General features: G+C 34.8%; 14 protein-coding genes and 2 long non-coding RNA genes across 23 annotated transcripts; 10 read left to right on the top strand and 6 right to left on the bottom strand.

Annotated features, from left to right (window-relative positions):
- The first annotated feature begins 2,165 nt into the window (after positions 1-2,165).
- LOC124453195 (cilia- and flagella-associated protein 61-like) lies at positions 2,166-34,821 on the top strand. The gene is made up of 35 exons (XM_047003950.1): positions 2,166-2,368; positions 2,483-2,630; positions 3,956-4,032; positions 4,103-4,173; positions 6,599-6,728; positions 7,567-7,634; positions 8,228-8,292; positions 8,931-9,042; positions 9,117-9,174; positions 11,041-11,080; positions 15,066-15,134; positions 15,202-15,272; positions 16,138-16,227; positions 16,366-16,402; positions 16,668-16,745; positions 18,087-18,224; positions 18,293-18,367; positions 18,435-18,487; positions 19,389-19,464; positions 19,549-19,599; positions 19,671-19,747; positions 20,855-20,947; positions 22,787-23,136; positions 23,669-23,845; positions 26,128-26,243; positions 26,916-26,964; positions 27,951-28,080; positions 28,167-28,206; positions 28,932-29,052; positions 30,073-30,149; positions 31,123-31,230; positions 32,136-32,239; positions 33,401-33,491; positions 34,226-34,285; positions 34,355-34,821. Exons 1-35 carry the CDS (start codon positions 2,241-2,243, stop codon positions 34,493-34,495), a joined length of 3,369 nt encoding a protein of 1,122 aa, XP_046859906.1. The 5' UTR covers positions 2,166-2,240; the 3' UTR covers positions 34,496-34,821.
- A 14,547-nt stretch (positions 34,822-49,368) lies between these two features.
- On the top strand, positions 49,369-56,258 carry LOC124453316 (kelch domain-containing protein 3-like). Of its 2 annotated transcripts, none has more exons than XM_047004109.1 (12): positions 49,369-49,606; positions 49,700-49,867; positions 51,119-51,234; positions 51,311-51,382; positions 51,618-51,693; positions 52,220-52,288; positions 52,371-52,439; positions 52,938-53,024; positions 54,678-54,786; positions 54,944-55,017; positions 55,227-55,305; positions 55,966-56,258. In XM_047004109.1, exons 1-12 carry the CDS (start codon positions 49,453-49,455, stop codon positions 56,030-56,032), a joined length of 1,140 nt encoding a protein of 379 aa, XP_046860065.1. In that variant the 5' UTR covers positions 49,369-49,452; the 3' UTR covers positions 56,033-56,258. The 2 variants fall into 2 exon arrangements, with proteins under 2 accessions (XP_046860065.1, XP_046860066.1); XM_047004110.1 differs by having other exon boundaries at positions 49,375-49,606; positions 51,311-51,376.
- Positions 56,259-67,555: 11,297 nt separating this feature from the next.
- On the top strand, positions 67,556-85,585 carry LOC124452673. The gene is given in 11 exon segments (XM_047003260.1): positions 67,556-67,759; positions 70,230-71,210; positions 71,768-71,887; positions 72,737-72,922; positions 73,021-73,350; positions 80,223-80,232; positions 80,234-81,035; positions 81,323-81,784; positions 81,846-82,275; positions 82,778-82,963; positions 84,578-85,585. Coding segments are annotated over 11 exon segments (4,152 nt in total). The 5' UTR covers positions 67,556-67,698; the 3' UTR covers positions 85,162-85,585.
- Positions 85,570-87,565, bottom strand: LOC124452674 (ubiquitin carboxyl-terminal hydrolase 10-like). Its single transcript, XM_047003261.1, has one exon. The coding sequence runs from the start codon at positions 87,444-87,446 to the stop codon at positions 85,671-85,673; it is 1,776 nt and encodes a 591-aa protein (XP_046859217.1). The 5' UTR covers positions 87,447-87,565; the 3' UTR covers positions 85,570-85,670.
- Positions 87,566-88,607: 1,042 nt separating this feature from the next.
- Positions 88,608-94,584, bottom strand: LOC124453404 (m-AAA protease-interacting protein 1, mitochondrial-like). Of its 2 annotated transcripts, none has more exons than XM_047004227.1 (5): positions 94,197-94,584; positions 93,118-93,189; positions 92,412-92,532; positions 92,174-92,349; positions 88,608-88,770 (listed from the first exon to the last, which is right to left on the bottom strand). In XM_047004227.1, the coding sequence occupies exons 1-4, from the start codon at positions 94,551-94,553 to the stop codon at positions 92,174-92,176; spliced, it is 726 nt and encodes a 241-aa protein (XP_046860183.1). In that variant the 5' UTR covers positions 94,554-94,584; the 3' UTR covers positions 88,608-88,770. The 2 variants fall into 2 exon arrangements, with proteins under 2 accessions (XP_046860183.1, XP_046860182.1); XM_047004226.1 differs by having other exon boundaries at positions 92,235-92,349.
- A 135-nt stretch (positions 94,585-94,719) lies between these two features.
- Positions 94,720-100,171, bottom strand: LOC124453553. Its single transcript, XR_006951134.1, has 6 exons — positions 98,958-100,171; positions 96,817-98,815; positions 96,645-96,745; positions 96,194-96,500; positions 95,424-95,527; positions 94,720-95,321 (listed from the first exon to the last, which is right to left on the bottom strand). It is a non-coding gene; the product is annotated as an uncharacterized LOC124453553 (long non-coding RNA).
- A 60-nt stretch (positions 100,172-100,231) lies between these two features.
- Positions 100,232-105,132, top strand: LOC124452909 (armadillo repeat-containing protein 8-like). Its single transcript, XM_047003545.1, is given in 21 exon segments — positions 100,232-100,356; positions 100,442-100,515; positions 100,583-100,654; positions 100,724-100,806; positions 100,876-100,935; positions 101,006-101,103; positions 101,617-101,709; positions 102,188-102,344; positions 102,427-102,517; positions 102,602-102,738; positions 102,806-102,933; positions 102,999-103,055; positions 103,125-103,376; positions 103,460-103,552; positions 103,626-103,699; positions 103,788-103,863; positions 103,931-104,032; positions 104,739-104,805; positions 104,808-104,939; positions 104,942-104,999; positions 105,075-105,132. Coding segments are annotated over 21 exon segments (1,968 nt in total). The 5' UTR covers positions 100,232-100,323; the 3' UTR covers positions 105,106-105,132.
- LOC124452910 (dnaJ homolog subfamily B member 11-like) lies at positions 105,025-113,385 on the bottom strand. Its single transcript, XM_047003546.1, is given in 9 exon segments — positions 105,025-105,424; positions 105,553-105,710; positions 111,105-111,274; positions 111,727-111,955; positions 112,030-112,156; positions 112,840-112,923; positions 112,925-112,944; positions 113,068-113,220; positions 113,290-113,385. Coding segments are annotated over 8 exon segments (909 nt in total). The 5' UTR covers positions 113,341-113,385; the 3' UTR covers positions 105,025-105,424; positions 105,553-105,635.
- Positions 113,386-126,868: 13,483 nt separating this feature from the next.
- On the bottom strand, positions 126,869-145,920 carry LOC124452647. 3 transcript variants are annotated; one of them, XR_006950828.1, is made up of 3 exons: positions 145,910-145,920; positions 128,345-128,347; positions 126,869-127,042 (listed from the first exon to the last, which is right to left on the bottom strand). It is a non-coding gene; the product is annotated as an uncharacterized LOC124452647 (long non-coding RNA). The 3 variants fall into 3 exon arrangements; XR_006950830.1 differs by having other exon boundaries at positions 126,869-127,022; XR_006950829.1 differs by having other exon boundaries at positions 126,869-126,979.
- LOC124452646 (prolyl hydroxylase EGLN3-like) lies at positions 128,374-130,702 on the top strand. 2 transcript variants are annotated; one of them, XM_047003228.1, is made up of 5 exons: positions 128,374-129,035; positions 129,240-129,422; positions 129,923-130,059; positions 130,126-130,207; positions 130,290-130,702. In XM_047003228.1, the coding sequence occupies exons 1-5, from the start codon at positions 128,598-128,600 to the stop codon at positions 130,302-130,304; spliced, it is 855 nt and encodes a 284-aa protein (XP_046859184.1). In that variant the 5' UTR covers positions 128,374-128,597; the 3' UTR covers positions 130,305-130,702. The 2 variants fall into 2 exon arrangements, with proteins under 2 accessions (XP_046859184.1, XP_046859185.1); XM_047003229.1 differs by having other exon boundaries at positions 128,375-129,035; positions 129,240-129,359.
- On the top strand, positions 130,741-170,927 carry LOC124452645 (rab3 GTPase-activating protein catalytic subunit-like). 2 transcript variants are annotated; one of them, XM_047003225.1, is made up of 20 exons: positions 130,741-130,813; positions 130,889-130,941; positions 131,086-131,161; positions 133,238-133,309; positions 134,878-134,992; positions 135,331-135,418; positions 136,426-136,545; positions 136,607-136,772; positions 137,498-137,679; positions 140,184-140,252; positions 140,315-140,388; positions 141,564-141,656; positions 142,756-142,913; positions 143,553-143,648; positions 161,711-161,801; positions 161,879-161,960; positions 162,028-162,082; positions 165,559-165,857; positions 166,593-166,730; positions 170,815-170,927. In XM_047003225.1, the coding sequence occupies exons 1-18, from the start codon at positions 130,778-130,780 to the stop codon at positions 165,793-165,795; spliced, it is 1,863 nt and encodes a 620-aa protein (XP_046859181.1). In that variant the 5' UTR covers positions 130,741-130,777; the 3' UTR covers positions 165,796-165,857; positions 166,593-166,730; positions 170,815-170,927. The 2 variants fall into 2 exon arrangements, with proteins under 2 accessions (XP_046859181.1, XP_046859182.1); XM_047003226.1 differs by lacking the exon at positions 133,238-133,309.
- Positions 166,587-174,003, top strand: LOC124453396 (rab3 GTPase-activating protein catalytic subunit-like). Its single transcript, XM_047004214.1, has 9 exons — positions 166,587-166,730; positions 170,815-170,938; positions 171,001-171,077; positions 171,154-171,291; positions 171,386-171,482; positions 171,898-171,989; positions 173,081-173,284; positions 173,692-173,739; positions 173,821-174,003. The coding sequence occupies exons 1-9, from the start codon at positions 166,587-166,589 to the stop codon at positions 174,001-174,003; spliced, it is 1,107 nt and encodes a 368-aa protein (XP_046860170.1).
- Positions 174,004-199,140: 25,137 nt separating this feature from the next.
- On the bottom strand, positions 199,141-216,295 carry LOC124453395 (cytochrome P450 1A1-like). The gene is given in 3 exon segments (XM_047004213.1): positions 199,141-199,848; positions 199,851-200,721; positions 216,032-216,295. Coding segments are annotated over 2 exon segments (1,566 nt in total). The 5' UTR covers positions 200,709-200,721; positions 216,032-216,295.
- On the top strand, positions 212,070-214,792 carry LOC124452792. The gene is made up of 3 exons (XM_047003407.1): positions 212,070-212,853; positions 213,181-213,332; positions 213,736-214,792. The coding sequence occupies exons 1-3, from the start codon at positions 212,732-212,734 to the stop codon at positions 214,167-214,169; spliced, it is 708 nt and encodes a 235-aa protein (XP_046859363.1). The 5' UTR covers positions 212,070-212,731; the 3' UTR covers positions 214,170-214,792.
- LOC124452791 lies at positions 215,208-226,960 on the top strand. 2 transcript variants are annotated; one of them, XM_047003406.1, is made up of 5 exons: positions 215,208-215,499; positions 216,535-216,607; positions 216,708-216,879; positions 225,877-226,051; positions 226,291-226,960. In XM_047003406.1, exons 3-5 carry the CDS (start codon positions 216,736-216,738, stop codon positions 226,488-226,490), a joined length of 519 nt encoding a protein of 172 aa, XP_046859362.1. In that variant the 5' UTR covers positions 215,208-215,499; positions 216,535-216,607; positions 216,708-216,735; the 3' UTR covers positions 226,491-226,960. The 2 variants fall into 2 exon arrangements, with proteins under 2 accessions (XP_046859362.1, XP_046859361.1); XM_047003405.1 differs by lacking the exons at positions 225,877-226,051; positions 226,291-226,960 and adding an exon at positions 219,702-220,519 and having other exon boundaries at positions 215,222-215,499.
- A 7,396-nt stretch (positions 226,961-234,356) lies between these two features.
- LOC124453393 lies at positions 234,357-243,966 on the top strand. Its single transcript, XM_047004212.1, has 4 exons — positions 234,357-235,203; positions 235,333-235,419; positions 235,595-236,340; positions 243,790-243,966. The coding sequence occupies exons 1-4, from the start codon at positions 234,357-234,359 to the stop codon at positions 243,964-243,966; spliced, it is 1,857 nt and encodes a 618-aa protein (XP_046860168.1).
- Positions 243,967-244,255: the final 289 nt, after the last annotated feature.

Raw genomic sequence — 244,255 nt, 5'->3', positions numbered from 1 at the left:
GCATCTCTTTGAATTACAGCCTGTTGTTTGCGAGGCAAAACCAGTATTGAATAAAATGGTGTGTATGAAATAGCCGTCGCTGGTATGGAGTGTTTGGCATGTCAAACAGGAGCTATGAAATTCAACGATGCTGTCAGCGGCGGGGATGGGGAATGGCTATGTAAGCATGTCGAGTCGCCCGGGCACCGAGAAAAGCTAGTTGAGGAGCTGATGAGATGTAGGGGGTGGCCTCACCGCTTCCTCCAGGCTGCTCCCGAGGAACTGCAACGGCAAGTTGAGCTTGCTAGGGAGCGAGTAGATGCCCACCTCCGCGTGTTGGACTGGGTCCTCGAGGGGAACCCGCTCGACGAGTACTAACTAATAGACCCCCGACGGCCGGCCGCGCGAGCGCTGGGGGTGGGCCGCCCGTCTTTTTGGCTCCTGCCTTTGCCCTGGGTTTGGCCTTTGCTCTATCTTTTGCGATTTTTTGTCCCGGACTTATGTATGCGGGCTACTTTCCGGGAGGTGCGCCAGAACTGGGGGTGGGTCGCCCGGATTTATGTACGCAGCCTCCCAGTCCAGGGGTGCGCCAGAATTTGGGCATTGCTACCCGGACGTATGTACGCAAAGACCCCTGGGGCGCCCGGATTTATGAACGCGGCCTCCCAAACCGGGGGTGCGCCAGAACTGGTAGTCTCTATACTACTTGGTGTCACAAATCTTTGAGATAAGGAAGAAATCTATCGGAAGGGGAAAGTTGTGGGAGAGCATTGCCAGAAAGTTGGAACTTCATGACCATCTATGCTTTCGAGTAAATCAGCGATCAGTTAGAGATCCCATGCGGAAATTGATAGCCATGTACCGTAAAAAGGAGAGAGAAGAAAGAACTGCAAGTGGAATTTCTCCAGAACATGATGAGCTGGATGACTTGCTAGAGGAAATTAATGCTAGAGAGGAGGCAAATGATGTTGTGGCTGCTGAAGCCTGTGCTGCTGAAAGGAAGAAAACTGATGCTGAGAAACTAGCTGCAGAAGAAATGTGAAAAAGAGCCATGGAGCATCTAGTAGAAACCAAGCAGAGAAAAGAAAATGACGAGGGTCTGGTTAAGAAAAAAGTAAAAAGAGGGGGGGATTCAACCTTAGTTTTTCTAAAGGAGAAGGCTGAGAAAGAGAGAAAAGTAAAAGAAGAAAGTTTGCTTTTGGAAAGAGAAGGATTGGAATTGCGAAGGCAACAAATAGCAGCAGAAAAAGAAAGCAGGGAGCAACTGATGGAAAAGCAAAACAAGCAATTTGAGAGTTTTATGGAATTGCAAAGACAGCAGAACCAACAAATGCAACAAAATCAATTGCTTTTGGTACAACAACAACAACAACAAGGGCAAGCTTTGATTTCCCTTTTGGCTAAATTGGTTGAGAAATGAGATAACAATGTCTCTAACTTGTACACAATATGTTTTCTTTAAATAGTTATTTATTTATTGTTGATAGGCTTTATAATCACATGATGAAGCTTTTGAAAATTTTTTTAAATAACAGCTTTTAAAAATTTAGTAAAAGTACATTTGAAGTAAAGGTGGTTCATGTTGAAAAAATTTACTGATTGTATTTGAGTGCAAGCAGGTCAAAGCATTTCTAAGCAATGAAGCCACTATATACATTTTTCCAACACAACTAAGGCTGATTTTTAGATCTTTTTAAAATCAAGAAACTTAAAATAGTTCATTATGTCTCCAAAAATCCACTCAACTGATATCTTTACAGCACTCAATGATTTGTTAAATTCTTGCATGTGGACTGCAAGTTGCCTGTTTGTTTATGGTGCTTGTAGGTGCATACGTAATGGGTAGGCTGGATCACCATACAAGCACATGGGTTTATCATTTTAAAAGGCATATAATTGTAGATCCTGCAGTAGCCCTGATGAGGCTAACATAGCAGAATCATGCCTTTTTCCTTCTATAAAACAAAAAAATTAAATGAAACTCAAAGTAAACATAAGGATATTAGTCAATGATGTGTTCACCAACTGGTCCAAACAAATGAGCTAATGGAAACCAAAAACGAGAAGTTTTTCGATGTTCCCACTCCAATTAAACTGAAAAATATGAAAGGTCAGAAAAAAGCATTAGTTGCCTAGCAACCAAAATTGTGACAAAGATTTTTTTATATTTTGTACTTATCGCAATGGAAGTGCGTTTTGAAATTATATTTTCGTGAAATTTTGTGTACGACTGTATATCAAACTATAGCATTCTATAAATCATGGCGAGCAGTCAGGAGGTTATTCTAAGTGGCCGCCGCACGGAATCTATTGATGCCCCAGCCATTGAGAAGTTGATAAATAAAGAAACGATAGAGTTGTTTGGACGGGTCGACATTGTCCGTGTAATGTAAGTTTGTTCTTCTTTCAATAAATGACTACATTCATTTTATTGTATTGTAGTTTTTATTCGTGCATGCTTCATCGAACTCTATAAAAGTGGCATTATTTTTTAATTTCATAGCGAGAAAGCCAATCTGGCAGTGACTTTAGTTAGCCAAGAAGATGAAGTTTTTGCAAATGCAGCATTCTTTGACTATCCCAATTTTAATGTTGACGAAGCTAACTGGGAAGATTTACTTCAGAAGACTGTTGATAAACTTTACCCAACTGTAAGTTTTCCCAGCTAATTGTATTATGTTCTTGGGTATCTCAACAGCTTTTATCTTCTACTTAGTTTCAGCAAACTTTTTTCCAAGAAGGCTGGGCATCCTTTCTCTTCCATTTTATCGGGATGGATAAATCATGGTTATTTTAGGGGAAAGGTGCTCTAGTTTGGATTAAATTTTGGTGCTACCTGTTGCCTCAGCATGTCAAATCTTTTTTGTTAAATTCCGTTAAAATCTTTTTATAAAGATTGTGAGATTTCAAAAGTGTGCTCTGTCAAGCATGAAGGACAATTTCCTGTGTTTGATGGTTTGTGATGTCAGTTAATTTGTAGGAAATTGGTGACACTTCTGTACCCGCTTCATCCTAGGCTAGAAGCACCTCTCCACATCCCTCCTCTCGAAACTCATTCCTGCATTTGACAGTGATGTTTGATTATTAAATACTGTAATATTTGCTTTCTCTACCAAGGAGACCTTTGGAAGAACTCAAGAGCAGATCAGTGCAAAACCCAATATCAGTGCAATGCTGAGACCTGAAGGTCAAGGTTTGCACCTGCTCGCTCGAGAGTTCTCACAAGCATCTTTGAGGTTTGCATAAACTAGTGGAATCACGAAAAAGGTCTTAGTGACATTTATAAAATCACAATGATGTGAAACAAACAAATTTGAAAAAATCATTTCAATTTTTCTTCTATAATAAATTCATGATTCATTTGCAAATTCTCTTGATTTAATTAATTGAGCTCAGATCAGTTTGCACAGGCTAATGCATGCATACACAGCTATAGACTCACACATTTTATTGTTTTATTATGTAATTATCTTTTCCATTCTCAAACATTCATGGCATTCTCTGCCAATGACAGGATGGCACTCATTAAGAATACTGTGAGTTCTTCACTGTCATACCATATCTGATTGTATATTGTCTGAAATGAAAACAGAAATTAAATTCAAACACACATATATAAAGCAATAAATCTGTTTGTCTTGGGCAATATATTTATAGGCATATGAAGTTGGAAGCAACGTCAATTAAAAGCATGTATTCCCATAGGCTGCCCAGAATTCTGTTTTAGACTTTTTATGCAATCGATTTAAATAGCAAATATATTCTTTCATTCATATGCAATGTTTGTCACGCGCTCTATCTCGCGTGAGTCCCACGTTTGTATGGTCTTACCATTAGCCTGACAAACACGAAGAACATCTGTAATTTCTTAAATTATTTACAACTCCATAGAAACACGAAAAATGTTTTCTATTTCTTAAATATTAAACATTACACTATATGTAACCCCAATTCCTTGCTGTTTTTTATGTTCCAGGCTCTTAACACCTTGTTTTTGAACTTTTTTGCATCCAAAGCTGACTATGTTTCTGGATGTGCATCGGAAATTCTCAGGTTGGGTAGCATAAATGTAATGAGAAATATGATAAACCTTGTAGTTGTGTACTAAATGTTTAATTTATAGAACCGTGTTCAATACAGCACCTTACATTGAATATATCTTCCTAGTTATTCCACCAGCTGACAAAAACAAAGGTATGGAAGCATTTTCATGATTAAAAATTTTGTGTCTTCCGTCTTCGTCGTTAAACTAAAATACATGGAACGCTACCTGTAACACAGAATAGATATCTTAACACATGGAACGCTACCTGTAACACAGAATAGATATCTTAACACATGGAACGCTACCTGTAACACAGAATAGATATCTTAACACATGGAACGCTACCTGTAACACAGAATAGATATCTTAACACATGGAACGCTACCTGTAACACAGAATAGATATCTTAACACATGGAATGCTACCTGTAACACAGAATAGATATCTTAATACATGGAACGCTACCTGTAACACAGAATAGATATCTTAACACATGGAACGCTACCTGTAACACAGAATAGATATATTAACACATGGAACGCTACCTGTAACACAGAATAGATATCTTAACACATGGAACGCTACCTGTAACACAGAATAGATATCTTAATACATGGAACGCTACCTGTAACACAGAATAGATATCTTAACACATGGAACGCTACCTGTAACACAGAATAGATATCTTAACACATGGAACGCTACCTGTAACACAGAATAGATATCTTAACACATGGAACCCTACCTGTAACACAGACTAGATATATTAACACATGGAACGCTACCTGTAACACAGAATAGAGATCTTAACAGAAGACCCACTCGTATCGGAACCTTTGATGTTCGGGTCCTCCTCTTTTCTGAAGCAAATTCTAACAAAGACACGCCTTCCAGCAAAATACTTCCGCTAGATCGAAATAGAAAATATAGTTTTTTTTACAAATATATCGTTTTGCAATACAAAAGCTTGGAACCTTATCGTCTTCCCAAGATAATAATTCTTTGTAAAAATTTCGGCAAAGTTTTGCTAATTATTAGTAAAATAACATTCTCGTGTAGTACTATTCCATATTGATTTTGTGAAAGTCTTTTGCTGGGAAGTCACGCATGCGTAGTGAAAAAATACGCCACGATTTTAATCAAGTGGGCCTTCTGTCAGATGTCTATTCTGTGCCTGTAATAGAAAAGTCTAGTAAATTTTTAAAGCCAAATTTTACACCCAGACACCCGAGATTACACCCAGACACGCGTGTGTAGTCAATCATATTTCACTCCGCGAGAGAGAATCTCGAAACACTACACGCACGCGTGTCTGGGTGTAAGATTTAGCTTCCTTTATTTGCTTCAGTTAGCGTTCCATGTATTTTAGTTCAATGGTCTTCGTTAACTCATATCATTTTAACTCACTGAACTGATTATAGCATTATAACTGGATGACTACTGCCCGCCAAAGTTTGAAGCCAGCAATTCATTTAGTCCCAGTCTTTCCACGCCCGGCCCAATAAAGTTCATTTACAACGATAAGCTAGAATGCGAGATATGATCCCCAACACGCGTGTCTGGGGTAGAATTCGGCCTCATACTAGTACAGGCATGTTTATATTAAGGTAGCCTTCCAGTTATATATTTAGTTTAATGTCTTAAGTAGCGTAGGCAGCCTATTTTTTATTTCTGGTATGTAAAATTTTCTTTGTTCACTCACTAACAATAAAAGATTTCTAAAGAAATAAATAATGAGAATTGAATGGAGCAAAATGTTTCTTATAACCTGACAAAAAATTAAACGATGGCTACGCCATGGGCTTACTGTCCTCTATAACCAAACTTTATATAGTTATTGAAAAGAAGTCTTTAAGTTCGTAGTACATTATGTCTTGCATGTTTCAGGAAAGTAAAGGGATGTGGAGACAACGACTCCTTGGTTCTTGATTTTTTTAAATTTGTATGTATATAGACAAAAATAAAATTAAGTAAATGGTTTGAACCCGGGAGTATCGTTACATGTTTGTAAATGTATATCGTCCAGGTTGGTATAGTCCTGAGTAGGACTGTTTTTGTTGCTGTTAACTGACATTTAGACAACCTTAGCGGTAGTCATCTTCAGATCATTTAACAGAAGAGTTTCTTCCCTCAAACATCTCATTTTCTGCTCACTCAGATAAAGTGGCAGGTTGTCTTCAGTTTTTCTTCTTACTCTTTTTGATGTAATATCTGCTGCAATTTTCGAAAGATCCGTGCAATTTCACTACAGGAAAAAGTTGGAATAAACTAAAATTTCGGCATCGATTTTTGCAATCCTTCTTGTATGAATTATATTTAGACAAATATTCCAGTGAAAGACTTTTCAGGTAGAAAAACCATTGTATTTAATTTTGTATGAGAATTTACATCTTTTCCAAATTAAATGCAGAAAGTACTTGATGCTTAGTTTTGAACTGTATATATCAACTTGAAACGTACTGTCTTCTGTTTCTTTTTTCTCAGATGGAAGTACTGTCTTCTGTTTCTTTTTTCTGCTACTTCATTCGTTGAAGTGTTGTACACTCATATATTATAGTGTAATTTGTTTTATAGAACGAGTATTGCTGAGTCTGTTTCATGAAGTTCATTTTAACGATGATGTGAAGAAAGGGCGACCTATTGGCGAATTTCATGTTGCGAAACGTTTTGAACACGCTCCAAAATTACACATGAGACCAGCTAGGTAATACAACTAAATCAGGGGCTGATTTTTTGTTGTGTAAATTTCTGGTTACGAACCCTGAGTGCGAACCCCCACCCCATAAAAAATTCTTTGATGGTATTACGCTCTGTAGACGAATAATATAACAATATTATAGGCTAGGAAAATGTATAGTAAGACTATGTAAAAGTAGACTTCCTTGTTTCAAAGGTAATTACATATTTTATGCTACCATCATTTGCAATTGAGCATTACCATGTGCGTTTTCATTGAAACATTACAATCAAAATAAATTAGTTAACGGCATTCATTAACAAAAAAACCCAATTTTTTCATAAAGCTCATAACACTTTCATTACGGTTCACTCATGTGTAAGCTTGAAATCTACAGTGGCCCCGGGCTCTTGCAAATTTGCGGCCTTGATAACTATACACCCCCCTTTGAAACTCTGCACCCTTCCTGTCAAATGAGTATTGACCCTGAACTGAATACGAAAAAATTCATTTGTTGATAAAGGGACTGATCGATTTATTGAGTATGAAATATTTATTAAGGGGAAGGTGCGTTTTTGTTTCATTGTGACGTCAAGGGAGCCATGCTTGTAGATTACTTCTAATGTCTGATTATGAACAGATGATGAAAGTAATATTAACTAATTCTTTTTACTCTACGGATTTTTTAAGAAAATGATGGACAGTGTAAATACTCCATTGATCGATATACCTATTTTTTGTCTAGGGAGCTTACTCATGTATAATATCGATTGTTTATCAATGAAATTGAATCGTGTCAGTCGTGTGTAGAGTTGTAGATTATATACGTGAACAAAACTTACTTAGCTAATATACTTTACATTAGTGTCGAAGATCACGATGATTTGATGCCAATATTCGATGAACAAAGTGAAACTTTAATAAATTCTTACGGTAAGTAAACACGTGCTTACATCTTTTCTTACTTGTTACGTCATCAGAGCAAAACGTCTAGGTCTTATATTTCTTTTTGCTCCAGTTTTTTAGCGATAAACTAGCTATTTAAAGCCGATATTGGAGACAACAGGAGATATAACTTTCAACACGAATGTCTTGATAGATATATTATATAGTTTATTTCGCTTTATGTTGTCTCATTTCTGAAATCTCGTTTTTCTTTTTCATAAATCTTTCTCTGTATTTTCCACGCGTTTTTTTTTCTATTTTTAATAAGATATCTTGACGACAACTTCAGTAATGGTTATTGTTTTTGAAATAAGGTTTTAGCGCATTATCCGCTCTCTGAAAGCTTGCTCTTACACACTGACTGAATGCAACAAAGAAGTTGCTGCATTCCCACTAGTTATTGGCAATCTCATTTGTCCATCAACGAGGGAGAACTTTCTCGTTTCATGACCTGTTTTTCAATACTTTGTCTTTTTTGTTTTCTTTTTTTTCTTCTTTTTCTTTTTCTTCTTCTTCTTCTTCTGCCTTTATAAAAACCACTTGCCGAAACTGCATTTCACTCTTAATTTCTTAATTTTCAGGTGATTTTTTTCTGAATGATCTCATTGAAGCTGAAGATGAAGATAATAAATGTCTTGTCGCTGACGTAAGAATAATGACATTTTATATTTCTTAGCATGGCATCGGTTATTTATTTTTGAATGGCATACGACTCGAAAATTGTGCTATTTATATTATATTTTCATTTAACATAACTTTGGAGATGACATTGTATCCTCTAAACAGTTTCTTTATATCACTTTTCATGTAATGTGATGTAAACGCCACAATGCATGATGAGAATTTGAAATAGCAGGTACATTTGTTTACATGTTACTTCAACCCAGCAGAGTTCCCTTCATTGTGAAAAGTTAATGTATAAACAATTGCCTGATCATTTAAAACAATAGTTGCTTTGAAACTAAAGGGTCTCGAAATTTTGCAGCAACTCATTATGCAAAATGACATCAAAAGTTGTGTGAATCAGACATTAAAAAAACTTCAATATCTTGAGAATGAAAAGAGATATGAATAAACTGTTTTAGAAAATGTACTGCCATTTTAAATAGTAAAACTTTTGAATCAAATAAACTTTTATTGTACGAAATATTTTTATCAAACTTAACTATTTAAGTGTAAAGTGGGGCATTCATGGGCCATCTTCGGGATTGGGAAGCAGATGGCTGCCTAGTCGGTCGTGTTTTCGTGTTGGGCTCATTAAGTCTCATCCTTAAATATTTATAGGTAAATAATGTCGCTGTTGGCTTCATGAGCATAAGTACCAACGTGAATGTACAGTTTTTAACGGAATATTTTCATCTTGCACCGTTCAATGATCTCAAAGCAGTTGACTTAGGTGATGTCTACTATATGGCTTCTATAACAGTTTTCTTTGTAAAGATACAAGTATCTCTTTTTTTCAATCAATAGATTGGCCAAGTGTGTTTTGTATTGAGCTGTTTTGTATTGATGAGAAGTACGAGGCAAGGTTTGAAAAATTCATACTTGATTTTAGTCTGTAATCACCACTAAATTGTATGCGTGTGAACATAAATATGTGAAAGACCACTGCAGTGTAACCAGTCTTTATGAAAGGAAATTACTAGGCCAAGCTCGAAAAATTACCAAAATCAACTAAAAATTACCAAATGATAGACATAAGGCACGGGAAGTAACCTTCCATCGGAGTGGGCCGTTTTAAAGTCGTTCCCAGCCTTTTGACACTGACTGTGAATATAAGACAATAGGGGGTAAAAAAGTTATTAATTTTTGAAAAATACGTATATAATGAACGCTCCATTTAAACTTGAGAGCAAGAATTCCAATGACATCACTATCTGCTATAAACCAAAAATGGTCTGTGTCTAGAAGACGCCCCCTCCTCCAACCCACCTACTATAATATTGTCATTATTATAGTGGGTTTTCCATATTGCTCAAAACGAAACTCATATTAGTTTTGTTTTAATTTGCTCATTATAAAGTAATAGAGATGACATAAACCGTAAATGCCTCTCTAATACACACCTCGTGTTTATGAACGCCTTCCCTAAAACTGCTAAACTTTTATAAACGTCCTGTCAGTGATCCAGTCCAACCCAATATTGAGATAATCTTTGCTATCTTTGATTGTGCTTACACAACTTTAAAATGGCCCTTCTGCGCTTTCATACTAAAACATTTTGTGACTATTATTTATACAAGGCAAGACTGCTAAAGCTTGCCACTTTTACCCATTAAAACCTTAACACTAAAACTTCAAAGTCGTCAACGTTAAAAATTTACGAAAGCTTAAAAGTAAATCTCATTCTCAAAAGTCAAAAATTACTGAAATATTAAAACTTCTAAAATTACTAAATTAATTACTAAAATTTTAAATTACCAAAACATACCAAAAAATAGCCAAAAATAACTGAAAGTAATTTAAATTACCAAGTCTCGTCACACGAACTTGCCACGTCGAACTAACCATAACTGGAAGGCTACTTTCCGCCAAAATTTAAAGCCAGCAATTAAACTAGTCCCAATATTTCCATGCAAGGCTTCCAGTTACATATTCAGCTCATTGTCTTGCTATCATTATGGAATGACAAAATTGCTGTTTGTATACTCTAATGCTAGTTGTATACACCATTTTGAAGCAGGTTATTATATATTTATAAGTGAGTTTTTAGGTTATTACCAAATCCTATGTTGTAAAACTCTTCATGGCAATTTTGGCTACTGAATGTTATGTACATTGTGGTTCATTTTCTGAAACAATATCATGTAACTTCTAAAAACTAGGAAAAACCAAGGTTTATTTTTGGCATCAAAGATGGGCGGCCCCGTTGTTAGCGTTCCAGTTAATATTACATTTCAATGAATCTCATCATTTTTTCTTTCTCTTGCTGATCAAGCAAACTATTTTCGCATAACTTCCATGATGCCAAGGGGGGTGCCAGTTTCCCGTCGAAATACTACTTTACCTAATAATTAAGCATAAGCCATTGTCATTAGTGTTTTATGAAGCATTATGTCATGCTACGGCAATAAGTATTTATGAAAGTCTTATTCCATCTCCTCCACAACACTATCTTGGATCTGTCCGTAGATAGAGATGGTTAGCTTCTGTACAACCGCTGCGTCTGATTGATTGCCAAGTTAGAGACTCTACTTACCGTGCTAACTTTGATTGAAATTGGTGACAGTTGTTTACTGGAATACCCGCTGACTCTAAGTGACTGCAGTGATTAAGATTGTTTGCTCATATAGCCTGTAAATTTCGCTGATTGCAGTGATTGAGATTTTTCACTTAAAAATAGATTGAGACTTTTCACTTTCATATAGAGATTTACTTAAATTCTGTTTACCAGGTCCATGGATTTTCTTCCTGCCGCATTCAAGCTCTTTCCTGTAAGTATGTATTTTTTATTGTATTTTCTTCATGGAAAAATTTTTGTCATGATACATCCAAAAAAAAAACCCACGTAATATGAGGAAAGTCCAGTGAACTCTAATACAACTGGAAGGCTGACTCTGTATGCAAACATGCCTTGACTTGCCTGAAGCCAATTTGAAGCTGATTTGTCGCTTCGCGTGTATCTCGCCTGGACTGTTTTATTTCCTGAAGGAATGGCTTGCAATAACCGCTTGCTTGCAAGTGGAAAGCAATTCTAAAATTTTTTTTTCAATGCCTTGGGTAAAATTGGGTTATCAATGCGTTAAGATACATTTTTAACGTACCAAGACATGTTTTTTATATGTATTGCTATGTTACATAAAATATAAAGTGATCATTTGCTTTGAAATATGAATTTGTCATTTAAAGTGAAAACCAATCACATTGTCGAATATCACTTACTGACAAAACACAACTTTTACTAGAACTCGGCAAAATGCATTACTTACAGCATTAACTATAGACAACGGCTTACGTTAGTCTTACGTTAGTCTTACGTTTGTCTTACGTTAGTCTTACGTTAGTCTTACGTTAGTCTTACGTTAGTCTTACGTTAGTCTTACGTTTGTCTTACGTTAGTCTTACGTTAGTCTTACGTTAGTCTTACGTTAGTCTTACGTTAGTCTTACGTTTGTCTTACGTTAGTCTTACGTTAGTCTTACGTTAGTCTTACGTTAGTCTTACGTTAGTCTTACGTTTGTCTTACGTTAGTCTTACGTTAGTCTTACGTTTGTCTTACGTTAGTCTTACGTTAGTCTTACGTTAGTCTTATGTTAGTCTTACGTTAGTCTTACGTTTGTCTTACGTTAGTCTTACGTTAGTCTTACGTTAGTCTTACGTTAGTCTTACGTTAGTCTTACGTTAGTTTTACGTTAGTCTTGTTCCGGATTCAAAACTTTATGCGTCCGCACGTATGCGAATTTGATGCGTTTTTGTGCGTCCACACGTAGCTATGAAAACAATACAAGTACCCAATTATAGCTTACAGAGCATGCGCTTTTACGAATAATGAACAGGTAATTTTTTTGACTAGTTGCCCTAAGAAGGAATAAAACACATGTGATTGTTTATATTTGTCGATAAAACGTCAATATGTGCGACAATTACTACTGCTTCGGCGTCATCAAAGAAAAAAAAAGTAGGAATGAAGCTTTAGTGTGGACAGATGATGAAATGACAAAGAGACTCGATTCATTCGAAAACTTTCCCTCCACTCTTCTGGAACAACTGTTTGACTTAAAAAATCTATCCCAACAAACGCTTGTGCGTCGAAGTCTAACACAAAATCTTCAAGGTTGTGCTTGGAGTATTTTAGTTCGTCGTATCAAGGACACATTTCTGACAATTGGCATTGAAAGTATCCATATCAAAAGTGCTCGCTCTCTTTCCTTAATCTCCTGACGCCACAATGCTTGAAAATAGCGCAGTTAAAATCGACAGAATCACTTGCTTTTGAGGTTAAGAATAGTGATGCTTGTGTAGATATTATATTTGATCGATTTACGTCAGCGTTCTTAAATCATTCCGATTACAGTTCGTCCACACACGTCTGGATTCGATGCGTTTTCAAAAGTTTGCGGCTACTTATGCGTTTTTGCTTGACATGTGTGGACGATAAGCTTAACCGCAACAAAATGTTTGCGAATACAATCGAATCAGGACACGTATGGACGGGGCCCTTAGAACAAAACCAACTGAACAGACCATAACAATTACCAGCACCTTACAAATTACTTATTCATAATACAAACAAATGAACAACTAAAACACATTACTTTAGAATAATTCACGATGACAATACACAATTGACACTCACACATTTCCTGTACATACAATACGATGAGGTAAGAACCAGATAACGAATACGGCTAACCTGACGTTTACTCCTCATTTGACTCTGAAGATGACTACCGCTAAGGATGTCGAAACGTCAGTCAACATTAACATCAACATTCCTTCTCAGGTACTAACCTGGACGATCTACATCCACAAACAATTTGTCATTTATCGTCGAAAACCCGAAATTTTAAGATAAAACTGATAGCAGGTAGTTTGTATCTTTAAATGCTGTGCAAAATACACACGATCCACTGAATATAACATATTTCATAACAATTTAATTGCTTTTAAAGTTAAAATTGCGTTTTAAGAATTTTGCATGTTCGTTTTGTAATGTATGAATGTGTTGATCTGAGATTTGAATTCAATTGTTGAACAAATGTTGGTTTCTGTCATGACTTCTTTCACTTCTGAAAAACTGGTGGACTATTCAAATGCATCTAAATTTATGTTGCATTTTATCAACAAGTTCATGCTTATAAATAAATAGCTACCTGGAGTACCGCATGACAAATAATGCTATAATGACCGATCGTGACTAAGACACCACACGAGTACATACGAGTATATACGAGTACATACGAGTGACATACGAGTACATACAAGCACATACGACTGACATGCGAGTACATACGACTGACATAAGAATACATACGAGTGACATACGACTATATACTGGTCACAAATGAGAAGTGGCACAATTTCTTCAATAATTCATTGATATTTACATTCACTTTTGCTTGTATTTGTCTGGACTCTGGGGCGACTATTTGATGGATTTAAATGCTGAAAAGGTATTTTATTTGCATACTACATTCATTTGAATGTTTCAGTTGAATTTAGTGTCTGTTGTGCACAATGTCTTAGTCTTTTAAACGGTTTAAATGTATCAACAACGGTAGTATTGCGCTTGGGAAAGCCAATTTTGCTTGTGAAACAGAAAATTTACCGAAAAAGTGCGTTTTTGCCATGGCAGCTTCTTTTTTAAGGATTCAAATCATCTTATCTGGGTAGACCAATGTACTCTACATTCTTGAAAAAAAAAAACAACGAGGGGTGTATGTTTTGTATTCAAGTTATGGGGAATATTTTAACGTGTCAAAGCAAAGTTCGCTTTTGCTCCTTCTAAAAAGCTGCCTTACCATGTACAGATGTCTTTAAAACTTGTTTTATAAAGCCCAAACACTGTTTAAGATTTCTAGCCATTAATATTGCTCAAAGAGAACTGTTTTGTACAAAAATTCCGGCAATTTCAAAGGGATGCATTTTACCTCCCTACCTTCAATGGCGGCGATCATTTTGGGTTCATAGATTGCGGCGAAGCAAACGTTTCAGTTATAATAGAGTTCACTGGATACGTCCCAGATCAAATACTAAGGTGAATGGTCAAATACTGACGTAATAGTTCTTAAAAGAACTGCTTAAGCCAGAACACTAGACTAGCAATTCTAAAAGAACTGTTTTTAAAGATAAAAGACATTATGCATTTCAGCAGACTACTCCTCAGGTGTCAAAGTCTGCTAAGACTTATGCGATATTTATAATATTACCAAAAGTCAACGTCATCTCTACTTTGAGAGATGACGCTTAAAACAGAGATAAATGAAACACGTAATCTTTTTGACTTATGATAGTATTATAAATATCACATGAATCTGAAGCTCTCATTTAGCAGACTTTGACACCTGAGGAGTAGTCAGCCGAAATGCATAATGTCTTTTAGTTTTAAAAAAAATTCTTTTAGAATTGCTAGTTTAGTGTTCTGGCTTAAACAGTTCTTTTAAGAACTATTACGTTAATACTTGACCATTCACCATGGTATTTACTTTTTTAAAGACAATTTTAAACATATTGTGTCATCTATTTTCAATCAACACAATTTTGCACTGTATATTTGATACAAAAAAAATTCCTCCTCCCCACATTTTTATTGTCCTTTCGATGCCCTGAAATTCCCTAATTTGGCTTATGTTTGCTTTAAAGTACGTAATAACGTAATATGGCGTCTATGTCGCCAGACACATCGCTGTGCATGTGTACACGTACCTTTATTTGGTTGACTGTTGCCTTAATTTTCTAAACATTCAAATTTTTTTTTAGGACAAAGATTACTGCGTGATCACGATGCCTCATATTGTAAATGAATTTCCACTGATTCAGGAATTTACGGTAATGTAAATGATTTCGTAATTATCCTGCGTACTTTTGTAACTTATTGAATAAATTTTTTTTCTAGCGAATTTCTCCCAAAGTTCGTGCAACAATATCACAAGAGCTCTATGTCTTCCATCGCTGGGGATTAAATCGGTATTTACAATTGGAGTTATTTAAGGTGGTAAAATAGAGACTTTGTCGTGCCGGTTGACAAATCTAAAAATTGTTTTGAAAATAAAAATGACCAAAATTACCTTTTAGTTCTAAAATCAACTGTTTTACAACTAAAATACGAGATAAAGTTAGAAAAGTTATTGGTTAACTTTTGCCAGCAGAGAACGGTGTTAGTTAAATTTTCTTGGCAGAACGGGGTTAGTTGGGGTCTTGGGAACAGGTGTGTTGAGTTCACTGGAAAGATGTCATTCCAGGTGTCTCAATTTCCCTGGAAGATGTCATTCCAGGTGTCTCAATTTCCCTGGAAGATGTCATTCCAGGTGTCTCGAGTTCACTGGGAAGATGTCATTCCAGGTGTCTCGAGCTCACTGGGAAGATGTCATTCCAGGTGTCTCGAGCTCACTGGGAAGATGTCATTCCAGGTGTCTTAAGTTCACTGGGAGGATGTCATTCCAGGTGTCTCGAGTTCACTGAGAAGATGTCATTCCAGATGTCTCAAATTCACTCGGAGGATGTCATTCCAGGTGTCTTGAGTTCACTGAGAAGATGTCATTCCAGGTGTCTCAAATTCACTCGGAGGATGTCATTCCAGGTGTCTTGAGTTCACTGAGAAGATGTCATTCCAGATGTCTCAAATTCACTCGGAGGATGTCATTCCAGGTGTCTTGAGTTCACTGGGGAAGATATCATTTCAGACGTCTGAGTTCATTGGGAAGGATATCATTCTAGATGTTTTGAGTTCTCTTGGGAAGATGTCTTTCCAGATGTCTTCGTTTTAATTTTAATGCTGAGAGACCGAGTTTTGTTGTTTGTTTCTTTAATAGCTACTACCCTTTTTTTTTAGATCAATCAAAGTGAGACCAGCTGTGACAAATGATGTCATGGCAATTGAGAATCTAGTAGATGAACTGTCTGGCTCCTCCCTTCTTATGAGGTTACACCATTGAAATTTGATTTGAGAAGAATCTTGAAATTGAGTATTTTCGATCTTTTTTTATCGAATGTAGTATACCTTCAAACTTCATGTTTTTAAGATGCTGACCACTTTCAATATACTTTTTAATTGTTTTAGAGACGTGAAGCAGTACAATATATCTCACAGAGATGAGGTAGTAATTTTTTTTTCCTATAATGTTTGCACAACAAAAAGAAGAACAGTAAACTTTCAATAGAAGATTTGCAATCTATTTAACTTGCGGAAATCGAAATCTCTGGATAAAATTTTTCGTATTATTAAATTTTTAGTTTGTTTTTTTAACGTCTTTTCGTGGCACGCATTCTTCACTGGGCAGTAATATTCTTTCTAAGATTAGCTATAAAAGCTGTATGCAGTCTAATCCGACATCATTGTGTAAACGATCTCATTCTTCATAGGATGGGCAAGAACTTCAAGTTTTTGTAGCTGAATGCCTTGGGCTATTGATTGGAGTCACCGTAATTCGTCAAGAAGAGGTAAATATTGGAAGTCGCTTTGAGTTTGCAGTTGCTGTTATACGCACATTTGTTTCCAGGCAGAAAATAATTGAAATTTTAGTCGACTTTTACACACAGCTTAACGTCACTTTATTTCTCGTTAGAATTCTGACACGTGTTCTTGCCTAACGAGCTTAAAAAGCCCTTATTAACCAAGCTCGAGGTCTTTAAGGAAAAATATCGGACCGAATTTTTTTTGTTCAGACTGAGCCCGTAGGATGAGCTTTATACAAAACGACAGAAGTCCGATTATTTTGCAGTAAAGACCATAAAGGCGAGGTTAATGAAATGTTTATTATATGAAGCTTTCTTTCTTTTGTCGTGCTTGTTCTTTTGTGCAGGTTGGCTTTCACTTCTCTAGTTTTCGTCAATTAAAAATAAATTTTTTAAAATTGTTTCTTCTGCATAATTAAACCGTTTTCCGAGTAGCTATTTTTCCTTCGACTTGCATTCGTATATGGTTACTGTTTTTTTTTCGTTTTTCTGATTGCTTTACGAAGTTTGTTTACATTTAATTGCATAGTTACGCGTATTGGACCGTGCCAGAGGAAAATATAGGAGCTGTACAAATAATTATAAAATAAACACAATGAAACGCGTGCGCCGATTGGTCTAGAGCTGAGTTTGCATTTGCTAGTGCAAAGCACATCTGAGCTCAACCAATCAAATCAATCAAAACAATCAATCAGTGAAAGAGAGTTTGCAAATCGATCATGAATACATTTTAGAGGAAAAATTAAAATGTTTGTCTTTTTTGCATTATTGTTATTTGATAAATGAAATAAAAGATGTTTTTCGTGTTTGAACTGGCTTATGCAAACCTCGGAGACGTTTGTGACAACTCTCGAGCCCTTGCAAGCCTCGATCTTTGGTCTCGGGCTTGCACTGATCTGCTCTCGAGTTCTCCCAAAAGTCTCCTTGGTTTGCATAAGCATGTGCATACACAGTGAACATCTTATATTTCTTAAATAATAACTTCCGAAAAAATTAGTTCATGGCGTTGTTAATTTGTTTATTATGACATTGATTATAAGGTAATTAAAACTTTCATCAGAGCTCAATATAACATTCCTTTTTTTTCTTTTTCATCTTTTAATTTCCCTTGAGGAACTTGAGCTAAAAGTCATTCAAAAAACAAATTGATTATTCCGAGTCAAATTATGGACTCTGCTGCTCCACGCGCGTCTTATTTGTGAGAACTTTTTCCAAAAGGATACTTTTTTTATACCTCGTAGAAACTATTAGCTTTTTCCAAGTTGTGATTTAGCTATTCTGCAAAACCCTTGATATATCTTCAACAATTAAATCTTGTGAATTTAGAAGATTGAGTTCATACGAGCGCATTTCGCTATTGAAGATTTCATTTACTATAACTACCATCAACGCGAAGAACATGGTCGTCTTTTTCATTTTAAAATCAATCCTGTGTTTCAACATTACACTCGGCATTTCCTAAAGGTACCTCGCGTTTATTATTAAATTAAGTTTGTATTTGGTTGCTTTAAAAGGTAATGCTTCTCTTTCAGGAGACCCTGCGTCTTTCACGCAAGTCCTGTTTGTATTATTGTCTTTATCCTGAGAGCATAGGACCGGAAAGAACGGTAAGAAAGGTATTTTTCAAGTGATAAGTGAAGATCAAGTTAAATGTAGCTATTTGGATATATTCAGGGTACCAAGGAATACACCATGATTTCATGTCTCAGTCATCTTGTTCCTGTAAGGTAAGTGGTGTAGCTATGCTGGTTTCTATGTGTTATTAAAGTGTTAATGAATAGTCTAACGAAGGTTTGAACCCAGCAGGAATGAATCCTAACGTGAATACATGTAAGTAAAGTAGACAACATGCAGAATAGATTCCATTTGGAAAGGATGTTAGTGAAGATAGATGTTTGTTGGAGAGGACGTTAGTGGGGTTACATCTCAGTGGGGAAGGATGTTAGTGGGGGAGAGATCCCATTGGGAAAGGATGTTAGTGGGGATAGATCCCAATGCAAAAGATGTTAGTGGGGATAGATGTTAGTGGGGATAGATGTTAGTGGGAAAGGAAGCCGGTGGCGATGAATTCCAAGGAAAAGAATGTTTTTGTATTAGATGTATAAATAAAAAAGGGATTGAATTCCATTGGGAATAATCATGGAGGAGCATCAATCGTTGAGTGAGATAAGTCCCAATGCAGGTAGATCTCCATTTTATTTCTCATAATTTATATAGTTAGGATTTCGCTGGTTTGAGTCGAAAACTTCTGCCTGTATTCTCAAAGCATTATCACACTCAGTGGGTGGGTTTTCAAATTCAACTCATAACTATTCCAATGCAGCATTTCTATTTCCCTGATTGATTTATTTGAAGTATTTTACTTTTCTCTTTCATCGATGAAGAAATAAATTTACCATTCATGAAAAAATAAGTTTGCCACTGATGAAGAAATTAGTTTATCATAGATTGGTGGGAAAAGCGTCTGTGAGTTATTTTTTAGATTATTGGCGTCATTCTCGTTGTATACCAACAAAGCAGGAGTGGTTAACTTTTCCCTTAAATAGTATCCTCTGATCTTCTTGGAAAAGTTGATGAAGGTGCAAAAGCCTCCAACTCCAGTTTTGAAGTTGATTATAATCTTTTCAGAGGTCGGCGTCAAATCATCTATGATGAAGAAGTTCTTGGAAAGAATGCACCGTTTAAGAATGTTCTCATGAAACAGGTGCGATTAAAATATTTGATGTTTCTTATTTTCAACGTCGGTTCTCGAGATTTTTTTTCTTTTACGCAATTATTCACCTATTAGGAACCTTTTGCGATATACCATTTGAACAGAAAGTTAACTTTAGAGCCGAAGGTATATTCATTGAAACACAATTGTTTAGTTGTGATATCGAAGTAGTACGTTTGTAGTTTTTGTCTTTCTAGGTTATAATCAATGCGAGGATTGTTGTCGTTGGTGCATCGGATGTTGGACTTTCATTTCTGGAAAAATTTTGCTTCTGGTTTGTATCTTGGTGGAAATGTGTTGATTGTTGAAGGGCAATTCTCCGTCACGTGTGTGACATGTGCATTGCATGTAATTCTGAGGGCGGTAGCACGAAGGTCGAATAGCGCTATCCACTGGATAACAATTTTTTCATACGTTTAAAAACTTCATGAAAGGGAAAAATATATGATTTAAACTGAGCAATCACTGGAATGCAATATGGCTTCTAAGATATAAGTCTTTACAATTTTGAAATTTTTTCTATCCAATGGACATCGCCATCCAGGCAGGCTTCTTGCAACCGGCCCCTGAATGTCTGCAGCAGCGGGCAGCCTTTTACGATATCTTCCCTGCGGTCCAAAACTGATATTTTTTGCAATGTGTTTGTGTACAAAGTGAAATGCAAATTATCAAATGTGATTTGAATTTTAGAAAGCGATTCAAATTTTCATAGAGAAAGCAAAGTGTATTCAAAGGATAGTGAATTTTACCATTCAGACGAAGTGCAGTTTGTTGAAAACAATCCAATTTCAGTACGAACGAGCGGCACATCGGCCCTTTTAAAGCGCAAATTTTTTCATTATAAAAATATTGAAAAAAAACTTTATTTACCGTTTATGTCGATCCGTACTTTAATAATATGTTCACTCAGCCTCAAAAGCGTCCTTTGGCCTTGGACTACTTTCGAAACCTTTCGAAAAATTCTTTTCTGCACTAAAGTACGAGGTCTTATATTTTTTTCCCTCGCTTTTTTTTACGGGTTTGCTTTCACTTCTTTTAGCTTTCGTCAGTGAAAGCAAATCGTTTGAACTTGTGTCGTCAGGATGATTAAGCTCAGTTTCCGAGAATTTTTCGTTCGAGTCACAGTCCCATATGGTTTTTTGTTTCGTTTTTTTTATGTTTTGCTTTTTGCTTTAGAAAATTTGGTTACGTTTTGTCAATATTTTTTGTCAAGAAATACGCGTATTTATAGGACTGTAGTCCAACACGGAAAAATAATGGACCGGAAAAATGTTTCTGCACCAATCAAAGCCCACCATTTACAGGAAGTGACGCTAGCCATACAATAAAATCACATAAATAGTCTTAGCTAGCAAATAATATGTCATATTTTATATTTTAGTCCACATCTTCATTTCAAGAACATTTCGCTTATATCACCGGAAGGATTGCCAAGCGATATCGACAAATGCTCAGATGACATGCGTCCATCCAGGTTTGTATAATAAATCAGTGAGACATAGTGAAGCACAAAATCATGAATAATAATAAACTCCATTACCGTCCTTACACACTTTCAGGTGTCTCTACCCTATAAAAATCCATTACCGTCCTTACACACTTTCAGGGGCCTCTACCCTATAAAAATCCATTACCGTCCTTACACACTTTCAGGTGTCTCTACCCTATAAAAATCCATTACCGTCCTTACACGCTTTCAGGTGTCTCTACCCTATAAAATCCATTACCGTCCTTACACACTTTCAGGTGTCTCTACCCTATAAAATCCATTACCGTCCTTACACACTTTCAGGTGTCTCTACCCTACTAGAATCCATTACCCTCCTTACGCACTTTCAGGTGTCTTTACCCTAAAAAAATCCATTACCGTCCTTACACAATTTCAGGTGTCTCTACCCTACAAAAATCCATTATCGTCCTTTCACACTTTCAGGTTTCTTTACCCTATTAGAATCCATTACTGTTCTTACACATTTTCAGGTGTCTCTACCCTACTAGAATCCATTGCCGTCTTTTCACACTTTCAGGTGTCTCTACCCTACTAGAATCCATTACCGTCCTTACACACTTTCAGGTGTCTCTACCCTACAAAAATCCATTACTGTTCTTACACACTTTTAGGTGTCTCTACCCTACTAGAATCCATTACTGTCACACTTTCAGGTGTCTCTACCCTACAAAATCCATTACCGTCCCCACACTTTCAGGTGTCTCTACCCTACTAGAATCCATTGCCGTCCTTTCACACTTTCAGGTTTCTCTACCCTATTAGAATCCATTACCGTCCTTACACACTTTCAGGTGTCTCTACCCTACTAGAATCCATTACCCTCCTTACACACTTTCAGGTGTCTCTACCCTATTAGAATCCATTACTGTTCTTACACACTTTCAGGTGTCTCTACCCTACTAGAATCCATTGCCGTCCTTACACACTTTCAGGTGTCTCTACCCTATTAGAATCCATTACTGTTCTTACACACTTTCAGGTTTCTTTACCCTATTAGAATCCATTACTGTTCTTACACATTTTCAGGTGTCTCTACCCTACTAGAATCCATTGCCGTCCTTTCACACTTTCAGGTGTCTCTACCCTACTAGAATCCATTACCGTCCTTACACACTTTCAGGTGTCTCTACCCTACAAAATCCATTACCGTCCTTACACACTTTCAGGTGTCTCTACCCTACTAGAATCCATTATCGTCCTTTCACACTTTCAGGTTTCTCTACCCTATTAGAATCCATTACTGTTCTTACACACTTTCAGGTGTGTCTACCCTACTAGAATCCATTACCCTCCTTACACACTTTCAGGTGTCTCTACCCTAAAAAAGTCCATTACCGTCCTTACATACTTTTAGGTGTCTCTACCCCAAAAAAGTCCATTACCGTCCTCGCACACTTTTAGGTGTCTCTATTCTATTAGAATCCACTACCGTCGTTACACACTTTCAGGTGTCTCTTCTCTACTAAAATCTAAAATTGGTTACTGGCAAGCCGACAATTTCATGAAAAGTAATAAGCAACATACTCCGAATAAAAGGTGCATGTTTAAATCAATATTTGTGAAATAAACAAGACAATTTTCATTTTTACAGTTATATTTCGAATTTTTTACAAATTCATCATTAGACTATATTTAAGACTTTACTGTCGCTCTACTTTCATATGCGTTATTACATCGTTTCAACACAGTAATATGTCGACTTTATCATTACTACTCCAAAAGAATTGCTCTCTATCAAATGCTCACTTATCACCACCCCAGTTAGTAAATAAACTCAGTGATATTATTATGCTTGGGGTGTAGCTGTTGTTATGCAAGAGACAGTTACAGTAAGATGTCCCTAAAAACATGGGTGAACATCATTGAAGACCGTTTGGTCGCAATCGATCGAAAACAGAAGGTGATCAAGACATGTCGAGGACATGAAGTACCATATGACTACCTCGTGTTGTGTTGCGGTGAACAGTTTCAAAATGCTGTTCCAACAGACGCCGACGTCGACACGTTGGTCACTACAGCTGAGATTCCAATAAAATCAACTCGACATTTAACCAGGGCTAACGATATACCTTGCAATGTTTATACGATCAATTCACAGCGCGATGTTCTTAGTACAATACACTGGATCGAGACATCTTTTATCCCAGCACAAGGTACGCAAAAAATATAGCGTTCATACCATTCAACTGCCCAACTCCAGCTCATTGTGTAATTTCTTCATTTTGATAATACTGAGATTCCCCAACTAATATATATGATTTGCGATTGATTGAACATTCACAGCTAGTGCGGTATGAAAGTTTCAATAGAACATTCAAAAGAATACAAGACGTTTCCTATTAAAATTTGCTCATTTTTTTTCAAAAAAGAATTCTAAAGCAATCAGGCACTCTTCAACAAACGTAGTTCAACAAAATTTAAAGGTAAAAAAGCCTTGCAGCGCAAAATGCGCAGGGAAAAAATTGCTGAGGATGAAATCACCTATATTTTTTCCTGCCGTCTTGCGTGGAGCGAAATTGACGTCTTTGCGTTCTTTCATTGGCTGTCAGCGGTCAGCCATTGCGAAACGATTTTTCACACGGCCAAAACTATTTGAAAGTATCAGTATCTATATCATAATACAAGCCATTTCTTGTCTAAAACATGTCTAACCGTGGTAGCTTCATACATTTCTTTATTCCATAGGTAAAGCAGTCATTTATGGCGCTCCTTTAGCAGCTTATACATTTATGGAAAGCTTGTTGACACGTGGTGTTCCTGGTTCTAGAATAGTTATGGTAAAACCTCCACAAAACAACTCCCCTTCATGTTTCAACAATCCGGAAATAGATCACTTCATGAAGAAGTGCCTTGCAAATGAAGGTATTTTATGTACATCAATCTTTTTGTGGTCCTCTTTTCAAGGATCGAACTCTTTTTACGATCCCTTTCGGGTATGGATTTAGAAAGGTGTTTGAAGGGGGTGCACATTCATTCTAGCCCTGGCTGGAGGGGTTGCCGAAGAGTTGCCAATTTTCTCAGAGAACATTAATAAGGCATTATTATCCGAGCTCGAGGTCTTTAAGGAGAAATATCAGGCAGAACTTTTTGATACAGACCGACCAAGTGAAGTTAATGAAAGGTTTCTTATAGTGCATTATTTGACCTGAAACGAAGCTTGCTTTTTTTTTCGTTCTTGCTATTTTGTACGGGTTGGCTTTCACTTTTCTAGATAGTTAATCACTATTGTAATGGATAGTTAAACTGTTTTTCGAGTGTTTTTCGTTCGACTCGCATTCGTTTTTTGTTTCATTTTTTGTGGCGTTTTGCTGTTTGCTTTACGAAGTTTTTTTACATTTGACTGTAAAATTAGTCGTTTTGGATCGTGTTCAATTGCATAAAATAATGTACCGTCAAAATGATTCTGAGCCAATGCGTGTGTTGAAGTAAACATCTCAAAATCTCTCAATCGTAATAAAAAGGTAATGCGACAAAAAGTCTTGCATGCTATGGCAGCATATAGCCACCTAAATCTTATCAAAACTAGAGCACTCCTCCAACAAAACCATCATAAATACGTTTGGCGAATTTCGGCCGAAATACATCGTTTCGTGTAGTTTATTTTTATTTTGCTTTTCAACAGTTATTTTTCGAACTACTATGGTTCTAGTAGTCATTTTCCTTTGCAAATACGTTTTCAAAGTACTATTTAAGTTTCTTAAAACAACTAATTCTTAACATGAGATCTGACAATAATCCATCGCGAACATTAACGTAGCTAAACTGTTACGTTTTGCACAGTATATCAGTATATTCAACCATTCACGAGGATATTGTGTTTGTGTTGCTTTTTTATGGCTTTCAGAGATGCAACTTGCCTGTAACTCTTTTATGTGTAAGGGTACACTAATCGCAAGAAGCGATTTCAAAAGTAGATTACATTTAACCGTTTTCTGTGATAAGTCATTTGTGATAAGTCATTTGTGATAAGTCATTTGTGATAACGTCATTTGTGATAACGTCATTTGTGATAAGTCATTTGTGATAACGTCATTTGTGATAACGTCATTTGTGATAACGTCATTTGTGATAAAAACTTAAAGAGTGGCCACGAGCGGCCGAAACGAATGATCACTTTTTGTTCTTTCCACAAGTGATATTTTTATGTAATAAAACCGGGAAAATTCCCATTTTTAACTGGAAAATAAGTTTTTGTTTCCCCAACATTTTGAATATTAAAAAAGTCGAGATTTTGCAAATAACACGCGTACATGATGTAAAGGATAAAAGAAATGCTTAATGCAGTCAAACGTTCACTGATATGAAATTTTATTAAACAAAGTTTTTCGGCAGTCTGTGTACAAACCCGCCTTCGACGGGTTATAAAAGAAATGAATGGGATGTAATACTATATAACTACATAAATAAAAAATGTCGAAATAAATTATTATGATATATTGTTCTATGTGATAGGTATAGTTACTGTTTTTTAAAAGAATTTTATAATGTGCTGGAAGTGGTTTTAAGTTGTTATCTGCTGCTCTGGTTAGTCCAGTCTGCCATAATTATAAAGTTTTGCTATGCAGTTCTTCCTTACATAAAAGACTGACTGAAACACTAACACGTCACTTGCAAAAATATGATATAAGAGTCACTAACAAACCACTTAAGACATTACAACAAGAATTCCCATCACCCAAACACCCATCACGCATTTTTTTAAAAGAAGTGCTATTGGCTAGCTTAGATTACATCACGTGCTATATAATGATTTGCTAATAGACTAGCAATGGCTTATCGATTTTGTTGAAATTGTCTTATCGAAGACAAAGTACAAAGTTTTTAGCTGAAATACGTCTACTCCTCCAACTAGGTATTCTCAATGTCTGCATTTGCCCATTCAGGGATAAATACTAGTAGATATTCCAATAGTTTCGCCGTTCGTTTGTAATTCAAGGACGAGAAATTTCTGTGACATCGTCAATTCCTTGTTTATGTCCTCTTATAGATCAAAGCTCTTGACCCATAAAATTGTTCAAATTCTTATGGCTATTAAATAATCACTTATATTCACTATATTCAAACATTTATGCATACAATATTTGCAAGAGCATCAGGTCAATTTACAGTAAAAATTTTTGCGATCAGAGTCATCTCTTTCACAGGTGTTGAATTTCATGATGATTACACTCTTGCAAGATGGAATCATGGAGAGGAATCAAATCTGTTGAAGAATGCAACGTTTACATCCGCTAACAAACCTTTAATACTAGATTGTCAGGTACTATACCACTTAAATTCGTAGTTATTGCTGTCTGTCCTTGTGCCTAGTTTTCATTTACCCGATTATAAGCAATTCTTGGTCTGGCTTTTATGGGAAACATAAAATGTGAATTCAGTGTACATTGTTGTCCATAACTGCCATATAAAGCTAAGCACTAACTATTAAGACTTAAAGGAAGGACAATACAAATAGCGGGAGAGGATCCTATGAATTATGAGTTTGAATTTAGAAATAGCATGTTTTCTGTATGTTGTATGATATTAGATACATTCGAAAATTCAAAGTGCGAACATCATAAAACATCGTTCTTGACGATTCTCAAATGTTGCCGAAGTGTTTGCTGATTCAAACGACATTCTACGTTAACCGCATTTGTTGTTAATTTTACCTGCTGAGACATTAAACTATTCTAAAAACGCCCCAATTTTATTTTTGTACATGCCTTCCGCCTCCTCCCCCCCCCCCTTATGAATAAAGTGGCATGTGGGCGCTTTAGAGTAGAAACTCGATCGTTAGCTTGAATCGATGAATGTTTTTTTTATCAAAACAGAATAAATGTTGCTTTCATTTGGTGCACTTACATATGTCATAGCGGTGGATTTCATTCATTTTGGTAGAGCTATAACTGTATGACATCCGAACTGTTTGTTTTTCTTCATTAACATCTAGGCGTTTTTCTGTTTTCAAGACAAGAATGTTGACTATCAAGCCTTTAAAGGTGAGGAAATCCTTACAAACGTTTCGGTGCGTGAATTATATGAACTTCAACTTTAAAAGTGGAATGTTGCTTTAGCAAGACTAAATAAAGTCATAGTGATTGTTTCGTAAATTGTTTTAGTCTTCAAAAATAAAGCACCAGATTCTATAAAATAACCCAAATAAAACTGCCAGTGATATAAATGATACAAATTGTGACAGTATGTTTTGCAGCAAGAACAATTGCGTATGATGCATTAAATGCTTAGATATCTTTGCAGCCTGTGAAAAGTTTAGTGTTCTAGAGTTTACTGGTATTAGCCATGCTAGGCAGTAACTTACTGTTATTACACTATAGTTAACTGGTATTATACAATAGTTAACTGGTATTATACAATAGTTTACTGGTATTATACAATAGTTTACTAGATAGAATTACAAGTACTTAATAGTATCACAAGACAATAGTCAGAAATTTAAAGTTTTAACAGTGCCCATGTCATATGCTATTCTGTTAATGGAAAACTTTAGACTAGAAATGACTTTCTTCAGGGTTTGAAACACACATTTTATTAACATAATTGAAAATTGTGCAAAATTCATTGATAAATAAAATTCTTCCAATATTGCATTTTCCATACAGTTTCTAAAGTCAAAAGCAAGCAATTGTTTCCACTCTGCTGTATTGAAAAAAAATTAGAAAAGTGTTCCATTTGACACTCTCGGTTCACTGTTCAATGTCATATTCAACAAAATATTTCAAAATAAAAGCACCGAAGAACAAATTTTTTGAAGAAGTTTTTTCTGCCGTTTCAAGTGTTCTTTCCATTTCCTTTTTAAAATTTCAACAGAAACCTATAAATTTAACCTACAAGTTAAATAATTCCAGCATAAACCATTCATATCTCAGCCTGACCTGATGCCCATTCGCAGACCATATACAAAAGTTATTCCCTATTGATTAGCCAACTTGTTGCATGTGCTCATTGAGTGAATTTCATTTTTAAGCCATTAACGACAGTTGTTTGGTGTATGATGGTAAACTTGTTGTTGACGGAGATTTTTACACAAATGATCCGGCGATTCGTGCTGCAGGCTCGTTGACAAAATTTTCGCGGCGATATTATGTTGATTCATGGTAAGATCTACTTATTTTTCATTCGTTCTTTTTTTAATTAAATTCCACGTTCCAAATGATGACGTCATTTCTTTTTCCCTTACTAGGAGTCATGCGAATTTTAATTCGAATGAAGTTGGTAGATTGGTAAGCTCTCTCGAATATTTATGTGGGTTTAGTGTTAATCAGAGACTTTTGATGCATTTTAAAAATTTTCATCTTCCACGCGTGCTTAGTATATCATCATGAGCAACGGTCATACTAGTCATGAAACTATTTTATTCACACTTGCATATGAAGACTACGTTTTTGTCAGCATATAGGTAGCTATAATTTTTTCCCAATGTGAAATTAAGTTTAAACAAAACTCAAAGAGGACCTGATGTAGACCTTACATCTTTTATTTGGTTTTAATTTACTTTAAAAATTAATTTTGATCATTTGCTTGTAAGTTTCAATGAGGTAATTTGAAAGTTTTGTTTCATCTCGAGAATCGCCGACTTAATTAATAAAGTTTAATGGTAGATATTGAACTATTTGTCGAAAGTATTTAATGATTATTTATGAATGCTGTTTTAAATGTTCAAACATCAAATCATTACTTCAGGAGGCCTATAAAGGCGCGTTAAAAGTTATTAGAATGATTCAATGCCTTTTTCCCTTTATCTGTATTAAATACATAGCAAAATCGTCCAGGTTAGTGCAGCATTGAGAAGGACTGTTGGTGCTCGTGTGGCCTACCACTAAGATTATCCAAACGTCAGTCATTAACAACACTAACACTCCATCTCAGGACTTCATCAACCCGGACGATCTACTTCTATAAACATTTAACGAGACTTATGTATAAAAACCCCGTATGTTGTTTCCAGCTTGCAGAGTGCTTACTTTATCTATTTGATCCAACGTTACAAGCTTCCAAAACCTCCCGTGAAAGTTCAACTCTCATTCCCGTTTTTAAAGAACCAAAGATTCAATACGCAATACTACCCGGTAACTATCACCTTAAACAAAACTCTTATTTGGGGTAGTTTGATTGGTTATTTCTCATCACGTGGTGTTCAATCATATTCCCGCGGTATAGCGAAATGTTCTTCGTAGTTATGGTCCAACGTGGTGGGGCTTAAAATCAAAAATTCTAGGGGCGGGTTTCCCCTTATCTATCAGGGTTGAAAATTTTCTCAGGGTGCCGTTGTGTGTTAGCAGACCCGTCAAACGGAGATTATCTGTAACTAGCACTCTCACCAAATTTCACCTTGCATTTTTCTAGCTTTTAATAATAATAGTAATAATGGCATACAGAACGCTTTCCATTTTCTAAGTTTATCAAATCAGAAAAAATGGGGTTGGCACTCCCCTGTACTCCACACCCCAGAAGAGCTCACACGCTAATTCCATTTCATGATTTTATATTCTCGATGTGCAAAACAGTCATGCAGATCCATTTTTGCGTATGAGAAAAAATTCAGGACTTTTATGTATTCAAAGAAAAGCAAGGTTTTTATGTGTTTCATACTTGTCATAAACAAAGTTTTTGTTTCTCAATATTCATCTGTTTAAGCACGGTACCATTTTACTAATATTTAACAACTATTTACGTTTATGGTGTTCCAATTGGTCGTATATTGTTGTATGCATAAATGTAACGGCAATAGCTACCTATAATCGTTACACATTCCTAATGATAACACATTTCACATTCAACCTTAAAAAAAATTGCCCAAAGTAAATAATTGCCTTGGAAGAGCAAAGTTATTTTAAGCATTCCTTAATCTGGTGCTAAATTGCTCTTAATTTTTAAAATAGAGGTCCACAGTTATCTGGTCGCCTTGATTTGCAAAACGATGTAGGCCCTCTAGAAGATGACTTTTAACTATTTAAAACCAATTAGAACATTTTAATCAACCATCGTTTCCTTTGAGCATCAACGACAGAGTTTTCTTTATTCAACTATGACTTTATTGTCAATTTTTTAGAAAAATTAATCACGTGTATATCACGTGTCTTATCTAGGTCCGTTTCATTACCTTCATATTGGTAAACCTTCACTGTCCATAGCATTGGATTCCTTGATGGCTCAACACGATTACGTTAGTAAACTGTTTACTTCTTTTCAACTCATTTTTATAGGTGTCTTTACCATACTTAACTCAGTGCATGGTCATGGAGCATTTATAATGAGAAATGCTGGTTTGCATTTCCTTAGAACTCATATGCACGTCTTGTCAAAAGTGTTTTTGACACGAAATTTGGTCGCCAATTTTTCTTTATTTTATTGCAAAAAAAAAAGTATAAAAGGACAGTATAACTTCTTCAGTAGATTTGATTTATTTACTGAAATATTTATTGAAGAATATGTTCGGCCATTTTATTTCGTCTTTACATTGCAATCAGAAAATTCTATTTTAAAATTTCGTGTCATAAACTTTTTACATTTCCCTTGTCTTTATCGCATCCAACAATAGTGAACTTAACAAAAAAGTACTAGTACAACTATTCGCGAGAAGTTTGACCGTGTAAGGGAATGGCCCGAGGAAGTTTGTACTCGTATTGCTTTGTATAAATTTTGCTTTAAAAAACTGCGGACGTATATTGGTAAATATGCTTTATAAATCATAAACACCGATCTGTAAATGATACAAGACTCTCTACAAAAGAAAATTCTGATCTTTTCACATTTTATAAGTGTAAAGAAGTGTGCACAGTTGTTTACATTTTGTTGACACGTCGTTTAGTCTCGAAGATACTGAAACTTTTCACTGCATGGTCATATTTTCTTTTTAAATCTTCGCCTATGTGCTGAAAAAATTTATTGGGCAAAATTATTGATAAAAAGCTTTTCCTCCAACTGTTTTGTGCATAATCATTTCGCATACTTAATAATCTTTGCTGGCTCCGTTTTTTTTTGGGACACCCTGTATGATACATTCATACATCTTTAACGCAAACAACAATAAAAAATTTGGTTCGATATACTTCGATTAAGGGGAAGCTCCAGGAAATTTTGTTTGAGCGCGTGAGCATTAGATGACATGACGTCATCAAATCTTCTTTCTTTCACAGGGTTTTGTCTTGACTACGGGTGCGGCGGGTGACGAAGATAGAGGATATTTTCGCCTACATATCAATCAATATGACAGTATCGAGACAATCACGTGCTTTTCAAAACAGGTTTGTCGACTTAAGAGGGTCAAAGCAAGCCTCACACTGAAGGTCGAGGGTTGCACATGCTCGAGAGCTCTAACAAACGTCTCCAAGGTTTGCATTAGCCAGTGCAAATACGAAAAACATTACTTAATTCTTTTAGAAAATACCAGAAAAGTGCAAAACAAACAAATTTCACGTTTTAATTTTTTGTCCAATGTGTATACATGATTGATTAGCAAATTCTCTTTGGTTGATTCAATTAGTTGGACTCATCGGTTTGCACTGGCTACTGATAGGCTACTGATGACTGGCTACTGGTGGGTTTGCACTGGCTAATGCATACACAGCTGTAGACCAATCATCACATGCGTTTCGTGTTTTTTTTATAATTTATGATTAAAACGAGAGTGGATGATTATAACTAGATTTTAGTTTTGTTTCATCCCAACATCCTTTTCCTTGTCTATCAAAGTGTACTTATTGAAGATTTAAAGAATTTGTAGGAAAGCGTATTCTCAAGGAGCAGGAGTTGCTCGTAAAGACGAGGGGAACCCTAAAATATCTTACTCTTCTAAACCCTTTTGTATAACTATATAATTTTATTTTTATTGCTTCAATTCCTGAAATAAAAACTCTGAGTAGATCAATTGACGAAGTATTAACATTTTTTACAGGATTTTGTAATTGTAACTAATATGGTATTAAAATTTAGAAAACATAGAAATGCTAAGAAGGTGAAAGGTGGAAAATCTTCCTAGAAAATTTCTATCTTATAAATTCGTTTTCTAATTCCTCGCCACTCTTAGACAATGTTTAATTGCTCACTAGGTCTATTTAGATGTTCTGCTGTTCTTTCTAAAACAATTTAGAACAACGTTTATTGTAAGACGCGAAAATATCCTCTTTACATTTATCTGTTTACACTTTAGAAAATCGATGTCGAAAACCTTATCTGTCTTTATGGCGTCCATGCAAGATTTTTAAATAATTTAAAGCAACGCTATAGAGAAGGGTTGATAACGGATTTTTACAGGTATAGATCCAGCAGAAATTCTTAGCGCGAAAATTAAGTCTTGCTATTCAAATTTGACACCACTACCATCATTCATTTCTATGAAAATCTATCGCTTTTGCTGTAAGAGAACAAAGAGAACAAAGTTCAGACCTGCCAAGTGTCACGATTCAATTGTGAGTCTCGCGGTCTTTCAAACACACTATAGGGAATATACAGTTGATCCACTTCGCTGTGCAACCGGCTGTTGTATATTTAATGAGATTGCTGGCTGCGGCTAGCTGTTTCAACATTCCTATTGGTCAAAAAAAGCAATTGACTGGTTGCCACTATGATAATTACACGCGTTATTAGTTATGCGCTAAGCATTCCTTAATCTACTCCTCTGTTGAAAACACAATTTCCAAACTGTCTTGTAAAAAGAAAATTATGCTATATTGTGCTGCTCATAGTGCAGCGTTTCTATACAGATTCTTCCATTGATCGATTTAGGGGAAGAATGCGGTAGTTGGGACCCATTGAACCACCATTTCTCGCATTTCGTAAGAATCATATAGCCAACATCAACAAACGAGTCATCGAAATCAAATCCAAAGTAGACTGACTGAACGACATTTTACAAAAACTAGAGCACCTCTCCCCCCTTCTTAAAATTATCCTGGATGTCATTTTCTTCTTACATACAAAGCTGAATGCTAAATATCGCGGAAACTTGCGCCTGAATGCAAGAATTAGAAGAAAGGCACATTTCATGCTTATTAAAAATTAGAAGAAGTGTTTAATATTCAATACATTAAAGTTGCTGTTTCACCAGCGCAAACTTTATTTGCTGGGCTAGACCAGTAGGAGACCTTCAGCAGGCAAGCTACAAACTTCAATTAGATTTTTATACGTCTTCCTAATTTTAGTGTTTCATCACGGCAATATGTGCAAAGATACTTAATAAATACTCTCTTAAGATGGAACATCTACAGTTTATTTTATCACATTAAAGTAAACCTTTATGTTTTTTTACAAGCAAATCTCAAAGTCTCGCGGCTTTTTAGATAACAACTCATTATTTGTCTCACCAAACATTGGTGGGTCTTAAATTTTCATAGCGAGCGTGATTCATAAAGCAACCGCTGATATAGTCATCATTCATGATCATCGTCACTGATTTTCATCTATCTTCTGTTGCAGTTTCTTCCGGGAAAGCTGGTGCGTGGCCTTGTTTCACGATCGCTTTAAAGATCTAAAGAATGAAATACGTGAAATACTTTCCAACGCAAAGGTGAAAAGCGCTAAATTTAATGGTGTTGTATGGCACTGGTCTGATATTTCTCACATTCAGCATTGTTTTCAATATTGTTTTTCAGTTAGAATGTCAAAACCACATGTCAATACTTAGAATTGTAAAACACATGTAGTTTTACACCCGTTAAAAATATTCCATCAATGTAAAGTGTAGAGCACCTTTGGGAATGATGATTTGACTTTTAACATAGGGAAATAATTTTGCCTGTGACTCTGGATAACGCGACTTCTTTGTCACACTGAATGAGTGTGAGTGTTAGTGGGATTTTAGAATACGGTCGTCAGACTTTTTGATCGTATTCCATTTCTTTCTGCATTTGATTATGCTCATATGGCTTCTGACACCTGCAAATGCAACTAAAGTACAACATATAGCAAGACAAATCTATGTAAGCAGCATTTATCGATTAGATGGATTAGAAGGGACATCTAGATTGATAGAAATTAGTGGTAAAACTTGGTTTTGGCATGAGTAATGTTCATGCAATTGCACAGTTTCAAATAACGTAGAGTTTACCAGAATACGTTGTTTTGCTCTAAAAGTACATAAGAAATAAAAGTATCTGATTTTCATGAAGTTAACATTTCCTTCAGTTGTTTTTGCTTTTGGGTAGGGAATATAGGGAATATATGGGAGGGGGGGGTATAGCACATGTCTATGTATTTGAACACAGTCTTTCCACTCTTTGATTTTGATGTATTTATATGTAGGGTGAAGATTGTGAGAGTATGAAAGAAATGGTAAAGAGAATGATTGATGAAGATTTGGAGGTTAGTCTGTGTTTTTATGTTGCTTAGAAACAGAAATGTGTTGTCTTATTCTCTATATTTTTTTCTCAGCTATCTCCAGTCGATCGCGATGATTTGAGCAGCACCTACATGAGCTCTTCTGCAAGAATTGAAGTCGAGAAAACATTGTTGAACTTTCTTAATTATAATTCTGCTAATCTGCCGATGTACGCACGACCTGGTATGGTCTGATATTTTTAAATTCTCGTATTTTTTTCTTTTCTATTTAATTTAAGCAAAACTTTACATTTTGTAAATATCTCACATTGCATTTGATAATGATGGTAAACCAGAGGTTAAAATTGGGATTTTCCTGTATTATCGCGAGATTACGTATAAATCACGCGAGACTAACACAAAGCCCTTAAACAAAGCATAGTCGTCTTTCTTGGATCGTATGATGAAGAACGATTTTCTTTCATAATATAATTGCCATATGTGAGATTGTATTATCGTGAATTTCTTTGTGCTATTTTCTGCAGATATTACAATGCGGAATTATAATTCTATTACCTTGTCGTGCTGCGTCACAAGTAAATCACATGAGATTGCGCGACAAGTACCCAGCACTCATTGCGCGTTATATCCAGCTTTTGGATAGTCACGAATTTTTATGCTAGCATATTATTTGCTGCACTATTAAATATTCGACAAAACATACAGTTGAAAGTGTTCACGAACACAAGAACATCGCTATGAACCAATCAGGAAATAAGAATACATTACAAACTAGCATAGAAGATCACTATGAAGCTTTGTCGGACAACATTAAGGATGGGTTCCACATCGCTCAGAGGGCTGTTATCTGACCTAATGCGAGAGCGACGAAAAACGTTCCGGCCAAGCGACTGTTTCTTCATGCAGCGCGTCTGCGGATGAAGAACCTGAAAACACTAAAAATAAACGAACACAGTCCGACGACGACGAACAAAGTGACATGGTGTTATTGCTTGGGAATTCAGAGCACAAAATCAAAAAATTTGATAACGACAAAGAAATTGGCTACATTTCGAGGTAAATGAAGAGCAAGTCGGGCCCGAGGTGGAAGATCAGATTGCCAAAGTCAATAATAAAACACTCTTGAAAAGGACTGTTTTTGTTGTTGTTGACTGACATTTCTCACGACCTTAGCGGTAGTCATCTTCAGAGTCAAAAAAGAACAACTGAAGATGACTACCGCTAAGGTTGTCGAAACGTCAGTCAACAACAACAAAAACAGTCCTTCTCAGGACTATACCAACCTGGACGATCTACATTTACAAACATGTAATCATAGCAAAACTATCGTCAAATTTAATTGTCCGCATTTACTCAAAATACATTTAAAACATCCTTATAGCAAAGGCGAAACAAAAGTGACAGCATGCACCATTCATTTGATTATAAGAAAATTTCTCATAGGCTGGTATTTGAGAAAAACTGTCAAGTTGAGGAACACCACCATCACCCCATATTTACTGTAAATGATGAAAAAGTCTACGTCCTACAACTTAACAATTTACTTTACTTGGGAAAATTACGGGGTCTATCAAAAACAATTTAAAAGTCACTTGAAAACAATAATTTCATCAAAACTTTCCAAAAGTTTGTCAACACTTATGTGTTTCTGCATCCTCTAGTTTGTCTAAAAGTAATAGCAATCCTTCTTGTAGATACATTAGTTTTTAGGTAAAAAAAAAAGTCCTCTCAAAATGAGTGCAACAATTTTGGCAATCTCAATGTTTGAGCCTCGTTCAAAAGCAAGACAGTAGCTATATGCTATAACTATCTTCAAGTAATTATTTGATATTGCCTTTTGCAAAAAGGCTGTGAAAATAGAAGCATTGCAAAGGAAGTCCTTCGTTGATTTCATGAACAAAAAATAGTGTTTAGAAGAATAAAGAAGGACACTAAAGCTTCGGTCACACTGTTCGACGATAACGATAAACGATAACGATAAACTATAAGGAAATTCAATGGTCACATACTAACGATAAATCGTTATCGTTATCGCTGCAATGTGACCGCACACAAGAGTTTGAATAACGAGCGATTTTTCTTTGCATCGTTATCGGGTCGTTACCGGGTGCAGTGTGACCGAGGCTTAAAAGAACCAAATTGTTTAAAAACAAAAGAGCGGGGGGATTTCTATTAAAGGACAAAAAATTAAAGTAGCTAATGTATATTTATAGCAAAATATGACATATGTTTCTGAGGCTAAAGTTAAACCGGAAGCCAGTGCTCCTCTTTCCAATTTTATTTTTTATGTTTCCGTTGTTTCTATTGTTTTGAAAGCCGTAATCATTTATGTGTTAATGCATCTGCAAGAACTTGTGCATTTTCAAATTTTCCTCGAGCAAATACATCATGTTAATCTTAACGAACTCTAAAATACTTTTATATATTTAAAACTTGTCAAATAAGCAAAGAGCAGACTTGGTTTTCTACCGTAATTCATCGTAAATGATAAAATTTACAAAAAAAAATGAAAAGTGAAACTAATAGATAAATATATGAAGCCAATTAAAATCCACTTTCTAATAAAAATCCAAACAAAAGTTAACTTAAGACGCTCATGATGACTATAAGCAAATTAATAATAAATCGAAACATTGCATAATTCAAACCAATAAATATGCACGAAATCAGTTATAAATATGTTTGAAAAAAGTTACAGCGCAATAATTACCAAAATCCCTTAAAATATTTATGATAAAAAGAATAAAAACAGGAGCTAAATAAACAAAAGCTGATCTACAGATATAATATTTCAATCATAAAATACGGGTGAAAAATTTTAGGATAAAACGTTGTCTTTCTACAAAATTGACTTCGGTGAGGTTGGTAGAAATTATCTGTTACAAAATAATTCATAATAATTTTAAAAGATTAAATAAACATGTCAACTCGACGATCAAAAAGGTTTAAAACAGATACGGTAAAATAACTTGAAACATGAATTCTTTACAATAAAACCAAAATTATGAATAAATATATATCAAACATATATAAAGCAAAAGAAAATTGAAATTACTAAGGGAACAAAGAATATCATCAGTACAGAAAAAATCCACTTTGGAAAGCATAGGCTATTTTATTTAGCTACTAAAGAACATGAATAACAATATATAGAGAACATTAACAAAATTAAAGAACATGAAGAATCATTAATATCTAAAAAAAAACATGCAATAAACACATTTTAAAGATAATGGGAACTGACTCAACATATTAAATAGCATATACATGCAGAACACAAATACACGGAAAAAATACAGAAAAACAAAATCGAGGATATTTTTACATTAAAATGATCATAAAGCGAAGAAAAAGTTCTTTGGGTTACAAAAAGTACAGAAGTGCCCTTAAGCATTTCCTACATTTGCATTTAAATTTTTTTTAATCCTGCTATAAAGAAAAAGAGTCTTTGTAACTTATAATTAAAATTAGAGCGACAGGCAGACAATTTAAAATGCAGTGTCTCACAAGAAATTTGTGGGCAATAAGATATGAACAAGAGGGATTTAATTTATTAGAAAACCTAATTTAAGAACTTCATGTTTTCAAAGTTTTTCAAACATCCTTACTTTAGTTATCTGACAAGGAATGTACAATTCTGTTTAAAACGCGCGACAGTTATAAACTTATAATGCCTGTTTTCGTCTATTATGAACACGTGATTACTATGCCTATGCTATTCTTCACAGGCAAATTTTACTTTTAACAGTATTAGTTATATGTTCATATCATTAATGTCATTCTTTACCGACATATATTTCAGGATATATGTATCGTATATCATAAATATTTAATCTTCATGGCGCAAAATACCCTGGATACGCCTCTGATCTTTCGTATATAAAACAATGAATTTGTTTAAAAGAGCTATTAAAGTATATTTCGCCGATTAAGTCGTGTGACGTTCGGGTTTCGTTTAAAAGAAAGAAAATGTTCGAATTGTCTTTATAATAAAGAAGAGAACCGAAGTTGGCATCTTTCAAACAACTTGGTGAATGCAGCGATGCAAAAATTTTTAGGTATTCTAGTTCAACTTATGTATAACCTATATGCTCAACAGGTAAGAATGTGTGGCAAAGCCTTCAACAATCTGGGTTTAACTTTTAACGAGGAAGTAGAGAATTAAGTATTTTTGGACAGAAAAAGAATGGCGATTGTGTAGTAATAGGTGGATTGGAAGTAAACGTCAAAAAATAAAAATGTGTTGTTGCATACTTGAACGAGGAATAAAGGAATCAACCACTTATTATCATATAGGTACTGTATGTAATTATCCAAATAGTCATTTTTTGGATGAAGATATTTAGTATACATATACATGTTGCTGTAAAGCGTAAATGTCGACGACGATAACTCTGACGACGATAACTCTCACAAATTTTCGAAAAGAAAAATAGCCGATTTTATGATTTTGAGTAAGAAGAATTGGAAAGACTGCGGCAGTGAATTAAAAAAGCAAATAGTGCTCAGATGTATGTTGGCAGAAAGAAACGTGATTAATGGAACTAAACTTCAAAAGATTAAAACGTTACCGAACGATTGTGTAGCTATAAATAAATGTGTAAAAATATTTAAAAAAAAGTTCTTCAAACAACCATCGTAATTAATAGCTATTTATTATATGGTAAGCGTTACGTCCGGCTAATTGGCGCGCTTTTATGGGCTCAAAAACATTTTTGCCGTTCCATTATTTTCCCGTATCGACCACGGTCAAAACGCGTAATTTTAAAATCAAATGTAAACAAACTTCGTAAAGCAAATAGTATAACGCGAAATAAACGAAACAAAAAACCATTTACGAATGTAATTCAAAGGAAAGACACTTGGAAAACAGTTTAACTATCCAGACGATATAATTTGAAACGATTTATTTTTTAAAGTAAATGGTTTGAACCCGGGAGTATCGCGACATGTTTGTAAATGTAGATCGTCCAGGTTGGTATAGTCCTGAGAAGGACTGTTTTTGTTGTTGTTAACTGACGTTTCGACAACCTTAGCGGTAGTCATCTTTAGAGTCAAATGAGGAGTAAACGTCAGGTTAGCAGTATTTTGAGTCCGGCAGGACTTAGAAATAAGTCCCTGTTGAACACACAAGAGGCTATTCAGATCGTCAAAATACGGCTAACCTGACGTTTACTCCTCATTTGACTCTGAAGGTGACTACCGCTAAGGTAGTCGAAACGTCATTCAACAACAACAAAAACAGTCCTTCTCAGGACTATACCAACCTGGACGATCTACATTTACAAACATAGAATTTATTTTTATGGACGAAAACTAGAAAAGGGAAAGCCAACTGGTAAAAAACAGCAAGGACGAGGAAGAAAGCAAGCTTCGTTTAATGTCATATAATAAACCTTTTAATAACCTCGCTTTCTCGGTCTTTACTGAGATATATCGGACCTCTGTCTTTTTGTACAAACCTCGCCCTACGGGCTCAGTCTGTACAAAAAGACCTCGGTCCGTTATTTCTGCGTAAAGACCTCGAACTCGGTTATCAAGGGCTTAGTATATAGCAGAATTGTAGTCGTTTAAATAAATTAATGTCACAGCTGGTCTTATTTTGATAAATATATCCCATGAATGAAGTTTTGATCAATTCAAAGCTAGTATATGATGCTTAAATGTTATAGACTTGAAATTTCCAGATTATTCTTGAAGTTTTTCAAGTAAGCCATTATCATATTATGAGAAATACAAATATCAAGTACTGTTTGGCAAATATTTAGGAGCATAAAAGTTACGGCTCCTCCCAAAAGAATGTTTTTATATGCTTACAATAATTTAATCTTGAAAAAAGTGTTTCTATCTTTTTGAGTTCGACTATTCGTGCAATATACTATCAAACATGTTCAGCGTCTGGTTATTGTTTCGCATCTGGACGTAACCCGAACTTGTGGGCATTTTATTTCAATGAATTTCCCTAAAAATGCAACTTTGTTTACATTTTACATTTACAGCAAAAATCCTGATGCGTGTTTGTGATGATGTTTTTCCATGTTCAGAGCTTTGCAACTTTGCATGTGATCAATATTTCATACCATGTTTGTTGCCAAGCTGAATACAATATTGCAGCGCCAACGTTTCAGAATTATAGAGCCCAAAAATATCAAGAAGAAAGTGTTTGACATTTATGCTTTACTTTGCAATCCACATTACTTTGATTATTGATCAGCGTAATCATTACAACGTTGATGAACTATGTAAAAGAATCATATTTTGAGAGCAAATAATTAAATGAACATAAGAAAGGTTGGCACAGTGGGCACGCACACCAGCTTTCAAATTTAAAAATAGTGCCCTTTTTTACAATAAAAATATCCTTTTTAAATGGAAAATTTTCCATAATATATTGAGCTAGCTGCCCAAACTAAGCATGGGTCTCCAATCTAATCATTCGACATTTGAACAACAAATATACAGATTAATAATGGATAACGTTATACTCGAGCGTTGTTAAAACTTTAATATTAAACGTTGCCTGAATGTTTATTGACGACATTTCTAAGATGTTAAGTTGAATGTTAAAACAACGACTATTATAACGTGAGTATTTCCGTCAATGAACAACGTTAATTCAACGTTATGATGTGACAATAATATAAAGCCCGGTCAAACGAGCGCAAAATTTTAATCCAACATAACGCAACCCATAAAAAGTAAATGGTTTGAACCCGGGAGTATCGTTACATGTTTGTAAATGTAGATCGTCCAGGTTGGTATAGTCCTGAGAAGGATTGTTTTTGTTGTTGTTGACTGACGTTTCGACAACCTTAGCGGTAGTCATTTTCAGAGTCAAAATGACTCTGAAATCAAAATGACTCTTCTGTTCTACTTTGAGCTACAGAAGTAGAGTACATTTGTACAATTCATTGCCAAAAATGTACTCAGCTGTTTCAGTGAAAATCCTGATTATAATTACTTCATTTTTAAATGATGAACTAAAAATAAAAAAATACCAAAAATACATTGTTTTAGTGTGGAAGTGGCTGAGAATTGAGCTGTCAAACCAGAAGCGAACATGGATAAGATTTTGGCAATATTTTTGTCATATTCTACCTTTGAAGTTGGCTTCAGTGGAAAGTGGTGTGGACAACACAAAAGTACAGTATGGTGACAAACAGTAGTCCAACTCTACAGAATTTTATGTGTAGCACATATCTTATTACGCATGTGATTATCATAGTGGCAGCCAGTAAATTGCATTTTCTGACCAATCGGAGCGCTTGCGCTTCAGTTGCTAGCCGCAGACAGTAATCTATTTAAATCAATGATTTAAATATACAGCACCAAGTTTCACAGCGAAATGGGACTACTTGTTGTATATAGCATTCTTTTGGGCATTGTAATAAATTGTCGTAGGTAAGTTAGTTTCCCTTTAACATTTTTTTGTTTTAAGTACGTTTTGTAAGTTCCTTTGTTTGTTTAGATAGTTCTTCCTTTTTGTTGCAACGCGTGAGAACTTGAAATGCAATAAAATAGTGAGTACTGCTAATGACGTAAAAGGAAAGCTCGACTTATGTTTTGTTGTAATTACCTTTAACATAAATATATGTAAATAATTAACTATAACAGATAGCGTAAAAATACTCCAGTGATGTATTGTACTTGTAGATTCCTCGATACACGCTCCTTCGATCCGGATCTTTTTGAATTGATTGGATTGAAGAAAAAAGAGTATTGTGTAATGGAAAATTTGAGAAAAAAGAAGTGCACACGAAACGGTCATCGCGGGTTTGTAAAACAGATCCTCGCTGAAGTTGGAGAAATGATAGACAATGCCCTAGAAGATAAACAGCTATTACAGAACCGTAAAACCACGTTAGAAGATCAGCTGCAGGGTATCCAGTCGCTTCATAGTGAGATATTGCTTCTTTTAGAAGACGTTATAGACATGGAAGTAGACGTTCTTTTGAATGAAATTGATGAAGCAGGAATGTTGAGGACTGAAATAAAGGAATCGATACGAAGGTAAGAAAAAGCGTTGAAACCCGTCTTAGAATTTGTCCACTACGATCGAGTGGGGACGAACAAGCACTGTGTCGTCGAAATTTTCGAGTGAAGCTACCAAAATTGGAGTAGCAGAAATTTGACTGAGAGATTGAGCATTGGCAAGAGTTTCGAGACTCTTCTTGTAGCTCAGTCGACCAAAATGCTGAATTGTCAGACGTCGACAAGTTCTCCTATCTTCGCGGTTTATTGAAAAATAAAACGAAAGACTCAATTTCTGGGGCGCAAAAGAACAGTTAAAGCTACGGTATGGTCGTACTCATGTCATGAAAAGGACTCATATCAAAGAACTAATGAATCTGCCGGCCGTTCACAGCGTACGTGATCCAGCCAAACTACGAGCTCTCGACGACAAGATAGAAACTCATCATCGGCGCTTGCCAGCACTGTGCAAACATTGAGAAATCTTCTTGGTGGGTAAGACTTTTGAACCAATGGTAGGGACAGTAAAGCGAGCGTCGAGGAAAGTTTTAGAACAAGCAAAATTGACTTACGACGAACTTCTCACAAATTTGATTGAAATTAAGGGAATGGTTAACTCATGACCGTTGACTTATGACTACGACGAGACCGACGGAGAAGTGTTGACACCCTCACACTTGGTATTTGGGTATAGGTTGGATTCCTTATCTGACGATGTAATATGGACAATGGACAAAGATATAGATGAGGCTAAGAGCCTTCGTAAACGTTATAGATTTATGATTGATTAGAGAAATCATTTTTGGAATCGATGGAGAAGAGAATATTTAACAGATTTAAGAGAGTTTCAGAAAGGAAAGGGTAAGGTGAAAGGTTCAAGTGCAAAGGTTGGAGACGTTGTGTTAATTTATGATAAGGGATTAAAGCGTGTGTTTTGGAAGTTCGCTGTTATTGAAAGGTTGGTTAAGGGTAAGAATGGGGTTGTTCGGGATGCAACAGTTAGAATGGTTGAGAAGGGATGATCAAGGGTTTCAAACAGCCCACTGCAAAGGCTGTACCTTTGGAAATAAGTGATGATTTCCATTGGAAATAATTGAAGATGTAAACTATCTTCATTTATTGTAATGAGCTTGAGACACATAATGATAAGACTTGTAAAATCACTCTAATCAGGTTATTGAAGAGGCAAGGTCACAAGGATCTCGTCAAGCCGCAGCGTTGGACTCTAAGTGGAAAAGCGCAGCAACGCTTGAACCATAAGTGTTCAAGGAGGGGGTTGTGTGGGATATTACATTCTTTTGAGCATAGCAATAAAATTGTAGTAGCTAAGTTAGTTTAATATTTCTTTGTTTTAAGTACGTTTTGTAAGTTCTTTGTTTGTTTCGTTAGTTCTTCCCTATTTGGGTATCGCAGCGCACTATTCTTAACAGTCAATTCACACGTCCCAGTCCTTTTACGCGACCTATATATTGGTGAAATCTCGATTTGGCGTGTGTCTGTCAAAATTTTTCCCAAGCAGACGTCACAATTTAGAAGATCTTTTTATAGTGGGGAGTGGATGATAAAAATGTTAAGTTGCGAACGCATGTTTTTTCTGTGAGAAACATTGTAACGATAAACGAACAAAAAGAAAATTTGCGAAGAATACCTATATCTTGCAGTAATATATTTTTTAACGGCTGCTGATTTGCGTCAAGGTGATGCACTCGGTTTGGAAAGCAATTTGCTTTTATGTTATTATCGGCTGTTTTAATGGCACGAATAGTTCATTGACTGCATCACACATGGTGGACAAAAGTACAATTTATAATAATAGCAAAAATGTGGCTTTATCAACGGTTGCTGATTTGCATCAAGGCGATTCACTCGGTTAGAAAAGCAATGTGTTTTAATGTTATCATCGGAAATTTTAAAGGCACAAATATACAAGACAAGAGTACATTAAATGTGTTATTACGAGTAGACAATAAATAAGTAAAAGCTCTCAATAGTGACTTTACAGTCCCAGAGCCAATAAATGCTTCATGTAGTATAACTGTTCGAGTATCTCAAATGATTTTCTATTTAAAATATGTGCGTATGTGTAATGTGATGGCCAAGAAAAGTACCAAAGTGAGAGTGTTGTAGAGCCTATTATGGAAGAGTATATATCAATTTGATAACCACAAAATGACCTTGGAATAGACCGACACACACATATCATAATTATACAACTATAAACATTTCGGCTTCATAGCTACTGGACCACAACGTCCACAAGAGTTTTAGACGAATTATAAATTTTACCAGGACAACTCAACTAATGAACTAACAGGAAAATTTTGCTTTGACATGTTAAACTCATTTCATCATCACTCTGTTTATTTGCAGAAGAAAATTTTGTTCGATTTATCCATGAACGACGACTTCACTCTTCACAAAGCGTTTGGACGACAAATATAAGGATAGAGTATTTATCTAATAAAAACGGTTTTCATTCAAAGTAGCAATGAATTTAATGATAAATTTGCGAGGACGTATATACTTATACTCGCTCGAGGTTGCTGTCGGCTTTCCGAGCGCGTGACACTTAATATATTGCAGTGCATTTTAATATTTTTAGGAACAAACATTACAGTTTGCGAAAGACATGGACTCCAATAGGTCCCATTATCCTTTATCTAATGTAATGTGTAATCAGTCCTATACAACTACTCAATTCCATGCCCATAAACACTGTATGTATAATGATGTAAATAGAATGCTAATGCCATGAATAGTGACCGCAACATGGATTGTACAATTCAAGTTTGTAAGTGTATAAAAGTTATTCCTTGCTGGAAACAACTGAGTAACATGAATCCAGACGAAATCAAATAATATACTCACACACAAACACTGGGAGACTGTCAGCTACATATATGACAGAATATACTTGTTGGTGTTAATGGATGTGTTGATTATTTGTTGGTTGGCAACAAATTGAGCAAAATACAGAAAACATCCTTAAGCTCCAGTTAACATGATTTAATTGGTTATTGCCTGAGTTCTAACTTTCATATCAACTGCAACATATACATGTAAAGATCAATAATTTAAATGAGCAATTGCTTTGCTACCACTTGCCTTAAGCATGAAAATTTTTGTAAAACGAACTTTGGAAAACTGCTCGTCCAATTGTTCCCAGTTTGACATTAGCATATTAACATACATACAGTGTTACTTCTTGCATGTTCTTCTGTAAATTGACTTAGTTATACGATCATTTTCTTGGTGTAAAGTTATAACATTGATAATAGACTACCTGCAAGATCATGAACAAATGCATCTTGATACGGATGAAACATTTAAATCGCAAATTGAATTTTATTTGTCATTTTTTGTCGCAATGATACAGAATTGTAAAGTTTGAATTTTGAAAATTACAAGAACATTGCAAATCGTATCATTAATTTTTATTACTTAAACGATCAAAGGGTCCCTAGAATGTATTAGCTACAAATTAAAACCGGATGTTCTTGATAATATGTGAAAATGTAATTTTTTTACTTCATCCAATAAAACACCAGAAAGCACTCAGTGCATATTTAGTAGTTGAACGAGTATATAGTTAAAGGTCTTTTTCGAATATGCTGATTACTTTGACTGTTGCTGTTGTTTTTTTTGCTTATTGATTGGATATTGAAAATAAAAAATGAATATGGCACACCTGTTTGATCAAATGCATGCAGACACCTTAAAAGTAGAAAATATTGATCACAGTGATCTTATTTGTGGTGGAATTTCTCAGTAAAAACATTCAAGAGTTACGAAGATCTAAAAACGATAGAATTCAACATGAACCTTGGGCAGATTATGAAAACTGTTTAGAAATATTGACTGAGGAAGAACGATGGTTCCTTTTTGCTGATCGTGCACTGAATGTTAACAATCGAGAACATATGTGGCATGGTATATCTAAAGCCTATAAATTTCTAAAGTAGCTTGGACCTTTTCAATCCCAGAAGAAGTACTTTGAAAATATGTTAAATGCAACTTGGGAACAGCTGATGTTAATTTATACAGAGACGAAAAGATCTCTTTTTTTCAGCATCTATTTGATTTTGTTGACAGTAGCTGTAAACTAAAGTATAAATCAACTGTGTAATTGCTTTGTAAAATATAAAATTTTCTTGCTATTTTACTTTGCTTTCAGTTGCATGTGTACTGTTGCATGCTCATGTCACATGACTAACACAAACACGTTTATTTAAATAAAGATATACATAATGGCAATAGCATCAGTTAAGACTTCACTTTCATTGATTTTGCGAGCAGATGAGCTCTGGCTCAAAACCACTTATAACTGCACATAAACACATGCTCAAATACTCATATAAAATAACTCACACGAACGCGTTCATTTACAAACAGATATACATAATGGCAATAGCATCAATTGAGACTGCACCTTCATTGGTCTTATGAGCATATGAGCACTTGCTTAAATGAACATAAATGCTTATTAATACCTGAAAACATCACATTTTTAAAAAGTTATTCCTGAAGGAATAAGCTACAAATATTACATGTACATGTTCAAGTTTGATTCAACACATGGTAGATTCAAGGGAACAGTTGAAGCAAAAGATGGTAAACTTGTGGTTAATGGTAATCCAATTGCTGTGTAGATTTTATAAAAATATTTAATGGAAGGTCTAATTTACGCCGTCACGAGAAAGAGTGCTGTATACACTGGGATCAGGGAAAAAGGTCTCAATCAGACGCAAAGAGTCAGGAGATACACACTGAAGACATTGCTTCGACAAGTTCCACTGATGAATCTGATAGTTTGATGTAAACAAAAAGAGATGTTAAGGCTGAAGAGAAAACTGATCCATGGATACCAGTGATAGAAGAGGCAAGAGAAAGACGTAATGTAGATTTTGATAAAATGATAGAAAGCCTTTTCAACAGGTTTCTAGATGAGCATGGAGCGATGAAGCATATTCTAACATTCTTCCAAATTATAGAAAGAACTGGAAAGCATTTCTAAGCAACGTGTTATGTGGATAAATCAGTTGAAAAAAGATCCCATTCACAAGAAAATAATGCATACAAAGTAAGGGTTTATAGGAAGCGATGACTTCGATACACAGGAAGCTATGAAAGCAGAAGTTGACAAGAGAAAGCTCCTTTTTAACTGACTTTTAAAAGAATGCAGCTTTACTGACACTGTCAACAATGAAGATTATTAAATGTGACAATGAATTTTTGTTATAAGAACCTTTGGATTATGTTAATATTTCAATGCTGAATAAATTAAAATGAACTGTTCTTTATAGTGTAAGCCTTTATGTGCAACAAAATACTTTATCATGGTTTCTGTTTCTGTTTTTCATTTTGAAATTCATACCGATTAGCAAAGTATACTGCGCGTGCGCAAAATTTGAAGTTGGGCATTCGAAATCATGCTTAAAAATGAAATTAATTGATTGTATTTTCACAAAAAGCATTCAAGTATTCCAAGATTAAACAGTTCAAACTTCAAACTCCCGTGAACGATATATTCATAAGACGCAATTTGCAATATCACGTGGAAAATAGATTAACGAAAGTTTCAAATGTTTTTGTGACGCTGAAAGATTTTAACAGCATTTCACGAAGCATCACTATTAAATTTTTAAAACAAGTTACATGCATATAGCGCTGACGTTTTTTGTTTTCATTAACCGCCTTTAACTCTGCGGCAAAATGCCATTAGATACGAATTTCCAAAGAACAAATTTTATTCTATGTGCTGTCGTAATTTTTTTAAGTATAGCTGAATGCACACTCGCAAGTCACAGCCACAAATTTGTGATTTTTGATTAACTTGCAGCAGACTCATTCTTTTTTGAAAATCAAAAGTTTGTAGAACATATATTTTACATGGCTTACCCTCCCCCTTTCACTTATTCGGAAATTTGTAATGCTTAGCCTCTAACCTCCTCATATACACTCCTCCAGAAATGGATTTCCTCCGAACGAATTATAAATGAGTAGCGATACTACCAAACAACGTATCGTGTGTAAAACCTTAATGAAAATGAATTCGTGTGATAAAAATTAATGCCCAACATAAAGTTCTGATTAGAGCCATAGAAATAGACCAAAAAAAGACAAATTGTAAAATTAAATTTATTGTAACGTTTCGTCTTTACTCAAGACATCTTCAGACAAATACTAAATAGGATGTTAAGACAAGATATTATATTTACAAAAAGGTGTTAAATTACTACTAAAGGAAGCGGTGTCGAATGGATATATGATTAGGAAGTTAGTAAGTAAAATAAAGAGAAATTAAAAGAGGTTAAGTGGAATGGAGTTTCCTTGCACATTAAGTGAAGGTTTGTATTTATTGATTAGAAGGCTTTCATGAATGGAGAGTTCATATGTATCGTTGGAAGAGGAGATTATTTTAAAGTCGTCTAAGTTGGGGGTGTGTCCAGTTGCGTTAATGTGAGCAAGAATGCTTGATGATGCAGGGTGGGAAACTTGGTTGCCTGTAAGGGGGGATATTCCCAAGTGCTCCGAAAATCTGGTGTGTAGATGACGTGTGGTTTGACCCACATTAACTCACATTCTTGCTCACATTAACGCAACTGGACACACCCCCAACTTAGACGACTTTAAAATAATCTCCTCTTCCAACGATACATATGAACTCTCCATTCATGAAAGCCTTCTAACTTCCTAATCATATATCCATTCGACACCGCTTCTTTTAGTAGTAATTTAACACCTTTTTGTAAATATAATATCTTGTCTTAACATCCTATTTAGTATTTGTCTGAAGATGTCTTGAGTAAAGACGAAACGTTACAATAAATTTAATTTTACAATTTGTCTTTTTTTGGTCTATTTCTATGGCTCTAATCAGAACTTTATGTTGGGCATTAATTTTTATCACACGAATTCGATTTCCGCTCGGCAAGTCTCTCGCTACTATCTTAATGAAAATGAAAATGTTTAGGTTTATTGACCTTACTTTAGCCACAGAACTACATTAAACTGACCCATTTAATTTAATACAGTCCATCGTGACTCCAGAAAATCTTTAATTTAGTAAATTTACATGAATTGCGACATTGGTGCTAATTAGCATACAAATCTTCGCTACCAGTGTCCCTCTCCATGTTTATGGTTTCGAAATGAACGATGATGCAGCTTTCATTCCTTCAAACACACGAATGCAATGAATACTCATACATTATAACGATATGAGGTGGACGGTTGTTTGTAGAGATGGTCCACGTCGTGTCAACCATGCTGCAGTAGCCGTAAATGATCGGTATGTCTTCACTTTCGGAGGCTTTTGCTCTGGCGAAGACTACACAAGGATCTTAAAAATGGATGTTCACATGTTCGATTTGCGTATGTCTTTTCGTTCCTTTATGTAATGTTGCTATTCACCACGTGTGGATGGTCTTAAAAATTTTTTATCTTTCTACTTTACATTACATCCAGATAAGCTAAAATGGATGAAGGTGTCGAATGTAGAAAGCGACGATTATGATTCTACGCCGTTCATGAGATACGGTCACACAGCTTCAATTGTTGGTCGTAAAATATATATCTTTGGTGGACGAAACGAAGTGTACGGGGCATGTAATCGAGTGTTTACATTTGGCATAAGTAAGTGTTTCAAATAATCTGTGTTCACTCATTAGCCTATTTAGTTTTGAGAAAAAGACAATGCTTATACCAAAACTCATCTTGTACATTAGAATTGTCATTGACATTTCTATTGTGTGTTCCAAAATGTACCTTTGAATCATGCTTTTGTATTTTCATAGTAACTGTTGTATTATACTATTTCATCTAATTTTAAATATTATATTGTAATTATGTCAATACAATATGAGACCTTCATTTGTTGTTGGTTCTTAATTTCTTCCAAACACAGATGTAATTTGACATTGGCATGCCATGTTTTTAATGTTTGAACAAATAGTTAAAATGCAGCACTTTTAACTGTTGTATTTACAAAATCCTGCTATCACAACAGTTAAATTGGCTTTTCATACAGATTTAATATGTGATTTATAGCGTTCAACATAAAGCATAAAATGACATATAACCTTTTTGCACCATGTCACCAATTATTATGGAGTTTGATGCTGAGTTTGAAAATTGAGGAGATGGTATAGCTATACGTAATTGTGAAGAAACTTTTTAATGCACATACTCAAGAATTATACGATGCTAAAAATTGACTACATGTCACCAGGAGAAACTATGTTAGTTAAATCAAACCATCCCAAGTTTGACAAATATGCTTACTGTTATGACAGAGCGGTTATATTGTAGAAACATATTCTTGTTGCCGCTCAAAGCTTGATTGAATTAATCATTAATTTCATTCACATTTCATTGGATATTATCAAGCAAATTGTTATCATTTCTTCAAAATCCTATGTGCAAAAATAATGCAAACTTGCTTTAGGAGTTTTCCTAGCAATTTTATATTTTGCGACTCGATCATGATATATTTGCACTATTTAGTACTCCTGGAGGTAATTGTAGGCCACAGTTAAAATATTAGATAACATACGCACATACATACTGAAATATTTTATTTCAAACAAGTCAAATTCACACTTGTGGCTTAAAGAGAACTATACGCATGGTTTCTTTTATATATTTGTTAGTCAAACTGCATGAAACTATTAAACATCATTATTGAACAATGGAAAATAATACATTAGAAACTTGTACTGCAAAATATTTTAGTGTCCTTCTCACCAAACAACCCAATCTTTTCTTAAAAAATGGTAGCAGGGTAAAGTGCTTGAAAATATCCCAGCTCTAATGTTTCTTGCATGCTATACCAATTGAACATCAATGTTGATGTATAATGAACATTTATTTGCTTGTATGTTTTAGATACATTCAAATGGTCCATACCAAATGTCTATGGTACCATTCCACCTCCTCATGATGGCCATTCAGCTTGTGTCATTGCTTGCAACATTTATATATTTGGTGGTTACACTGATTGGGTGAGTATTAATGGAGATAAGATTGTTTCAACTGAAATATTGTATGCAAACGTTGATGTTGTTTTTTCAATTATAGTTGCAACGCTATTCAAAAGATATTTACATTTTCAACACAGAAAAACTGACCTGGACACATCCGCAAGTATATGTATGCGTGTAGCATGCCAACTTTTATAACGTGGGTGGGGGCAATTGAAGCTTTATAAATTGGGGGGGCATATTCTTAATTTCATACTTTATATTTCGTTATTATTGATTTCAATAGAAAAAAATGAAGTAGATTGTGCATTTATGAATATTAGCCTCAACCCACCCACCCCCGCCCCTCAAAAATTATCAATCTTCCACCCATTGAATGTAATAGAGTGTCATTGTTTACTAAGGGTGAAGCACCGAGCTGGCGAGACTTTCACACAGCAACAGCTATGGGAAAATATATGTACATATTTGGTGGAAGAGGTAATGTTGCTTTGTGAAATATTATGACAATTGACCAGTTCATTGAATGCATGGTTTTCCCCCATCCATATTTTTATCCAGGTTTATCCCCAAAATAAGACTGACCATAGCAAGTTTGCTCATCTTCAACCCTAACTTTAGTTTCCTGAAACGAGCGATTCTAAGGCTTTATAGCCTTTCCATGTGTAGAGAACAATTGTGGAATACTAGCTTAACAAGAGGGGACTAAATTAAAAACAGATTGGACCCTTACTTTACAAACTGTCATGGCATCTCTAGGAATTCAGGTTGGCTTTAGTAATGGAGTCATTTGCTTTAGTGTATGCATATCTTATCCAAGGGTGCAATCTTGAGTGCGTGGGTTGGCTTATCCCCTCCTTTCACAAAATCAATGATTTCACTGTGGACAACATCAAGAAAACTACCACTGTATCATGAGATAACCCCCATTCCACTTTTCAAAGCATATTTACGCTCTTGATCTTAATAATTTATTTCGAATATTTGTTGTCTATTACTAATTTAGGTGACATGATGGGTGAAATACATTCCAATCAAGACGTTTATGATAATAAAATAGTAGCTTTTGACACAGGTTTAAACATTGATTATTTTTCACGAATGTTCATGACTCACAAAAGTCCTTCGCGAATGAAATACTTTTTTTTCAACGTCAGACAAATACACTTGGCAACACATCAAAACAAGCGGAAGCATCCCTTTGGGTCGACGCAGTCATTCAGCAGGTTATTTTCGCAATGCTGTTTTACGCATAGAGATTATAAATAAAACAAATATGGATGACAAATGTATGCTTTTTGAAGTATGTTGGCAGTTGAATTAAAGACGAAAAAGGTCTTTTTATCAAGCAAGGATTCACTGAAGGAGTATAAAAGCAGCACAAACAAGTTTTGCAAAATACGAGAGGCTTAAACCATCTAAAATTACGATAAAAAGACAAGTATTGTCCAGCAATTAGATTGTGACAGTATTCACTATAGTATTTACTCATAATATGTACAAAAAAGTCAAAAAATCGTAGTCTTCCACTGTAACTTAATATCCGGGAATCGATTTTACCCCCCCCCCCAAAAAAAAAACTTCGTACCATATTTTGAACTATAGATTATATTACGATGCCACCTCTAGTCTTATTTATAATCTCTATGGCGTTACGTATCACCTTCACTAAAAGGCGTTTTATTTTATATTTGTTTTGTGCATTTCTTTTTGTATATCTTTAGTTGCACGTGGAAATTGTATTTATATGTTTGGTGGCTATAATGGATCTTTAAGGAAGCATTTTAATGATATAATAAAATTTAATACAGGTAATTAAGCTTTCAAACTTTCGTGTTTTAAAGTTTCATAATGCATCAATTCAGTAGCGTAGCCAGGATTTTTTTCAAGCAGGGCCAGTCAAAAAGAAAAGGGGCTATGACTGTCATGTAGACTACGGTCACACAATATCGGCACTAAACTTAACCGGTATACCATAGGCGACCCAGAAATCTGTTTAGGTTTTTTATGCAGTCGATTTATATAAATATATTCCTTGATTTATATGCAATGTTTGTCACGTGCGCTATCTCGCGCGAGTTACACGTTTGTATGGTCTTAAAGGTCTTATATTTTGACAAGGTAGGAAACTCTCAACACTAAATGAACAACCGTTAGCACAAACACCTCATATAACCGGGAATATCTTATAAGTAAATGGAAAAACGCCGTTTTTTTAACATAAAAATGTATTTCTAGACATAGAAAAAACGCGAATGTTTTTAGGGTTTGTGACAAATATTTTTCAAAACCTATGCTCAAACGCAATGCAAATTGGCTGAATTTTTTATGAAAACGATAAAAAAAAATTGGAGCCAATCTGAATGTATGAGAAAACAATTTTAGCCAATCTGTATTGCGTTTGAGCATAGGTTTTAAAAATATTTGCCACAAGCCCTAAAAACATTCACATCTTACATACGCCTAGAAATACATTTTATTGTTGAAAAACTGCAAAAATACAGTAATATTATTCGTGATTAATGAGACGTATTTGTTTTTTTTTGTGTTTTTCCATTTATGAGATATTCACGGTTATGTGAGGTGTTAGTGCTAACGGTTGTTAATCAACATTGACAAACATTGCATATTAATTAAGGAATATATTTACTACATAAATCGATTGCATAAACAACCTAAACAGATTACTGGGTTGCCTATGGGTAGACACACGTAACCGAAACATTATATTTTTACTGTTTTCAAACTGTCACGGATAGTCATACCGTTTTCAAACTATTACGGTTGGTGTTACGTTTTAATACTTTTTCATACCGGCGTCGTGTAAACATTACCCCAAACTGTAAGAGTTTTGCATCGTTTTCAAACTCCACGGGTATTGTGTGAACGGGGTGTTAAACATGCATTATAACACAGTCAAACCAGTTTTGAGCGAGCTTCCTCGGAGGAACGGGCTAGTGTTGGCGTAATAGGGGTTTCATACTTAATTGTAAAACATAGCATTGGGGGGAGGGGCAAAAATTTACCCAGGGTTAGGAAAGCCACCCGTGCTCCCTTTTGACTACGTCACTGTGGCGTAAATCTCCATGCGGCGGATTATTTGAAATTATAGGAAATGGGAAAACAACTGTATTGAAATTTTAAAGAATAACGCTGAAGCGTGAACAATTTCACATAAACCTAAAGCCATATTTTTAAAATTTGCAATATATGCAAGCCTAGTCGATCCCAATTTTCATTTTATAGATCTTTGAAAGAGATAAATGAAACAGCTCCTAGAATTTTTTTGAAAATTGAACGAATTTCGAGGTTTGCCAGAGACTTTTCAAACGTAGCATGCATGCAAAAAAAGTTTTGGCTTTATCAAAAAAATGTCGGAAATTTACGATGCAGCTTTGCCCACGTCGTCTAGAACAGAATTTGCGCCATAGCATTGGTTAGACTGATTTCCTAATGATTGCTAGATACAAAAGAATGGAATTCCTTCGTCGTTTCCGGTGAACATCCGTGTCCACGACGTCGACATACTTGTTGTATCTTACAGGATAAGGTTATTATATATGGTGGATCAAGGTATACATTAGGGGTAATATGTGTAATAGAAGCAAAACTCGCTAGTTTGTAATACAATTTGTCATTAGGATTAGTTATGAGTATTACTGAAAAAAACGGATACCTATTGCATTGTACCAAAGGAGATTAGAAGAAATGCCTTGATATCTTTTTACAGCCCTGTGCATTTTGATGAATATGAAGGAGAACGGCATTTGCAAGACCATAACGATTTGTTTGTTCTTGATTTCAGTAAGTGCATAATATGGGGGGATTTGGGGGAGAGGTGAAAGTGTGTTATGTCAAAATTTTGTCTTTCTTTTATGGACTTTTCTATGGGGACAATCTGTCATGAGGGTTGAATCAGCTCCAATTGCCGTTACCCATTTCAATGATTTTTTTAAAAATATTTGGAGTTAACGGTATTTAATATATTTGTTTTCACTATAAAATTGATGTAGATCCTTCTCTGAAAACACTGTGCCAGCTCGCGTTATTAAAGAATCGTCTAGACTACAATCTTCTTCCGCCGTTACTGCGGTATGTTGAAAATGTAGCGTTCGCTTTCAAAAATTAGCAGTTTTCATCATGAAGGCTGAGTTGTCAATGATCATCGGCCATTTAACATTTATGTCGTATTTTCGTCATCCCCTGTGATTTTTCTTGATATCTTTCAACTGGAATAACATTAGAAAGAAGGGGGGGGGCGAGGCTGCGAAGAAATACGGTTAGCAAAAAAACTGTTCCACAGAGGAACAAGCTTTGTTTTGAAGCTCCCTTCGTCTAATTGGCTATCAATTGCCTAATTTCTGGAACGACGTAAACGGGAAGGCGGTGGGGTTAAACGCTTCACAAACTTACATCACAGTGGTCAAAGCATGGTTTTTGCCACCACAAATTATCCCTAATCACTTTCTTATATTAGGGTATTTTGGAATTTATGTTTTTTATATTTATTATAGTAAAATGTGACTGTTTTAAATTAAGGTTTTATGCAGACCGTTCGCAGTCTAATATTCTAAGAAATGCGCGATTAGAAAGGGGGGATTGGCGCCTGGCTGCTTTAAGTCTGTTTTCTCCCGTCATTAAAAAATATGTTCCGCCGTCCCTGCCTGATTTTACAAAAGTCATTAACTATTTCCCTGCTATTTTTGAACTGTTATCACGATTGAATTAGTTGATCAATTTTTGTCTTTTTAGTAAAGAGTTAGCTCTCATGTCCACGAAGACATCACAGCAAGAACATCATACACTTGCACAGGGTTAATCTGGCCAACACCTTTTCGCGCTTTTTGTTCACTAGAAGGCGCTGAAAGCACTTATTGTTTTCTAGGTCTGGATAGCTTTCCCGATGATTTTTAAACGAAATTAAGAATATTTTATTTTAAGTCTGAAAACTTTTTCGAACTCTGGCCAAGTGATCTAGTAATATTTTTAACTGTCAGCATGTAGAGAAGATTCTTACAATCCAAATATATAATTTGTATGGTTTATTCGTTTTTTAATGGCTACACAATACGTAAAAACACAAATTTCTCGATAGATTCAATCGAGATAATTCACTAGAAAAGCATTCCTCAAATTTCTAGTATGGCTTTATTTTTATAAATATTAAAACTATTAATATTATATATATAACGTAATGTGGTTTTATATAATGCAATATGAAATTTAACAATGGGAACTCTGTTTTACGTCATTCTACGTTTAATTTCGATCTATTTACAAGAATTCTTCGATTGCCTGCATTGCGTCTTCTTGTTTTTGTATGTTTCGGGGCAGTTTTTGGTAATCAAGGTTGTTAGTTTAGCCTTTTTCGAAGCCAAATAACTCAATTTTTGGCCATTACTTTCTTTCCATTTGGCTACTTTTTGGCCTCTTTACCTCAAAAGAATTTTGATCTTTCATTGTAAAAATCTCTTATAAAATGTAACTATGGTAAAATCTATTTGGGTAGTGACCACGCGTGTCTATTGTTATATCGTACTTATTGCTCATTTATAATAAATCTTTATGATAAATCAATAGACAACAATAAGGAATGGATAGGTTGTTTGACTGCTCAAAGTAACCAGTGGAAGTTACAATCCTACGGTAACCATAACAACGTCCTAAATCACCGCATGTCATAGGGAATACAGGCTCCAAAAACAGCATTTGGTGATTTGGATCATTTGGCCTTTTCGAGTGAAAATATGAAATATACAATAGAAAGCCACTATAGCCACCATAGTGGCTTCCAGTTTATTGCTTTTTTTTCCAGCAATAGGAAGGACGAGATGGCTAAAGGAAGCCAGTAACCTAATTAAATAGTCAGTCCCGAAGTGAGTAGACCTGATGTATATTCCCTATACTGTGTTTCAAACCATATTTTCAAGAGCCTTACTATCTTGTGTGTATTATCGTAAATGCTTGTTTCAACGCCGCGGTGTCTGTACAATTTTGTCGATCCTTAGGACAGCGCTTATAAATTTTTTTCAACCATAAAATTCAAAACAAATATTTTAATTACACAAAAACCAAACGAAACATTTTACATGAAATCGCATCAACCAATACAAATATACAATGGCAGTGGTCTAAAGTGTGTTAAGTTAACGTACTAGCCCAATGTGATAGGTATTAATACGGTGATAAAACGAGTGATTTACGGCAATCTCGAAAGCCCAGAAGTACAAAAGGCAAAATGTGCATTGACCAATCGACACAAATTTTCACAAAAACTTCAGCGTTAAATACAGCGCAATTGCTGCAATGTGGAGGTCTTTATTCCCAAGAACAAATAGAAAGACTTCACATTACGGTTTGGCATGCGTCAATGTATGTAATGTTTGTAAATGTAGATCGTCCAGGTTGGTATAGTCCTGAGAAGAACTGTTTTTGTTGTTGTTGACTGACGTTTCGACAACCTTAGCGGTAGTACTCTTCAGAGTCAAATGAGGAGTAAACATCAGGTTAGCCGTATTTGTTATCTGGTTCTTACGTCATTGTATTGTGTGTACAGGAAATGTGTATTGTTATTGTGAATTAGTGTGAAGTGAAATATTTTATTTTTAGTTGTGATGTGTGATTTAGATGTGATGTTTTTAAATGTAATGTGTGGGTGTCAATTGTGTATTGTCATTGTGAATTAGTGTGAAGTGTTATGTTTTTAGTTGATCGTTTGTTTGTATTGTGAATAAGTCGTTTGTAAGGTGCCGGTAATTGCTGTGATCTGTTCAGGGGGGCTTGTTCCAAGTTGGTATACCAACTTTCTAATGTAAGCCGTTGTCTATAGTCAGTACTGTAAGTAATGAATTTTGCCGAGTCCCAGTCAATGCTGTGCTTTGTAATTTCGGTGATGTTCGGCAATGTGATTAGTTTTGTCTTGTTTCTTTGTAGCTCGTTTGTGTTCAGTAAGTCTTATGTTTAAGTTCCTGCCAGTTTCCCCAATGTAGGAGGCGAGGCAGTCGGAGCAGTTTATTTTGTAAACTGCACCTTGTCGTTCGTTGGGTTGTTCTTTGTCCTTTATGTTCGTTAGTACTTGTCGTAACGTTGTGATTGCTTTATGTTCGACACGTATGTTGTATGGTCGTAAGATACGCGATATAGTCTCAGACGTACCTTTGATGTAAGGTATCGTTGCTGTTGTCACTGAGTTGTTCGTTTCGTTGGGCTCGTTGGGTTTGTAAGTGTTGCGTTTGATAAAGTCAGAGTTATAGTTGTTTTTATCAAAAACACGTTTGAGATATTTATTTTCGTTGGGTAGAGCGTCCGGTGAATCACATATGATTTCTGCACGTCTTGTTAATGTTCTGATTGTGGTGGCTTTGTGTGATGTGGGGTTGTAAGATGATTGGTCGAGTAGTCGGTCAGTATGTGTTGGCTTGCGATAAACTGTTGTTCGTAGTTTTTGATTGTCATGTTTTACCAAACAGTCGAGAAAAGGAAGAGTTCCGTTTTCTTCGACATCTTTGGTAAATTATATATTGATTTGAGTGTGAAAGTCATCTATCTCGTCTGCATGTAGTGCTGTGATTGTGTCATCTACGCTGCGGAACCAAAAAAGGTAGTGCATGTTTGTAAGTCGTGAGCACCCTTTCCTCTATAGATTGCATTACAATTTCAGCAACTACAACAGAAACGGGTGAGCCCATTGCTGTTCCATGTAATTGTTAGTTGTGTGTACTTTTCTACTGGAAGTAAGTCGAGGTGCGGTAGAGCTCCAGTAGCTCCATAATGTTTTCTGTCGGTAATGGCAGTACGTCCGTGGTGTTTGTGATGAGGGTTTTTGTACAAGTAAGTTCCAGATTAAGTGGAATACTGGTGAACAGTGATTTCACATCAAAAGACACTAGTATATAGTTGTCCGGTGTTTGTATAGTGCTCAGTTTTTCAATGAAAGTTTCAGTGGATTGTTGTTTGTGTTTTGATTTGTTTGTAAGTGGTTGCAGTATGTCAGTCAAGTACTTTGAGAGTTCGTAAGTAGGCGAACCACAGAATGATACAATTGGTCGCATGGGTATTTGTGGTTTGTGAAGTTTTGGTAGTCCGTATAGTCTGGGTGGTCGTTGTACTGAACATCTAAGTCGATAGTAAATACATTCAGATATAATGTATACAGATATACAGATATACAGAGCGAACAACTTGCTAACGACTGCATACAAATCAAACAACAACAAAAACTTGAACGTTTGAAACAAACTAAAACACATACAAGACATAAACATTACGATAACTGGGTGAGGAATATTTTTTCCCGCTCATTAGACGAAACTGAAACGCGACTACTATCTTACGGACTAAAATATTCCATAACACCTAGACGAATCCCTACTGAGACGATAGTATCAAGTGTCGAGGCTGTCCTAGCGTATCAAAGAGACTTGTCAGAGACAACCAAAGACGATATCAGAAGCATGATAGCCTCCACTTTACAATCGTCCTCTATACGAGAGAACAACTTGACAAAAGACGAGCAACAAGCACCCAAACGACTAAAACACGATAACAACATCGTCATTTTACCAGCAGACAAAGGACGCGTGACTGTAGTCATGGACAGGAATGATTACTTTAACAAAATGAACATCCTTGTTAACGACAGACAAACGTACGAACAACTCAAACGAGACCCAACACCATCACTAGTACGCAAACTTAACAGCAAGATCTTCTCTATGAGAAAATGTTACATTATATCTGAACGTATTTACTATCGACTTAGATGTTCAGTACCAAGACCACCCAGACTATACAGACTACCAAAATTTCACAAACCGCAAATACCTATGCGACCAATTGTATCATTCTGTGGTTCGCCTACTTACGAACTCTAAAAGTACTTGACTGACATACTGCAACCACTTACAAACAAATCAAAACACAAGCTACAATCCACTGAAATTTCATTAAAAAACTGAGCACTATACAAATACCGGACAACTATATACTAGTGTCTTTTGATGTGAAATCACTGTTCACCAGTATTCCACTTAATCTGGAACTTACTTGTACAAAAACCCTCATCACAAACACCACAGACGTACTGCCATTACCGACAGAAAACATTATGGAGCTACTGGAGCTCTGCCTCATCTCGACTTACTTCCAGTACAAAGGTACACACTACAAACAATTAAATGGAACAGCAATGGGCTCCCACGTTTCTGTTGTAGTTGCTGAAATTGTAATGCAATCTATAGAGGAACGGGCGCTCACGACTTACTAACATGCACTACATTTTTGGTTTCGCTACGTAGATGACACAATCACAGCACTACATGCAGACGAGATTGATGACTTTCACACTCACATCAACAAACAGAACAGCCATATAAAATTTGCTAAAGATGTCGAAGAAAACGGAACTCTTCCTTTTCTCGATTGTTTGGTAAAACATGACAATCAAAAACTACGAACAACAGTTTATCGCAAGCAACACATACTGACCGACTACTAGACCAATCATCTTACAACCCTACATCACAAAAAGCCATCACAATCAGAACATTAACAAGACGTGCAGAAATCATATGTCATTCACCGGACGCTCTACACAACGAAAACAACTATCTCAAACGTGTTTTTGACAAAAAGAACTATAACTCTGACTTTATCAAACGCAACACTTACAAACCCAACGAGCCCAACGAAACGAACAACTCAGTGACAACAGCAACGAAACCCTACATCAAAGGTACGTCTGAGACTATCTCGCGTATCTTACGACCATACAACATGCGTGTCGCACATAACCCAATCACAACGTTACGACAAGTACTAACGAACATAAAGGACAAAGAACAACCCAACGAACGACAAGGTGCAGTTTACAAAATAAACTGCTCCGACTGCCTCGCCTCCTACATTGGGGAAACTGGCAGGAACTTAAACATAAGACTTACTGAACACAAACGAGCTACAAAGAAACAAGACAAAACTAATCACATTGCCGAACATCACCGAAATTACAAAGCACAGCATTGACTGGGACTCGGCAAAATTCATTACTTACAGTACTGACTATAGACAACGGCTTACATTAGAAAGTTGGTATACCAACTTGGAACAAGCCCCCCTGAACAGATCACAGCAATTACCGGTACCTTACAAACGACTTATTCACAATACAAACAAACGATCAACTAAAAACATAACACTTCACACTAATTCACAATGACAATACACAATTGACACCCACACATTACATTTAAAAACATCACACCTAAATCACACAACACAACTAAAAATAAAAATATTTTAATTCACACTAATTCACAATAACAATACACATTTCCTGTACACACAATACAATGACGTAAGAACCAGATAACAAATACGGCTAACCTGACGTTTACTCCTCATTTGACTCTAAAGATGACTGCCGCTAAGGTTGTCTAAACGTCAGTCAACAACAACAAAAACAGTCCTTCTCAGGACTATACCAACCTGGACGATCTACATTTACAAAACAGTTCAGCTGTGAATGTGATGTTAGGGTGTTGTCGGTTCAGATAGTCAAGAAAGAGAGATACGTGATCGGGGGAATGAAAATTAAGAAACAGTCGTCAACGTAGCGTCAGTAAAGTAGTGGTTTGAATGAAGAAGGACATAGATTCTGCCAGGATTGTTCGTAAAAGGACATAAATATATCAGCAAATAGAGGTCCCATTGGTCTGCCCATGTCCACATTATCAGTTTGCTGGTACATCTACCCGTTAAAAATAAAGTGACAATTCTTAATAGCTAGAGGGAGTAGTTTTCAAGTTCTGTTGGATTGAGTCCGTACTTGTGGTTGTTAAAAATGCTATTAGATATTATCCTGGTGGTTTTGTGAACAGGTATGCTAGTAAATAGGGATACGACAACATTAAAGGAGTTGATATCGCAGTTTACGATTTCTTCAACAAAGGAGAAAGAGTCTTTGATAATGAGGTTGCTTATAGTGAAGGGTTTTAGGAGTGGGATGAAGAACTTGGCTAGTTTATACGAATAGTGATTAATGGAGGAATGAATTGGTCTGAAAGGGATGTTACATTTATGTAATTTAGGAAGACCATACAATATACCTATTCGTGAACCTGTAGGGTAAAGTTCTTTGTAAGTTTCTTGGCTGATAGATTTAGCATCTTTCAACTTTTTTAATAAAGACTTCGCTTGATTTTCTCGTTGTAAAGTGATTTTTACTGGATCTCCATCACGAGGTTGAAACTTTGTAGTGTCAGATAAGAGTGTGTCCATTTATTTTTGTAGTCGTCATTATTAAGTATTACGATGCCATTTCCTTTGTCAGGTTTAATGATGAGGTAAAATGTTCAAGTCTTCTTGTGAGTATAGGAAAGGTGGTGGGCTGTAACTTCGGAAACCCGAGTGGGCAATGTCTTTCAATATGCATTTGATCGAGTCTGGAAAAAATCCGGATGGTTCATGAACAGGTTCTTGTTTAAGTCAGTTGTAAAATTTTTTCAAAGGGGGTTAAGAAGGTGCAAATGTTAAACTTTTTCGGTGGGATGGAAAAGTTTAAGCCTTTTGAAAGAATTTCTTTCTCTCTGTCAGTAATGAGGCGGTTTGAAAAGTTAAACACCACTTTATCAGGGTCGATTGGGATGTTGTTGTCATGTTTGGATGTGAGACGGAAAAGTTTGCGATCTTGGATATGTTGATGTTGCGTTAGTTTTCATGAATTTTCACGATCGGACACACACTTAAGGTGTATAAAGTTAATTTTGGAAATTAGTAACGCCAGGTAAGAGTGTGTTTGTGCTAGTTGTGCTGAGAGGACGCGTATACAAGCGTGTTTCCCGTTTATTTCTTCTTGAAGGTGTTTATTTTGGCATTGGCGATAAGCGCTAGAGTTTTATAAAGGACGACTAGCTATTTTGAATCTAAGGAATCTTGGTATCACAGAGCGCTTTTTCCATGTCGTAAGAAAATCCAGGTCAAGTTTGGCTTTTCCCAGCTTGAGTTCAAGTCGTTGGAATTTTCTAAATGCTTCAAGTGCTCCATTATTATAGCGATTATTTAAAATAGTGGCGAGACTTGCTGAGCGGAAATTGAATTCGTGTAATAAAAATTAATGCCCAACGTAAAGTTTTTATTAGAGCTATAGAAGTAGACCAAAAGTTGTAAAATTGAATTTATTGTGACGTTTCGTCATTACTCAAGACATCTTCAGAAAATTAATTAATAGGATGTTAAGACAAGATATTATATTTACAAAAGAAAATCTTGAAAAATCCAATCCTTCAGACAGCATATATAGCTAGTTAGTTATTTTTGCCTTTTTAGTTGCCTTTTTGTTCAATTTCCAGAATATAAATCGTGCACATGAACATAATTCCTGAAATACAAAGAATTATTTGTTAAGTTTATAAGTAAATTAAAATATAATAAATAGATAACCTAAGCAAATTTAATAGTTTAAGAGATAAAGAATAAATTATATAGCTACGCATTTCTGTCATTTTATCCTAAAATTCTCAAAGATAATGATTTATGATTATGTAGTACATGAGCATACGTATGTACTTAGCAGAACTTCCATGTTGCTTATTGATGATGCTTGTTATGGTTGAAAAAACCATATGTACTTAATTGTTTCCATTGATTGCATTTCATCGTTATGTTTTGGAGCTCACAGTGTAGTTTGTCTACCGGCCTAGATCATTCAGAAACAAAGCGCGGGCACCAATGTGAACGACGACACACGAATAGCGTTTACAGAAAGGCACGTCTTCAGCACATGGTTTTAAAACTTTTTTACAATGAAAAACATGAAATTATAAATAAACCAAGCTAATGGTACTACACTCAGTGTAAATGGCCTGCATATTTGTGCCCGAACCGGAGTATGGTATTTCTGTACTCAGTCTGAACGCGCTATTAGAGAGTTGGAAACAGTCATTTCATACGTAATTGTCCTTACTTTTTCGCTACCTTTTTTGTTTTACATAATACAGTTCATATATCTTGTAGAGAGGCATAATTGTTAAAATGCAAAGAATCGTGTACTGTCTGTAAATCATGTAAAAATTGGAAAGATAAAAAAATGATTTCATAAACAATTTGGCTATTTATCTTAAAATTCTGTGAGGGGTAGCCCGTTCATTGCAATCAGTTCCTATGTTCCTTTCTCAAGATGGAATTTGCGGAGAGTGAGGCTGTAAATGGATCCTTGACAGATACTGTAAAAAGCGTATTGATATTGTCGATTAAATAACAACAGAGTATGCAGACATGAGGCTCTTTGTAGACACATACTCTAAAGAGACGCACTGCCATACTGGCTTGTGTATTGATTCTAGAAAGTATATTTCATTAACTATGTAGTACATATACATATGTCCACAGCAGAAACTCCATGTTACGTATTGATGATGAAAATGTTTTACTTGAAACAAAAAAATATCTACAGCTAAAATACCATTTCTATATTTTGTGTATTTTATTGCAGTCTTTTCAAGCTATATGTAAGTTATTAAGTCACTCGCTATATGTACGTAGATCGTCAAGAAAGCAAAGGCATCTCAACTACGACAGGAAATAAAATAGCCGTAATGTCGACAGTTCTGTACATAACATTATGTCAACAACACAAAACCTGTTAAATTTCTGTTTAAGCTTGCAGAATTTTATAATACCAGGAACTCGTTTAAATAAAATGGCATCATTCCTTAGAAAATAGCCTTTCTTTGACCATTGAATTGCTAAACGACGGTAGCAATATAAGCTGTGTGTTGTGAGACACAAGGTAAGGAAAAACAATTGTCAGAAGAATGCTCAAAGAGTTTTTACTAACCAATTATATGCCTCAGTAACACGGAATTTTTCATAATATGTTAAAATTGGTTTTCACCACGTCACTATGTCTGTTATAGTCAATAAGCGGTATTCGCAATGTAACAGCCGGATATGCATTGAGACAAATAGCCTCGTACGCCCCCGTTACCCAAATGCTTTTCTTAACCCCCCTGTAATCGTGCTTATGGCATTTAACGAGTTGTTCAATATGCTTTACACATACGGCTACATTTTACATATTTGCTTTACGTAAAACTTTCTACATTGCAGTCGATTCAAGCCCATCTTGCGAAAGTACGGAATGAGATCAAATGAAGTAATGGTCATGCTTTTCGCACATACATTTGCAGGCTCACATATTTGTTTGAAAAAAGAACTTTGAACTGTTCATGCAAGGCAATGCTAAATACGTTCTAAATCTTCCTCTAGAAAACTTCATTGTGTTCGTGGAAGGTTGAGGATGAATATTCTTGATATCTTGAATAAAAAATATTTCTAGAGGCAGAGTTGGTGAAAATTTATTATATCCGTATAGGAGTCCTTTCAGTGGAAGAGATGATTAGTTGTTACCAATACATCTAACAATGGTTTTCTTTTTTCCCCAAATCAATCCTCTGTGGTAGATTTGCATAATATTGCTAACGACATAATTTTCACATAACAATTCTTCCTAGTTATATTTTATTTATAACTTATGCAACATCAAATTTTATCCATTATTCGACGCTACAACTAAGTGACTCACTGAAATTCAATGGGAGAAAATAATCACGGGATAAATGTTAAAACATGATTTTGTCTACTGACAATTTGATATGAGTTCATAAGAATTCGATACGCACTATGAATCTGCATAAAATTAATGTAGATTTGATCAATTAACTTAGCATGAACATGATTTTATTTAATCAATTCTAAATTAGAAAAGATTAAGGATGAAATCGATGTACAATAATGGAGTTACAGGTGCTTAGTTCAATACACAAGACTTGGCGCAATGGCAAGGGAAACTGAAAGATGTTTATTGTAATATTGACAAACATGACGTGGAATCAAGTATGTTCTTGAGAAGAACGGGGGGGAGGTTAGATCACCTAAGCAGATTAAATAAACGACTCCTCCAAGCAAAATCCTTTCTGCAAATCTCTTGCCAAGTTTTGTTTGATCATTAAAAAGAAGTTACTTAGTGCACTTCAGCGTTTGGTTAATCAAGAGTCTTTTCTATTTTTTTATTTATTTTTTGACATGAATATCGTTTCGCTGAGTTTAGTTCAGACTCTGTCGAACAAGTCTAAAAATCATTGCGCATATCTCCAAGTCAGTCAATGATCGCAAACTATGCATTTAATTTTAGCGAATTATCTTACAGTTAAAATCCGTAAACAATCAAATCTATGTCAAATAGCTACCCCCCTTTGAGGAGTCTCCCATAAAATTTTACTTAAATTTGTATTCTTCTGGTGATTTTTTTTTACTTTTAAAATTTACGACAGGTCGAAGAAGAAAAAATGTGAATTGAATTGCAGGAAGAAACAAGCAACAATATACTAACTTTTGACAAGAATGTTAGGCGATAAAATGTTACAGTCGCCAACCAGACATACAGCTTCAATAGCGTTATTTCTAAATAACGGAAACACATAAAATTCCTACAACTGTTCACATTTATCTTCCCAGAGAGCACTCTTTGTGGTTCTTTCAAAAGTTATAAATAAGTTGAATAAAGTTCTTTGTTTAAAAATGTCCACACGTTCGTAAGAAGAATGTTTGTAATCCAACAAATACTTAACATTAATCGACTATCGTTCAAGAAACAAGCACAAACATGTTAAATAATACGATTTGCGATGATTATCCAACAAGTATTATTATAAAAACACAAAAACACACTGTAGAAACAGCGAAAAAGACTGTTGGAATTCTTACAGTTAAGTCAAACCAAGTTAATAATGCACTAAATCTAAATTTGATGCAAATACCTATGAGACAAACTTTCTTTAAACTTAAATGTATGAAAAGATATTCTGTAGAACAGACGATTTTTAAGATTCAAATTAGATGGGGTAGTTTGCTTTTGCGTTTGATCAAGGTCGCTGTGAAGTCCAATTCGCCGTATGTGTAATCACTTCAGACAGTCAATGTACAAAAATTCAATTGAAAAAAATGCAATTTAGATGTGATCAAGCTGACACTTTTTGTACATGGAACAATGTTTAAAATGATTAAATAGAGAAAATCGAACGGTACAACTAATGACAACACCAAAGAGGTTTTTGAGCCGAGAATGTTCCCATATTTACATAATAACTGTATGTACGACATATCTAGAAGGTCGAAATTGTAAAGATTCTCTTTTGTTGCGGCAACAGGCGTAAAGTGGCGAATCAAGTGCTATTCCTACGCATAGTTGAATTGAAAGGTTTCCATGGATGTGATAATTACAGGCCATTAAATTATACTAAGAAGCAACAGTGGCGTAGTGAGTTTGGTAATGACTGTATAATTGTTCACTAAAGTAGGTGGAGTGCTCAAAAAATATCTTAGTTATCAGCGTGAAGCCATCCAGACAGCATCTTAAAACAACAGCGGCTCCAACGAAGACACAACATCGTAAAGTAAAGACGAATTGTTGATTCGACTCGCATCCAGATGACACAATCAAGAATCCTTCCAACTGCCTTAATCGCATTTTTAACTTTCGTTTTTATAGGTAAGTGAACCCGATTGACGTTTAAATTGATGCGTTGAGTAGATGAAGACGTGTAGTTGTTCATGATCTTCTCCAGTACAATATGAAATACCCCACTCATTGACTCTATTTAAAGTTATCAAACGTTCTTTGCGTAAAACGATTTGGGTAATATGATTTGTGCAAAATATGCAGACACATGGAGACAACTAAAACACCAGGTCAAAATTAAGTATTAGCTACCAACAATTCATATACTCTTAAACGAGCTTAATTGGAAAAAATTATGTTTATCAATAAACATATTTGACTTTGGTATTTTTGGAATTCGTCGCATAAAAAATTTGGAAGCAATTGCTCCTAGACTATTTCCGTTCATTTTCTTCAATACATACACTACCGCAGGTTGCCATGAAGACATTTAAAAAACTCGTCATTTATTCATTTCAAGATCATGAATAGATTGCCTAAAGTTTAACGTTCGCGTATTATACTGACGACTGATTGCACGATTTCTAACTTCTTAATATTCTTATGGGTTTTCTCAAATGTTTATTCTCTAATATATTGTCTGTTTGATGAATTTGACAAGTCTTTAAGTCTTTGCTTTGTATCATATTATATTTTCCTTGTTTTCTAAAAGCTCTTATTCTAGGACATTGCTGTCTGTTTTTCAAACCATTTTTTTCTATTTACCATAATATGTTCAACCTCTCAAGTCTCTAATTCTTCGTCTCAGTTCATTACCTAGTCTCTGTTTTGTTCCTTATGACGTTTTTGCTTTTCATTGAGTTCACATCATTTGCTCGTGGAACAAGTACTTAAGGTAGTTTCTTACAGTCTTCTCTACTTTTTATTGCAGCTGTACAATATTGCGCTAAGAGCTAATTCTCGAGCCAAACTGAAAAAAATTAATATTTGACACCGACACGCTAAAACGGTCTACATCTAGGTGTAAAAGGAAGACGAAAACCCGCGAGAAATATTTGCAATAAAGCTTTAAACATTTTATGTATTTTTCGGAATGTGCTCACCTTATCAAAACATCCTTAATCTTTTAAATTAAAAATTTTTCAAGGAACAAAAGCTTGTATAATTAAGTGGCAGTAATAAGCAATTCAAAGTTGTCAAGTACCTCGACTTCCTAGGAATAAAATTTAGGAAAAACAGCATTTAATTGCTAGAATTATGGTCAACGTATTTCAACCACATTTAATGTTTGATATTGTCAGTCGAATGAAAGAAATCAGCAAAGAACAAAGCTGTTGGATATTTGTGATCATACTATTTTGGAGATTAAACGACCGCAATTCGACATAATGTTTTCCGGTATTTAATTATTTTAAAATATTTAAGTAGAAACGTTGGCGTCGGCGGAACAAGTGCTTCATCTGGTGCAATCTATAAAGTTGGTTTGGCTCTGTTCTTTCCCAACATCGCCACATTCCCATATTTCAAAGAGGGGTCGATCTATCTAATGATCAAAAATTCTTCATAAATCAAGTGTAGAACTGTATGACACCATGCTGATATGACGTAACGTATTACGTTGATTTTGCTAAAACTGCGCCCTACGATTTCAGCATTTCTATACAGGGTGTATACATAAAAAACTGAACACTTAGTAAAAAAATCACTAAAGTGATCAGCGCACCAGATCTTCAAACTTTTAGTGAAATCAGCAATTGGACTTCGAATGGTTCACCAGAGAGTAAATTATTTTTACTTCTTACATAATAACTATTTTTAGAATGAGAATTATGTTACGGAGGAGCACTTTTGAAATAGCTTTTACACAAAAATGACAGAGCTATAAAATAATCGACGACTTGGAGCACGTAGGGTTAAAGTATGACATGTTGTTCAAACGTACAAAGTTTCAGGAAATGTGGCGAAACCGTACACGAACGCTAAGCATCCAAATAACGGATTATCTTGCATTTTCTCTTCTTATAGACATTTTTTTCAAACTTTTATCAATTATTTTAATTTCCACAAAAAGTTTCAGCTAATCTTACACGCTGGTGACTTCAACAACGTTTTCCTACATAACTGTTCAGTTTTTTTTTATACACCCTGTAATCCTGTAATCGACTATAAATTTCTACTTACACAGCCAATAAACACACCTAACACTAATACCTCACAATGGCAAACCACGTTATAAGTTGCTGCAGCACAAGATTAGAGTCTGTTGACGAAATGTATCTAAAAAATGAAAGCCCTTAAAAGAATTTTTTCAAACATTTTGGAGATCTGTAGACAAATATTCGCAAGGTTGGAGTTTGTGAATTTTCAGTAATTTTTAGCAGTTACAATGTAAATAACTGTATAGCATGTTTAAATAACAGGTCTTTTATAATTGTAAATAATATTCCACCAGATAGGACCAACTTTATGTACATGAATGAACCTTACAGTTTAATTAAAGATTTTAAGTTATGTTAAGTTTCACTAACCTCGTTTAATAGTCCCTTTCGCTTTTTTATAGAATTATCCTCTGCCAAGCAATGCACAAAAAAGCTCAAAACCTTTATGGAAGAAGACAGTCAGGTCGATCTCAACTTACTAGATTTCCATAACAAGCCAGCTTTTTATATTTTAATCAGCAAGCCTCCAAGTTATGGATCGTTAATATGTTTTCCTGACGAATACCACACAGACAAACACTGCAGCCTTACACCCTCATATCAACCAAAACCAAATTACAACGGAGAGGACAGCTTTTCATATTTTCTTCTTCATAAAAATTTCTCAACTATTTCAAACGAGGAATACGAAATGTGGATAATAATAGAACCCAAAACGGATAAAATCGTGGCACGACTAGATGAAGTTTCCATGAAACAGTGGGACGAATATATTCACATACCAGTATTAAAAAACGACGAATACGTAGATGACCCAGCGATATGTGTGAACAAAGACAACACACGTGTTGACGGAGACATTGAAATAAAATTTAAAGATATTGCCGAGGAGTTGGGAATGAATGAAGTGCAATCAGCAGTACCGTCAAGTCCGGACTGCATTTTTGATCATTTCGACCCGACACTTGAATCTTGGATAAAAGGCTCTTTTTGTCTTCCAGAGCAGAGCGCAGGGGCTGGGGCAACCGCTGATTATGATAACGACGGGCTCTTGGATGTATATTACGCAAGAGTTGATGGTAATGATCAATTGTGGCGAAATTTGGGAAACGGTTCATTCATGTTAGTAACAAAGGAAGCAAACCTTACACAAACAATGAATCATCGATCATCGAGCGTCACGTGGGCTGATATCGACAATGATGGTGATGTAGATCTCTATATTGGTACTATTGCCGAAGAGAGATTCTATTTTTATGCTAACGATGGAATGGGGCATTTCACGGAAGAAGCTGTTGAACGTGGCCTAGCGGGAAAACCAACAATTCCACCTTACAAAACATCAACAATGACAATTGCTGTAGGCGACTACAATAAAGACGGTATGAAAATTTGCAAAATCCCATCACCATCAGTGGTGGATATTTACAAGTGCGAGGTAGAGGGAATGGGGTGAAGCTTTGCAAATTTCCTGCATTTTTTTGAAAGTGTCAGACATTTTACATGCAATGTTTAAGAATTCTTTAGCAAATCTCCAAAATTCCTCAATCTTCTTCTAAATTTCATATATTGTTTTACTTTTTTTCCAAACCTCGATCTACTAAAAATTGGAATAAATGGAGACTGCCGCAAGGTACTAATGACGACATCAAACTCAAACAAGAAAAAAGATTAAAGATAATTAGAATTATACGCAGATTAAGCAGTGGAATTGCAAATGACCAAGAATTTATTTCCCGAAATTCTGTAAATTCAGAGGTTTTTACATTTCCAACATATCTTACAATTTCTGACAGAACGCTGATTTTACGAAATATGCGTGTATGGGGGGGTGGGTGGGGTGGTATAGGAAAGCTGTTGCACCATTTTACCAAGGTTTCTGCCGCTGACTGTCTTCTACTAACAGCAGAAAAACAGCAATATGCTTGCATATTTTTAGGCTGGTTGGACTTTTACTCGACGGAATGGTTACCACATTTGGATCAAAGCTATGATTATAAAAACGGAAGTCATTCGCAGGCGAAGCTCTTCAAAAACTTGGGGGCCGAAGGGAAACCAGGTGATTATACAACATCAATTTAAAGTTTATAACGAACGGGGGCACTCGTCATTTTTCCAACTAATTAAAGAAGATGGGGATCCTACAAGTGTGAAAAGTACGATTCAAAAGTACGAGTTACGCTCTAGTTGTCATGTATAGAGTTACAGGATTTTTCCATGATTTCACAAAACAAGATTTTAGTGCGTAATCTTATGAATACACATTTAAACTTGAATGCAATGAATGCAGTAAATGAAGCACTATACGACCAAATGGAAATTTTTTATAACAAGCATCCTTTAGCGCGTTTTAAAGAAACAATGGTTAGAGCGTGCGCATTTGCTTGAAAATTTGAAAGTTGAAAGCTGTGGTCAGAATGTTTCAAGCCGATAGTTAAAAAGTAAAAGATGTTTTTCGCGCTTGCACAGGTTTATCGAAACCGAAAAGATCTTTGAGATAACTCGAGAGCAGATGAGTTCAAACCCAAGACCGAAAGCCGACCTACTTAAGAGTTTAAACATATGTCTCCGAGGTATGCATAACTTTTTGCAAACACGAAAAACATCTTTTATTTCTTTTATAAAATAAAAATGATGCGAAACAGGTAAATTCAAAGGAAATTTTCTGATTTTCCTACAGCATGTACAATTGATTGATTTTCATTTCTCTTTAATTTGATTCTATATTTCCTGAGCTCAGATCGGTGTCCCTCATTTGCGCAAGCTAATGCAAACTCAGCAATAGAGCAACCAGCACGCGCATTATATTGAAGTGATCTTATTAATAACAATAGATTAATAGATATACCTATATTGATAACAGATATTGTCAACATTATTATTTTCAGACCTAATTATATCACTTCAGGTTATTTCAAGGATGTGACGGTGGAGGCTGGATTAGATTCTAAGCCAGAGCCTCGCACTAGAGCAGACGAGGTAGCAGGTTTGACGAACATGACACCATATAAAATCAAAAATATTGGATTATTTAAAGACGTGATGCCAGGACCTTACAGTCTCTCTGCGATGTTTACTGATATTGATTCCGATGGTGAGATTAATGTTGTTTGTTAAATTCTTTATCTGCGATCGATTCTTACATGTTGCATAAATTTGACAGCATCAACAAAGCGATTATATTCCTTTTAGGAAATCTTGATTTAGTTATAAGTGGAGATTTCTTTACAAGCCGTTTGTACTGGGGTACAGCTGAAGGGAAATTTGTCGATAGCACAAAAAAAGCTGGGGTTGGTTTAGAAGAGAACGGTATGGGTTCAACAATCGCTGATTTCGATAACGATGGTCTTCAAGATTGGTTCGTCACCAGTATCTACATTAGTGAGAAATATCGCAAACCATATTTCGAAGCTTATGGCCCAGGTGGAGGGATGATTTTTGGATACACGGGAAATCGAATGTATAGGAACCAAGGACATCGTAGGTTTTCGGACGAAACGGACCAAACTGGAGTTCGACCAGGTATGAATTTCAGAACGTAAACAACGTACGTTTAGCTATCACTTTTCATTGAAAGTAGTTTACTGTCGCAAAGGAACAATCATTTACAGTTGAACTGAAATATAGCCACCACACGAAAAGAAAGTTTCCCACTGGATAACTTATTTTAAGTGCTAGATGAATGAATCTAAGATAACTAAACATGGCAGTATGGCACTGGCTAAACGCATGATAATTTGCCAAACGCCAAGTGAAGAATTCAGGTTACTCATGCGTTGAGAATGAAACGGAAATTATAAGTCAACAATAACTTGATACAAAACTAACAAAAATGATTTAGTGGAATTATACCAAACTTATTCCCAGGGTCTTTTCTTGGGGTTGTCATTTAGCTTACACAGCAAGCTATCATTAGAAAAGTCACTTTGTGAAAATTGACCGTACGGAAAAACCTCAGGAAAAATACCCTGGGAATAGGTTGGAATTACACTACTTTTTAAAGCTGGTTTTTTAATTTGGCATTTTTTGAATTAAAGAGAATATGAGTTCTTTTAGTCCATTTGAACTTTTGCGAACCTTGAAAAAGTTTTCTTATGAACTTTTTGGCAGATCTGAAGTACCATATGATCAATAAATAAATGAAGTTTGGTTGCCAACGTAGCAACTTTGGGCAACTCTTGTAATTTGCAACATTCCAAGATGGCTGCCAGCAGCCATCTTGAAAATCAAACTTGCAAATAAAGTATGGTCCAAGAGATATTTTTTACTTGTTTTCATTACTTAGACTTCTTTCTTCACGTTACTAAGGCAGATATATTTTTATATAACTAGTTAACTTTAATTCATGATGACGTTTTTTTACATAAGTAAAGTTTTATTGAATTTTAGCCAACACTATTGATTTAGGTTTTATGGTTTCATGCCAATTCATTGTCTGAGTCAATGCGATCGTAACTATCATCGTCACTTTCATTCTCTTCGTCGTCGTTCAATATATGCACTTTATCGTTGTTCTCCTTATCAACATCATATTCAGGTATGCGGACATGTGTGTACGGATTGCCACAGCCAAATTCTCCAGAACATTTGCAATAAGTTGTTTGTTGCAGCTAAAAGTCTTCGAGCGACATTTTTTGTCCTTTACCTTGCACTGATATTAAATGACGTTAATCAACACAGGAGGCGCTGGGTGTCCTTGAGCGATGAGAGGAGCTGGAATATCATCTTTAATGTCCCACCCAAAGTTTGTGATGTCTTCTGATTCAATCGGAGCGGCTTTTTGGTCTACAGCTTTCCATAGCATGACTTGTATGTGAGCACGTAATAAGTGTTGTAGCAGGTTGGCAAATGTTGGAGGTAGGGACATAACTTTCATCATCATCATCATCTTGCGGCCTCAGCCGAGATTTAACTCACCACATCTTTCCAGTATTCTCTATCTTTCATAGCTGCTAACAGATTTTCCTTAGGAATTGTTGTGTCTCGTCTTATCCTATCTGGAAAGGTTAACTTGCGTGATCTATTCTCAGATGATGGGTGTCTCCAAAGTACAAATTATGACACTATTTCATCAGTTGCACGTGCACAATGGCCTGCGAACTGAACACGTCTCTTACAAACTAAGTTTGATACTCTTGGTAGGTCTCCATATATTGTTTCTAAAGTTGGGTGGTTTTGCCAAGAGAGATTGTGGACTCTTCTTAAGAGACGTGTATAACATCCATCTAAACGCTGCTGTTGTTTGGCTGAAAGAGTCCAAGTCTCAGAACCGTACAATAAGATGGGCTCAACAAGAACTCGAAAAATTTGGATTTTAAATTTCCGATCAAGGTTGGATTTCCAGATCTTATCCAATTTGTTGCAGGCAGTCCATGGAATACCTTTTCTGATGTTTAAGTCTTTCTCTGAGTTCTTTATGTGTGATCCTAGATACTTGTAGTCTTCAACACATTTCAGAATATTTTCTGACAGTGTTTTGATCTCCTGATTGTTGCGGATGTTAACTGGCATAAATTCAGTCTTGGTTTCATTGAGATGAAGACCTGCACAGTTGGCTGCTGACTCAAGAGAAGAAAGGAGAGATTGGGCACCTTGGAGATTGTCAGACAACAATGCAATGTCATCAGCAAAATCTGCATCAGTGATGTAGAGTGCAGGATAGCGTGAGCTTTTTCTAGGCTGATACTTCAGGCCCTTTTCATTGATAGAATCTACTGATACACGCATGATGTAGTCTATCACACTTATAAAAAGGAATGGTGCCAATGTGTCACCTTGGAGAATGCCAGCCAGGATATCAAAAGGATCTGTTTCACCATCTGGGGTCAGGACAGTTGCTTGTGAGTTAGTATACAATACTTTGATAGCATCGATGATTTCTCCTGGTATGCCATAGAGTTCAAAAATTTCAAACATGGTATCGCGGTTAACTGAGTCAAAGGCTTTACTGAAGTCTACAAAGATGAGAGCTGCAGTTTTATTGCAAAAAGTGATTTCCTCAATTATTCTACGCAATGTGAGAATTTACCCAAGAGTGGATCGGCCTGGGCGGAAGCCATTTTGATTTTTGCGCAGAATAGGTTCAACTTCAGAGCGGATTCGGTTCAAAAGAAGCTTATTATAGCTTTTGCAGCTATAGGAAGCAAGGAGATACCGCGATAGTTAGTTGGCAACGTCAAATTACCTTTTTTGGGTATGGGAATGATTTGTGATCTTAACCAGATGGTTGGTGAAATATGGCTGGTCTTTGCATAATTGCAGAGATCAAGAAGTAATTGATGAAAGATTGGGTCTTTCCAGAGGATAGCAGGTATCTTGTCTGGTCCGAGAGTATTTTTCATTGGTTTCTTAAAGACATATTTCAACTCTGCACTTGTAAAAGGGCCTGTTGATATATTTAAGGTTTGACTGACTCGAACTTTCGGAAGTGACATATTATCTGGAAGACTTGCGGGACTGCCCAGGAGGCGTTTAAAATGAGAGTGCCAGTTAGCAAGTCGTTGTTCTCGGCTGCCACCCTTGACTGAAGGTGGGGGTTGTGAGCCTTTTCCCGCTAGTTGGTTTATGGTCTTCCAGGCTGCAGAGTGTTGTTGATTGATATGAAGATGAGAGATTTTGGCTATTTCTCCTTTGATGTAAGTTTCTTCTATCTCTAGATAAGCTACGTCGAGGGACTTCTTGGCTTCTGCAATCTTCTTTTTGTTACTCTGAGAAGGGTTGCAGTGATAGATTGATGTGATTTGCTTGAGGTTCTCACGAGCATCAACAACTTTTGAGTCTAAACTTACTGGTTTCTTTTGTGACTTGTGCTTTTTGGGGAGTGTAGATAGTGCAACCTCCTCATTTTCCTTAATCAGATTTCCATAGATCAGGTCAATGTTGGTTGCATCTAATGAAACTTCTGCGCTAGACTGAGTGAGTTCTTGGAATCTGTTAAACACGTTTACAGTGTACTGAGTTGATAAGTCCTTGTCCCTCTGAACTGACTTCCAGTCAATTGACTTCATTGGATCTGCAGTTGTTTTCTTCGAAACTCTTAAACTAAGTTTGATGGAGGCAGAGACGATTCTATGATCAGATCCAACAGAGGAGAAAGATGAATATGCTCTGCAGTCTTTGACACTGTTACGCCACTTTTTACGGACCATAATAAAGACTAGTTGGGCTCTGCTGCCATTTGGATACTCGAAGGTCCATAAATGGTTCTTATTTTTAATAAATCTAGTGCTAGCTGCGAAGAGACTAAATTCTTCTACCAGATGCTCTCCGTTGCGATTGGTTTCTAAGTGAAAGGTAAATTTGGCATCATCTGCTCAAAGTTTAGCGTTGAAGTCCTCTGCGACTAAGAGAAAGTTGTGAGCAGGAACTTGCTCCAAGGAAGAGCGCAAAGTGCTGTAAAAATCATTCAGTTCCTCTTTACTGCTACTGTTGTGGGGACTATAGCAAGATATCACTGTTGTGGTTGGGTTGCCTTTAAAGTCAGCAATAATAATCCTGGGAGATTTCTTCTCTATGAGCAATACATTTTCCATAGCTGCCTCCAACAGATGAGTTGACAGAGTTCTTCCAAGATGATGCTGTAACAACATGATAGTCTTCTATTTTCTGATACTCAATGTTTGTGTCAGGGTGGAAGAATCGATGTTCTCGAATAACAATAATATCTATGTTCTTTTCCTTTGCACTTCTTACAAGTTCACTAAGACGAGATGGAGGATTCAATGTTCTAGTGTTGAAAGTGCTGATAATGGTACGTTTTCCACAAGATACTAACTTACATTGCGTTTCCCTGTGGTTTTCTGCAGTAGCATTATGACGACCGGGCCCACCCTGCTGACCAATGGGACACCTGCCGGACGTGGGACCTTCACCAGAAGTTCCAGCCCCGTTCACGTCGTTGTGAATACTCAGTTTGGTGTAGTTCATAATCTTGTCATAGCTGAATACTTGGTGCTACGCTACGGCTATCAAGAATGTTTTATCGTGCCACCATCACTAGAAGGACTGCCGACCAAGGCTGAAGAGCTCCCTCTGCCCATGAAGCACGGTTATTTCCCGCCGGACGCCAACCCGGAAATTTCAAGACCACGCGGAGAAACATAACATAACTTAAAGACTTTTCTTGTTTTTTGGCGAAAACGTTAAAACAAGCAGACTCCATAGATGTGCCACGTATCTGACCATATAGAGCTATGAAAAAGGGTTCTCCAGTTTGATAAGGAGATCAAGGATATCTTCACCGTCTTCGCCCACATTATCCACTACAGAAACCTTCACAATTTTGCTGACATAATCGCGAAATCCAATGATGGACGCATAACCTTTAATCGATAGAATTATTGCATCATGACCTAAATATGCAACTAGCTTCGTGAACATTTGCTTTTGTGTTAAGTGACCACCATACATTACATACTTTTCACGCAGTTTAATATAAGTCCAGGTGCGCAGCTGATGATTACCGTGCATCTCGTCAACTAGCAAATGCATTGGTTCTTCTAGCAAGGGAGATTGGTTAGCTGTAGCAGGAGCTTTCGTGAATTCATCGTAGCAGGGAACATGGTACTGGGCTTCAACAGCTGCAAAATCATGAACACCGTTACAACGCAATGCGACTTCCCTGCTACACACATCATTACGATCATCAAAGTATTGCAAAACAACTGTCTTCAAAGGTGTGATGTCTCTTCAATCAGCTCTTTCACATTGTACAACTCTATCCCACCTATCAGGATGCTTTGGGTCGTGGTTACGTTTACAAGCATTACCACAAAACAGAAATTGTTCCCTGAAGTAAAATGTCATTACTTGTGATCTTCTTACTCCTGCAACCGGCACTTACTTGTGATATGTTAAATGGGATTTTCTTTTCTCCTCCACTTGCCTTCTAATGTGATCTTTTGAGATGAAGCTGCAGTGACAGTGTTCGTGAACTTCCACGTCTTCAGTTGAATCTAAAATAGCTTGCATCTTAGTTTGGGTTTCATCATCCGTCGCTTTATTGCATATCGAGCACCATTTTTGATGGCTTCCAGTTTAATTGTTTTCATAGGTCTAGATTTATTGCAGGTTGGTAAAATGGATTGACCATCAACGACCGCTCTATCGGCCATGTTACCGGTTACCCAACACGAGAAATATGATATAACAACTGTGTACAGTTTTTTAAAACTACAGCAAATTAACTTTTACCAATGAAAAATTAGCTTTATTAAATGGCACTTAACTACCTTGTTGTTATAAACAACTTGACAGGTTAATGACAATAAGACCCTTATTCAAAGACGAAGGTCTAAAATTAATATACAGTTAGCAGATACTCCAGAAAAAACATTGTCAAAAACTACACTGTATCAACTGTAAAATGATACAGCTGCTGACACACTAAACGCATTGCAGTTTGCTCATTTTATTCAATTCTCTGGTTATCCAAAAAATTCTCTAATTGCTAATACATTCTACTTCTATGCATTTGACAACGCTGGAAGGCAGTTACTTGTTTGTTGCTTTTATTTTACATACATTGTTGCCATAAATGAGAGACATTTAGCTACATATTTTTGATGGTGCATGAAATACAATTAAATTGTTTTTTTAAAACATGTCTGCTTAAGTAACGTGAAAAATGAAATTAAATTATTAAAAACAATTAAAAATTATCTTTTGGACCATATTTTATTTGCAAGTTTGATATTGAAGATGGCTGTGTGCAGCCATCTTGGAATGCTGCAAATCGAAAGAGTTGCCCAACGTTGCAACTTTGCCAACCAAGCTACATTTACTTAATGACCCTATGAGAGCTCAAATCAACAAAAAAAGTTCGTAGGAAAAACAATTTCTAGGTTGCATGATAAAATACTAAGTTTGTGAAGTAGCCTATTATTACAAGGACAAGTGAGTCTAATATTGACATGGTGTTAGGAAGATATCATAAATCTAATTAAAGCTGTGTTTAATAATCTGGAACTGATTGATGTAGATAGAATACTTAGCAATTTATCTTGGGTGGAAACTTTCATTCCGAGTAGTGTTTATATCGTGTTATCCAGCTTTAGATTTGACGAAGAAACTAAGCTACATTTGTCCTAACTCATTTAGCCTCAAACTAACTAAAAACTTAGTCGCTTGAAACTAGCGATTCAATCTTAGTTTCCTGTTTCGACAAATATCACCCTATGCAAAAGAATTTTGAAGTCATTTATAAATACAGCTCCACGGCCGCCTTTTTTAAAGAAAAACAAAACAAATAAAAACTTGCATGAGGTCATCTATGTTTTTGTACACATCGCAGGTCTTTATCAATGAAGACACTCGTAACATCATATCGTAAAACGTAATCGTTAAACGAGAATTCTTGAAATCCTTAAAGTCGTAATAATTTTTTTCCATACCAGGTGGATGGGCGGGGAGCAGCGTTCCTTGACTACGATAATGACGGAGATCTTGATCTCATTCATACAAATGGTTTTGATGACAGCGAAAGCACAGACTTTGATTTCTTACACCACACTCCATCTTTGTTGTACGAAAACCATGCTGACTCAGCAAACTCAACTTTCTCTTCAGTGGGTGAAAAGGTGGGTATCACAGACAGACGTGATGGCAGGGGACTTTTCGTGTTCGATTACGACAACGATGGAGATCAAGACGTATACATTGTCTCCAACTGCGAAAAGCCAGTGTTCTATCGCAACGACGGAGGACACACGAGAGACTGGATACGAGTAAATGCGTTTGAAGCCGAAAACAACCGAGTTAGTATCGGAGCATGGGTCTACCTCCTATCCCCGAAATTTGGTCGAGAACTTTTCCGCGAAATTCGCAGTTCATCTGCGTTTTCTGGTCAAGGCGAAAGCACGGCTCATTTTGGTCTGGCACACGAAACAGTAAAAAAATTCACTGTGCGCGTTTACTGGCCTGTCACAAATAATACACGAGTTATTGAAAATGTTCCACGACGAAGCACTCTGAACGTTCGCGACATCAAGGGAAAACATAACACCTTGCAGATGAATTCATATCCCGAGCAATCAGAATGTCGCAAGATACAGGTGACGTCCATTGAAGAGTATCCAAGGCATGGTAACGTGACGATTCATCATAACCACGTGACATATTATCCAGCTTCCGGTTACAAGGGTTTCGACAGTTTTTCATACGTAGTTAGTGATGGGATAACATCATCGGTGGGTGAAGTCAAAATTGAGGTAAGAAACACACTTATAGTTTAGAGAATGACTAACAATCAGAGAACGCAGAAGGTTGAAGAATGGGGGGAGGAATTGTTCACATATGCATGTTCTACTTTATTTTTTTTGATTGAAATCGGTTGTGATTACGAATATATGAATATGATCCACCACTAACCATCGATCATTTGTGGTATTCGACAGAAAGTGACAGAATTATGCCAAACAGGCGTGATTGAAACATTTACCTTTAGAATTCACCAAAAAATTCGTACCTATAAAAACAAAAAATCGTTTTACTTCAGGTGAAAAAATCGAATAATCACAACGAGCTAACGAAGGATTTTAACACCTGGGCGACTTTTAGTGGATTGGCAAACAATCAAAGAAATCCCAATCTTGGGAGAGCTCTCACTCCTCTATTACGGCTAGCTGCACCAGGTTACGGAGATCGGTATGAAACACCAGCTGGACAACATCGTCCAAATCCAAGAAATATATCGAACATTCTAGGAAATCAGAAGGCCGATGTCTACAGTCCATCTAATTTGAATCATATACACATTCACTTCGGTCAGCTCCTGGCGCACGACATTGATTTCTCAACGCCGTACGCAAACTCTCTACCAACTGAAAACTTTGCAATAAAGATTCCAAAAGGCGATCCCTGGTTTGACCCTTATTCCACGGGAACGGAAAACATGAGATTTCGGCGTTCTGCACATGCAGCAAACGCTGGTAAACATGTCGGCGTAGCACGTGAACAGGTAAATTATCACCTCTCTTTTTTACGCTGGAATGATTTCTTGAACCTATCGTATTTTGCAGGTCAACAAAGTGTCTTCCTTCATCGATCTTTCGGTCATATATGGCTCGGACGACGATCGTGCTTCCGTCTTGCGTTCAGGTATTGATGGAAAACTTCTAACTGAATCGCAGGAGAATTTGCCTTTTAATACAAAGCGGTTACCGAACCTCAACTTGCTCGGTGGACCACGTGAGAAGCTACTACTTTCAGGTGACCCTCGAGTGAATGTTCAGCCAGGTCTCATATGTCTTCACACGATCTGGGCACGTGAACACAACCGAATCTGCGATGAACTCAAAACGCAACAAGCTTTAAGGGATTACGATGACGAAACATTGTTTCAACACGCAAGATCCATAACACGCGCAAAATGGCAAGCCGTGGTCTGGTACGAGTTTTTACCAACAGTCGTTGGAGAAGAAAGATTCAAGCAAATACCATTATACAACGGTAAAACTTAAGAGCGTAGCAAACTCGTAAATTGGGGACATGGAAGGGGAGGAAAAGCATATGCATATATGAATGCTTAATAACTACAAAACAAATTGATTTCAAAGGAAAAACATGCACAAACGTGCTCCACAATTATCGAGTAGTTAGCTACGCCACTGCCAAGCTAATGAAATGGTCAAAACATTGTAGAAACAATCGATTTTATTGATTAAAATATTTGAACAAGAAAGCGACCATAATCCATCGTATTAAGGTTTTAAATACAGAAATGTTGCTACCATGTTGACAATCTTCAAATAAATGCCGCATTCAAAAAGATTTTTAGTAAAAAGATTGTTGTTGGGAAAATAAAATAACCACTAAAATTTCAACGTTTCATGACATAGTACGCACAGCCGACTTTTGTACGATGTTGCTCGTGAAGGCATCAATCTCGTAATAGTTTGTCATCGTAGACATCATTATCTGACAGAACACTGCACATAATTATTGCCTTTAGGGTACAACGAAAGCCTTGAAGTTGGTGTTTTTAACGAATTTGCAACAGCTGCATTCCGCTACGGTCACAGCCAAGTTGGTAATACAATGTTACGATTAAATGAAAACTGGAATATCTTAAAAGATGAAGGCAATCTTGATCTTCGAGATGCATATTTTAATCCAGGTCGTGTCCTTCATGAGACAGGTGGGTTGTATTACGCCAGCGTCTATATATTAACAGACAGCGATAAATAAAATTTTTGAGTAGCAACAAATTTAAAAAATATGTAATAAAAACAACTATTTTTTTAAAAGCAAACATGTTTCGACATTAACAAAATGCCATCTTCAGTGCGAATGATAGTGTTACGAAATATGGTACGGTATAGGAAGATACGAATAAATTATTCTATATTGAATGGGAGTGTGATCTATTTAAAGGAAGCTTAAAACAAAAATATATAGGTATTTACATAAGAAATGGCGATAAATGAAATTAGACCTATTTTAAAGTAAAGATAGTGTTGTAATGGTGAATGGGAACATTTAGATCAGGATTAGTTTTATTGATGTGAAGAGCTTCTTTGATTTTCAGAGAAAGTTGAGTCATGTGGAGAGTTCTTGTTAAAGGATAAAAAATCATCGACCAAGGCGAAAGAATCTTTAGCAGAATGGTAGTTAGTTATGAGGGGTTGGAGTAGTGAATTGAGGTATCTAGTTATATGAATTAATTGAAGATACTATATGGGTCTTATGGGAGGTACGTCATTAAGATTATTTAGTTTATAGAGTTTAGGTAGACCATATAATCGATCTGGTTGCGAACCTCAGGGAAACATTTCTTGAAAGAATCTTTCGCTAATGGAGTTTTTCGTCCTTAATTTACGTAGTAGTCGTTGTAGCTTTGCTTCGCGGAAAATCTTAGGGTCGTGAGGAAGTGGCTTGAATTTACATGTTTGTTAATGATGGTGTGGCAAGAATTAATGTATACCTGACGGTCCAAAATGACAATACATTGCCCTTGTCAGGTTTAAGGGCAATGATATCATTATTGTTTCGAATGTTGTGTAGAATGTTCTGTTTCTTTAGATCTTTAGGTGTTGGGCGGTAGGATGATACTTATGTGTGTGCCAAATGTCCAAGTTCCGTTTTTAAGGTTGAGTAGTCTTCTTGCTTGGAGAGTTTATTTCGTAATGTATAGTGGATTCGTTCGAATGTTGCCAGAATGTCTGAGGAGTGGAGTTTTGGAGATTCTATGCTGAAATTGAGACCATCTTTTAAAGTGTTAAGTTCCTCTTCTTCTTCATCATCTTCTTCAAAACTTTAAAAAGCAGAAGGGCGGCAGCTGTGGATGCATGTTGGCGAACAAAAGTTTTGTTTGACCCTAAAGGCTCAAAGGGGGAGTGTGTCGGAACTTGTGTAAATAGGTAACAGATAATTGTTATTTGATACTAAGTAAAATTGAGAATTGTGTGTCGGCTGCGCGTACAGTAGGATAGTATATAGTCCCAAAACGAATCGGCAGACGCATAACTGCTTTTAGCTAACGCGCAAAGGAGAAAATTGCAACAAAATGTTTGATAAGTAAAGGATCTATTCTCATAAACGCCGCAGTCTATTGAAGAAAAAATGATGAAAAAATCTGCAGCTAACAGAGGGTAATAACAACAACTGAAATAGTAGTAAGTAGTAGTAAGGAGCCTAGAGTGATTATTGGAGAGGGAGCAAAAGAGAGGCGTTTGTAAGAGGGGACGTTTATTTTGGCAATTAGAAACAAATATTTTACAGATAATACATTCAATGTTCCCTATAATTTTAGGTATTGATCCACTGCTTCGCGGCATGTTACGACAGCAGGCTCAAAATGTTGATACGCTGTTTGTGGACGCAGTGAGGAACTTTTTGTTTGGCACCAACACCCAAGGTCTAGACTTGATGACGTATGGCATCCAAAGAGGTCGAGATCATGGATTGTCTGACTACAACACAGTCCGTAAAGCATTAGGACAGCAACCTAGAACCTCATTCACGCAAATCACTTCGGATGAAGATGTACAAAGTAAATTAGAAAGTCTATATTCTAACATTGACGATGTTGATTTATGGATGGGTGGGTTAGCTGAGCCACATCTTCCAGGAGGTTGTGTTGGCGAAACGTTTGCCGAAATCATTTCCAAACAATTCCAATTGCTTCGCGATGGCGATCGCTATTGGTTTGAAAACCCTTTCTTAGAGCCGACAAAAGATCGCATGACGAAGTACAAGCACACAAAACTCGCCAATATCCTCGAAAGGAACACCGCCATTCAATGGAAACATAGATCTTTTTACACTGATATCACCGAAAATAATTTCATAAACAAGAAAGTTCGAATTTTTTGTAAATTAAGTTCGAAGTTGTGAGAAAATTGTCGACTTGGTGCACGTGGTCTTGTAAAAACATATTTATAATTTACGTCTAGTTTAATCAGTTCCGGTGTCACAAGAAATATGTCCCTAAGAATAGATCCTCGCAAGCAAATCACGTAGGAAATTTGTCCTCCCCATAACCTGTGTAGCAGAGTATAGGTGGATGTGATAGTTTTTCTGACTGGTTTGATAATATTTGAATAAACTAATTTATCTATTTAAATTATGTTTTAGGAAATGGGGCCCTCGAGGGTGGGGGGACAGATTTCCTACAAAATGTGGCCCAGGGGGGTTTCCTGGCACACCAGCTAATCAATTGTTTTGTTTAAGTTACAGTTCACTGGTTTGGCTTCCTATGGGTCAATATGTAAATATTCCAATTTTGAAACAATAGTCAATAAATTAAGTCATACCTGGACATGTTTATTTCCTAGCAAAAAAATAATCAAAAACCTCATACATCATTTTGTGAAATTCATTACAGCAAAAATACAACAACTAAATTAGACAGCAATGTCTCCACGGCAATAATAAAGTAGGTATGGGTCTCGGTTTGACAGTGGATTAAATACAAACTTTGTAGGTATGAGACGTACATTCATATCATCAGCTCTCAACCAGCCAAAAGCTGGATGCAAAATGTCAGATGAATAATGTCCCCCATTTAAATTCTTACCATGATGGTAAGTGACTGCAAACAGTTTATATGTTAACATATTCTTGTTACGAACTTTGTTGATTTTCGAAAGATTTTCCAATGAAACCTCTAATGTTTGTTCATAAGTTATTTTCTTCACTAATTTCTCACATCCATTTCTACCCACGATAAAGCGCTTGAGGTGCAAGACCAGTACAGCAGGCAATGTATCCAATGTCCACCTCTTGGACACTTCAATTTCGGCTTTACTTTTATCACACTGGAAGCCTTCAACCTCCTCAACTTGAAAGAAATTGTCAAATGCCTGCTGTAGTTTATTCAAATCACCACGGAGATCTAATGGAATAGTAAAGAATGGTTGAATGCTAGCCGATTCTTTCATCCCAGCTTGTACTAAGGATGATCTCAAATATCCACCAAACATGGCTGCTACAGGAGTTTTAGACATTGCAGCTTTACATGTCACTGTCGACTTGTTTCGTGGCCCAACTTCTTCCCAGTCTCCTGAAACTTGCTCCCACGCAGCTGGAACTTCTTCGGATAATGACCTTTGATCATTTTGAATTTTCACAATTTCTTCATGCAAACCATTCAAGATACAGCTGAGGAATTCCTCTGCATCTTCTTGCTTCCCTTGTTGTGAGATAGTTGTTTTCACTGTATGCAAAAGTTTATACACATAAACAGGTTCAAACGACATGCCCAATACTACCTCATTTTTACTGCTGCCATTCTGCAATTTCTTGGAGGTGATATTGGCGGAAACTTCAGAAAACTCACTGGCAAACATGACCAAGGCATCCAGAATAGGAGTCTGACTAACACCACGAGCAGTCTTAACTTTGAATTTCATTATGAAATGATAAAATGAAGGACAATATAACAGAACTTGTAATGTGGAATTGATATAACACCAGTTACCATTGTTCTTCAACCCTCGAGGTTGCAGCAAGGGTACTTTGTGACTCAACGAGATACTTTGCAAAACATCCGAAAAATACTGAGTCAGTTGATCCGTATGATCGTTTGAGACGCTGTTTTGATCTGGAGACAACTTATTTTGATGATTTTGAACGGGAAGAGGCAAGGGTTCTTGTTGTTTACTCGACGACTTTGTTTTAAAAAGATCTGCCCAAGAGCTTTTTACAGTTTTATTACGAGATTCGACGGTTCGTGTAGATGTTGTCAACATAGTTTTTGTTCCCACAGTAACCACATAATTCTCTTTATCAAACAAATTGCTTTTATCCCCACCATTTTCATAACTCGTATTCAAATTGCTCAAGTTTGAACCATTGCCATTAGAAAATTCTTCTACCTTCACATTGTTACTTTCAAAAGTTTGACGCTCATCGTCGTTGTAAATTTCATTTTCAAGGACTATAACCTCGTTCGTTTCTAAGCTCGTATGATCAGTGCTACGCTCGCATAAATCACTAAATTCGCTGGTAAGGTCTTCGCCCGCATTCTGCTTGACTTCATTCGATTTTCTTGCAAAATTTGGCACATGAAAATCCGGAGGAAATTCGATGCCACTCGACTTAACAACCTCGTCAGAAAAGTAAATTAAATTCTCATCCTCCGTAAAATCCCCAAAAGTTATGCATTGATTGCCTTCCATAATTTATCAAAAAATAATGCATAACTTTGTGCGACAAACTATTAAATCATGATAGAAAAGTAGAAACACGTCTTTGTAACTATCGCCCATGTGTAGTGAGTAGAGAGAATGAAGGACGGCATTCTGGGGTATGAAACTCTGATCTCTGTATAGAAAGCTGGATAGTGTGCAGACAATCACCAATCACATGTTTTCCGAACCGAATAATACCCACCCAGCTTGAAGTTGAAGCAATACCCGAATAGCATTTACTTGTGAGCAATTTTGAGATAAGTACGCACCAATGCACGCAAATTTCCAAAATCGGATTCACAGTTCAGGGGGACAAGACTACCTTCAATTCTTCAAGATTGCATTATTTGAGTTTTTGACTAATTTGAATTCTGTCCAAACAATATTTACATATGATCAATCTTTATGTACACAACGGACGTTCTACTTACTGGAAGTGTTTACTTTCCCACACTGCTGCCCTAGACAACAGACACACACTAGACACTCCATTGAAACTTTTTATGTCGGGCACATTTTATTACGCATTACTGTAATACAGGTCAATTGTATTTTCTTACTAACAAAAATGCCGAGATGGCTGCAACAATAGTAAAATATGCTGATACTTAAAAACATTTAAAGTCGACTCCCCAGACCCAGGGGCAAAACAAGCCGGATTTTTAGTTTTGCTTTGTTCCGCTATTAGATTTCTTCACCAAAAAAATAACGAATGAAAATTAATTTCCACCAAAACGAAGAATAACTTTGCCGAATTTCTCACAGCACAAGGCAAACACTAGTTACTTAGTGTGTTGGAAGGGGCACGGAGCTAACTGTTGACTTTCGGGGGTATAGAAATGAATACACGGCGTATAATTTCGAGTTTGGGTTGGAGAAACGCATTTGAAATTACACTGTCAATGTTATTTCATCATTCAAAGTCCAGTAAAGGGCCTTTCGGACCTGTTGAAAATATTGCGGAGCATAGTACCAGATCCCGCTTGCATGACTCGCACTTACGGACTTCAACAGCGTCATATTTTGGGGGCGCATTTACAGTGACGACCCAACCCCCTTCCCGAAAAATTTATTCCACAAGGACATTGAAAAAAATATCAGGACCCTTTCCCAGTGACTATTAGAATTCAATCAACATTACAAAATATATACTTTAGAAAATACATTATATTAGTGACAATAACAAGAAACTCACATGATAAACATTTATTATAGTTAATTATTGAAGGTCCAAGTTCTTGGAGGAGATTGTTTGATTATTTCATTAACTATCCAGTCATCGTCAATACCTGGTGTGCATTCCTTGCGAAAACTATAATAAAGAAATTGTTAGAGTGAAAATCTTTTTATTTCCCATTACAGTGGTGTAACAGAATTGAGAAATATTTTGCAATATCCAAATGCAAAAACCAGCGTTCGTGCGATCGAACTTTTCAATATGGCAGAGTTTAACAAAAGACAAATTGTTTTGCATTCTTGCTTCGTAGACGGCAACTACGTAGAAAAAAAACGGAAATGCTGGGTAAGAAAATATTTTCCGAAAGAAAAATTAAAGGAGAGTATCATTGACTGAAAAAGAGCTAAGGTTATTTGACCACGAATACTTTTTCAAACAATTCAGAATGTTACCAAGTAAGTTTGAAGAACTGTTATCTTACGTTGGTCATAAAATTCAAAAGTCAGAGTCAATAAGAGAGCCAATTGGTGCAGCAGAAACTCTGTGCGTTACATTGCAGTTTCTTGTAACTGGTGATGTCCAAACAACAATTGCTTCCAGCTATCGAATCAGTCCTACATCCATTGGTAGGATAATCAAAGAGACCTGACCAATCATATGGGATACTCTTCAAAACAATGGTTGCCTTTCAGTCCCAAATAATCCAGCCCAGTGGAAAGCAATTGCTGAAGAATTTGAGCGCAAATGGAATTTTCCAAACTGCGTGGGGCAATTGATGGCAAACATGTTATGATTCAACCTCCCTCTTGATCAACAATTTTTAATTATAAAAAATTCCGCAGCATCGTACTGCTGACAGTGGTAAACGCAAACTACGAATTTACCCTGGTTGATATTGGGGATGCCGGAAGGCAGAGCGACGCAGGGGTTTTTTCGAGTAGCAAGCTGGGCCATGCAATGTGTAATGATTTGTTCAATTTACCAGCTTCACGAAAATTCAACGACACGACTACTGAATTCCCATATGTTTTTATTGGGGATGAAGCCTTCTCTTTGAAAACCTTCTTGATCCGCCCCTATCCAAGGTCCTGTCTCTGACTGGAAGAAAGAATTGCTAATTACCGCATTTCACGAGCACGACGTATTGTAGAAAATCCTTTTGGGATTTGTGCTGCAAGGTCTCGCATTTTTCGAAGACCAATAGTTCTAAAAGCAGACACCATTGTTCAAGTAGTAATAGCAGTTGTATCCCTCCACAATTTCTTAATGTCTGGCAGATCGTTTGGAAATTATAATCAGTATTGTCCCGTTGGCTATTTTCATGAAGAAACTGATAAAGGAATAACTCAAGGAAAATATAGAAATGATGCACTTGAACTGGATTTAAACCACTTTCCAATGCATCATCAAACAACTACTCACAAGATGCCAAAACTGTCAGGTTATTAAAATAATCGCTACTTTCCGTGACTATTTTAATTCAGAGCAAGGTTCTGTTCCATGGCAAAGGGCAATGGTGATGAGCCAAAGCAACTGGTTTGATGAGCAATAGGGCAAAATTCATTGACATATTTTAACACACAAATCAATTGATTATTGCCCATAATTTACAGCATGAATCATATTTCTTTATAAAATAACAAATAATATAAAAGCAAAATGTATATTTGAAATGTAACTCAACAAAGAGAACCACTAAAACTATGAACATATAAAATAGTTTTTGTTTGTTTTTGATGATGAATGAAAATTTTCAAATACAAAATATAATTTGTTACAACTTTATCTTCATCTGCAAATTCATACTTCATCAAAACTTGCTGTATTTCTATTTTTGCTAGATGGTTCTGTTTATCAGGCAGGGAATCCAAAATAGAGGTTAAGCATCGACAGAACAATGTATTCCATTTTCAATATGCATACTGTTTGGGTCATTTGAGTTTTGCTTTATCTTTGTAGTTTGCATCAGGGCATTCAGCAACAAATAATCAATGCTGTCCTTTCTATCAACTCTTTTTTTTTGAGTTACCACTTGGATCTTGGTTTTTTCTTTTGGATTCTTCTTTTTCTTCACTTCCACCTTCTCTAATAACTGTTGGACTAGATGACCTATCATTAGTGATGCTTTGATCATGGAATGAGACAAACTCAGCTGCATCAGGCACATTACTTTCTGTTTCCCTATTTACCAAGACATCTTTCAGAAAAATCAACTGCTCAAACAATCTGCACGTTGGTAAACGTCTGTGTCTAGCACCTGATCTTGTCAATCTGTCTCTCCTTTTGAAGCATTTAGACAATCCATCTCTTAGGCTTTTCCTGATACGTTTTAACCATACATCTATGAATTACACAATATTTGTTAAGAATTTATGATCAAATTACAGTACATGCTTCATATGCTTTAAATACAATGTATGGATTAATTAAGAAACTCAGTGAAGTTGAGTATTTACTCATTCTTCAACTAGACATTATCAATAGAAAAATTCTCAGGCTAAAATCAAGTGGTGTGTGTGTATTGAAGCAGAATTTATCGAAGAATTACATATTCATATTCCTTCTTACCATCTTTTCCCAATTTAGATGGTATTTCGCTCCAAGTTTGCCTCTTTTGTTAAGTTTCCTTTAATGCCGTGCATGAGGGATCCCACAAACATTAAATTTTCGAACCTCTTCCACAAGCATTTCTTCAAAAATCTTCTCTGACGAGTTTCCAATATTTTCGCATACCTCATCCGCCATTTTGTTTTAAAAAAATTCGCATTCGCCTGCCGATGAAGTCGAGACGATTTAAACTTCGAAGCGCAAACGCGCGCTATTCCAACATTTTGGCTTCACGCATGTTCTATTCAGGCTCTATTCGCCTTCTATTCACACCACAACCTCACTCAACTTTAAACACATTGAAAAATACCTCGAAAATAAGCACCCTCCTTAAAATAATTATCTAGGGAAAATAACTAGGGAATAATTTATTTAGATAAAGTTAATGATTTTAAGAACATTTGCAATATGTTTTTTGATACAAAAATTTGATCTTGATTCACTTTTTGGGCATCAACGCTGGCTCTTTTCGCGTATGACCGTGAGTTGCTGTGACTAGGTATAGTCCACCGAGCGTGACGTTCATTGGAAAACACGTAGAATTGTATAGTTTGAGTCAATAATAAATTGTACAATAGAACAAAAGTTGCATAAAAATACATTTCTCGACTTTGCTACAAAATCACTATAATCACAAAAATACCGCGTTAAAAAGCAGCATGTCCTTCAATGTACGTCACGGTGAATTAGACCCAGTCATAGCACCTCACGGCTAAGCACGAGAAAAGCCAACTTTAAGGCCAAAAAAGTCAAGGAAGATGAAATTTTCGTCTTATAGAATATACTGCAAACGTTCTTAAAATCGTCAACTCTATCTAAATAGATTATTTCCCTGAAGGTGATACAGGCACTTTAAGGCTACTAAATCCGAAAGTAATACGGGGGGCTACTTTCGAGATTCTGTGGTATCAATACATCAATTTGAATCTACCTAACGAATACATAAAAGTCCATGATAATTCTTCTGTGTAGTGTATACATAAAAGCAGCACCTGTATCGAATGATTCGTGGTAGAGGAACACCAATGGAGGATATCTCGTCTGCCTGAACATTATACTCATGATATATGCACGATACCATGACATAAAGCCATTTCCTTCCTTTCTCTGAAAATAAACTAAATATGACGCATTGAAGTTTAGAAAAAAAATGTCAAACAAAGTATCACCTTTTTCATCATAACGAAAACCAATGTCATGAATATTGGTCTGAATAATATTATCGGATGTAACACAGTATGATTCAATGGTATCTGTATCTTCGATTTGTTTCTTAACATCATTTATTGCCTGCAATCAAGAAAGAAAAGCATAATGTATTGAGAAAATATGACATTACAGAAGGTTTTCTTCTAAGCGCGAGGTCTTTATGGAAAAATATCGGACCGATGTAGCAATTTTTTGCACAGACCGAGCCCGTAGGGAGATTTGTACTAAAAGACAAAAGCCCGATGTTTCTCTGTGACAAGCAAGTAAACAAGGTAATTAAAAGTTTATTATTTGGCATCGTTTGACCTGAAACGAAGATTTCTCGTCCTCGCTGTTTCGTACGGGTTGGCTTTCACTCCTATAGTTTCCGTCAGTAAAAAACAAATCGCTCGAGATTGTATCTTCTGGATAACAAAACTCACTTTCCGAGTTTTCTTCCTTTGCCTCACATTCGTACATGTTTTTTTCGTTTTTGTAAAGGTTTGGTGTTTGCTTACATATATTGATAAATTTACGCGTAATGCACATCAAGGGAAACAAGTGGACATGCAAAAATTTTTTTGAGCCAATCAAAGCATGCAACTTTATCACAAGTGAACCTTGCCATATAATAAAAAATACATATAATCAGTCCGATACATCCCAATTACGTAATCAGGTACGCACATTATCCGTTAACAATCCCTTGAGGAGATCAAATTTTCTTTCATACACCAGAGCTGAAACAGTAATAATGGCCTAGGCAAAACAGAATTACAATTAATATGCATAATAGCTATCAGAATACTACTGTATATTCCATGTTTATTGGGATGGCCACAAAATCTTGGGGGGAGGGGGAGGGATGGAAAAATGAATCAATTAATAATTTGAAATTTGGACAGGAGTTGAGACAGGGGCTCAAAAAATTTTTAAAGTAAGTCAAAAAAAACCCTAAAAAACCCAATATGAAGTACATTCCAAAAATACAGGGGGGCAACCCCAACCCCTTACACTAATATCCACCACTGGGGTGGTGTAATCCATGGGTATCTTAACACACCAGGATTTTGATGCACTCTAAGACAATATGCATCAAAGATCTTTTTGAAATCTGCTATACTCTGAAATTTAATACAAAAACCTGTGGTGAGAACACTTAACTTAACCAGGTTAAAAGACTTTTATCTTTCATACAGTCTATTAATCAGAGATGAGCACCTGTAGAAAGTTGGTACACAAGCTTAAAGCTTTGATAAAAAGGGGTTGTTTGACTTGATTCCCATGAAGCTCCTCTCAGCAGCAAGGGGTACAAATATCTATAAATAGGGGGTTCATATTTGTAAATGCATGGTGCATGTACTCTGTAGAGAAAAATACACTTCAAAGAAGCTTAACACTGCATCTCGTGCATTTATAAATATACGTATATACGTATAAGCCCCACTAATTATAGATCTTCCTACACCCATGCGTAAGTAGTGTTGTTACTGTGCTAAAGGGTAAGCATACTCTTAAGTGAAAAATTCGTATTGTGCACCCGAGATGTGAGGAGCGCATTTTTTTGCTGAGATCGCGATTACGCCGTACGCGGAAAATTTTGAAAAGTACGACATCTTAACCAAAATATGGTGCAAAATTCCCACTTCAGGCGCGCAAAAACACGCAAAACGAAATCAGGATTGCAAAAATTTCCGTAAATATGATCTCGAATGCGCAGTTTACAAACTTTCTAGTCTGGAACATAATGCAAATCTGTAGCAAACCTGCTTAGCTCCTTCAAGGAATGTCTTTTCTTCAAAGTCTTTGTCGAAGTAAGAATTGACTAAGAAAAGCTTTACTTTATTTGACAACCACTTAAATGGTCCACGAGTTATTACAATTGACAAAGCCCTTTTTGACTCATTTTGTTTATTTGATGATGATGAAAAGAATCTTCTCCCGCAAATTTTACAAACATTGCTTACTTGGAAGGACTGCAAAAACTTTAGGCTGCAATTGCGGGAATCACTCCACAATAATAAGGCATCAGTATTTCTGCTAGAAAGCCGTAAAAAATAAGAAGATGTAGTATCAATCCACAATTTATTTTGTTGAATCAATGTTCTCAAAACAGCCGCCATGTTGAATGCTTGAATCGGTTGGCATTAGTTTTCATCTGCAAAATAGACGTGTGACGTCAGAAGCAAATTATAAAGATATGCATATTCAATTCCGAATTCTGATTTCCGGCGCACATATTCCTCACTTTACTTAGCTTGTAAAATAATAATAGCAGTCCATCGATAATTTTTTATTATTGATTATTTAATCAATCATTATGTTTCATTCAGTCAATTAAAACTATTCCAAATATTTACATACATTAATTTATAGTTTGAAGCAAATCACAAACAGGCCACACAGGTAAATACATAGTTATCAACTCAGTACACAAACATAATAACAGTGTAAAAACTCGAAATAATAAAATAGAAGCATGCAGATTATGGCAACCTGATAAGTACCTTACGTACTTGCATTGGCCTTAGTAATTACTATGGACAGTAAAACATGTCTCTTAATGCCTCACCATAATCTAGCTTAAGACAGCTGGCATGAAAATATTGTCCACAAGTATCACAGCCAATCCAGTGTTCACTTTCACACTCTTAACAAATTTTACAAGAGGAATCATCTTGCCTTAATTAGTAAGTATAGCATCAGCATATGTATAAATTTGACATTTCTTAAGCATGAACTTTGAAAAATAAGATGAAGGAACTTCTTACTCATTTATATCATCATGACAACTTCCCAAAAGTGCAGATGCAAGTTTTGCTCTTTCCTTTGATAGTTCAAACTTTAAAATGTTCCACTCATGCAAGACTTCCTGCAAACTGAAATCATTTCTAAAAGGAATGAGATTAATTAAGAAATGATTCTTGGTCTTGTTAAAGGGGAATACTTCTTGTGTATTTAAAACAGAGTGGTTTTAAAGTTTATACACTTACTACACAAATTAAGACTCCACATTGAAGCCATCTGTTTGAACACAGTGTTTTGGTTGTAAACATGCCCAATCCTTGCTTTTCTAACCAGTTTTAATGTCAATCACCTGAATGTAATTTGGATAAGATAAGTCGTAAAATTTGTGCATGTACTGACAGTGCAGTCTTTCCGAAAAATTTTTTCAAAGATTAATTTTTTTAAAGATTAATGGAAAAAGACCAATTTTTTCCACCTATGATTGATAATATCTGATGTTGTCAATCAATTGCTTTAGTGTTGGAAAGTTTAAACTTGTGATTATTTGCTGCTTCTGCCCATGAAATGGGTAGAGATACACTCTTTTGGCATTTTTTGTCAATCATCTCAAAAAAATGACAAACATATGTATTGATGCCTGGAGTAGCTTCCTTTTAAATGAGCCACAAAGCTCACAAACTTTGGTATATCACTTTTAATATTTCTATTCATTCCAAGAGAGTCCAGTGGTTATGGGTGATGTTCATTTGAGCAAAGATTTTTTCAACACCAGTGAAATTTTCTCCCATCCACAATCGCCTAGTGCTTGACTGTGACTGAATTATTTGACACAGAGTTGCATCGGCATAAAACGTCTCATGGTTGGACACATGCAATTTCCAGAATGTTGCTTCAATTACCTTAATTTGAAAAAGCATTTTGCCTGCATTTAACAAATTTTCTCTGTTTCATTGTTTTTAAGGTTACCAAGACTTCTCATTAAGAGAATAATAAGATTTCTTAGCATTACTTATACCTCATCAACTAGCCAAACAGGAACAAAGGTTGAGCTTCTTTCACCAAACCTGTTGTTCATGTTGTAGTCACTAGAGGCAGTAGAGTGCAGAGGCAGTAGAGTGCAGAGGCAGTAGAGTGCAGAGGCAGTAGAGTGCAGAGATCAGCCACATGAAGTTTGACCGGACCAAACTCAAGAATACCGGTTTGCAAACCCTTTTTACTTGCAAGTACTATTCTATCGTATGGATTCCGCGCTGATTTTACTGATGTTGATGAAACGATTTCTGAGGACACATTGCCAATATCTTTTTCTGGCTTTCTGGCTTCTAAAAAGAAAATGATTTTCATTAATTGAGTGTGCTTGCCTATTTTACTTTTTGCAATAACAAAGTCTTGCCGTTGTAGCAGTTTTGCCAGCAAGATTTTTTTGGTATGGCAAAAATCTCAAAAAAAATTTTGAAAATTCTCACCGTTCATTATTCGAGGTGCTTGTGCAAAAATCCATGCATGATTCCTGCTCTGGTGATTATACAGTCAGATCAATGGATGGATGTTCCTCCATTGATCTCTCCTATTAATAGTTTATTGTAATATGTGAGTTGACATAAAAATTCAATAACAGATTGGAAAACTATAAATTACTTTAATCATCTCTTCATCACCATCCATGCCTTTTTCACGCTGATGAGGGTTTTTCTTGTGTTTCCTCTTAGGGAAAGCTTCTTGTGAAACACCTTATGATAGTCAACAGATGCGACCTTTAATTTCTTTTTTCAGGACTAGATTTTAGAAATAAGCTATCAACTTCTGGGCACGTTGTTTAAAATTTTACCATAAGATTGTCGATTATTGAGACGCCATCACGAAGTGCTTTTACATCATCAACCAAAAATGAAAGGTCTTTTAAGGCCGTTAGTTTCTCTTGAAACTTTTTTCTAATTTTTCCCAGTCGACGACACTGTTAGCTCTGTTCTGGGGCTGTACACAGGTATTTGAGTGATTGGATCAGAAAATGATTTATTGTCATAGCTATGCGTGTGAGACGCAACATCATGAGAAGAGAAAGCAGTTCCAAGTTGAAGGGGCAAGCTATCAGTGTCAAGAGTTATAAAGACACTTTCTCGATACGTCTCTGGCAAATTGCAAAATTGCCATTTTGAAAAGAAATTAAAGACTGCGAAAAAGTGCTTACATGAATAATTTTATCGTCGCCAAGATTCACAACTGCAGCTTGGAAGTAGAAATTGAACAAGATTAAACAGCTTCTTGTTTTGGGAGCTTTTTATTTGAAATCTTCCCTCCTTCAGGTTTATACACAAACTTATTTTTTAAGCACTGCTTAACAAAGTGCGGTGGGCGATTTTGTAAATAGTTGTGAACAATTCGATTATACTTTCGGTAAGAACTGCTTAAGCGAAGGTTTGCGCTCAAGTAACTTTGGTAGGAATCTGGTAGAAATGATGATACAATCATGACGACTATACCATGAACAGATTTGTCGATTGATAAGGGAAAGTACGTGTACTTGAACAGTCTGTTTAATGATTCGACGCCGTTGTTGGTTTTAACGATATTTAAAACTTGCATTTTTCGGAATCCATGGCACGAGCGACGTTGACAAGTCATCCACGTACTTTCTAAGTAGTGCCTAACGTTTTCGTTCGTGACGTACAAGTTAGAATGACGAAGACTTGTACGTCATCATGAAATCTTTCTATTGTTGAAGCATCACCAATTTTTGTCATTGCCGTCTAGAAAAGTCTTTGTTGTTTTGGTTCAGCTTATTTCTCCCTGCTTTTACCCAACGTTGTATGGCTTGTTGACGATGAAAGTCACAAATGTAGGCGAAAGCACCTGGGAAGCATGATTCCAATGTCCCTATTTCTGCAGCAGAAAAATCATGAAGTACTTCGGATTCCATGCAGGACTCCATTCTTTCAAGATATTCATTGCTCTTGATGAACGAACAGAAAATTATTTACAGGATTCCCGAAAAAGTTTGATTTGCCTTCACGAGTACACAGAAAAAAGTTTGACGTTTCTGATGACAATTTCCACCCGGCTATTATTCGTAGCAGGGATTCCTGGTCGTCGCTGTATTCTTCTGTCGAGGCAGCAACTCTAGCCACGTGATTACGTATATCTTTGGTTGGATAATATCGACGATTTGTCATTTTGGGCTTTGTGTGCTCTGGTGTACCAGCAAGCAACTCATTTTGTACTAATTCTTCAAGAAAACGTCTGACTTCTGGAATCGCTGATATATTTTTGTTTGCTAGTTCGTGAATTCGTTCCACGATTCTTTTGTCGACGATTTGGTTGACCATTGCATATTCTACAACTGGATGGTTAACATGCTTTATACTTAAGGGTACTTTTAGGTAGTGTCGAAAAGATTTTGATATTCTCTCGCCAGAAGAAATCTTTTTCTTAAGCTCTATTAATTTTTTCTCTTTAGCTGTCCTAAAGCTCGGGGTGACGAAAAACTGCCTGATGATTCAAATTCATCGTAAATATTTATGTGACGTAGTTGAATAACAGTTGGGCAATTTAGTTTTCGCGTTCCATGAAGTTTGAGTCGATAGTTCTTTCCATAATTATGGTCGTCTGATGCTCTTGGTTTCTAGTCACCTCTTGATTCCTTAGTGATAAAAAGACAAAGGAAAGTTAAAATTTTAAAAATATATGTATATAATGTTCAATAGTAAGCTTTTAAGACCAATGACATCCTGACATTAAGTGATGAAAATAATTTCAGCTTTTATAACGTAAACTATAAATACCTTTTCTGAACCATGTACGCACTGCCTGGTTTCTGCTCCAATGATTGTAAATGGCTTCCCAAAATGATAAATTGCAATATTTCCACGCTTATGAAACAGGTTTTATAAGTGAGTCATTTCAAAGTTTGGAAGAGCAAGCAAAATTGGACAAAAACAAGAAAGATTGTTGCCTGGTTTTGGATGCAATGGCCATCCATATACAGGTTCAGTGGGAATCAGCCAAAAACCAGTATAGTGGTTTCATTGATTATGGACCATTAGAGGCCCCCCAAATTGTTGCATCTGAAGCCCTTGTTTTCTTACTTGTTGCATTACAAGGTCATTGGAAACAGCCAATTGGATACTTCCTTATAAACAAAGCTTCTGCAACTGTGCAAACACAGCTTATCAACATTGCACTGGTGAAAGCAAGTGATGCTGGTCTGAAAATATGGTGTGTAACATCAGATGGGACGACGACCAACATCAGCACTTTCAAGAAACTTGGATGTAATTTTGGCAATACCTATGATTCAATTTCACCAAAGTTTCAACATCCTATAACTGGCAAAGATGTCTTTGTCGTCTTAAATGCATGCCATATGCTAAAACTTGCAAGAAATGCATTAGCATTTCTTGGTACAACCTGTTCAAGTGATGGAGAGCAAATACAATGGAACTTCTTCCACACTCTTAATTTACTGCAAGAGCAAGAGGGCCTAAAACTTGCCAACAAATTATCAAATAACCAATCCAGTTTGAGAAACACAAAATGAATGTGAGTTTGGCAGCTCAAACACTCAGTGCCTCAGTTGCAGATGCCATTGATTTCATGAACATAGTCCAAAAACAGTCAGAGTTCCAAAATAGTGAAGCTACTGTTACATTTATCAGAAACATTGATAGACGTTTTGACTTACTAAATTTAAGGAATCCTCATGGTAAAGGTTTTAAGAAACTATTAACATTGTCAAATATGAGTGGATGGCAATCAATTCTTGAATCATCAGCAAAGTATTTGCTTGGTCTTACATGAAGGAGTACCTATTATCAAGCATCCTCGCAGAACATTTGTCTTAGGATTTGTAATAAGTATATAGTTCACCTTGGAAATGGTGAAGCAGATGCTAACATTGCCAGAAAATCCATGTAAGTATTTATCACTTCTCGATTTATCACTTTGATTCACTTTCTGTGAACCTTTTCATTCCAAAAATTTGCTCTGTTACCTGTTTACAAACCGCTGACCATGAGTCATCACGTGATCAACACCATAAGTCATTGCTCTAATCAACTCTGAGCACTTACGTACCGATACCACTTTGCTCAGAACAAAACACTATCAATTTCTTACACCTTTAGTACACACAGAAAATTTTGCTGTAAAATGAAGCAAGATTTTGAGAATTTAGTTTTCTTGGTATGTTATCTATTTTTTCACAACATTTGATTTTCCAGATATTGCAATTCTATTCATTCGTGTTTGTCTATTGAACTATTTTCAGGATCAATGCGAGGCAGTGCTGCTGGTTGAACAGCTAACGTCACCTGATACTAATGTTAGTCTTACTGCTGCACGGTATGCATTCGTGGATAGCTACCTTGAAAATATTCAATTTAATTTCTCATTTTTTGGTGCATTGAAGGACAATAAAAAATATTGTTATTGGAAACAAGGCAAAGAAGAAAGGTTTTATTGAACTTGACATTGCAGCAAGGTTAGCCTGTTCTATAAATCCAAATGCAAATGAACAGTGATGATACTTACAATAAATTTTCTTTTTTAGGCTTGTCGAACTGTTACAGAAAGTAGACACAAGTATTGAGCTTGCTGTAGAGGCAGTTATTATCTTAGGAACTCTAGCTAGAGGTAAGAAAAGTCAATGTGAAAGTATCGACTCAGTTATAATTGCAATCATTTTGCCATTTGCTGTTTCAGTTGACGATGAAACGACACAAGTTCTTCTTTGCCAACCTATAATTCCTTTGTTTTTGCAAGGTTTGTCTAAGTTGTGTTATGTTGATTCATGATGTAAACAATGTATTCATTAATTGCAATGTTTTTCAAGGGTTGAGAAACTCCAATAGATTTCTTGCTGAAGCATGTGTTCGATCATTAAGAATATTCTATACTTCCGATCAAACATCTCCAGATGTTATATACGAGGTAAATCCTTTGTTCAAGTGCATTGAAACCTCTTGTTCAGTTGTATGTTGGACTTAGATTATTGTGCACCAAGTTATAAGCCCAGTTTGGTTTTATAATATTTATTAATTTGTCTTGAGTCAAAACAACTTCAGCCTCATTACAGTTATTGTGTAACATGAAAATATATACAACATGATATTTAGTTACAAACTGTACTTGGAGGAATCACATTACTGTGGATGTTAAAATTGCAATGTGGAGTATTGTAAAGTGGGGTGGGGTGTGGTGGAACTGCTTTGGGCATGAAGTAAATAGTAATTGGTATAACTACTAATAAGTATAATTTGTCTGTAATGAGTAATTAATCTGAAATTGGTTTGTAATTAGCCTGTAATTAATGTGTAATTAGTGTGAAGATCTCATGAGTCAAGAGGAAATGTCACTCGCTTAATTATTGTAAAAGCAAACCGCAAATTGCTTTTTCAAAAACAATCTTGTTGGGCTCTAACAAAAGATCTTTTTTATTTGCAGGATCCTTCTAACATCACCTGTTTAATCCAGCTGTTATATGGTACTCACTTTGATGCTGAATGTTCTGCTCACATATTGGCTCGTTGTCTCCAGGTATAAATTATTGAGCATTTTGTTAATGGTGGGCTAATGATCGATTGTAATCATAAGTTGATTGAAAAGTTCAAGGTGATGCGACCATTGAATATGCCCCTCCATATTTTATTTAGTTGTTGTGACAAAATTGAAATTCAAAAAATTCTAATAAAAGTATCAAAATTAGTAATGAAAATTCACTATCTCATTGTGATTTGTCATATTTTATTAACTCCTGCATAGCTTCTAAGTCATAGCAGTGATTACTGACGACATTAAGAACAGTTTAAAAACTTCAAGCAATCCTTCTGGCTTCTATGAGTCAAGAAATACATGGATTGGTTTTTGGTAGATTTTTTTGTTTATAATTGATGATTGATTGGTATGGCATTGTCATTGATTGATTATTGTTGTGAAATGTTAACTGATCTCCCACCATACATTTGACATTTAGTTGGTTTCTTTATTTCACATCTTTAATTTGTCAACCTTTTAGAACTCCAGTCATCAAAGATTGCTTGCAAGAAGTGGATTGGTTGAAGCCTTGGTTCCCCTGGTAGGTAGTGGTTATCCAAAACTTCAGTTGCCAGCACTACAATGTTATGCAGCATTATCATTGGAAAACGAAGTTATCGCTGACATGATGAAAACAGGTTTCTTTAAATGAGCGCCACGATCTAGAAATCTTGCATATTGACCTCTTTTAAGTTGTAATTTTTCCTCGTGAAATTTCAGCTACATTTAAGAATGCAAGTCTAATTGAGGTGTTAAAGCAACTCTTGTCTGCTGATAATCCCGATGCAATAAGACTCTCGTCTGCTAAATGGTTAGTAAAATACATCACTGAATGTGCGTATATCCCAGGGCTAGCAAATACTACTCATTACGTAGTATACTTGATTAATTTTAGCTTAACAAATCTTTGCCGTGCTGGGGCTTTTCCCCTGAGCGATCCGATGGTACGACTAAAGGTGTTACCCTGTTTAGTCAAACTTTGCAAAAGAGATAAGGGAGTTCATATCCGAGCAGAAGCGGCAGTGGTTTTGGGTACAGCAAATTTCAACTGCCTTTACTAGAGGTTAAACACCAGCCAAACTTTTGAGTTTTATTGCAGGGTATTTAATCGAGGAGGATACAAGTCTTCAACAGACTGCTGCTATAGCTGATCATCTTATTTCTACATTGGCAAGCTATCTTTGGAAGAATGATATAAATGATGAAGACTATGCAAGAATGAGAGAGGTGATCGCTCACTTGTCGAAGTCTCAAGCAACTTAGGACTTAATGATTTTAGATATTTTTTCTAGGCTTCCCTAAAGGCATTTGCTTCCCTTGGAGCTAGTGATGAAGACATACGAAAGAGGGTACGAACTTGTTTTCTCTTCTTTTTTATTTGTTAAGGAGGTATCGAAATTGTGTTTTTTCCCATGTAGATTATTCATACAGAATCCACAATGGAGCATGTGGTTTCCGGTATCGAAGACCCTCGAACATCAGTTCAGCTTGCAGCAGTAAAATGTCTTCATAGCTTATCAAGATCTGTTCAACAACTGCGGACTACATTTCAGGACAATGCCGTTTGGAAACCATTGATGAACCTTCTACAACAATCATCAAATGAAGTTCTCAAAGTTGCATCTTCGGCAGTTTGTAATCTCCTTCTCGAATTCTCTCCCAGTAAAGAGGTAAAAGTGAAACTCTGATTCTTTCACAGGTTTATCATGTTTATTTTCTGTCCTTTTTTTTTATCTGTGTTTGAATTGTTTAGTCAATTCTTGAAGCAGGAGCAGTAAAGCTTCTTGCCAATCTTACAAAGCATGATGACGAAGCTTTGCGATTAAATGGTGTTTGGGGATTAATGGTATAATTGACTCTTTGACTCTCGATATTCACTTTTCATTAACGCATTGTTTTAGTCTCGTGTATCATTTTAGAATATGGCATATAAATCAGATGAGAATGTGAAAAGTCAAATTTTGGAGGAACTAGGAACAATAGAACTGTTCCGGTGAGTTAGGCCATGCCAAAAGTTTTATAATATAATATATACGTAAGTAAAGCAAAAAATAGAGAAAAAATTCTTTTGATTTAAATAGTTTGATAGAAGACAGAAACACTCAAGTTGTCATGAAAACATTGGGATTGATGAGAAATTTGCTTTCTGGGAGTAATGTGAGTTCCTGATTTGAACAAATCTGCGTTTCTGTCATACTAGTTTTTTTGTCACTGTTTTACCCAGAATATTGACCAAATCATGGCTATCCATGGTCGAGACATCGTATGTTGCATACAACCCATAATTGATGAGAATAGTTCTCAAATATGGGAGGTGAAAGAACAGGTGATAGTAATTTCATTTTTACTAATGGAGTGTCGTAAGTTTGAACCATAGAAGTTCTATGTATAAAAAACAGTTAAGTGATTGAAGAATAGCAAATACAGCTTTCAAATTCACTTCCAGGAACATAAACTGGTGAATGACTTTCCAGTGCTTCAACTTGCCAAAAAATAATCCTATTTTTTATTATTATTTTCCTTGATACCGTTCAGCGGGCCCCTTGGATGCTGATTTCGGTGCCGTGGCTCTGCCCACTCAGAGCTCATAGCAGTTAACGATATACCACTGTGCTAGTGCGTGTGTGCTAATAACAGTATAATAAGTTTTATCAGGGGTGGATTTACGTAGGGAAGAGGTGCAAAAGGGTACCAATCATGGCTTCGGCTCGAGGGGATGCAGGAGTGCCAATTTGTAACAAAGTATTATTCCTACAATTGCTAGTAAATACAATTTTCATTTGTGTTTAGTGGAGCACACTTCCAAAAACAAAAAACTGACATGCTTTAGCAAAAAGTAGCCAACTATGTAGAGCTCTTCCTCTCCCCCTACAACGCCATTGTGAATCCCATCGCTGATAATATTTGCTGTTACTGCTGTTTGACCATAAATCATTTCGGTTTCTTCCATGACTTAGAGCAAGACATCTTGCATTTTTTAAGCAATATCTTACCCACTTAAAGGCATGAGAATACAACACTTATCTTTTCAGGTGCTGTGCATTATTGGTAACATTGCAAACGGACAGTCATCAAAAGATCACATAATGTCAGACGAAGGTCTTTGAAGAAGTTAAAATATTATATTGGTCAGGACAATGTTAAGTTAAAGATGGCTGCTATATATTGTATATCAAACCTTGCTTGGAGTTCAGAGGAAGGTGCACAAGAAAGACAAACCATTTTGACAAATATTGAATACGTAGATTGTTGCAAGAACTGTTAGCAACTTCTGATACATTATTATCCGATAGGTAGCATTAGCAAACTTGCATTGACTTTGATGGTTTTCATACTTTATTTCATTTTCACACTATATTCTCTTTCAGGGTGAAAACAGCACTTCAACAGTTCACATAAAACAAATATAATCATATTTAAGAGCATGAAAAATGAAAAATTGCAGGCATGTATTAAAAAAATGAAACTTTGACAGCATTTCAACATTGTTTTCTTGTGGCGTAAAGTTCCACGACTGAGCCTTGATATTTTGTTAGAATGACCGCGCTCACAATGAGAGACATCTATCTAATAACTGGGAATTTATAATGCAAGCTTCTTTTCATGTACAAAATCAGGTCAGAGTGGTAAAGAATGATAAATAGGAATTGCAAAACTTCTTTTCATAGGCCATTGTATGTCGTCTGTGATGACTTCTGTTTAATCAATTTGAGAACAGCTTAAAGGTGAAAGGAAATACTTTTATAAGTATATGTACTTATAAAATACATAATTATACAAAATACATATACATACACTTATGTAACGTATGGTATAATTCAGTGCTAAGATCTACGCACGACTAACCTTCCTTTTCCTTGTCATCTAATGTGCCTCTTGGAAACTCGACATCAAACGTTATAAATAAATCGCCAAAGAGATTGTTATTATCATAACTGGGCATTCCTTCCCCTTTCTTTTGATTGTGGCACCTGGCCATGTAATTTTTCTCTTGTTACATGAACCTGATAAAATGATATATAAGAACTGTTCTTTTTAAAAGACAACTGATTTGATCTTTGATATAATTTTGGAACAAAACTGGAACTATAAAAATCTGCTCCAGCAAAGCTTGCTTTTGCTATGACAATACTGTACTATAATATGTTTAGGTATATCTATTTCGGTTTAGATTAGGATTATTGCACGTAGTATTTTATTTATTTTTCATCACTTTGTGGATCACACTGAGATTTAGCACACTTGCCTTTTCATTCCGGAGAAGGTTTGTCAAAAATTAAAACATATGTTTTCGGACAAAGTTACTTTAATGCATAGTTTGTGAAGTCTATATGGTAGTCCCAGCTTGGGGCAAAAATAACAGAATTTCAGAATGAATGCAATGCAAACATAATGTGCAAGATGTAATGCTTCATTTTTGATTAAAGGAAAATTTTACAACATTTCCATTAGAAAATTTAAAAGTTAAACTAAAACTGTAGGGCATCGTGTGATTTGGTCTGCTGATTGTTCACGACGACAATTCAATATTCGATTGAGTGCGAATTTAATATCTGCAGTGTCGATGATTTTAAAGCAAGAGGGTGGATAGTTAGTTTTCAATGAAGGTGATTTAGTCTTTAAACCTTCTGCCCTATTTGTTGATTCAATTGCTTAATTTCGTTGTTCCTTGCTTCGTTTCGTAATTGCACTGCGTAATAGACGATAACATACATATTGCAAAGCTGTCTTGATTGCTGACATTTGATAAAGGAAAGATAAGAAACTTTGGGTAAACGCCAAGTCACAGAATAGAGACGAAACAGAAGCGCCACTCAGCGAAAAATCTGTCCCCTACTTGTACCCAGTTCTTAAGTGCGCATCTTTTGCGTCCGCCATTAGGGAGCTTTAGCAAGAGTACGAGTACGACAACGAGTACGAAGTTTTGACCGTGTAAGAGAATGGCACGAGGAAATTTGTTGTCGTTGTCGCTTCGTCAAAATTTAGTTTTAGCTGTAAACAACAGAACGAGCTTTTTATTGTGTAAAACACCGAAGTTTGCGAAGCAGCTACGGCTCTCTTTGTCAATAATGATATCAACGATTCGGTAATACTGATTTTGCGAGAATATAGGACTCTTTAGACTGAAAAATCTTCACTATTTTAAGTAGTACGATATATTTGTAGTATTTTATTCTTTGTTTACCTTTCACTTTGCGTACGAAATACATTAAAGTTTTGCAGGTCATATTTTCATTTTTAATGTACATCTGCGATAAAAATGGTTCAAAATTAAAGCCTGGATGCTCGAAAAAAATACTGTAAACTAATTTCTTACAGAATGAAGAAATATACCTACTTTCTTTGCTTAAAAAGACATCGTAGTCGCGACTACGAATTTTTTACAAAACATCGTACTCAGATTAATGACGGCTACGTATTTTTGTTGTCGCAACAATGTTTTCGCGCCAAAATGACGTAAATCGTACTCGTAGTCGTACTCGTAGTCTTTGTTAAAGCTCCCTATTACTGCAGCCAGATAAACTGGCCAGAATGTATATAGATTAATATTATGAAGAGTTGTTTTTCGAAAATTTGACGAATGTAAATTCACTTATGGACAAAATTTTTAATGCTATCGGACAGGATATGAGGTGAGAAACAGTTTTGTTGTAAAATACGTTCGTCAAATATAATTTTACGGTTTTTATAGTTTCTTGCCTTGAATTGTATGCGAGATCCATGTTTAGAATGTCTCTTACATTGAACGGCAGTTGCCCTAAGAATTTATAATTTAGGACAAAGGTAATAAATATATTTAGTGTGATTCCATTTCTGTATTTTCTAGTAAAGAGTTTCCTATTAGAATGGTCAATGGATTTGATAGAAGCGATAAAGCGACCTACTGTGCGTAAAGAACGTTCTTCAGATGAAGACGTTATTAGTATAGAATTTGGACTAAACTAATTTACATTTGATGCTTGAATCGGGGCTTTTTGTTTGCAATGTAGCTTGTCTGCATAATTGTAATTGAAAGTTTTTATTTGTAATTGTATATTGAGTTCATGTGGCTATCAAGTCTATCAAATTTGTATTAACTTACAAATAAAGATGTTTTTTTGTTGTCTTATTTTTAATAAACAATATATGAAATTACAATTATTTAAAGAATGAAGTTGTTTCAATTAAATTAACAACTTTGTCATTATGTCAAACATATTGTCAAGCTCCAACAGCTTAGCTCTTTGGTTAAACTTCACTTGTGAATTGTGACCAACAATTGTATGTGAAAATGATTAGAATTATGTTTGATTCACCACATTGATCAACCAGCAGAGAGAAATTATTGCAACAAAGGGCTCAAACATTTAATTTTTGCTAAAATCCATAAACTTCATTCAATAAATTAAAATTTCTATTGTAAATAATCATGTCACAAACAATTTATTCTGACAAAAACCAGTTATAGTTACTCTTAATGCCATTATTTAAATCTTAATACTTTACGCAGTAAAATGTTTACCAAAAGGTGTAACACAGATAAACCAGAAAACTTTTTTAAAACATTTGACAACAGGGGGAAACTGTGCCAAGTCAACAACAATCCAATTCACAAAAGCATTCAGGAAGCTTTTTTATGTTCACTTCTCACATCATCAATAAGCATCTATGTCAAATATATAAGTAATCTCCTGATTGAGTTTAAAAAGGCAGAAACAACAAAGTTAAGTCATGTGGACCATATGACAGTATATGTTTTACAAATTGCTATTCAAGCACTCTATTGGTGGACCAACATGCTGCTGCTGTTCCAACTTGCTCAAAAAGTCATTCAAGCTTCACAAGTCACAACTGCGACGAATACAAAATATTTTGGCATCAAACGACCTTCATAGTGGCCATGCAGCATCGCTTCTGATATTTTAAAACACCTGGGTAGACAATTTTGGTGATTCGAATGTCCTGCCAAACGTTCTTTGCAATATATAAACTAACTGTAGGATAATTTGATTTGTCACTTGTTTCAGCCACGCCGGAGAATTCAAATGTTAGAACTAATATCTTCAAGATTCTCTGCAGAATTCTTATATGATAAAATTAAATCTGACGACAAACCATATACCGAGTACGCATCTCGTCAGATATATATCTACTTTGAAAATATTCCGAATAAACCCACATTTATCAAAACGGACGTCGAATTAATGGATAAATTGTTGAAAGCTTGATGTGTTAACTGCATCCACACAAAAACTATTAAAAAAATGGCCAATCTATAGAAATATTTGGGTTTATTTGCCAAAACCCATCTGTAGAACTATATATTATATTACGATCTGACTGCACTCATCTGGCTGGAAACATGGCCGCCGTTTAAAATACCCGGATTGTAGAACTCAAAACAGGGGACACCAACATCAAAGGTTCCGACATCGAGTGGCGCTTCTGTTACAATCCTTATTCTGTGGCCAAGTGATTTACAATCGCACATCAGATCTAGTTCTGCTTTCGCTGCATGCGCGGCTAACCACTATGCTACAATGAAAAAGTTCCGTTGGTCGGTTTGTCAGTTTGTCTGTCGTTATCCTCGGAGATAGTCGGATGTACGAACTATGACGAGGAGGGCCGCGCGTTTGATATTTGACTAATCTGTCACGAATGACAAATGTTGTTTAAAACTTCGCGCACACTAGGAAATTTTGTCGATTACACTTGTCACGAATAACAAGTACGCGCGACAAGTTCACCAGTGTGCGGCGGACTTAGATCAATATGACAATGAATACAAGCGCACATATATGTGAACTGTGAAGCGTCTATTTGCGTACAAAGATCAAGCAGAAGTTATATACAATAAGTAAAGAATCGTCGGTGACATAATCCTGTGAAAATGTTGTTATTTTGAGAAATATTAACTAAATATTACGACTCAAAATTGACTTGTATAATATTGCCTGTTGTAAGTTATTCAGTCAAGCGGAACTAAACTTGAGCTCGATTCATCGATTAAACAAACGAAATTTCTTACTCTTCACAAATCTTCATAAAACAACTAACGTCTAAAAGTAAAAATATTATTCAAATGCTCCCTGCTGTGGCTGGCGAAGTGGCAACTCATGTATATAATACAATCTAATGTCTGGTAATAGGTCCAATTAGATATTATTTGCATTGCTTATACATCACTCGATTTACTCATCCAGACTTAGAGATTGACTTAGAGTAGTTTAATCAAACGCCGAAAGCAAATGAATTAATTGTGCTTTTGAATATTGTGCGAAAGACAAATATTATTTGTGTGGATTTACAATTTTACTGTTTTTTACATCTAATCAAATATGATACGTGTCAAACTATGAAGTCCATGAACAGGAAATAGAAAATACTTTCGATCACTTGCAATCATTGAGCAAAGCGTTTACTATCAAAAATTGTTTGCAATAAAAACAAAATCTTTGGAAATAAATAGACTTTTCAAAACACGACTAGAAAAAAGTAACAAAAAACACGACCCGTTGGCTCAAAACACAATTAATTCCCTTTATAATTATGTTGAATAACAAGTCATAAGCACGTCGTGGTTACCGTATTTGATCGAACAAGCGCCGCTCCCGACGCGTGGTGAGAAAAATTAAATTAGCACCGCTGCACTTGTTCTAAGTTCGAACAAATACGGTATTCATCGTTAGGGGGAACAACGTTCTCTGAACGACATCTAAGACACGTCAGAAAATGTTTTTAAAACACAACTAAACAAAAAATGGTTTTCAGTGGAAAAAAACCCTTTAAAAGTCGCAAGAAATCTAAATGTCGTTATTTAGAAAGCACGCCTCATAAATCTCATTTATGAGGCGTGCTTTAAGCTAAAGCGTTCGAAAAATCCAGAAATGTTTAAACAATTACTTGATTACATGATAGGCTAGCCACGTGTACGCAATGCGTACCTATTTTTTGAGTCTGGTCTTTTCAAACTTCCGAAAGTCTGATAGGAAAACCTTTTCATAATATAAATACGACAAGTTTTTTAAAATAAACAATGACATTAACACTTTCAAAGAAGCACTTCCCATTAACAAAACTAAACCTAATCTCAAAGTTCAAGTTTTTCGTTTTACACTATATTCAGCCTGTAAATACATTCATCTGAGCATTAATTCTAACCACTATTTCATTGTAATATAATCAATTATAGTATAAATTGTATCACTGTATCATATTACTCATGTATATATTTATCACATACATAATACTCTTTCTTATATACTGAAGATGGCATAATGAGATGTTGAAACATGTTTATTTAAAAAAAAACTTGTCGTATTTATTAAATGCGCTATATCAATAGTGCTTTTACGCAGCTACGTAATATTATTCACGACTTTATTCAATATTCATATCATCTAGAGAAAAAATATTACCTTATGCCCATCCAAATGTGCAACATCCATTTCAAAACCATTCAAAGCATCAACAAGTGATATTGTGATGTTAGTATGAAGAGTCATTCCATCACGATGAAACCTAGGATGTCTTTGTTCCTTTATGATGAACTTCAAGTCCCCAGGATCACCATCAATGTGCGGTTCACCTTAAACAGAAAGGTTAAAGTGTTGAGCAGTTCTAGTTTGACATCATGATAACAATGCTCAGTGCCTTAGAGTAGGTACCCAAAATATTCTAAAATAACTTTTTGATATAATGTGCCCATACAGGCAATCTCTAAAAATACTAACACTATGTATGCACCAAAAAGAACAAAGAAGTTGAGTATTTGAAGTAAACCAAGTATTTGAAGAAGTCGACAATGTTTAAATAAATAAAGGGTGCATATGTTGTTGAAAAGGTTGTATTAGCAGGATATTCCACACTTTAGTTGACCTGTTTATGAAGAAGGTTGATAATACATAAAATAAAGTTTGATCAGAAGGATTTATGTGCTAACAAAACTAGAAATTTCCAGCTACTTCTTTGAGCAATAGTGGGATTAAAAAGCATGGTACATTACAAAGAAGTGTGCTCAAACAATCTAATCACACTTGCCTTCTCCAACAAATCTGGAACATTCCTGACCGTTAATCATTCCAGGTTCTACCTCAACCTCTAACTTCTTCATTTTATTTACATATTTCACTGCAGGACATTCATCGCACACTTCTTCTTGGGCCATCTGAAATCTACCAGGGCCAAGTTGAGTTGTACGCATTTCCTGACGACAATTGCATTTCCTTGTGCCTGAAATAGTTTCTGATTCTGGCTTGTGTCTCATCATCTAATATGATATGACCAGCTCATCTCATGTTAGTAAAAGAAAATGAATGCCAAATCAAACCTAAATTAACTCACCTCAATAAACTCCCCAGCATATAATTCTTCTAAAGTCACATCAAGGTCCATCACAATATCCCTCCTTTAATCACGTCGATGGGAGTGATCAGATCCTCCAAAGTGAAAATTAAAACCACCAAAGAAACTACATGCAAATAAGAAAGAAAATGCTCAACATAAAATATTTTCATGTGAAAATGTGGAATAAAGTCAAAATAACTGCATTAGTCTTGCTCAAAACACCCTTATCATCCCAAATGTTTTCATGTCAAAATGTGGGATAAAATCACAACATCCATCCATACAAGTCTTGGTAAAAACATCCTTAAGTTCTCATGATACACCATCCATTTTACACTATTTTTGCCCTATATTTGAAATATAAATATTGAATTGTTCAATTGTACACAATGCTGATTTGTAAGTCAAATGGGAAGTGTCACACCTCTTACATAAGTGCTTAAACAGCTGATGCTTTCTATGAAAGTTTTAAATTAAGTCAATTTTCATTACAACTGAATATTTTTGGCATATCTTTGCTCAGGATTAATGTGAAACATTATTTCAAATAATAAAATCTATTGCCTCTTTATTCAATTTCGATATTTATAATGGAAGCAAAGACTTCCTTATCTCAACATTTTGTCTTAAGTTTTTCTCTCAAGTCTCCAGTTTTTAGGAATGAAAAAAATGAAATCTTAAGTTTATGAGTCTTTCAAGGTTGGTAGGCCTGTAATTTTAAAAGTTACATGTACAAACAATATAACTCTAAGGCAGCAAAAATAGAAATACCTAAATAAGTCATTCCTCCATATTTAGTGATTTTACCTGTTGAAAGAGTCAAATGGATCATGACCATTCTCTCCAGACATCTTTTTTAATCCCTCTTCACCATGAGCGTCATAAACCTTTCTTTTCATCATCAGAAAGCGCCTAAAAAATGAAAAAGCCGACTCCATACTCCTCTAAATCTAACGTGACCATCAGCATTAAGAAATTCGAAATGTCAAATCCCATTTTCAATCAACTCTTAGAGAGAAATACACGCTATCCTACTTCGTACGCCGTACTGAGATCTTGAAACATCTCGTGAGCTTTTTCATCGTCAGGATGCTTATCTGGATGCCATTTCATAGCAAGCTTTCTATAAGCTTTCTTTATTTCTTTTACTGGCGTTTTAGACACGCCAAGTATAGCGTAAAATCTCTTCTATAAAAGAAATCCCTTTCAGTATCGACCGCACAGCTCATCATTTTAATACAAATCTGATAAACCTACCCGGCTAAAATATGTAAGCAAAAACCGAGAAGAAGGTAAACAATTCTCCATTTTCTGACTGTGTCCACCATCTTGCCAGGTTTTGAAGTGATGCAGACGCATAACTGACCAATCAGAGAGCTGCACCTGTCATGCCGCTCATGCAGCAGCTCGAAAGATCTGTTGGGCGAACTGAGCATGTGTGGGCGAAAGAGGTGAGGAGGGAAAGGTTGGATAAGAGCTATGCAATTCAAACTACGACACGCAACGAATTTATTAAAAAATCTCAAAAGCACGAGTTTAAGAAGTAGAAGATAAAAGGAGTTAAATAGGTAATAGTTCGAGAACTGGGTATGTTTTATATTGGCGTCCTGAGAAGAACTTTTGATATAGGTGTTGACTAAAGTTTCGACAATCTTAGCAGGGCTCATCTTTACTTTAAAGATAAGAAGTGAACTCTTAATATTGTGAAAAGGTCAGTCATCACCAACAGCAGCAGTTTTTGTCAGGAGTCTCCACTAATCTGGGACCGCTTGTATGAAAGGCGCTTAAACCATTGATTTCTATTAAACTAACTGGATATACAAGGGGGCGTGGAAACTGTCTTCAAAAACATGGATGCCAAAAGAAAATTTTGGACGAAAAATTCCCACTTGAAAAATTATTTTATTTTTCATTCCCTCCTGATTTCTTATGCAGCTCAATTCATAATACTAATACAATCAGTGGCGTAGCTAGCGGTCATGCTGGTCATGCTCAGCATGACTAAAAATTTCCACAAAAAGTATTTTGTTCTTATTAGAGTCATTGTAGATTCTGATGTCTAATTGTTTCTTATTTACATATAAGTTTTTGGGACGAAGGTCAACTAATAAATTGCATTTTGCGTCTTATAATAGTATTCCATTCCGTTTTACATTCCTCCGAGGAAACAGCTTAAACTAAAACTTATTCTAAGCTTATAAGCGCGACTTGGTCATGCTCTCAAAAGTCAGCATGACCAAGTAATATATTTTATACTGAAATTTCTGCTAATCTGATTGGATAAGAGCATCTGAGCATGCTAAAACGCGACCTTTACTTCATCAGGTCATGCCCAATGAACTCTAATACAACTGGAAGGCTAACTCAATATACACATGCCTAGACTTTTGTGAAGCAGTGAACTCTACAACAACTGGAAGGCTAACTATAGGCTCATTATAAACAAACCTAGACTTGTTTGAAACCACTTAGAAGCTAATTTGCCGCTTCGCGTGTATCTCGCGTGGACTGTTTTATTTGAGTGACGGATTGTTTTGCAAAAACTGCTAACTTGGAAATAGGATTCTAGCCTAAATGCTTTATTTTTTCAAAACCGATAGCAAAATTTGGTTATTAACGTGTTAAGATGCATTGTGGACGTTCCAAGACATGTTTTGTATACGTAACGCTGTATTATATAAAACAGAAAAGGGAGAACTTGATTCGAAATATGAACTTCTCATTTGTCGTTGAAAGACCAAAAATTTAAGATAAAACTGATAACAGGTAGTCTGTATCTTTGAATGCCGTGCAAAATGCACACAATCCACTTAATATAACATGTTTTATGAAAGAATGTTATATGCAGTGCAGTGTTTTGAAAAAGTGCGAAGATCATATCTTCATTCAATAACATGTTTCATAAGAATTTTCTTGCTTTTAAAGTTACACTTGCTTTGTAAGAATTTCACACGCTCTTTTTGTAATGTGTGATAGTGATGATTTGAAATTTTGAACTGTCGGTGATTGTTGGTTCTTGTCATTTACTTCTTCCACTTCTTAAGAACTGGTGGAAGACTTGACATGCATCTATATTTGTGTATTGAGCACTTTATAAGCAATCGTGACTAAAACACCACACGAGTACATACAAGTACATACGAGTAACATACGAGTACATACGAGTAACATACGAGTACATACGAGTAACATACGAGTACATACGAGTGACATACGAGTACATACGAATAACATACAAGTACATACGAGTAACATACGAGTACATACGAGTGACATACGACTATTTTCTGGTCAACAAATGAGAAACAACACAATTTCTTCGATAGATTGATATTTGCGTTTATTTTCCTTGTATTTGTGTGGACTTTGGGGCAACCATTTGATGGATTTAAATGCTGAAAAGTTTATTTTACTTTCATACTACATTCATTTGTATGTTTTAGTTAAATTTGTTATAGATATTTTGTCGATGCGATTTGCCAGTATTTGAGCGCTTTTAGACACATTTTCACCTAGGAAATACATATTTATTAAAGCGATTATACATTCATTTTGACTCTGAAGATGACTACCGCTAAGGTTGTCGAAACGTCAGTCAACAACAACAAAAACAGTCCTTCTCAGGACTATACCAACCTGGACGATCTACAATTACAAACATGTAACGATACTACCGGGTTCAAACCATTTACTTTATAGATAAGGATCCAAAATGCACGAATTTCACCGAATGGCTAAGTATAGTTAACTGTTTTGCCATTTTAAATACTCACTCCGATCTGTTTTGCAATTTTTACTTCCTACACTTTTTAAAATAAAATCAACGATGAAAATGAACTTTGTTTTCTAAAAATATTACCATATTTAAACTGAATTAAAACTATAGCTATAAACAATAAATCTTGCGCTATTTCTTGAATATCAACATTTACGTAAAACGTTTACATGTGTCAAAAAGCGCTCAAATACTGGCAAATCGCATCGACAAAATATCTATAAAAAATTCAACTAAAACATACTAATGAATGTAGTATGAAAGTAAAATATCTTTTCAGCATTTAAATCCATCAAATGGTTGCCCCAAAGTCCACACAAATACAAGGAAAAATAAACACAAATATCAATGTATTGAAGTAATTGTGTTGTTTCTCATTTGTTGACCAGAAAATAGTCGTATGTCACTCGTATGTACTCGTATGTTACTCGTATGTACTCGTATGTACTCGTATGTACTCGTGTGGTGTTTTAGTCACGATCCTTTATAAGCAAGTTCATCCTTATAAATAAACAGCCAAGTGTACAACACGACAAGTATTGCTAATATAACCTGCTTTACATAAATGCCAAAAAGCAACCCTCATCCTCAGTGGTTTGAACCAGGGTTTTAAAATGATTATAAAGCAAGCAACGCTTTATCATGTATCAAAATTTTAAAGTATATCATATTGATTGTAAAATTAGTTTTTTCTTGTAATACAGATGATGATAAATGTATATGTAATATATTAAATTTTAGGATGTTTGTTTAAAATGTTTGGTCATATTTGTGAAAATATATAATGTGAATGTTTTATGCAGTGCGGTGTTTGAAATTAAATGAAAGAATGACCCGTTGAGTCACCTGATTTTTTCAGGTTTATGAGACAATTGCTTAAATTGTCCAACAAAGTGCGAAGATCATATCTTCATTTAAAATATATAATGATGCTATAAAATTAGACTAATAATCTTTTTCATTCTTGTATTACATTACAATTTTTACTTAAGTGTTTCAAAAGTTATGAATATGGATGTCATTTGTGTTTTTGTCTTTTGTTTTAAGTGGGTATTGACCCTTTTTAATATTGACTCTTTAATAGTGCAATTAATAATAACACAATAATATGACATAACATTTTTTTAAAACGAACTCAAAATATTTTTTTGCTAACTTTTTGAAATATTTTGCAAAGTGTTTTTCTTTTTGTTTACGCTCTGGGGGGCGGTTGTATAAAAACGTAATTAACTTTAACTATAGTTAACGTTAACTACCGTAGTTAACTCCTTAACTGTAGTAACTTAACTGCTCGACTTAACTGCGTTGCACAAAACGTAGTTTGTCGGATAGTTAAGTAACTGCGTAGTTAACTTGCGTGAAAATTGCGTGGGGTGTTGTTTACGTAAAATGACATAAGTGTAAACAATTTATGCTTAGTAATGGCGGCAAGTGAACTATAAAATGACTTCAAAATCAAGAAAAATCTCTAGGCTTATGTAAAAATCTTAAAATAGGGCAAACTATTGTCGTTTTTACGGATGTTGATGATGCGAAAACAAAATTTAATGAACGATTCACGATGACATGGTAACCGGATTAAATTGTAGCATATACTTTGGAATTTTTCTCAAGAAAATCGACCCTTATCTTCTGTGTAATACAGTACGATGTTGATGAATGATATGCGTCTCGGCAAGGACTGCTTTATTTCATGTACCAATTATATATAATGGATTTGAGCCAACGAAACAATGAGCTCTTCTCAAATTGATTCATATTGTGTTCTATGTGTTCTATTTGAATGGCTTTGCTTTTACAGAATTTAAAACTGAGAGATTGAGGGTAACAAAGGAAAAGGTCGTTTCGCTTCTCGTAGTTAGTAGCCATGTAATCCAGCAACTGTCTTTTCTCTGCTTGTGACATGTTATATTCACAGCTATACACAAAATACTTATTTGTTCTTAATTCTGCCTTGCAAAAACTGAGTATTAAAAACTATTGGGTATATTTGTTAATGAGCGTTAGCTATGAAACTTTTATTTATGCCGATTTATTAGCCTGTTTTTGTCTAAATCTCGGGAGTTTTACTTTTTTTCCTACTTTTTAAATCATCAAACAGTAGCTAGGTCTTTATTGGCAGGCAAGATTGTATGTACATTAAAAATAAAAATTTTTACATAAGAAATACTTGATGAAACATCAATAAAACCCACTAATTGATTGTCATGTATATTTTCTGCTTGTGTAATAAACCATATGCAATGGATAATGTATATATATATCAAGCAATATGGACCTTCACAAGGCATGCTTATGAAATGTTTTATGTATTTAAAAAACTAACATCATTGTATCTCATGCAGCTTATACACAAAAGAGTAGCCATGAATAAAAACTGTTGTAAAGCTCATGTATCTATATGTATATCATTGGTATACTTTGAACATCATTTATACTGTCGTACCTATTTGTTTTAACATAATCTAGCTTATTTTCCATATAGCAAAGAGTTTCTATGATGCGTATGATATTTAATCAAGCAAAATGCATAGTGAAAACACGCAATTTGAATATTTGATACATCTAAGGCTATAGGATTCATTGCTCGAATAACATTCTTTTTTTTTTTTGAAAGTGACATGTTCCTTATTGTGGACACTACGATATCCAACAATTGAATGATTGAAGTGTTGGACATCAAGGGCAGGTCGAGAATATAATTTTTCTGCAAAGCGATCGTGTCAGCGGAAATAGGTCCATTGGCCGCCATTTTTTGGCATCAGGTCCCAGTCCACTTAGCCGCTCCAGTTTTTATAGAAATCAATCCTCGCGACGTCATTTCCACTCGATTCCGACGTCGATCTGACGTCGATTGCCCACTGGGTAGTATAGTATATAATGCTCTAGCTGTGAACCATGCTTAAAGTGTTGTAAGCGATCTGTGTTGCAAGTGTTCGAGGAGTAGAACATTTTAAGTGAGACTTCACATTTTTGACTCTATAGGGGTATAAAATGAAAAATTCCGAAGCTGTAATACAAATGGCTTTCTTTGGAGGAGGAGATACTCTGCATTCCATCTTTGCACTACCCTCCACACACCGCACTCCGCATTTTCCACCATACCCCGAGTAATTTGCAAACTAGACAACTGTTACCATATTTAAAGAATATAGTAGTTCTATTTCTTTAATCATATATTTAACACACGCGATGAGAATAGACGAACAGACAGGATCATGATCTTTACCCATGCCACTGGCTTTGAATAATCAGCCACATATGGCTCTCGCCAGATTAATATTTTTATTTAAAACAATTTTACAGAATTGAATACAAATATTATTCTCGAAAAATTCTTAAAATAAACAGACCCAAAAGCATCCAAGCAGCAAGTTTGTTTTTCCGAGGCCTATGAATAGGGAGTTTTAGCAGAGCCTACGAGTACGACTACGAGTACGATTTATGTCATTTTGGCGCGAAAACATTGTAGCGACTACAAAAACACGTAGCCGTCATCAATCTGAGTACGATGTTTTGTAAAAAATTCGTAGTCGCGACTACGATGTCTTTTTAAGCAAAGAAAGTAGGTATATTTCTTCATTATGTAAGAAATTAGTTTACAGTACTATTTTCGAGCATCTAGGCTTTAATGTAGAACCCTTTTTGAGCGCAGATGTACATTAAAAAGGAAAATATGACCTGCAAAACTTTCATGTATTTCGTACGCAAAGTGAAAGGTAAACAAACAATAAAATAGTACAAATATATCGTACATAAAACTTAAAATAGTGAAGATTTTTCAGTCTAAAGAGTCCTATATTCTCGCAAAACCAGTATTATCGATTCTTTGATATCATTATTGACAAATAGAGCCGTAGCTGCTTCGCAAACGTCGGTGTTTTACACAATAAAAAGGCTCGTTCTGTTGTTTACAGCTAAAGAAAAAATTTGACGAAGCGACAACGACAACAAACTTCCTCGTGCCATTCTCTTACACGGTCAAATTTCGTACTCGTTCTCGTAGTCGTACTCTTGCTAAAACTCCCTATAGGCCGTATTCTGTATCAAGAAAATGTGCTAAAAAATGATTTCTAAATGCCGAAATTCATGACTACATAAAAATCACAGAAAACTACTTATTTTTAATGACTGAATATGATTTAAGTTGTTTGCATCTCTTGAAATTGCAATCTTTGGAGTTTCAGTACTCCAAAGTTTCATAATATTCGTCTTTACCTGTCGCCATCTTGTTTATTTGTGAAACTGATGACAATATAGCAAAAATTGCGGGTGCACTGTTACATGATAGCAACTACTATCATGTAATATCATTTATAAACTACTATTATATTATATTATATTACTAAGCATTCCATATTTTTATATTTTAACTTTAAAATCCATTTTGCAATGTCATTACTAATTAGGACATAATCTAGAAGCTTGCTTGCATGCGCTAGAAGCTTGCTTACATGCGTAAACATATTTTGAAACCGCAACCGCATTTATAGTTATTGTGGTTAACTATTTAGTGCTGTAACATACTGTATTGCGTATGGGATGTAGGTCATAAAACCATAATACTTCCTATTAGATATTATATATACAGTGTATATGAGTAGTTTACACCACTGAGTACAACCTACGAGAACAACCTACGAGCACAAGCTACGAGGAGATAAACTTAGGAGGCATAGACTACCGAAGTAGTTTGACAAGCTACAATCTACCAGACAACTATCTTGGCATTTATGCCATAACTATCTTTTGGTTTTTGTGCCTTTAATCTATTTGGAAAACTGTTGTTAGTCATTGTTGGACTCACAAACGCTCAAGAATAAAGACACACGGTTGTACTCAGACAGAGGAGATAAGTTTTATTCATACTTATTGATATTATAATTAAGACACTTATCCACTTTTATATTTACGCGTTGGTTAATTAATTGTTTGAGAAATATAACTGGTTCACACTATCTTTGTTGCGTGTGGAAATAGAACCAAAACAACAAAAAGGCGAGCTTGCGGGGATGTGTAATCCATTTTAAAGGTGAAAATGGGCCATTGACTGATTTTACCGAGACATCTTTGAAAAAAGTTTTACATTGTCACAAGCTTTGGTTACTATACCAATAGTGAGCAAAAAGACATCGCTGAAAAGAACAAAAATTTGATGAAAAAAATTCAGTCCATGAAAAGTCCTTTGGCTGAGTACCGTGGAGAGTTAAAGTACCATAGAAATTGCTAGGCAAATTTCACCAATGTCGGCCTGATTAGACGGGCTGAAAAAAGAATGAGCAAAAAGTTTGAAGCTTCAGCAGCCACTGTCAATGAAAACTATATTCAAGAAAATAAGTCGACAGATGTAAATGAGCCTCACACGAAACTGCTACGATCATCCTCGTTTGTCATGACAGTTCTAAACCTCCGATAAGAACTAAAGCAGTTTTGCCATCAATATGCATAAGATGCAAGGAAGAAAAGTCCTTCGTCACTCAATCGGTAAATAATGTAACAAATAAACCAATATGTTACAGGTATTCCAATACCTGTTTTGTAACATCCTGTTCTGTACTTAATCTACCTACAATATGATTTTACTTTTGTTGTCTTACTGATGGTGAGAAATGTCCAATTTTTCTACAATTTGGTAAAGATCTTTATTTATTGACAAGAGTTCAGCAATAGTTAATGTTTCAAGGTAAATATAAAATATATTTTTGCTACTATTGTCTTTTTTGCATTTGCTTTGTATTTCTTTCGGTCCTAGGTACACTCTCTTTGCATCTGGCAAGTGTTCGGACGAATGCCTTCCCCCGAATGCAGATAGCATGCTTTTGCACATTAAGAGAGCCAACTACCAAGCAGCCATCTGGAAGAATAGTTTGTAATCGCACATTAATGTTCAACCTCCTGTGAGCCATGGATGGCACATGAAAAATGGTCAGTTAGAGATTCTTTGGATGACTGGACCATCTGCTCCAGATACACTTATTGAGTGCGTGACATGCAAGTGTAAAGCTGGTTGCAAGAATCTTCGATGCTCGTGCGTGAAGTCTGGTTTGCAATGTACTGACATTTGCGGTTGTTCTGACTGCAGTAACTACGCCTCTGAAGATGACGGCCCAATGAAAGAGCCGGATGAGTGCGATGATAGCGATTACGATGATGCCGACGATACACATGAAAACTTCATAAACGATTTCAATGAAATGTTCTATTAAGAATGCACTGCTCAGCAGTGTGTACAGCAGGAGCTAGATGGCGACCAAAGGATTCTGAGTACGCAATCTCATGTGCCAATTTATTATCGTTATATTATTTACACAAAAAGATGAAGAACTCCTTCGCAATTCAATTTCAAGAATTGTTTTTTCATTTTTTAGTCTTTTTGTCCATCAAGCAGCTATGGAAGATTAATAGCTAAACATATCATTTCAAATTAACTTAGAAAGATTGATCCTTAATCATTATTTAGCACCGTTCTTTTGAATATGAGCCAGCAAATTAGCGAATTTCACACAAAACAATATGGCGGATATAGAAAATAAATGTCGAATTTTTGATGGCTCTAGCTCTCTTGATTGCAAGTTTTCGGGATGTAAACAGGCCAATTTATGTTAAGTGAGTACATATCAGTACATCTATGTTGTTTTTACTTAGTCATAAATTTCTGCATCTCAACCTGAACAATAATCCACCATAGAATACGGCCTACTAATGAAAAAATGCCAAAGTCGAGTGATTTCTCTTGGAAAAAAGGGGATGGTAAAGCCTAGTTCTCATTCATTGCAAAACGTGGGCGATAGAGCTTTTGCAATGTCGACGAGTGCTTACTAGGGAGCTTTAGCAAAAGTACAACTACAACAACGAGTACGAAGTTTGACCGTGTAATGGAATGGCACGAGGAAGTTTGTTGTCGTTGTCGCTGCGTCAAAATTTAGTTTTAGCTGTAAACAATAGAACAAGCTTTTTTATTGTGTAAAACACCGAAGTTTGCGAAGCAGCTTTGGCTCTATTTATCAATAATGATATCAACAAATCGGTAATACTGATTTTGCAAGAAGATAGGACTCTTTAGACTGAAAAATCTTCACTATTTTAAGTTTTGTGTACGATATATTTGTACTACTTTATTCTTTGTTTACTTTTCACTTTGCGTACGAAATACATTAAAGTTTTGCAGGTCCTATTTTCCTTTTTAATGTACATCTGCGCTCAAGAAAGGTTCTAAATTAAAGCCTGGATGCTCGAAAATAGTACTGTAAACTAATTTCTTACAGAATGAAGAAATATATCTACTTTCTTTGCTTAAAAAGACATCGTAGTCACGACTAAGAATTTTTTACAAAACATCGTAGTCAGATCATTGAGTTCTATAATAACTGGAGCGGCTATCTCAAGCGCGGCCTTAGATATCTGATGATGCCAAAAAATGGCGGATTTCGTCCTTTGCCGCTAAGATTTACCGAAATTGACCGCTTTTCCGAAAATTTCACAATTTCCCACTCCCTCCTGAGAAAAGAGTGAGGAAAATGTATGTGTGTATTTGGGATTCGGCAAGCAATTTTTTGTTGAAAATCAAGGTAAAAACCTTAAATTCATAACAGCGAGTCAACTGTGGTTGTCAGTTATCTGCTGCTACGAGGATGCATTTATAACTATCGACGAAAGACCTATATATCGGCTACACATGTATGAATGCAGATGTGCGTCGTTTTCTTACCAGCGTCAAACTTGTTTGATCGATTAAACTCTTTAGTCTATACAAAAAAGTATATCATAGTTCATCTCCACGGTTCACGAGAGAGAAGTTAGCTTATTTGTTATCATTGCTATTTTCCTTCTTTTCATGCAATGGGCAATGGCTTTTTTCGCCACAATTGTAGGATTTTTACTTGTTTCTTTAAAAAAGTACATATTAAATCTCTGGATATTTATCTCTGTAATTGAGTTTCATATGAAATTTCGAAGACTCAAGTCTGCATAGGTTTGGTAAATGGAAACAAACAATATTGTATAGAAATTACTTTAAGTAACCTTTTTGTGATGTTCTGAAGTGCAACTGCATCAAATACTTGTAAAGTTGTAGCACATTTTGATTTTGTTGTATTGATATATGAATTGGGCGAAATGCAAATAATCATCAAAACACTTATGCTTCCAATGGTGTTTATAATTCATTTGTAGTTTTAATAATTCTACCTTTCTTTTTCACTTTGTTTTGTTTTTCCTATCTTTGCAATAAAAGTGCATATAATTTGAATGATTAACACAGTTTTCACCTCAATAATAAATTTCATAAGCAGTTGGTAGTGCATTTTGTTCTTTGAGCATCCACATCTGGTGTTTTGTTCATACAAAAATGATGAAGTGCAAGTAGATATGTCATAGCAAGGCAATAAAACCAAATGAATTACATACCTATAGTGTACTCCTATGCTAGAAGCTTAAAAGCTTTTTAGAAATTAGAAAGTTATTGGATTATATTACCTCTATATCATCAATCTCATGATAAGAAATAAGAAGCAAAAAGTTTGTAGAAAAGCTTTGAAAAGTGAAAAACGTTTCTTTAAAAAAGCAGCAATAATGCATATGATAAATCTCCATTCTGTACTCTAATAGGTAAATAAGCTCAAATTTTTCTTAAAGAAATATAAGAAATATATAAGAAATATACAGTACAGTAACTTTGAAGGTTTCATCACTGAATATTTAATGCTTCAGTATAGTGCATTAGATATTAGTAACATTCAAACAACACTCAACTAAAATATTTTGATAAAGATATGACATCATTTAAACATTAAGTTACATAAAACCCAATGGCTTTTACAGTTTGAAGCTTCACATCTGCATCGACTCATCATCAATCTCAGTACAAATGTTTACATAGACACAAACTTTATGGCCTTCCATTTTACATGTTTGTGAATTGACATTTCATTAAGCATCAAAACACACACAACCTTCGTGCCATCTTTCTTTGGATCATGAACTTTAACTTCAAAGCATTCAAGGCATCCTTCGTGAATCCATTGTCTCCATCCATAGAATTTGACCACGGTCAAATTAAATAACTCTGGATAGGACAGACAATAAATCAGTTATCTTTACAGCATTATAATTTTTTTACGACTCTGCCTGGTCAATAACATCTTCCAGTCATCTTTACTCCTTGATCTTCCCTGCATGTTGTCAGCAAATAGAACATAACAAGCTCTGCTCCAAATCATGGGTACCGTTGGGGCTGATCATTTCTTTTTGATACTTTATACACAGAGCAAAATGTGTGCAGGGTCTTTTTTGCTTTAGGGAAACTATTTAGCAAATAAATGGGTAAATTTACGATTTCATGCATTAACAAATGACAGAAAAGTATGCAGAATTTTATAAACAAAAACAGAAAAACATCAGTATGTTTTGCGTTCAAGTCAGTCTTAAAAAAATACGATCTTTAATATGTATTTTATGGCTTTTCAAGTGCATGTATAATTGCTTTTCAATCGTTGACGGACTAACAAAACAAACAACTACCTCACCTGTGAGACGCGATATGTTCCTTTTTGTGGAAACTACGACATCCAACAATTGAACAATTGAAGTGTTGGCATTATAAAAGAAATGCCAAAAAGAATCGTCACAGAATATGGAACTACGATGTCCATATTCTGTGATATCGTGTTTGTTTTTGAAAAATTTTTATAATTTACTATAGACACCAGGGGGAGGTCGAGAATATTATTTTTCTGCAAAGCGATCATTTCAGCGGAAATACGTCCTTTGGCCGCCATTTTTTGGCATCCTCGCCCCAGTAAAGTTAGCCGCTCTAGTTATTATAGAACTCAGTGAGTCAGATTGATGACGGCTACGTGTTTTTGTTGTCGCAACAATGTTTTCGCGCCAAAATGACGTAAATCGTCCTCGTAGTCGTACTCGTAAGCGAGCTTTAGCAAAGACTGCGGGGAACACTCCACAAAAAGGAAAATGCCGCTTTCTCAGGTGAGATATGTGTTTTGTTTGTTGATCAAAAATTGAAAAGCAATTGAACTTGAAGCCTGAGCGATAAAATCCGACTATTTTTTTTTTAAATATCAACATACTTTTTCACTTATTTGTTAATGAGTGAAACCGTAAATCTGTTTGCAAAATAGTTTCCCAAACGCGAAAAAGATTCTGCTCTTTATACTTAGTGGGCAGATACTATGAAGAAGCGATCACTCCAAAGAGTACACTTAATGTAGAGCAGAGTTTGTTCTGATCAATTTGCTGACAACATGAAGAGATGATCGGATAGCAAAATGTTTCTGGAATATGCTGCAGTACCAGTACCAACACTATTTCATAGATCACCATGAAGACAATTGGAAGATGCTATTGACCTGGCAGAGTCTAACTACAAAATTATAAGGCTGAATACAAACAAAGGTAATTAATTTACAGACTTCTTTGTCCAACAGTTACTTCAACTTGGACTAATTCTATGGATGGAGATAAAGAATTTAGTAAAGATGCCTTAAAAGTGAAGGTCAAGTACCAAATAAAAATGACAAGGTTTTGTGTGTCTTGATGCTTGATGAAATGTCATGTAAAAAGGTCATAAAGTTTGTGTTTGTGTCAATATTGATACTGAGATTGATGATGACTTGCTTCAACTGTACAATCCAGAGTTTTTTAAAACTAAATTGTAAAATCATGTCACATCTCTTTATTAAATTATTTTAGTAGAAAGTTGTTTGAATGTTACTTATGTGTAATGCATGCTATATTGAAGCATTAAAGATTCAGTGATGAAAACAGCAGTGCTATATATTTCTTCTTAATTTCAGTTTTTGCTGAAAAAATATTTTGAGCTCATTTACCTAATAAAGAAGAGAATGGACATAATGGACATTTGCCATTTGCTTTATTTTCTCCTTTATTAAACCTGGGAAATGTTTTGTTTTTTCCAAGTTTTTCCTCAATTTTTTGCTTCTTAATTCATTTCATAATATGAATGAAATACAGGTAGTGCAGTTTAATAACTCTATATTTTCTGAAAAGCTGTTAAGCTTAAAGCATTAAAGAACACAAAATGTGTTTAATTCATTTGGTTTTATTGCCTTATTTTTACATGTGTACATGCACTTCATCATTCTTGTATAAACAACACCAGATGTTGCATACTTAGAGGAAAAAATCCCATAGCAACTGGTATTAAATATGGGTATAAAATTTATTATTGAGGTGAAAGCTGTATTAGTCAATCAAATTCTGAACTCACATGGCTAATAGGAAACACATAAAAAAGAGAAAAAGAAGAGAAGTATTAAATACACAATTGTGTATTCATGTATTCAAGTATTATAAACACTATAGTAATTTAAGTGTTTTAATTATTTGCATTTTTGTCATTTCACAATCATGACAACGAAATCAAATATGCTACTACTTGACAAGTATTTAATGCAGTTCTTGTTCAGAACACAAAAATCTCAAAGGTTCTCATCATTTGTATACAATCTATTTTTTCATTAAATTTACGAAACGCGAGATGCCTGTACAAAAACAAATCCTACAATTGTAGTCGGAAATTATGTAAATAAATTATGATTGTTATTTGAGACTAGGAACTTATCGTTAAAGCGGAAAAAAGAACTTATGATTATTAAGTATTTTAGAAGGGTCAAATTAAGACGGCATTGTCTTTTGTTGATGCCTGTGAACGAGTAAGGAGCATGAATTGGAATTGATGTATAACTTTGACCAGAAAATTAAATTGATGACATTTTGCGAATTGTGTTTGACTGCGCGCTAGCTTTAGATAGTATACAGTCCCATATAATAGAGAACCGGTGGACGCATAACTGCTTTGTGCTAAAGTGCAAAGGAGAAATTTGCTACAATTGTTGCGAAAAAGGCCATCACATGAAAGAATGGAAAAAACTAATGAGAATAAATGAGCTAACATTTCACTAGTGATCCGTTGAGATAAAATATGATATATTTTGTTTCGTGCAGACTGCAAACTTTGATCGAGCAAACATTAAAGGACAGTTAAGCCCGCCGCACACTGGTGAACTTGCCGCGCGTACTTGTTATTCGTGACAAGTGCGATCGACAAAAGTTCCTAGTGTGCGCGGAAGTTTTGAACAACATTTGTCATTCGTGACAGATGAGTCAAATATCAAACGCGTTTATCTGGCTTTACGACGGGCTTTACGACGCGCACATCTGCATTCCTATGTGGCCAACAAATAGTTCGTTTGTTAAAAAAGGCATCCGTCGTTGAAGCAGACAACTGGCAACCACAGTAGACTCGCTTTTAGGAAATATATGTTTTTACAGTGATTTTCATCATAAAATTGCTTGCCAAATATGCGAAAAACACGTATACTTTTTTATCACTCTTTCTTAAGGGGAGAGAGAGAAATTGTGAAAATTTTCGGAAAAGCAGCAATTTCGGTAAATCTCAGCGATAATGGAACAAATCCTTCATTTTTTTGGTATCAGCCACAAATGAAAGCCGCGCTTGAGATAGCCGCTCCAGTTATTATGGAACTCAATGGCTTGAACCCCCTGTCCAAATTCACCCCCCTTTCCCTCGGTTTCCTACGGCCATGGGAAGACATTCAAGACAATTCCACAAGCATTCCTCAATTCTGTTATAGCTTTATTTTTAATCAAAGCAATTCTTACGTCATGTTCACCGTGAGAGGAAGCACGATTTGATCTAAACTTGTGAATGTTGGACATCGTCAACGCGTTGTGGGCAGTGAAAGTAAAACGTATATTTCTTGAACTTTTTCATGGCTAAATAGCATGAAAGATGGCGTCGAACTATCGTTTAGATTGTAAACCACTTGATATGCCAAAGAATTGCACAGCTTGCGAAAGTTTTAATTCGTACATTAGTGGCGATGACTTCTTGGCGTACAAGCGTTCGAATGTCCTTGAAAGTCTCGCCAGAAATGTTTTGAGAAAACTCGAAACTCAAGGTTATTGTGTCGTCGATAGATTTCACAAAGAGGAGAATGCCTTGAAGATTCTCGAAGAAGTAAAACGTATTCACAAAAGTGGGTCAATGCAAAAAGGGCAATTGTCGAATTCTTTGACTTCTGAAAATGATCGAGGCGATTTAATTGCTTGGGTAAAAGGTAAAGAAGAGGGAAAGGAAAACATTGGACTTCACATAAGAAGATGCGATGCCTTGTTTCGTGAACTTAATAAACTCATGCCTGATCGCATTATCGAAGGACGAACGCAGGTAGATAATATATTATCCCTTTCAAATGTTCCAAATAAACACGGCATATCAACTACATTTCATAAGAAGTTTATTGTGCTTTTTGTCTATGTAAAATTTATGTTAATTATATATATTTCAGTGCTTGAAAACTTGGAAAAACCTCTTTGTGTTGTGTTTGAGTTCAGTATTAACAAAGTGACAGTTGTTCATAATATATTTTAGGGAATGATTTCTTGCTATCCTGGTGGAGGAAGACGCTATCGCAAGCATGTGGATAATCCAAATCAAGATGGTCGTTTGATTACGGCCTTATATTACCTTAACCAAAATTATGATAACATTGTGAGTGCTAAAATCACTGTGGATCAGGCTGTCCAAAATAAGATGTGGTTGAAGCCAATTAGAGTTAAGGAAAAACCACATTTGTGGTATATTTTATGTACAATTTTCACGGAGATTTCTGCAGTGAAAGGTGTATTAAACTCTACACCATTAAAGGTTCTAAAATATTGGTAACATTTTGTGAAGATGCTTTAAAACTGTAAAGATATTTTGTAGTTAAGTGCTGTTAAAAGTAGCCATAGTAACCAACATTATCTTTAGCTTTCAAGTCAATCCTGATCTACTTTTATGACTGTCATGCTTATTAAAACATTGATTTAGGCCGTAATTATTTGTATAATTACATATCCACTTCACTATGTTAAATATGTATCACAATAATTTTTTACTCCACTACAAAGCTCAAGTTATTTTAGAAATTTTTTGAGAAACCAGATAAGGCTTCTGCAAAACTACATTTGCAGTAATTACGTAGTAGTAACCAAGGTTTAGTCACTGCAATTTTGGGCAGCCTTTATGTTTTGCTTTTATATTGTTCCTGACCTATGTTTATACTTTCTTAGGTGAATGGTGGTGAACTACGGCTATATCCTCATGGAAGCGAAGCATATGTTGACATTGAACCAATTTTTGATCGTCTGTTTTTATTTTGGTCTGATAGGCGTAATCCACACGAGGTTTTGCCAGTTCATACGACCAGGTATGTTGGTATTTTCCTACTCAAAATAGTGCAATTTTCTATAAACTTTCTTTTGTTTGTTTAAAGGTATGCCATCACCTTGTGGTATTTTGATAAAGAGGAGAGATTGGCAGAGTATCAACGTTTCAGGAGTAGAGTTTCAATTAAGGTACATACCATTAGTATAATCATAACCTTCTAAATTTTGTTTGTACTTTATTTTTTAACTATTTCAGTGTTCCAATTTTTAGGAAAACGAAATGTGAATGTCAAAATTTCAAGAAAGGAAATGAAAACCAATTGCAATACTAAAATTCATGAATTGTTTATTGATGTCTTTTATATTCCATGATCCAGACTGGAAAGTTTGTAAACTGTGCACCAGAAATTCAAACTTTGTGGGCATAAAGCTTCTTGTGCATCCACTATCTCTGGCATGCACTACAAACTTTCCTGTCTGATCATCATGTTTATTGTTAATCATAAAAATTGATAAGTTGTAAATATGTAGAAATTTCACAAGATTTTAAATTCAAGCGTTTGTATGCTTGATGCATTTTATTAATTGTTTTTGTTTAGTGTATTTGTTTGTCATGTATTTTTTTGTAGTCATGCATATGTTTCCAATCAGGTTTCACAATACAACATTTTCATTTTCGTTCTATTTATGCATAAAGTTTTTGTTGAAGATGAAAGTAATTTGTGACGTCAGTTTGATGATGTCACAATCAACACTAATATGGCGGACGCTGGGAGTGCAAACGATGATGAAAACGTACACGAATTTCAACTTCTTTTCTTATTGTTCTTCTTACTGCGATATTTTTATGTTATTTTGTGTGCATTATAGGAGTCCTCTGTCTTTGAAATTACTGATTTCACGACAGCGTCTGACTGGGAAAGGTAAAAATGTAGCAGAGTGCACTGAAGATAGCAGTTAGATTTTTACTGCACTATACTACTGAACAAAACGTGACCAATAGTATTTATTTCTACAACTGAAAGTCTTCAATAGTATTATTTTCGACCAACGTTCCTTTTTCCAAGGTTTGTCTGTCAAATTGAGGAGGTATTACATAAATGGAAACTTGACAACAGCAAGAAGAAAGCTTCTTTTTTACAGGTAAAGTGGTTCATTCTTTTCTAAAATCCGTACCTTTCGTTTTTGGTTCGCCAATCCACTGTTATTTATTAAAGGTTTACTGCAATTTATAGCTCAACCAAGGCCCTTATATAGGGTGGGTGGGTGCAAACATTCTCCTGGGAGTGAGAGAACTATAGATTGTTCTCCATGCTGGGTGACATTTCCATTGTAAATAATGAAAATCCTTTGTTAAAATTATCCAACATGATGGCCATAACATGGCTTACACACCAAAAATATGATGGAAGGATCAACAACAACTTGATGAGCACATGTTGTTGCTGTGTATCCCTCATCCCTGGATAGTGCTTTCCATTGAATTATGACTTATTCAAGCATTATAAAAGAATTATTCTGTTTAATATCTTTAAAGGAAACTACCATGGAGAAATTCAAATATTTTCTAAAACTGTGCCATCAACTATGCAGCACTATGCTTGCTTTTGTGATAACTACCCATGTAGCCTTATGTGTAAAATTGCAGGCTTTTAGATTAACAACCATGTGTAGAGGTTATATTGGTCTGTAGGAAGTGTCACTTGAGTCTTACACATCTAAATGTTCTCTGAATATTTCGTGATTACAACACAGCTTACTATCAAAGGCATTTACTCTCATGGATACATTTGAAATGCTAATTTAAAGATCTCAGCAAATATCTTTATGTTACACTGGCCCGTACGTGCAATACACAAAACAAAACATCCAGTACAAAATTAAAGTTTGTAATGCAACAAAACTTTCTTGAATACAAAAGTTATCGTAAACAATGCAAAACTAAGTTATCACAATGCACAATCGAGCTTATCACAATGCAAAAACTAAGTTATCACAATGCAAAAACTAAGTTATCGCAATGCAAAATCAAAGTTATCACAATGCAAAAACTAACGCTGACCGGAATTAGCGCAGGCGCACTTTCAATTTTAAAACCAAAAATGTTCACATTTATTTTGAAATGCCTATGTTTTGTTTAATAGTAGATGGAAATTTTTTAATGTGGAAGTGTTATTGTAACAGCTCATCACTTTTGTCCATTCTGTGAAAACCAGTCACCAAATAATGATAATCTGCCAAAACGCTATGTGGAGATAGCATTGCTGGACTGCACGATGACACACGACCAGACTTCATCTAGTGAAAACTGATAACAGACTGGTTGGCTGGTGATGACCCTTATCTGTGTGCTTGACAACCAGCTAACTTATCTTCTCCACTCTCCTCATCCTCTCGAGTTTTAGTGAATACCAGTTTGAGCGGTAATTGCCAGAACTTCTTGGACCATCCAATTCTTTACGAACTCGATCATTTACTAATTCTAAATTAGTTATATTATTCTTTCTCCTCCTCATACAGTATACCAACTACCAAGATCAGTCAGCTTTGTTTTTAAAGTCCGTAACGACATTTTAATACGATGATATTTATCGAGGAACAAAATAATGTCGTAAGTAGCACCTTGCCTAAACTAGCGTGTTATCAGTTTTTCATTAGATGTAGACTAGTCGTGGGTCGTCGTGCAGTCCAGCAATGCTATCTATACATAGTGTTTGGGCAGATTATCATTATTTGGTGACTGGCTTCCACAGAATGGACAAAAGTGATGAGCTGTTTCAACAACACGTCCACAAAACGGGCAAAACATGTATTGCACGTACGGGCCACAGTAGTTATGTAGGTATTATTCTTACACAGAGGTCATGGACTTTGAACTTTTTTTTTGTTAGTATGCTGTTGTTATAATCCTCTGGGTTCCATATAAATGCAATATAATCAAGTATGAGTTCTTATCACCGTGTGTTAAACGCATAAATTGCAAACTTACATTAAGGTGAACTTGTTGTTTAACGATTTTAGTGCATTGTTTAGTACAATCATTGGCACTTGCTGTAGCTTGAAATACATTGAAACTGCTGCATAAAACATTCAGAAAGATGAACAAACATAGATAAAATTTCTTTCTGTTTTCGTTTGTTTTTCCTTCTGTCTGCATGACCAGCTACTGATGGCAGCAATAGGATTTCAATTTGAGATAATTGAGTTCTTTGGTTATAGAGGGTGCGTAGCCTTTCAACATCCAACAAGAAAGTTAACTTAAAGTTCATGCCAAAGACTAATAATGATGAGGTATTCAGTTTATTGATTGATTGATTGTGGTTAATCACTACATTTTCTGAGGGCTACAAAAAATCAGCAAATGCCATGTTGCTTTGTAAGATAATTGTGAGATTAGTTGTATTGTGTAACTATGTCTTGTTAGCTGTCATTTTTGTGTGAATATCCAAAAGTTATCAAAGAATATAGGAGATCAGAATGAAGCCTACATATGATAATAGATTTGTCCAGCTTGTGCATTTTATATTTGAGAAATTTGACAAAAACCATCCTTAACGAACCGTCTAAGATGTCGTAAAAATTTCGAAAATTTTAAAAAAATAACGAGAATGTCAATTACATTTCCCGCCGTTTTTACGACATCGTTGAAACGATCGTGTTGAAGGAGTTTTGCTAATAATAACATTTCTTCTAAGCGACGTGTAATTTCATATAAGTATTGCTGTATTTAATTGGTCAGAATACAGTCAGACCTGTTGTAAGCGGCCCTGCATTGAACGAACTCTTTGTCAAGTCCCGTAGTAAATGTCGTATGATTCGTACTAATGAACCTTTCTCAAGCGGACACCTCTATTATCCAGACACGGACACCGAAATTTTCGAATAAAAGCACAAAAATCTGTGTTTAACGTACAATTTTTCAAAACATTTCATGTTGTTTACAGACATAATGTTGGTCACAAACATATTGTCACAACAATTATGAAGATATTTGTCATAAAGCAAGTGCGTTGAAGATAAAATGCTTTGTTCAAACATGAAATTATTTACCACTTATTTTTATATGGCAAGCGTCACCTCCGGCTAAATGGCGCACTTTGGTTGGCTCAGATCGTATACAAACGTAATGCAACAAGCAAAACGCAAAATAAACGAACGAAAAAACTATTTACGAATGTTTGTCGAAAGAACAACACTTGGAAAACTGTTTTGCTATCCAGAGGATACAATTTGAAACGTTTTATTTTTTATGTACTAAAACTAGAAAAGTAAAAGCAAACCGGTAAGAAAACAGCAAGGACGAAAAAGAAAGCAAGCTTCGTTTCAGGTCAAATAATGCCATATAATAAACCTTTTGATTAATAACCTCGCTTTCTCGGTCTTTACTGAGAAATATCGGACCTCTGTCTTTGTACAAACCTCCCCTACGGGCTCGGTCTGTACAAAATAACGTCAGTCCGATATTTCTCCGTAAAGACTCGCGCTCGGTTATTAATGTCATATAAGCTTGTCGTTGTCTAAAAGACTTACACGAGATCACAATACTTTTATTCATTCAACCACTTATTACTTATTATATATTACTAGAAATATTTTTCAGTTTTGTAATTATTAACTGTCATTATAACTGTCAATTATTAACTACATGTATATCGTTTCTAAATAAATCTGCGCAGTTTAGCTGTTGATTTTACTAATTATGTAATTTTCTCACCGGGAGAAGCCTGTTGACAAGAACCTCTGATAAACGCACACCTACTGTAAGCGGACACTAGTTCATTTCCTGAGGTTGTCCACGTCATACAGGTTTAACTGTATGTTAAAATATCGATCCTAATATCATTTTTTTCTTAATGCAGTGTAAATACACAAGCTGGGAGATCTTGTCGGAAACTGTTCATTTCTCTGACTTCTGCTTTGATTTATCTTATCATTGTATGAAACCACGATCACAGCGAAGGGATGAAAATTCTGGTAAGAAACTCGCTTGTGATATATGACTACAAAATCGAGCATCGAGCTACAAAATCGCTGGCGATGTGTAGAAATTTGCCAACGATGTGGAAAAACACGCTAATGATGTATTGAAACTCGCTAACGATTGTGTACTAGGAAGCTAAAGATGCGTAGAAACTCGTCAACCATGTCTAGAAACTTGCCAGCTATGTGTAGAAACTCGCCAGCGATGTATTCTAGATCGCTAAAGATGCCTAGAAACTCGCTCGTGTTGTATAAACTCGCTAGCGATGTGTATTATTCAGCATGTTAGAATACTTAACTGTAGTCAACGAGTTGAACTCCTAATTTTACAGATATTGAAGAAGGTCTGCCAAATGCTGTTTTGGATATGTGTGACCTGGATAGCGATTTTCCACCGCGGGTTCATTGTCTTAGTCGATGGTATGATCAGATATAACTACAATTTCTTTTTTTTTTCCGTCATAAAATATGTTCAGTTGGCTGGATAGCACAAAAGTTTTGATTGTCATTGAAAAAAATGTCGCTAATACTTCTATGATGATAACAAACGCAGACCCAGTTAACCAGTCCCACTATCAGCGCGTTATTCTGAGATCAGTGACGGGCACTAGTTGGGGGAGGGGAGGGGTGGCTAGTTGGAGTAAATTGAGTAGCTTTTAAGTCATTTAGAATTCGCGTTGTTTAGATTAATCGTCCATTAAGCCTCTCTTCAAAAATTTTGGTCGTTTGACTCACCTCACCCACAGACACACAAATACATCGTCGAATGTCCCCTCCTGTTTGAGATCTGTCATAATTTCTTTGGAAGTCATTATTCTCAATTCAATTTTAATCGAAGCAATTGCATTGTGTGACTAGATATAAAGGCTGTCTTGGTCATTGATTGCAGGCAGCCGGTACGCTTTCGTGGGCAGTTTTTTAAAAATCTACAGAAAATTGCAAAAGTGTGAAAGTGAGAAATTAACAGCAGTCCTTGTAGTTCATTATATGGTGTAAATTTTTGCATTTTGTATTCCTCTATCCGATTGCTGTTTTATCCTGTTTTGGGGGCCTTAGGTGATTGGTTTTAGCTATTGGTTGTGTCGATTTGACGTGCTTGTTGTCATTAGTATCCTGTAATAGTAAATGGCGAGGTGCAGGAGTTGCGCACCACCCTCCTCTCCTCCCCACTTAGCCATGGCTAAAATCATAAAACACCCTGAACCTCGCCACCGTGATCAAGTCCAAACTAGACTGACTCAACGACATCTAATGAAAACTAGAGCACCCCTCCCTCACACACAAAATTGATTCATGACCAAAATTGTCAGTTTTCTATCAATTTCTCCGGATTCGCTGAATAGTTTTAGCCATATAAGTGTCTGAAGGTACCTGCAAACCTTATGCACGCTAAAGAGAATTACAAAATTTAGATTTCTCCCTTATAGGTTTGGATTGAAGGAGTTTCTCGTTTTGTCACCTTCAGTCGAAAATGCTGCCATCACAAGTGAATCGAGATGTCATCTTCTCTTGAGCTCTATTTCAATGGCTCTATCCAACTCGAAATGGTGAGTCAATGGTGTTTTGTGATATTTTTTCGATTCTTTCTTATATCTTCTTCAACGACAGTTACGTTCCACTTTTGGTTCAGCTGCACGAGAAATGGCGACGACTTTATCGCGGTATTTGTCTCGGCAGTGGTTTTCGTACGATGCTTGAAATGGTCCATTTACGTCGTGTTCCCAAACAATTCAACCATCTTAAAGGATTGCTGGACGTATTTAAAGATAAATTCGTAAGTTCTATAGGAGAAAATATAGCTACTTGAAATAACGTCATCTTGTAAACTCAAGATCTTGTCTCTTGTTTACCTAACTCGAGTCTTTAGTTTACATGATGTTGGTATTTGGAGTATGTTTTCTCTCATATTTCTTGAATTTATTTGTAGTGTAATGGACCATTTTGTCATTATTCCAATGGAAAAACGTGACCAATTGCTAAGTGATTTTTGTTGTAAAATAACCTTTTTAAAGTACAGGCGCTGATTGGTCGAAATTATTTTTTACAGATTTAGGTTTGAGTTGCGTATATCAATTATGGTTTGAGAGTAATGATAAAAAACCCAATCCCCTACCCAGTGTAGGTGAGGCAAGGACGCTATCTTTAAAGGTGGCAAAACTGAAAATGAAAAATAAGTAGAAAAAAGTTTAAAAACGTATCCTATGAAACTTTTTAACAGTCAAACCTAGACTATAAACTTTGCAACTGCATATCAACTCAGAAAAGCAGATATTTATTCATAACTCGCCACGTTTCAAAATGGCGGCTTGCCACACTCGTAGCGATAGAGTTTTGGCTGAGTCAGATGGCTAGAAGAGTTTAGATCATTATTTGAGGCTTTCTTGAAATTTTGAATCTTTTCACCGCTCCATCTCCCCCAAAAAGGTATGCTATGGTTATCTGTTGTAAGGTCTGTTTTATGATTTGTTAAAGAAGTCTTATTTGCCTTTCACATTTCAGGCTCTCCGTGGCACAAATCCTCCTGCAATCGTAATTTCCATCAGATTTACATATTTTCTTAATGAATGGAGTGACAGCTGCTGGCCTCAGGCTCCACCAGATTTTGATTCGTATTTAGGTGATGAAGTTGGACTTTGTGATCTGGAAACTCTTCCTTTTGGAACATCACAGGATGCTGTGAGGTAATTATCATTAAATTTTAATGAAGGAAGTTCTCCTTCTAGTTGCTACATTGTAAGTATTATTTTAGACCGTATGGCAGCATCAAATTTAAAATAAACATTTGGAATTGAACTGTATTGATACAAGATACTTTTTTAGTTACTCGGGCTTCCAAGTTTAAAATTCGGACTGTCCTGTACATTTGCGAGATTGCCTAAATCACGCGTGGCTGACTCGAAGTCCTTGAACCAATTAAAATCTTTCTTGGATCGTTTCACGCGTGATTCTCACTAAAGACACGAATAATAAAACTCGATTTACTTACTTGTAAATAGTCTATTACCACATGTGAGATTGCATTGCCGTGAATTTACTTGTGCTATTTTGTAACCCAACACTGTTCTCGAGTAGCTCGAGTAAAGCAAGGCTAGAAATCACGGACAACATGGCGAAAGATTAGCTAAATTTTGCGCACAAGTTATTAGTTTTGACAAAACAAGATGGCGAAAGTACTAAGCCGTTCAACTGCAATATTACAAAACTGATTCGCACAACTAAAAAATAGTTTGCAAGGTGCCCAGGTCCAAAAATAACGCACAATACCCGACTTTTTTGGCTGTGAGTTCGTAACACTTGAAGAGTTGCCTGTATTAAAGTCCACAAAAGCGCCTATCTTTTACGTGTTGCTAAATATTGCGTTGTCCGAACAGTTTGCTAGAAAGTTCCAAACGTCGAATTTTATAGTACGATGTTTAAACTATCGTTCTGTATAGGTTGTAAAACACCAAGCGCTTTAGCCATTGCAAGCCATGGCTCCAAACGTTTTGCCCAAATACAACCCTTGAAATTGTTTTATCGCGTTCTCCATTTTACAAATATTTAAAAGTCGAGCCGCTCGCAAATAACTGCAAGGAAAGCAGTTTACACACACTAAACAATTTACTCGAACGTCCAGGCGCGAGCGAAGATAACATTTAGCGCCAGCCATCGCCTACGCTACTAACTGTCCGTGATTTCTATCCACGAGGTCTTGATAAGCGTCTTGTTTTTTTTTAAAATTTGATCTAGTCAAAATGCATCAGTAACACGTAATGTTAAAGTTTTTCTGTTTTAGAAAAATAGATAATTTATCGAAAATGTTATGGACTTTATTCCGAAGCCATAATCAAAGAATCGGAGTATGAATTCTGACACGGTTTTTTGCATCTTAGAATTCATATTCGAATTTTCTCTAACGATAGCCTTGAGATAAAGCCTAAACATGTCGCCATGAAGAGATTGCTATCGCGGGGAGAATATTTCGAGCATATGCAGTTAATAGCATTTTTGACTCCTTCCCAATCTTTGTTGGCTTGGTAGCTTAACAAATGGAGCGGCGGTCTAGTGTCCCCACCCGAAGCTACGAGCTCAAATCTCGTCTAAGCTGATGCTCAGCTTGTCCCCCAGGCCTAACATAGTTGTGCGATGTCTGAATGATTGTAAGAGGCGATGTTAGACTTTCCCTCGTTTTCTGTTGTTTTTATTTTGCGTATTTTGCGTGCAGCACACGCGTTAAAAAGTAGTACGAGAAAGCGCCTGGGAACGAGGCTAGCTGATTCTGTCATGGACTTTTTCCTCATTATGTTTTCATACTCATCACTGGAACACAACATATAATGCAAGTAACTTGTAGCGTACTAATTAAACTACAGTTGCTATTTACTCATTATTGAAACCTGATTTTAGCAAACATGTTTTAGTAACTGTAGTTTGATTATTTTTTTCACCTGATGATTGATGAATACTGTTAGGCGTGAAACATCGCGTAGAGAGGATTTTCTAGATATTTGATTATTTATGTGTAATTTTTTGACTATGGATCCGAATAGATATTGAGCACTCTATTGAGTACTTTTGATTAAAAAAGTTTCGATAGTTTCAGGGCAAACATGCAAATATTGTTGAAAAGAAGATTACAATTTCAGGAAACTTTTTTCAAGAAAATGAAGAGTTTTTTCTCTTTTAAACTTTTTTGAGAGGAAGAAGAAGGAATTGATTTCTAATGGTTTTTCTCTTTACGACTTTTTATACAACGAAATAGTTTTTTCTCTATAAAACTTATACGACTCCCTTCTAAAAATCTCTATTAAAGAGTGAATTTTAACTATTATGCATTGTGCGCGTTTGTGCTTTATGTAGAATAGTGGGACAGTGGGAGTCCAAGTGTATTATACGCTAACTCGAATAATTTCTCATTCTAGTGTTTTCTTTCACCAAAAAGTAGTAAAATAATTGGAGAATCGCATACATCATTTGTTATTTCTTAAAAAATGAATATTTGAACAAGGATTGCAGCGATTACGAAGAATTAAATCCAAAATATTCTTGCCAGTTAGTTTCGTGCTTAAGATTGGCCGATTACGATCGCAATGCATGATGGTTGACACTCTCTAAATGTACGAAGTTCTACCTGACTCATTATTTAAAACATCAAATACAAGTTGTTCTTTTACCATGCGTTGATTAAATATGTCTTTATTTCTAGTGAACTGCATTTATCAGCGTCGTGGCCATGTTTATCGGAAGATGTCATTCTTGACAATGCCATTTATTCGTACGTAATGACATTTTTCGTTGAATGATGAAATGATTTCAAACACCGATCTATTCATTTAGTGACCTAGATCCTATGCAAGCACCGCAATGGCATGTACGTGTAAGGATGACAGAGGATGCTGGTTGTCTTCTGGGTATGACAATGATTGTATTAATAAATTTTTAAGAATAGAAACGACAAATATTTGTGCAGAGAAATGAATAAAATCAGCTAGTGTATGTTTACGTGCGTTGCCACCCAAGTCAAGTTTTCTTATCATTTAATGGCCTAGTTACTGTTTATGTAATAATACAGACCTAGTATTATTAAGCAAAGAGGTTATGTGAAGCAAATGCCTCGCTACTCTGCGCTTACCAAGAAGCCAACACCTAAATTGCTGGCTGTCTAAAGTTAGGCGTGGCCGAAGCCAGTTTGGCCAATTTTTTTTAAGGAGAGTTCTGTAGTAGAAGTAGACATGGCTGCTATCTTCTAAACGATTACAAGTTTTAAAATATTGGCAACATTTTGTGAAGGTGTTTAATAACTGTACTTTGATGTTGTTGAAAAGTACCTATTACCAAAATTTTATTCGACATTATAAACAATCGTAAGCGAAATTTCTTGACAAACAGGTGTATAGAAATGTCAATGTAACTCATAAATACCTGTAACTACACTTGTCTACATCTCTGTCTTGAACATATTATTTACTTTTTACTGCTCAAATCTTTTGAGAAACCAGATTAAGTCCCTGCAAAACTACATTTGCTTTGCAATAGCGCGGTGGCAACCAAGGTTTTGTTACCGTATTTGTAGCCATCCTAAAATTTTATAGTTGTTCACCTGGAACACGACGGACTTAGCTACATTTCTATAGACTTAGAATTAATGACGTAGCCAGAAGGGGACCTGGGGCCAGGCCCTCCTGTAAAAAATTCTTCTCCCCCTAACATGCTATGTTTTACATATATTATATTACTTGAATAACAGCAATGCCCCCCTTTTCTTTTGACTATCCTCCCCTTGACAGAAAATCTTGGCTACGCCAATACTTTGAATTGCGTACATGGGAAAAGGTTTGGTTTTTTATCACAGCCTAATATAGATTGATATCTTAGCAGAGTCTTTTCTCGCGAGATTGGATCTGAAAATCTCAACCTCCCCCCTACCCTCAATCCCCTAGCTATGTAATTCATGAATTGTCTGCTCGTTTATAATTCATAAACTTCAACTTTATTTTATCTAAGATTACAGATGATAAATATATGAGCAAATTACATCACAATGATGTAATTTTTTGGATGTGACTTAAGCTTTTTATTCTTCAAGGTGAATACTTGTCGCAATATCTGGAATTATGTCGTCGGAAAGACACCACGTCCGCTTTGCTGAAGCAAAATAATTTTCTTGAGGATTGTGATGGTAAGATTTCCATGACGACGAGTTTTAGGTTTTGTGAAAAGGACGATAGGTTCTTTATTCATAAACAAAAAGTGGGGAAATTTTCATTCGTTTGCTGAAATTTTACACTTACGTAACTCCAAGCAAACATTGTCTGGACTATAGATATTCACATTAACAACTTTCATGTGCCATGTGTTCGAAACTTTACGAATACATTCATTTGTGTGAACGACAAGTAATTTCAAACATTATCAAAAACTATAAAACGATCATAAATGCCTTGAGAGCAACACGTGACAAGAACTTCTCTTTGAACGAATTTCTGCTTTCTGTAAGTCGGTAAAATCAAACGCCGGAAATTATGTCTCTTTCATGAAAAACGTTGCCATATAGAGAGATAAGTTTCTGCGCTGTATAGATTGTTATTCCATTCATTAAAGTTTTCGTTTCATACCTAAGTCGCATCATGTACTATACCAGTGAGCGATCTAGTTTTTGTAGCGAGTTTTATTTTCATGCGGCAAAATTGTTTATTACTCAATCAATTTCCTCTCAAAAATCATTCCTTAAACCTTCATTCTCAAACTGAAGATTTTCTCTAAACCAGACAGTTCCTTTTTTAAAATATTAGTCCCCAAAGAATCCTAACTACTTGCATGTTCATGTAGACACAAGCAAAGATTTACCGGTTCTACCCATACCGTGCATTAATAAATTTCGCTAACATGTGTTTTCGTACGTTTCCACGGAATTCATGTTTTGAAATCATGTGTTTGCCTAATTTAGTCTTTTATAGTACGTTTACACTACTCCGGTCTGAAAACGGTGTAAAAATTGACAAAACTGGTTTGCATTTATGCTGCGCCTGAGTGGATTTGTTTGAAAACGTTGCTTTGGACGCATAATCAGATTGTGCCATTACTTTTTTGTTCTGCAATAGTGTAAATATATATAGTCTTAATGTAAACACAGAAAGTAACAGTAATTAAAAGTCTCAGTATATATTTATGTGACTTGGATGGCCAAGAGTTCAAACAAACGTTAGCCTATTTTTCCCGTCCATTTTCATCTTAGAAATCACTCCGTTAAGTAACGAAATTTTTTCTCTTTTATGTAGACACAAGCAAAGACTTCTCTCGTGCGTTTCAAAGACTCACCAAACCAGTGCTTTCACCCAATATTCAGCTGGCTGTTCATAAGGCAACATCTAAGATTACGGGTTCCACCAGTGATGAATCTCCAATTCCAACCAAACTTCTTGATGCTTTAGTCAAGGTAAAACTTTCATTTCAAGTAGGATTTGTAGGACCAACAACTGTCTGCTCAATGCCCTGACGAAAGATTGTTTTCTTCGTTTTATTGCAACTAGCATTTTGTAGCTCCTGTTGTATGTAGTTAGCAACCATTTGTGGTTAGCGACCATTTTTGTAGCAACCTGTTATATGTAGTTAGCCACATTTCATCGTGCCATTGTTACGGTTCATCCCATATTTCCGTATTTCCTCCATTTACTTCACAGCCTCTTTAAACCCCAATGGACAAGAAAGTTAGCTAACAATAATATACAATAAGTTTTGGATAAAATTATGGTAATGTGTTTACGCATTTTATTTTTCAAAATGCACTTATGCACGTCTGGGTTTGGTTATTTTAATTAATAGAAATTAATATTGATAATTATTATGTTGTGTGAGTAAGTATGCATTAGCTTTGTTTCATGAAAATTTATCTGGCTCCTGGTCTCATTTTTGTCGTCCCTCCTTTCAACAACCCCCCACTTGAAAGTAGGCTAAAAATTCACCCCTAGGGCCATATAAATGAGGGTATGGTATGACATACTTTAGCTACAGTTTGTCATATTGACCATATTATTTTGTCGATGTACACTTTAAATGAGATTTGCATTTTTTGTAGCACCTGTTTTCTGAAAATCAAACGGATTGTCATGGTAATCAGAGTAATCGACTAGATCTGCGATCATTTACTTCTCCTGAGAAAGACCTGAGTACCGTAAGTTTATTCGCAAACTGTAGTCTACATGGCAGAAACGGCACGTGTTACAATAGGGAATTTAACATACACGTATTTTTTCAAAAAATATATCTTTGTACTTTTTTTATCTGTTGAAAATAACAGAAACACGCAACAAAAAACCAATAAGGCCGTTCTTTTGAGTCACACAAGGAAAATAAAGATGGCCGTGTTACCATAGAGATTATAAATAACTCTATTAGTATTTATACATTGTGTGTTTGATGTAACAATGGGAAATCAGAGAATGTATAATTTATGTAGATTTGATGTATTAACCACAGAAAAAAACATAATGGAGAAAAATAAATTAGAATATACAATTTTATTTTTCATCGTGAAAAGACGCCGACGTTGCCATCAAAACGTATGGACTATATGACTATTGTCTTTTTTTCAATGGTTAATACTTCGCACCAGCATAAAATAATTTCACAGTGCTACTCGCACCGAGATTATATATAATTACGAATGAGGGTATTATAAATTATATTATAAAATATGTTAAAACAATGACACTATTATTTGTATAATTTATAATCTCTATAATTACACGGCCAGTTTTATTTTCATCATGTGACTCAAAAGTACGGTCTCATTGGCTGTTTACCTTTTGTTCGGTGAGCTTGTAGCTCACAACTGCCGCATACAGCGAGCTACGCGCTGTGCAAATTGGCTTTAGAAACTTTGCTAAAGAGATAGCTCTCGTTTGCGACGGGCTTTAACGTGTGATTATGAATTTGATGTCAATAGGCACAAGTACGCATGCGCCATGTTACATTTTGCTACGATACGTTACGATACGTGGCTAGTGGAAAACGGGCTTAAGTCGCCTAGCCAATAGTAATTTCTATTAATGTATTGCCATGTTGCGAATGTGTACTCAAATTGACGTCAATTTAGCAAACATGGCGGCCGAAATATCGCCACTTCTGAGGGCTAGAAAAACAATAACTTTGAGAGCAGTAGTAATATACATGGGGGTACGAATCCATAAAAAGTTTACTTTTTATGTATTCGAATCCCCCATGTATATTACTACTACACCCGTGGGTATAAAAGCGTAAATTAGGACCATGGTATAAAAACGTCCCTCTGGTAAAAGGTCATGTAAAAAAGCTGTGTAAAAAATAGTCATTGTTTCAAAGGGGGTAAAAATCTCGAGGTTACAATTAATCGTTTAAAAACGGTCTTTACAAACAAATGTTAAGAAAGCATCGGTTCGGAGGGGGATCGGCAGCGCAGATTTTAGCGTAGCTAAAATTGAGCAGGGGAATGGATCCCCCGAGAATTCTAGGCGACGGTGGGAAAATTTTTCACGAAGTGAAAAATTGGGGTCGCCTCCCATTGGATTCGAAGAATATTCGAAGAATATTCGAGAATAACAGAGGCTTAAAAAATGCTCTTCAAAAATCAAGTGTTAACAAGGCCCTGCCAGGACAATGTTGATTTAATGTAGATAGCACATTTCATCAGCGCATGTATAATAATACAATGTTTTACAAAATATGGAATATATATGTTTTTTAATTTGTCTGTCAAGCGAGTGTTATATGTACATGTTTAACAATGTTTTATATAATTTTTGTTAAAAGTGTTTTTACTAATTGTTTCAGGATTTTGAATTCTTTTGTATATCGCTTTTGTATTAATTACTTATTACAAACAGTTATTAGTCAAACATGAGGATTATTCTTCATCTTAAGTTTTAGCTTGATAGTTATTTTAATAAATTTTTTAATTTTTCGATTTCATCATTTACAAATTTTTAGTTGATAGAATATTATCTTCTATAGTAGCCCTAAAATTTTGTGAAAAACCATTAAATGACATAGATAATGTAGATTGATGTTGTGAATAAACTTGAATTTTGGTTAATTTATTAAATGCTGCCAGCCATTTTCTTTTCCATTCGTCATAACCTAATGAAACTGAAGATTTTGTTGGTTCAATAACGAATAAAATATTTCTTGAATCATCATCAACACAGTATACGTGATATAAATCTAGTAATGCATTAACTATCTTTTTTTCATTATCATTTGTTACTTTAATGATAAATTTTTTTTTAATCTTATCTGCCATCATATCTAATTTAATTGTTTTAGAGTTATCAGATGGATTTATTAATAAAAGTGTAAATTCAATAAATTTAACATTATTAAAATAAATTCTGATAATATCTTGTCGGGTATTAAAATTTTTATAATTTAATTGATTGCTATGGTGTACTACTTTACCATTTACTCTGCTATCAATCTCATTCTTTGTATAATAGTTAGTTAAATTAGAAGTCAAAGCATACTTACCATCAGCTTGTGTTTTAGTATAGTAGTTATTTAAATTAGAAGTCAAAGCATACTTACCATCAGCTTGTGTTTTAGTATAATAGTTATTTAAATTAGAAGTCAAAGCATACTTACCATCAGCTTGTGTTTTAGTATAGTAGTCATTTAAATTAGAAGTCAAAGCATCAGCTTGTGTTTTAGTATAATAGTTATTTAAATTAGAAGTCAAAGCATACTTACCATCAGCTTGTGTTTTAGTATAGTAGTCATTTAAATTAGAAGTCAAAGCATACTTACCATCAGCTTGTGTTTTAGTATAGTAGTCATTTAAATTAGAAGTCAAAGCATACTTACCATCAGCTTGTGTTTTAGTATAGTAGTCATTAAATTTATTATCAGCTTGTGTTTTAGTATAATAGTTAGTTAAATTAGAACTTAAAACATATTTATTATCAGCTTGTGTTTTAGTATAGTAGTCATTAAATTTATTATCAGCTTGTGTTTTAGTATAGTAGTCATTAAATTTACCATCTGTTTCAGTCTTTGTATAATATTTAGATAAATTAGAACTTAAAACATACTTACCATTTGTTTCATTCTTTGTATAATAGTTGGCTAATCTTGAGACAAAAACATATTTATTATCAGCTTGCGTTTTAGTATAGTAGTCATTAAATTTATTATTAACTTGAGTTTTAGTGTAGTGGTTATCTGATAGATGTGTTTTATCTACAGGTCCTTGTATATTTACATTAATATCTGTTTTATCATGCCCATAAAATAAGCTCATTTATATTATTCCTCAGATTTTATATCCGGTTTATTATTTTTATGTTCGTAAACATGTTTAACGGTTGTTATACCACCAGATAAAAAACCTAGAAAAGGTAATAGGGGTGATATTTTTTCTACTAAACTATAAACATCTCGTTTTAAAAGGTCGTCTGATTTAAGCTGTTTTGTTAATTCTTTGAGTCTTCAATAGCATCAAACCCTTTTAATATATCTGAAAATTTTGATATAACTAAATCAGTTAAAAACTCATTAGCTTTTGTAATCGTTTTTCTCGTATTCAATGTATAATTTATCAATAATTTTTGACTAGCTTTTTTAATGTAAGCAACTGACTTGTCTAAATCACCATCTTCAGCTAGTTTAAGTAGTTGATCTCTTTTATTAAAACCCTCTTGCGGTTTATCTTGTATATTATCATCACATACAGCATCTTTGATAGTATCATTTGCGGAATCAATCTCATTAATTATATCATCAATTGTTTCAGGCTCTTTACGCTTTGGCATATATATTAACACATGTTTTATTGCGGAATAACAATTTTCCATTGGTATGGATATATTAGTTGAATAAATAGATGAGCAAATTTATTATTTTTCAATTTTTTGGTTATTTCTTCTATATCATCTTTCTGAAAACCATAAAGATAATCATCAAATATTGTTTTCATGTCATTGCGGTTTGGATTATAAAATGTAACTAAATAACTTATATTTTCACGATAAGGTTTGGCAATACTTGTCAATTGCTGTGTAACTACAATAGTAGATAGTCCATAATGGCGAGCACTAAATGCTAATCGTACTAATTGCGATGTCCTATTTTTAACATCTAAGCCACTTGCGCAATCATCGAGAATAATAAGACTATTTGTACATTTATATACATCACTAACATATTTTAAAACAATATCTACCTGATCTTGGTCACATTCGACCTTAATTAAATCAGAATCATTTATATATTTCCATTCTTGATAGGTTTTATTATATGATAATGTTGGGCATAATAAAATAATATAATCAAAATGGTTACTAAAGTTTTTTTCTAGCATTCTTAAAAGAATGAAGGTTTTACCACAATTTGTCATACCTACAATAATCATATTAAAGGGTGTGTTCATTTATATATTACTGGTTATTCTAGTATTGAATACTTTGTAAATCATTATTAACAAATTGAACAAGAGCATCACTAATAACATAGATGTAACAGTTTAAATCTTTTGTATATGCTCTTTTTAATTTCAAGCAGAATGCCATTTTGAGTATTAATGATTTTTTCCGTTACCAGCAATATTTTTTTCTTGAAAGGTGCGTAGATCGATAACTAATGCAAATTTATCCTTATAAAATTTTTCAATTGTCATGAAGCAATCTATCGGAATAGTTCTATCAAAAAATTTTCTTGCTTCTTCATAAAAATGTTTTTTATTCATACCTTGGGCGAAAATACAATTTGGCACACCCTCTATTGTCACAGAAATTTTATCGATTAATGGAAATAGAAATTTTCACTATCACTAACTGAATCTTCTGTAAATAATAGTACAATGCCTTTCATACTTTTACGAGGGACATTTACGTTTATATTCTGTAATGTACTTGACTTATCCCATTTTTCCTTTTTTAAGAGGGTTATATGTTCATAAAATAGGCTTCTTCCTATAGAATATAAATTTGTCACCTCATTTGCAATTTCTTGGTTTTCAATAGTTTCATATTCAAGTTGAATATTTTCTAATTCATAATCACCTATATTTTGACCACTTTGGGGGATAAGGACTTGATCACTTGGTGGTAATGTTATTATGTATTGAAAGTTATTATTCATATTGAAAGGGCAATACAGACCATGGTCTTTAAGAATATTATCAATATTAATTTTTGTCTTATACCATAAATATCATACATTAATTTGTCTGATACTTTTCTGAACTTCCACTTGTTGCAGCAGTATCATCTTTCGAAATGAGTTTTCGTAAATTTTCGCTACAAATACCGTATTCAATAAGGCCTTGTCGATCACTTTTAGGTAACCACAAGTCTTTGTATACACTTATAATATTATGTTCACTACAATCGTAAAGGGTTTCCCAGCCACTTTAATTTGTAGTCTATGTTGTAAAATCTGACTGAGATTATTTATAAAGTGACTTTTGTATTACTGATTTTAAGATCAAACGATAGATTAAGTGAACCAGGCACTAAGCAACTATTTGCTTTCAATTTCGGAATATTAATATAAACTTGTTCATTCGGTTTAAGACTATTAGGGTTAAAGGTTATACTATAAAAGTACGGTTACCTTTAATTTTGTCATAGCAGTCTTTTATAACCAGGTAAAAGCTCTTCTTGTAATAATCTATTCATATATATTAAAACATATTTTATTTTCTTCTTTGTTTATACTGATCATATATTAACAAAGCAGCAGCAATAGCTAAAATCCATAGATTAGAAGCTACCCATGCTAGACCTTTTGCTCCCCCAGATATAACCTGAGCGATAATATTCAATAATGGACCTAACACTGGCCATAATTTTTTAACTAGATTTGCTAAAGCCTTAGAAAATTTACTAGTAGCTTGAGCACCTTGAAGGATTGCTTTTCTAGCTCCTATGACAATGGTTGTAATTATCCCAGCTATAGATATAGCTAAAGCTGATAATCCTGGAATATTTTCCTTAACCCATTCTTTAAACTTTTGTAATCTAGTAATGTCTTCTTCTTGTTTCTCTCGTACATCCTCTTTTTCTAATTGATTTTCTTCTTCTCTAATTATAATTTTTAATTCTTCGGCTCTTTCATGCAAATTAGTTAATTCATCAATATTGTTGTCAATACCATTTTCATTTTCATTTTCTATTTCATCTATTCTAGCTTGAGTTTTGTTTAGCTCTTCAGCAAAGTGATTTATTTGTGCTTTTATGAATTGCGGGCGTGTTCTTTTATCGATTGTTCCAGAGGGGGTCATTACACCTATATGTTCTCTAAGTTCTTCACCAGTTATTTGATTGAAATTATCTGTATATTGATTATTTAAATCAACCATAGGCATACTCTCTTCAGTTTTTATAAATTCCTCTTGTAATTTAATAATTCTTTTAATTTCGTTTTTAAATTGTTTAACAGCTTTTTTAGCACTTTCTGATTTATTGTATTGTAGTTCTCCATTACTATTACGTTTTAAAACAATTCTTTCAGCACCTTGCTTATTTCTTGTATTTAATGGTTTGTAAGTAATATTATTTATATTAGTTTTACCTAAATTTAATCTCAAATTTAAACCTTCAGAAGCTGCCATACCTTTTAGGTGATTAAATCTAAACACTTTTTTATTATTTTTTGTAATAAAAGATTCAACAGCAAAAGAAACTTCATTTTCAGGTCTATTAATATTTGTATAAACAGGAGTGGAAGTAGGAACATCAGGAAGATTATTAGGTATTGTTATTGTTATACCATCATTATCAGTAATAAATAATTTATCATCATTATCATTAATAAATGATGTTTCAGCAATATTTTCATTATCATCGTTATTATCTTCTTGCTTCTTATCTTCTAATTCAATATAATCAAAACCTCCTTCTGCCATTATATAGATTACTCTATATTTTGTATTTCACTTTCAGGAATCCAACTGTTATGTTTATTATCATAACCTAACCATTTAACTAAAACCATCTTTTTACCTTTAACCTTCTTACGTTTTAATATCTTTTCAACTCTATAAACATCATCTTTCTTATTCACAACTGATAGTTCCTCTTCATAAAATTTACCAATTATAGGCTCTCCTTCTAAATCTTCTATCTCATATAAATTCGGTCTCCTCTAATAACTTTAGTCACTTTAAACAACTCTTCTGTAAAATTTGCTTCATAACCTTTCGTAAATATAGATTTATACTTTGATATTCTAACCATATCACCAATTTTAATCTTAGGTAATGGTAAATAAGCAACTTCATGACCGTATAATGTATTCCATACTTCATCTTCATTATTTTTATTAACATCTTTAGGCTTCATCAAGATTGTACTGTGTTTTGTATTGTTATAATTATATACTAAATCATCCAATATATCAATCCATTTATATGTTCCTTTACTGTAAAAATATTTCCACATAGATGTTTTAAGCGTTCTGTTGAATCGTTCGACAATCGCAGCTTTTTTATCATTTTTAGTAGAGAAGTACTTAATTCCATGTTTCTCTAATAATGATTTAACACCTACATTATAAAATTCTTTACCATCATCAAATTGAGCTAGTTTCGGGTAATCATTAAATCTATCTTTAAATTGACTTAATAGTTTTGCAACAGCTTTTGTCATATTATTTGTGTCTTTTCTATAAACAGGAATACTAAATGCGTATCTACTTAATATTTCAACAGCTGTTAATATCCAATAATAACCATTGTTTTTATACTTATAAGAACCCATATCAACTAAATCCATCTGTATTTGTTCACCAAGATAGTTTACCCTTGTTTGTCTGAATTTATGTCTTCTAATAATAGGTTTATATCTAGTGTATGTATCTTGAGATATTAACCATTCTTTAACCTGTTTTAGGATCATAATAAATATCTCTTAAACTTTGCTCAATTTTAATGTCTTCATCCATTTAACTTACTCAAGATAACATTCTAATAGAATACTACCTACATTCAAAAGGTCACCATCTTGATCTAATATATTAAATATTAGCTCGTTAAAGGCTCCTTTTATAATTGTAACTTTAGATTCAATATCGTTGTATTCGTATACAGTACCAAATAACGACTGAATTGTTATTACTGGTAAAGTTAAAGCTATATTACTTTTTTTACCTTCATGGTTATAATTATAACTTGAATTTACAATATTAGAAGAAATTTGAATATAGTTTAATCCTCTGTTTATATCCACTTTAGAAACACCATTTTGTACGATACCTTTTTTTATAGTTTTTATGGTATCATTGAAACCTAACATTTTAATAAGAGTATCAGACAATACTAATACCTCATCATTATTATTAGTTATTTTACAAGTTCCATTATTTTCTACCATCTCAAGCTTTACGTTAACAGACTCAAAAAACGTTTTAAGCATTTTAAAAGTCCAGTAACCAGCATCTATATTATATTTTGTTGTGCCTATTGTAAAAGCTAAAGTATTATTTAATTTAACATTTTTATATTCCCAATACACATAAGCTTTTTGATATATAAATATGAATAGTTAGTTGTTACTATACTTTCTTGTAAGTCAATTTTTACTATCTCCGTCTATAAAACAGTGAACTTCATATATAACATAGCTTATATTATATGTCAGACAAGCAAATCAAAGAAAATGCTATAAAATTAGGCGATGATTTAAAAAATGTACCAACATGGCCAAAAATATATTTAGAAACAACTAAAACGCCTTCGTTTTCAAATCTCATAGCAGCAATAAATGGAGATGAAGGTCATTCTGAGGATTATTTCGATCATATGCATCGGTGGTAGCAAATTTATTGTAAAACCTACATTTCAAAGGCCGGTAAATGTTGATATCTGTAACTTCAGATTGTATGTCACAGAGAATGATTATTTTATGAGTAGTTTACCACCTATAACAGCCACGTGGTCAAGTGAAATTAAAAGTAAAAAAGAACAACCTACTGGTATAAGATACAATATTAAAAATCATTTAAATTATAAACAAGAAGCGTACTATGCTATGATTTGTGGGGCTTATGTTGCTAGTTTTTATGCGGTATTGGGCTTAATCATTTAAATTTTGATAAAAGTAGAATTATACAAAGCCTTGTTAAATATCATTTATATTATCAGATCAAAAATTTATGAAGCATCCATCGTTATTAGATAAATATGACTTTACGGAATTAAAAAAGCATATACCTTATAAAGGTATTTTAAAATTTGATAAAAACAATGATGGGTATTATGTTAATTTTCAATATTCAACTACTGATTATCGTAGCTTTATTGTATATTATTCCGAAGGGATTACATTAATCGGAAAAATTCTTTTGCAAGAGAGCATTGAAAGTTTTGTTTATACAGTTCTTGGATCTCAAGCAAATACAAGATGGTCAATAGTTAATCATGGAGCTAAGAGCATGCAAACACAAAAAGTTTTTAGAAAATTATTAGAGGATACTATAGTACAGAATGATACAACTGTATTTATATCTAACATGAGGAAAGCTATAAAAGACACAAATGTTATTTTGAATATGGCAATCAGCCCTGGTATGATTTTAATCCCCTCTCGTATGATTATATTAGATAAAAAGATTGATGGGTATAATAATATTTTAACATTAGCAAATAAAACTATGAAATTCGGTATTAATTCTAAAATAAATTATTATGGAATTAAAAAGGAAGAACCTAAAAAAGTATATCAAGATAATGTACCATCGCAACACCTAGATACTCTAGATGAAGTTCATAAAAAACCATTAGTACATAAACATACAAAAATAATAGTAAATAATCCCCATCAAACAGATATGATTGCTTTACTCAGTATATCAATGCTATCATCATTCATATTAGTTAAATATGTTTTATAATATAATATGAAACAAGTTCTAGATTTTAATCATATTTCGAGTGAGTTGAGTCAAGAGGAATTTGAAAAGCTGAAAAAGTTGTATTTGTACTATCATAAAATGTATACCTGTTATAAATGGAAATATAATAAATTAAAGAAAGTGCGACTATCATTAAACATGGGAAGTATTTTTGTAGTCTCGACTGCTGGTATTGCTGGTAGTATAACTGTCAACCCGATAGTTATAGCTAGCCTATCAGGCCTAGGTGTTTTAATTCAAGGTTATATGGTTAAGAGTAAGATTAATAATAACTTAGAAATGTGTAAATTTGCATATACATCATATGAAAAAATACTTATGGATATAAGATCTTATTTAAGAGGATTACCTTACGATGAAGTGATATTTCTATCAGACATAAAAGTTATAGATGATATTATAATAGACAATTGTACTACCATAGATAGTATGGTGAGTAAATATAACAAAAAATATAAAGATCTGTAAGTTATCTGTAAGATTATCTATGAATTATCTATAAGTTATCTGTAAACAAAATCTACATTATTATATATAACATGTCTGAAGAAAACCTAAAGATAACTACAGTCAAGAGAGAAAAAGACCCTATTAGAGTTGAAGCTGGTAAACGCTTAGCTGCTATATCGAAAGCTGCTAAAGAAAAAAAGATGCGAGATAAAATTGAATTAGAAAATAAAAAGAAAATTGAGGATAATAGCTGGAATATTAATTATGGATTCTTATTTGGAACTATTGGAGTATTAACTGCTATTGCTAGTCTCTATTATACAAGGAAAAATGATAAAAGGCAGGAAAAATTAGCAAATGATAAAGAAAAAGAAGAAACAACTAGTGAAAAACATGTTTTGATACAAAAAAATAAACAATATAATTTAGACTCATTTGAATAAAATATTTCCTATTATATATGAATAAGAAACAACTTATGAATGAAGCTTTTGATGCAGTGCTTGTGACAACAACTGCTGTAGGTCTTTCTATGGCGTCTAAAAAACTACTAGGTCAAAAATTAACAGACACAAACAGTATCAAAGATTTTGCTAAACTAGCTATTGCTGTTACAGCATCAACAATTTTAGTTAAATATACTCAAGACAAAAAATGGATTCCTGAAAATCCAGTTAAATCTGTATAAATATATATGACAAGTGTTATTACTAGTATGACTAATACAGCTTTTGGAGCTGTTGTTAATGGCCTAGGATTTAGTCTAGCAGGCTGGCTATTTCATAAACTTGATAAAAACGGTTATGCTGAAGAAATGAAAAGATACCACGATTCTTTAATAAATCTACAAAAGGCTAAAGAGGCGTTCTATGAAAATGAAGTCAAGCAGCATAATAAAATACAACAGCTAAGACAAGAAATTAAGTATGCTGATGATGATATAGAATTGACAAACAAAGCTTTAGATATGCTTAGAAAAGTAAAAACTATACATTATAATGGGTTAACATTTCATAGAGAACCACAATTAAATGACTTTTACAAACCATCTAAGAATATGAAAAATTATCAATCTGGTACAATGGTTGTGATTGGTATTATATCTGGATATTTATTATATAAAATTACTTAAAAAATAAAATATATAGTATTAGTATATGTATTGTAATAAATTGATTCATAAAGAGTTAGAAGAGTTTTTTGGTTATGTAAATTGTTGCTTTTGTGATAAAAAGATATGTGATAGTTATATTAATAGGTCTGTTAAAACATACTTATGTTGCGAAAATCAAGAAATTATTTCAGATAACAATAAAATTGTTTGTGTACACTGTGGTTCTATTCACTCATATAAGGTAGTTAATGAATGGATACCAGAGATTTGGAAATGTCAAAAATCAGTTCATTCAAGGAGAAAATGGTTTTATAATAAAATTAGATTGTGTGTAACTTTTGAATATGTTGAGAAATTGACAAATGATTTTATAAAGGTTGTTAGTACTATGATTAAGTATAAGTTGATTCAGAAAAAGAATATTAGTCTGTATAATTATTATATAATACGCTTAGCTAGCCGTATGGGTATACCATTAAAACACCCTGTTAGAGATATGAAAAATAGTAAGACAAAGAAGATTTTTGATGATAGATTATTCGGTGAAGTATATAAAATTCTTGAATGGGATAAAGGTATTGACTGTACTTATTATAACAACTGGGTTAAAGAAATAAAACCTTTATAATTATATATGAATCTTAAAGATCTATTAAAAAAGATTAGAAATTTTATTCTATGTTGTAAAAAACTAGTTCTAATATAGAAGGTGTTTTGAAGGATTTTGAAAAACATTGTATAAATAAAAGATAATTTAAACGCACCTTAAAAAATAATATATATAGTAATTATATAGAATGGTGAAAGTTATAAAAACAAAGATGTATATAAATTTAAAGGACATGAAATTAATTTAGATTTATTAGATGAAATTATGAAAGATAAAACATGTATATTAAATCATTAAAGTACGAACTTTATTATAAAGACGATATTGATAGATATATAACTAAATATTATGAATTGAATACAAATGAATGGTTATCTTTTCAAAAATAGATATAATGTTGAAAATATAAAAAAAATATTACATGTGATGTGTAGTATGAATATTGATTATGAACCTGTTATATTGAATACATTTAAACCATCTAATATATATACTATTAGTAGTGATTTTTATATACCTAATATATATACTATTAGTAGTGATTTTTATATACCACAGTTTACACATATCACTGAAGATTTGTTTAATAAAGATCATGGATGGGATGATTGTTATTTTAAGTATGAAATCAACAATATAGATACAGATGTTTATGTTATAAAATTTGATTTATATGAATATGGTCCTTATATAACTGCTTCTGGTATTATTAGAATCTATCTTAAACGCATTAAATAACTATTTAAAAAATAAAATATATAGTATTAGTATATATGTGTTCAGATAAACAAATACGAGGAAGACCGAAAATTTATACTAAAGAACAAATCAAACAACATAGGACATTATATATGCTCTCAAAACCATGGTATTGTGATTTATGTAATAAAACATATAGTTTAGCATATAAAACTTTACATCTTAAAACTAGAAAACATTTAATAAATTCAAAAAATTTAGGTGCGTTTAACAAAAAATAAAATAAAATATATAGTATATATATGAGTAGAAATTATTTAAATCGAAAGGTACTTAAAGACAAACCTATATTATATAATATGCAGAAGATGAATATAGATAAAACAAAACATAAGGTACTTAAAGACATGAGTATTTTATATAGTATGCCTAATATGAATAGAGATGAACTTCAAAATTTAACTAAAGACGATTTAATTAATTTAATATTAAATCAAAAGCCGTGGGTTGAAGTTAATAATACTTCAATTTCCAAACCAGTACAAAAAGTACTATCACAATCCAATATTAAAAAAATGACTGTACAACAATTAAAAGCTATTGCTAAAGAGAAAAAGGTTAAAGGTTATTATAAACTTATAAAAAACGAATTAATCAAAGTATTAACACCAGTCCCCAAACCAAGAAAGAGTGTTAAAGAAATGGTTAAAGAGTATGAGAATAATACACAGATGCTATCAGATAAAAATAAGAAACCAGTACCAACAAAAAGAGTTAAAATAAGAGAAACAAACAATGCGCTTAAAGGATTTACTAAATCATATGAAATAAGTATTATGAGCAATAAAGATCCATTAAAACAATTGCAGAACACTAGAAAGTATCTTACATATTATATTAAAGAAGTATTAACATCAATGGTAGGCCTTAAATATACTGAAACTCTTAAAATAACATTTGAAAGAATTAAAATAAAATATAATGGTGATGTTGATCATATAATAGAAATTGGTTATTTCAACAGTCAAGCTTTAACAATTACAAATAATGAAAATATTACTGAATCACTACAAATTTCAAAACAAAATATATTAGATAAAATTAGTAAATTCAATCAAGAAGGTTCTGCATGGATTATTAAATCTATAGATAATCATTATCTTAATGTTGTTAAATACAAGCCATTACAAGGATCTTCATATATTAATTTACCACAAGAACTTAAAAACTCTAAAAAAGGATTAATTAATATCAAAAATACAGATAATGAATGTTTTAGATGGTGTCATATTCGTTATTTAAACTCACAAAATAAACACTCATACCGAATAAAAAAATCTGATAAGGAATATATTAACAAATTAGACTACTCTGGGATTAAATTTCCAGTGACTGTTAAACAATATAATAAAATCGAAAAACAAAACAAAATTAACATTAATGTATTCGGTTATGAAAATAAGCAACCATACCCCATTTATATATCAAAAGAAAAATTTGAAGACCATATGGAACTACTATTGATAACTGATAATGAAAACAAACATTATGTATTAATAAAAGATTTTAATGCATTTATGTATAATCAAACAAAGCATAAGGAAAGAAAACACTTTTGTATGCGCTGTCTTCAATGTTTTAGTTCTGAAAAAATATTAAATGACCATATAGAAAACTGTATACTAATAAATGGTATACAATCAGTAAGAATGCCTGATAAAAATAATAACATACTTAAATTCAACAACTATCATAAGCAACAACCAGTACCATTTGTCATATATGCAGACTTTGAAGCTATTACAGAAAAGATATCTGGTTGTAATCAGAATAATAAAAAATCATTCACTGAAGCCTATCAAAAGCACACAGACTGCAGCTATGGATATAAAGTTGTTTGTTGTTATGATGATAAATTTACGAAAAAATTCAACTATATAGAGGTGAAAAAGCTGTTTACAAATTTATGGAAGCTATGTTAAAAGAAGTTAAATATTGTAAACATATTATGAAAACCCACTTTAATAAACCATTAAAAATGACATCTGATGATGAAGAAGACTTTAAAAAAGCTGATGAATGTCATATCTGTAACAAAAAATATACTAACAAAGACATTCAAGTTAGAGATCATTGTCATATCACTGGTAAATACAGAGGATCGGCTCATCAAGATTGTAATTTAAAACTTAGAATAGACCCTAATAAATTAAAAATCCCAGTAATATTTCACAATCTGCGTGGATATGATAGTCATTTTATTATGCAAGAAATCGGAGCTATTGTTAATAAACATACATACAAAAACAAAAAAGGTGAGGAAAAACAGATGAATATAAGTTGTATACCAAATAATATGGAAAAATATATGGCTTTTATGTTAGGAAACCATTTAACATTTCTTGATAGTTTTCAATTTATGAGCACTAGTCTTGATAAACTTGTTAGTAATTTACCTAAAGAGTTATTTAAATATACCTCTAATCAGTTTAAAGATGAAAAACTTAATCTAATGGCTAGGAAAGGTATATACCCATATGATTATATGGATAGTTTTGAAAAGTTTTATGAGGGGTTACCTTCAAAAAAAGATTTTTATAGTATTCTTACTGATGAATATATATCAGATGATTCTTATAATCATGCTCAAAATGTTTGGAATACATTCAATCTCAAAAACATGGGTGATTACCACGATTTGTATCTGAAATCTGATGTTTTGTTATTAGCTGATGTATTTGAAAACTTTCGAAAAACATGTTTTCAATATTATAACTTAGACCCATGTCATTATTTCACGAGTCCGGGATTAAGCTGGGATGCTATGTTAAAGATGACAGATATTAAATTAGAATTAATGACAGATATTGACATGTTTCAATTCATTGAAAAAGGTATGAGAGGAGGTATTTCTTATATTTCTAACCGATATGGTAAAGCTAATAACAAGTATATGGAAACATTTGATAAGAATAAACCCTCAAAATATATAATGTATCTTGACGCTAACAATCTGTATGGATGGGCTATGTCACAAAATTTACCTACTGGTAATTTCAAATGGTTAACTGATAAACAGATTAACAACATAAACCTTGCTAAATATCAAGCAGATAGTAAAAAAGGTTTAATTTTAGAAGTTGATTTAGAATACCCTGAAGAACTACATAATTTACATAACGATTATCCACTAGGACCTGAAAAAATTAAGGTAACTAGCAACATGCTGTCAAAATATTGTAAGACAATTGCTTCTAATTACAATATATCAACAGGTTTAGTTTCAAAATTAATACCTACATTACAAAATAAATACAAATACGTTTTACATTATAGAAATCTTCAACTATATTTAGATCTTGGGTTAAAATTAAAAAAAGTACATAGAGTACTTGAATTCAATCAATCTCCATGGTTGAAAAAATACATAGACTTTAATACTCAAAAAGAACTAATGCAAAAATTCTTTTGAAAAGACTTCTTCAAACTCATGAATAACAGTGTTTTTGGTAAGACGATGGAAAACTTACGAAAAAGAGTAGATGTTAGACTAGTAACTAATAAAAATAAATTATTAAAATTAGCTTCAAAACCTACTTATGTAAGTAGTAAAATTTTCAATGAGAACCTTGTGGCTGTGCATAAGATCAAAGAACAATTGGTGCTCAACAGACCTGCATATGTGGGTATGTGTATCTTAGATTTAAGTAAAACTTTGATGTATGATTTTCATTACAACTATATCAAAATCGGTATGGTGATAAAGCTAAATTATTATTCACAGATACAGATAGTTTAACATATGAAATTGAAACTAATGATGTCTATCAAGATTTTGGAGTGATAAAGATAAATTTGATAACAGTGATTATGATAAATACCATAAATATTATGATAATACTAATAAAAAGTTATTGGTAAAATGAAAGATGAAGCTGCTGGAAATATAATTAAAGATTTGTTGGTTTAAGAAGCAAGATGTATAGTTATATTAAAGATAATAATAAAGGAGATAAAAAGCTAAAGGAATTAAGAAAAATATTATTAAAAACAAAATAAAACATGAAGACTATAAACAAACACTATTTGAAAATAAACAAATACATCATACAATGAAAACTATTAGAAGTGTAAACCATCAACTTAGTAGTTATGAAATTAATAAAGTATCACTTAGCTGTTTTGATGATAAACGGTATATTAGATGATGGTATAAATACTAGAGCTTATGGTCATTATTTAAATGATAATTAAAACTTATTTTAATATACAGTTATAATGTGTAGTAAGCATGTAGCGTGGGCCTCTGTTAGAGTAAAATCATACATACCTGCTCCTCATGTTTGACTACATATCACATAACTGTTTGTAATAAGTAATTAATACAAAAGCGATATACAAAAAGATTCAAAATCCTGAAACAATTATTAAAAACACTTTTAACAAAAATTATATAACACTCGCTTGACAGACAAATTAAAAAAACATATAGATTCCATATTTTGTAAAACATTGTATTATTATACATGCGCTGATGAAATGTGCTATTACATTAAACAACCATTGTTAAAAACATGCACTAAGACACGCGCCTGACAGACAAATTAAAAAACATATAGATTCCATATTTTGTAAAGAGCATCTATGACATTGTTGCGCTCAAAATTTCAGGCTTAGTTGCCTGAAATTCTTCACCCCTAACAATGATTTAAAAAGATGTTTTATTAACGCTTGATTATTAAAGAATATTTCTACCACGCGCTGAGTTTTCAGACCATTGTTAAAGGCCACTAGTTAATCCAATATACCAGTCGACTATAAAGCGCGCTGCTACTGATATTTTAATAACGCTTGATTATTAACACTTGATTATTAAAGACGGTTTTTTGAAGAGCATTTTTTAAGCCTCTGTTATTCTCGAATATTCTTCGAATATTCATCGAATCTAAGGTGGAACCCCGATTTTTTCACGAAGTGAAAAAATTTCCCCACCTGGGTTCCAGAATTCTCGGGGGATCCATTCCCCTGCTCAATTTTAGCTACGCTAAAATCTGCGCTGCCGATCCCCCTCCGAACCGATGCTTTCTTAACATTTGTTTGTAAAGACCGTTTTTAAACGATTAATTGTAACCTCGAGATTTTTACCCCCTTTGAAACAATGACTATTTTTTACACAGCTTTTTTACATGACCTTTTACCAGAGGGACGTTTTTATACCATGGTCCTAATTTACGCTTTTATACCCACGGGTGTAGTAGTAATATACATGGGGGATTCGAATACATAAAAAGTAAACTTTTTATGGATTCGTACCCCCATGTATATTACTACTGAGAGCAAGTATTGTTGATTAAGACAATGCAATTAGAGAACTAAAATTTCACTTGATTTACACTTTAATGGTTGCCAAATAACATAAATTTCTGTCTGTTGTCTGTTCACTATAATAAAAGTTCTTGTTTGATTTTTTTTGTTTTAGGACAAGTATCGAGGTTTGAAAGGTTCTCCAAAGGACAGTTTAACTTATTCGTTGGCGGTTTGTTTTTGCCTTTTGAACCATAGCTATGGAGGTAGGTTTTTTCCGCAAACAAGTTTACTCGACATCTTAACTGCGTTAATTGTTCAAGGAGATTTTTTTATCGTAAAGGATTACGAGCCGTGGCGTATTTATGGCAAGTATTTGTTCTTGAGATGAGATATCGTTGGGAAAAAGGCGTTTTATTGCCTAGGTGAGTTCTGATAACTGTAAAAAAAGATCCATGAAATAATTACTAATTTATAATTAACTCATTATAGACTCGATCTTCAGACTCCGAATCATGATTGTTGTTTAATCCATCAGAAGCTGCAGGTAAAATTTTATATAGCATAGTGTTTTTTGTGGACGACAAAGGCAGAGAAGTTGTTATATAGTTTCTATGACATGATTTCTTTCACTGCATCACCATAATCGATTTCGATTGTTGCGCTCGACAAAGGCATCGATTCCCTGAACGTATCGACACGGGATTTGCGTTCAGACACATGACTCGTTTTAGCGAAACCTACCAGTCGAAACAATTTGGTCTTGTCCTGTCATATTTGTGATGCATGTTGTTGTATTGCTTGTCCAGTGTAGGTGATTTCTTGAAACTCATATACAGTAAATCTCTTCATAAACCCTCCAGCCGCCAATAAACCTACCACGGGACATTCAACTTATTCTTCTGAACATGTTCAAACTTCTCTCAACTACACTCAATACCGCTCAATGCCCCTCAATACCGCTAGATGTCTAACTACTTTTGTCAATGTGAGGCAACGACGCCATGTTGAAAAGTGGGAAAAAGCATAACTCAAAATGAAAAATAAGTTAGAAGAAAGTTTATAGAGCAATCCTGTCAAATGTTTTTTAAATCAAACCTTGACAATCGACTTTGCAACTGTATTGAAACACTGCAAAAGCAGATATTACCTTTAAATATCGCCAGCTTGGCTACCTTTCGAGATGGCGGCTTACCTCACTTTTAACTATAGAATTTTGTCGTAGTCACATATCTAGGTAGATTGGGTTCTATTGGTTGAGATCGTTTGCCAGTAGCTTTAGCAACCAGCGTAGCCAGCCCGCGAGTTTGTGTCCTGCTATGTAAATTTAAGAACTCTATAGTAATTCTTTGCATTGGATATCTATTGTTTCAACTAAACAGTAAAAATGCCAATTATAGTGGAAGAGACAAAATGACTAATTTGCATCCCAAACCTTTTCCTAGGAGGACTGATGAGCTAGACTGCGTGCAAACCCTGACTTCTAGTAACGAGCTTAATTGATTTTAGCTAAAAATTTACGGCGGATGTATTGCATGACCTCCGGTATTAATTAGCCAATTAGTGTCAAATAACGAAACTCTGGACTATGTATTGCCCTGCTGTCTTCGGCATTGACTGCCAAGCATCATATACAATTGGCCTTTTTACGGCTGTTGAATATACGATTATAGATATTTTTATTTTTCAAACCACCTTTAGAAGTGTATTCCTCAAACTCAGCCAACTTATTTTATCTTTTTATTATGTATATTGTGACAATGGATTTGCCAGGTGGAAAGCGAATTCTTTGTATAAATATACTTGCCCAACATAAAACTTTTAATATGGCCATGGGTATATAATTTTATTAACAAAACGCTTCATCTTTAGCTTAAGACATCTTCAGATTACAATACATCCATGTAGGAAATTAGAAAACATACTAAAGGGCTGTTCTCATGAGCCCGGTAGCCGGGATTCAGCGAAGCGTTAAAGCATTTTGGCAAATGGAAAAGATTACGCTTATTTGAGGAATTTTTCTATGCTACGACTTTACAAATTCACAAAACCTTTAAAATGAAAACAAATGATTTAGCCTGATTTGAAAGTTACACCTGAAATAACTTTTGACGCTTAAGAAAAATGTTGCAAGTTTTGCACTTAAAGTTTTTTGCTCCTTTCAATGACTCAAAATCATATCAAGCCTTGCTGAATCCCGGCTACCGGGCTCATGTGGACACACACTCTAAGCGGCTGTTCATATGAGCCATGCTGCCCGCTTTGCCGGCTTGGCTCGCTTTGCCGGGCCAGTTTATTATTTAATTCAGATGAGGCGGGCTGGCCCGGCAAATACAGAAATAATTAAACACGCACGCAGCATAAAAGTCCAAATCCTGATATTTTATGTTACTTTTATAAGCTGAAAGAAACTCATTGATGTTATGTATTAGTCTATGGTCAACCGAAAGTTGTTCTTTTGCTTGCCGTCTATTTTGCATCGAATTGAATTTTATGAGCATGCGCACTAGTACGATGTTTGGCTCGGCATGCGGGCTAGCCCGCCTAGTGCATTCACATGAACCCGTTTATGCCGAGATTCCGCCTCGCTCAAGCGAGATCCCGTCAAGACGGGCCAGCCCGTCAATTTTGAAATTATATTTGAATACTAAAAGAGGCGAGATCTCGATACTGCCGGGCTGATCCGGTAAAGCGGGCCAGCCCGGCTCATATGAACAGGCCTTAATTATACATTATTTACAAGGTGTTAAATTACAAGATATAGTAATGACAGTGTTGTGTGATTTTTTGTTAAGGGATAGAGTGGGGTTGAATGGAATTAGATAAGATTTAGTAGGATGGAACTGCCTTGGACGTTAAGAGATGGTCCTTAACCAACAACATCCAAACATTCGTTTCACTTCCGAATAAGAAAATGACTGTAAACTTCCCTTCCTCGACGTCGAAATAGCGCGTTCTAATTGCACATTCTCTACTTCTGTTTGCCGAAAACCTACATTTACTGGTCTTTTTACAAACTTCCACAGCTTCATACCTCTAACATACACTCGCTCCAAAGTTTCTTGCCTCATTCACCGAACTTTCCATCGTTGCTCCACCTACGAGAACTTTCATCGTCAACTTGAAGTCATTCGAAAACTGTTTCACTCAAATAGTTTCCCTTCTCAACTCTTCGATAAAGTTTTCCGACGTTTCCTCAATAACCTTTTCGAACCTAAACCTCCCATGCACACTGCACCAAAGAAAATCATGTATTTTGTCCTTACCTTCACCGGCTTACACTCCTTCATATTCCCACCCAAATCACTCGACTTTGCAATGCTGCTTATCCTCACCTCAATACTCGCTTTGTCTTTCGCTCTTCTACACGCCTTTCATCCTTCTTTCCTTTCAAAGATAGAGTTCACAAACTTCTGAAATCTGGTGTTGTTTATCTATTTAAGTGTCGACACTGTTCTGCGTCGTACGTGGGTCAAACTACGGGCCATTTACACACCACGGTATCGGAACATTTGGGTATCTCTCCTATGACAGGAAAAACTTCATCTAGTCCAATCAGTTCCAGTGTACTCTCCTATCTCAAAACCAATAATCACTCCACTGACTTTGACGACTTCGACATTCTATCATCCTCTCCTAATGCATACGAACTATCCATCCACGAAAGTCTCCTCATCTCCAAGCTTAAACCATCTCTTAATGTCTAAGGCAGTTCCATCCTACTAAATCTTATCTAATTCCATTCAACCCCATTCAACCCCACTCTATTCCTTAACAAAAAAATCACACAACACTGTCATATCATCACTGTACCTTGTAACTTAACACCCTGTAAATATTGCATAATTAGTATAAATGTTTTCTAACTTGCTACATGCATGTATTGTAATCTAATGATGTCTTAGGCTAAAGACGAAACATTAATGTTAATAAAATTATATAACCATGGCCTTATTTAAAGTTTTATATTGGGCAATTATATTTATACTATGTATCTTGATGAACATCATTTTGTTTGTGTAGATGCTAAACTGCTGTATTGCTCGCAAGTGTTTGTCAAAGAAAAACACCCAAGAAGCGTTAAAACATCAGCAGCACATTCCTCTGCAGCATCCATGGAGTCGAAGTTCCCACGATAACGTTAATGACAGTAGTGACGAAGAGTTCTTTGAAGCCTTGGAGGATCAAGATGGATCAGATGAGGAATCTGAAGCGTGGACAGCTACAACTGAAATTGCGATAAAACGCGAGGAGCGTTGAAACGTTGCGGAGATCTTAAATTGATAAAATCAGGCGAAGCACTTTACATACCCATAACACAGGTACTCTTAAATACATCTTAATAACATTGATCTTGTCATACTGTACATCTTCTTCACACAGCTACTGTCATACTGTACATCTCCTCAACACAGGTACTGTCATACTGTACATCTCCTCAACACAGGTACTGTCATACTGTACATCTCCTCAACACATGTACTGTCATACTGTACATCTCCTCAACACAGGTACTGTCACACTGTACATATCCTCAACACAGGTACTGTCATACTGTACATCTTCTCAACACAGGTACTGTCATACTGTACATCTCCTCAACACATGTACTGTCATACTGTACATCTCCTCAACTCATGTACTGTCATACTGTACATCTCCTCAACACAGGTACTGTCATACTGAACATCTCCTCAACACAGGTACTGTCATATTGAACATCTCCTCAACACAGGTACTGTCATACTGTACATCTCCTCAACACAGGTCTGTCCTACTGTACATCTCCTCAACACATGTACTGTCATACTGTACATTTCCTTAACACAGGTACTGTCGTACTGAACATCTCCTCAACACAGGCATTGTCATACTCTACATCTCCTCAACACAGCTACTGTCATACTCTACATCTTGAATGTATATCGGAATAACAAGCACAAAATCCTTTGTCGTATTACTTACGCGCCTTCCAGTTGTCAATGGCGACGAAGGTCTTTATCATTACATGTGTTTGTTGTGATTAACTGTTTTTAAATTTATATTTATGAATGAAGGAACCTGCACCGATGACAGAAGACATGTTACAAGCTCATGCAGATATTCTTACACGACTAGGAACGAGTGAAGAAGGGGCGAGAATTCGAGCTCAAATGCAGAGCGCTTCCCTTATGTCTGATATGCAAGCTTTCAAGGTAACTAACTACTAGGGACTTTTCTCCGCTCACCTGTTATTAAAGCTAGGGAAAGGCATTGGCTTAGCCAGTCCACAAGTCTGTTCATGCTGTGTAAAATTTTCGGTGTTCACTCTCTGTAAAAACAATAGTTTCATAGCATAACCGAATTCGCGGGCTAGATGTATCACTGTCAGCAGGGTGACTCTTCGACTGGCTTTACGCCTTACATTATAGTATAGTATATATAGTGCCTTACAAGGTAACTTTATGTTTTCTGAAATCATGTGCTGTTATAGTGTTTCACTACATTTCTCAGAGATACACAGGAAAATGTTCTACATCGTGTTTTTAGCCCTCAAAAATGGACATTGCTTATAAGTTCTTTCAACAAGTGCCATACTCTGTAAACTTTAATATTGCAATTTAATGAAAAAAATACATGAAATATTACAGTCACTATTCACAATCTTATATTGTATTTTAATTAGAATTTATAGATTTATTGCTGTATTATATGCCCTGTTTGCCATTTTGAGACCGTCCAGCAGCAGAGCCACAGTCAAAAAACAAACAGTAGTCCCACTCTATCGAAATGTTTTTGTGTAACGCATATCTTATTACGCATGTAATTTTTAGTGTAACGCATATCTTATTACGCATGTAATTTTTTGTGTAACGCATATCTTATTACGCATGTAATTTTTTGTGTAACGCATATCTTATTACACATGTAATTTTAGTGTAACGCATATCTTATTACGCATGTAATTTTTTGTTTAACGCATATCTTATTACACATGTAATTTTTTGTGTAACGCATATCTTATTACATATGTAATTTTTTGTGTAACGCAATCTTATTACGCATGTAATTTTTTGTGTAACGCATATCTTATTACACATGTAATTTTTAGTGTAACGCATATCTTATTACACATGTAATTTTTTGTGTAACGCATATCTTATTACACATGTAATTTTTTGTGTAACGCATATCTTATTACCCATGCAATTTTTTGTGTAATGCATATCTTATTACAGCCAGTAAAGTCTGCAGTTAAGTCATTGAACTGTAATAGATGGAAGGCTACCTGTAATAGAAAAGCCTAATAATTTTTCACGCGTGTCTGGAGGTCAATTTACGTGTATTGCACGCGCAAATCTACACGTTAGCGAGATTTGTTAAAAAAACATGTTTTTACCGAAGTCTTTTTCTCGTGTTATTCAAAAAATAAACGCAGAAAAGTATTGTGGCATTGAAGGTAATGGGGCCTAGTCTTTGTTAAGTCAATTATGATGCTTCCTATTGAATACCTATTTCGAAATGGAAATTATCAAAGTGTAGAAACTGTGAAAAACAATGACATCGTTGATCGTTCAATTTATACAAATCGGAAACATTGCAGCAAGTACTTGTTTATTTTGAAAAGATTCAACTGCATGTATTCAATAATATACATGCTTCTCCATGAAATATTTCTACGTACACCTATTTACAGAAGCCCTTAGTTTGGGAGTTTGTGACGAGTATTATATATTATCTACTTTATCTTTTAAAACCAAATCTTGTGTAAGTTTGAACTAAATTGTGATTTTCTGTAAATTCCACAGAAAAACATTAATAACAATTGTTTTGGGTAAAAAGACATTTACAAAACTGATGGGTTTTTTTCGAATTTTATGCGCATTTTTATTCTACTTTGAAACAAAAACGCTTTAGTTTTTGGCACATTCATGACATACCAAAACAAACAACAACAGCAAAATGCCTTATAGTTATGGTTGGCTATGGCTTCCTTTACAAAAATGTAATTTTCAAAAAGTTGTGTATACTTCGTGTTAAGTCTCATTTGTGAAAGTTTAGTTTGCCATATTAAGACAAAAAAGAATTTGTGTTTTGTTTTTGGCAGCGGCTCCTGATGACATCTCGGAAAATTATTTCGAAACGCTTGTGGAAGACGAAGAAAGCCTTATTTGATACTATTTTCACAGAGGCTTTGAATACAGGGACATTTTATCAATTCTATTGCAAAATCATGGTATTCAATTGAGCATGTCGACTTTAAAACGCCGTCTACGAAAGGAACATATGGACTTAAGCGGCAGCTACCAGATTATGACATTGAGGTTGCAAGAGCTGCTATTGCAAGAATTATTGATGGTACAGGGCGTCTGCAAGGATATAGATCTATATGGCATTCACTGCAATGTAGAGAAATGAGGTTACCAAGAAATGTTGTACGACTACTGTTAAAAGATTTAGATCCTGAAGGGTCTGAAATGAGAAGGTGTCATTGCTTGCAAAGGAGAAGATATCAAAATCCTGGTGGGAACTATTGGTGGCATCGTGATGGGTACGATAAATTAGAGCCATGTGCATTTCCTATTCATGGTTGTATTGATGGCTGGAGTAGTAAAATACTATAGTTAACTACATCGTATAGTATAACTACATCAAATAACCGACCTAATAACAGCTGCATATTATGCAATAGATGCTGTAGAACTGTATGGCGGATGTTCAGTTGACCTTATAACAGACTTGGGCACAGAAAATGGTACAATGGCAGCAATCCAGTCATTTTTTAGAGAAGACCCAGATAGTCATCGATATGTTCCATCTCCACGAAACCAAGGAATAGAGGCTTGGTGGGCGTTCTTAAGAAGATCACATACAGCTTGTTGGATAAATTTCTTCAAAGACACTGTGGATAACAGAGCCCTAGATCTGACTTCAGAACTTGAGATAAAGTGCTTATAGTTTTCGTTCTCCCACATACTTCAAGAATGTTTAGATGCAGTGTGCGAATTAACGGTGTGCAATGTACAATTTGCACATCGTTTTGGCTAAAATGAAAACAATTGCACATCACTTTTTCAAACGATATGCAAAAATTGTCGTTATTGATTATTACCACATAAATTGAAAAAGGTTTTCAAGCTTAATCTTTACTGATTTTTACTTGTTGAGGGGCAATACATTGGGCAAAGAAGAGTTGTCTTACTCATTTTAAGTTCAGGTATGTTAATATGAGCAAATGTGAACTTCCTCACCACAAAAATCACTACAATGTTTGCATTACTTCAAATAACAATGAACAATCTTTTAATTGTACACCAAAATGGTACAATAAACAAACTTTGAAGTACTTGGGATGTCTGACCAATCTTTTACTTCACAGTCATATATTCTAGCTACTGTTCCTGCACTGTCCATACACTTTGTTTTGGCATGCATCTACTTGCTATTTTGAAAAATAATCAGTAAGGCATTAAAATATGATGTTGTAAGTTATGGTTTACAAACGCCTGGCCTTTGGAAAATGCAATTAAGAAGACATCCTTAAAGGCTTCGTAACCCACCATATGACAAACAGGAAATGTTAGTTGATATCTTCACCTTTGCAACCAATGACACCTTCTCATTTCAGACTTTTCAGGATCTAAATCTTTCAACAGTGGTCGTATAAACATTAATGTACCATATGTTCCGTTCGTAGACGGCGTTCTAAAGTCGACATGCTCAATTGAATACCATGATTTTGCAATAGAATTGATAAAATGTCCCTGTATTCAAAGCTTCTGTGAAAATAGTATCGAATAAGGCTTTCTTCGTCTTCCACAAGCGTTTCGAAATGATTTTCCAAGATGTTATCATGAGCCTCTGTCATTTTGATACAACACTAACACAGCATTTATTCATGTCTACCTTGCACAGAATATCTTTTTGTTTCTATTTTCGTATTTCTGACTAGGCAGCGATCGCTACCTTTGTCTTTTGGCAATTTTGTTGTTTATGGGTATCTTAACAATACAAAAGCATTTATTTAAGACAGTAGATGTCTTTCAATTCTGTTATTGCCTCAAAGAAGCACACGTACATTTACTTTCTTCGATAGTTTGATTTGTAATATTGACAACGCAACATAAAACAATTTACTCAATCGTCATGAACATAATACAAAATCCAGAGAACAAAACGTGTCCTAACTTATACAAATACAGGGTTATTCCAAGCAGCCTTTATTTCCCCTTCCAATCAACATTACAAATTTCTTCCGTTTACATAACGCAATTATTTATATTGCATTGTTGTCTTCAGGCAGCGAACCCCGGATGTTTTTTGGAGGATTTCGTTCGCTGGTATTCGCCTAACGACTGGCTTCGAGGGGAGGAGACTGAAGATGAGAAGAAGTTCAGCATGGAATTACAAAATATAGGAAAAGGTCGTCATTTTTTAATCATCTTACATAGCTCAGAAATTAACAAATTTAATTCGGTTTTATAGAAATTTTATACCAGAAGGAAGGTTTTGACGAGGAAGATGGGAAATTTACAGAAAACTACTTTCACGATTCGTCAAAGGTTAGCGTTCGGGCAGTAGTTATCGATTTTTACGAATACAGTCTGTGTCGATTTTTACAGGCAATGTTTTTTTTAGAATTTCCGTGAAAATGGTCGATTGAGTTTGCGCATGCGTGTTCCCGGAAATATTTGGCAGGAAAACTGGAACAATGCACGCGGATGCCCCGTACGACGGCAGAAGAGGTTGTTTGACGAAACCAAGGAAGCTGAAAAGGTTGGTTGAAAGTTTACAATATACTACCTTTGTTGTTCGAAAAAATATGTCTTCATTGTAAAGCCATACGTATGTTTATATGTATCTATTATAGGTACTTCACTATTTGTCTGGATTACGGCCAGCGGAAGTTGCTACCCAGCTTCTTTCCTCTCTTTTTCAAGCTTCCATTAGGCGCATCTCTAATGCAGGTACCCTCTTATATTTAAACATTTTCCCCTCCGTAATGAAATTGTATTGTTGATCCTACACGTCGCTTGTCTTTAACAACGACGTGCGATTGAGGGCAAAAAAAAGTACCGTAAAATCCCACACATAAGAACCTGTTATGACTGAGATTTCAATCAGATTATTATTTCATTTTTATTATTGTAATAACTCTTAACAAAGTGCACAAAGAAGTCCAACTTCTGTCTTTGCTTTTCAGGGACACGTTGCCATTGTTAAAACTTTTTCAGAGAAGTTTCGTTTGACAGTCTCCTGCGTTGAACGTGACACCAAATATAGACTTCTAAATATCCCAAAATATATACACATCTCATAATACTTGTTGTTTTAAGTCTTGAATTAAAGAAAAATGTCAACATTGTGTTTTTGTTTGTGTAGGAGACACCGAAGACTGCTCTCTCATTGATCATCTCATAAAAACAGCAAGTCGAGTATTCGACAATTCGGATGACCAAATCCAACTATATAAGGTACTCATATCTTATATTATCATCATGCATTGCGCCGTTTGTTTTTTTCATATGGTAGTCTCACTGTACTAAGGGCCTGATTATATGGGCCCATTTGCGGATTCAGCGAAGCGTTAGACCAAAATGGTTGAACGCTTCGCTGAAAATTAGCTATTTGAGCAATTTGTCTATGCTGTGACTTTGCAAATTCACAAAATCATTAAAATGAAAACAATTAAATTAGCTTGATTTGAAGATTGCATCTAAAATAACTTATGAGGCCTAAGAAAAGGTTATAAGTTTTGCATTTGAAGGTTTTACTCCTTTCAATGACTCAGAATCATTTCACTCCTCAGTGAATCCCGGTTACCGGGCTCATGTGAACAGCCCCTGACTCGGATAATTTCACATTACTTCCAAAAAATATTAAAATAGTTCAGAATCACATACATTCAATATTGTTAAATTGAAGCGATTCCGGACAGGCTGTCCAAGATAATCTGATTTGCGTCCCCGAAAAACCACGTTTATGGCGACCAGGTTTACGTTGATTTTTCAAGGAGATTTCAGCGGTAAATACTTTACACCGTTAAAAGTTCTAAAGTATCGGCAATGCTTTGTGGATGTGTTTCGTAACTAAAAGAATATTTAGTACTTAGTACTTTAATGTTGTGAAGTATTTTGTATCATCCTAAACAATGTTAGTTTATTTTTAAGAGGAACATGCTTATTGAAATATTACTGCACTATTATGCTCCCATTACTATTATTATTTTAAGATTTTCTTTATCAGACATTCTGTCTGAGGATGAATTTGAAATAAAGTGAAAAATTTACAGTTCACTTATCGTCTTGTTCTGATTCATATTTTGTAATTTGGAATTTGTTTTTTACTATACCAGATTAAGTTATTGCAAAAATTTATTCGCGGTAACGCTGCGTCAATCCCAGTCTCATTACAGAAAATTTGGTCAGCGTGCGAAAGGATTAAGTCACAAATATTCTTGTCAGTTGATTTTGTGCTTCACAAAATGGCCGACCATATGCACAGTGCATGATGGGTTGCTGTCATTCATAAGATTCCCTTGTAAAATTCTAATGTTCTTATGCAGGAATTATTTAAGGATCTCCAGAACATAGAATTAAGGATTGCCAGGAGAAAATCCTTGCAATCAAAACTCCATGCATCTGATCTCAGTGAGACCGAGAATAAGGCTTTTGTTACGTCACTGTTGGATAATCCGGAAGTTAAAGTAATTGGTGCCAGTCGCGGTGCTATAGGTCACGTGATCACAAGACTTTTCACTGAACAACAGGTAATACTTTACTTTGAAGCCGATGTTTCGACAATGAGGTTTTCCTTAGGTGGTTTTAAAATGGCAACCCATTGCAAGTGCACGGCATTTAAAAATTGAAATTCGAAAGAGAAAAAATAGAAGTCAAAGGGGACGAAGCTGGCAGATTTGAGTGGATGGACTGTTTGTATGTTGTAACATTGAACTGGATAAAACGGGAAGGCTACTTCCCGCCAAAATTTAACTGGTCCTAACATTTCGATGTGCAGTCCAAAGAACGTTCATTTAGGTATCCCTCCAGTTAATATTTAGTTAAGATTTAGTTAATATATAATTTAGTTTGTATTTAGTTAATATTTAGTAGGTATCCCTCCAGTAATGTTTGATGATTTTTTGAGGAGCTTTACCAGAACATGTATTTTTTCTAGAATTTACGCGCCGCAGAACAAGATTACGATAACCACGAACTTGTTAAGGTAAGTTTCTTCCATCTAAGTTTGGTGTATTTATGCTTTTCAATGCCAATCTATTCACCCTACATCTATGTGTTTCGATAGAAACCTGCTGTGGACGAGTTGCACCCTTTCCCTCCTCCAGCCGGACGCGAATTTATATTCAGAACGAATGCTAATCATCCCAGCAAAAACTCCAGATCATGTCCTCAACGTATGTATTCCGTTCTTGCTGGCGACGAATTTCGTCTGGCTGCGGCAATAACCTCTGATAGTGTATTCACGTAACATCTCCGTGTCACGTGACGTCTTGACGTTGCGTGTGGCGATTTTATGAACATTTTTCTCGCCCAGGCACTTAACTTTTTATGAAGAAAGAACGTAATTTATGAATGTATATTATGTACACATGCTCATGTTTTAATCGATATTGCCCTAACCTACTTTGTCTTTATTTCATCTTGTACTGGTATATTGAAGGCCTAAAGTTGAAAAAATCGTTTCAAAACTATCTCAATTTATACAATCAAGTAATTTAAAGTTTAAACTTTTTGAAATTTCCAAACTCACAGCTAACTTAGTTTAATACCTTAACGAGTAATTTATTGGTTTTTATCTCCTTTTAAAACCAATTTTTTCTAAACCTTTTTTCAAAATGATCTTTTGTAGTGGATCAATCTGCATTAAATCAGCTTTTTTCATGTTTGGTTGTACGAAACTAAGGGGCCGATTACATGGAGCAATTTCTAGCCCGGGATGAAATTTCATCCCTAGTGTAGCTCCATTGATATGTATATTACACTGGATAACGCACCATGTATAAAATATATTTTATATATTTTATACATGGTGCGGTAAGATTATTAAAGCCGGAAGTTGGCTCATCTGATTCTGACCTACGTGGGGGTATCGGTCTCACTTTACTAGTGATGGGCGATACCGCTAGTATCGATTCGATACGATACCGATAACTTTTTCTTAAAAGTATCGAGGTATCGATTACTAAAGCGATTACTTTCTCCAATTTCGAAAATAAACGTCTGAGTCACTTGATAAAGATCTGATAATGGAATTGGTAAAGTGTGGCCTTATATACTTCAACAATACGACGAAATTTTTATTTTTCTTGTCTTAAATTACAAACTGTCATAACATTATTAGGAGTAACGATAAATTTTCAGAAGCTGTATAAATTCCAATTGAAAAAATTGGTTACATGTTATTATTCTGAAGGCGAGATCTCAAAGTGTATTGATTACTAAAAGTGAATAAAATATTAAAATAATAAAACAGAAAAAAAACCAGCATGTTTGTCAAAACCAATAATGAAAAGGAAGACAAACTTACATAATAATGAAATTTTAAAAGTGATCGAAGTCATTTTTCGATACCACGCAGTATCGACTACTTCCAGATTAGGCTCGGTATCGGGCGGTATCGATACCAACTAATCGGTAATCGCCCATCACTACACTTTACTATACTTTTGTATTACAAAGTCACAGTTTTTACGTTTTTATTCGTTCTACAAACTTTTGATTCGAGCTAAATTTCTGTGAAAGGGACAGAACAACTGGCAAAGATATTTAATCCTAAAACGTTTGTTTTCTTGGCTTTATAATGGCAGAAAATTGAGATGGTACAAGGTTGACCTGCATTGTTTTGAAACAAACTGGAGATTATATGATGCTGCTGCTTCTTAGAAAATGTAGAAATATTACAAAATCCTACTACTGCTACCAAAATTTCATCTGCAATGACGTTTATGGAAGATTGCTACAAATTTACTTATTCAACAACAATTTGTTATTCACATCGCTAATATCACAATAATTTCAAATTACGTCTTTATTATATCAGTGAAGAAACAAAACAAATCGACATAGAAAAATAATCAGAAAGATATTTCGATGAACAATAGTAAGTTGAAAACTTATGAACAATTCAGCCTAGGCCTGTTATAATATCTTATCAAAATAGCGTACGCGATTACATGCGAACAATTCTAGCCCGGGCTGGAATTTCAGCCCTGTTTGAGCCACCCGCTGATATGTATATTAGACTGGTTAACGCATCCCTTGCGAAAATTGAAGCCGGAAGATCGATCATTTGCTACTGGCTTCATGGGGGGTATCGGTCCCACCTTACTATACTTTTGTATTACAAAATCACAGTTTTCGTGTTTTTATTCTTTTTACAAACTTCTGATTAAGGTAAAATTTTTATGACATGTAGAGGTAAACCGGTCGAGAGTTTCAACCCTGAAGCTCTGTTTTTTTGGCTTTGTAACGACTGAAAAATAAAATGGCAAGTTTTATTGTAATTTGAAAGTTGAAGGTGACGAGGACAATTTCAAACGTGGGAGGCATTTTTAGAAGATAACTACCTAAATTACATATTTACAACAAAGTAAGAACAAAGGTATTCATATCTTCAACATATTTATCGATATTCGAATGTTGAAGTTGTTCACATAGGAACTGGTTGAAAACTTTGCTTCGCTTAATGACAACAGAGGTACTTTAATTCGCATATTCGATGATGTACATCTCGTAGAGTTAGATGATACCGTTTTCAACTTACTATTGTTCATCAAAATGTCTTTCTGATTATTTTTCTATTTCGATTTGTATTTTTTCTTCACTGTTATAATAAAGACGTAATTTGAAATTATTGTGATATTAGCGATGTGAATAACAAATTGTTGTTGAATAAGTAAATTTGTAGCAATCTTCTATAAACGTCGTTGCAGATGAAATTTTGGTAGCAGTAGTAGGATTCTGTAATATTTCTACATTTTCTAAGAAGCAGCAGCATCATATTACTCCAGTTTGTTTCAAAACAATGCAGGTCGACCTTGTACCATCTCAATTTTCTGCCATTATAAAGCCAAGAAGACAAACGTTTTAGGATTAAATATCTTTGCCGATTGTTCTGTCCCTTTCACCAAAACTTTGCTCGAATCAAAAGTTTGTAGAACGAATAAAAACGCAAAAACTGTGATTTTGTAATACAAAAGTATAGTAAAGTGTAGTGATGGGCGATTATCGATTACTTGGTATCGATACCACCCGATACCGAGCCTAATCCGGAAGTAGTCGATACTGCCTGGTATCGAAAAAGGACTTCGATCACTTTTAAAATTTCATTATGATGTAAGTTTGTCTTCCTTTTCATTATTGGTTTTGACAAACATGCTGTTTTTTTTTCTGTTTTATTATTTTAATATTTTATTCACTTTTAGTAATCAATACACTTTGAGATCTCGCCTTCAGAATAATAACATGTAACCAATTTTTTCAATTGGAATTTATACAGCTTCTAAAAATTTATCGTTACTCCTAATAATGTTATGACAGTTTGTAATTTAAAACAAGAAAAATAAAAATTTCGTCGTATTGTTGAAGTATATAAGGCCACACTTTACCAATTCCATTATCAGATCTTTATCAAGTGACTCAGACGTTTATTTTCGAAATTGGAGAAAGTAATCGCTTTAGTAATCGATACCTCGATACTTTTAAGGAAAAGTAATCGCTATCGTATGGAATCGATTCTAGCGGTATCGCCCATCACTGCAAATTATTATATTTTATATGGATGTCACCATACCTTATATGGCAAATTTTGGACGAAAATGTCAGCGGAGTTGCACAGGCTAATGCTAAGGAAACTTTTTCTCCCTCCTGATTTCAAACAACACTAAACCATAGTATTCAGTGTCAGAGTGTGAACAAAGTTCATAGATTTATGAACTTTTGATTTTTATTTTGAATTTTTGTGAACAAAAAGAATTTTGTGAACATTTCATGAACTTTTACTACAAATTAAAAACTTTTTATGAACTTATCAGTTATAAAGGACCAGGTTGTTTACAATGAACATACACTGGTTTAGAGATTCGAGACAAGCAGAATTCATTCTTCAATGTTGATGTGGAGAGAATTTTTTCTTCTGTGAATGCAATCAAAACTAAAGGAAGAAATAGGTTGAACACAAAGTCAGTCTGCAGTACTCTAAAAGTTAAGCAAGGAGTGAAAGAGTCAGGAGGCTGTGTCAAATATTCTTCTTCGACCAAAGCTTTAAGTCATGACACCCGACATTCTTTATGCTCAAGACTCTGACTGAAGCGACAAATGTAAATTGAACTAAATAATTGTTTTTCATTATTATTTTTCTGTTATATTGTACAAATGTGCAATATGCATCATCTTCATTATAAATTTACATTTGACTTAGCTTATTTCATTCATTTGGTGCAAACTAGGCAATTTTTGTCGATTTGTGAACATTGGTGGATAATATGTGAGCTTTCGAACATGCCGACATTTAAATTTCATCTGGCAACACTGATAGTATTCATGCGATGATAAATAATTTCATAAGTATTTAATATTCCAAACGCAAAATCTATAAAATTTCAACAACAAAACATGCTGAAAACTTGTGTGATATACGGTTGCCGAAGAAGTGCAAGAGAAGGAAACATTTCAATGGTTCCATGAGACCGCCGGTAAGCAAGATAATTGTTTTCATCGTGTAAGTGATCAATTATTTTCTTTTACTATACTTGCAGTGTGATTACATTTAGTTGGTTAAAGTTTTTTACCACTACGTCATGCTTTAGTTGATGTTTGTCTCTGTACAATCATTTCTATTTTTACGTAAATGCATTACACTGTGTGACACTTTCCGAGATGTGCATGTCTTGCATCAACAAATCAACAAGATTCTCCTATTATGAATTGAGTTTAGGCTGTTTAGTCCCAGGAAATCGTTAAGCGTTATATAAGTCTTTCGTATGAGCTTCGAACGTGAGTTCAATGTACTAGAACGCTATTAAATTTTGTGATTATTTTATTCACTAGCGAAGAAGTTATTTACAACAGTCGTGAGTATTCTATAGGTTACAATTTATTTACAGGCTTTTTATATATTTTGCTAAACAAGATGCAGTTATTACAAAGCGGATAATGTACTTGGAGTTTGAGTAGTTTTACGTAATTACAAAGTTAAGTGCGTAAGTTTAAGTAGCGCGTTTGAGTAAGTGTAGGATTGTTTATTTCCTCTATTGCTAATACATAAATCTAGATGAATAATATACGCACATTATGTACGTCACTACAATGGATTAGGGTCTGTTCATATTATATTTCAGAAAATATGATGTGAAGTTAAGAACAGAGTTGTGTTGAACTTGAACTTGCCAACAATATTCAGCAACACTGTGGTATATATAGTATACAAAAATATTTTGAAATCAATCCCTAGCTAGTTTTGCAAAAATTGACATATTAAAAACAATAAAGATATTAAATATGGGTAAAGGTTTGCTCGATGCTGCTAGTTTGTCCTAGGTGCTAGGTTATTACTCTTGGTGTTTCTGTAAATGCTTTGGACAATACCAAGTCATCATTTGCTTCTACCTTAAAATTTTTATGTAAGAAAAGCTTATTACTTTGTGAATGAAAAGTTTAGTATAGCAATGGCTCATCTGACAAACATTCATGCTTGGTATGATTCCAGGTTATCCAAGATTAACTTATGAATGCATGGTTGCAATGAAGTTGAAGGCGGAAGAAGCAAAAATGGAAGAAGCACAAACTTGCACACAACTGAAGATGAAATGGAAATAAATAAAATGATTGAATAAATTAAATATAAAATCATAGACAAATTTAAATTGCAAAGTGTAAAAGTGAACAAACAAATAGCCCTTGCAAATTCTCTTAGTTGATTTTTAGTCTCTTCAACAAACTTTTTGTCCAAACTTTATTCTTAACATGCCAAAACATTACACGTAATGCACAATTATATTTATGAAATTTGTGAAATTCCTTCATCCTATTGTAATAGCTTGCCGAAATATGATTCTGTAGCCATACACCAGCCAGATTACTAGCAATTTTCTAGCAGAAAAGTTAACTCAACATTTAATGACAACATAGTCAAGAATCAAGATAATCTAGCAGTTGACAAGTTGGCATGTTGTAGCTGTAGAGTTAAACCAACATTTTCATGTGCCTTGTCGACTTAAAAGATTAAGATAGTTGCATTGAACTGATTGCGAACAGTTAAGTCATCCGTGAGAGTTAATACATGAATTGCCTAGTTGATTTACTAGCATGAGGCAGTTTCGGTTGAGCGCTTTTGGGCAACACAGAAAAATGCCGCCTAGTGTTATTTTAGAATTAAATTGTCATTAAACCATAACAAACGTTTTTACCGTAGATTGTCTTTGCATTAATGAGTGCATTACATAAAATGCTACAGCATATCTTCATGACTAAGGTTTTCCACTCATTGTAATCAGTGGAGTATCTAGCAAAAAATGTTTGGTTGGCGCTAAGCGAGAAAATTTTTAAAATTTAGACCGTCTACAACCCCCAAAAGAACATTTACCCAACCAGTTGAAGTTAAAGTAGCCCTTGAAATCTACGAAAGAAAGTTTTTAAAAAACAATATTCAATATCTACGTTAACAATAATTAGTATTACACAAAGTAACTCTCGTTCTACAAGATTACAAACAATTATTGACAATTATCTATGTTCCGTTTAACTGCATGAAAACAATACACACTATGTTACTTTTATAAAGGGGTAGGCAAACTAACAATAATATAAAAAATAAAAGAAAGTGTATTGTCTAAACAGAAATTAGATTATTAGGTAGTTTTTAGGTAATAAACTAATAAAAAAACCATGAATCTTTCTGACATTTATCATGCAACATTAATGATAGGAGCTTTATAATACCATCTTGAATCGCCAGGATAAGAAAACTTAATTATGTGGGAATTAAAAATGGCTTTTCTTTCGAGTATTGTTTCTAAAAAAGTAGAAAGTATCACATTAACAAAGAAAATATTCACTAGTAAAACTAAAGTTGTAGTTTGCCACAATACAAGACTAAGGCTATTATTATAGGCAGCACAATGAACAACATAAACAAACCCGAGACATGTCAAAGGAGTTTATTGCTTGTCTTGACAAGATAATCAAATTTTAAAAGTGATGGATAGCTCACTTTTGTATGTATTCAGGTTGATAAGACGACTGATGTTTCAAACAAAGAGCAATTAAGTATGGTTGTTTGCATGAATTAAAAGTGAAGTATCATTGAAATGCAGTTTGGATTTGTAAATGGAACTTGTAATAAAACTCCAACTGCAATATTATCAACTTATTGGACAAAGAGATGATCCATCAACTGCTTTATCAACATGAATAATCACAAAGAACAATCATCTATCTTCTTCAAAATTTTATCTTCTCTGATCAAATCAAGTCAACAAATCAAATTAACATGTCTGCCGACACATAAGCAGAACATGCATCCAATCAAGCCAATGATGCAAATACCTTCTAAAGACAAAATCAACTATAGCAAAGCTCTCAAGAAGCTCTTTAAAATTCTCTATTTATGCTATCAATTGATTAGTCATGACCAATACAATTATATCTTTGTAAATGTAGATCGTCCAGGTTGGTATAGTCCTGAGAAGGACTGTTTTTGTTGTTGTTGACTGACGTTTCGACAACCTTAGCGGTAGTCATCTTCAGAGTCAAATGAGGAGTAAACGTCAGGTTGGCCGTATTTGTTATCTGGTTCTTACGTCATTGTATTTTGTGTACAGGAAATGTGTATTGTCATTGTGAATTAGTGTGAAGTGTAATGTTTTTAGTTGATCGTTTGTTTGTATTGTGAATAAGTCGTTTGTAAGGTGCCGGTAATTGCTGTGATCTGTTCAGGGGGGTTTGTTCCAAGTTGGTATACAAACTTTCTAATGTAAGCCGTTGTCTATAGTCAGTACTGTAAGTAATGCATATTGCCGAGTCCCAGTCAATGTTGTGCTTTGTGATTCGGTGATGTTCGGCAACATGATTAGTTTTGTCTTGTTTCTTAGTAGCTCGTTTGTGTTCAGTAAGTCTTATGTTTAAGTTCCTGCCAGTTTCCCCGATGTAGGAGGCGTGGCAGTCGGAGCATTTTATTTTGTAAACTGCACCTTGTCGTTCGTTGGGTTGTTCTTTGTCTTTTATGTTTGTTAGTACTTGTAACGTTGTGATTGGTTTATGTGCGACACGTATGTTGTATGGTCGTAAGATACGCGAGATAGTCTCAGACGTACCTTTGATGTAAGGTATCGTTGCTGTTGTCACTGAGTTGTTCGTTTCGTTGGGTTCGTTGGGTTTGTAAGTGTTGCGTTTGATAAAGTCAGAGTTATAGTTCTTTTTGTCAAAAACACGTTTGAGATAGTTGTTTTCGTTGTGTAGAGCGTCCGGTGAATCACATATGATTTGTGCACGTCTTGTTAATGTTCTGATTGTGGTGGCTTTGTGTAATGTAGGGTTGTAAGATGATTGGTCTAGTAGTCGGTCAGTATGTGTTGGCTAGCGATAAACTGTTGTTCGTAGTTTTTGATTGTCATGTTTTACCAAACAGTCGAGAAAAGGAAGAGTTCCGTTTTCTTCGACATCTTTGGTAAATTGTATGTGGCTTGTCTATGAGGCGCCAAATTGGACTTTATTCTAAACTTACAATACTACAAACATACTAAAATTATACATGGCAAACTTATATACTTAGAGATAAATCTAAAAAATATGTCCGAAACTTGCTGTAGGACATTCTAAACTTTTCATATACGTTCGTAACTTCTCGTATCGTATCGTCAAAATTTATAGCCTATTCCGAAGTTTCATGCAGCGTTCCAATCCTTTTCATAGCATGACAATCGTCGTATTTTTTATATCGTATGTGAGAAATTTTCATATATAGTCTGGCGAACTTTTTACATCGTGTTGCATAATGCTTTACGATCCCACTTCGTTTACAGGTTTACGCGCTTTTTTCTCAAATTCAAAATGGCGGGCTATTGCCTTTGCAACTTTGGTCAAAAAGCATTGTAATATGTGTAACACAAAGCAACTCAACTTTAGACAACGTACTATGAAGCGATGAAGTTGAATCATATGAAATAGAAGCACTTGATGAAATTGAAAATGTAGCTGGTGTGGTTGTACATGAAACCACACTAAATTTAACTGAAGATCAGTTTGCATATATTGCAGTTTTAGCAAGTCAAAACAACAACTTATTTGACAAAGTTCACACGTACATGCATGTTGTGAATGCCATTAACGCAATGTTCTAAGAATTTTTAGGCCTACAGAAGAGTGAACTACTTGCATAACGAAAATATCATTATTTTTATAAAAAAATTTGTATGATTTTTATCTATGAGCGGGCATTTAGTAATTTATTTCAACTTTAATGTTTTCATGAAAACGCACATGGTAATACTCGTTTGAAAATGGTGGTGGTATAAAATATATAATTGCTTTTGAAATGAAAATTTCAACCTTTACTCAGTCTTACTGTACAATTTCATAGCCTTTAATACTGCTATATTTGCAGAATTCGACTAAGGGCTCAACAATTTTCTGCCAAGTTTCTAATACTTCGAAACGCGCATTACTTTATTTTGTACGGCTCAACTAAATAACAACAAATAATTCTAACAAATGCAAAGAAAAGGAATAAATTCATCAAACTACTTACAGAAGTTACAGCTTTACTAGGCAGAGTAGTTCATTTGATCTTATTCAGACGACAGTTTGATGCCAAATGTCCGTCGTCTCCCATCTGACATTAGATTAGCTCAATAAACTATAATTATCATTTACATATTCAATTAAAAGAACCGGAAACGTTTTGAATCCAACTATATTAAGCATCTACATTACCTAATCCCATTTTAGAATTTTTCTTAGGAGGGTGCTGAAGAATTTTTTAGGAAGGTGTGCTTCCCCCTGCCACCCCCAGATAATCTGGCCTTGATGATCACGCATGTCCATGCAATTGAAGTATATATCAAGGTACACAGTAACTATGTGTAAGATTGCTCTGTAGTATTCATGTAATAATATACGTAGATATGTCTGACTAATTTCAACAATTCGTCAAACAATATCGACTAATACAGTAAGAATTGGTAACAAAAATTAAGTTTGCCATCTATGTTAGGGAATACATTTGAAACATTGCAAACTCTTTTTCAATTTCCGATTAAATACATATAAATAAAAACAACTTATTAAGCAACAATGAAAATGCTTTTGCTATCTTGAATTTGTACTTTCATCAACAGATATGATGTAACAACAAGGATAAAAGGATATGATTCTTTTAAAGCAGCGATCTTCTTCATGGCAAGGCTATTTTTGCAAATTTCATAATTTCGTGTCTGCTTTTTAAAAATAATGACTACGTAAATCTAAGAATTGTTATTTTTATTGCCAATATCTTAACTGAACTATAAAAATTTAACGAAAGATAAAATTTAAAAAATGTTCCAAAACTTTAACAATTAAACACTAACAATACTTAAAACTAAAACGTAACATTTCATCAAACTATATTTGTTGTAAGAACAGTTATTCTTATGCAGTCTATGAATGTCTACCTTTATATTCCTACGGAGAAGAAAAGACTGCTTAGATGACTCAAGAACATCTTTTAATGATGCATTGAATGACTTTTGATCAATAAGCTGGTTTGGAAGATTGACACTAAATAGGCAAGTAGAAGCAAAAAACGAAGTGGCATTGTTGAATTATACTTTTATCTTACCTAATCCAAACTTTGGCAGTCTGGTGGAACCAATAGTAAAAATCAGAAATTTGTAAAGAATTGGATGATCTGCATTAGGAATTAATTGCTGCAGATTATTAGCAATTGTTGACTCGCATTCATTTAACACCTCTGGGAACTCAAGAACGTCAACCACTGCTGATAGACTCATTTCACTTTCACTGCATGGAACAAATAGTTCTTGAAACTTGTCTTGGAATTCTTTCATTTTATCTCTGAATCCAAGTGCATTCAATCCTTCGGCAATTTGGTCAAGAACAATCTTTCGCCGGCCAATGACATCATGGATGATTAGTAGTTGAATAGTCTTCCTTTTATTTTCATTCTGGTATAAAGTTACAATACATAAAAAATAAACAGAAAAAAAGGGCAAAAATTCATAAACTATGTATGTAGGCTTTTGCAGCCGATCACGCGATGATATGTCCTCATGGTGGTTTACCAATAGTGAGACATAATGAAGTTTGAGGTATAACAGCACATTGGATGGCAGAAGTTTGCTCGACAGTTGTGAAAGAGCCACAATTACAACCTCTTTCTGGGGAAGTGATATTACCTCGTACAGCCAATAGACAAGAAGAAGCGAGACTAGATATTCGTGCTAAAGGTTTTTGGTCTAGACAGCAAGATGCATTTTTTGATGTAAGGGTATTTCACCCAAACGCGTCGAGCTACCAAAACACCAATCTACCTGCACTCTATCGTCAGCATGAGATGGCTAAGAAAAGGGAATATGGTGATCGAGTAAGAGAGATTGAATATGCTGCTTTTACACCACTGGTCTTTTCAACATCAGGTGGTATGGGGAAAGAGACTGCAATTGCTTATAAACGGCTAGCTGATCTGCTGTCACAAAAGAGAAAGCTGCAATATGGCATCACGCTAGCGTGGATGCGTTGTAAACTGTCTTTCGCACTGATTAGGTCAGCAATTACTGCGATACGAGGAAGTCGATCTGCCTCAACTCGCGAACATTCTTTAAATATTGACCTAGGTTATTGGGAAAGTTGTCTTTACATTTGACTGTCCCTTTATCATGGATATTTTTAAACACTGATTTTAGTCATATGTGATTCAGTTTTTTAACATTTATATTTGTAATAGATAATAATGATCATAATAAAATACGTTTTCAAGTGCATTAAGCACTGAATCCTAATATTTACTCAACCCTATGTAATCTCTCACAGCTGCTTTGTTTGCCATGAATGACCTGCTATACTATTGATTATCAGTTAAGGCTGAGGATTTAAAATTTTTGCTTAAACCATGCAAAACAATGTGTATTAGGTATATCACCTGATCAATGAAATTCTTTATGTGTGCAGTACATTCTCCAATGTTTGCAGTTCTCATAGCCAGTTTAAAATTACCAGTGGAAAAACATCTGTACACCGAAGGACTGAATATCGGAAAACCAGGTCCACTTTGCAAAGTACTATGGACAATAATTGTTCCAATATATTTCATAATACTTTACGCAACAACACCAGCATTATATAATGGACTTTGGTAGGCATCACCTTCAAAAAACATTTCACTCTATTTATTGAGCAAATTTGTAAAAAATTGCCTGGCAACCCCTTCAGCATCAACTGCTGGTTGTTCTTTCAATGGTTTATATGTAAATAAGTCTCAATGGTTTCCTTTCATCAAAATTGGGATCTTTATAATAGGACATTACATCACTAAAAAGGTCCTCCTCTTCAACTTTTAATTTTTCTTTTTCTTTACATAGTTTTTTTGAAAGATGTTTAAGTATAGAATAGTACAGTGCCACTTACTTCTAAAGCATGATGTAACACATCATCCTCCTTGTTTGGAAACATTTCTCGTAATGTAGCTTCACTCCCGTTATTACTTGTTATAGATGAAGAGCATGGCTCATTGTTATTGAAAACTTGCTCTTGACTGGAATCTAAAGAGCTTGGCATATCCAAAGATGTTTCAGAAAATGTTTCTGTTCCTGGACTAAATGTACCTTCATCATCATCGGGAAGATCCTCTTTTGGTCTTATATAAATACTTCCTTGTCTGGAAAGGCTTAAAACTCGAGCAGAAGTGAATTGAACACCTCCTGCCAGTTTTGGAGTGACAATTTGACCATAGCAAGATTTGACAAAGTCAATATTAATATTATTTTCTTCTAAGATAGGAAGTCATATATTTTGTTTTTGAGTTCAGACTCTTTCCAAGACTTGTCAATTAGGCATCCATGTACTACAAATCCTCTATTTTCAAGCTGACATCTTGTTTGATGAGTTGGCACTGATTGAGATGTGGAAGATGGAAGTAGGACAAGATCTTTGTGAACAACACAAAGTTTCTTTATCTTTTTTGATGGTGGTCTTTTGATTTTCTTTGATGAAGTAGTAGTTGATGATAGTGTTGGAAATGACCGTCGAAGAGCCACGCAAGGTGGTCATGATGATGACAATCAGTGGCGGATCCAGTGTACGTCAAAATAAATTATAGCTACTCAATTTTACATTGAAATTACATTCAGAAAAACACTATTGGTTTTTAATTTCTAAAGAATATAATTTTACCAATAGATTACCCTCTAAGCTGTTTAAAAATGTAAATATACGCCAAAATGTGCTGCAGCAATTTATTTTGACGTAGTCTGGATCCGCCACTGATGACAATTCTTCGTTATCGGAAAGTGAAGATGAATACATTCACAGAATTGGAAATGTTGAATAGTTAGTTGTGTTTTATTGATGTTTCATTGTTTTCCCCAAAGTAAAAAGAATGTTTTTTATCTTTTAGGTGCGAGTGTGGCTTTTGTGTGGTCATGAGTACAGGACGGGAAAATATATGTTGCCAAGAGGTAAACAATACTGAGCCTCTGATACATGGCGATCATATTTGCATCACACAAGAGGAAGAGCTTGCCACAGTGTGTACAAACGAAGCTGTCGTAAAAACAGCTATGGTTGTGTACACACATGACATTGGACCTATGCCTGAGAGTGAAGAAAACGAGTAAATATTATCTTAGAAGTATAATTACGTATATGTCGACAAGTGTATAATGCCGATAAGTATCTCAGACAAAATTTTGTAGCTTTCAAAGAGCATTACGCTACACGACGTATCGACAGTGGACGGCTTAGGTGCATGGCAGGCTGGGAAAAAAGTACCGACTACCCATACCTTCTTGTGCTGTGGACAAAATCCGGAAAGCATTCCCTTTGCCTTTTGGAGAGTACAAAGGATTTGAATATGCGCAACACTACTGAATGGTAGGGCTTATAGTGTATGACAAAGTCTGTTCAGTTGTAATTATGTTTATTTCATGTGGAACGTTATTTCTATTATCCTTTTGTTTATAAAAGCGAGATTTCTGTTGCTTAATGGCTTCAGCTTTGCTGATTTTCGATTTGTGGAGAGTCAACGGGACAGATATTTCTTTCACTCCAGCGCCATCAAGAGCTTTGGACAGTGTTGAATTAATGCGTCTGCAGTACAAAACTTCTTTCATCATATCCTGAAAAGCAAATCATTATTTATGCTGGATTTGCATTTCACTTTGAGAAAGGTAAGTTTATTTTTCTGTGCTAACCATAAGTGCTGTCAACTTTCACTGGTTTGATGACCCCTTGTCCTTCTTTTGACTTTGAATAGCCACTCTTCAAATCAATGGCTCTTCTGTTTGCTCACCATTCTTCGTTTTCTAAGCTTTATTTCCATTCTCATTGAAATGAAGAGCGGCAATAAACAATCAACAAATGAAGTTAAGTTAAGTTTATGTTTGTTTATGAATGTTAAGTTTATGTTTGCAACTATTGCAACTTATTGCTTTTGCAATGATGACTTTTTTAAGTAATCGTGCACAAGTCATAATTATATTACCTTGCTTCAATTGATCTGTAAAAAAAATGAGTATGTTTTGGTGCAAAAAGAATTATCACTCGATGGAAACCTTTGAAGTCTGCTTCCGATAACTGAGTTTTCCAATATCTCTCATGTGATACTTGGACTCAACAATCAAAGACAGCTCAACAGCTTTTGAATCTAAGATCAGAAGTTAGTTAACGAAAAAAAAATGTTGATGTTACTTTGAAATTTATTCGCTTACAATACCTTTATTGATGAAATGTGTAAAAGGTTGGTTTATTATGACAATCTATACCTTTAGCTACATGCCATACATCAAAGTAGTGCTCAATTTTGGTCTTTGTTTTGACATGTAAAATTTGATTTGAGCATGTCTGTCTGTGGTAATTGACTTCACCTTCAACCCACTTTCATCAAGCTTTGCCAGACATCGTTTTAATCCCTCAAGTTCCATTGCTCTAGAGTTGGACACTTCATTGGACTGTATAACATAATTATGTGAGTATTCTAACCATGTTTTATATACAGTTGTTGAAGAATTGTTACCTGAAAAGTTGTGTGTCTAAAATGTTGTTAGATTCCAAATCCATGCAGCTATATGACCCATACTTGGCACAATATCCAGGCGAATCACATCTTCCATCTCCTCCAATGTTAATATTCCTTTTTCTGATTGATTCTAGAAGATGCTTTTGGTGCATATGCCAAAAATTTGAAACACTGGGTATAAAATACGCTGTTTGAATATAGCTATATGAGCGCTCAGACAGAAATTGCATGCGTGAGTGACGAAGGAATTGAAGAACTTTGCTGGGGCTACTACCACAGCTAGATGCTGGCAGCAAAGACCAAGTTACCCAAAGGCATTTGCCCATGCGGAGGTTGGCTCTTCCAGTCTCGAACATAACCACAATGACATTTTACTAGTACGTTAACCATACTACCAGTCGTTTTGGTCACAATGGAACATCTTTCACCACAACATGGCCGTTGACTCACTAAGTGTTTCAGACAACTATCAAACACTATGTATTTTCTCTCATTTTGAATATCTTTCCCATAACATAAAAATTACCATCAGAATCAGAGAGAGATAAACGTCTGCTTGGCATTTTACATTGCGCTTCTAAGGTACGTATAAGGAATTTTCTATGAGTTAAAATAACATAGAAATAATCAAACGACATTAGTCTGAATTAGTTACCACTGTATATGTTGGTGTTTCGCTGTCTACATACATTTGGACATCTTTTATCTTACTTCCTTTGAGGTAAAACGCACAAACATTTCGAGCCGATGTCGACACATCGTGGTCGTCGTCTAAAAGAACGTCGTCAATAACCTAAAATTATAAAATAGTCTTCAATTTGGTAATGCTATATAGCTTAGTCTTTGATAAATGTAAACAAATATTGATAACTATGACTATAATATTTATCTCTTGCCTTCGTCTCCTCTCAAATACAGTTCTAACATTTGTTGGCTGTTTCCTTTTAGATGCTACACTTGTAGGTTCCACAGAGTATTCAAAAATCCTAGGTACAGCATCCTTCTTAAGGCGAAGCCGTCCTGCTATCCATCCTACTGATTGCATCGCTTCAAAATTTTGCACGAAGCACGAACTCTCGAAATGTTGCGAGCACAATTTTGAGCTCTTTGTTGGCTTCCAATTCTTTCGTCGGATTTTTTTAATCCAAATATCTTGCATGCGCTTGTTTTCGGGAAACGAAAAAAAGAAATCTTTTGCTGCGTTTGGTGGTTCTTAGAAGAACCGTTTTACAATTAAATGCGGCACAATAAACTATATTTTCAATGCTAAATTGTCGCGCTGTTAATGCAGGCAAAGAAGTTACCAATATATTTTGAACGAAGCGCGCAATTTACCGCGTTTAGCTAATGTCAACTATTACGTCACAACGACCTTTTTCCAATCGGTAGCCGTCGTTAGCTCGTCGGGCATTTTCAATACGTAAAGCATCAACTTTAAACCTCCATATATTCGAAAATATTTATCCTTTGAGCCTCAAACTTTGGTGAACTATTAGTTGGAGCTATACCCCTTTGTACAGTACAAAAATAACAATCCGAATTTTATGTTGCATGTGTCCTTTAAGTTTAAAGTCGAGAAAGCACGATGACGAATGCAAACATATTGTCAATATGGCGGCGTCAAAATCAAAATAATACACTTCTCTGAAAACCTGGGACCTGGGCACGAATATATACGAGCTGCTAGTCATAAAATTAAATTCATATAAAATCCAGAGTGGGATCGCAAACATTATGCAACACAATGTAGAGTTCGCCATACCGTATATGAAAATTTCTTACAGACGATATAAAAAATACGACGATTGTCATGTTATAAAAAGGATTGGAACGCTGCATGAAACTTCGGAATAAGCTATAAATTTTGACGATACGATACGAGAAATAATTTTGGACATATTTTTTAGATTTATCTCAAAGTACATAAAGTTTGCCATGTATAATTTTAGTATGTTATGTTGTATTCTAAGTTTAGAATAAAATCCAATTTGGCGCCTCATATGTGTCAATATTGATACTGAGATTGATGATGACTTACTGCAACTGTGCAATCCATGCAGTGTGTTTTGTATGAATAAATTATAAAATCATGTCACATCTTTATTAAATTATTTTAGTATAATGTTGTTTGAATATTACTTATGTGTAATGCATGCCATATTGAAGCATTAAAGATTCAAGGATGAAAACTTCAGTGCTACATACTTCTTCTGAATTTCAGTTTTAGTTGAAAAAATATTTTGAGCTTATTTGCCTGATAAAGTACAGAATGGACATTTGCTATTTGCTTTATTTTTTCTTTCATTAAACCAGGGAAATGTTTTGACGTTTCCAAGTTTTTCTCCAATTTTTCTCCACGCACCAGCGTGGCAGCACACTATTCTTGACATGGCTCGGTCCATTCCTCCAGCCTATAGAGGTGAAATCTCGATTTGTGTCTGTCTGTTAACATTTCCGGGGGGAATTTTTACGGAATGAGGGGCGACGAACAATCACAATAAGGTAGAACCTTTGGAACTCCTGTAAGTTTCTATTTGTTTTTAAATGTATGGAATCCGAATAGATATGCGGCCTAAACAACACAATATAGTAGATACTAAAATCCAGTGATTACCGACATCAATTATACATATCTCGTTTGGCGAAAAACACATGAAATGGATTCACCGTGCCGCATTTAGCCAGCTCGGTTCAAATTTTTTATCTTGCGCTCTATGGTCACACGGTGAGAAAAATGTTGTGTAAGCATGTATTTATTTTCGTTCCAGCTTTTATTATTACTTGAAATATCGACGTCAAAAATAATTTAAACGCATGGTGCGAGTTCAACCATGACATATGAATTATGAATACGAAGAAGCGTTTGCTCTTTGCGATAACTATAAATCATTTTATCGCAGTCGCACAGAATCATCGGAAAAAAGTTCTATCAAAATGTTATAAAGGAAATGATGAAAAAAACTACAGTTCATGCGTTCGATTGATCGGTTGAGTAAACAAAGTATCATACTTTTAATCAAAAAGCATTTTAATGACAAATATGTTGGAGATATAAACATTACATGTTTGTAAATGTAGATCGTCCAGGTCGGTATAGTCCTGAGAAGGACTGTTTTTGTTGTTGTTGACTGACGTTTCGACAACCTTAGCGGTAGTCATCTTCAGAGTCAAATGAGGAGTAAACGTCAAGTTAGCCATATTTGCTATCTGGTTCTTACGTCATTGTATTGTGTGCACAGGAAATGTGTATTGTCATTGTGATTTAGTGTGAAGTGAAATGTTTTTAGTTGTGAAGTGTGATTTAGGTATGATGTTTTCAGTTGTAGTGTGTGGGTGTAAATTGTGTATTGTCATTTTGAATTAGTGTGAAGTGTAATGTTTTTAGTTGATCGTTTGTTTGTATTGTGAATAAGTCGTTTGTAAGGTGCCGGTAATTGCTGTGATCTGTTCAGGGGGATTTGTTCCAAGTTGGTATACCAACTTTCTTGTGTAAGCCGTTGTCTATAGTAAGTACTGTAAGTAATGCATTTTGCCGAGTCCCAGTTAATGTTGTACTTTGTGATTCGGTGATGTTCGGCAATGTGATTAGTTTTGTCTTGTTTCTTAGTAGCTCGTTTGTCTTCAGTAAGTCTTATGTTTAAGTTCCTGCCAGTTTCCCCGATATAGGAGGCGTGGCAGTCAGAGCAGTTTATTTTGTAAAATGCACCTTGTCGTTCGTTGGGTTGTTCTATGTCCATTATGTTTGTTAGCACTTGTCGTAACGTTGTGATTGGTTAATGCGCGACACGTATGTTGTATGGTCGTAAGATACGCGAGATAGTCTCAGACGTACCTTTGATGTAAGGTATCGTTGCTGTTGTCACTGAGTTGTTCGTTTCGTTGGGTTCGTTGGGTTTGTAAGTGTTGCATTTGATAAAGTCAGAGTTATAGTTGTTTTTGTCAAAAACACGTTTGAGATAGTTGTTTTCGTTGTGTAGAGCATCCGGTGAATCACATATGATTTGTGCACGTCTTGTTAATGTTCTGATTGTGGAGGCTTATTGTAATGTAGGGTTGTAAGATGATTGGTGTAGTAGTCGGTCAGTATGTGTTTGCTTGCGATAAACTGTTGTTCGTAGTTTTTGATTGTCATGTTTTACCAAACAATCGAGAAAAGGAAGAGTCCCGTTTTCTTCGACATCTTTGGTAAATTGTATGTGGCTGTTCTGTTTGTTGATGTGAATGTGAAAGTCATCAATCTCGTCTGCATGTAGTGCTGTGATTGTGTCATCTACGTAGCGAAACCAAAAAGGTAGTGCATGTTTGTAAGTCGTGAGCGCCCGTTCCTCTGTAGATTGCATTACAATTTCAGCAACTACAACAGAAACGGCTGAGCCCATTGCTGTTCCATGTAATTGTTTGTAGTGTGTACCTTTGTACTGAAAGTATGTCGAGGTGAGGCAGAGCTCCAGTAGCTCCATAATATTTTCTGTCGGTAATGGCAGTACGTCCGTGGTGTTTGTGATGAGGGTTTTTGTACAAGTAAGTGCCAGATTAAGTGGAATACTGGTGAACAGTGATTTCACATCAAAAGACATTATTATATAGCTGTCCGGTATTTGTATAGTGCTCAGTTTTTTAATGAAGTTTTCAGTGGATTGTAGCTCGTGTTTTGATTTTTTTGTAAGTTGTTGCAGTATGTCAGTCAAGTACTTTGAGAGTTCGTAAGTAGGCGAACCACAGAATGAAACAATTGGTCTCATTGGTATTTGTGAATTGTGAAGTTTTGGTAGTCCGTATAGTCTGGGTGGTCGGATATAATGTTAGATTTTCTCATAGAGAAGATCTTGATGTTAAGTTTGCGTACTAGTGATGGTGTTGGGTCTCGTTTGAGTTGTTCGTACGTTTGTCTGTCGTTAACAAGAGTGTCCATTCTTAAATGAAGATATGATTTTCAAGTTTTCGAAGTCAAAATGTCGAATGAATGTTTTATGAAGTGCGGTATTTGAAATTAAATCATAAAACATTCATTCGACATTCCTTTCACGAGAAAACATGAGCCCAACAATATTGACCTGCTCACCACTGTGTGACTTCATAGCTCAGTAGGTCAGAGCACTGCACCGGCACCGCAGAGGTCATGGGTTCGAATCCCGTTGAGTCACCTGATTTTTTCAGGTCCTGAGACGATTGCTTAAATTGTCCAGCAAAGTGCGAAGATCATATCTTCATTTAATTTCAAATACCGCACTTCATAAAACATTCAGTGTCCATTCTGTTGAAGTAATCATTCCTGTCCATGACCACATCCTTCCACCGCTGCAAGGTTTTTGGTCTCCTTCCGGCAGGACTTAGAATGAAGTCCTCGTTGAACACACAAGAGGCTATTCAGATTGTCAAATCCACCAGCAGACGACTGAAAATATATATAAAAACAAATATAACACAAAAAGATATATTTCATAAAGAAGATATATTTACTATACAATACATAAGATTTTCATTGATGAAAGTCCAAAGTCCAATTTTTAAATGATATTATAGAAAGTTCAAAGTCCAATTTACTGATAATACAAATCGTTTTGTTTTAATACATTGTCCACAAGAAAGAATCGCAAATATGAATCAATGTTTTTACTAACTTTATAGTCACAAAACCAATTATGCCAACTTCTATTTGTATACAAACGCAAGTAAAAGAATTCCACTTAGCTGGTTGGTCACATATTGTAAATTCTGATGCTCCTATCAATGATGATATACCAGAGTCTTGAGACATTTATTGATGATATTAATTGGAATATAGCAATGTGTTGTTAAAAACTCTAAAATACCGCTCGTCTTCCGTAATAGAATCTTGATAAAAAAAAATAAAGCCATGTCCTTATTTGTAAACATACACAATATGTATTGTTCCACTTCATACGATTACCACACACCTTCGGTGACGAGCAGTACATAATGATTATTATTATGAGCTATTACTATGATTTTACCACTTTCTTTGATTATTGCAATGAGTTATTTCTTAAAAAACTACTGCAAGCGACTGCAAACATCAATATAATCATTTTCTTTTTGCTTTAACGACAAATATAAAGAACGAGGAACACAACCAACATCAACTCTACTCGATTTATATCGAAATGGACAATAATCGTTTTCTTCAAAAAAAAGTTGATTCTATTGAGTTCTTTCTTTTCGATTTTGCAACCAATGAACAATATTTCCCCTCCAAAGAAATTCACCTGCTAAGTATTTGCTTTTGTAACCACATTTTGCATTAGGATATTAGGAGAGTGCAGCTCAAAATAGTTAATACAGTTCAGTGTTTTAGCATTTTGGCTTGTATTGCGTCTTGATACATTTATCAGTTTCTTTGACATCATGTAAATAATACCATGAAAGCAAGCGTCACAATGATTATTAGTAAACAATCATTGTGAGGGTTTCTTTTATGGTTTTCTTTCTTTCTTTTTTTTTATTTTTTTTATTTTTTTACAAGTACCAACTCCACAACATTCTTCCCATATTATTATTTTGTAATAATTTTATTTAAATTAATGAAAAAAAATCTTATTTTATGTCTTTTTCTAACTTTTTATATCTTTTTCTATTTTCTCATACATTTCTTCAATATTAAACTCAAATTCCATTCTTAGAAGATTTATAAATTCATCAATTTTCTCTGCAAGTTTTTCTTCTATTTTTGTAATTTTTCCATTTATTAATGGTGTTATTTTGTTAATTTCAGAAAAAACTTTTGATTTTCCTGAAGATTCAATTTCACAATAGATACATTTTGTACATAATGATTGCTTACATCTTTTTAGAAGACAAAGATGATGTGAAGTAAAATTATTAAATTCACGAAATGTCGAATTTCCAAATGCCGGATTTCCAAATAATCCACCTTTATTTTTGGAAGGGTCATGAGCATCATTCATATCATATTTTTCCATCTTTCGTTATTCTATACCAATATGTTTATCTTCCCCTACAATGATTTATATATTACATTTAAATGATTTATATATTACATTTTTAGTAAATAAATAGAAAAAATTAACATTTCTTATCTTTTATTTTAAAAAAAGTCATATTTCTTATTTTTTTATAAAAAAATTCGAATTTCTTACCTTTTCAATCATATTTTTTCTTATTTTTATTTTTTAAAAAAATTCGAATTTCCTACCTTTTTTATTACCCTTTTATATAAGAAACAAACGGGTTTTTTTGCCAACGATAATGTAAAATCTTCAATAAAAGATTTATTATTGCTTTGAATGTTTTTCTGTTTAATTGATGACGGGAAAATCTTCAAATCAAAGTATTACTTTTACATTTGAGCGCAGTGAAGATTTTGATGAAGAAAAAGATTTAAGTCAAATTATCATGAAATCAGAGTATATATCTAATTTCATTAATGGTGGTGGAATGATTATTTTTAATGAAGAAATTGAAGATGGAAGAAAATTTAATTTCAAATTATGCGATGAAGGGAGGATAATTAGCGAAAAAGGTAGTATTGACATATTTATAGAAAAAATGGATAACTACTTTTATTATCATAGTGAAAGAGAAAATAATATACATTATACACAATTGGATTTAATTAAAGTATTGTATAAAAATATTATTGAAAAAATTGTAATAGTTACTATATGATATATATATATATGTGCATAACATCACTTCTGGTAATAATACCACCTTGCTGCAGAAGAATTATTGTCTTAATTGCTGAAATTTTGACAAAAATGTGGCTGTCTTCAAATGCAAGTTTAAGATGGAAAAAGTATTGGAAATACTGTTGCAGTCTTCATATGCATAAATAAAGATGTGGTATGCATTATGTATCAACTTTGAAGTCTGATTGATATTTACGTATTATTTGTATAATATCATTTCTTGCTGGTAATAATGGCAGATTGGCGCAGTAGAACTATAATATTCATAACTGATGATGAAACTTCGGATAAAGTGTTTCTGTCTTCAGATGTCATTTGAATTGGAAATGATTATTTAGCAGACTTTTTATTCTCTTTGAGCATTGCTTATATTATCATGTTCCATGCATACTAACCCTTCCACACAGGAAGAAAGATGGTGCAGTAATTTTTTGAATTGTATTGTATTGTTCTTTTACTTTTAATTGCAAAACATTACGTGCTTCATCTTTCTATTGCTACCAAGGTACAATACTGGGATTATGACAATGGATGAAACTGTTTTGATTTGATTATGGTAAGACTTGGCAAACAAAAAGTAGTATTTACGGACAAAATTTAAAACTGGCCAAAATTTACGAAATTTCTTTTTTTTAAGATCATGGATCAAGCAAACATTTCGGATTTAATTGTATTTCCTGATCATAGTTTGACGCGGTTTAACATATATTTTGAGTTAATGTTTATGGTAATTTTGGTATGTTTTAAATCCACATAGATAATGTCAGATATTATTTGTTATTATGTATCAAAAGAGAGAAAGATGAACTAGCTTTTTGTCTTTAATTTAACACAAAAACACTTAGAACAGAGACCAGAAGGAACCAAGCAGTTGATAAACAATGCGTCGCACTTTAAATTGATTGACTTCATGGGAAACTATAACTTCAAGATTAGTTAGTGCATTAAAGACTCGTATGACACATTTATTTGCTTTCTCCTTTACGTTTTATTCACCAAAAAAGTAAAAGCACTGTGACCTGAGTCACAGAGTGTACATACCTAAACCCAATTCAAATACGTTGCTTCAATCTCACGGATCATTCGATCAAACAAAATGCACTTCATGTTTGCAATGGCTAGCAATTCTTTTAAATTTTCACTATTGTCAGTACAAACAAGGAAAATTACTGCACCATTATAGCGTAAACGAAACGAATTTAGAAAACTATATTGTTTATGCTACATCCAGTTCACTCATTAAGGTCAATGATTTGGAAATCGGTCGACTGTTCTTCTAATTTTTGCAGTATAACATATGCGCGCGTGGCTACCCACAAAAATTTTGTACTAGATACGCCACTGATCCCAACCTGAAGTGGTGACTTATAGTATATATTTACTAGAGAGGAATAGAAAGTCTATTTGAGTTTCTTGGTAAATAATGGAAATGTTTTTTTGTCATGGCTCAGACAAGTATGCCTATCAAGTAAGGCTATTTAGTGTACTTGCAAGTCAATACATGCATAAACCAGGATCTATTTCTACTTTAAAATCGGGCACGAGGCGTTATGATAATGCCATTTTTGATTTGTCTTCAAAATCAGTCTTAAGAAAGTTTTCATATGACAGGTTACACAAAAAAATGATTACATGAGATAAATGAAAATAGAACATTTAGAATAATGTGTTGGTATGTAATAATTAATCAATTAATTATTTAATTAATTAATCCATAGAAGTGGGAGGTAGCTATCTATAAGATGATAGAGAACTTTAGCATGAGTACGACTACGACAACTAGTACGAAGCTTGACCGTGTAAGGGTATGTCACGATCGTTGTCGTCGTCGCTTCGTCAAAAAGAAAAAGCTCTTTTATTGTTAAAAACACAGAAGTTTGCGAAGGAGCTACGGCTTTATTTATCAATAATGATCAACGAGTCGGAAATACTGATTTTGCAAAAACATTGGACTCTTTAGACTCAAAAAACTTCACGATTTTATATTTTCTGCATATATTTGTACTATTTTGTGGTTTGTCTACCTTTTACTTTGCGTACAAAATACATGGAAGTTTTGCTGGTCGTATTTTCGTTTTAAATGTACATCTGTGCTCAAAATAGTTCTGAAGTAAAGCCTGGATGATCGAAAATAGTACTGTAAACTAATTTCTTACACAATGAAAAAATATACCTACTTTCTTTGCTTAAAAAGACATCGTAGTCGCGTCTACGAATTTTTTACAAAATATCGTATTTAGATTGATGACGAGGGCGTGTTGTTGTTGTCGCAAAAATGTTTTCGCGCCAAAATGACGTACGTCGTACTCGTAGTCCTATTCTTAGTCTTTGCTAAAGTTCCCTATTGTTCACAGTAGAGAACCTAAGCTCAGGAAGAAGTTTTAGAATATTCCGTTATTTAAAAGAGTCCGTGGATTTCTCTTGATTTGCACACTTAATTTGTTATTTTTTGTCAATACAAAATTGTCAATTTTTGTTCGTCGAGAAATTTTATTTCACCTGACTCTAGATACCTATTATAACATGGAATTTTGAAAAAAGTATTATTAACTGTTGAATTGCAATAACAAATGAATAACATGTATCATTATTTGTGAAAAGGCCTTTGGTCAGTTCTTTACGTACTTGAACTTTGGGGATTTTTTATAACAGTGATCCATTTATATCATTCGGTGATTCACAAACATATAAAGCACTTTGGTCTTAATCATGACCAAACCAAATTTTTAAGTAGTGTTTTGGTCGACTGTAGAGAATCGTAACATATTTTAGAGAATAATAAGTCTTCATGTCATTTCCTTTTCAAAACTGTCACCAAGTAGTCTTTTGGACGTGCAGTTATTTCCATAATAGGATCATTTAGTTTAGGTGGCTCTTGATTTTTAGCTAACTTAAAACGGTAGCGATACAGAAGACAGGCAAGCATCATTGTAACCTGAAGTTTTCCAAGCTCCTTTCCTTGACAGGCACGTCGTCCCAGACCAAACGGCATGAAGCCCGTGAGTGCACTCCATCCGACAAATTCGCTATTTTTGTCAAGAAAACGCTCTGGACTAAAAGTGTTTGGATCGTCCCAAGCAAGTGGATCGTAGTTGATACTATGTTGGTTTATAAACACCGTCATGTGTTTAGGTATGTTGTAGCCCATAACATTCGTGTCGCGTATAGTGCGATGTGGCGCCAGAAAGGGAAGATTTGTAGTCGAGCGAAAGACCTCACAAACAAAAGCACTCAAATAATGGAATTTTTTTAATTCTCCAAGATCTGGCATGTCCTCTTTCTCCATACATCTATCCAATTCATCCTGTATTTTGTATTGTATATCTTCCTTGAGAACCAGGTGTAAGATAGACCAATTTAAAGCAGAGACACTAGTCTCAGAGCCAGCAAAGATTACGTCAATCATTAAGAACATTACGTCATCATTTGAACCAGGGATTTTTTACCGTTATTGTTTTCATTGGTATAAGACAATAACATTGCATCAGTGATGTCGCGAATCACTCCATCTTTGAATGTAGCTCTATGGTGGTCTAAGGCCTTTCCAAACAAATCATACCTGGCTTTTAGCACGTAATTGAGATATTTTGTGAATTTAGTCGGTAAATAACGCATTATAGGAAAAAGCTGATAATAGCTGCCTTGGCGTCCCAAAAAATTCAGTTTTTCGCTGAATTCGATGATTTTTTTCATTTTGTCATCATCATGCGTCAATCTTTCAGAAGTTAGCCACTCCCACATAAGCGCAAAAGTTGAACATTCTACGACTTTATTTAAATTAACGTTTTCTCCGACAAGTTTGTCTAGCCTTTGAAACATCAACGAAACCATGTCCTGGAAGCGCTTTTGGAGTTTTTGTGTTTCATCACCAAATAAATGCATAGCGCTTTTAAAAACCTTCGAGCGAAATACAAAAGTTTGTCCGTAATCGGAAGTGGCAATATCCTTTTCACCTAATATGGTACTTAACGGGTAAAATTGCTCAACTGGTCTACCAGCAAAGTCAGTTTTTCTGGTCAGCATCGCCTCTCGAGCAGCTTGTGCACTGTTGAGAAATAGACAGTAACCAAAGGGAAACTTTAGCCTCAGTACGTTCGGATATTTCTTGCAAAGTGCTGCGGTGGAAAATGGAGGATTATTTCCCAGTTGATGTAAATTTCCAATGATGGGAAGGGGTATGGGACCTGGTGGTAATTTTCTAATTTCGAGCCATGTTTGAATGACGTAAGATACCAGGTAAATGGCCACTAGGGACAACAATACTTCCAAGAGCATCTTGACGTTTGATCTATAAAAATAAGTGAATTTTAATTTTTTTTAACTCTGTCGGAAATAATAACTTTCACATAGTTTGTAAGTAAAGAGCAATTTTGATACTGATAAATCAAAAGTGGCTCAACAACAAACTTTTGCAACTGGCTATCTCTTCATGGAGAGTTTATCGGTATTCAGAATTGTAGCCATGAATGGGCAGAGCGGAAAGATGAAATCAAGCGTATGGTAATAACGAAAATTGGAGCTCATTAAAGGCTTTATAAAAAATCATAAACTTGAGAGTAATATCGACTACTAAGTTAAAGACAAATTTGCACAAATACATATATAAACTGTTAATTATGAATACAAGGTGTACTATGCCACAACGACAAATTAGACATACTAGCAAACTTCATACTACAGTTACAGCTACAAGATTCTGCTTTGACAAGATCGTTTTCCTATAGTAGTCGTACTCACAGCATTCGTACTACAGCTTGCTAACATAAAAAGTTACTAAAAACATGTCAACAACAACAACAAAGAAGCAGAAGTCACCTGAATTTTTCAGGTTCATGAGACAATTGCTTAAATTGTCCAGCAAAGTGCGAAGATCATATCTTCATTTAATTTCAAAAACACCGCACTGCATATAACACTCTTACATATGACATTCCTTTCACGGGAAAACATCAACCCAACAAATTGACCTACTCTGCACTGTGTGACTTCATAGCTCAGTTGGTTAGAGCAGTGCACCGGCACCGCAGAGATCATGGGTTCGAATCCCGTTTAGTCACCTGAATTTTTCAGCTTCATGAGAAAATTGCTTAAATTGTCCCGCAAAGTGCGAAGATCATATCTTCTTTTAATTTCAAAAACACCGCACTGCATATAACATTCTTTCAAAGAAGCAGAATGTTGATAAGAAATGATCTCGTCATAACATCATATTTAATATGCAATAGTATTCATTACTGTCTATAGATGTCTAATGGGTAAAGACGAAAAATCACAATAACTTCAATTTTTAAAACTTTCTTTACTTTTTTGTTTAAATTCATGGTTCTACATACAGCTTTATGTTGGGCATTAATTGCTCCGGGTACTCTTAGGGTATACGGAGTTTTAAATTCGCCTGTGTTTTTTTCTTCGGTGTCGTAAATTGGCAATTCCATAGGTTTCCTACTCCTCGCGCATAACAAATATCAACATCATGCTTGTGGATGAAGATCGCCCAGGTTAGTGGAGTCCTGAGAAGGGATGTTGGTATTGATGTAGACTGACGTTTCGACAACCTTAGCGGTAGTCATCTTGAATCTGAAGATATGACTACCGCTAAGGTTGTCAAAACGTAGGTCTATATCAGTACCAACAGCTAAGATATCCTTGGTTCAAATCATTTTCATTAAACATCAACATCATTATCTATTCAGTATTACTAAATTGCTATGAGTTATCGAAATTTTGGCAAGAATTCACCAAAGTATTTCAAAGTTTACAATTACGATTATGTTTGTATAGGTAATAGCATGGTTTTGAGTGAAATTTAGGAGGAAAATGCACGAGCGAGTTTTTCAAAGAAAAACAAAATTGCACGAATCCAAGGGACAAGTGCAATTTGAAGTCTTTGAAATCATTTGCATGGGTAAAGGACAAAATGTGTATGAATGTGCATCTTTGCAAATTTAGTTTCTAGTTACATATACATGGTAGCACATTTCACTAAATATATTACTACAATAAATTGAATTAGTAGTTTAGTACACAACTATGCATTAATTGCATTGATTAATCAATTTGAAATGTAAATAGTTTTCCAGCTTTGCCATTGCATCAAAGCAACCAAGTAACATTACATTAACTTTAAAGTAACTTTAACTAATGTCACTGATTATATGATTGTGAATACCAATGACTATATGAATGAATGTGAATAACAAAGACAGAATGAATGTCAATACCAATGAATACAATGCATGTAATTATAAATGCAAACACCAATGCAAGACTGTACAATATGAATGTTCATACCAATGCCATAATGTTCATATCGGCTGCCTTCTACGGAATCACAGTTTTTGCAATATTTTGCCTTTTAAGCGTTTCTGATCGAGTCAATTTTCTTATTACAACTACAGAAAGATAAGAAGAATATTTTGGAGGAACGTTTACCGTTATTTCGACGTCACAACGCTATGAAACTTGATTCGCAAGTTTGAAGGAGTGAACAACCCTACAATACACAAGCTTGTTCTAAATAAGACGCAGGACTTTTGTCACAAAATTGATTTGAAATGTAGAATTCATGATCATAGAGGAATTGGGGGTAAAAATTAGGTTCAGTCAACCATTTGTATTCTTATCAGAATCAAAAATGATGACTTTAATTTGGTAAGTCTTTGTAACTATATTATGTAGCTGATAAAAGACTAGTTGGTCGGTTTGTGGGTTCTATATGTTATTAATTTTTTTGTTGATAAGAACGAGTTTGTGTGAACTTGGTCAAAGTTTTACTGACATTTTTGGGGGATATGATCAATGTCTCGAACAAATGCTGGTCATATGATTTGGGAAAATTGCTATTGTTCATTGAAAATACTTCTTTCTCAGTAGTCTTCATTTATCAGGAAGCATATTCCAATCTCCTATATAGCTATTGAAAGATTTCTGTTGCCTCTTATTTAAATTTGATTTAAGAGTATTTATTAAATTTTAACATCTAGTCGTACAAATATTATAATCATAAAAGTGTTTTAGTCTTGAAATAAGTAACAAATTTTTCTAGTGTAGATCCTATTGTGCCCCTAACTTAGAGGAAAGAACAACCAAGTCAGGTACCAATTCGGGTGCCTGGTCTTGCAGGATTTGAAAAGAACCATGAGAACTTTTATGGTTCATGTATATTTCTCCACACCAGAGTGACCAGACAACCAAGTCCAAATGTATTCGATAACAGCTTTAGCTTCTGATTAGAATATAGATGGTTGACAAACATAATTTCTAAACTACTTTACTCTAGGATCATTATATCTGTATTTCGCATCGATTTTCAGTGAAGAATCATACGCCTTATTCAAAAAGTATATAATATCAAAGTTGTTCACTCCCTCAAATTTGCGAATCAATTTTCACAGCGTTATGAAGTCGTAATAACCGCAATTTTTCTTCCAAAGTATTCTTCTTATCTTTCTATAGTTGTGATAAGAAAACTGCCTCGATCAGAAACGCGTAAAAAGCAAAATATTGCAAAAACGGTGATTCTGTAATACAAATCTATAGAAAAGTGGGTCCCCAACTTCGATTTGGGCAGATTTATTTCCGGTTTCATTTTTTGCAGTTTGTTGCGTTATCCAGTCTATTTCAGATCAGTGGGGCCACCAGAAAAATAATTTAAAAAACATAACAAAGAATAAGAAAACATCACTCAAAATTATACTACACATTTTAAAATACTCACTACACATTCGCCCCAGTCTCTTACCCACGTTTGTGCGGTCACCTATAATCACATTCGAGAACTTTTAATTTTGAGAACTATGTCATCCAACATGCTGTTCATTCATCGTTTTATTTTTTTTAACTTTGTCCAATGTTTTGCTCGTCTTATTTTAACGAACTTCTTAAAACTTACAATTTTCGCCCGTTTTGTGGCCGGCAAGTGAACGATGACGAAGAAGAAAGCTGTAAAAAGGAACAAGATATCATCGAATTTACTTTCATTCCGGATACGAATATGAAAAAATTTTTGTGCTTTTTGGAAAAATATTATGGAATTAGTATTGCACTCTCAACACTGAAGCGACGGCTGAAAGAATACGGTCTGGAAAGAAAAACAGTCAATGACGTTAACGAGGAGGAAATAGTTAAAGTAATACAACTTGAATTGGATGGTCCAAGTTGTGTATCAGGCTATTGAAGCATATGGCATATCCCATGGCTTAAGCATAGATTGAGCGTACCTAGAGACATGGTTTAAAGAATTTTAAAAACACTTCATCCAGGCGGAACTGAAAAACCAAAGCGACATCGGCTAAAGAAGCGGGAGTACAAGTCTGTTGGGCCAAACGAATGTTGTCACGTAGACGGTTATGGTAAATTGAAACCATTTGGGTTTCCGATCCATAGAGCTATAGATTATTACTAGATGGAAATGTATATCACATGCAATGTGCTTGGTTTTGTTTCCATGAAGTCATTCAGCGTGACTTGGATATCTTCAGATTACACTGGAATACCCATCAAATCCGACCATCCAGTCATGACACTGTTGCTGGAAACCTGATGAATTATTTTTTTCCAGAACTTGCAGGCATTGTCGATCAATTGCAGCCTGTCCATAAAAATCAGTTGAATGAAGTCATTTCCTTATATGAAGTTGAAATTTGTTGCAATGCTGGGAATACGGATCACCAAGAATATTTTGAATTGTGTAATCTTCGAGGTTTGTCAACTCCAAATGACTGGCGTGAAGCTCTTGATTTGTTTTATTATTTGGTAGCTTTAGCAGAATGAATTTATACTTAAAAGGCACAGTTATTTTTGGTATAATTATGAAGTTTTTTTCAAATATGTCGTTGGCTATTTACCACACATGTAACATACAAACTTGGACAGACTAAAAAAGAAATTGTTGCTTTCATTTTAAATCAACTACTACCTTTACTTAATAATCATCATGGAGCAATTCACAACTACATCTACATGTAACAAATATGAAATCACTGTACGAAAAAAACATTTGCACAATTATACAGTATACTATAATTTTCTAATTACATCACTTTTGCAAAATGAGTCTTTATCTTTGTATGCTCTAAATATTATCAACAAACATAAATTTTGTAACTTCGTATATAAAATTGTTCCAAAAACAATTAAAAAAGCTAACATTACTTACTAAACAACATTTGACTCATGTCCTTTGCGTTTATGAATATAAATATAATACGATGTTACATTCATTTCATTGTCAAAACTATCTGATAGACTGTCACACATTTCCAAAACCTGGAGATTCAGCTAAACAAGATGTGAACTCAATTTTGAAACTGTCATAATTCAAAAGAATAAGGTATGAACATGCAGCTTTCTTCCTGCAGTATCATGCTCGAATGTGATGGATGGTGGCTAGTAAAAACCAATTGCTGGCACACTTGTACTCCCGGTAACAAATTGCAACACTATGGGCAATGCAGCAACCATTTCAGACAATTCTTCTGTTTCCAGATCAATGATAAGACAAGAAATTTCTCCAGATTCCACATCTTCTAAATATCTTGTAATGTTTAATGACACAGCCTCCTCATTTATACGTCTGTTGCTCCCCCTAGATGAGAATACCGGTTGAAAACCTCGTCCAGTTTCTCAGCCGTAAGTTTGTTCTCATTATACAAAATTAATGCGCGCGCTTGGTGAGGATACTGGCGTAGATATTCGATGAAGCCATGGATATTCAACCTTTCGACGAACTGATTTATTTCAGATAAGGAAGATAACTGGTTATAATGCAACACAATAGCTCGAAAAAGCAGATCTTTTTTTAAACGATACGAGTGGTTTACTGAAACCAGCCTTAAACCGAAATGAATAGTCAAAAGAAGCAGCTTTGGCGAAGGCATCTGGATCTTCCATTTTTTCTAGCTCTTGAAATTTAAGCTTCACCTTTTGATTGAGTATGTCACTAATGCATGTTGATTTTACCAAATCAATTTATCACAAAAAATATAATCTACAATACTGTGAAATTGGTCTATACGGCATTGACTGTTTTGACTTGAAAATTTTTGACTTTTTATGAGTTCTTTTGGCACTTTTTTGATGCAAATATGTTTATAAATCTTTTATAAATAACAGTGGTTCGGTTAGTAATATGTGTAGCTTCTACAGTCAATAAAAATCGACGGTAGAAAATGTGAATACAGAATCAGTAGTCTGAAAGCATGGTTAGAACGTGATGTGTTTGTTGTGTTTGTAACAACGATTCTCGCTGTCCAAACTTGATAAAAAAGAATGAAAATAGTGATCGAGTTTATTTTTATCATTTCTCACCGCCAATTTGGCGCAAGATTCGAAGCCAAACTATCTGTTACCCAAAAGCAAAAGGTTTGGGAAAAGCTAAGCGGCCGTACAGTGTGAACACATAATTATAAAATTTTTTCTCGGATAGTAATACAATCCGATGCAAAAGCAATCCGGTATAGTGTAACGGTGTCTGAATTGTGTATACAAAGTAATGCACTTCGGGTAGCTACTTGTAAAACGAGGAATTGCAATCCTTAGTTTAAGAAATAATATGATCATTCAATATGTTTTTATTGGTTCCTAAAGCCAAAAAGCACGTCATACAATTGTTTGTATTGTGTTAACTCCAAATTTCAAATGGCAAATGTAGCTGTCTTTTCATCATATGAAGCGTCTCCACGATGACAGTACGCACACACTACAACCCAACGCAAACATTTCTATGGCAAGCGGTTTGGCGCCGAGAACCGATGAAAACAAACTCGATTACCATTTTTATTCTTTTTTATCAAGTTTGGATTTCGAGAAGCGTTGTTACTAATACAACAAACACATCACGTTTTAGCCATCGTTTCGGAAAACTGGATTCAGTATTTACATTTTCTACCATCGATAATAATTGACTGTAGAGGCTATACATATTACAAACAGAACCCCTGTTATCTATAAAAGATATAAAAACATGTTTGCATCATAAAACTGCGAAAAGAACACTTTAATAGTCGAAATTTTTCAAACAAAAACACCCAATGCCATATAAGAATATATGATAGAGCTGTTCCGATGTACGCAATGTTTACATTTTGTATCACGTAACAGGTGAAAATACTACACGTGCTTCTCATTGGCGAAGTGGTGGATACGACTTGCGGATGTACCTCAATATTTGCTCAGCTGTATCCCTTAAAGTAGCATAGCTAGCAATTTAGACACAAAATTAATACCGAAATATGTGTACTGCACTGGATTTTCACACACATCGCCAGAGCTGGCGTCTTGTTTTTATTATTAGAGACCTTACGATTAAGCGACGGCAACGGCAACGGCAACTCTCGGGGACTGGAACGGTCGCGCGGTTTACGTTGCCGTTTCCCGATTAAATTTAACCTTACGATTGCATGTACTCAGATTTTTGTGTATAAATACAGATTCATCAAATTCTAATATGCTGAGTCTTAGGGAAATTACTGTGTTCGCTCATGCTTTGAATGCAATAGATGATGACGAATATGCTCTGCTATACGGTGTAACTAAACCCAAAAGTCCTAGGATACCGTTTTGGCGTTATGAAGACTTTGATTTAGATCGAATCACAGATAATGAATGTTTAGCAGAATTTCGCTTCTTCCGAAATGATATTTACAACCTTGCTAAAATAATGGAATTGCCTGGGGAAATAAAATGCTATAATGGACTAAAAGTAGACAACATTGAGGGGTTTCTATTTTTTTGAAGAGGTTTGCTTATTCGTGCAGATATGTTGATATGATTCATAGATTTGCCAGACCTGAACCTCAGTTGTGCATGATATCGAATCAATTTCTGAACGTATTTCATGAACGATGGCATCATTTGCTCACTGATCTTAACCAGGCATGGTTGCAACCAGAAAATTTAGAGGAGTTTGCCACAGTTATACATTAAAAGGGTACAGCTCTTAACAACTGCTGGGGGTTCGTCGACGGGACTGTTCGTCCTGTTGCACGACCAGGTCGATTGCAACGTACACTTTATTTTGGACACAAGAAAGTTCATGCTATTAAGGTTCAATCCATTGCAACACTATCAGGCATGATAGCTAATCTTTATGGTCCAGTCGAAGGAAAAAGGCATGATAGTGCAATGCTTGCCCAATCTGGTATTCTCAACATGTTACAGCAATGTTCATTTAACATGCAAGGGGTTATTTTATGCATATATGTTTATCCTGCATACCCTCTCAGACCACAATTACAGGGCCCTTTCCGAGGAGCTGTAGTAACAGAACAACAAAAACAATGGAACAAATCTATGAGTCAAGTGAGAATAGCTGTTGAATGGTTGTTTGTGACATTGTAGATTACTTAAAATTTTTGGACTTTAAAAACAATTTGAAAGTACGTTTGAGTGCAGTTGGGAAAATGTATGTTGTGTGTGCTCTTATAGAAAATGCAAGAGCATGCTTGTATGGCACAGCAACAGTAGAATATTTTGGCATTGACCACCCACTATACACAATTACTTCATGTAAATGAATAAAAAAGGCCATTGTTCATAAGAAATTCTTTCAAAACAGAACATTAATAAATGGATTTAAATGCAAAAATTTAAACATTTAGACAATAGTTGTAAAATATGAAAGACAGCATGAAACTGCATAGACTTTTTTAAATATTTACTTTAAAAAACTGAACAATTGAGATTTGTAAGCAAGTTTACTTTGATCTGTTATCATCACAGCATAAACAAAATAAGGAGGCTGTTCTCTGGTAATAGTCTAAGTCATCGTTCATTTTCCAGAAGTTAACTTATTCAAAACGGCCATCATGTATGGACTTTCCTCCTGCTGGCGCCTCATCAACTGCATGAACTGCTGCTGTTAAGTCCTTTGCAATTTGACAAGCTGATTCAGCACAGAATTACTTTGATTTTGGGCTACTTCCATTGCTTTTTTTCTAAGTTTCATGTCATTTTCTTTTAATTCTCAATCTTTGCCAGTTTGCTGCTGCATTATTTCTAATTCCTTCTTCCTTAACTTAGCCCCTCTCTCACTTTTTTCACTTAAATACAAAACCATGTCAGAACCACTACTGTGTTTTCTTTTGGCTGTTTTTACCTCAGAATTAGTATACTCTGATCTCTTGCGAGTTTCACCAAATGATTCAAAGGATTGCAGTATCATTTCAGCTGCCTGACTGGCTTCCTCCTCAAGTTTTCTCTTCTTTTCCATTAATGCTCTTTCGTGCTCCACATTAGCTTAATGAAACAATGTGATAACTTCATCCATATAAAGATCTACTTCATTCTCCTGGCATGATATTCCACTTGCAAGATTCTCATAACGGATCTTCTTCTTATGTTTCTTTTCGAGCACAGGATATTGATCACGTACAGACCTTTGAGTTACACGAAACGTTGGTGTTTCCAAAGAATTCAATGAAGTAGCTATCTTCATCCATGCTTCTCCTCTTTCAGGAGATGCTTTCCTACTGCTCCATGGTTGAATCAACAAAATTTCTCGCACAAAAATCTGATCATGCAGCTCAGTCCATTTCATAGGAACACTAATTGAAAAGAAAAATAATGAAAAATTTGTGTGAAGCCTTGACTTTGCACAATATTTTAACGCCTAAAATTGTAATAAATAACTAGTCTAATATCAAAACAATTTACCTTAATGCTGTTCTTTCTGAACACATCGATTGTTTGCGCACTCTATTAATGCCGTTCTCGCACAACGTCAAAATGACGTCGTGCACGCTTAGCGAGAACGGCGCATGCGTACACGTATTTACGCCCACGTTGCCGTTGCCGTTCGCATCAGAGCCCTCTATAAGAAAGAGTTGGGACATCTATTGTTATCCGTTTCGCTTACGTTGATTGGGCAATATTGATCACCTGATCAATTTCCGCCATTTTGGTTCCTAGTTTTGAATTTTGAGTTAGTGTTTATATAGCAATTGCTGCTAGTAATACAGTATTTTGAGATAATATTGCGGTTTTTTTTATGGATAAGTGTGTAATAACTGATTGTTGAAGGCTACTAAATGTCATTACATATCGCAAGAATCGAGGATTACGAAAAAAATGAAAGAAATGCCTTTACGTCGAACTCACGAAATTTGATTGAGTATGGTGATTGTTGTGCTGAACTGCTTTTGATATAAGGTTCAATTAACTGACTCAAGTAGAGAAACATTTTTGGGCCAAATAACATTGAAAAGTTTGTGCTGATGCAGTTTCAATAGTTTTCTTACTCCAAAGCTTGTTTTTTAATCGAAGATGATTTCTCATTATGTTCTGAAATTGGTCAATCTACAAACCTCTCAATTCTCAGCCACTTCCACACTAAAACAACTACACCAAATCACAGAAACTCTTATGATTTTCCATGTTGTATTTTGTATTTTTAGTTAATCATTTAAAAATGAAGTAATTATAATTAGGATATTCACTGAAACAGCTGAGTACAATATATTTTTAGTAATGAATTTGGTAATGAATGATTCGAAGTTTCGAATAAAGTCTTGTCTAAGTATTTGATAACACTGATGCCAGGATAACATTGCCGCTTGCCACCAAGCTTAAAGATCTTGAAAACTTGTTACAGAGTCGGAACATAAGCCGAGAAAACACGTTCACGTACGAAAAATTCTTCTTACAATGGGTCACGATCAATTTGAAGCACGAACTAGTAAACCGCGAACGAAGCTCAAATCAATGAAATTAAATCAGGTGTGCCGCAAATCGTTAAAAAAACGCAAAGAGCTTGCTATTATTCCTAATATATTTGATACTACCATGGAATAAGCTTAAATTGCCTTCTTCTTTTGCATATAAACCCAATTTCCAATAGTATTATTATAGTTTCACTTTGCAAGTAGGAACCAAAATGGCGGCTCCGCGCTCGCCCCAGACCGTTTGTCCCAACTCTTATTTATAGAAGGCTCTGGTTCGCATTGCTGTCGGTAGAACGTAAGGTCCATATTTTCACTCTACAAGCAATGTCGGTTTTGATTGGTCAACTACTAGCCAATAATTCTCGAATCTGTAATTATGACGTCATACTTACAAATAAAGTAAATGGTTTGAACAAACATGTATACTTACAAATATTAGCTCAGTTTCGCTTCGGAAGATAAGATTTACCTTAGTCTAAATTATTCTTGATGTTAACCTCAACCAATAATAGTTTATTATCCAAATTCGACTTTTGCTCGGCACGTTTCTCGCTACTATAATAAACTATTAAGAAGCTCACATATAATTTGGGACGCACTGAGCGTATATCGACACACCACCAGATTATAACTTTGATTAAGCACCTCAGGTCTAGTAAATTTTATACATTTAAAACGCCATTTATGCAGAAAATTCCTTTTAAAGCGAATATAGTCAATACACTTGTTTACTTTGGCGTCCTATGAAATTTCAAGATTGCAATGATGAAGACCTATTTTCAGTGGCGTAGCTAGCGGTCTGGCTGGTCGGGCCCAGCCCGACCAAATATTTTCCCAAAAATGAAAAATTTGTTTTCTTTAAAATTGGATTTGCGAAAATTTTAAATTCTGCGACTCTTTTTGCAATAATCCACAGTCTATTAGTGTAATATTTGTCAAATTGCGTCGTTATTAGCAAATTATCATATTTTTAAACGTTACTTAGCAACAATGACTAGTGCATTTCTAGTGCCAGGCATTACGCAGTTTAGTCGGGCTCTGAAAATTCAGCCCGACCAAGTAGTAAAATCTATAGTGGGATTATCTGCAATCTGATTGGTTGACAGCAACTGAGCAAACTCAAATGCGCTGTTTCGCAACATCTAGTCGGGCTCTGAAAATTCAGCCCGACCAAGTAATAAAATCTATAGTGGGAATATCTGTAATCTGATTGGTTGAGAGTAGCTGTGAACACACTCAAACGTTTAACAACATCTTGTGGGGTTCATTTTCAAAAGCGTGACTGAAGTTTGAGCTTTCGAAATATACGTTTGGAAATCGTGATAACTTACATTACAATGGCTTCGGCTAATGAAATCGATATAATAAGTGAACTACAAAAGAAACCCTTTTCTGTTCGACAATCAGGCGAGCAAAATATACTCGTAAAGCAGCGGCCAATTCCAAATTTACAAGCGACTACAGGCAATAGAAGCTTTCAGGAAAGTTGGTACTCGAAGAAAGATTGGCTTTGTGGTAGCTCAGAAAAGAATGCATTGTTCTGTTGGCCTTGTCTTTTATTTTGCCCTGGATCGTCATCTTCATGGACGCAGACGGGATTCAAAAACATGAAGAATTTCCTATCCGATTGTAAGAAGCATGAGAAGGCAAAATCGCACATGGGTGCCTACAAGACCTGGAAGACCTACGGTTTTCAGCCTCGTATCGACTGTCTCATGTCACAAACTAGACGTGAAGAGATTCAGCGTCATAACGAGGAGGTAAGGCAAAACAGGGAAATGTTGAAAACCATAACAGAAGCTGTTTTATATTTGTCTAGGCAAGAGCTTGCATTTAGGGGGCATGATGAATCTAGTGGCAGCATGAATAGAGGAAATTATAGAGAGCTACTTGAACGTTTTGCCAAGATGGATTCTGTTTTTGAAAGGCGATTACATGGAAGGCTTGCTGAAACCCACCTTGCTGGGGGAGGGCGGTTTACTGGAGTCTCTCCTGATATTCAGAATGATTTGATTGATTGTCTTGATAAGATAATAGAGGATGAGATTTTAAAGGAAATATATTGCTTCACTTTCTTGACTATACAGGTTGATGAGGCAACTGATGAACATTTCTACCAAAGAACAATTGAGTGTAATTGTTCGAATGGACAAAGGGGAAAGTGTCATTGAAAGACAGCTTGGGTTTGTTGATGTTAGTTGTGATAGGACTGCAACTGCTATATCATCAGTGGTTAAGGGTAAGTTAAGTCAATATAGTAATGTGAAAGAGAAATTTATTGGACAGACTTATGATGGTGCATCTGTTATGTCTGGTCATCTCAATGGTGTTCAAGCTCAAGTTCAGCAGGATTATCCTTATGCTCAATTTGTTCACTGTGCTGCCCATAGACTAAATCTAGTATTATGTCAAGCTGCATCCTCCATCTCACCTGTTAAGATTTTCTTTGTTAATATTAGTGCTTTCTGCACCTTTACTAGCAATTCCCCCCAAAAGAAAAGCTTTACTATCATCCCATAGGCTTGAGTTTCCTAGTCCTGGTGACACAAGATGGTATTATAGGGCTCATGTCATCAATGTCTTGCATTCTAACTATGAGAAACTGATAGACATATTTGAAAATCTTACTGATAATCCAATAGGTTGGGATGATGAAACGTTAAGTAAGGTTACTGGTTTACTTGGCTACCTTAATGGCTTCTTGTTTTGTTTCTTGGTACATGTTTTCCAGAGAATTCTTGAGCAGTCAGCCATACTTTATTCTATCTTGCAAGACAAGGACACTGACTATCATTATGGAATGAGTAGGTTTGAGAGATTCAAGGCCTTTGCTGCTTCTCTGAGAAATGATACAGAATATTGTCAGGTGTACAACCTGGCTGTTGAGAAAGTGGGACCATCAGTAACCAGGTATGACCAACGGCATAATTACAAACAAATGTATTTTGAAATTCTTGACACAGTTGTGACTATGCTGACTGAGCGATTTCAGAATATGGAGCGTTTTAGATTTTTGACCTTGTTAACCCTAGGGTGTTTAAGATGTGGAAAGGTGAAGTGCCCTCAGAAAAGATAAATCTTCTAAAGGAGGTTTATGGTGATATGTTTGACATACCAATGCTAGTTAGCCAACTTTGTTTTATTTACAGAGATAAAGACTTTCACTGTGATTCATGCGATGAATTATTGAAATATATTTTTCAGTTCCATTATCAATCTAGTATTCCAGAAGTTGTAAAACTGTTAAAGTTAAATGGGGTTTTGTCAATTACAAGTGCTTCAGTTGAGAGGTCATTTTCTTGTTTGAAGAGGGTAAAAAATTATCTTAGAAATACTATGAGCCAAGGACGTTTTAGTTCTCTTTGCAGGATTTCCATTCACACAGACATACTGTCAGAGAAAGAAGACGCCAACACATTGCATGATGAGGTAGTAAAGAAGTTCACTGAAAAACCACGAAGACTTGCTTTCTTATACAAATAGGTATTCATATATGGCTGATAGCAAGCTGATGATGTCTTACGTCCATGCCATGTGAGAATTTTTCCGGGAATTTTTTAATGCAGTCAATGATGATTGTCATTTCAGCACGACAATTTCATCACAACTTTTGATAGTTGTTGATGACAAATCTGAGCCTTTTTCGGTTCTTTTGTCAAAGTTTCTTTACAAGATGTACATAGGTATCTATTTATGTATGTGGTGTTGAAAAAATAAATCACATATCTGCAACTATTTTTGAACTGTTTCCTGCTTTACTATAAGATCCTTCGGCAATTTAAAATAACCAAAATGGTTCTATTTCCTGCATAAATATCACGCATTTGCTTTCTAAGATAGCCATTTCCGACGTTCTAGGGAGTCTAAATTCGGAAAATTTTCTCGCCCGACCAAATGTTTTTCGCTAGCTACGCCACTGCCTATTTTGTTGTAGGCCATATGTCACGTTTGATTAATTTACATTTTAGTGAACTAACCCTGAGAGAGATTCGTTCAATCGAAATGAAATTGAGTTCCTATGCCTTTGTTTTGCTGCAATGAATCATACGGCCATTTCCATGCGATCAAGATTAACTTTGACCTTACATTACGCTGACGCTGGCGAGAGTAATGACGCCACCGTAAGAGTCAGAGTCAGGCATATGCAAAGAACTGACTGATAGCCATGCAACTTATTAAAATTGAATGATTTATAAAATAACAGGAATGGTATAGATTCAAGCGAACATACTAGAATAAATACGCTAAGATATAGAAACAATAATGAAGGGATTTGGTCAAAACTCGATGTGCTAGTATAGCTCATTACCTCTTTCATGATATCTACCTGCCACTGTCTGGCACGGGAAAGCTAATTTCTGTCATTGCTCAACACAGTGTATAAAAAGGGAAACTCTTAGAAATTGGTAAGTTGTTAAAATTTTAACGTCTGATCACTATGTTAAGACAACGGGCTTATGATTTTTTGCTATGAATTTGTAACAAATGCATGTAATATAGTTTAACCACATAAATTTAAAAATATTTTGCTCATTATGGCTTATAGGAATAGCAGCGAGTACATGGATGGGGAATTGAAATTCAAGCAAAATGTCTCCTTCCCATACACCCTGTGTATGATAATCGTACAAAGCATTGTAATATATGCGTATAAGTTGATAAGTAATCTGAAAAATTTGCAGCTAAGCAATGCACTTATTACGTCCGTAAATTTAGCAAGTAGATATATTTAAATTGATATTTGTGTCCATACACATACAATTTCGAGCAATAAAAAACAATCAGTTACAGATAGTCTGATACCGTATACATATAATAGCATGGCACAAGAAAGTCTAAAATGATGTCAGAATCTCAATTAATTGTCACTGATAAAATAATGCAAAACAGTAAAATGTGAACAGTAAGATCGAGCAAAATATAATGATAATTACGTACCACTTGTTTTGCCCCTACGACTGATCAAAATTTTGAAAATATGTAGCAGTGGACTTTCGACTTTCGACCAGAGAAATGATGAGCGACTTTTATAGCCTAAATTATATTGTTACTAAAAAATCAGGCGATACGCGCATACTGGTCGCGCGAGTGTAGTGGTCATCAATGTCTTGTCTTGTACCGGTGTGTACTGAAGACGGACTTTTCCTCCCAGCACTGTCTGGCACGACGGAATAAGGGCGTTGCAATGAACATAGCTCACGCTTGGCATTTTTGTGCGCAAAATTAGAGAATTAGAATGTGCCAAATTTTATTGCCGGCGCGCGACATTTTTCGAAGCTTGGTAACGAATTTATCGAACAGCAAATTCCTTATTTTTGTCGATGATTTTCCAGCAAACGTTTTCCTTGAGCTACTTGGGAACACAAGAGTGTTATAGAGGATAACTAGAGGATCATTTTGATAACTCAATTGCTATGGTTACACATATTGTTTTTCAACAGACGAGCTTGTTGCTCGAGGGTTTTTGGCGAAATGGCGTCGGTTGGCGAAGTTTGATAATTTACTCTAACTTCGGTTTGTATAGGTTTCTTTATCCGATCATTCTTTTGTTTAGATTTTGGTTATTTGGTAAGATAAATAATCTTCTTACAATCGTATATTTTTTGTTTTGAAGAAAATGGGATAATTTAGCGTCGTCAATCATGCCGTTCCGCAAGGCAACGAATTCCAAACGATTCAATGTTGGGGAATACATGCGCAACGAAAGATTGGCATGGGAAGGAAATATGAGCAAGCAAAAGAAAGCAAAATGTGTGTCTCAGAAGCTTAAACGTCTTGATGATAAGGTAAAAAATGTTTAGTAGTTTTATTTGAAATTATCTTTGCTTACTCGATCTTGTCTTATGTCAATAAGTCAATAAACTACCGTGAAATTGGCACCACATGGGCACCACATTCAACACAACATTCATCACAACATTCATCACCACATTCAACTAAAATTTATCATTCAAAATGATAAATGGAAAAATCGTCTTTAAAACACGTTTTCCATCAAATACAACAGTAAAAAACAATTCTTAACTGTTTATTACTATTTTACTGTCCTTAACCAGCACAAAGAAAGTATAACAGTCAAAAAATTGAAGAAAACACTAAACCTTAGGTTACAGTGTACTTTTCATTTCCCTTAATTAGCGTATAATTTAAAAACTACAAGGTAAAATTTTTTTAAACTTGGCCAGAATATAGATAATTATATTGTCTAAAACATATCGAAAATCTGGAGAGTGCACAAAAAAATAAGTTGTAAAAAATCATCTACAAAGTCGGATGACACGAATACGCGTAATATGATCTTATATAATTAACTTCCTATATCCAGGTAACTTTGCAAACAAAGGCCAATAAATAAAAAACTAAACTGTAGAATTTTTTTAAACTTGGCCATATTGTAGATATTTTTATTGTCTATAACGTATCCAAAATCTGAAGAGTGCACAAAAAAATAAGTTGTAGAAAATTATCTACAAAGTCGGATGACACGAATACGCGTAATATAATCTTATATAATTAACTTCCTATATCCAGGTAACTTTGCAAACAAAGGCCTATAAATAAAAAACTACACGGTAGAATTTTTTTAAACTTTGCCATATTGTGGATATTTTTATTGCCTAAAATATATCCAAAATCTGGAGAGTGCACAAAAAAATAAGTTGTAGAAAATCATCGACATAGTTAGGTGACACGAATGCGCGTAATATGATCTTATATAATTAAGTTAAGAATTTCAAGTCATTCCTAAACAAAGGCCTGTAAATAAAAAACTACACGGTAGAATTTTTTAAACTTGGCCATATTGTAGATATTTTTATTGTCTATAACATATCCAAAATCTGAAGAGTGCACAAAAAAATAAGTTGTAGAAAATTATCTACAAAGTCGGATGACACGAATACGCGTAATATAATCTTATATAATTAACTTCCTATATCCAGGTAACTTTGCAAACAAAGGCCTATAAATAAAAAACTACACGGTAGAATTTTTTTAAACTTGGCCATATTGTAGATATTCTTATTGCCTAAAATATATCCAAAATCTGGAGAGTGCACAAAAAAATACGTTGTAGAAAATCATCGACATAGTTAGGTGACACGAATACAAGTAATATAATCTTATATAATTAACTTCCTATATCCAGCTAACTTTGCAAACAAAGGCCTATAAATAAAAAACTACACGGTAGAATTTTTTTAAACTTTGCCATATTGTGGATATTTTTATTGCCTAAAATATATCCAAAATCTGGAGAGTGCACAAAAAAATAAGTTGTAGAAAATCATCGACATAGTTAGGTGACACGAATGCGCGTAATATGATCTTATATAATTAAGTTAAGAATTTCAAGTCATTCCTAAACAAAGGCCTGTAAATAAAAAACTACATGGTAGAATTTTTTTAAACTTGGCCATATTGTAGATATTCTTATTGTCTATAACATATCCAAAATCTGGAGAGTGCACAAAAATATAAAGGGAATAATATTCCTTGAGAATGTACTCTGGTATAAACTGTAAAGTTGGCACCACATTCGACAAACAGCTCTATAGCTAAAAAACTACACGGTAGAATTTTTTAAACTCAAGTATATTATAGAATTTTATATTGTCTACAATATATCCAAAATTTGGAAAGTGCACAAAAATATAAATAATAGAAAAACATCGACAAATTTGGATGACTCAAATGCGCGTAGTATAATATAATTCTCAACTTAATTATATAAGATCATATTACGCGTATTCGTGTCACCTAACTATGTCGATGATTTTCTACAACTTATTTTTTTGTGCACTCTCCAGATTTTGGATATATTTTAGGCAATAAAAATATCCACAATATGGCCAAGTTTAAAAAAATTCTACCGTGTAGTTTTTTATTTATAGGCCTTTGTTTGCAAAGTTACCTGGATATAGGAAGTTAATTTTTTAAGATTATATTACGCGCATTTGAGTCATCCAACTTTGTAGATGATTTTCTACAACTTATTTTTTTGTGCACTCTCCAGATTTTGGATATATTTTAGACAATATAATTATCTATATTCTGGCCAAGTCTAAAAAATTCTACCGTGTAGTTTTTAAATTATACGCGAATTAAGGGAAATGAAAAGTACACTGTAACCTAAAGTTTAGTGTTTTGTTCAATTTTTTGACTTTTATACTTTCTTTGTGATGGTTAAGGATAGTAAAATAGTAATAAACAGTTAAGAAATGTTTTTTACGGTTGTATTTGATGGAAAACGTGTTTTAAAGACGATGTTTCCATTTATCATTTTGAATGATAAATTTTAGTTGAATGTGGTGATGAATGTTGTGATGAATGTTGTGATGAATGTTGTGTTGAATGTGGTGCCCAATGTGGTGCCAATTTCACGGTAGTAGTCAACAACATATGCAATATTTTGACATGATGTGTCGAATTTTGTAATGATAGGCTTATTTTTTAATGAAAGATTGTTTTATACAGAATCGACATATTTAGCGCCAAGGCGTACTGTTTCAGTTTAATTGTATTTTTAGTGTGAACTGTTTGTGCTTGTATTTTATATCAGAATATGTATGGCATTTTTGTGCTGGAACTGTATTCATAAATTTTACAGGTAAAGAAATTGGTGAATGAAGTAGAAGAGTTAGATAGCATCAGGACAGAGTTCATTGAAGGTGCAAGTAGGCAGGAGGAACAAGAGGAGAAAGGTTTTAGCATAGGCAGGAAGGCAGTTGTTAGGCAAAGAAACAAACCAACTGGGCAAGGTTGTGTGGAGTCCACTGGTCGAACACGCAGGATGGAGACTATGTTGGCGGCTAATGCCATTCATGGAGGTAGTAAGGATGATACAAAGCCTGGTACCATTGGAATGTTGGAGACATTAGAAAAAAAGTGCAAAGTGGGTGATATAGTAAAAGGATTAGAAAAGTGCAGTAAGTTTAAGAGCAAGGTTTTTCCAAAAATTTACAAAGAAGATTTGAAGAAGTTCGAAAGATCAGATGAGAATATGTTAAGATCGATTGCTGTATATTATAGCAAAGGAGTTATGGGCAAAGAAAAGTATAGAAGAGTTTATAAGGCTAGCTCATATGAGCAGATATGTGGTAGTAAGAGGGCTAAGCGTGTTAGTGTTGCTAAATGTCCCACCCCTTGGCTGGTTCCCTATGATAGATTAATGCAATACATTAAATTTTAATTGTATATATACAATGTAACAAAACTATTTAGTCTTTTATCAAATTAGGACAAGTATAATCTGTGCAACTTAATCTTACCAGAATATGTACATGTTAGAGCATACAAGCTTTACATATGCATACTATCAAATTTGCATATATTATACTCATCTGAATTTTACATTTACTGATATTTGTGTAGTTTAACTAATTTTTTTAAACCATTGTCAAATTTAATAAAAACTTGAAGAAGCCAGAGGGTGGTATCCTCATTAAAAAATTTACTGTCTATTATTCACAGGCAATGTGCTAGTTTGCCCTATTTTTGTTTTTAAAGCAGGCAATGAACAAATAACCAAGAGCTAATAAATGGCTCAGTTGTTAGTCAGGTTTCAACTTTCTAATTTGAAATAAATTTAAAAAGTATTTGTACATCCCTTTGTTTTTAGAGGGATGGCATGAATTAGGTTGAATTTTTTCATATTTTTTCTTAATTTTTGAATGAGTTGCTTCTTTTGCTGTTTGGCATTTTTTTGTTTGTTTGTCTTTATGTACAAAATAAGAAACTGGAAAGCTCAATATCAAATAAATAAAAAATATGAATAGATTTGATGTTTTGATGGTAGTAATTTCCTTCAAAATTAGGACTAAATTAAATTATACGTTCAAAAATTATTTTGGAGGCAATTTCCAACCAAACAATCACCATGCTAAATCTAAAGGTTTTGATATATTACTTACAGTTGTGAAAATTTAAACAAATGCAATGCACAACTAAAGACAACCAAAATATGTTGTATGTAACCAATGTTTCGTAATGACAGTAACAATTAGAATTCAGCCTGATTGTTTGCTCATCTCATTGTATGAAAATTTTTAAGCAAATTTATATAGCTAATTATGAATCGATTTATTATTTTCCAATAAAAGCACAGTAAAATATAGGCATGACAGCAGAACAATCAGACTGGTTTTGCTTTACCTGAAAAGATAGACAATGCAAAGAAATCACAACTGTAAGCCTTGTACACATTTATATTTTATAAGCTAACAAACATGTTGAGGAACCCATTAATATTCCACTCTCCATAGTTAAATCCAATGATAAGCTTTCCAGGCCTTTTTTTGTACATAAAAACAAAGTCTTTCACCTCGGTAACCATAACTGCTGCTGTTTGACCCTTTCGACGTCCGGTAAAACTTCGCCTTAGGTAAGCAGCAACTTCTTTGGACAAGCCAGACCACAAAACAAGCAACTCATTCAAAAGGCGCATGGAGGTGAAGGATATCACCTCAGCCTTCTTTTTCTCAACTTGGTAACAAAAAGGAGCCACAAAACCATCCAAAGTGCGAACAGTAGCAAAAAAAGCATGAGGAGTGTCCCTTGTAATTTCCCCATAATATGGGTTTCTGATGCTTTTTTTGCCACCAAGTCGTCGACGAATCCCCATTAGCCAAATTCGTGACTCCTCTTTTAAAAGCTCGGCTGGATTAATAGAGAGTCCCATCAATCTCAGCGAACTATTGTTGTGCGTGGAAGTAGATCTCTTTGCAAGTTCAAGCATAGCTTGTACTTGCTCGACACACTTCTTTGAGACATTTTCGCATTGCATTTCCCTTGCTAATGCGCAAATTGCCTCTTCAACTTTTTTTAAGGAGGAATGCGGCTCTTCAACGGCTCTGCTGTATATCTCCTCTTGATGTAAAACTTCTGCTGAAAATCGCACATTTGAAACAGCCGCCATCTTCAGTAATTAATTATTTTAATTAAGTATTTTGTGCAAAAACCGCTGGACACAATGACTTACCAACTAGCGTTTTGGCATGCAAAAATGCCAGGCGTGGCTGGAATCTTTGTATCGCTATAGATGTTCTTTGAGAATAAACTTGCACTCTGCTGCCCACCTAGCTCGGTCGTTGGCTTCATGTTTCACATCTGTAGTTCATTCCTTTTCTTTCTGTATTTTAAAAATGTTTCCTTTCATCATGTTGTAGTCGTTGTATTCAAAAAACATTAATAGGGAAGCAAAGGATATTCGGTGTCTACGAAATAATACTTCAGAAAATTGAAATGTGTAGACAAATAGACTTTGGAGTAAATGTCTGCAAATTCATTGGGTTTGGTTGGCATTGCTATAGCTAGGAGCTGTTGGCTTGACTTCCGATGCCAATACCACAGTATTAGTGATACTACTATTTACCTTCACTCTACTCCCTGAGATTGGGGGTGGGGGTGGATTTGAAACTGATATCTTTTGAAAGTGATTGTACTGTACTACACAGTAAAAAGAAAAGGGCCATTTTAGCACCCAAAATGGAGCCAAAATATTGACCCCAGAACGGCCCCATACTTTAGAGAAGGGCCAAATTTGGTCCCAAAACGTAGCTGAAACAGCCCCAGGTAAGAGGACCAATTTAGCCCCATAGCGAGCTATTTTTCCCCTTTTGTGTGAAATTCAGCTCTAGACAGAATAGCCAATTTAGCCCCATTATCTCATCAAATCGGCAATGGCTAAAAAGCAGCCCCTTGCCCTGGAAAGAAATGAAATTACTGAAAGCTTACAATAAACAAGACTCGTATAATATACGTAAGCACATAAGTGCTTAACATCTTCATTAAAATACTTTACATGCACATATTTTCATCTCACTCAAATTAAACTTCACAAAAAAGAATTGAAATAAACCATAATCTTTATAGCCATGTGCATTCATCATTAGTTGAACACATTTGATAACACTCCAACTAAACTTTTCACAGAAGATGGACACTTCTCTGGGATAATTCCCAATAATGCCATGTCAAGAAAGCTATAGACATTCTTGCCCTCAATGTATATTATATTGTACATATAGTACGTGGCCAACAAAGCAACCAGAGCATCGCCAATCTTTTTGGTTGTTACATGGCACAAAACTATTCCTGCTGCGACAACATATATAATGTCACTTTGATAAATGTCATCCACTACCAAAATACAAGGTTGAATTTGCTTTCTTATTTTTTCATCGAGGAAAGCGCCATTCAACGATAAAAAGACAGCAGAAAATTTAGAAAATTAGCTTGAGACTATACAATAAAGTCTTAAGTGTCTACTTTCATTAGGGTTCACAAGTTACTTTTTGTTATGTGAGAAACAAAAATGAAGTAGTATGGTAATACTCATTTTATAGCAAAGATATAATGCCGGTTTTACCTTAACAACTTTGATAACAGCTTCTTTAACATGAGGCGTCCTCCTACTGTTTGGAAGCTTGAAGACAATTTGAGCGATTTTGATAGCTGCTCTACCAGCACATTCGCCTAAAAAATAGCACACATTACTACACAAATGTTGATCGAGAAACAACTGCTGATCCTTCTTAGTTTTATTTTCTTCAAGAGAATTTCTGATGTGTATGAAGTTGATTATCAGCTGACATACCTTCATCAAGGATACCACTGTCAATAGCATTGTGCATTTTGTTCAAGTCTTTTGAATGTTTACCACCATTTTTCTCAGCATATGCCAACAGCCTGTGACGCCAGACTTTGTTGAAGTTTTCCTTTACCTGTGTAGCTACGTCTTTATTCCCCCATAACATTTGCAAATTCAGCCTTGATCTGCAGTAATACAATGTACAGCAGTTACCTATAAGCTTTGCTAAACTTATGTACGTATTTTATGGGATAAAAATACTACTAGCTACTAACGTATAGCAGATTTTTTAAAGGAGAGAACATTTCAACAACTTTCACTATTCTTCTGACGTCTTCCAAGACAAGTGATCTCCTTGAGGCATAGCATGCAGCCATCAACTCCTGAATTTTTTCATGATCCTTTTTAGCTGACTGCCACTCCTTTTTTAGTTTTGATACCACTGCGGTAAGATCTTCACTTTTGCACGGCTCGGGAACGTTCGTCCAACAGTGACTGTTCCTTTTCTTTGTTGTTTTGCCTTTATTTTTCGAGACATTGGTAACAGGCGTGTTAGATCTCTTTCTTTGCAATTTTTTGAATCGGTTATAGATTTTCATCTCAATAGATCCCTATAAAAGAGCTTTCATTTAAGCTTTCATTAAAGCTTTCATTTAAAAGTAGTAAAAGACAAATAAATTTATTTTTTATCATTTACCAAATAGAGACGCAAGCAGCCCATTACAACAAAAACGCATATAACAAGGTGATAATGTAAATTTACAACACATAGTTTGGATTAGGGGGTGGGATGGGAAGATGTGTCCACTTCTCTTCAAAATACTAAAGCCTAGTTAACATATATTTGTATATAATCGTAGTAATTCTATCGGCGTTGAAGGTTCATATCAATTATAAGTGTATAAGAGCGCGCGTAGTAATTGTTTTAAGTAAGTTAATCGAAAAAATCTGGAGTCCAGTCAAATCAAAAGCAATTGTGATTAGAGATAAATGGAGGATGCCATTATAATTGGTAAAATCTACGAACGCAATAAATATGTAACAGAATTTAACAAAAAAAGTCTGACATCCTTTGGCAACAAATACGTACTCACAGAAATCACATACACTCTAGACAAGTAGTAACCTAAACCACAACCAAGCTATTCCCAAACACACACCCCTACCAAAAAAATCGTGAATACACATCCCTGATTTAGATTTTTGTGTTAGTTCGTTAGTCACCCAGTTATTGATTTTAGCAGGCATGATTATGAGAAATTGAGGTGTGACGTCATTAAATGTATTTGTCATGACTGTTAGCAAAAAGAACGTGTGGTTTCTTTAAAAGAGATTTATCTAGGCAAGTTAAAACTTTGTAACTGCCCAAAATGCTTTCTGAAGTACAGAGTTTTAACTTGTCTGGCAAAATCGCTTTTGAGAAATCATACATTCTTATTTTTGCTAACAGTAAAATACAATTAACGACATCACGCATGTCAGCTTTAAAAAATTCCTATTGCTTACCAAGGATGCGACCTTTGCCCGACCTTGGCATTGTCAACGTCTAACTGACCTTGACTACGAAAAGGGCGGTAGTTTTTACAAAATATACCATTGAAACACGTGTTTTTATATTGTTTTTTTATATGTTATTTTTGGTAATAAAAGAATTTCTTGATTGATATATCGTGAAACAGTGTATTTTTTTACATCATTAACCCTCGATCGGCATTTTTTTTGAGTAAACAACGTAGGTCTCGTACGCAAAACAAGCTGTTTTCGTCGGTGTCAATGAATAAAAGCGTTATATATATGAGAAATGTCCTAAAATATTTCAAAGATAACTGTTATGTCTAACTTGGGAGAAATTTTCCACATCATATCAAAATTTTAGCAATGTCTTCATAGTAAAATGGCGACTCCTTCACTTGGGACACAGGATGTACGGTAACACATTGTATGGATTGTATTGTAGAGTCACCAGAGCGCTCAAACCTATAAAGGTGAGCTTTGCGCAAAGCAAAAGCGGTGAACGTCTCTATATGTTATTCCCTACACAATCCGAGAGCGCTCAAACTGCGCAAGCGCAGCGAGCGTAATATACAAAGTGTATATCAATGTACCCTCCCGGCTATCACCATAGTAAAATGGTGACTCCTGCACTTTAAATGATACATATATACTTATAAATGATATATATATACTTATTTAGGTCTTGCATTCACACCAAAGACAAGATGGGCTGTTATCAGATTATTGTGATGGCAATGAATTCAAAAGCCATCCCTTGTTTTCCATCGATCCGACTGCTCTTCAAATTATATTATATTATGATGAAGTAGAAAGTGTCAATCCCCTGGGAAGCAAGACAGGGAAACATAAACTAGGTACAGTACTTATAGGTCTACATCAGCCACATTTATTAATCTTTGCAGATTTATTGTCTGACCTAATCCTTTCCTCCCTAATTAATTTACTATAATTTTGACTTTTTGTCGAAAGTGTTGCAGCAAAGTGTTGCCACAAAGTGTTGCACAAATGAGTTCATGTTCACAAAACACAAATTGCAAGTCAACTTTAAAAACATTCTAAACTAATTTGCTTGTTTTCTCTATATTTGACATAGGACTTGTTTACTACACATTGGGTAACATTTTACCACGGTCGCAGTTGAAAGATATACAACTAATTTCACTTGCAAGCAGACCTGTTATTAAGAATTATGGTATTAATTCTCTGTTATGTTCATTCATGGAAGAGCTTTCTGAACTTGAAAAAGTACAACGTGGTGTGCCTAAAAACTTCAAACCTGAACTGGGACACTGATTACACATATGTATGCGCATGTGCGGTTAACCACAATGTGTGAGTTGAGAAGTGCCTGCATGGTGACGTCATTGCAAAATTAAAGCAATCAACTTCTTTGGCAATCTTCGGAATGAATAAACAGTGGACAATCCCAGAGGCCACAGCTCTTTGCAAAAGCCGGCGAATTTATCGTGAGGAAAAATTATATTTGTGTGTCAAAGTGATTGTTTTAAACAACATGAAGTTCTTTTCTAAGCAGTATTTAAGTTATATTTGGTTTCTTGATTGCACATTTGTGAATTTGTAATGCTTTGTGCAATGAATGCAATAAAATTATTGCAGTATTGCTGAAGCATACATCTGCGTTCGAAGATCAAACAAAACTTACTCGCTCATTTGCCTGAAAAATGGTCGTAAAACACATTCATAAACTTCGAACAAGTTTGCTGTAAATAATATTGAAGAATATACGTATCATGTAAACTTTATTTGTTGATTTACTTCATTTGTTGCTATATTATTGAAAGCATGGAGATTATAAATAGTACCACTAGTATTATTTATAATCTATTTGATTGAAAGGCTACCCACATGTACACATTGAGTACCTATTTTTAGACCACTATTTTACTTGAAAGTATAGAGGAGTGTATACTCATCTATTTTGTGCTATCTATACATATTTGTGTTAAGCCATTGTTTCTGTCCTTTGCATTCTATGGTAGATGAAGGATTTTTATTTTTTTTGGAAGGGAGGGACACCCCGTGAATGTTACATACATTTATTGCGCGTTGTTTAAAAAGACTGACATTTTCAGGTTATATATTATGAAGATCTAATTTCTATGGGAAATATTCGGAAGGGTGCAGTCGCCCCTCTTTGCCCCAACCCAACCCCTTTTTAGCACCTCTGGTAGATAATGACATTGTGTGTTGGATCTAAGATGAAGGACATCAATTAAAAATCAAAGGGTTTCCAAGAAACTTTAGGGGTACCATTGCATATGTGTCTGGAGATAATCTTGGTTGCTAAGAAGTAGGAGGTTTTAAGATTGGCTCTGCTGCAAATCTTAAGTGTCGTGAATGCTTGGGTTTGTCTATTGATCTAGCTACAAAGGTAAAAATAAATACTTATTACGAAAGGCACAGGTTTTAACTGTGACTATATTTTTCATGTATTGTAAATGATGTTTCCGTTGCAGATTGCAGTAACTAACAGTCATACAGGCAATGCTAATTTTTACCCTCAAGACCAGAGGAGCTTCCTATTGTGCAACCTTTGTAAAATACCTAGCATTCATTGATACGTGTGGCGAATGGATGCCCAGCTTTATTCAATATTTTCACTTTCATATAGCTCCATGAGCAACATTAACTGAGAACCAGAGAGTCGTATAATTTTATCAGCAGAAGGCTGTTAGAAGACGAGGATGGAGCTATATCTGTTCAAACTGGCATTTGTCATCCATCCATTCTAAATGAATCGCGGTATTTCCATGCTGTTGGGGGCTTACCAGGGGATGCAATGCATGATATTCTTGAGGACTGACTTCAATATGAAGCCAAAGAATTTTTAAAGCATGCTATCCTTCGTGAAAAGTTCCTTTCATTGGATGAATTAAACGACCGTCTTATCCATTTTGATTTTGGTTATTCTAATGACAAGAATAGACCATCAGCAATTAGTATGAAGACATTAAATGCGACACACAATTCTCTTGAAGAAGATGAAAAGCCTCAGCTCTTCATATTACTGCTTGAAATAGTTGAATTGGTGTTTTCACCTGTCATTAGTGGTGAACGAGCGAGCTACTTGCAGACTATAATTGAAGAACATCATATGCGATTTGTTGAACAGTACCCCGCTGCATCTATTATCCCCAAGATGCACTACATAATCCACTACCAAGAACCATTGTCAGGTAACTGCTTTGTAGAAAAACAAACAGTAGAATTATACAAAATTATATAATGGCTAATGGTAAATGGCATGCCAATTATTTTTAGTAATGTAATTTACATTGTGAAACCTTATTATTGTGATATTTAGTCTAGTTCAAGGCAATGTACAAGTTTCACAATTAATACTTTTGCAGGCTTGGCCCAATGGTACGATCTTGGTGCATGAGGTTTTAGTCAAAGCACACACTTCAAGCAAGTTGCTGTTTCCCTTGGAAATTTCATCAATGTGCCATTTACAGTTGTTATATTATGAAGCCTCTTGAATGTGGATCAGGTATATACATTACTTAAATATTGAATGACAATATTTATTTAACCTGCAGAGAAAATTAGTGTAAGTGATAAATGTTTGTGTCTTTGAGGTTGTACAATCCAAACATGAAATGGTTCAATGCCCAAATTCCCTGAAGTCTCTGCATTTACATTTTTATCAGCTGTCAACTTTTGCAATAATTTTTACTTGCTGCACATTCTTTTTGTCATTGTCAAGGTTCGCAACATTCAGTTTTACATGATCCATCAAAAGAAGAATTAAAGCAAATTGATGGCCACTTGAATGATCAAGATCTTGTGTACAAGTAAGTGGACATACAAGTAAGTTGTCATGTCTCATCCATGGGAAATTTTTCTACAACCATTGGCTCTGCTTGGTGTGCAATATCTGACCTATGTGTGCTCATTAATAAATGAAAATTTTGAAGTATGTACTATTTTTTTATAGGACTTCCTGGGTAAAAATCCTTGGAACACTCTACAAAATTGTGGCAATTATCCATGTGGGCTTCAACAATTTTCTGCCTGTTTTTGCTGAGATTAAATCAATCCATGTTTTAAACTCATCAATTGAAAGGGTGTATTTTGCCGCTGAAATTTTGTAACAAAACAGTTTTGTGAGCATTACCGTACCTATGTTGTAAACAGAACAGTACATCCTGAAATTCAGTTTTACCCACAAAGATCATTGCAGTACTATCTCCCACTTCACTTCCTGAATCCTGTCTGTTCACATAACCAGACACATGTTTTGCCTAAATGTGATATTCACGATTACAATTAATACCAATATTTACTGATTTAAAATATGCAGTGTGCATGTTCATAGCAAATATCACCACATTGTAAAGTATGCCTATCAAATTGCTGAAAACTGCCATTACTTCATCATAAAGCAAAGAACAAATTCCATTTTTAATGAAAACAGTGCATTTCTTAAAGTTCCCTAAGGGATATTTTCTTGTAAATGTGAGAAATATGATAACTAGAGTTGCAGGTTTACACTTCAAGTATTTTCAACTAAAAATAGGCTTTTAGTTGACCAGATTGAAGCATATGTAACAATGTGTTTTTCTTTGTTCAGAATCAGTATAGGGGTAATATTCAGTATTGAAGCTGACTTACAGCAAACAACAAGATTCATGAGCAAAGACTTAAATGACAAGGCGTACATATAAAAGAAATAAATATTTTGTTGTTCATTTAGAAAATATATAGCTAAGACATCTTGAATTTATGTGATACTTTTAAGTTCACTAACTCTTTATATTGAAAAAAAAACACAGTTAAATAATCTCAAATGGGTACAACAAAAAATCTTACAAAAATTTTTTGAGAACTAAAATATCAGATCTTTGTCATAATATGTGATTTAGTTTGTTCAAAAGCAATTAAAACTGCTAAAATGCAAAAAATACTTTCGTACTAGACAATACCTGACATATTTTGTTATTTGCCGTTCACTCCTACAACAATTGAATCACTTTCAAAACCATTACAAACAAAGCAAATGGTCGTCGTCAAAAACTCTTCACTTTGAATGATAATAGAATATTATTTTTCCTGCAATATCATAGACATCTATGGCCGTTATCATAGTGAAAACAGCAATCGAAACGCGGTTAAATTTCGAATAACTTAAAAAAAAATTAAGAGAATGTTACTTGAATGCAGGGGTGTGACTTGAGTTCCGAGAATGGAGAGGAGAAACGTTGCAGAATTTGATTTGCCCAACAAAAACGTAGTGTAATTTTGTATGTTAATACCAGCAAAATCGCTTTTTACTTAGTTATGAGTTGATCCAAACGTCATCGCTAATATTTGCCTTTTTTAAATTTCCGAAAAATTAAATGCTTTGCTCGACAAAACTGCTAACTTTTTGAAGGGGAGAAGCTGAGCCACCACATACTAATCCCCTCTCCAGGATTTACACCCCTGTTTCAACGTTACTGATACAGCAATTTACGATTTGTGCACGCTAAATTTACATGTATATTATCATGGGAATCATCTCTTACAAACTATAAAGAACTTAAAATTCAATGCAATATTTAGTTGTGAAATATTCGGAAAAGCGGTCAATTTCGGTAAATCTCAGCGGCAACGGACGAAATCCGCCATTTTTTTGGCGTCATCAGATATCTAAGGCTGCGCTTGAGATAGCCGCTCCAGTTATTATAGAACTCAATGAGTTGCTCTCGAACCAATGAGGTATTTGCCGGTTGCCAGTCTCCCTTAACTTTGCGCGGTTTTTGCAATGCATTTTGGGATCGCCAGGGGGCAAACATTTCTTCAGAAATTTATCTGTAATAGTGATATTTTTGAGAATTCTAAATTTAAAGCACCTACTTCCATTATAATGGCTATTTGTTGTAATCGGTATTCGTAACCAGTTGGGAGAAAAGAAATAAAAGTATGTGGAGACGGCAATTGCTTTTATCGAGCAGTTGTGTTGGCTATAAACGGTGAAAGCGACGAAAACTTTGCTCACATTCGAGAAATGTGTAACGATATTTTGATACAAAATCCGGCTACTTTTCGACCGTATTTATTTCGATACGAATCGATGGAAAAGCACCTGGAGCGAAGCATTATGTCCGGTACGTGGGAAGAAACAGTGGATATGTACGCTTGTGCCACGGCCTTGCAGCATGAAATTTGTGTTTATGCTATGCTTGAGCAGAAATGGTTTTATTTCACTCCTCGCCTGGAGTTACGTCCATTGTTAAAATATCATCCAATCTGTGATTGTCCAATCACTTTGTCTTGCATACTTTCACAGAGCTGCTTGCCATTTCAATCATTTTGCAACCTATCAATAGTTGTTGTCTCGCCCCAATGCCTGCCAATGAATACCAACCACCTGTGTTGGTTGATCTTGAACTTAAGGAAGAACCATCTCTTTCTAATAACCAATCATCTCTACTCAAAACTAGAACTGTACCTTGTCCATCAAAACCTAAAACAATATCCCGCAAATCCAAACCCCAAAACACATCTTGTCTATGTAAACATAAAACCATATTTTGTAAAACCAAACAAGAAAAGCTTGAAAATGAAAACATTGCGAAGAATGTTGACACTAATACAGCTGTCATGGATGAGCAATTTCACCAGAGAAATAATTTCAAAGACTGGAAAGTTAAAGATTTGAAAAGGTGTACCAACTACAAACTATTTAAAATCTGATCTCATAAAGTTAGTAGAAGCCACTGAGGAGGCAAAACTACCTATTGATCCTGATTTTTCAAAGGATTCCTTGGAGCATTGCTTCAAGAACGATTGACACTTCCTGCTGGAAAGCCCCTTCAAGATCCAATTAAAATGACCCATACATCAAATGACATGTCAGCTTTACCAACATTTGGACTGTTGGATATTTTCAATCATTTAATAGTTAGTAAAGCAGAATATGACAAAGAAATGTTGGCATCTTGGAGAACATTTGATGATTATAAATTACACCAAAATGGTCATGTAAGGAATTTATATGGAACTATTTTCTAGAACAATGATGATATCAAGTTTCACATTGTCATTAGCAATGTTTTACCCTCACAAAGGGACAAAACACCAGAAGGCATGAAAGAATACAGATCCCGGTTCATACTTTCACCAAACGGCTCTGTGTTTTCTGTGTAGACGTCACTTCCTGTTGAATATTACTTCCGCTTATAATGTATATATATAGAGGACATTTAGATAAGAGGGCACTTAATAAAAACTCTACATGGTGGCAGCGATAGGATTCTGTCTAAAATGGTAAAGACCAGTGGACAAGAGACGTGGAGATAAATAAGAAATGGCATTTCAAACACAAATTCCATTGCCAGAAAAATTAGAATCGAAAAAGCCCGAAGATTGGAAGCGATGGATTGAACGATTCGAATGTTATCGCATCGCAGCTGGCTTAGACGAAAAAGATGATAAAGTACAAATCAATACTTTGGTATATGCTATGGGAGGCAATACCAATGATCTTTTAAAAAGCTTTCAAATAAGCGAAAGAGATATGGTGTACGGAAATGTTGTAGAACAATTTGCATCGCACTTTGTTGGTCGATCGAACACAATTTTCGAGCGTGCTCGGTTCAATAAACGAATACAGGGTGAAAAAGAATCAGTCATCGACTTTGTGGAAGATTTGTACAAACTGGCGGAAACTTGCCAATTCGGAACACTGAAAGACGAGTTGATATGAGACAGAATTGTCGTCGGTATACAAAATGCAAACCTTTCACAAAGGCTAATGCAAGATGATAAATTAACATTGGAGAAAGCTATTAGGGAGGTGAAATATCATCGGAGCTTGTCAAGCACCATCACGATATTCTAAAAGGAGACAGCGAAAATGGGCTGATTGGTCGCGTAAGAACAAATCAACGAAAAGGTAATGATACGACACAAAAATCGAAGTTAAAATGGAATCAGAATAGGAGTCCCGATCAACATTCGAGAAAGAAAAACCGTCAATGTTCTCGATGTGGAAGATCAACAATTCACAAAAGAGAGGATTGTCCAGCGAACAATAAAACTTGTTTAAAGTGTAATATACAAGGGCATTTTGCAGGGGTATGCAGAAGTAACTCAAGCGCAAAAATTCAATCAGTTGATGACAAAAGCACGGATTCCCCAGGAGATATTTTTTTGGGACAATTAACGATATAGAAAATGAGGGAAAATGGGCAATCGACTTATTATTAGGAAAGTCTAAAGTGAAAATTAAGATTGATACGGTCGCTGTTGTGACGGTGATTCCAGAACCGGTGTTTATGCAAACAGGCATAACTTGGATGCAATCAACTAATAAAGAATTGTTCGGGCCAAATCAAGCAAAGCTGTCAGTAAAGGGAAAAATTTGAGCAAAATTGAGAACTGCTACTTCAAAAACAACAGAGCAAGATATTTATATTGTGAAAAATTTGAAAGAGCCATTGGTGGGACGTCCAGCTATCAATGCCCTTGATCTAATAGCGACAGTCGAAGCGATTCAGTCAAATGATGCAAGTGATATGGAAGAAGAAATAAAGGTTACTTATCCAAACTTGTTTAAAGGTCTGGGTGAATTAGACGGAGAATACAACATCAAATTAAAACCTGGTGCTATCCCATTTGCGTTAACCACACCTAGAAGAATACCTTTAACGATGACAAAGAAAGTTCATGATGAATTGACGCGCATGGAAAAACTTGGCGTTATTTCAAAGGTTAATATTCCTACCGATTGGTGCGCTGGTATGGTTGTTGTTCCAAAAGCAGATGCTAAAATAAGGATCTGTGTTGATTTCACAAAGTTAAATGAGTGGGTCTTGCGAGAAATTTATCCACTTCCGAAGATCGAAAGTCTTTTGGCAGAAATAAGAGGATCAAAATATTTTTCGAAGCTAGATTGTAACTACATTTATTACTCCGTTCGGAAGATTCTGTTTCAACAGAATGCCTTTCGCTATTAAATCTGCACCTGAGTATTTTCAGAAAAGGATGAAACAGATGCTGGAGAAACAAGATGGTTAAGTAAGCATAATTGACGACGTACTTGTTCATGGAAAGACAAAAAATGAACACGACAGTAGACTGAAAGCTGTGCTGAAAAAATTTGACAATGCTGGAGTAACACTAAATCCTGAGAAGTGTGAGTTTGCTAAGAAGATGGTAAAGTTTGCAGGTAATATAGTGAGTGAAGATGGAATTCAAGTAGACCCAGAAAAGATTGAAGCAGTACAAGGTATGGAAGTGCCACAAAATGTGAGTGAAGTGCGAAGATTTTTGGGAATGGTTAATCAATTGGGAAAATTCATTCCAAATTTGTCTGAAAAAACAAAACCTATTAGAGATCTATTGAGTACAAAGAATGAATTTCAGTGGGGAGGTGCTCAACAAAAAGCTTTTGAAGAGATGAAAACTGAATTAAGTTCTGTACGAGTTTTAGCCTATTATGACCCAACGAAGCGAACTGTTTTGGCAGCCGACGCATCGTCGTATGGTATAGGAGCAGTTCTTTGGCAATTAAATAAGAAAGGAGAAAATAAACCAGTCGCTTATGCGTCAAAATCAATGACAACTACCGAAGAACGATGTGCTCAGATTGAAAAGGAAGCATTGGCAACAACTTGGGCTTGTGAGAAATTTAATGATTATATTTTAGGAATGGATTTTGCGATAGAAACAGATCATAAACCCTTGGTTCCTCTGCTTAGCTCGAAGATATTAGACCAACTTCCTCCAAGAATACAGAGATTCAAGATGAGGCTGATGAAATATTCGTTTACTATTCGTCACATACTAGGAAAAGAGTTGGTTGTAGCGGATGTATTGTCTCGAGCTCCTATTATGAAACAACCTACAAAATCTGATAACAATTTATCCCAAGATTTGAACATTTATGTTGCACAGATTGTTCAAAACATACCAGCTAGTGAGAGAAGGCTAGAAGAAATTCGCCGACACCAACAAGAAGATCCGGTTTGTACGAAACTTGTGGAATTTTGTTCGGAAGGTTGGCCGGACAGAAATCGAATTACTAGTACCTTGTTACCTTATTATTTTGAAAGAGCAACAATTACAATGCAGAAAAGAATGTTAATGAAAGACTCCCGCTTAATAATTCCATCATCGCTACGTTTAGATATTCTAGAAAAGATTCATGCTGGCTATCAAGGCATCCGTAAGAGTCGTGAAAGAGCAAGAGAATCTGTTTGGTGGCCTGGACTAAGTAAGCACATTGAAAACATGGTTACTGATTGTTCCATTTGTTGTAAATACAGAGAAAATCATGCAGAGCCGTTACTAACAACGTGTTTTCTTCAACGACCGTGGCAGAAAGTTGCTACAGACTTGTTTGAACATAGCGGAAAAAATTATGTGCTTGTAGTAGATTATTATTCTAGATAGCTATTTTGAAATTGCTCCTTTGAAAAAAAGCACAACTGCAGAAGATGTTATCAATCATATGAAATCCATATTTTCTCGTCATGGTATACCAGAAACAGTTGTGTCGGATAATGGTCCACAGTATGCTGCAGCTGTTTTTTCCAAATTTGCTGAAGAATGGGGATTTACACATTTAAGAAGTAGTTCTCGCTATCCTCAAAGTAATGGAGAAGCAGAAAGGGCTGTAAAAACTGCAAAAAAATTAATCATAAAATCCGAAGATCCTTATTCAGGTTTACTTGCATACAGATCATCACCATTCCAGAACGGGTACTCACCAGCAGAATTATTAATGTGGAGGAAATTACGTTCTAATCTACCAGTAATATCCGAAAAGTTAACTCCAAAGCTTGCTGATACGGCAAAATTGAGAAGAGACGAAGAAAGTTACAAACGACGTCAAGCAGAAAACTTTAATTGTCGTCACAGAGCTTCAGTCCTTCCAGACTTGAGTCCTGATGAAAAGGTTTGGGTAAAAGATATAAAATCACCAGCTGTGGTTGTGGGAAAAACCGATGAACCAAGATCATATATAGTCAGGACAGAGCAGTCTGTTTTAAGAAGAAATAGAAAACATCTTATCCCTGATCCTGAAAATCTGAGGGAAAACAGTGAGTTGAACGAAAGAAGAAAGATGAGTTTCAGTGATAAGAACGAAGTGAACGAATCTTCAAGTAGTTTGGACAATGAACAGGAATCGAAGGTAATTCGAACCCGTTCAGGAAGAATTATTAAACCCCCAAATAGATTGAACTTAGAAAACTTTTGAAAGATATTTTTTGTATAGTTATAGGTATAAATATTTATTATTAATTAGTTATTCTTTATATTAAAAAGGGAAGATGTGTAGACGTCACTTCCTGTTGAATATTACTTCCGCTTATAATGTATATATATAGAGGACATTTAGATAAGAGACACTTAATAAAAACTCTACATTTTCTGCCTTTTGTGAATGTAAAGGTGGTTCAGAACAGGGATGCAAGCACTTGGGTGCTTGTATGTTTGAACTTGAAGGGTTCTTTGTCAGGTGAAAGAACTTCAGTGACTTCACTTCCAGTATATTGGCAACCAAAGCCAACACCAAGAAATAAGCCCTTGCCATTGCTGGAAATGAAAATTTGTCACTCGGTGAAATCCAAACGGAAAAGGAAACATGTATCTCTCGACGACTCTTGAGTTGACTCATTTGACCCAATGCCAAATCGTATGAGAACCACAATAAGTGAAGTAGACAAAGTAGAATTTGCCAGGAAGTTGAGAGACATTGATGAAAATTCTGGTATTTTGGATTTCCTTCCTGAGTGCCCATATTCAGACAAAGTAAAAAAAATGAAAACTGTTTTTAAACTTTATAGTCCTAACACAGAAACAAAAGCTAAAATATTTGCAAGGGAAAATCAACATTTGATTAAAAAAAGAGTGAAGAAAGCCTGTGATACCTTCATTAGCACATTAAAATGCACTGAAGAAGAACAATTGTTCATTTCAGCTGCAACAAAAGGACAATCCAAAAATGAGGAATGGCATAAAATGAGACATGCCGTGGTAACAGGCAAAAAAGTCAAAGCTATTTACACCAGACAAAAAACAAAAGAGCGCAACCCTTCGGCTGATTTATCAAAAACTGTTGCTAATTTCTTGGAAGACAAGAACAATTTGATAAACTCAAATGCTATGCAATATTGACTAGACAAAGAAAAAGGGGCTCTGTATCTTAACAGGAGACTGCGTACAAAGAAGCATGAAAAAGTTAAAATAGAAGAACCTGGGTTACTTGTTGACCCCAAAAATTTATGGATGGGAGTGAGTTTGAATGGAATATGGTAATGTGAATGTTGTGGTTCAAGGACACTTGAAATTAAGTGCCCTCTAACATGCAAGAATATGGATCCCAAATCTGCATTTTTCTCAACAGCTATTGGTGGGAAAACTAATGATAGTGCAAAGAAAGTGTTGAAAGGAACCATTTACATTACTTTCAAGTCCAAATGGGTATGGCTATAAGCCAAATCAACAAATGTGATTTTATTGTATTTACAGAAAAAGAAATTGATAAAGTATAAATACCATTTGATGCTGACTTCTGTAGTGATGTATTTAAAACTGTGTTTCTTTTCTATAAGAATTATATTATTAGTAATCTTTTATTGACATATGTGCAATGATAAAATTTTATAATTACAAATGATAGTTTTTCAAAATAAAACTATTAAGTATAATTTATTTTAGATTATGTAAGGATTACTTTATACCACGCTTTCCTAAATTACATATAGCGGCATACAAAAACAAAATGTTGTCCAAAACTGGTTTTAATGTCAATGGAATAACTCCTGATAAAATCTGAATTGCTTTAGTTTCATTATATTCCTTTCAACATGAGATCTTAATGATGCAACACGGCCGAGTATGAGTTGTTCCACGAGAGGAAAGTCTTGGTCCACGACAATAGGCAGGAGAAATAAGGTGAACTTTCTTCACCACAAGTAGATCTCTTGACCTTGTCATGCCAACCTGGACGATCGACATTTACAAACATGTAGAGAAACTTCGTGTTATTTATATTTTGTGTGTTAGTGCCAGACCTAATAGAGAGCTATTTCGCACGATAATACTGGCAACATAAGTAAAATGCCTAAAAGAAATAAATATTTGACTCGTGCATTAGGTTGGATTTAAGTAATTGTTGCGAAGATAATATTTTGAAAGTTATAATCGTATTGTGCAAGACAAGGCGCGCTTTTTTTAAAGGTCTGCCTCAAATTCGTCGTCAATGGCATCATTAAAAAACTTCTCTTTCTAAACATCATTGTCGTCATCAATATCTACATTTGTGCATGCAGTACACGACCAAACATCTGTGTACTTCACTCCTGCTTTGTTACATGAACAACGTTGTGAGTTACAGCACGTTACAGCCAGTCCTACAACAACAATGAACGTTATCAAGTAGGAAATCCGGCGCTAGGGGAATGGTCATCCATACGATTTCAGACTTGCAGTTTCCCGTCACTCGTTTGCCACCCATTTTCATCTGGAGGAGGAATATCCATTTGTGGTTGTAAACAGAAAGGCCAAAGCGCAGCTTGGTAGTTTGACCAACGAATATGTTGAAGCAAACTGTCACACGTTGGTGGTAGTTGCTCATCTGAACACTTTCCTGCCTTGAACAACGATAGCCGACATTTGTTGAAGCCTCAAAGTTCTTTTCACCGTAAACAAACAAATCAATTTAGTTGAAAAACAATTTCTTCTGACGGGGGAAATGCACTTCCTAAGAAACTAAATGAGTTTAAATATTTGTGATTACGTAGAAGAATGTTTCATGCTGTTTTTTCCCTTTCCATAAAAAGAACTGGTGCTCAGTGGCGTAGCCAGCCCGCTAATTTGGTCGTGCTATGTAAATTTAAGACCATTATCATTATTCATTTCTTTAGAAATATATTGTTTTTACAGTGAGTGAACACAGAAAAATTTACATAGCACGACCAAACTTGCGGGCTGGCTACGCTCCTGCTGGTGCTGTCAAATACCTTAGGTTGAAGTTTGATTTGGATTCTACGAAGTCATTGGTCGGGAGCTAAGAGTCATGTGAGAACGCGCGCGATCCATGAAGCTCATTCTTCAAAGATGCGATCATATGAAAATATGAAAATAAAGCGTGTGAACAGGACAAGGTCCCTATTACAAAATTTTGTATCCCAGACGGGTGGACACATCAGTCCTTACCTCCCGACCAATGACCTTACAGAATTCAAATCAAACTTCAACTTAGGGTAAGTTTCGTTTAATTTTTAACTTCTACTTCATCATTGGTCATTGGTGGCTAAGGAGCCACGTGAGACTTCAAAGCAATATGATCACAAGGATGGCATATATATATAAACCATAAACATCGAGAAATTAAAAACATGTTTATGCGTAAAGCTACGTGATTGAACTGAACAACTCATTACTGTAGTTCAAGTCCTTCTGAATAGGCAAATTATAAAATTTTTGAAATGTCAGATCTGAATTCGAGCCTTGAGGCAACTAGATCAATATCAGATGTAAACTGAGCACACTGTATTATATGTGACAGGATAGCAGAGTCAAGAGCCCACTCACTGGAGCCTGAGGCCCTACGCGACTCTTTATCAGCAAGGGTATTTTTTATCCCGAGAATATGTGAAGCGGAAAGCCATACCTTATTATTTACACACCAATCCCATACTGATCTACAAGCGATATTGCATTCTCTAGAGTAGCTTGTACCCATATTGTTTAAGGTAACTAGAGCTGTCGTATTGTCAATAAGCACATAAACATGATTACCTTTCACCTCATTGCACAATGCTTTTAGTGTCATAAGCACTGCTAATATTTCCAGATAGTTTATATGAAAGAAGACTCTGTATGAGTCAAATGGCCCCCTGTGCTAGTGTGTTCCAACATCCCATCCCAAACAGTTGTTGAGGCATCGGTTTGTATAACCGCATTATACGTGCTATGGGATTATACCATTGAGTTCTATAAGACCTGGAGGGGAAAAGGGCCTGGATCCCGTGGTCAAAAACATGGCGGTAATGGCGGATTTTGGTGGTCAAAACTTCCACTTTGAAATTTTTTTTCAATATTCACTCCCTCCTGATTTTTTATACGAACGATAACAAGTGAGAAAAAAACAATTACGCTACCGACAGCATATCATGTGACAATAATGCTTCCGCATTGCGTGAAAACACAGTACACACACACATCAAGATAAAGAAAATCGACGGTAGAGAAACGCATATTTTGGCTGTAACATTTAATTTATTTAATTTAACATTTAACATTTAACCTTTTAAAAGGGAAAATCAAACGGCATTCTTTAGAAGACCTGTCAATCTCGTCAAACATATACATTATTTCATGCTTCTGTGTGTTTACTGTTTCTAAACAGTTTGGTGCAACTATTTTTCTTGCTCAAATGGATAAATCTGTGTTAAATGCTCCTAAGGAAGCGAGAAAATATTTGCTTCAGTTCTACGACATAAGTCAACTGAAAATTTACCATTGATAAGTATCATAAGTGTATTGTCATTACCTGATAAATCTACTGAAAACTCATAAAGAAAGTATGTTGAACTAGAAGAGCTACAAATAAAAAAAAATTCAAAACACCATGATATGTTGGTTGGAAATTTGTATTTTGTAAACTGCTTGGCAGAACCTTGGGTCTATTACTGAAAACAACTACATTAATTTTCCATTGAAATTACAAACTTGGAAACTAAAGTGCATTGGTTTCTCTGACAAAAACACTCTGTCTATTGCTGCATGAAGTCAAAATAGTTAATTGACAGTGTAGGCGAAGAAATTTATCAAGTTCTATAGATATTATTGTGTATTAATTACAGTCTTTTGGAATTGTGTAATGTATGACAAGAACAAGATATAAGTTTTCAAAAATGCTAACCCCTTCGAGCACTACTACTCTTCTGTTTTGCTTGAACAACTTACAGCTACCAATACTAATTATATCTACAAACTAACGATTGGGAATTAAATGATAAACAGCTTGATAAATCTTTGCATTTTTCATGAAGACTTTGAATTTGTTTCTTTTATCTTTTGGTAAAAAAATATTAATGAAAGACTTACAAATCAAGTTTCTCAAAAATAGTATTTTGTTTTAAGAAACTAAACAAAATTGAAAAGGTCACATGTTGAAGACAGACTTTGCTTCTTTGACTAGGTTGCTTGACCATGAGCAATTTGAATTTGTTTACAATTTGCTTAAAGAATTCTTTTTATTGATTTGTACTAATTCTTCATAAGACACAAAGAATTTCTTTGCCATCTATTTTTGCTTCCTCCACATTCAACTTCATTCTAACCAATGCATCTGATGTGAATTTGTGGATCACCTGGAATCATACCAAGTATGGATTTGGTGAGATGAGACAATATGTATAATTATTCATGCATATTAATGATATAATCATAAGCTATTGTTGAACAAAAATTTCAAGGTAGGAGTAAGTCTTAGCATATTTTTCAACACACTTCTTTTATCTTGGTTTTCAAGTATTAACCTGTTTACAATAACAATTAATACTTCATTTACAGAAACACTAAGTAGTACTTTAAAACTGTTTGCATAAATCCAACTTTCCAAACCCATTATAATTGTCTACACTATACAGTCAGTCAAATTGAGCAGGCAAGTAGTTTAATAGTTATTTTTATTATACAGCATATACCGTAGTTCTCGTTAACTTTGCATGGCACTGCATTCAATTTCAACACAACTCTGTTGTAAACTTTCCCTTCATCTTTTAAAAAAATATGAACTAATTCTGCCCCATTTTGGGAGGTAAACTCAATTCAAATCAGGAGAGTTTGGCTTGATCATGATACAAGATGGATGCAAACCTCAATAAAAATTGGCTGCTTCGCCACGTCTGGCGAGTGATAAAGTGAAGAACAAACAAGACTGGACCAAAATAACTTTAAATCAAAACTTAGTGGTAGAGACACTCTTCAAGTATCGTGCTAAAAACAAAATAGTAAAACTACTACTGTACTACTTACCAGAGTCATGAAATGTTTCCTTTTCTATCGCTATTTCAGCATCCGCACACCACGGAAGTTTGCAGATTGTTTAATAAATAAAATTTTAAAAAAGTGTATATGTTAGGAAAATAGTTTTGATATTTTCTATACTTCCAATCGTGGTGGTCAAATCAGGGTGGGCGACAAAAATTTTATTTCATGAGCCCGCGTCTCTCCGTTGACTTTGACCACCAAAATCCGCCATGTTTTTGACCACGCGGCCGCGCGCTAATAATCTATAGTAATTTTGTTGACGTTTCCCCTCCAGGTCTTATAGAACTCAATGAATTATACATTAAATGTACTGGGGACAGAAGCCATCCACCATTGTAGATCATTGATACTAGATTTGGATAAGTTCACAAAAGTATTAAAATTCCCCTTTATTCTTCCTCAGAGCATCATTTTCATCCATGTCAATGCTGCGGTATTGAAGTGAACCAAACATAACAGCAGGAAAACTTGCTGTCATCATGTCAACAAGTGATGCAACCTCACGAATAATGTTTCTAGGTTTTGAAAGCACATCTCGGCAGAATTTAATTAAACCTTCTGTTCTATCTGGAGTTAAAACGATTTTCATTTCCACTGAGTCTAATATGAAGGTACGTTTACTTTTGTGTTGGTGACATGACTGATTTTTCCGGTTGAGCAATAAGACGTAGCCAGTGAAAAATACTCAAAGTACATTTTACATTTGTAACACAGTCTACATAATCACCTCCTTGCAAATAGGAGTCATTTATGTACCCTGATGACTCATGACCTTGTTGTGAAAGCAAGGTTTAAGCATTTAGTAAGCATACGAGGGCAACATGCAAGCCCATTGGGAAAGCAAACAAATTTGTATAATTTTCCTTGCCAACGAAACTTGAGGTACTTTTGGTGACCTAGGGAGATAGGTACGGTCACAGGGGCGGATCCAGACCGATGCAACCGATGTGAATGCATCGGTGAAAATTTTTAGATAATAAAATCTACGAGTTTGCATTTTAATGAAATAAATTGGCAATATTATTTAAAACACATTTTATTGTGATATATTGTTTACTTATACTATACATTTGGCAGTTTTAAGCTAAAATTTGTTCTAGAAATAACATTTGTGTTCTCCGATAATTTTGTCATATTTCACGACACAAAGAGGGAAAGAAAAGCCGATAAAATTTAGCGAAATCTTGCGTGAATACGTAATTACTAAGTTGCCAGCACGTCACAGTAGATGGAAGATGCATCGTTACGTCACAGTAGATTTGCTATGCATCGGTCGATGCATCTATCCCGAGTCCTTTTCCGCGTGGAATCTACTGTGACATGAGCAAAACGATTGTTTTAGGGTCTCACGTCACGCTAGATTTTGCCGCTGAGCGATGCATTTTCCATAATTTTGTAATTGTGGCACATGGCACCGATGCATTGCATTTGAGCATTGAACTGTAATGTTGTTATTTGATCACTATGATATAAGTTTCGTCTTGACGAAACGTTACGCTTCTAAATAAATATCTCTTTTTATGCATTAAATGGCTCTTTTAAAAGCACTTTGCTGGGCTTTGATGTTTATATTAAGAATTCACTTGATATAACTCGAGATCATGATCGAAGCCATGCCTGTCGAGAATATCAAACACAATCTGTGTACTCTGCTACGAGAAGAGAACCTTTGGATATTGATGGAGTGCGTCAAAGTTGTGAAACGAAAGCTGCTACTTTAATTTCAAAATTCTCTCCTCGGAGTCCCTTTTAAAAGGGGAAATTGGGAGAGATGAGTCATTCGAAATATTAATTCGTGAACACTTGACAGTTATTGGCAAAGTGAAGAACTAAGAGTTTTAAAGCAAGGAATTTTACCTTTATGCGTGGGTATTTTATATGGAAACAGTGTAAACTCTTCAGACTCAGACTGTAGTCTTATAGATAACAACGAACAATTATTTAAACTTATACGTGATGCCATATTACTTATACAGCACTTATATTTATATTCATATGTAGGACAATACAAACTATAATATGTAAGGATGCGTACCATTTTA

This window comes from Xenia sp. Carnegie-2017, unplaced genomic scaffold (assembly GCF_021976095.1).
Source record: "Xenia sp. Carnegie-2017 unplaced genomic scaffold, XeniaSp_v1 HiC_scaffold_25, whole genome shotgun sequence".
NCBI lineage: Eukaryota > Metazoa > Cnidaria > Anthozoa > Malacalcyonacea > Xeniidae > Xenia > Xenia sp. Carnegie-2017.
The sequence above is the reverse complement of the archived record's forward strand: the minus strand, read 5'-3'. Positions and strand labels throughout refer to the sequence as shown.

Excerpts from the sequence above, each read along its gene's own strand:
- LOC124453195 (XM_047003950.1), top strand. The coding sequence starts at position 2,241 with ATGGCGAGCAGTCAGGAGGTTATTCTAAGTGGCCGCCGCACGGAATCT. Across the intron at positions 19,600-19,670 it reads AGTTAACTTTAGAGCCGAAG|GTTATAATCAATGCGAGGAT; the intron begins GTATATTCATTG and ends TTGTCTTTCTAG. Across the intron at positions 30,150-31,122 it reads TGATGGCTCAACACGATTAC|GGTTTTGTCTTGACTACGGG; the intron begins GTTAGTAAACTG and ends TTTCTTTCACAG.
- LOC124453316 (XM_047004109.1), top strand. The coding sequence starts at position 49,453 with ATGAGGTGGACGGTTGTTTGTAGAGATGGTCCACGTCGTGTCAACCAT. Across the intron at positions 49,868-51,118 it reads AGTGTTTACATTTGGCATAA|ATACATTCAAATGGTCCATA; the intron begins GTAAGTGTTTCA and ends TGTATGTTTTAG. Across the intron at positions 53,025-54,677 it reads TATAATAAAATTTAATACAG|ATACAAAAGAATGGAATTCC; the intron begins GTAATTAAGCTT and ends AATGATTGCTAG.
- LOC124452674 (XM_047003261.1), bottom strand. The coding sequence starts at position 87,446 with ATGGAAGGCAATCAATGCATAACTTTTGGGGATTTTACGGAGGATGAG.
- LOC124453404 (XM_047004226.1), bottom strand. The coding sequence starts at position 94,553 with ATGGCGGCTGTTTTGAGAACATTGATTCAACAAAATAAATTGTGGATT. Across the intron at positions 92,533-93,117 it reads AGGGATTGTTAACGGATAAT|GCAATAAATGATGTTAAGAA; the intron begins GTGCGTACCTGA and ends TCTTGATTGCAG. Across the intron at positions 88,771-92,234 it reads CCACGAATCATTCGATACAG|TTTTCGCAAGGAATGCACAC; the intron begins GTGCTGCTTTTA and ends TCTTTATTATAG.
- LOC124452646 (XM_047003228.1), top strand. The coding sequence starts at position 128,598 with ATGGCGTCGAACTATCGTTTAGATTGTAAACCACTTGATATGCCAAAG. Across the intron at positions 129,423-129,922 it reads TGTGGTTGAAGCCAATTAGA|GTGAATGGTGGTGAACTACG; the intron begins GTTAAGGAAAAA and ends ATACTTTCTTAG. Across the intron at positions 130,060-130,125 it reads TTGCCAGTTCATACGACCAG|GTATGCCATCACCTTGTGGT; the intron begins GTATGTTGGTAT and ends GTTTGTTTAAAG.
- LOC124452645 (XM_047003225.1), top strand. The coding sequence starts at position 130,778 with ATGGCGGACGCTGGGAGTGCAAACGATGATGAAAAC. Across the intron at positions 136,546-136,606 it reads GCTCTATCCAACTCGAAATG|TTACGTTCCACTTTTGGTTC; the intron begins GTGAGTCAATGG and ends CTTCAACGACAG. Across the intron at positions 142,914-143,552 it reads TTCTTGATGCTTTAGTCAAG|CACCTGTTTTCTGAAAATCA; the intron begins GTAAAACTTTCA and ends CATTTTTTGTAG.
- LOC124453396 (XM_047004214.1), top strand. The coding sequence starts at position 166,587 with ATGAAGGAACCTGCACCGATGACAGAAGACATGTTACAAGCTCATGCA. Across the intron at positions 166,731-170,814 it reads CTGATATGCAAGCTTTCAAG|GCAGCGAACCCCGGATGTTT; the intron begins GTAACTAACTAC and ends TGTTGTCTTCAG. Across the intron at positions 171,990-173,080 it reads ACCAAATCCAACTATATAAG|GAATTATTTAAGGATCTCCA; the intron begins GTACTCATATCT and ends GTTCTTATGCAG.
- LOC124452792 (XM_047003407.1), top strand. The coding sequence starts at position 212,732 with ATGAGAAGGCAAAATCGCACATGGGTGCCTACAAGACCTGGAAGACCT. Across the intron at positions 212,854-213,180 it reads TTCAGCGTCATAACGAGGAG|GTTGATGAGGCAACTGATGA; the intron begins GTAAGGCAAAAC and ends TTGACTATACAG. Across the intron at positions 213,333-213,735 it reads TATATCATCAGTGGTTAAGG|GTTGGGATGATGAAACGTTA; the intron begins GTAAGTTAAGTC and ends ATAATCCAATAG.
- LOC124452791 (XM_047003405.1), top strand. The coding sequence starts at position 216,736 with ATGCCGTTCCGCAAGGCAACGAATTCCAAACGATTCAATGTTGGGGAA. Across the intron at positions 216,880-219,701 it reads TTAAACGTCTTGATGATAAG|GTAAAGAAATTGGTGAATGA; the intron begins GTAAAAAATGTT and ends TAAATTTTACAG.
- LOC124453393 (XM_047004212.1), top strand. The coding sequence starts at position 234,357 with ATGGTAAAGTTTGCAGGTAATATAGTGAGTGAAGATGGAATTCAAGTA. Across the intron at positions 235,420-235,594 it reads TGTTTGGTGGCCTGGACTAA|ATAGCTATTTTGAAATTGCT; the intron begins GTAAGCACATTG and ends TTATTATTCTAG. Across the intron at positions 236,341-243,789 it reads ACAATGAACAGGAATCGAAG|AATTCACTTGATATAACTCG; the intron begins GTAATTCGAACC and ends GTTTATATTAAG.